The sequence below is a fragment of the Pristiophorus japonicus genome, chromosome 3 (genome assembly GCF_044704955.1).
Source record: "Pristiophorus japonicus isolate sPriJap1 chromosome 3, sPriJap1.hap1, whole genome shotgun sequence".
Lineage (NCBI taxonomy): Eukaryota > Metazoa > Chordata > Chondrichthyes > Pristiophoridae > Pristiophorus > Pristiophorus japonicus.
In genome coordinates, this window is record NC_091979.1 from 216,523,146 (window position 1) to 216,778,309 (window position 255,164).

Sequence of the window (255,164 nt, forward strand, 5' to 3'; positions counted from 1 at the left end):
TACCGGTGGGCGAACTCGACCGAGACTCGAGCGTATGGGGATAAGGTCGGTTTTATGACATCCCGGAAATTGGAACGCCTGAGACGGCAGAGTTGAAGCCGCCGGACACCCAACGGACAAAGTGAGACACGGCGAGAGTTGATAACAGACACAGTGAGTAGAGACTAAGATAAAGTAGAGTATAAGTAGGATAAAAGTGGTGTGAAAGAGAAATGAGTGTCCTCGTCACTTCAATTGTCACAAACTATCTCAGTCGCCTAACTTGAGCCAGAATTAAGAGGGCAAATGCCCGACGTGATGGCCAAGGATTAAGGTCGAAGGAAACACCGAGAGGACAAAGTGACAGCGGAACCTGTGAGTGACTGTGTGATACGCATGAGTTGACGTGAGAGTTGAGGGATAATCCCATCATGATAAATAAGTAACGGAATAGAAGTAGACCCGCGTGAAGAGACTCATTCACAGAGGAAGTGAAGGAAGGTCAGATCACATAATGACATCGGGAAAAGACCTTGAATGGAGACCGGGAGGATCTCGTAATAGGTTCTATGCAGACGACCAGAAGGGCTTAATAGACAAAATGATTAAAGACGGCTGGCATCCTTCGGCTGTCCCCAAGGAGCAAAAGAATTGGTGGGAAAAACAGAAACAGAAAAAGGCAAAGAAAGTCAGAATACTTTTAGTATATCAGTTATGTGTATTACAAAGTAAAACCGAACAATTAGTAGAAAAAACTAAGGAAACAGAAGCCGAGAATAAGAAATGGAGAGAGCGGTATGAACAAACCGGCAAGTGGGGGGGATCAAATTATGACCTCCCTCCGACTTATGTTGCCACAGTAGCGGCCTCGGCTCCTCCCTTTGATGAGGAGACAGAAATGAAAGGATCAAGTGACAAGAGAGGAGATGAGGAAAGAGCAGCCCCTGTTAGGGTGACCCTGGGCCCAGCGGGAGGAAATTCTCGATATGAATACCATGCTTTCACCCCACAGAAAAACAAATGATGAATCAGGATTTGGGGCGCTTACAACCACGGAAAAGGAATGTAGAATTTTGGCAAAAGTTGGAAGAATTATACGAAACTCACGACATGCATGAAAGAGATGTCCATCAAATAGTTCGGGCTAAGTGTCCGAAAGATCGGTGGACAGGGTTAGTAGCCCCTCACAGTGACAGCACATGGATACCCGCCATAAGCGCCACAAAGGCACAACGAGATACAGCCAGAACAGGGTTTGTTCAGGCTGTGCAGGCATTAATTGGAGCATCCATTCCAAATTGGGGATTGATAATGCAAACCCGCCAGAAAAAGGGAAAAAACGGCAATGACTACAGAGAAAGGTTATGGTTTCAGTACCAAGAATCCTCAGGACAGGCGGCCCCGACCAGAGACGACACAGTCTTCGTGAAAATGTTTAAGGATAGCCTTTCGGCCGACCATCAAAAAATCTTGAAAATGGGGGTGGTAGTCGCGGACACCTATGACCAAGCTGTCCGGTGGGCATGTCACATTAACTCTGGGGGAATATAACAAGAAGTGGCCGCGGCTAAAAGTAGTAAGAGTGCAGGCCGAGGGGAATGCTACAACTGTGGCAAGACGGATCATTTTGCCGCCGACTGTAGGGGCCCCAAGAGACCAACCGTCCGATGTGATAATTGCGGGAAAAAGAGACATGCCACTGCTAAATGTTGGGTGCCCAGATCAAAAGAGGAGAAAGGAAATAGTCAGTCAGGCCTTAAAGTAGAGGAGATGAACTAATCAAAGCACTGAAGGACTTAGGGAAGGACTGAAGGTCAGCGGCCCCCGTGGGGCAGGGAGAGGATCCGCGTATTCACATAACAGCGCTGTTAGGGGACCGGCAGTGTGATATGTTAGTGGATACCGGAGCACCGGTATCTATGACAGATATTCTCTTGCCCACAACTAAACATGTAGTCCATATAACTAGCGTGGGAGGATCTGCCACCAAAGCCCACCAGAGCGAAGTAATCCCATTGGAAATAGCTGGTATTCTGATCCCGGCACAATTTTATGTATGCCCGAATACAGAAGGGACCATATTGGGGATCGACCTCCTGGAACAGTTAGGGGCACTAATAGACCCACAGAATAAGAGAATTGTTTGGAGAAATAAGGGAGGACGCAAAATCACGATGTACGGGGAACAGACTAATTTGCACAATCACGCAAATTCACGCAAGTGTGCAACTCCTCACCCGAGATTGGGATACAGCAGGAGACTACGGACCATTATGCGAACAAATGAGGAAAGTGTGGGCTCAATCAAAACAGGATTGTGGGCTGGTAAAGACCAAGCCAGTGGTCATTCCTGGGCCCGAACACACTCCTCATAAGCAATACCCCATTAAACCTGAAGCCCGAGAGGCCATAAATCAAACAGTGCAGGACCTCTTGCGGAGCGCCGTCCTTCGGGAAGCCGAAAGCACTACGAACTCGCCAACCTGGCCCGTAAAGAAACCAGATGGGTCATACCGATTGACTATAGACTATACGGCGTTAAATAAAGTAACTCCCCGCCAGCACCCCATCATAGCAAGCCTAGCAACCATATTTAATGGACTGAAACTGGAACACAAAATATTTACAGTCTTAGATATAGCTAATGGATTTTGGTCCATACCATTAGCCCAGGAGTCCCAAGATAAATTTGCATTCACGGTAGGGGATAGGCAGTACACTTGGACGCGAGTGCCCCAGGGTTTTCACAATAGTCCGGCCATATTTCACCGAACTACGAGTCGAGCCTTGGAGACCGTAGATTTAGCCTCCTACTGAAGTACCATCCTCCAATATGTGGACAATCTGTTGATTGCCTCGGAGGACGAGAGAGGTCATATGTGGGCTCTAATAGAAATCCTGGAAGCCTTAATGGAAGCGGGATTTAAGGTAAACCCCAAGAAAGCTCAGATCGGATTAACTTGGGACACCAACTGTCTCAGGGGACAAAAACAATGCCCCACAACAGAAAGGAAGTAATCCGCATTATGCCCCGACCGAAGACTGAACAAGGTGTGCGCAAAGTATTGGGACTTTTTAACTACTGTAGAAATTTTATAGCCAAGTTCGCGTCAATTGCAGAACCAATACAGAGGCTAGTCAAAGGAGGAAAACCAGCTCCAGAAAGTGTGGAGTGGGGCCCGAGCTATATGGCCAGATAAAGGCAGCCCTAATGTCGGCGCCAGGCTTAGGACTGCCCAATATGAACGCACCGTTTCACATCCATTGTGAGAATGAGGGTGGGTTTTACGGGGCAGTAGTTGCCCAAATGCATGGGGACAGAGCCTGCCCGGTAGCTTACTATACCACCCAACAGTTGCCCGTGGCAGGAGGTCTGTCAAGATGTGTCGCAGCCTTAGACTGTGCAACCTGGGCGGTGAAAGTTAGCGAGCCAGTGGTAATGACGGGGGAAGTCATACTACACACCAAACATAGCTCGGTGGAAATGCTCAACACTGGGAAATTGTGCTCCGTGTCCAACGTACGCCGAGCCAAATGGGAGGTAGTGTTACTTCCCTTAGATGGGTCCGTAAAAATCGTACGAGACACGGGTGAAAACCCGGCAGAGGGCCTCATGAGTGCCAGGCACAGGAATGGGAGGACTCACCGAGGCACATAAGTGAGATTCCCCTTGAAAACCCCGAGCTGACCCTATACATGGATGGGTCCCGGAAATATATTTAGGGGACCCGGCATACGGGATGGGCGGTGGTAGACGAAGCTCTAAACACTGTCCGAAAGGGAAGGTTAGACGGAGGACTGTCGGCTCAAGTAGCTGAACTGCCCTGACTGAAGCCCTCCAACTAGCCGAAGGCCAGCGGGCGAATATCTATACGGACAACCGCTATGCCTTCGGGGTAGTCCATGACTACATGACTGCCTGGGCTCGGAGAGGATTCGTCACTTCGGGCGGGGAGGCTATCAAACATGAGGGCCGAATCAGACTACTATTAGACGCCGCCAGTAAACCCGCAGAGGCAGCAGTGATCAAGGTTAAGGCTCACCAGAAAGTAGTAAACAATGTCCAACGGGGAAATGAAACGGCGGACAAAGCGGCACAGGAAACAGGGATATCCTCAGAAGTTGTATGTAGTATCATTACCAGGGAAGATATAGACATTGTGAGATTACATGTCGATGTAAGTGATGAAGAAAAGAAAGATTGGGGCACAAAAGGAGGGAGCCAGGGTGATGACTTCGCACAGAGGAAAGATAGGAAGGTGATAGCCCCGGCTTGTATTAGACAAATGGAATTACACCACGGCATCAGTCATGTCGGACAGAATGTCATAATAACAAACATAACTGGGTATTGGTGGTGGCCAGGAATGGGACGGGACGTAGCTAAGTACTGTCAGCAATGTGTCACGTGTGTCCAGCACAACCCAGGAAAGGCCGGTAAGGTTAGAATGGCTCACCAACCACGACCATGGGGGCCGTGGGAATGTATACAGATAGACTTCACGGGATCTTTACCATCCTCAAGGGGCAAGAAATACTGTCGAGTAATAATAGATCAGTTTATGCGGTGGGTAGAAGCGTTCACCACGCGAAATTGCACTACAATCACGGTGGCCCGAATATTGGCAGAGGAAGTAATCCCACGTTGGGGCGTCCCTATCCAAATTGATTCCGACCAGGGGACCCATTTTACCGGAAAATAATGAAGGAGGTGTGTGCTACGTTGGATATTGGACAGAAGTTTCATATCCCCTACCACCCGCAAAGCTCTGGGATAGTAGAACGTATGAACAGGACACTTAAAACAGCCCTAACAAAGGCCATCCAAGAGACGGGACAAGCTTGGACGGATTTACTACCCACAACCTTGATGAGACAAAGGGCAATTCCTAACCGAGTGACGGGATTAACTCCATATGAGTTGATGACAGGCAGGGCGATGCACCTGCCGGAAGGAATCATAACTGAGGGACCCAACATAGGACCCCTGAGGGATCGGATTGGAAAGTATGTCTCGGAACTGAGTAAGCAACTTAAGGAATTGAGGAAGGAAGTGAGGGAACGGCAAGCAGGCAGGGACGAACAGAAGGAATTGGAGGACCAGGGAGAGGTCCCGCAGGTAGGCGTGAAGGTAATGGTAAAATGTCTGCCAGGACGAACGGGGTTTGCTCCCCGTTGGTCTGGCCCATTTGAAGTCCGAATTAGCGGAGATACGTGCGCCTGCATAGATATGGGTGGGGTTGGCTGATAGAAACATTGGTCTCAGCTCAAAGAATATAAATCCAATGACCCCAGCACCAGCGAACAAAACAAATAACCCTGCCTTCATACACATTCTAGGAAACTGAAGGTGGACGCTTCAGCAGAAAACGGCGGAAGGAATAAAGATGATCCAAGATGAATGTGTTACGCGATATTATGTGCAGTTTGCTTTTTTGTGTAATTGTAATATGTAGCCTCGGGAGGACTCAGGTCAGAGTACCCCCACAGACCAAGAGAGAGTTACATGTGAACACCTTTTTGTACATGACACACACCTATGCCAAGAAAGTCAACGTTGCCAGCTGTTGGGTCTGTGCCCATGTCCCCACACACTGGGAGGAAGGAATTCCCCTACAACCAACCCCACTTAGTGATGATGAGATGGCCAGCTGGATGTTTGGAGTTAAAACAGGATTCACAAGCGTTGGCTCTTATGCCATAGAGGCAGACGGCAGCACCATAATAAAACTTAAAAGTCATGGGTATAATCCAGAACAGTGTAGTGGGTGGACAAGGTCAACCTATTACAATTCCTATCTACCATCGTTCCTGAGAACAAGGTGTAAGAAGGGACAGGGAGGGGGGCTATGTCTCACAAGGCAGGGACGACCGGAAGATCCTATTGTGGGGTACAGTAACTGTACATATAGCCTTACCTTACCTGCCAAAGGGGGTAGGGTGACACTCCTGTCATTAAACGGAAATGGTGACTTTTTGGTCCAATGGGACCCTCCAGCGATAAATAAGTATATGCCCTACAACGGGACTCATTTTGTGTGCGGTCACAGGGCCTACCCCTGGTTGCCCCGAGAATGGACGGGTTCTTGTTATCTGGCTTATATCGTACCCTACATGTATCACCTGGGTTCTCTGAAGGACCTCCACCGGAGAGCCAGACGAGTCATCACGGAGACTGAAAGATTCTGGGCCATTGCGTTTCCCTGGTATGGAGCGGGTAAATAGGCAAGGGAATCCATTAACATCCTGGAACAGGTGGCCAACGATACAGCTGAAGCCCTAGTTAAGGTTAATGTAGAGATGGAAGCCCTCCGCACAGTAGCTCTGCAAAATCGGATGGCCCTTGACTATGTGTTGGCAGAAAAAGGGGCTGTGCTCTCATCGGGGCCGAATGTTGTACATACATCCCGGATAGCTCGGAAGAAATTACTAAACTGGCAGAGCATATCCAAGAAGAGGTTAAAAAGCTTAAGCAACCACCAGCCTCCACGTTGTGGGGCTGGTTCTCAGGGTGGTTAGGATCTATGGGAACGTCAGTAATCCAAGGCCTGGTTACCCTTGTGGGGGTGGTAATAATGCTGTATTGCCTATGCATGTTACTTAAATGTTGTATCCGCAAAGCACTGTCATCTTTACTATCGCGCATACCTGTAACCCAACCACCCTCAAACTAAGAGAACCTAGCAGTGTCTCAGAAGGTGGCGTACGTACGCCCAAAACACCTCTTTGATGAGGTTTTACGAGCAGCAGAATGAGCTGCGACAGGAGATGGGGACCTGGACCCCAGAGTAGAGACGCTGGGGATCAGGAACTGGCACATCACATCACCAATTTCTGCATAAAGACCGGATATATGTTGGCCTAGAATTATGTATATGAAAAATTTCAGCCAAATGGGGGATTGAAGGGGTTAATAGGGTTAGTGCGAAATTGCTATGCTTGAGAAAAACAAAACAATTGTGAAAAGGTCACAAGACGCTGAGCAACATGGAAACCAACTGCTAGCTAGAGGGAAGAGGTCAATCGCACACCAGATGCTGGCCGAAGATAATGAAGGGTGCCGAACAACAAACTGTAAAACTGCTGTATGGGAACTTTTGAAATGTCAGATGATCGGATCATGTGGAAGTAGTGACATGTGACCTCTGCGGTTTACGACTTTAAATATGCTGTATGTGTAACACCAAGTTGAGTTTGTGCCTGGTTGAGGAACCTACACAAAGCTCCCCTGGTACCTTGTATTAATAAACTGTATGTGTTCTCTACTCTCTAATTTTGGTCTCGGAGTAGATTTATTTCTACCTTGGGGTTTTACCCCAACAAACTACAATAAAGGAGCTAAGGTCACACTTGCTCATTACACACAGTACTCGGTCTGACCATTTATTATGAGTATAATAATTGGCGACGAGGTAACGAACCGCGAAAATGCAAAGAACAATCGGCATCCTGGAGAAGTTCTCAGAGGGGTCGATTGGGAGGCCTTCGTGGAGAGACTCGACCAATACTTTGTAGCCAACGAGCTGGAAGGGGACGAGAACGCGACCAAACGAAGGGCGATCCTCCTAACTGTCTGTGGGGCAACAACCTATGGCCTCATGAAGAATCTCCTGGCCCCGGCTAAACCAACAGAGAAATCCTACGAAGAACTGTGTACGCTGGTCCGGGAGGACCTAAATCCTAAGGAAAGCATTTTGATGGCGAGATATCGGTTCTGCACGTGTCAACGATCGGAGGGCCAGGAAGTGGCGAGCTACGTCACCAAACTAAGGCATCTTGCGGGACATTGTGAGTTTGAGGGATTCCTAGAACAAATGCTCAGAGACCTTTTTGTACTGGGCATTGGACATGAGACAATCCTTCGCAAACTGTTGACTGTAGAAACTCCGAATCTGAGTAAAATCATAACGATAGCCCAGGCATTTATGTCCACCAGCGACAAACACCAAGCAGATTTTTCAGAACAAAGAAGTTTCGGCCAGTACTGTACATAAAGTAACGTCGGTTTTGAGCAGAAATGTACAGGGCAGAAATGTACATGACGGCTGCCGTGGCCCGACCTCAACTGAGCCAGAGTCCGCCATCATCTGTTAATGTGAGGCAGTTAACACCCTGTTAGCGCTGGGGGGGGGCGGTAATCATCGGCCCCATCAATGCCGCTTTAAGCACTATGCATGCAATGGCTGCAGAACAATGGGACACCTCCAACGAATGTGCAGGCGAGCTGCAAACCCTGCAAACCACCACGTTGCAGAGGAAAATCGGTCCACAGTGGACCAGACAGAATTGGAAACTCGTACGGAGGAGGCAGATGTCCCGTTCACGATGAAATGCCCATCAATAATGTTGAAAGTTGAACTGAACAGTATTCCGGTGTCTATGGAGCTGGACACGGGGCCAAATCAGTCCAAAATGAGTAAAACAGCCTTCAACAGGCTGTGGGGGAAGAAGGCCCAAGGTCAGCCCCATTCACACGAAACTAAGGACTTATACAAAGGAACTAATCCTGGTAATTGGCAGTACTGAAGTCAAAGTCTCCTATGATGGAGCAGTACACAAACTCCCGCTGTGGATTGTGCCAGGGGATGACCCCACCTTATTTGGCAGAAGCTGGCTGAGGAAAATCCGCTGGAACTGGGACGACATCCGAGCGCTTTCGTCAGTTGACGACACCGTATGTACCCAGGTTCTAAGCAAATTCCCTTCATTACTTGAGCCAGGCATTGGAACTTTCTCAGGGGTGAAAGTGCAGATCCATTTGGTTCCCAGTACGCGACCCATCCACCACAAGGCTCGGGCGGTACCATACATGATGCGTGAAAAAGTGGAAATCGAGCTGGACAGGCTGCAACGTGAAGACATCATCGCACCGGTGGAGTTCAACGACTGGGCCAGTCCGATTATCCTGGTACTCAAGGAGGATGGTACAGTTAGAATTTGCGGTGACTATAAAGTAACGATTAACCGTTTTTCGCTGCAGGACCAGTACCTGCTACCCAAGGCAGATTACCTATTTACGACCCTGGCTGGAGGGAAGATGTTCACCAAGCTGGACCTGACCTCTGCCGACATGACGCAGGAGCTGGAGGAATCTTCGAAAGGCCTCACCTGCATCAACATGCACAAAGGTCTGTCTATTTACAACCGGTGCCCGTTCGGGATTCAGTCGGCTGCAGCGATCTTCCAGCGCAACATGGAAAGCCTGCTAAAGTCGGTTCCTTGCACAGTGGTCTTCCAGGACAACATATTGGTTACAGGTCAGGACACCATGGAGCACTTGAAGAACTTGGAGGAGGTTCTTAGTCGGTTGGATCGCGTGGGGCTCAGGTTGAAATGCACGAAGTGTGTTTTCCTGGCACAGGACGTCGAATTCTTAGGAAGGAGAATCGCAGCAGACGGCATCAGACCCACCGACGCTAAGACGGAGGCCATCAAGAATGCGCCACAACCATGGAACGTGACGGAACTGCGGTCGTTCCTGGGACTCCTGAACTACTTTGGTAATTTCCTACCTGGGTTAAGCACCCTGCTAGAACCCCTGCATGCGCTACTGCGCAAGGGAGGCGACTGGATATGGAACAATTCACAAGAGGCTGCCTTTAAGAAAGCCAGAAATTGACTGTTCTAACAAACTGCTTGTTCTGTTCAACCCATGTAAACGACTAGTGTTAGCTTGTGATAGGTCGTTATACGGGGTCGGGTGTGTGTTACAACAGGCTAATGAATCAGGAATATTGCAATCAGTTGTGTATGCATCCAGGAGTTTGTCCAAGGCCGAAAGGGCCTACAGCATGGTTGAAAAAGAGGCTCTGGCGTGCGTTTACGGGGTGAAAAAAATGCATCAGTACTTGTTTGGCCTCAAGTTCGAGCTTGAAACTGACCACAAGCCGCTCATATCGCTATTCTTGGAGAGCAAAGGGATCAATAACAATGCCTCTGCCCACATCCAAAGATGGGTGCTCACGCTGTCGGCATACAACTATGTAATTCGCCACAGACCGGGCATAGAGAACTGCACAGATGCTCTCAGTCGGCTACCATTGCCCACCACCGGGGTGGAAATGGCACAGCCAGCGGACTTGATTATGGTCATGGAGGCATTTGAGAATGAGAAATCCCCCGTTACGGCCCGCCAGATCAGGACCTGGACCAGCCAAGATCCTTTACTGACCCTGGTAAAAAAAAACTGTGTCCTCCATGGGAGCTGGTCCAGTGTCCCAGTGTAGATGCAGGAAGCGATTAAGCCATTCCACAGACGCAAAGATGAGCTGTCCCTGCAGGTGGACTGTCTCTTGTGGGGCAATCGTGTGGTCTTGCCCAAGAAAGGCAGAGACACATTTATTTGTGAACTGCACAGCACTCACCCAGGCATTGTGATGATGAAAGCCATAGCCAGATCCCATGTGTGGTGGCCTGACATCGACTCAGATTTAGATTCATGCGTGCGCCAGTGCAACATTTGCTCTCAGTTGAGCAATGCACCCAGAGAGGCACCACTAAGTTTATGGTCCTGGCCAAAAGTTTATGGTCCTGGCCATCCAAACCGTGGTTGAGGATCCATGTAGACTATGCACGGCCATTCGTAGGAAAAATGTTTTGGGTTGTCGTGGATGCTTACTCAAAGTGGATTGAATGTGCAATAATGTCTGTAAGCACGTCCACGGCCACCATTGAAAGTCTACGAGCCATGTTTGCCATGCACGGCCTGCCCGATGTCCTAGTCAGCGACAATGGGCCGTGCTTCACGAGTGCCGAATTCAAAGAGTTCATGACCCGCAACTGGATCAAACATGCCACATCTGCGGCGTTCAAGCCCGCATCCAACGGCCAGGCAGAACGGGTAGTTCAGACCATCAAGCAAAGCTTGAAGCACTTGTCAGAAGGCTCACTGCAGACCCGGTTGTCCCGAGTACTGCTCAGCTACCGCACCAGACCCCACTGACTCACAGGGATTCCCTCAGCCCAGCTGCTCATGAAAAGGGCACTTAAAACAAGACTCTCTCTGGTCCACCCTGCTCTACATGATCACGTGGAGGACAAGCGGCATCAACAGAGTGTGTACCATGACCGCGCTAACTTGTCACACGATATTGAGATCAATGATCCTGTGTTTGTGCTCAATTATGGACATGGTCTCAAATGGTTTGCTGGCACAGTCACAGCCAAAGAGGGGAGTAGTGTGTTTCAGGTCAAACTGACCAATGGACAAACGCACAGAAAACACTTGGACCAAATTAAACCGCGGTTCACCAACAGCTACGTACAACCTGAAGAGGACACCACCAACTTTGACCTTCCAAAACACACACAAGTGGCAACTGATATCACAGTTGACCACGAAAAAGAACTCATCATCCCCAGCAGCCTGGCAAGGCCGGCTGCCCAACAGCCCAATGAAGAACTGACCAACCCACCCACACCAGCATTTGTACCGAGACGATCGACAAGGGAGCGCAAAGCCCCAGATCGTCTCACCTTGTAAATAAGTGTATTGTTGACTTCATGGGGGAGTGATGTAATGTATTTAACCCCTTGTAACTTTGTAACATGCATCACACCTGTCCACCAGAGGGCCTATCTGTTGGTGTCCCAAGGGATCCCAGCATCCCTTGGGAGCACGGTATATAAGCAGGCCATCTACGAGGTACCTTCACTTTGGAACAACAATAAAGGAGCTAAGGTCACATTTGCTCATTACACACAGTACTCGGTCTGACCATTTATTCTGAGTATAACAGTTTACATGGGTCATAATGTACCAGCAGCTTGTTCGAGCAAAGCAGCTTGGTGGTTTTCTCGAAGGCTCTGTCTTGCAATGCGCCCCATACCCAGTTGTTGCCTTTTCTCAATAGCATGTGCAGTGGCTCAAGTAAGGTGCTCAATTTAGGTAGGAAGTTACCAAAGTAGTTGAGTAGACCCAGGAACGAATGCAGCTCTGTCACGTTCTGCGGCTTGGGTGCATTCTTGATGGCTTTGGGTTTCTTGTCAGTAGGTCTGATGCCATCAGTGGCGATTTTCCTCCCGAGGAATTCGATCTCCGGTGCAATGAGGACGCATTTCGGGTGTTTAAGTCTGAGTCCATCTCTGTGCAAACACAGTAGAACCTCTTCCAGGTTGTTCAGATGTTCCTTGGAGTCACGACCGGTGATAAGGATGTCATCTTGGAACACGACGGTTCTGGGAACAGACTTCAGTAGACTTTCCATATTCCTCTGGAATATTGCTGCAGCCGAGCGAATTCCAAATGGGCACCTGTGGTAAATAAACAGTCATTTGCGTGTGTTAATGCACGTAAGTCTCTTCGACGTCTCGACCAATTCCTATGTCATATAGGCTGACGTCAAGTCCAGTTTTGTGAACGAATTCCCTCCGGCTAGCGTCGCAAACAAGTCATCAGCCTTCGGTAATGGGTACTGATCTTGTTTTGAAACTCTGTTGATCGTAGCCTTGTAGTCTCCACAGATTCTGACTGTGCCATCACTTTTCAGCACAGGAACAATGGGGCTGGCCCATTCATTAAATTCGACTGGTGATATGAGCCCTTCACTCTGGAGTCTGTCTAGTTCAAGCTGGAGATGCCCCACTCTCAGACAGCCTTTGCTTAAATCAGCACTGCTGGTGCCGAAGATTTCCCCCACAATGCCAACACGGAGAAGTCGGATACATTCTCACTGGCGGACTTTGGGCAGCCACAGGTTTCGCAAACATAGCCGGATAGGCCCTGCCATGTGCCACTCTGCCGAATGCCTAATCAATCACATTTACAGAACTTGCCGAGGTTCGGTTCTTCACCGCTATTTGCTTTAGACTCCTGTCCATCGTCATACATGATTGAGCGATCTGGATGGCCCTTTTTAAATCCAACTCCTCCACTGCCAGAAGTTTGCGCAGGATCACCTTGTGGTTGATACCGATAACAAAGAAGTCCCGCAGCATGTCTGCCAACACCATCCCGAACTTGCACGGTCCCACTAGATGTCTCAGGTCGGCAACAAATTCCGCCACATTCTGGCCCTCCGATCAAACCTGTATCTTGAGATGATGATGCCATCGTCTGGCTTGAGGTGCTCTCGTACCAATATACACAACTCCTCGTACTTTTTCTCTGTTGGATCACTAGGCATGAGTAGATTCTTTATCAGACCGTAGATCTTTGAACCGCACACAGTGAGGAACACGGCCCAGCGCCGATCTGCATCGTCGACCCCCTTCATTTTGTTGGCCACGAAGTACTGGTTCAAATGGCTCACAAAGTCTGCCCAATCTTCTCCCTCCGCGAATCGCTCTAAAAATCCAATCGTGCTCATTTTGCAAACAAAGGTTCTTGCATTCTCTTCGCCAAATGTTACATATGCAATAAAGGTTCAAACTGAGTACTATTTAACTAAGCAAGGTACAAACTTGCTTCTGCTTTATTTTGGCCCAAAGTGCCTGACTCACAAAATGGCTGGCCTTTTATACCAGAGCAGCACCATGTGCGTGCCGATTAGTGGCCTCCAGCAATGACACCATCTGGTGGCTACAAACAGCATGTACATACATGACAGGGCCCTCAGCGTTCTTGCAAACTACCGCCCCCATCTCCAACCTCCCTTTCTTCTCCAAAGTCCTTGAACGTGTTGTCGCCTCCCAAATCCGTGCCCATCTTTCCTGCAACTCCATTTTTGAATCCCTCCAATCTGGTTTCCGCATTTCCACAGTACCGAAACAGTTCTCATCAAAATCACAAATGACATCCTTTGTGATTGTGACAAAGCTAAACTATCCCTCCTCATATTTCTTGACTAGTCTGCAGCCTTTGATATGGTTGATCACTCTATCCTTCTCCAACGCCTCTCCACTGTCATCCAGCTAGTTGGGACTGCACTCGCCTGGTTCCAGTTTTATCTATCGAATCGTAGCCAGAGAATCACCTGCAATAGCTTCTCTTCCCGCCCCCGCACCGTTACCTCTGGTGTCCCCCAAGGATCTATCGTTGGTCCCCTCCTATTTCTCATCTACATGTTGCCCCTTGGCGACATCATCCGAAAACACAGCATCAGTTTCCACATGTACACTGATGACATCCAGCTCTACCTCACTACCTCACTACCTCACCTCACTAGGCCCCTCCACAGTCACTAAATTGTCAGATTGCTCCTCTGATATCCAGTTCTGAATGAGCAGAAATTTTCTCCAATTGAATATTGGGAAGACTGAAGCCATTGTTTTCGGTCCCCGCCACAAGCTCCGTTCCCTAGTCACTGACTCCATGCCTCTCCCCAACTCCTGTCTGAGGCTGAACCTTGGTGTCTTATTCGACCCTGAAATTAGCTTTCGACCACATATCCGCAGCATAAGTAAGACCGCCTATTTCCACCTCTGTAACATCGCCCGTCTCCACCCTTGCCTCAGCTCATCCACTGCTGAAGCCCTCATCCATGCCTTTGTTACCTCTAGACTTGACTATTCCAATGCACTCCTGGCTGGCCTCCTACATTTTATTCTACGTAAACTAGAGGTGATCCTTATTTTCAAATCCCTCCATGTCCTCATCCCTCCCTATCTCTGAAGTCTACTCCAGCCCCACAACCCCCGAGGTGTCTGCACTCCTCTAATTTTGCCCTCTTGAGCATCCCAGATTATAATCGCTCAACCATTGGTGACTGTGCCTTCTGTTGCCTAGGCCCTAACCTCTGGAACTCTCTGTCTAAACCTTTCCGCCTCTCTACCTCTCTTTCCTCTTTCAAGATGCTCCTTAAAACCAACCTCTTGGACCAAGCATTTGGTCACATGTGCTAATTTTTACTTATGCGGCTCGGTGTCGAATTTTTGATCTCATAATATTGCGCCTTGGGACGTTTCACTACTTTAAATACAAGTTGTTGTTGTTGTTATTGTAAACTCTGGAGTTCACTCCCTAAACCTCTCTGCCTCTCTACACCTTTTTCCTCCTTTAAGATGTTCCTTAAGACCTATCTCTTTGACCAAGCTCTATCCTAATATTTCCTTATGTGGCCCGGTGTCTAATTTTGTTTGATAACGCTCCTGTGAAGCACCTTGAGACGTTTTACTAGGTTAATGGCACCATATAAATATAAGTTGTTGTTGTAGATTTTGGCCTATTTACGCAAGTTATTTCGGGCTCAGTGTTACTGTCCACTCCCATAAACAGACCTCACGTCCACTATGGAAACTATAACCTACGCATGCTTTGTTTAAGGGCTTCTTAACTTTTTACAGGAGCTCCCAAGCTGGTTCCCTGCTGCATATTGCATGGGCAGCCAATTTGTAATACATGGCTTCCCAGCATGTTATGGGTTACACAAGCAAGTTATTGCAGGGTCAGGTATTCAGTTTCATTTGTACAGACTGGACGATTGCATCCACATCACCATACAACAACAGCTGTATTGGGGATGGGGAGGGAGTGGGGGAAGGTGTGGGGGAGGCCGAATGAATCTCTCTCATGGTGTCCTCCAATTATAGTGGTGGACCAAGGTGGCAGGATCCAGGATGTGGTCCTGGATGCTCCAGGTCCATTATGGCCATGGTAGAAGTAACTGAACCCCTTGATTAAATTACAGCCTGTAACTCACTGATAATCAGTCATATTAGCACAGTGAGGCTTCACTGAAAGGAATTGATTGAAGCAAAGTATTGCTCCTATCAGTGCTGAGGGACTGCGGCTGCATGGTCCCATGGAACTGGAGCGTACTGTCTCTCAACCGGTCCTCTGCCCCACTGACAGGGTGCAGGGAGCTGGGTTATACTGGCCCAAAGCATGTGTTGGTGTAAAGCTGATTAATTTTGTATCTGACAGTCACACACAATCTAAATTTAGAGATCAATTAGTATTTGGTGAGTGAAGGGCATATTAGACTCGATAGTCAAGAGCTGCAGGTCCTGATATTAAAGTGGGGACAGCGGGGGAGGGTGACGAACCCGGGGAGGCCGAGCCCTCCTTTATGGCCAGGTCTTATTATCGGAGGAGGGGGTGATCGAGGGAGGGGGTGATCGGGGGAGGGGGGATCAAGAAGGGTTGATCGAGGGGGAGAGGGTGAATGAGGAGGGGTGATCAGGCAGGGGAGGGAGGATTGAGTAGGGGTGATCAAGAAGGGTTGATCGGAGGGGAGGGAGGATCGGAGGAGTGATGATCGGGGGGGACGGTGATCGAGGAGGGTTGATTGGGGGAGTGCCATCATTGGATGCCTTACTCAAGGTATCCCACTTGCCAGCTCTAAAGAGCAAGTTAATATGAGAACACTGCGGGATGGCTAGGGGATGAGAGGGGGTAAATGACTGCTATCATTTTAAATGACCCCCCGCCCAATTTCCGCCAGGCAGAGGTGCGGGGGGTGGGAGAGGTTAAAATCAGGGCCACAGATCCCAGACTGAAACTATAGATTATATATCACCACTTTAACAGATGCTGGATGGTCCAGGCAGACCTATAGAAAGGTAGAGCATGTGTTGGCCATGTGATACTGTAATGGTTCGAGTAAGGGAGTGTGCACAATTTACCGTATCATCAAAGACTTGGGGCCCAAAAAAGAGACAAAGAAATACGATATAAAATTATTTATCAGTCCCTGGTCAGTACCAGACCCTGCTGAGATCCAGCTGGATTGACCATGTCCAGAGTCATATGGCTTCATCCAAAGTTACATAATTTCAAGATTCAAAAAGACTTCTAAATGTTAACTAGATTTATTTATAATTCTTATCAACTCTTTAAACGTTGCGTCCAGGTACAACAGAATAAAACGGGAACACCAACATCAAAAATAAGGAAAATAAATGTTTCTTTATCTTGTAAACTCTGAATGATGTCAGATGCAGTAGTGGTCACCATGGAAACAGAGGCTTCTTGTCATTGCGGGATAGCTCACAGAGACAGTTGAGCAGGACCAGTGTGTCACGAAGGAACTTGGCAGGGACCATGTCGATGACCAGTTTGCGTAGGATGATGGGGTTGTAGGTGATGTTGGTGTAGGCGTTCGGACGCTGCTTGAGAATTCCGTAGGTGTTGACCAGGAACTCACTGAAGCCAGTGTGGATGTCAGTTTTGTAGTTGAGTTTTTCGAGTTTCGATAACAAGGCTGTGTAACACTGCGTCATTTCCCTCCATTTCTGCTTATCCACTGTCCCATCGATGGGATTAATGGAATTCTGTAAGAAACGCAGAAGACAAATGGAAATATGCAGTCGGGAGAGATGCGCAACGGGCGGCTGATTCACTATCACCCATTTTATGCTAACATACAAGGTAAAAATTACCCCCAAAGAGTCTCTACAGCATTAGAGTGCACACAGGTGGCAGGTATCCAAGACTACAGCAACAGCATGTTTCAACAATTAAAATAGGGTTCTAAAAAAATTACTCTCAATATGGAGAATGTACATTAAGTTCCCATTTAACTGAATCAAATCTAATCTTCTTTATGGGACACACCATGGAAAGGGGGAAAGGTGGAAGAAGTACCTGTTTGATTTTTGATGGGATGTTGGAGACTGTGTATCCGTACAGCCTGGTCAATCCTGGGAACACATGTGCAAGGATCCTCCGATCCAGCTGGAATGCTATCTCCCCAATCACACGACTGTTCTTCTCCAGGTTTGAGAATGAGTCCATCTCTGAAAGATTATAACTGTGGTTTAGAACTGGACTCAGTGAGGAGGATAGGAACAGACTTCAGGGGGGACATAGACAGGCTGGTGAAATGGGAAGATATGTGGCAGATGAAATTTAACACAGAGAAGAGTGAAGTGATCCATTTTGGTAGGAAGAATGAGGAGAAGCAATATAAAATAAAGAGTACAATTTTAAAGGGGGTGCAGGCACAGAGACCCGTGGGTTTATGTGCACAAGTTTTTGACAGTGGCAGAGCACGCTGAAAAGGCTGTTTAAAAAAAGCAGATGGGATCTTTGGCTTTATAGTCAGAGGAATAGAGTACAAAAGCAAGGAAATCATACTAAACCTTTATAAATCACTGGTTTTGGCCCCAGCTGGAGTACTGTACCACACTTTAGGAAGGAAGTCAAGGCCACATAGAGGGTGCAGAGATTTACTAGCATGGTACCAGGGATGTGGATCTTCAGTTACGTGGGTTGCTGGAGAAACGGGTACGATATACTCGCTACTTGTGAGGACAAGGCGAAAGACTGCAGAGAGCACAGCCACAATGCAGCCAAGACACCATGGCTCAGAAGGTTGTCCAAGGTGAGGAAGATCAGAACAGAAATGTGGTAGTGATAGGGGAGTCTATAATTAGGGGGATAGACAGTGTTCTCTGTAGCCACAAAACAAGAGTCCCGAAGGGTGTGCAAGGGACAGCTCGAGGAGACTTAAGAGGAATTTGGAAAGGGAGGGTAAAATCTAATATTTTGTGATCCATGTCAGAACGCACAACAGAGGTAGAAACAGGGAGGTGGTCCTACTGAGGGACTATCAGGAGTTAGGAGCTATATTAAAAAGTAGGACCTCAAAGGTAATAATCTCTGGATTAATGCCCGAGCCATGTGCAAATTGGCATAGAAGCAGAAAGATCAGGAGAGTTAATATGTGGCTAAAGGGCTGGTGTGGGAAAGAGGGGTTCCTTTTCATGGGACACTGGCATCAGTACTGGGACAGGAAGGAGCTGTGCCGATGGGATGGACTCCACCTGAAGCAGGATGGGGCCTGTATTCTAGCAGAAAGGGTGAATAGGGAGATGGCCAAGGCTTTAAACTAGTAAGACAAGGGGAGGGAGTGACAAGAAATGCAACAAGCCTAAATATAAGCAAAACAGGAAAGGCGAGCATAGAAAAGGGAGGACATTGATAGCCAGGGAATAAAGGGAAATAATAGAAATCTAGAACAGGAGTATAAAAAGATGGTTAAAAATAAAGTGAGAAGAAATCCTATTAAAATGAGTTAAACTGTCTGTCCAGCAGTTCACAGTGTTCGTAATAAGACAGGGTTGCTGGAGGCAATCATACGTTGTGAGGAACCATATATAGTAGGGATTACTGAGACATGGTACAGAAGAATCAATTAAACAATGCAGGGTATAACATAGAATCATAGAATGGTTGCAGCATGGTAGAAGGACATTTGTGCGGGCTCTCTGCAAGAGTGCTTCAGCTAGTCCCACTCCCCTGCCCTTTCCCCGTAGCCTTGCAATTTTTTATTTTCAGGTACTTATCCAACTCCCCTTTTGAAAGCAGTGATTGAGTCTGCCTCCACCACCATTTCAGATAGTGCAATCCAGATATTAACCACTCGCTCTGTAAAAATGTTTTTTGTTATGTCGCCTTTGGTACAGCATGTGGCAGCCATGTGGCTGCATTGGAGCAAGTTAAGTAAATCTGGCCATGATGAGGCTATATGAGGCCTTCTGGGTGGCAGTGTGCACCGCCGCTGCTGCCATCTTGGGTTCCTCCTCGTCTTCTACCTACGCCTCCTCTGAAAAGGCTGTGTGCTCTGCACCTTGCTCATCCTGCAGCACCAATCCTTGCTGCTGCGCTGTTGTGCAGGGTGCAGCAGACGATGATGATTCTGGAGACCCTGGTTGGTGCATACTGAAGGGCTCCTCCAGATCTGTCGACATCTGAAGCACATCTTCATCATGCCGATTGCTTGCTCTATGACACATCTGGTGGAGATATGACTCTCATTATAACGCTCCTGGGCCTCATTGCTTGGCATCCTCAATGGTGTCATGAGCCACGCCTTCAATGGACAGCCTTTGTCTCCAAGGAACCAGCCGGTAAGTCTATTTGGAAGTGCGAAGAGCTGAGGGAGGGTGGACTGGCACAGCATGAGAGAGTCATGACAGCTGTCAGGGAATCTGATGCACACATGGAAAATCATCTTTTTATGGTTGCAGACGAGCTGCACATTGAGGGAGTGGGAGTTCTTGCAGTTCACAAACAGTCCTGGGTGATGTGGGGGTGCCTTGATGGCCACATGTGTGCAGTCAATAACGCCCTGCACCAGTGGGAAGCCAGCTAGAGCCGCCAAGCCAAGCGCCGCTCGGTAACACTGGCCTCATCAATGGCAAAGTTTACATAATTGGCTGACTTGTGAAACGTGGCATCAGTCACCTGGGTGATGCATTTGTGGGTGGTCGACTGCGAGATCTGCTGCAGATCCCTGGAAGGAGCCTGAGGCAAAGAAGTTGAGGGCGGTGATGTCTTTGACAGTCACTGGTGAGGCGTGTCCACCAGGACCTCTGGGTAGCAGGTTTTGTTTTAGCAAACTCCAAATGACTGCGATGAACTGGTGCGATAGCTTGAGTCTCCTGAAGTATGTCACGTCCAGGAAGCTCCTCCGCTGCCTGTATAACCTGTGTTGGGGGTATCGCCTCTGACGCAGTGCACCCCTATGCTGACCGCCCGCACCCTCCCCCCCCCTCTCTTGTGGTGCATTAGGTCATTGAGAAGGCTGTTATTGTGTTTGTTGCTGCTGGTGTTGTTGGTGCTGGGGTTCATCTTTTGTTCGGAGCGAGCAAACATTGCAAGGTCTGACCAGGCGCATGGCTGGAAAAGGCGGCGACACGGAGGGAGAGCCGGAGTTCGGAGGAGCTATCTGCAGCAGTGCCAAACAGATCTGTGTGGGTAAGAGATAAAAAGTAAAGAGAATCGAAGTGTGACCTCACAGCCAAGCAGGTAAGTAATTGGCCGGTTGGTGAGTATTTCTCAATTTCTCTTTTTTTAAAACCTTGGGCATTGGTGTAAGTTAGGAGTCACAATTAAATACATGTGATATTTCTAATCTAAAAAACCTAATTAATTAAATCAGCTGATTGCTGGGTAGCTGCTGGGTGAGTTTTTGCTAAAGTTTAGAGTTTATTTCTGCTAGATAGTTCCGAGTCTAACTAGAGGGATGGCAGGGTAGCTCAGTCCCAAGGATTGCACATCCTGTGGCATGTGGGAAATCCTGGGTGCTTCGCACAGCCTGGACGTGTGCAGGAGGTGTCTCCAGTTGCACCAACTCGAGTTCCACGTTTCGGAGCTTGAGCTGGAGTTACTGCGGTGCATCAGCAAGACTGAGAGCTACATGGATAGCATGTTTCTAGAGCTTAAGAATGTGCAGGCAGAGAGAGATTGGGTTACCACTGGACGGAAGAGGAGGACTAGTGTAGGAGTCTCCTGAGTCCATCTCACTCTCTTCTGAGTACCGGTGGGGGTGATGGTGCCTCTGGGGAGTGCAGCCAAAGCCAAGTCCCCGGCACCACGGGTGGCTCAGCTGCACAGGGGGGGGGGGGGGAGGAATGGAAGAGCAATAGTGGTGGGGAGCAGACAGGTGTTTCTGCGGCCACAGATTTGATTCCAGGATGGTATGTTGCCTCCCTGTTGCCAGGGTCAAGGATGTCACCGAGCAGCTGCAGGGCATTCTGGGGGGATAGGGGGAACAGCCAGAGGTCATGGTCCATATCGGTACCAATGACATAGATAGAAAGAGGGTTGAGGTCCTGCAGGCAAAGTTTAGGGAGCTAGGAAAGAGATTAAAAAGCAGGACCTCAAAGGTAGTAATCTCCGGATTACTCCCGGTGCCAAGAGCTAGTGAGTACAGAAACAGGAGGATAGAGCAGATGAATGCTTGGCTGGAGAGATGGTGCAGGAGGGAGGGCTTTAGATTCCTGAGACATTGGAACCACTTCTGGGGGAGATGGAACCTGTACAAGCCAGATGGGTTGCACCTCAACAGAGTCAGGATGAATATCCTCACGGTGGGGGGAGGGGGGGTTGCTAATGCTGTTGGGGAGGGTTTAAACTACCTTGACAGGGGGATGGTATCCTGAGAATAGATTCAGTAGGGAGGGAAGTAAAGCTGGAATTGGAAAGCAAAAATGTAGAAAGTGAATTTGAAGGACAGAGGAAACAAAGGCTCGAAAGTAGTCAACAAGGAGGTCTGGCTGTAATAAATGTTATATATTTCAATGCAAGGAGTACAGGTATAGTGAATAAGGCAGATGAGCTGAGATCACAGGTAGACACTTGGCAATGTGATATTATAGCTATTACAGACACATGGCTAAAAGAAGGGCAGGTATGGCAGCTCAACATTCCTGTTTACAGGATTTTCAAACTGGATAAAAAGGGAGGGCAGGGGGGGGGTCACGGTATTGGTTAACGAAACTATTACAGCTGAGAGGAGGGATGATATATTAGATGGATCATCAAATGAGGCCATATGGGTCAAAAAGAAAAACAAAAAAGGGGCGATCACACTGCTGGGAGTGTACTATAGACCCCCAAACAGTGAGAGGGAGATAGAAGAGCAAATATGTTGGCAAATTTCTGAGAAGTTCAAAAACTATAGGGCAGTAATAGTAGGGGATTTCAACTATCCTAATATTAACTGGGACAAAATTAGTGTGAAGGGTATAGAGGGAGCAGAATTCCTAACATGCATTCAAGAGAACTTTTTTAGCTAGTATGTAGCAAGCCCAACACGGGAGGGGGGGGGTTCTGGATTTAGTTTTAGGGAATGAAGCTGGGCAGGTGGAAGGGGTATCAGTGGGAGAGCATTTAGGTGCTAGTGACAATAATTCAGTTCGATTTAAGGCAATTATGGAAAAGGACAAGGATAGACCAGGAATAAAAGTTCTAAATTGGGGAAAAGCCAACTTTGCTAAGCTGAGAGCTATTTTGGCCATAGAACATAAGAACATAAGAATTAGGAACAGGAGTAGGCCATCTAGCCCCTCAAGCCTGCTCCGCCATTCAACAAGATCATGGCTGATCTGGCCGTGGACTCAGCTCCACTTACCCGCCCACTCCCATAGTGGACTGGAAACAGCGACTTGAAGATAAATCAGTGTTAGAGCAGTGGGAGGCATTCAAGGAGGAGATCCGGGGGGGGGGGGGGGGGGGGGGGTTCAGGCTAAATATGTGCCCTTAAAGAAAAAGGTGGGACTAACAAATCTAGAGCCCCCTGGATGTCTAGGGACATACAGGGTAGGATAAAGAAAAACAGGGAAGCTTATGACAGATACCGAGGGCTGAATACTGCAGAATCTCTAGAGAAGTATAGAAAGTGCAGGGGTGAAATTAAAAAGGATATTAGGAAAGCAAAGAGAAAGCATGAAAAATTCTTGGCAAGTAATATCAAGGAAAACCGAAAGACGTTTTATAAATATATTAAGAGGATAACTAAAGAAACGGTAGGGCCTATTAGAGAACATAAGGGTAATCTGTGTGTGGAGGTGGAAGATGTGGGTATAGTTCTTAATGAATACTTTGCATCTGTTTTCCACAAAAGAGAGGGACGATGCAGACATTGCTAGCGGGGAGCAGGAGTCTGAAATGTTAGATGAAATAAAGATAGTGAGAGAGGAGGGATTTAACAGCTTTGAAAGTGGATAAGTCCCCAAGCCCAGATGAAATATTAAGCGAAGCAAAAGAGGAAATAGCAGAGACTTTGACCATCAATTTTCCAATCCTCTCTGGCTTCAGATGTGGTGCTCACGGATTGGAGGATTGCTAATGTGGTTCGGCAGACGACGCCTGCAACTGCGCACATACAGAGGCTGAACTCCAGGGCATAGTCGACGTATTTACTGAGACGTACGAAAGCATGGGCCTTATGCTAAACATCCGTAAAACAAAGGTCCTTCACCAGCTTGTCCTTGCCACACAGCACTGACTCCCAGTCATCAGGATCCACGGTGCGGCCCTGGACAACATGGACCATTTCCCATACCTCGGGAGCGTTATCAACAAGAGCAGACATTGATGACGAGATTCAACACCGCCTCCAGTGTGCCAGTGTAGCCTTCAGCTGCCTGAGGAAAAGAGTGTTTTTGGAGATCAGGCCCTCAAGACTGCCACCAAGCTCATGGTCTACAGGGCTGTAGTAATACCCGCCCTCCTGCATGGCTCAGAGACATGGACCATGTACAGTAGACACCTCAAGTCGTTGGAGAAATACCATCAACGATGCCTCCGCAAGATCCTACAAATCTCCTGGGAGGACAGACACACCAACATTAGCATCCTTGACCAGGCCAACATCGCCAGCATTGAGCACTGACCACACTTGATTAGCTCTGCTGTGCAGGCCACATCATTTGCATGCCAGACACGAGACATAGAAACATAGAAACATAGAAAATAGGTGCAGGAGTAAGCCATTCGTCCCTTCGCGCCTGCACCACCATTCAATAAGATCATGGCTGATCATTCACCTCAGTACCCCTTTCCTGCTTTCTCTCCATACCCCTTGATCGCTTTAGCCATAAGGGCCATATCTAATCCCTCTTGAATATATCCAATGAACTGGCATCAACAACTATCTGCGGTAGGGAACTCCACAGGTTAAAAACTCTCTGAGTGAAGAAGTTTCTCCTCATCTCAGTCCTAAATGGCTTACCCTTATCCTTAGACTATGTCCCCTGGTTCTGGACTTCCCCAGCATCGGGAACATTCTTCCTGCATCTAACTTGTCCAGTCCCGTCAGAATTTTATATGTTTCTATGAGATCCCCTCTCATCCTTCTAAACTCCAGTGAATACAGGCCCAGTCGATCCAGTCTCTCCTCATATGTACTGATGTCCGGCTAACCCGGTCTATAATTACACAGTTTCCCTCTCCCTCCTTTCTTAAAAAGTGGTGTTATATTAGCTACCCTCCAGTCCATAGGAACTGATCCAGAGTCAATAGACTGTTGGAAAATGATCACTAATGCATCCATTATTTCTAGGGCCACGTCCTTAAGTACTCTGGGATGCAGACTAGCAGACCCCGGGGATTTATCAGCCTTCAAACCCACCAATTTCTCACCTAATAAGGATTTCCTTCAGTTCCTCCTTCTCACTAGACCCTCGGTCCCCTAATATTTCCGGAAGGTTATTTGTGTCTTCCTTCGTGAAGACAGAACCAAAGTATTTGTTTAACTGGTCTGCCATTTCTTTGTTCCCCATTATAAATTCATCTGAATCTGACTGCAAGGGACCTACATTTGTCTTCACTAATCTTTTTCTCTTCACATATCTATAGAAGCTTTTGTAGTCAGTTTTTATGTTCCCAACAAGCTTCCTCTCATACTCTATTTTCCCCCTTCTAAGTAAACCCTTTGTCCGCCTCTGTTGAATTATAACATTCTCCCAGTCCTCAGATTTTCTGCTTTTTCTGGCCAATTTATATGCCTCTTCCTTGGATTTAACACTATCCTTAATTTCCCTTGTTAGCCACGGTTGAGCCACCTTCCCCCGTTTTATTTTTCCTCCAGACAGGGATGCACAATTGTTGAAGTTCATCCATGTGATCTTTAAATGTTTGCCATTGCCTATCCACCGTCAACCCTTTAAGTATCATTTGCCACTCTATTCTAGCCAATTCACGTCTCATACCATCAAAGTTACCTTTCCTTAAGTTCAGGACCCTAGTCTCTGAATTAACTGCGTCACTATCCATCTTAATAAAGAATTCTACCATATTATGGTCACTCTTCCCCAAGGGGCCTCGCACAACAAGATTACTAATTAGTCCTTTCTCATTACACATCACCCAGTCTAGGATGGCCAGTCTCTCCTCATATGTTAGTCCTGCCATCCCGGGCTGTTCAGCCACCTAAGGACTCATTTTTAGAGTGGAAGCAAGTCTTCCTCGATTCTGAGGGACTGCCTATGATGATGATGACTTTTGTTTAAGAAGGGAGAAATGGATAGACCGAATAATTACAAGCCAGTCAGCCTAACCTCAGTGGTGGGAAAATTATTGGAAAAATTACTGAAGGACAGGATAAATCTTCAGTTAGAAAGATACAGATTAATCAAGGACAGTCAGCACGGATTTGTTAAGGGAATTCATGTCTGACTAACTTGATTGAATTTTTTAAGGAGGTAACCAGGAGGGTCGATGAGGGCAGTGCATATGATGTAGTGTATATGGATTTTAGCAAAGCTTTTGATAAGGTCCCACATGGCAGACTGATCATGAAAGTAATAGCCCATGGGATCCAGGGCAAAGTGGCAAGTTGGATCCAATATTGGCTCAGAGGCAGGAAGCAAAGGGTAATGGTTAATGGGTGTTTTTGTGACTGGAAGGATGTTTCCAGTGGGGTTCTGCAGGGCTCAGTACTAGGTCCCTTGCTTTTTATGGTATACATGAATGATCTAGACTTGAATATAGGGGGTATGATTAAGAAGTTTGCAGATGATACTAAAATCGGCTGTGTGGTTGATAATGAAGAAGAAAGCTGCGGACTGCAGGAAGATATCAATCAACTGGTCAGGTGGGCAGAACAGTGGCAAGTGGAATTTAATCCAGAGAAGTGTAAGGTATTGCAATTGAGGAGGGCTAATAAAGAAAGGGAATACACATTAAATGGTAGGACACTAGAGAAACAAAGGGACCTTATAGTGCATGTCCACAGATCCCTGAAGGTCGGCAGGCCAGGTAGATAAGGTGGTTAAGAAGTCATGTGGAATACTTGTCTTTATTAGCCGAGGTATAGAATACAAGAGTGGGGGGTGGAGGGGGTTATGCTTGAACTGTATAAAACATTGGTTAGGCCACAGCTGGAGTACTGCATGCAGTTCTGGTCACCACGTTACAGGAAGAATGTGATTCAGAAATGACCTGCAAACTGCTGACACCTAAATCTATGGACAAAATGGAGTGAGCAAGAGCCTTTACATGAGGCAAGAAATGAGGTGTAATGTTGCAATATCGATGTGCTTTTTCCAGCTCTCAATGAATGGACTTGCCAATGGCCACTGAGCTTTGCCTCCCCTTCACCGGTGAGGTTCCTGAGCTGCGTGAAACCTGTGCTCCTGCAGTAAAAGTCAAAAGCTGATATTAAAAACCCTCTTAAGGGTCTCTCAACAAGCAGTTAATATCTTTAATGAGGACGCCCGCCTCTGCCAATTGGGTCCATGTCATAGAATCATAGAATCATAGTTTTATTTAAGCATGGAGGAGGCCATTCAGCCCACTGAGCCCGTGCCAGCTCTCTGCAAGAGCACTTCAGCTAGTCCCACTCCCCCGCCCTTTCCCCGTAGTCCTGCAAAATGTTTTCTTGCAGGTACTTATCCAATTCCATTTTGAAAACCACAATTGAGTCTGCCTCCACCACCCTTTCAGGCAGTGAATTCCAGATCCTAAACACTCACTACATAAAAACAATTTCCTCATGTCGCTTTGGTTCTTTTGCCAATCACCTTAAATCTGTGTCCACTGGTTCTCGCCCCTTCCACCAATGGGAACAGTTTCTCTGTATCTACTCTGTACAGATCCCTCATGATTTTGAACACTTCTAGCAAATCTCCTCTGAACCTTCGCTGCTCTAAGGAGAACAGCCCCACCTTCTCTAATCTATCCATGTAACTGAAGTCTCCCATCCCTGGAACCATTCTCGTAAATCTTTTCTACACCCTCTCAAAGACCTTCAAAACCTTCCTAAAGTGCGGTGCCCAGAATAGGACACAATACTCCAGTTGAGGCCGAACCAGTGTTCTACCACGAGAGTAGGAGAGTTGGCAGGGCTACAAGGGGCACGAGGCAGCCAGAGCAGCGGGACACCAAGCACCACGAGAGCGGACACCAAGCACCACGAGAGCCGACACCAATCACCTCGAGAGCGGACACCAATCACCACGAGAGCGGACACCAAGCATCATGAGAGCGGACACCAAGCACCACGAGAGCGGACACCAAGCACCACGAGAGCGGACACCAAGCACCACGAGAGCGGACACCAAGCACCACGAGAGCGGATACCAAGCACCACGAGAGCGGACACCAAGCACCACGAGAACGGACACCAAGCACCACGAGAGCGGACACCAAGCACCACGAGAGCGGACACCAAGCACCACGAGAGCGGACACCAAGCACCACGAGAGCGGAGCAGCCCAAACAGCATCAGCTGACCTGTGAGTATAAGAAGTAAACAGAATTGAAGTGTGATGTCACAGGAAAGCAGGTGAGTGATTAGCTGGTCAGTATTTCTCTCTTTTCTTGGGCATTGGTTTAAATTAAGAGCCGGGATTAAAAATCTAAACATTGAAAACATGAAAACTTAATTAATTAAATACATTAGAGATGGTAGGGCAGGCGGTGTGATTCTGCTGTTACATGTGGGAGCTAGTTGACCCCATTGAGGTCCACAGCGACCACATCTGCAGCAAGCGTCTGCAGCTCGAGGAACTTTGGCTCCACGCTGATGAGCTGGAGTCCGAGCTGTGGACACTGCGACACATCAGGGAGGAGGAGAGTTACCTGGACGCTGTGTTCCAGGAGGTAGTCACACCCCTTAGATTAATGAATTCAAATTTGGTCTGTGTTCAGGGACAGGAAGGTGTGACTATGAGCAAGGCAGGTAAGGGGACCAAGGATGCAGTGATGGAGGAGCCTCGGCCTTGCTCTTGTCCAACAGGTTCGAGGTTCTTGCTCCCTGTGTGGACGAGGGCAGGGACTACAGGAGGATGAGCAAACTGACCACAGCACCGTGGTACATGGGGCCATTCAAGTGGGGGTTGTAAAAAGAAATGTAGTAGTGGTAGGGGACAGTATTGTTAGGGGGATAGATACTGTTCTCTGCAGCCAAGAGAGTGAGTCCCGAAGGCTGTGTTGCCTGCCCGGTGCCAGGGTTAAGGATATCTCCTCTGGGCTGGAGAGAAATTTGGAGTGGGAGGAGGTAGATCCAGTTGTTGTGGTCCAAGTAGGTACCAACGACGTAGGCAGGACAAAGAAAGAGGTTCTGCTGAGGGAGTATGAGCAGCTAGGGGCTAAATTAAAAAGCAGAATCACAAAGGTAATAATCTCTGGATTACTACCTGAGACATGAGCAAATTTGCATAGGGTAAATAAGATCAGAGAGATGAACGTATGGCTCGAAGATTGGCGCGGGAGAAATGGGTTTCAATTCATGGGGCACTGGCACCAGTACTGGGATAGGAGGGAGCTGTTCCATTGGGACAGACTTCACTTGAACCAAGCTGGGACCAGTGTCCTGGTGAATTGAATAAATAGGGCTTTAAACTAAATAGTGAGAGGGAGGGATCTGGTGAGCAGAAATTTAAAAAGTCAAAGAGAAAGGAGAAAGCAAAAGTGCAGGATAGCGATAGGGGTAACGATAACCAGAGTGGGACAAGTAGGGACAGAGCGTATATACATAAGTCAAAATTAAAAGCTCTATATCTGAACACACGAAGCATTCATAACAAGATAGATGAGTTGATGGCACAAATAGAAATAAATGGGTATGATCTGATTGCCATTACAGAGACGTGATTGCAAGGTGACTAAGGCTGGGAACTGAATATTCAGGGGTATTTGCCATTTCGTAAGGATAGGCAGAAAGGAAAAGGAGGTGGGGTAGCTCTGTTAATATAGGATGAGATCAGTGCAGTAGTTAGAAATGATATTGGCTCAGAAGATCAAGATGTAGAATCAGTTTGGGTGGCGATAAGAAGTAATAAGGGAAATAAGTCATAGGTGGGAGTGGTATCCAGGGCCCCAAACAGTAGTCACTCTGTGGCACAGAGTATAAATCAAGAAATAATGGAGGCTTGTAAGAAAGGTACAGCAATAATCATGGGAGATTTTAATCTTCATATTGATTGGACAAATCAAATTGGCAATGGTAACCTTGAGGAAGGAACTTGGAGTGGGAGGGGAAAGATCCAGTTGGCGTGTATGCAGGATGGTTGCTTGGAACAAAATGTTGTGGAACCAACCAGAGAGCAAACTATTTTAGATCTGTTAATGTGTATCGATTAATTAATTAATGATCTTGTAGTGATGGATCCTCTTGGGAAGATTGATCATAACATGGGAGAATTTCAAATTCAGTTTGAGGGTGAGAAAGCTAGGTCTCAAACTACTGTCCTGAACTTAAATAAAGGTAACCAGAAAGGTATGAAGACAGAGTTTGTTAAAGTGGACTGGGAAAATAAATTAAAGGGTAGTACCGTAGAAACGCAGTGGCAAACATTTAAGGAGATATTTCATAACTCTCAACAAAGATTTATTCCAGTGAGAAATAAAGATGCAAGAGAAGGATGAACCATCCCTGGCTAACTAAGGAAGTAAAGGATGGCATCAAATTGAAAAAAAAGCAAACAATGTTGCGAAAAACAGTGGAAGGCCAGAGGATTGGGAACTTTTTAGATACCAGCAAAGGAGGACTAAAAAATGATAAAGACAGAGAAGATAGTATGTGAGAGTAAACTAGCAAGAAATCTAAAAACTGACAGTAAGAGCTTCTACAAGTAAATAAAAAGGAAATGAGTAGCTAAAGTAAACGTTGGTCCCTTAGAGGGTGGGACTGGAGAATTAATAATGGGGAAGAGGGAAATGGCAGAGACTTTGAACAAATATTTTGTATCGGTCTTCACAGTAGAGGACACTAAAAACATCCCAATAATTGATAATTGAGGATCTATTGCAGGGGTGGGGGGTGTGGGCGACATAAAACAATCATTATCACTTGAGATAAAGTACTAGACAAACTAATGGGACTAAAGGTGGACAAGTCCCCTGTACCTGATGACCTGCATCTTAGGGTCTTAAAAGAAGTGGCTGCAGAGATAGTGAATGCATTGGTTGTAATCTACCAAAATTCCCTGAATTCTGGAGAGGTCCCAGTGGATTGGAAATCCGCAAATGTAACACCACTATTTAAGAAAGGAGGGAGACAGAAAGCAGGAAACTCTAGACCAGTTAGCCTAACATCTGTCATTGGGAAACTGCTGGAGTCCATCATTAAGGAAGTACTAGCAGGGGGCCTGCGAGCAGCATCAGAGCAGGCCAGGGAGCGGAAGGAGCAGTGTGGCGGCCTAGCCCAGCAGTCTGCGCGGCCCCCTGCCTGCGAGCACCATCAGAGCAGGCTGGGGAGCAGAATGAGCAGCGAGGCAGCATACCACTCCAGGGAGCAGCGCGAGCTGGAGCAGGAGAGCAACGGCAGCGAAGAATGACGTCATCAAGGTCCAGGTTGGTGATTTGAGCATGGGCAGGTACTGCAGGAGTGGCGAGGTCGGGGCAAAGGAGTGATGAGAGATTGTCAAGGGACATGATCAGGGCCCAGGAGAGGCATGAGTTCGGGGCCCAGAAGAGGCGAGGGCCCAGGGGCAGCACGGGCCAGCCCACACTGCGATATGTGTGCTCACTAGGTCCGTGCAGCAGAGCTGGTTTCCAGTTGTCTTGGTTAATCCTTGCTACTGGACCAAGACCTAGCTCTGTCAAGTGTGTGTGGTGGCTGGTGTGCAATGGTCACCACACATTAAAAAAATCCAAGCACAGGCATCTTCCACCCTTCAAGATTTAGTTCGGATCTGGAATTTTAGGTCCATCACTGAAACACCTGTGAACTTTTTGACGTGGAAGCAAGTCATCCTCGATTCGAGGGATTGCCTATGACATGACTAGCAGGACATTTAGAAAATCATAATGCAGTCAAGCAGAGTCAGCAGGGTTTTACGTTTGAGAAATTTGCTGGAGTTCTTTGAGGATGTAACGAGCAGAGTGGATAAAGGAGAACCAGTTGATGTCGTATATTTGGATTTCCAGAAAGTATTTGATAAGGTGCCACACAAAAGGTCACTGCACAAGATAAGAGCTCATGGGGTTTGGGATAATATATTAGCGTGGATAGAGGATTTGCTAACTAACAGAAAACAGAGAGTCGGGATAAATGAGTCATTTTGAGGCTGGGAAACTGTTACTATTGGGGTGCCACAGGGATCAGTGCTGGGGCCTCAACAATTTACAATTTATATTAAGACTTGGATGACGGGACCGAGTGTAACATAAACAAATTTGCTGATTATACAAAGATAGGTGGGAAAGCAAGTTGTGAGCATGAGGCAAAGAACCTACAAAGGGATATAGGCAAGTTAAGTGAGTGGGCAAAAATTTGGTAGATGGACTATAATGTGGGAAAATGTGAGGCAATCCACTTGGTAGGAAAAATAAAAAAGCAAATTATTATTTAAATGGGGAGAGATTACAAAATGCTGCGGTTCAGAGTGATCTGGGGGTTCTTGTGCATTAAACGCAAAAAAGTTAGCATGCAGGTACAGCAAGTAATCACAAAGGCAAATGAAATGCTGGCCTTTATTGCAAGGGGGATGGATTATAAAAGTAGGTAAGTCCTGCTCCAACTGTACAGGGCATTGGTAAGACTGCACCTGGAGTACTGCGTACAATTTTGGTCTCCTTATTTAAAGAAGGATATACTTGCATTGGAGGCAGTTCAGAGAAGGTTCACGAAGTTGATTCTTGAGATGAAGGGGTTGTCATATGAAGAAAGGTTGAGCAGGTTGGGCCTATACTCACTGGAATTTAGAAGAATGAGAGGTGATCTTACTGAAACATATAAGATTCTGAGGAGGCTTGACAAGGTAGATGCAGAGAGAATATTTCCCCTCATGGAGGAATCGAGAACTAGGGAGCATAGTTTCTGAATAAGGGATCGCCCATTTAAAACAAAAGTGAGGAGGAATTTCTTCTCTCAGAGAGTCATGAATCTTTGGAATTCTCTACCCCAGAGAGCTGTGGAGGCTGGGTCATTGAATATATTTAAGGTGGAGATAGACAGCATTTTGAATGAAAAGACAGTCAAGGGTTATGGGGAGCAGGTGGGAAAGTGGAGCTGAGGCCAGGATCAGATCAGCCATAAGTATTGTGTTCCTAACACAGATGAGGCCACACACAGGGAGGTTAAAGTAACAGTGACCTCAGTCTTTAATAAGACACTCCAGATTGAGGAACAGGCCATAGGAGCCGGCTTATATACAGTGCTCCCAAGGGATGCTGGGATCCCTTGGGACTTCAGGGGATGATCTTCCTGGTGGCAGAACATGGGAGTGCATGCTTTACAGATACACATCACTCCCCCCGCAAAGTCAAAGTGAAAACTATTTACAAGGTGAGGCAGTCGGGAACCTTTCTTTCCCTGGTGGACCGCCTAGGTACAAATGGTGTGTTGACTGTGTCCTCGCTGGGCTGGCGTGTTGTTGGCCCTGCAGGGCTGCTAGGTGAGTCTGACCTTGCTGGGCTGTTGGGCATGATGGGTTCAATTTCCTGGTCCGGTGTGGTGTCGTTAATCCTTTGGGTGTGTGTTGTGGGCTCGAAAAAGGTGGTGTCTGCTGTGGGTTGTTCAGGGCAGTCTGTGAACCGCAGCCTCCTTTGGTCCAGGTGCTTTCTGCAAATTTGTCCATTGTCTAGTTTGACTACAAACACCTTACTCCCTTCTTTAGCTATCACCGTGCCCGCGATCCATAGTTTAGCACATACACAGGGTCATTCAGATCAATTTCCCGTGACACAGTGGCGCGACCATCGTTTACATTTTGTTGCCGCCGCCTGCTCTCTACCTGATCATGCAGGTTGGGGTGAACCAGCGAGAGTCTAGTTTTAAGTGTCCTTTTCATGAGTAGCTCAGCCGGGGGCACCCCTGTGAGTGAGTGGGGTCACGTGCGGTAGCTGAGCAGTACTTGGGACAGGCGGGTTTGGAGAGAGCCTTCTGTGACTCATTTAAAGCTTTGTTTGATGGTTTGTACTGCCTGCTCTGCCTGCCCATTGTAGGCTGGTTTAAATGGGGCCGAGGTGACATGTTTGATCCCATTAGGGGTCATGAATTCTTTAAATTCGGCACTGGTGAAACATGGCCCATTGACACTGACCAGTGTGTCAGGCAGGCCGTGGGTGGCAAACATGGCCCTCAGGCTTTCAATGATGGCGGTGGCGGTGCTTCCCGACAGTATTTCACATTCAATCCATTTTGAAAAAGCATCCACCACCACCAGGAACATTTTGCCGAGAAACGGGCCCGCATAGTCAACATGGATCGTCGACCGTGGTCTGGAGGGCCAGGACCACAAACTTAGTGGCGCCTCTCTGGGTGCATTGCTCAACTGAGCACATATGCTGCATTGCTGTACACAGGACTCTAAGTCAGAGTCGATACCGGGCCACCACATGTGGGGTCTGGCTATTGCTTTCATCATTACTATACCCGGGTGTGTGCTGTGGAGATCCGAGATGAATGTCTCCCTGCCCTTTTTTGGTAGCACTACGCAGTTACCCCACAACAGACAGTCTGCCTGAATGGACAGCTCGTCCTTTCACCGCTGGAACGGCTTGATTAGCTCTTGCGTTGCGGAGATGCTGGCCCAGCTCCCATGCAGTACACAGTTTTTTACTAGGGACAGCAGAGAATCTTGGCTGGTCCAAGTCCTAATCTGGCGGGTCGTGGCAGGTGATTTATCATTTTCAAACGCTTCCATGACTGTCAACAAGTCTGCGGGCTGCACCACAATCAACAAGTTTGCAGGCTGCGCAATTTCCACCCCCGTGGTGGGCAATGGTAGCCGACTGAGAGCATCCGCACAGTTCTCGATGCCTGGCCTGTGGCAGATGGTGTAGTTATACGCTGATAGCGCGAGTGCCCAACTTTGTATGCGGGCTGAGGCATTACTATTTATCCCCTTGTTTTCAGCGAACAGGGATGTGAGGTGCTTGTGATCGGTTTCCAGCTCAAATTTGAGGCCAAACAGGTACTGATGCATTTTCTTTACCCCGAACACACACGCTAATGCCTCTTTCTCAATCATGTTGTCGGCCCTCTCGGCCTTAGACAAGCTCCTGGAAGCATAGGCGACAAATTGCAACTTCCCCGCAACGTTAGCTTGTTGTAATACACACCCGACTCCGTACGACGATGTGTCACATGCTAGCACAAGTCTTTTACACAGGTTATACAATACAAGCAGCTTGTTGGAGCATAAAATGTTTCTGGCTTTCTCAAAAGCAATTACTTGGTTTTTTTCCACATACCCAGTTCTCACCTTTGCGCAATAACACATGTAGGGGCTCTAAAAGGGTGCTTAACCCCGGTAGGAAGTCACCAAAATAGTTGAGGAGTCCCAGGAACGACCGCAGCTTCTTTGGCCTTGGCACGTTTCTGATAGCCTCTGTCTTGGCGTCTGTGGGCCGAATGCCGTCCGCCACGATCTTTCTCACCAAAAACTCCACTTCTGTTGCCATGAAGACGCATTTCGACCTCTTCAGCCGCAGCCCTACACGATCCAGTCGCTGGAAGACCTCCTCCAGGTTTTGTAGGTGCTCGGCGGTGTCTCGACCCGTGAACAATATGTCGTCCTGAAAGACCACCTTGTGTGGTACCGACTTGAGTAGGCTCTCCATGTTTCTCTGGAAGATCACTGCAGCCGACCGAATTCCAAACGGGCATCTGTTGTAGATGAACAGTCCCTTGTGCGTGTTGATGCAGGCGAGGCCTGTCATGTATTCAACTATCATTGTAACCCATGTATAAGCTGACCTAAGTTGTACACCTTGAGAATATTGACCACAAGGGGGTGAACTTGTGGGAGGCACTCCTAACCTGGACTTTCAGGTATAAAAGGGGAAACTCCACCCACCTTCATCACTTGAGGTCTTGGTAATAAAGGTGACTGGTCACAGAGTGACCTTCTCTCAAGTATGGGCCTCGTATGCATTTATACTGTATAGTAAGGACATATCATTGGCGATGAGAAACTAGGATTTAAACCACGCGAGCATGGCCACCAGCAGCACAGCAGAAAGGTACTGTGTTGGTGATGATTGGGATGACTTTATTGAGAGACTACAGCAGAGTTTTGTCACTAAGGAATAGTTGGGATAGCATTCAGTCGACAAACACAGGGCTCATCTCCTGACGGTTTGTGGATCCAGAACATACTCCCTGATGAAGGACCTTCTAGTGCCAGAAAAGCCGGCGGACAAGATGTTCGAAGAGCTCAGTAAGTTGATCGCGGAACACCTTTAACCGGTGAGCAGCATGCACATGGCGAGACACTGGTTTTACAAGCACCAGCAGCGAGAAGGGCAAAGAGTTCCAGACTTCGTGGCAGATCTCCGGCGACTGGCGAGCCTATGTAAGTTCCCAGATGCATGTAGAGCGGAGATGCTGCGAGACTTTTTTATTGAGGGCATCGGGCACGCTGGGATTTTCAGGAAACTGATTGAGACCAAAGACTTGACCTTGGAAGCGATGGCTCTGATAGCCCAGATATTTATCTCAGGGGAGGAAGAAACCAGAATGATGTATGGCAAAAATCTTGGCTCAAATGCGGCAAACAACCAGGGAGTCAACATTGTTAACGCGGCACACAGTTCTCTCGGCAGACAAGGGCAATCGGACATGCCCCAGCATGTAGTCGAACCCAAAGGGGGAATTCAACAGAGACAATGGCTAGCTGAACGGCGATTCATGCCATCGCAATGGACAATGCGGCCAGTAATGGGGCCATCAATACCTGTTAATGGTGTGATTAAGGACAGTTACAGAGACGATCGACTGGTAATGGACCTTGTGTTTCCACCAACGGAGCCTCCACCTCATGCTGGAGGTGTGGAGGCAAATACCCAGCCAGAGCTTGCAGGTATCAGAAACTGCAATGCCAGCGATCACTTGGCGCGTATGTGCAGGAAGCCTGCAGCCAGGTTGATGTACGAGGAGGACGGGCCCGATGTAAGCCCTACGAGGCCAAATGAATACTGGGGGAAATCGCTGGAAGCTGAAGTTCAGCGAGTTCATGTGGAGCACTTATACAGTTCATATACCAGAACGCCACCGATAATAATGAAAGTGCTCCTCAATGGCATCCCAGTATTAATGGAGCTAGACACGGGGGCCAGCCAGTCCCTGATGTGTATCAAACAGTTCGAAAGGTTGTGCGTGTCCAAGGCCAGGAGGCCAAAGTTATTGCCGATTGACGCACAGCTACGGACATATACAAAGGAGATCATTCCGGTGCTAGGCAGCGCCACGATAGTCGTGACCCACAAAGATTCGGAGAACAGGTTGCCACTCTGGATTGTCCCAGGGGACGGTCCCACACTACTGGGGAGGAGTTGGCTTGCTGTCATGAACTGGAAATGGGGCGATATCAATGCAATTTCCTCTGTGGAGCGAGTATCATGCTCACAGGTCCTGGAAAAATTTGACTCATTATTTCAACCCGGCATCGGCACTTTCATGGGGACCAGGTAATGATTCACATAAACGCGGAAGCCAGGCCAGTACAGCACAAAGCCAGAGCGGTGCCGTACATGATGCGGGAAAAAATAGAATGCGAATTGGACCGCCTGCTGAGGGAAGGCATCATCTCGCCAGTCGAATTCAGTGACTGGGCGAGCCCGATTGTGCCGGTGCTCAAGGCAGATAGGTCGGTCAGGATACGTGGTGATTACAAGTAACGGGTGTTACTTCAAGACCAGTACCTGCTACCAAGAGCGGAGGACCTCTTTGCGACGCTATCCGGTGGCAACGTTTTTTCAAAATTGGACCTGACCTCAGCTTACATGACCCAGGAGCTGGCGAGTGAGTTGAAGAAGCTGACCAGCATCACGACACACAAGGGATTGTTTGAGTATAACAAATGTCCGTTCGGGATTTGTTCGGCCGCCGCGATCTTTCAGCGAAATATGGAAAGCCTCCTCAAGTCGATTCCAAGGACGGTGGTTTTTCAAGACGACATCCTCATCACGGGTCGTGATACTGAAGAACACCTCCACAACCTGGAGGAGGTGCTACGCAGACTGGACCGGGTAGGGCTGCAATTGAAAAAGGCGAAGTGCGTCTTCTTAGCTCCAGAGGTAGAATTCCTGGGGATCAGACCTACTGCGTCCAAAACAGAAGCTATCCAGAGAGCACCCAGGCCCCGTAACACGACGGAGCTGCGTTCGTTCCTGGGGCTCCTGAACTATTTTGGTAACTTTCTTCCCAAATTGAGTACACTGTTAGAGCCGCTACACGTGCTCCTACGCAAAGGTCGCGAATGGGTCTGCGGGGACAGCTAGGAAAGGGCTTTTGATAGAGCACGAAATTTGTTATGCTCCAACAATCTGTTAACGCTATATGACCCATGCAAGAAACTTGTTTTAACGTGCGATGCATCTTCCTATGGGGTCGGGTGTGTGTTGCAGCATATTAATGCCAAGGGTCAGTTACAGCCGGTAGCTTATGCTTCCAGAAGTCTGTCCCAGGGTGAATGGGGCTACGGGATGGTAGAAAAGGAAGCGCTTGCATGTGTATGTGCTGTAAAAAAAATGCACCAGTACCTGTTTGGCAGGAAATTTGAGCTGGAGATATATCACAAACCCCTAACGTCCCTTTTGGCTGACAACAAGGCCATAAATGCAAATGCATCGGCCCGCATACAGAGGTGGCCACTCACGTTAACCGCCTATGACTATACAATTCGGCACAGACCAGGCACTGAAAACTGCGCCGATGCACTCAGCAGGCTCCCACTAACCACCACCGAGGAGGCAACTGAGCATGCTGCTGAGATGGTCACGGCTGTTGAAGCTTTCGAAAGCGAAGACTCACCAGTGACAGCCCGTCAGATTAAAGTCTGGACAAATAGAGACCTGTTACTTCCTTTAGTCAAGAAATGTATCCTGAATGGGGACCTAGGGGGCATGCCCTGAAGAATTCAAACCATTTCACAGATGCAAGGATGAACTCTCGATTCAGGCCGATTGCCTACTGTGGGGAAACCGAGTAGTCATGCCCTAGATGGGCAGAGAGATGTTCATCAGAGAACTCCACAATGAGCACCCGGGCATTGTCATTATGAAGGCAATTGCCAGGTCACACGTTTGGTGGCCAGGGATAGATGCAGACCTGGAACTTTGTGTTTGCAGGTGCAATACGTGTGCCCAGCTGGGCAATGCGCCCAGAGAAGCCCCCCTTAGCCCCTGGTCCTGGCCCGCCAAGCCATGGTCACGTACCCATGTGGACTACGCAGGTCCTTTCATGGGAAAAATGTTTTTGGTTGTAGTAAATGCCTACTCCAAATGGATCGAGTGTGACATTCTCAATTCAAGCACATCCTCTGCCACGGTAGAGAGTCTATGGGCAATGTTCGCCACCCATGGTCTACCGGATGTCTTGGTCAGCGACAATGGCCCATGCTTTACAAGCATTGAATTCCAGGACTTCATGGCAGGAAATGTTATCAACCATGTCAGAACAGCACCATTCAAGCCGGCCTCAAATGGCCAGGCAGAATGAGCAGTGCAGATAATCAAACAAGGAATGCTCAGAATCCAAGGGCGTTCCCTACAAAGCCGCTTATCACACCTCCTGTTGGCCAATAGATCCCGACCACACTCGCTCACAGGGGTCCCACCCGCAGAGCTGCTAATGAAAAGGACGCTCAAAACCAGGTTATCCCTTATACACCCCACCATGAAAGAAATTGTTGAGAGCAGGCACCAGGTCGCAATGTGACTACCATGACGGGAATGCGAGGGCGCGATGTATTGATGTCAATGACCCTGTCTTTGTCCTCAACTATGCTGCAGGGCCTAAATGGCTCGCAGGCACTGTGATTGCCAAAGAGGGAAATAGGATTCTGGTGGTTAAACTTACCAATGGACAAATCTGCTGCAAACACGTGGATCAAACAAAAAGGAGGGTCAGCAACTCCATAGAAGAAGCAGAGGAAGAACACAATGTAGAGTTCACTCCACCACAGGTAACCAAACACCGGAACCAAGTGGAGGAGAGCCCAGTCACTGTGGGCAGTCCGGACAGGCCTGAGGCACCGCAAACAGCAAACACTCAGGCCAGCGGCCAACAACCGGAGTCCCAACTCAGGCGCTCTACAAGGGAGCGTAAACCACCAGAGAGACTTAACCTGCGATCCCAATAAGACTTTTGGGGGAGGTGATGTCATGTATTTAACTGTCATTGTAACCTATTTATAAACTGACCTAAGTTGTACACCATGAGAACATTGACCACTAGGTGGTGAACTTGTGGGAGACACTCCTAACCTGGGCTTTCAGGTATAAAAGGGGAAGCTCCACCCACCTTCATCACTTCAGTGCTGGCAAATAAAGGTTACTGGTCACAGAGTGACCTTCTCTCAAGTATGGGCCTCGTGTGCATTTATACTGTATAGTAAGGACATATTAGAGATGAAGTCCTATCTTCACACTGAAGGCACTATCCATTGTGTTGTGTTGCACTACCACTGTGCTAAATGTTATAGATTCAGAACAGATCTAGAAGCTCAAACTGGGCACCCATGAGGCACTGTGGGCCATCAGCAGCAGCAGAATTATATTCCACCACAATCTGCAACCTCATGGCCTAGGCATATCCATTACCATCAAGCCAGGGGATCAACCCTTGGTCAATGACGATGTTAGAAGAGCATGCCAGAAGCAGCACCAGGCATACTTAAAAATGAGGTATCAACCTGGGGAAGCTGCTAAACTGTAGAAGCAGCATGTCAGAAAATAAGAACATAAGAAATAAGAGTTGGAGTAGACCATTTTGCCCTTCAAGCCTGCTCCACCATTCAACAAGATTATCGTTGATCTTCCACCTCACCTCCACCTTCCCGCAATATCCCCATATCCCTTAATTCTCCAAAATTTATTGTCCTCTGTCTTGAATATACTCAACAACTGAGCAGCCACAGCTCCCTGGGGCAGAGAATTCCAAAGATTCACAAGCCTTTGAGTGAACACATTTTCCTCATCTCAGTCTTAAATGGCCGACCCCTTATTCTGAGACTGTGACCCCATGTTCTAGATTCCCCAGCCAGGGGAAACATTTTCTTAGCATTAACCCTGTTAAGCCCCTTAAGAATTTAATATGTTTCAATTAGATCACCTCTCATTCTTTTAAACTCTAGGGAATATAGAACTAGTCTACTCAATCTCTCTATAGACAGAGCTAAGCGATTCCACAATCAATGGATCATTTCAGAGCTCTGCAGTCCTGCCACATCCAATCGTGAATGGTGGTGGACAATTAAACAACTAACAGGAGGAATAGGCTCCATGAATATCCCCTTCCTCAATGATGGCGGAGCCCAGCACGCAAAAGACAAGGCTGAAGCGTTTACAACCATCTTCAGCCAGAAGTGCCGAGTGAATGATCCATATCGGCCTCCTCCTGAAGTCCCCACCGCCATAGAAGCCAGTCTTCAGCCAATTCGATTCACTCCACGTGAAATCAAGAAAGAACTGAGCTCAATGGATGAAGCAAGGGCTATGGGCCGTGACAACATCTCGGCTGTCATGCTGAAGACTTATGCTCCAGAAATGGCCACGCCTCTAGCCAAGCTGTCAGCTACAACACTGGCATCTATCCGACAATGTGGAAAACTGCCAGGTATGTCCTATCCACAAAAGCAGGACAAATCAAATCCGGCCAATTACCATCACATCAGTCTACTCTTAATCATCAACAAAGTGATAGAAGGTATTATCAAGCGGCACTTACTCATCAATAACCTGCACTTACTCATCAATAACCTGCTCTCACCAATGCTCAGTTTGGGTGCTGCCAGGGCCACTTGGCTCCAGACCTCATTACAGCCTTGGCCCAAACATGGGCAAAAGACCCGAATTTTAGAGGCGAGGTGAGAGTGACTGCCCTTGACATGAAGGCAGCATTTGACAGCGTGTGGCATCAAGGAGCCCTAGTAAAACTGAAGTCAATGGGAATCAGGGGGAAACTCTCCACTGGCTGGAGACATACCTAGCACAAAGTAAGATGGTTATGGTTGTTGGAGGTCAATCATCTCAGCCCCAGGACATCGCTGCAGGAGTTCCTTAGGGCAGTGTCCCAGGCCGAACCATCTTCAGCTGCTTCATCAATGATCTTCCCTATATGATAAGGTCAGAAGTGGGAATGTTCGCTGATGATTGCAGTGTTCAGTGACATTCGCAAGTCCTCAGATAATGAAGCAGTCCATGCCTTCATGCAGGAAGACCTGGACGACATTCAGGCTTGGGTTGATAAATCGCGCCACACAAGTGCCAGGGAATGACTATTGCCAGCAAACATTCAATGGCATTACTGTTATGTATGTAAACCTGTAAATACCATATCTAACCACCAGAGGGCTTATCCCCTGGAGTCCCAAGGGATCCCACAATCTCTTGGGAGCATCTGTATATAAGGAGGCCTCACAGGCTGGAGAGCCACTCTGAGATCTGTAATAAAGGACTACGGTCACAACTTACTTTGAGCTTGCAGTATCTAGTCTGACTCTTTATTCAAGACATAACAACTGGTGACGAGATACAGATGACGAACCCCACCGCAACAATGCAGGGAACCGTGGGCATCCTGGAGAAATTTTCAAGGGAGATGATTGGGAAACCTTCGTGGAAGGAGAAGCGAATGCTGCCAAACGAAGGACAATCCTCCTCATCATTTGCGGGGCACCAACGTATGATCTCATGAAAAATCTGCTCGCTCCAGCGAAACCCACAGACAAGTCGTACGATGATTTGTGCACACTGGTCCGGGAGCATATAAGCCCGAAGGAAAGCGTTCTGATGGCGAGGTATCGGTTCCACAAGTACAAGAGGTCTGAAGGCCAGGAAGTGGCGAGCTACATCACCGAGCTAAGGCGCCTTGCAGGACATTGCGAATTTGAAGGACACTTGGAGCACATGCTCAGGGACTTCTTTGAACTTGGCATTGGCCATGAAGTAATACTTAGCAAACTTTTGACCGTAGAGACCCCAACCTTGAGTAAAGCTATAACGTTAGCTCAGGCATTCATCGCCACCAGTGACAATACCAAACAAATTTCTTAGCACACTAGTGCTGCTGCAAGTACTATGAACAAAGTAACGTTGTTTTTGAATCGAAATGTACAGGGCAGGACTTACACGCCTGCAGCTGCATGTCCGCAGGTGACTCAGAGTCCACCATCAAGGGTGATGAATACAAGGCCATTAACACCTTGTTGACGCTGCGGGGGTGATCATCATTTCCATGCATGCCGCTTCAAAGGATATGTTTGCAAGGGCTATGGAACAATGGGACATATCCAACGCATGTGCAGGCGAGCTGCAAACCCTGCTAATCCTGCAAACCAACATGTTGCAGAGGAGGACAGATATACGGTGGATCACGGCGAACCAGAGCCTCAGACCAAGTTGGCAGAGGTATATGGAATGCACACATTTACCAAAAGTGTCCCCCGATAATGCTAAAGGTTGAATTACCTGGACTCCCGGTGTCCATGGAGCTGGACATGGGCGCAAGCCAGTCCATAATGAGCAAAAAGACTTTTGATAAATTCTGGTACAGCAAGGCCTCAAGGTCAGTCCTGACTCCCATTCGTATTAACTGAGAACGTACACAAAGAAACTGATTCCCGCAATCGGCAGTGCTACCGTAAAGGTCACCTACAATGGAGCAGTGCACGAGTTACCACTCCTGGTGGTACCGGGCGATGGCCCTACGCTGTTCGGCAGGAGCTGGCTGGGAAAGATACGCTGGAACTGGGACGACGTCCGAGTGTTTTCATCCGTTGACGACACCTCATGTGCCCAGGTCCTAAACAAATTCCCCTCGCTGTTCGAACCAGGCATCGGGAAGTTCCAAGGAGCAAAAGTGCAGATCCATTTGATTCCAGGGCACGACCCATCCATCACAAGGCGAGAGCAGTACCTTACATGATGAGAGAGAGTGTGGAGATCGAGCTGGACTGGCTGCAACGAGAGGGCATCATTTCGCCGAATGAAATCAATGAGTAGGCCAGTCCTCAAGGGAGACAGCACCGTCAGAATCTGTGGTGATTATAAAGTAACTATCAATCGTTTCTCACTGCAGGATCAATACCCACTACCAAAAGCAGATGACCTATTTGCAACGCTGATGTGAGAGAAAACGTTCACGAAGCTGGACTTGACCTCGGCCTACATGACGCAGGAGCTGGAGGAATCATCGAAAGGCCTCACCTGCATCAACACGCACAAAGGTCTCCTCATTTACAACAGATGCCCGTTTGGGATTCGATCGGCCGCGGCGATATTCCAGAGGAACATGGAAAGCTTGCTGAAGTTGGTCCCGTGCACAGTTGTCTTCCAGGACGACATCTTGGTTACAGGTCGGGACACCGTCGAGCACCTGCAGAACTTAGAGGAGGTTCTTAGTCGGCTTAATCGTGTGGGCTCGAAGTGCGTTTTCCTGGCGCCTGAAGTGGAGTTCCTGGGGAGAAGAATCGCGGCGGACGGCATCAGGCCCACCAATTCAAAGATGGAGGCAATCAAGAATGCACTGAGACCACAGAACGTGACGGAGCTGCGGTCGTTTCTAGAACTTCTGAACTATTTTGGTAACTTCTTACCGGGTCTGAGCACATTGTTAGAACCCCTGCACTCTTTACTCTATAAAGGAGATGAATGGGTATGGGGTAAAAGCCAAGAAAATGCCTTTGAGAAAGCAATGAAGCTGTTATGTTCAAACAAATTGCTTGTGCTGAACGATCCATGTAAGCGTTTGGTAATAGCATGTGATGCGTCATCGTACGGGGTCGAGTGTGTATTGCAACAAGCTAATGAATTTGGGAAATTGCAACCGGTTGCCTATGCATCCAGAGATCTGTCTAAGGCCGAGAGAACCTACAGTGTGATCAAAAAAGAAGTGTTAGCGTGTGTTTACAGGGTAAAGAAAATGCATCAATATCTGTTTGGACTCAAATTTGAATTGGAAACCGACCATAAGTCGCTTATATCCCTCTTTTCGGAAAGTAAGGGGATAAATATGAATGCATCGGACCACATCCAGAGATGGCCGCTCACGTTGTCCACAGACAACTATGCCATCCGCCACAGGCCAGGCACAGAAAACTGTGCCAATGCTCTCAGTAGGCTGCCATTGCCCACCACAGGGGTGGAGATGGCACAGCCCGCAGATTTAGTTATGGTAATGGAAGCATTCGAGAGTGAGCAATCACCTGTTACCGCCCGACAGATTAGAACCTGGACAAGCCAGGACCCCTTACTGTCCTTAGTAAAAATACTTTTTGCTCCACGGGAGTTGGTCTAGTGTCCCGTTAGAGATGCAGGAAGAAATAAAGCCGTACCAGCGGCGCAGATATTAAATGTCTTTACAGGCAGACTGCCTCCTGTGGGGTAATCGGGTAGTGGTGCCAAAAAAGGCAGGGACACCTTCATTAGTGATCTCCACAGCACCCATCCAGGCATCGTAATGATGATAGCGATAGCCAGATCCCACGTGTGGTGACCCGGTATCGATGCAGACTTAGAGTCCTGTGTGTATAAATGTAATACATGTTCACAGTTAAGCCATGCACCCAGGGAGGAGTCACTAAGTTTATGGCCCTAGCCCTCCAAACCGTGGTCCAGGGTCCATGTCGACTATGCAGGCCCATTCTTGGGAAAAATGTTCTTGCTGGTTGTAGATGCGTACTCCAAATGGATTGAATGTGTGATAATGTCAGCAAGCATGTTCGCTAACACCATTGAAAGCCAACGGGCCATGTTTGCCATGCGCTGCCTACCTGATGTTCTTGTAAGTGACAATGGGCCGTACTTTACCAATGCCGTGTTCAAGGAGTTCATGACCCGCAATGGGATCAAACATGTCACATCTGCCCCGTTTAAACCAGCATCCAATGGTCAGGCAGGACGATCAGTTCAAACAATCAAGTAGAGCTTGAAAACAGTAACTGAAGGCTCACTGCAGACTCGCTTATCCCGAGTCCTGCTTGGTTACCGCACAAGACCCCACTCGCTCACTGGAGTCCCTCCTGCTGAACTGCTCGTGAAAAGGGCACTTATGACAAGGCTCTCGTTAGTCCACCCTGATCTACACGAACAGGTAGAGAGCAGGCGGCTTCAACAGAATACATATCATGATCACGCAAATGTGTCACGCGAAATTGAGATAAATGATCATGTATTTGTGTTGAACTATGGACAAGGTCCCAAGTGGCTTCCTGGCACTGTTTTGGCCAAAGAGGGGAGTAGGGTGTTTGTGGTCAAACTCTCAAATGGACTTACCTGCAGGAAACACTTGACCAAACCACACTCAGATTCACGGACTATCCAGAACAAACCACAATAGACTCTACCTTTTTCGACCCTTCAACACACACACACGTGGCAACTGACCCAGCGGTTGACCATGAAGCAGAACCCATCACCTGCAACAGCCTAGCAGGACTCACCACCCCCAGCAGCCCAGCAAGGCTAGCTACGCAGCAGCCCAGCAAGGGCCCAACAAATGACTCATCAAAACCAGCATTTGCACCGAGACGATCAACCAGGGAAAGGAAGGCCCCAGATCGACTCACATTGTAAATAGTTACACTATTGACTTTGGGGGTGCGGGGGCGGGGGGGAGTGTTGTTATGTAAGTAAACCTGTAAATACCATGTCAAGCACCAGAGGGCTTATCCCCTGGAGTCCCAAGGGATCCCACAATCCCTTGTGAGCACCTGTATATAAGGAGACCTCACAGGCTGGAGAGGCACTCTGAGATCTGTAATAAAGGACTACGGTCACACCTTACTTTGAGCTTGCAGTATCTAGTCTGACTCTTTATTCAAAACATAACAATTACCATCACTGAATTCCCCACCATCAACATCTAGTGGGTAACCATTGACCAAAAACTTAACAGGACCAGCCACATAAATTCTGTGGCAGGTCAGAGGCTGTATATTCTGCGGTGAGTGTTTCACCTCCTTACTCCCTAAAGCCTTTCCATGAACTACAAGGCATAAGTCAGGAGTGTGATGGAATACTCTCCACTTGCCTGGATGAGTGCAGCTCCAACAACACTCAAGAAGCTCAACACCATCCAGGACAAGACAGCCAGCTTAATTGGCACCCCGTCCACCACCTAAAAGATTCACTCTGTCCACCAGCAGTGCACTGCAGCAAGGCTCGCCAAGGCTTCTTCGACAGCACCTCCCAAACCCGTGGCTTCTACCACCTAGAATGATAAGGGTGGCAGACACATGGGAACACCATCATCTGCAAGTTCCGCTCCAAGTTACACACCATCCTGACTTGGAAATATATCGCCATTCCTTCATAGTCACTGGGTGAAAATCCAGGAACTCCCTCCCTAACAGCACTGTGAGGGTACCTTCACAACACGGACTGCAGCGTTTCAAGGTAGCGGCTCACCACCACCTTCTCAAGGGCAATTAGGGATGAGCAATAAATGCCAGCGATTCCCATATCCCATGAATGAATAAAAAAATAAAATAAAACGCTCCAAGGCGCTTCACAGCAGCGATTATCAAACTAAATTTGACACCAAGCCACATAAGATATTAGGACAGGTGACTAAAAGCTTGATAAAAGAGATACGTTTTAAGGAGCATCTTCAAGGAGGAGAGAGAGGTAGTGAGGCAGTGAGGTTTAGGGAGGAAATTCCTGAGCTTAGGGCCTAGGCAGCTGAAGGCACGGCTTTCAATGGTGGGGTGAAAGAAATCAGGGATGTGCAAGAGGCCAGAATTAGAGGAGCAGAGAGATCTTGGAGGGTTGTAGGGCTGGAGGAGGTTACAGATATAAGGAGGGACGAGGCCATGGAAGGATTTGAAATCAAGGATGAGAATTTTAAATTGGAGCTGTTACCGGATCGGGAGCCAATGTAGGTCAACGAGCACAGAGATGATGGATGGACGAGACATACTAAGAGCGAGTTATGATAAAGATAGCAGCGTTTTGACTGAGCTTAAGTTTACGGAAGATGGAAGGCAAAAGGTAGGAGATGGGAGGCTGACCAAGAGAGTTTTGGAAAGAGTATTCTCAGTGGCAAAGCCCCTTGCCTCCATTTTAGTGTCTCTCCTCTGTGGTGTGCAGAGATCACAGACATCACGAAGAAAGCATGTTTCATCAGGGATACTGGTACTAGCACAAATCTTCATTCAATTGCATTGACATTACTCACCATTCACATAAAATACTCGCGTCTTGTTCCCTTCCTCAAGGAACAGCTTTTTAGATTCATCTGATGCGGCTGTGTCGGAAAACCAGATCTTCTTGGCTTTGGACCTGGCCTCTGAGTCGGAAAGCTGTTTGTTGACATCTTCATCTTGTGAGCTACTTGAGACATCAGGAGTATTGGTTTCAAACAGCTCAGTGGAGCGACAGTAACTGGGAACTTTTGTTGCCTGTGCAGGGATGAAGTTCACTGCGTGCGAATCATCAGACAATGAAAGGGTGAGAAGATTCTCTAGGGTTGGACTTGGCTGCCGGTTGTGATGGTCCTGCAATTCACTCGGGATGCTTTGCTCTGGTGAACTGCACAATGTGGAACCTAAACAAAATTGATAATAAATATGGTGAATTTACAAGAAAGAAAAAAATCTACTAATCTCCTGACTTACCTTGTTGGTTCTCCACATATAAATCATCATGGATTGGCCGTGCAGCTGCTGGATTATTTACCATCTGGTGCCCAAGTTGGCCTCTAGCACTGGTGATGACATTGCCATGGACATCGTAGACCTGTGATACATCCTTTTGCTGACACACCATTTAAGTCAACTCACAGGCACATCAGCAGATTACTGGAGGAACCAGCAACAGAATCCTTGCTATTCTCAACAGCAGCAATTTCAACAATCTCAAGGGATTGCAGCATGGAAGGAGCACAGGCTTCTTTCTAAACTTTTGCCATATTTCACCATTTTATTGTTAGCCTATCCACTCCCAACAAGTTATACCGGAGTTAAGAGACGGACCATGCCAAGGAAACTTCTCGTATTAAAATTAGACTTTGGGGGTTGGGGAAACCACATCAAGTAGCAGAAATTCACTCCATGCATGATATGGCTTCAATGATGTCCCACGACACAAGGCTTGGGCCCAGTAAGTTAGCACATTATCTCTTCAATAAACCAACCCTACACAAGAACATAAGAACATAAGAATTAGGAACAGGAGTAGGCTATCTAGCCCCTTGAGCCTGCTTCGCCATTCAACAAGATCATGGCTGATCTGGCCGTGGACTCAGCTCCACTTACCCGCCCGCTCCCCATAACTCTTAATTCCCTTATTGGTTAAAAATCTATCTATCTGTGATTTGAATACATTCAATGAGCTAACCTCAACTGCTTCCTTGGGCAGAGAATTCCACAGATTCACAACCCTCTGGGAGAAGAAATTCCTTCTCAACTCGGTTTTAAATTGGCTCCCCCGTATTTTGAGGCTGTGCCCCCTAGTTCTAGTCTCCACGACCAGTGGAAACAACCTCTCTGCCTCTATCTTGTCTATCCCTTTCATTATTTTAAATGTTTCTATTAGCTCACCCCTCATCCTTCTGAACTCCAATGAGTAAAGACCCAGTCTACTCAATCTATCATCATAAGGTAACCCCCTCATCTCCGGAATCAGCCTAGTGAATCGTCTCTGTATCCCCTCCAAAGCTAGTATATCCTTCCTTAAGTAAGGTGACCAAAACTGCACGCAGTACTCCAGGTGCGGCCTCACCAATACCCTATACAGTTGCAGCAGGACCTCCCTGCTTTTGTACTCCATCTCTCTCGCAATGAAGGCCAACATTCTGTTCGCCTTCCTGATTACCTGCTGCACCTGCAAACTAACTTTTTGGGATTCATGCACAAGGACCCCCAGGTCCCTCTGCACCACAGCATGTTGTAATTTCTCCCCATTCAAATAATATTCCCTTTTACTGTTTTTTTTTCCAAGGTGGATGACCTCACATTTTCCGACATTGTATTCCATCTGCCAAACCTTTGCCCATTCGCTTAACCTATCTAAATCTCTTTGCAGCCTCTCTGTGTCCTCTACATAACCCGCTTTCCCATTAATCTTTGTGTCATCTGCAAATTTTGTTACACTACACTCTGTCCCCTCTTCCAGGTCATCTATGTATATTGTAAACAGTTGTGGTCCCAATCCCTGTGGCACACCACTAACCACCGATTTCCAACCCGAAAAGGACCCATTTATCCCAACTCTCTGCTTTCTGTTAGCCAGCCAATTCTCTATCCATGCTAATACATTTCCTCTGACTCCGCGTACTTTATCTTCTGCAGTAACTTTTTGTGTGGCACCTTATCGAATGCCTTTTGGAAATCCAAATACACCACATCCATCGGTACACCTCTATCCACCATGCTTGTTATATCCTCAAAGAATTCCAGTAAATTAGTTAAACATGATTTCCCCTTCATGAATCCATGTTGCGTCTGCTTGATTGCACTATTCCTATCTAGATGTCCCTAACCAAGGTTCTTCACAGGCTGGACATAAGCAGGTGGCCACGTGCTGGGGACACTGTGAATAATCAAGGGACTTGCCCAATAAATGGGATGTTTTGGTCCATTTCCAATGAGTCTCCCACCTCCTCTCCCATCCTCCAACCACCATCAACATCACCACAACATACAACCAATGAGACTCTCGCTGTCATCTACAGATAACATTAGAAAGAACTTTACTGTGTAGATAAATCATACTTTATCTGACCAAGCAAAATAGCAAGATTTATTCTGCATTTAACCTTGCTTTGGCACTATGTTGGTCTAAATTCTGCATCTATGTTGTGTTATGCATGACCTGAGAATGATTGAGGGGTGTGAGCAGAGTGAGCTATGCCCTGCAGCTGACCTGTGCTACACCTGGTCTGTATAGAGTGAGCTACCCTTCACCTAACGTGTGTTACACCTGGTCTGTACAGAGTGAGCTATGCCCTTCACTTAAAGTGTGTTACACCTGATCTGAGCAGAGTAAGCCATACCCTTCACTTAAAGTGTGTCACACCTGGTCTGTACAGAGTGAGCTATACCCTTCACCTAACGTGTGTTACACCTGATCTGAGCAGAGTAAGCCATACCCTTCACTTAAAGTGTGTTACATCTGGTCTGTACAGAGTGAGCTACACCCTTCACCTAACGTGTGTTACACATGATCTGAGCAGAGTAAGCTATACCCTTCACCTAACGTGTGTTACACATGATCTGAGCAGAGTAAGCTATACCCTTCACTTAAAGTGTGTCACACCTGGTCTGTACAGAGTGAGCTATGCCCTGCAGCTGACCTGTGCTACACCTGGTCTGTACAGAGTGAGCTATACCCTTCACCTAACGTGTGTTACACATGATCTGAGCAGAGTAAGCTATACCCTTCACCTAACGTGTGTTACACATGATCTGAGCAGAGTAAGCTATACCCTTCACCTAACCTGTGTTACACCTGGTCTGTACAGAGTGAACTATACCCTTCACCTAACGTGTGTTACACATGATCTGAGCAGAGTAAGCTATACCCTTCACTTAAAGTGTGTCACATCTGGTCTGTACATAGTGAGTTATGCCCTGCAGCTGACCTGTGCTACACCTGGTCTGTACAGAGTGAGCTATACCCTTCACCTAACGTGTGTTACACATGATCTGAGCAGAGTAAGCTATACCCTTCACCTAACGTGTGTTACACATGATCTGAGCAGAGTAAGCTATACCCTTCACCTAACGTGTGTTACACATGATCTGAGCAGAGTAAGCTATACCCTTCACCTAACGTGTGTTACACATGATCTGAGCAGAGTAAGCTATACCCTTCACCTAACGTGTGTTACACCTGGTCTGTACAGAGTGAGCTATACCCTTCACCTAACGTGTGTCACACCTGGTCTGTACAGAGTGAGCTATGCCCTGCAGCTGACCTGTGTGACATCTGGTCTGTACAGAGTGAGCTATACCCTTCACAAAGTGTGTTACACCTGGTCTGTACAGAGTGAGCTATGCGCTGCAGCTGACCTGTGCGACATCTGGTCTGTACAGAGTGAGCTATGCCCTTCACTTAAAGTGTGCTGTGCCTGATTTAGGAAAACTTAATGTTGACAGGGGGGGTGAGGGGGGTGAAAATTTTCCATTTTCCAGCATTAACGTACCTCATTTATGACAAGCACAAAACACATCCACTGCAAATAAGCAAACTCCCAAATGCGGACTGATACGAAGTGACCAAAACCGTAGCTATATGAGATTTTATTGACCATTTAATATTCATAGAATCATAGAATTGTACAGTACAGGAGGCCATTTAGTGTTTGTGCTATCTCTTTGAAAGAGTTCTCTAATTAGTCCCACTCCCCTTTCCCTACAGCATTGCAAATTTTCCTCTTCAAGTATTTAACCAATTCCATTTTCTCCTTATTAACTCTATCAGAACCCTTCATGATTCTGAACACCTGTATTAAATATCCACTTTGTTGTGTCCTTACACACTACTATAAATTCACACGAGGCACATTCTGCAGACAAAGTCACTCTGTGACCTGACTTTTATTCGCAGGCCCAAGAAGTGATGAAGGTGGATGGAGCTTCCCCTTTTATACCTAAAGACCAGGCTAGGAGTGTCTCCCACAAGTTCACCCACTGTGGTCAAGATGTGCATTTCTTAGGTGTATAAAGTATGCAGTGTTGTTACATGAAGGTTACAATTACATGAAGGTTACATACATGACATCACCTCCACCCCCCCCCCCCCCTACGTCTTGTGGGGTCAAAGATTAAGTCTTTCGGGCGGTCGACGCTCTCTTGTGGAGCGCCGCAGTTGGGGCTCTGATTGTTGAGCCTTGGCATGCGTCTTTGTCCTTTGTGGTGATTCCGGCTCTTCCGGGCTGGCCGCAGGGACTGTGCATGCTGCTGAAAGTTCTTGTTGCTCATTCACTGGCGGTGGTGTGAATACCATCTCATGATCTTCCTCAGGTTCCTCAGTGTCCATGCTGAACCTTTTTTTTACTTGGTCCAGATGCTTGCGGCATATCTGTCCATTGTTAAGTCTGACCACTATGACCCTATTCCCCTCTTTACCAATTACACTACCCTCAAGCGACTTGGGCCCCAAACCGTGATTAAGAACAAATACAGGGTCATCGATTTCTATACATCGCCCCTTTGAGTTACGGTCATGGCACTCATTTTGGGACTGGCGCTTGCCCTCACCAATGTCTGACAGGACTGGATGAATGAGGGACAGCTGAGTTTTTAGTGTACGTTTCATGAGTAGTTCCGCTGGCGGGACTCCTGTGAGCGAATGCAGTCGGGATCTGTAGGCCAGCAGGAGGGGCGATAGGCTGAATTGAAGGGAGGGTCCTTGAATCCGGAGCATGCCTTGTTTTATGATTTAGACCGCACGTTCCGCCTGGCCATTTGAGGCCGGCTTGAACGGTGCTGCCCTGACATGTTTGATGCCATTATCCGACATGAACTCCCGGAATTCATAGCTAGTGAAACACGGGCTGTGTCGCTAACAAGGATGTCCGGCAAGCCATGGGCTGCAAAGACCGCACGCAGACTCTCCACTGTGGTGGATGTCGTGCATGAATTCAATATGATACACTCGATCCATTTTGAGTACGCATCAACAACAATGAGGAATATTTTTCCCATGAACGGGCCCGCGTAGTCGACGTGAATACGTGACCATGGCTTGGTGGGCCAGGGCCACGGGCTGAGTGGGGCATCCCTGGGGGCATTGCCCAGCTGGGCACACGTCGTGCACCTGCGAACACAGTGTTCCAGGTCTGAGTCAATTCCCGGCCACCATACATGTGACTGGGCAATGGCCTTCATTAGCACGATGCCTGGGTGCTCGCTGTGAAGTTCCCTGATGAATGCTTCCCTTCCCTTCTGGGGCATGACTACCCGGCTGCCCCATAGTAGGCAGTCAGCTTGGATGGGGAGTTCATCCATCCGTCTGTGAAACGGTCTGACCTCCTCAGGGCATGCTCCGTGTGCGGGTGCCCAATCTCCAGTCAGGACACATTTCTTAATCAAGGATAGGAGGGGATCTCTCTTGGTCCAGATTTTGATCTGGCGGGCTGTGATGGGGGAACCTGCGCTGTCAAAAGCATCGACAGCCATGACCATCTCAGCGCTTTGCTCCGCTGCCCCTCAGTAGTGGCCAGTGGAAGTCTGCTGAGCGCGTCAGCGCAATTGTCGGTGCCTGGCCGGTGCCGTATGGTGTAGTCATACGCAGCCAGCGTGAGAGCCCATCGCTGTATGCGAGCTGACGCATTGGCATTGACAGCTTTGCTGTCAGACAACAGGGATGTTAACGGCTTGTGGTCCGTTTCTAACTCGAACCTTCTGCCAAAAAGGTACTGGTGCATCTTTTTCACCCCGTAGACACATGCGAGTGCTTCCTTTTCAACCATCCCATACCCCCTTTCTGCTTGGGAGAGCGACCTGGAGGCATAAGCCACAGGTTGGAGTTGGCCCTCATCATTACTCTGCTGCAACATGCACCCAACCCCATAGGATGATGCATCACATGTCAAAACCAATTTCTTACAGGGGTTGTACAGGGTCAACAGCTTATTAGAACAAAGTAGGTTCCGCGCCCGATTGAAAGCCCGTTCCTGACAGTCCCTCCAAAACCAATCGCAACCTTTATGCAGGAGCACGTGTAGCGGCTCCAACAATGTGCTTAAGTTTGGCAGAAAGTTCCCGAAATAGTTCAAGAGTCCCAGAAATGAACACAACTCCAATGTGTTGCCGGGCCTGGGTGCACGATGAATCGCCTCTGTTTTGGATTCGGTAGGCCGGATCCTTCTGCGGCAACCCTCCTGCCCAAAAACTCGACCTCTGGGGCCAAAAACACACACTTGGACTTCTTTAGTCACAGGCCTACCCGGTCCAGTCGGCGTAACACCTCCTCCAGGTTGTGGAGGTGTTCCTCGGTGTCTCAACCCGTGATAAGGATGTCGTCCTGAAATACGATTGTTCCAGGGATGGATTTGAGCAGGCTTTCCATGTTCCTTTGAAAGATAGCAGCTGCTGAACGAATGCCAAACAGACACCTGTTGTAGACAAACAGCCCCTTGTGCGTGGTGATGGTGGTCAGTAGCTTGGATTCATCGGCCAGTTCCTGGGTCATGTAGGCTGAAGTGAGGTCCAACTTGGTGAACAGCTTGCCGCCTGCCAGCGTGGCAAAAAGGTCCTCCGCTCTCGGAAGCGGGTATTGGTCTTGTAGTGACACTCAGTTGATAGTGGCCTTGTAGTCGCCACAGATCCTGACCGAGCCATCCGTTTTTAGGACAGGGACGATGGAGCTTGCCCAGTCGCTGAATTCAACGGGCGAAATTATACCCTCTCTTAGCAACCTGTCCAACTCATTCTCAATATTCTCCCGCATCACATACGGCACAGCTCTGGCTTTATGGTGCACTGGTCTGGCGTCCGGGATGATGCGTATCACAACTTTGGTGCCTTTGAAAGTCCCGACACCAGGTTGAAATAGTGACTCAAATTTCTGTAGGACCTGTGAGCATGAACTTTGCTCCACAGATGAAATGGTGTGCACATCCCCCCATTCCCAGTTCATCTCGGCTAGCCAGCTCCTCCCCAAAAGTGTGGGACCATTTCTCAGGACAATCTAGAGTGGCAGCTGGTTCTCTGATCCATTATGTGTGACCACCAACATTGCACTGCCTATGATCTCTTTGGTGTACGTCCGTAATTGCGTGTCAATGCGTTCTAGTTTGGGTCTGCTAGCTCTGAGTCGCCATAGTTTCTCGAATTGTTGGACACTCATAAGTGACTGGCTGGCCCCTGTGTCCAGCTCCATGCGTACCGGGGGGGATACCGTTTAATAGGACTTTCATCATCATAGGTGGCGTTTTTGTATATGAGCTGTGGATGTTTGCCACCTGAACCTGCTGAACTTCAGCGTCCATTGCTGTGTCCCAAGCATCACCCTGCCTTGCAGACCCCTTTTGTGGTTCATCTGCCTCATAAATTAGCCTTGCTGCGGGCTTCCTGCACATTCTGGCCAAATGTCCACTTAAGTTACAATTTCTACAGATGAATTGTTGGAACCTGCAGATTTTTGCAGCATGTCTGCCCCCGCACCTCCAGCATGAGCTGAGATTGTTGTGAACAAAAGGGCTGTTACCAGGCATTCCTCTCTGATTGTCTCTTTGATTACTCTTGAGCACGCTGTTAGTGGGTGTCAATGGCCCCATCCCGGGACGTATTGTCTCTTGTGATGGTGTAAATGTCCATTCAACCTGCCATTGTCTCTGTTGATGACCCACCCTAGAGTCTGTTGCTGCCTGGGTGGTGTCGAATTGCCCTTGCCTGCCTGCGGTGTTCTGAGTCGCGTTTACAATGTTAACTCCCTGCTCCATCGTCACATTGGGAGCAGAGTTGCGCGCCTATATTATCCTGGTTTCCTCCTCCCCCGCCATGAAGGTCTGAGCCATCAATGCCGCTGCTTCCAAGGTCAAGTCCTTTGTCTCAATTAGCTTTCTGAAAATTCCGGCATGCCAAATGCCCTCAATGAAGAAAACCCGTAACATCTCCCCCCTGCAGGCATCTGTGAACTTACAGAGGCTGGCCAAGAGCCGAAGGTCCGCAACGAAGTCCAGTATGCTCTGTCCTTCCCGACGTCGGTGTGTATAGAATCGGTGTCGGGCCATGTGTATACTGCTCGCTGGTTTGAGGTGCTCACCGATCAGTTTGCTGAGCTCCTCGAAGGTTTTGTCCGCCGGCTTCTCGGGTGCGAGGTCTTTGATCAGCGCGTACGTCTTAGGTCCACAGCTGGTCAGTAGATGCACCCTTCGCTTGTCAGCCGCTGCCTCTCCCAGCCAGTCCTTCGTGACAAAGCTCTGCTGGAGCCTCTCAACGAAATCGTCTCAGTCCTCACCAACACAGTACCGTTCCTCTGTGCTACCGGTGGCCATTCTCGTGAGTCGTTGATTCCCGTTTCCCGTTGCCGTCCTTACACACTACTATAAATTCACACGAGGCACATTCTGCAGACAAAGTCACTCTGTGACCTGACCTTTATTCACAGGACCAAGAAGTGATGAAGGTGGGTGGAGCTTCCCCTTTTATACCTGAAAGACCAGGCTAGGCGTGTCTCCCACAAGTTTACCCCCAGTGGTCAAGGTGTGCATTTCTTTGGTGTATATAGGTGTATGCAGTGTTGTTACATGAAGGTTAGTTACATGAAGGTTACATACATGATACCCTTAACCTTTTCTGCTCTAAGAAGAAAAATCCCAGTTTCTCCAGTCTCTGCACATAACTGAAGTCCCTCATCCCTGGTACCATTCTCGTAAATCTCCTCTGCACCCTCTCCAAGGCCTTCACATCCTTCCTAAAGTATGGTGCCCAGAATTGGACACAATACTCCAGCTGGGGCCTAACCTATGATTTATAACAGTTCAGCATAAAGTCCTTGTTTTTGTATTCTATGCCTCTACTTAGAAAGCCAAAGATCCCTTGGGCCATTTTAACATCCTTCTCAATTAGTCTAAAAGATTTATGTTAAATTTGTACCATTGAGTTGATATTGCCTCTCCTGATTCTTCCTACCAAAATGAATCACTCCACACTTCTCTGCATTAACTTTCATTTGCCATGTGTCCACCCATTTTACCAATATGTCTATGTCCTCCTGAAGTCTGTTACTATCCTCCTCACTGTTTACTGCATTTCTGAGTTTCATGTCATCTGCAAACTTTGAAATTATGCCCTCTATACCCAAGTCCAGGTCATTAATATATATCAAAAAGAGCAGTGGTCCCAATACCGATCCCTAGGGGACACCACTATATACTTCCCTTCAGTCTGAAAAACAACCATTCATCACTAATCAGATTTAAGGCACTTGTTGTTTCTTCCTCCACCCAAAGTGATTCTACATTTTTTTTCTGAGCTAAGATTATTTCTCTTTTCTGACTTTATCCCATTCTTTATTCTCAGGACTTCCCACCCCGCCCTCTTTTTCCATTCTGCCTATCTTAAGTATCCTGGAATATTTAGTTCCCAACCTTGGTCACTTTGCAACCATGTCTCCGTAATGGCTAATAGATCAAACCCATTTATTTCTATCTGCACTATTAATTTAGCTTGTCGTGAATGCTTCTCGCATTCAGATATAGTGTCTTTAGCTTGGACTTTTTTCTATTTTTTCCCTGATGTCACCTTAGTCACTGATGCCCTATTACCTTTGTTACTCTCTCTGTCCCTTCCTGACCCACTCTGCTTATTTTTACCCAAAACTCTGCTCTGCTCTGGAGCTTTGACATTTCTCTTGCTGCTTTTAAATTTATTCTTTTCTGAATCCTCCATCCCCCACCCCTTTATTAGTTTAAAGCTCTGTCTACTGCCCTAGTTATTCGATTCGCCAGGTCACTGGTTCTAGCCCTGTTCAAGTGGAGCCTGCCCCAACAGAACAGCTCCCTCTTTCCCCAGTACTGGTGCCAGTGCCCCATGAAGCAAACCCCCTGCCTCCAACACCACTCTTTGAGCTACGCATTTAACTTTCTAATCTGCTTATCCCTATAACAATTTGCACATGGCTCAGGTAACAATCCAGAGATTATTACCTTTGAGGTTCTGTGCTTTAATTTCAACCCTAGCTCCTCAAACTCCCTCAGCAGAACCTCATTCCTGATTCTATCTATGTCATTGGTTTCAACCTGGACCACGACAGCTGGATCCTCCCTTCCCGCTCCAAGTTCGTCTCCAGCTGCGAGGAAATCTCTTTAACCCTGGCACTGGGCAGGCAACACCTTCGGAACTCCCAGTTGTGGCTGCAGAGAACAGTGTCTATCCCTCTGACGACTGCATTCCCTTTCATTCCCCCCTCTTGAATGGATTTCTGCACCATGGTGCTATGGTCAGCCTGCTCATCCACTGAATGTGCGCAGATGCAAGCGTCGTCCGCGTATTGTAGTTCGATGACAGAGGATGGGGCGGCCTTGGATCTAGCCTAGAGGCGATGAAGGTTGAACAGGTTCCCACTGGCTCTATAGTTTAGTTTGATAAAGTGCAACATCCCCACTGACACCTGTGAATCCCTGGCCAAAGACCGCCCTAAGAGCATCTGGGAGGGCGCTGAGCACCTCGAGTCTCGTCGCCGAGAGCATGCAGAAAACAAGCACAGGCAGCGGAAGGAGCATGCGGCAAACCAAACTCCCCACCCACCCTTTCCTTCAACGACTGTCTGTCTGACCTGTAACAGAGATTGTAATTCCCGTATTGGACTGTACAGTCACCCAAGAACTCACTTTTAGAGAGGAAGCAAGTCTTCTTCGATTTTGAGCGACTGCTCATCCACCCTGCAGACTTTGCCCTTATCCACAGTGGCAGCAAGATTGGATAAGGGAAAAGGCTGAGGCTCCTCCAAGACAGCACTTGAGGTCCTCTTATCTGCCTGAGTTGCAGTCACACACTCCTATCCCTGACCACTAACCAGACCTAACATAAGGGGCGGGACTGCCTCCTGCTGTCCAGGTAACACTGCCACTCCCTGATGCCCCACAATGTCTGCGCCTCGGACTCCAGCTCAACAACTCTGAAGTTCCTCGAGATGCAGAGACTTAATGCAGAAGTGGTTGTCCGGGATTGTAGTTGCAGTTCCGGCACACCAGCTGCACTGCCATCCCTATCCACCTTGTTTATTTATTTAATTAAGTAAAGTTTATATATTTAATTAACTTAGCTTATAGTTTAGCTTTTATCTAATTACTGGATCTCGTTTATTATAGATAAATTAAATTAAACATTTACCTGTAACAAGAACCACTACAAGTATTGGAGACAAAAAGCAGCACCTTCTTCCGTCTCTACTGCGAACTCCCACTCTCCCCAAATACCCAACTTTTACTCTCTGTTTAGGTGCACTCCATTTAAGATACCTCTGTGCACTTTGAATCTCCTCTTTGAAGGCCTCCCATTGCTCATTTAATGTTTTACCTGCCAACCTTCGATATTGAGGAATCCCCTCAACATTCCTCATAGTGATAATCTCAACCAGTCACAAAGCAGATAAAAACAATGCTGGTATGGGAAACATTTTTTTATTGTTCCTGTTTGAACTTAAATCATATCCTGCTGACAGCATGTAGTATTATTAGTTAAATGGCAGTCTCAATTTCTAATTACACTATCTGCTTATTATAGACACTCTAGCTATGAATCTATTCCACATAATCTCAAGGCTTGTTTCAGGCTTGCTAATTTTATATTAACGACCTCCAATTAGCTCTTAAACTTAAACTAAATAACCCCTGCATCTGCATTATTCATTCCTCTCAGTATTTTAAAATCCTCATTCTCTCAACATCTTTAACCGATCAGTAGTTCTGTTCTGCACGTCTCGGCCAGAATTTTCACATTGCCAAGTGTGCAGATTTGGGGGCAGGTCTGCAGTAAAAATCCCAGAAATTGCGAGCATGTCGGGAACCCGACATCATCCTGCAGCTCGCACATTTTTACATTTTACAACATTAAAGGCGCTATATAAATAAAAGTTATTATTATTATTTAACTCGGGCAGCTTTGAAGGCGTGCCATGAGGAGGAAGTGCAGGAGTAGTGCAGGAGTCCATGGAATGCATCTCACTCTCCAACCAATAATACTGGTGAGGGTGATGGTTCCTCTGGGGAGTACAGCCAGAGCCAAGACCATGGCACCAGGGTGGCTCAGCTGTACAAGAGGGGGAGGAGGTGATTAGGGGAGCAGACAGGCGTTTCTGTGGCCACAAATGTGATTTCAGGATGGTATGTTGTCTCCCTGGTGCCAGGGTCAAGGATGTCACTGAGCGGCTGCAGAACATTTTGAGCGGGGTGGGAGGGTGAACAGCCAGAGGTCATGGTACGTATAGATAGAAAGAGGGATGAGGTCCTACAGGCAGGTTTTAGAGATCCAGGAAAAAAATTAAAAAGCAGGACCTCAAAGGTAGTAATCTCCAGATGACTTTCGGTGCCTCAAGCTAGTGAGTATAGAAATAAGAGGATCGAGCAGATGAACGAATGGCTAGAGAGATGGTGTAGGAGGAAGGGTTTTAGAATCCTGAGGCATTGGGGCCAATTCTAGGGAAGGTGGATCCATACAGGCTAGATGAGCTGCACCTCAACAAAGCCAGGACCAATATCCTCACAGGGATGTTTGCTGGTGCTGTTGGGGAGGATTTAAACCAATTTGGCAGAGGGATGGGCACCAGGATGTAGCATTAAAAAGGAGAAACAAAGTGCTCAAACGTTTGGGAAAGACAGATAGCACTAGAGTATGAAATAGTACAGTATTTGATGGGGTCAGGCTAACAGAATATAAGATCTAAAATAGATTTACAGTGCATGTGTGTAAATGCACAAAGTGTGGTAAATAAGGTTGGTGAGCTGCAGGCGTAAATAGCCACATGGGGATATGATGTTGTGGTGATAACGGAGTCCTGGCTCAAAAAAGGGCAGGATTGGGTTCTAAATATTCCTGGATATAAGGTGTTCAGGAAAGATAGGGAAGGAAAGATAGGAGGTGGTGTGGCAGTATTGATTAAGGGGAATATTACAGTGCTGGAGAGAGAGGATGCCCTGGAAGGTCAAGAACAGAATCTATATGGCTAGAGTTAAGAAACAATAGACATGCCATTATACTACCGGGTGTATTCTATAAGCCACCAACTAGTGGGAAGGATATAGAAGTGCAAATTTGCAGGGAAATTATAGAGATGCAAGAACTATAGAGTAGTGATAATGGAGGACTTCAACTATCCTAATATAGACTGGGATAGTAAATAGTGTAAATGGCAGAAAGGGTGAAAAATTTCTGAAGTGTGTTCAGGCGAACTTTTTTGATCAGTACATTTCTGGCCCAACAAGGAAGGAGGCAATGCTAGATCTGGTTCTGGGGAATGAGGTGTGTCAAGTGGAGCAAGTGTCAGTAGGAGAACATTTAGGGAATAGTGATCACAGTATCATAAGGTTTAGATTAGCTATGGAAAATCACAGGGAGCAATCTAGAGCAAAAATACCTAATTGGAGGAAAACCAGTTTCAGTGGGTTGAGAATGGATCTGGCCTGGGTACATTGGAATCAAAGATCGGAAGACAAAACTGAAATCGAATAATGGGCTGCCTTTAAAGAGGAGATGGTTTGGGTACAGTCGTGGTCCATTCCCACGAGGGGGAAAGGTGGGGCATCCAAAGCCAGAGCTCCCTGATGACGAAAGAGATAGAGAGTAAGATGAAGCAGACAAAGGGCATATATGACAGACCTCAGGTTGAGTATACAAGGCTTCATTTAGAAAGTTCAGAGGGGAAGTGAAAAATAAATTAAGACGGGCAGCTAACATAAAAGGGAATTCAAAAGTCGCCTAAAGAAAGTCTTGCATTTATATAGAGCCTTTCGCAACCATCAGATGATCATAGCGCTTTACAGCTAATGAAGTACCTTTTCAAGTGTAGTCACTGTTGTAATGCAGGAAATTCGGAAGCCAATTTTGCACACATCAAGCTCCCACAAACAGCAATGTGATAATGACCAGATAATCTGCTTTAGTGATATTGGTTGAGGGTTAAATATTCACCGGATACCGGGAATAACTCTGACTGCTCTTCTTCGAAATAGTGCCATGGCATCTTTAATATCCACCTAAAGGGCAGACGGGGCCCCGGTTTAACATCTCACCCGAAAGACGGCACCTCTGACAGTGTAGCACTCCCTCGGTACTGTACATATTGTGTCACCCTAGATTTTTGTGCTCAAGTCCCTGGAGTAGAACTTGAACTCACAACCTTCTGACTTAGAGTGCTAGCAACTGAGCCACAACTGACATTTCTATAGTCATATAAATAGTAAATGGTAGACAGAGGAGGGGTGGAGCTGATTAAGGATCAAAAAGGAGAACTACGCATGGAGGTACAGAGCATGGCTGAGGTAATAAATGAGTACTCTGCATCTGTCGTTACCAAGGAAGAAGATGCTCCAAAGTCATAGTGAAAGAGGAGGCAGTGGAGATACTGGATGAGCTAAAAATTGATAAACAGGAGTTATTAGAAAGGCTGGCTGTACTTAAAGTAGATAAGTTACCAGGACCAGGTGGGATGCATCCTAGGAAGTTAAAGTAGAAATTGCGACGGTACTGGCCATAATCTTCCAATCCTCCTGAGATAGGGGGCGGTGCCAGAGGACTCGAGAACTGCAAATGTTACACCCTTGTTCAAAAACAGGGTGCAAGGATAAACAGGCCAGTCAGTTTATGCTCTGTAGTGGGGAAACTTTTAGAAACAATAATCAGGGACAAAATTAATAGTCACTTGGACAGGTGTGGATTAATTAAGGAAAGCCAACACAGATTTGTTAAAGGCAAGTCGTGATTAAAAAAAACTTGATTGAGTTTTTTGATGAGGTAACAGAGAGGGTTGATGTGGTTGTTGTGATGCACATGGACTTCCAAAAGACATTTGATAAAGTGTCACATGATAGTCTTGCCAGCAAAGTTGAAGCCCATGGATTAAAAGGGACAGTGACAACATCGATACAAAATTCACTAAGTGACAGGAAACAGAGAGTAGTGGTGAATGCTTGTTTTTCAGACTGGAGGAAGGTACACAGTGGTGTTCCCCAGGGGTCGGTACTAGGAACACTGCTTTTCTTGATACAGATTAATGACTTGGTCTTCGGTGTGCAGGGCACAATTTCAAAATTTGCAGATGACACTTATGTATGTAATAACTTGATAGACTGAATACTGTAAACTAACACAGGTACAAACCTGGCTCTGCTTTATTAGGGCCCAAAGTTATTACAGTACATGATGGCTTGTCTTTTATACCTAGACCGCACACACGTGCGTACAGCCCAATGACCTCCGACAGTGGCGTCACCTGGTGGCTAGTAACTCCAAGCATACATACATGACAATATCCCCCTTTAAGATATTAGTAACAGTCTTTTTACAAATTGAGACAGTCTGGGGCTTTCCGCTCTCGAGTTGGTCGTCTCAGTTCCAGCCTTGGGCGAGCTTTCTGAGTCTGTTATGACTGGGGGCTGGGTAGCCGATCTGATGGGAGTGGCAATGATCATGCCAGGGATTGAAAGTCCAGATTCATTGATGACAGCGGAGTCCTCTGATGACTGGGGGTAGGTTGGTTGGTCATTGATTGTGTCTTCCTCACACTGTTCCGGTTCATCCGTGTGCCGCAGCTTTATCTGATCAACATGTTTCCTGCATGTCTGCCCATTCTTGAGCTTGACAATAAATACTCTGTTACCCTCCTTGGCCATAACAATACCGGCGATCTACTTGGGACCTTGACCATAATTTAGTACATACACAGGATCGTTAACAGAAATGTTGCGTGACACAACAGCGCAGTCATGATACCACTGCTGACTTTGACGTCTGTATTCAACATGATTGTTCAAGTCAGGGTGGACAAGAGAGAGCTTGGTCCTTGGTCTTGAGACCTCTCTTTGTCAATAGTTCAATTGGGAGGACCCTGGTAAGTGTGTGGGGTCTTGTTCTGTAACTAAGCAATATGCATGACAAGCGAGTGTGTAGTGAACCTTGAGTTACACGTTTCATACTCTGCTTGATGGTTTGGACAGCACGCTCTGCTTGACCATTAGATGCGGGTTTGAATGGTGCTGACCTCACATGTTTGATACCATTGAGTTTCATGAAGTCTTGAAACTCCAGACTAGTGAAGCAAGGTCCGTTGTCACTTACAACGATGTCGGGCAGACCATGAGTGGCAAACATGACACGAAGGCTCTCAATGGTAGCTGGATGTACTGGATGACATGATTATACACTCTATCCACTTGGAATATGCATCCACCACAACTAAAAACATCTTTCCAAGGAAGGGACCTGCAAAGTCGATGTGGATCCTGGACCATGGTTTAGATGGCCACAACCAAAGACTCAGTGACGATTCCGCTGGTACTTTACTAAGCTGCATGCAAGTGTTGCACTGATGCACACATGATTCCTGATCAGAGTTAATTCCAGGCCACCATACATGAGACCTGGCAATGGCTTTCATCATGACAATACCTGGATGAGTGCTTATGTAGATCATGTACAAATTTTTCTCTGCCTTTTTTAGGCATAACAACACAATTACCCCAAAGTAAACAATCTGACTGAATGGATAGTTCTTCTTTGCGACGGTTGTAAGGTTTGGTCTCATCACCCATTTGCTTGGGTATGGTAGACCAATCACCACTAAGGAACAACATTTCACAACCAATAATATCGGGTCCTGGCTGGTGCAGGTCTTAACTTGTTGAGCCGTGACAGGGGTTCCTTCACTTTCAAAAGCATCCATAACTAACAGTAGGTCTGCAGGTTGTGGCGTCTCCACCTTCAGTGTGGGCAATGGCAGACGGCTCAGTGCATCGGCACAATTCTCGGTGCCAGGTCTATGGTGAATGACATAATCATAGGTAGATAATGTCAGCGCCCACCTCTGGATGCGGGATGATGCATTGGTATTGATACCTTTGTTTTCTGAAAACAATGAAATGAGTGGCTTGTGATCTGTTTCCAGTTGAAACTGAAGACCAAACAGGTACTGATACATCTTTTGAACCCCATATACACAGACTAATGCTTATTTTTCTACCATGCTGTAGGCTCTTTCTGCCTTTGACAAACTTTTAGAAGCATAAGCAACAGGTTGTCGTTTATCCAACTCATTAGCTTGTTGGAGCACGCAACCAACTCCATATGATGAAGCATCACAGGCCAATACTAAACACTTACACGGATCATAATATACCAGCAGCTTGTTCGAGCAAAGCGGATTAGTAGCTTTCTCAAAAGCTCGATCTTGAGATGCACCCTAAACCCAGTTGTTGCCTTTTCTTAGCAGCATGTGCAGTGGCTCGAATGAAGTGCTCAATCTAGGTAGGAAATTACCGAAGTAGTTGAGTAGACCAAGGAACGAACGCAGCTCCGTCACATTCTGAGGCTTGGGTGCATTTTTGATGGCCTTGGTTTTCGAGTCCATAGGCTTGATGCCAACAGCAGCAATTTTCCTCCCCAGGAATTCGACTTCTGGAGCCATGAAGACACACTTCAAACGTTTCAGTCTGAGTCCTACTTTGTCCAGACGATGTAGAACCTCTTCCAGGTTGTTCAGATGTTCAGCAGTGTCATGACTTGTGACCAGGATGTCATCTTGGAACACGACGGTTCTGGGGACGGACTTCAGTAGACTCTCCATGTTCCTCTGAAATATGGCTGCAACCGAGCGAATTCAAAAAGGACACCTGTTGTAGATGAACAGTCCTTTATGAGTGTTGATGCACGTAAGTTTCTTCGACGTCTCGACCAGCTCCTTTGTCATGTAGGCTGACATCAGATCCAGTTTAGTGAACAACTTTCCCCTGGCTAGCGTTGCAAACAGGTCATCAGCCTTCGGTAACGGGTATTGATCCTGTTTCGAAACTCGATTGATCATAACCTTATAGTCTCCACAAATCCTGATAGTGCCATCACAGGAACAATGGGGCTGGCCCATTCGTTAAATTCGACCGATGATATGACCCCTTCATGCTGGAGTCTGTCCAGTTCGATTTCGACCTTCTCCCTTATCATATACAGAACTGCCCAAGCTTTATGATGGATGGGTCTTGCATCTGAGTCTTGGCTCCCATGAAATTGCTGATGCCTGGTTCAAACAGCGAGGGGAACTTGCTCAGCACTTGAGCACATGGAGTATCATCCTCCGACGACAATGCTTTGATATTGTTCCAATTCCATTTGATTTTTTTCTAGCTAATTCCTGCCAAACAGCGTTGGACCATTGCCTGGAACAATCCATAATGGTAAATCATGAACCTCACCATCATACAACACCTTGACTACTGCACTGCCAATCAACATTATGAGTTCTTTAGTGTACATACGCAACTTGGCATTGACTGGACTCAGCTTAGGCCTCACAGCCTTAGTATCCCACAGCTTGTCGAATGTCCTCTGGCTCATTATTGATTGACTTGCACCCTTGTCCAATTCCATCGGTACCAGCACACCATTAAGTTTCACATTAATCATTATCGGTTGACTCTTTCTTAGGAATGAATACAGTCCATACACTTCCGCCTCTGGTATCTTGGATTGCATATCTGAATTCATGCTATACTGGTCATCATCCTCCACATGGTGAGTTGCAGCACGCTTGCTCAGTTGCGGACACATGCGCTGGAGATGCCCCAGGCTTGAACAGCCTTTACAAATATACTGTTTAAACCAACACTGATGAGGCCGATGATTGCCCCCACAATGTCAAATCGGTGAAATCGGATTCATTCCCGTTGGCGGACTTTAGGCAATCACAGGTTTTGCATACGCAGTCAAGTAGGCCCCGCCATATGCAGCTCTGCCAAATGACGATACAATTTTGTTTACAGTACTTGCTGAGTTTCGATTTTGCGATGATATCTGCTTTAAGTTTTTGTCCATCGTCATGCATGCCTGGGCAATCGTAATGGCCTTGCTCAAATCCAGCATCTCCACTGCCAGTAGCTTACCCAGGATCATCTCATGGTTGATGCCGATTACAAAGCAGTCCCGCAGCATATCTCCCATTGCGTTTTCGAACTTACATGGTCCAGCTAGACGTCTTAGGTCGGCAACGAATTCCGACACATCCTGGCCCTCAGAACGAACGTGCTTGTAGAATTGATATCATGAGATGATGATGCCTTCTTCTGGTTTGAGATGGTCACGTTAAGAGCACACAATTCCTCATAGTCCTTGTCCGTTGGACTTGCAAACAAGAGAAGATTCTTTATGAGTCCATAGATTTTTGGAGCGCAAACCGTGAGGAAGACCGCCCTGCGCCTAACTACGTCAGTGGGTTCCACCATTTTGTTGGCCACGAAGTACTGGTCCAGGCGAGCTACAAAATCTGCCCAGTCCTCTCCCTCCATGAATCTCTCCAGAATTCCAATTGTGCTCATTTTTTGCATGGGAAGGTTCTTAAGTTACCTCGTAGCCAAATGTTCTATATGTAATAACTCGATAGACTGAATACTGTAACCTAACAAAGGTACAAACCTGGCTCTGTTTTATTAGGGCCCAAAGTGATGACATTACATGATGGCTTACCTTTTATACCTGGGCCGCACACACGTGCGTACAGCCCAATGACCTCCAACAGTGGTGCCACCTGGTGGCTAGTAACCCCTAGCATACATACATGACAGACACAAAACTTGGAAGTATAGGAGGAGAGTGACAGACTTCAAGAGGATATGGACAGGCTGGTGGAATGGGCGGATGAAATTTAACGCAGAAATGTGTGAAGTGATACAGTTTGATAGGAAGAATGAAAAGAGGCAATATAATCTAAAGAGTACAATTCTAAAGGGATGTATGAACAGAGAGACCTGGGGGTATATGTACACAAATCATTGAAGGTGGCAGGGCAGGATGAGAAAGCGGTTAAAAAAGCTTATGAAATCCTGGGCTTCATAAATAGAGGATTAGAGTACAAAAGCAAGGAAGTTATGTTGAACCTGTATAAAACACTGGTTCGGCCTCAACTGGAGTATTGTGTCCTATTCTGGGCACCACACTTTAGGAAGGATTTGTAGACCTTAAAGAGGGTGCAGAAAAGATTTACGAGAATGGTTCCAGTGATGAGGGACTTCAGTTACATGGATAGACTAGAGAAGCTGGGGTTGTTCTCCTTAGAGCAGCGAAGGTTCAGAGGAGATTCGTTCAAAATCATGAGGGATCTGTACAGAGTAGATACAGAGAAACTGTTCCCATTGGTGGAAGGGGCGAGAACCAGTGGACACAGATTTAAGGTGATAGGCAAAAGAACCAAAGCGACATGAGGAAATTGTTTTTATGTAGTGAGTGTTTAGGATCTGGAATTCACTGCCTGAAAGGGTGGTGGAGGCAGACTCAATTGTGGTTTTCAAAATGGAATTGGATAAATACCTGCAAGAAAACATTTTGCAGGACTACGGGGAAAGGGCGGGGGAGTGGGACTAGCTGAAGTGCTCTTGCAGAGAGCTGGCACGGGCTCAGTGGGCTGAATGGCCTCCTCCATGCTGTAACCAAACTATGATTCTATGATTCTATGACATGGACCCGATTGGCAGAGGCGGGCGTCCTCATTAAAGATATTAACTGCTTGTTGAGAGACCCTTAAGAGGGTTTTTAATATCAGCTTTTGACTTTTACTGCAGGAGCACAGGTTTCACGCAGCTCGGGAACCTCACCGGTGAAGGGGAGGCAAAGCTCAGTGGCCATTGGCAAGTCCATTCATTGAGAGCTGGAAAAAGCACATCGATATTGCAACATTACACCTCATTTCTTGCCTCATGTAAAGGCTCTTGCTCACTCCATTTTGTCCATAGATTTAGGTGTCAGCAGTTTGCAGGTCATTTCTGAATCCTCAGAAGCCACTCTCACCACATTGCTACTCACTTTCACAACATTGAGAGATTGGCCCTCTGATCTCCATTTAACCTGCCATCTATTAGATCAGCATGGGTGTCACTTATCCTGTCTCACCTTGGTCCTCAGATTCAGATCAAGATGAGCCCCAGCACTAACAACACCAGCAGCAACAGCAGCAGCCTTCTCAACAACATAATACTCCACAAGAGAGGGGGCGGCAGGGGGTGGGGGAGTTCAGCATAGGGGTGCACCGCGCCAGAGGCGATACCCCCAACACAGGTTATACAGGCAGCGGAGGAGCTTCCTGGACGTGACATACTTCAGGAGACTCAAGCTATCGCACCAGTTCATCGCAGTCATTTGGAGCTTGCTAAAACAAAACCTGCTGCCCAGAGGTCCTGGTGGACACGCCTCACCAGTGACTGTCAAAGACATCACCGCCCTCAACTTCTTCGCCTCAGGCTCCTTCCAGGGATCTGCAGCAGATCCCACAGTCGACCACCCACAAATGCATCACCCAGGTGACTGATGCCACGTTTCACAAGTCAGCCAATTATGTAAACTTTGCCATTGATGAGGCCAGTGTTACCGAGCGGCGCTTGGCTTGGCGTCTCTAGCTGGCTTTCCACTGGTGCAGGGCGTTATTGGCTGCACACATGTGGCCATCAAGGCACCCCCACATCACCCAGGACTGTTTGTGAACTGCAAGAACTCCCACTCCCTCAATGTGCAGCTCGTCTGCAACCATAAAAAGATGATTTTCCATGTGTGCATCAGATTCCCTGACAGCTGTCATGACTCTCTCATGCTGTGCCAGTCCACCCTCCCTCAGCTCTTCGCACTTCCAAATAGACTTACCGGCTGGTTCCTTAGAGACAAAGGCTGTCCATTGAAGGCGTGGCTCATGACACCATTGAGGATGCCAAGCAATGAGGCCCAGGAGCGTTATAATGAGAGTCATATCTCCACCAGATGTGTCATAGAGCAAGCAATCGGCATGATGAAGATGTGCTTCAGATGTCGACAGATCTGGAGGAGCCCTTCAGTATGCACCAACCAGGGTCTCCAGAATCATCATCGTCTGCTGCGCCCTGCACAACAGCGCAGCAGCAAGGATTGGTGCTGCAGGAGGAGCAAGGTGCAGAGCACACAGCCTTTTCAGAGGAGGCGCCGGTAGAAGACGAGGAAGAACCCAAGATGGCAGCAGCGGCAGTGCACACTGCCACCCAGACGGCCCCGGATGGCCACATCACTGCCAGATTTACTTAACCTGCTCCAATGCAGCCACATGGCTGCCACATGCTGTACTAAGGTCCCCAGCAACACCATAATGCATCCCTACAATGACCAAGCCATTCCTGTCACCCAACCCCCCATTGCTCGAGGTAAAGTAATATCTCACCATTCACTCCAAGTGACAACGTTACTTCCAAGGTAGCAGGCAAAAATGGACAAGTGGTGCAAAGAAATAAATTGATTTGCACCATCAAAAGAACTGAAACTTAACATTAACATATTTACATACATCCATGTGCATACACGTGTACATTTACTTTTGTGTCTTTTTTCCTTTCTGATTGCTTCTATGAGGTGCAATCCTGTGGCTTCAGCAGAGGTAGAGGCAGACTGCTCACTTCCCTGCTGCGTATGCTTAGACACTCGTGGCAGACGTCCTATGGCTTTTGTCCCCACCAAAGTCTGTTCCTCCTTCAACTGTGCAGGGACAGACTCGGCCATCAGGATCCGAGGAAGCATCTGGATTTCTGACTGAGGGGGAGGCAACGGCCGAAGAAATGGGAGTGCTTTGAGTAGAGCACTTCCATGCCCCCTCTCACCATAATTTGTCGCTTCACTGCTAGCAAGGAGCTGGAGAGCACCCTGCTGCACAGCTGTGGGGTGATGAATACCCAGTCTACGTTTTTATCCCTCCGAGAGATGAGGTCTATGAGCGCCTGCCATCTGTTGTTCACAGCAAGCATGTGCTCATGTGACTGGTGCATTTGCTGCTCCATGGAACAGTACATCGTCGCCATCACCTGAAACACGGTAGTGTTCATGTTGGAGATGGACTCCTCCATTCGCTGCACACATCGTGATTGCCAAAGATGCCAGAGCTTCATGCAATTGTTGCTGCCCCTCCAAGATCACCCTCTTTCTCAATGGCCCCCGAGGCTCAGCATCTGCATGCAGCTCAGGAGAGCTTGGAGCGTCCTGCGCCCTCTGGTGAGGAATCTCCACTGTTGTCCCTGTCAACGCCATCTGCTCTTGCTCACAGGTGACAACACTACTCTATCTCGCACAGGACCCACCGAGGTGTGTGTATCAGCCCTGGTGCTGGGTGCGCTTTGGGCTGCTGACACTGCACCCACAGAGGCTGGAGGTTCCTCTGGGGAGTTATCTTCCTCCATCTTCCTCCTCCAGCTGGACAGTGTGGGCGGGAGGGGGGGGGGGCGCAGTGGAAGTACTTGATGGACCTGTGGAAGAATAAAGAGATGAATTAGAAGTGTTATAATAAGAATGGGTAACGTTGCCATTATGCACATGATGGCATTTCACTGGCTGCTGACATCAGTTACCGTGAGTGACTGTAGTATGCCATGTGGCTGTATGAGATGTAATTCTGTCACCAGGTTGCTGAGGTCTCCCCCTCTCTCCGTCTCCCACCGTCAGCAACTCTGCAACTCGCGATATCTCCAGAGCCCCCTCCACCTCTCTGGGGTGAAGACTGGAGGGCCACCTCTGGTTTTCTGCCTCTCCCGTGTGTTCTGGGCTCTTGAGTTGCACCTCATTACCCCATTAGCCCTGAATTCAAATTGTTTGGATGTTTGCAGTGGCCAACACTGACACTCCTTTGCCTATAGTAACAGGAGTAGGCCATTCAGCACTTCGAGCCTGTTCCACTATTCTCTCCTCATAATTTTGCCCTTTAAGCCCTGGTTTCATTCTGGTGAAACTACGCTCCAGGGCCAATATATCCTTCCTGAGGTGCAATGCCCAGAACTGAATGTAGTGCTCCAGATAGGGTCTGACCAACTGCAGCATAACTTCCACCCCTTTGTATTCCAGCCCCGTTGAGATAAAGAACAACATTCCATTAGCTTTTTGGATTACATTTTGCACCTATGCACTAGCTTTTAATGATTTGTATACAGGGATACCTAAATCTCTTTGCTCCTCCGCATTTCCTAGTTTCTCACCATAAAATATTCCAATTTTTTTTTCTTGGATCCAAAATGGGTGAACTCTCACTTCCCCACATCGAGCTCCATCTGCCACAGTTTTCCCCACTCACATTGTCTCTGTATGTCTCTTTGTAACTTATTGTGCCTCATAATTTAGTGTCATTTGCAAATTTGGACATACACCTCTCTGTTCCTTCATCCAAGTTATTAATACATGTGGGGAAAAGCTGAGGCTCCCGTACAGATCTATGGGGGACACCACTTGTCACACATGCATCAAATACAAGGTTCATTTTTCGGTATAAATGACCGATGCAGTTATCTAGTCAATGTGAAGCCGTTTCCAATGAGGCTAAACAAGTAGAAATGCATCTGAAGAGCTCCTGATTAACAAGTTATTCTATTTTCCTTAACAAAGCACCTGTGCAAAGACATTTAGAGTATTTAGTGCTGATCAAGAAAGCGTACCTTTAGAAGAAAATCAATCCATTGGATAAGGATCAAGAAGACCAACATTTCAGTGTCTATAGTGTCCAAATTTGCAACCGACACCAAATGATGAACATCAATGCGCACAAGTTGAAAAGAATCGAGAGGCTCGTTCAGTGGATGGAGATGTGGCAGATGCAATTTAATTCTGGGAACTGTAAGGTTATGAGATTTGGCAGAGGGAGGTTGATGTGCGATAAATGGGGAGTATGACCAAAGCTGGACTGGAAGGGAAGGGCCCAGGACCCCCTGTGCTGGGAGTGGTAGAGTCTGTGACCGCCTGTGCTGGAGGTGGGAGGGTCCGGGACTCCCTGTGCTGGGGTTGGGAGGGTCCAGGACCCCCTGTGCTGGGGGTAGGAGGGTCCGGGACCCCCTGTGCTGGGGTGGGAGGGTCCGGGACCCCCTGTGCTGGGGAGGGAGGGTCCAGAACCCCGTGCTGGGGGTAGGAGGGTCCAGGACCCTTGTGCTGTAGGTGGGAGGGTCCGGGACCCCCTGTGCTGGGGGTGGGAGGATCCGGGACCCCCTGTGCTGTAGGTGGGAGGGTCTGGGACCCCCTGTGCTGGGGGTGGGAGAGTCTTGGACCCCCTGTGCTGTAGGTGGTCGGGTCCAGGACCCACTGTGCTGTAGGTGGGAGGGTCTGGGACCCCCTGTGCTGGGGATGAGAGGGTCTTGGACCCCCTGTGCTGTAGGTGGGAGGGTCCGGGACCCCCCCGTGCTGGGGGTGGGAGGGTACGGAACCCTGTGCTGGGGGTGGGAGGGTTCGGGACCCCCTGTGCTGGGGGTGGGAGGGTTCGGGACCCCCTGTGCTGGGGGTGGGAGGGTTCGGAACCCCCTGTGCTGGGGGTGGGAGGGTTCGGGACCCCCTGTGCTGGGGGTGGGAGGGTCTGTGTTCGCCTGTGCTGGGGGTGGTGAGGGACCTGGACACCCTCTGTGGGGAGTAGGAGAGGGTGAGGGCTGGGACCCCCTTGTACAGAGGGTGAGGGCAGACACCCCTTGTGATTAGGGGGCCGAGAGGGTAACAGGACACACTATACAGCTTTCCACAGTCCATCCACTTGAAATGTTGTAAAAATGAAAGTGAGGCGCTGGCACTGTTTATATTCTTCTTTACAAAGAGGCAGGAGTTTCCGTTCTGCATGCTAATTGCTCATTATCACCATACCGTAATCCTCAAATCAATTCCACCATTTAACCCAGTATTCATTTAAGCATAAGGGATCATATTTACAAATTAATGATAACATAAATCAGGAAATGCAGGAGGAATTTTTTTTACTAAAAGTGGTAAGTATACAGAACAAGTGGTGCAACACAAAACCTTAATAGATTGAAGAAGGAATTAGACAGGTTCTGGTCAACAAATGGGATTCAGAAAACAATTTTAGTTTGCAAACAAGAGTAAAAAAAAGGCTTGCAGTATGGACAGATTTTACAGGAGACATGTTTCTGATGAAGGGTCATTGACCTGAAACTTTAACTCTGTTTCTCTCTCACAGATGCTGCCTGACCCACTGAGTATTTCCAGCATTTTCTGTTTTTGTTACAGGTAAGGTTTTGTGGGAGGATTATATATGTGGGTGTGCACTGCTCCATTAAATAGTGGACAAAGTAATATTATATGAGCATGTCAAGTGTTTGCATCGTTACACTGGCAACAGAAATGTCTAGGCATAGATCTGTTGTGTAGTTGGACAGAGAATGAATTTTAATGCTGATGAATGCTAGTCGTTACATTTTGGAGAAATTAAAGAGCGATAGATGCACCACATAAATATACAATGAATTATATACCTTTGCATGAAAGTCGACTCATCACTTTCAATGTTGAGATAAGAGAGAGAAGCAATTATGAAAAGAAATAGAATGCTGGAATATATCACCAAACCAAAGAAGCTTAAGTCCACACAAATTATGCTGAAGCTTTACAATGCATTATCAGACCACATGGAGTACTGTGTTCAGTTTTGGTTGTCACACTTTAAAGTGGACTACATTGGTGCAAAGGTGAGCAATGAGAATGATTCCAAATGAAAAGGAATGAACTGTAAAATTGGATTATAGACTGGCCATATCTCGGAGGGAAAAATCACTGTCGGATCATGTTTTAAAAACAAATATACATTTTTGCGTTTTTTTTAAACTGTGGAGAGAGAAACAGAGTTAAAGTTTCAGGTCAATGACCTTTCATTAGAAACATGTCTCCTGTAACATCTGTCCATACTGCAAGCCTTTTTTTACTCTTGTTTTCAAACTAAAATTGTTTTCTGAATCCCATTTATTGACCAGAACCTGTCTAATTCCTTCTTCAATCTATCAGTCACCTGGGCTTTGATGGACCAAATTACCTTTCCTTGTCCTTGACTTTTTCTTTTTGCTCTGGATTATATAGCTTGAAGTTATGAAGAGACTCACAGTGTTGGATGTTTTGGATGACACCAGTGGTATGAGCTGCTTGGATGTTTCTTCGCTCGCTCACCTGCTGCCATCACACTACAGCAGATAGTGTCGGCTGGCCCATTAGGGACCTGGTGTTGGTATGGCGGGGAGAGAGCAGAGGCGCTGGCACTGTTTATATTCTTCTTTATAAACCCAGACAAATATACATTCCCAGCACGGTCTATCAGTCACTGGCTGCGTATACCAGGGAATTGCAGTCTTGCTGCAGACAAATTTCCGCAATTCCTTGATATGCTTGACGAGCGGATGATGTGCCCCATCACCATTAAATTGCATTCATAAAATAGGCCCTATAATGTTTAAAATTGGGTGCTGGAGTAGCACTTAGACATGCCATGAGGAGAAACTAATGCAAGCCCTCCTGAAGACACCATCCGCATATCCAGTAATTGGCTGAATGATACTCACCAAAGGTCTCAGGTTTGATCCTTATTCAGTGATCTCAATGGGGGTAGTACTGGGGCACTGCAAGTGGCCACACCGCCCTTGGGTTAGGGAGAGTACAATCCCACACTGAAAAGTCTTCAACACTATCCAGCATTCATCGATGGAAGTGCACACGTGTAGACATCTAGTGAAGGAAGGATCAGGCTTAACTGAGTCCTGATGAATGAATAGCCTGTTAAGGCCATATATGATAATGGTATTTGTGCATGGTACTGGTGGGTGACTGGTGTCGTGGAAATGTATCCCAGCCAGTGTAAGATAGTGTATGATACAATAGGAAAAATAGCTGAACAGTGCAGAAGTCAGTATTAATAGCTTTGTCTTATGAGAATGTATTGTGTGTGTGTGATAGAGGCTAATGCATGGCTTAGCTCTTTAGGATTCCACAGGGGAATGTTGAGTAAGCAGGAGGAATCTGGTTAGTGCAATTTAAGAAGCATCAAAGAGTTTGTATAAGAATTATAACTAGTTTGCAGTCAACATGTCTATGTTTCAGCTCTTATCATTGTGTTGAGGTGTTATTTATAACAAGAAAAATTGTCTCATCTTCTATTGACAAGAAATAAACAAAACGTCTATTTCAGTGAGAATGGAGTGTATGTGATGCGACATTGCCATCTACTGATGCAGTAGCATCTGATGCAAAATCACATTACAATCTCAGAATTGATCAGTTCAAAGCAAGTCATCTGACATTATCCATCTTGGCATATAATAAAGTTCACTTTCAGTAACTCTGATATTCTGTGCTGAGAACTCGTCATAATTGGTTAGAGTTTGCTTACCCAATAGATATACTACTAGTAAGTATATAGACGTAATGCTTGCTTGTAATTTGTCAATAATAACATCAACAAGTTGATTTATCTCTGGAGTCTGAACCTCTATAAATTGGATTAATCTACAGTGCTTAGTCGAAGGACAGGAAAGTGAATTTACAGGAAAAAATTGGCAAACAAAAAATAAATAATTTTAATAAAACTTTTGCTATGAAGGTCCTACTATTAAAAATAAGATGCTTCATTTTAGATGTGTCAGTCATCCATGGGATGAATGTAACTCAGATCTGAGACTCGCACCCTCCTATTTTCTGATAACGCTCCTGTGAAGCGCCTTGGGATGTTTTACTATGTTAAAGACAAGTTGTTGTTGCTATTACAGGCCCGCGAAGAGGACAAATGATTGAATTACCTCGCGTTGTTGCAGCTGTGGTGGAGTGACTAAAATTTGGGAAAGAGTTTGTCTTCTGTCCAAGCAGTGGTGCACAGTTGGAGGAGAGCAAGTTACGCAGCTCCTCATTTTCTTTAAGGAGGGTAATCTGCCGCTTTAAAGCTTTGTTTTCTGCAGTCAGCTTCAAATTATCTCGGCGAATCTTTTCAGCATCATCGCACATGGTAACAATCCGAAATATAATGCAAAAGCGAGCACCTCACAAGCCAGGCATGAGGCTGGCATTCACTGCAGAATAGCTCGGTCTGTGGGGCCCGGAGCAGCCGCATTGTGACATCAGAGCATTGGAACATGTCATAAAGAGGGGACTATGACCCACAAGACAACCAGTCTGTAACTGAACACAGTACACGCCTCAATCATGAATTAACAGGGCTTGGCAACAAGGCTATTCATGTACAGCAGACACCTCAAGTCGCTAGAGAGATACCACCAACGACGTCTCCGAAAGATCCTACAAATCCCCTGGGAGGACAGACGCTCCAACATCAGCGTCCTCGGCCAGGCCAACATCCCCAGCACTGACCACACTTGATCAGCTCCGGCTGGGCAGGTCACATTGTTTGCAAGCCTGACACAAGACTCCCAAAGCAAGCGCTCTACTTGGAACTCCTACACAGCAAACGAGCCAAAGGTGGGCAGAGGAAACGTTACAAGGACACCTTCAAAGCCTTCCTGATGAAGTGCAATATCCTCACTGACACCTGGGAGACCCTGGCCAAAGACCACTCTAAGTGGAGGAAGTGCATCCGGGAGGTCGCTGAGCACCTCAAGTCTCATCGGCGAAAGCATACAGAAATCAAGCGCAGGCAGCGGAAAGAGCGTGCGGCAAACCAGTCCCACCCACCCCGTCCCTCAACGACTATCTGTCCCACCTGTGAGATTCTGTGGTTCTCGTAGTAGATGTTCAGCCACCTAAGAACTCATTTTAAGAGTGGAAGCAAGTCTTCCTCGATTCCGAGGGACTGCCTATGATGATGATGATTCATAGTCAAAGCAGACTTTGCAAAGACATTTCAGTAAGAATGCAAGGTATGTGGATAGCATCCCTGCTTTGTGAACTAATACCAGCTCTGTCATTATAAAGCTATTATTAGATCTCCTCAGGCTGTGATATCATCCTTTGTGATGTATTTCAGTGCAATCTTTTTGTTCTTCTCCATTCAGCAGATCACTGGCTGTCTTTCTTGTTTTGACTACACATTTTAGCCCACAAATTGTAGCGATGAGTAACATCTCTAATATTCCAGCAATGAAATACTTATGTTATGAGCAGTTTTATTACTGTAATATTAACTTTAAACTATTAAAAATAAACATCTGTGACATTAGCATAGAAATGTTTGTATGACATTCCTTTGGTCTAATTTAGCAGAGGTGCTTACTGTTATGTATGCAACCCTATGTAACCAGCATTCTCCTGCCACCAGAGGGCGTATCTGTTGGAGTCCCAAGGGATCCCAGCATCACTTGGGAGCACTGTATATAAGCAGTCTTCCATGCTGTACCAGCACTCTGGAGTTAGAATAAAGAGATTAAGGTCACACTTACTCACGTCTACAGTACTCAGTCACATTGCTTTATTTAAGACATAACAACTGGCGACTAGATAATGAACCATGCAGAGAAAGCAGAGAACTGTTGGTATCCTGGAGAAATTCTCAGAGGGAAAGATTGGGAGGTCTTCGTGAAGTGACTCGACCAATACTTAATGGCCAATGTGCTAGAAGGGAGTGTGAATGCTGCCAAATGAAGGGCGATCCTCCTCACCATCTGTGGGGCAACAACCTATGGCCTCATGAAGAATCTTCTTGCTCCGGTGAAACCAACAACCAAATCGTATGTAGAACTGTGTATGGTGGACCGGGAGCACCTAAATCCGAAGGAGAGCATTCTGATGGCAAGATATCGATTTTACACATGTCAACGGTCTGAAGGCAAGCTATGGCGCTGAACTAAGGCGCCTTGCAGGACATTGCGAATTCGATGGATTCCTGGAGCAAATGCGAAGAGATTTTTTTTGTGCTTGGCATTGGCCATGAGGTTATCCTTCGCAAACTATTGACTGTTGAAACACCGAACCTGAGCAAAACCATAATGATATGTCCACCAGCGATAACACCAAACAAATTTAGCAGCATAAAGTAACGTCGTTTTCAGGCAGGAATGCATATGGCAGAACGTACAATCCTGCAGCTGCATGACCTCAGATGACTCAGAGTCCGCCATCAAGCGTTAATGCGAGGCAATTGACACCTTGTTGGTGCTGCGGAGGTGATCATCGAGTCCATCAATGCCGCTTCAAATACTATGTATGCAAAGGCTGTGGAACAATGGGACACCTCCAGCGAATGTGCAGATGAGCTGCAAACCCTGCAAACCACCACGTTGCAGATGAAGACCGATCCATGATGGATCAAACTGAACTAGAGACTCAAACCGAGGAGGCACAAGTGTACGGGGTACACACCTTCACCACGCAATGTCCGCCGATCATGTTAAAAGTTGAACTGAACAGAATTCAGGTATCCATGGAATTGGACACGGGTGTGAGTCAGTCCATCATGAGCAAAAAGGCCTTCGACAGGCTGTGGAGCAACAAGGTGCACAGGCCCAAGCTGAGCCCTATTCATACCGGTCATGTATTTCACCATCTTGCAATGACAATAGTTATGTAACTGTAACTCATGCACACTGTACCTGTACCCTTGAAATGCACACCCTGACCACAGGGGGTGAGCTTGTGGGAGACACTCCTCACCTGGGTTTCCAGGTATAAAAGGGGAGGTCCCACCCAGGGTCAGCACTCCTTGGTCCTGGGAATAAAGTGAAGGTCACAGAGTGACTGTGTCTGATATATACATGCCTCGTGTGAGTTTATAACAAGGTGCAGAGACACAACATCTGGAGATGAGAAACAAGAATCACCGAATCATGAGGATGGCCACCGGTGGCACAGAGGAACGCTACTGTGTGGGTGAGGACTGGGACAACTTTGTGGAAAGACTCCAGCAGAGCTTTGTCACAAAGGACTGGCTGGAAGAGACAGCGGCTGACAAGCGGAGAGCGCATCTACTGACCAGCTATGGTCCACAGACGTATGCGCTGATGAAAGACCTGCTCGCACCCCAAAAGCCAGCGGACAAGTCCTTCGAAGAGCTCAGCCAGCTGATCAGTGAGCATCTCAAGCCGGCAAGTAGCTTACACATGGCCCGGCACCGGTTCTACTCTCACCGGCGTCGGGAGGGTCAAAACGTCTCGGACTTCGTGGCGGAACTGCGGCGTTTGGCCAGTCTCTGTAAGTTCTCCAATGCCTGCAGGGGGGAGATGTTAAGGGACTTTTTCATCGAGGGCATTAATCATGCCGGCATTTTCAGTAAGCTCATAAAGACCAAAGACCTGACTTTAGAAGGGGCGGCGTTGATAGCTCAGACCTTTATGGCAGGGGAAGAGGAGACCAAGCTAATTTACGCACGCAGCCCTGGTTTTAACATTGCGATGAACCAGGGAGTTAATGTTGTAAAAGTGATACAGAACCCTGCAGGCAGGCAAGGGCAATTCGACACCGCCCAGGCAGGCAGGCAAGGGCAATTCGACACAGTCCAGGCAGCAACAAGCTCCAGGGTGGGCCCGCAACAGGGACAATGGAAAGGGGATCGACAATTCATGCCATCACGAGGAACAATGCATCCCGTGATGGGACCATTAACACCCTCCATCAGAGTGCTTAGAAACAGCCAAACGGGTCATCAGAGAGGAATGCCTGGGAATAGTCCTTTTGTTAACAGCAATCTCAGCTCATGCTGGAGGTGTGGGGGTAGACACACTGCCAAAAGCTGCAGGTTCCAGCTTTATACCTGTAGGATTTGTAATGTCAGTGGACACTTGGCCAGGATGTGCAAAAAGGCAGTAGCGAGGCTAGTCTGCGATTCAGAGGAACCAGACGAGGGGTCTGTAATGCAGGATGAGACCTGGGGGACAACCATGGATACTGAAGTTCAGAGAGTTCATGTGGCTAACGTCCACAGCCCATACACTAAAACGCCACCCATGATGATGAAAGTCTTACTGAATGGCATCCTGGTGCTGGATACGGGAGCTAGCCAGTCACTCATGAGCACCCAACAATTTAAGAGACTATGGCCACACAGAGCTAGCAGGCCCAAACTGGAACGCATTGAGACGCAGCTACGTATGTACACCAAAGAGATCCCTGGGCAGTGCAAACTTGGTGGTAACACATAATGGATTACAGAACCGGCTGCCACTCTGGATTGTTCCGGGAAATGGTCCCGCGCTTTTGGGGAGGAGTTGGCTAGCTGAGATGAATTGGAAATGGGGGGATGTGCACGCCATTTCATCCGTGGAGCGAAGTTCATGCTCGCAGGTATTGCAAAAATTCGAGTCACTCTTTCAACCCGGTGTCAGAATGTTCAAGGGCACCAAAGTAATGATATGCATCACTCCGGACGCCAGACCAGTGCACCACAAAGCCAGAGCAATGCCGTACGTGATGCGTGAGAAAATTGAAAGTGAACTAATCAGACTGCTCAGAGAGGGCATAATTTCGGCCATTGAATTCAGTGACTGGGCAAGTCCCATCGCTCCCGTCCTCAAAGCAGATGACTCGGTCAGGATTTGTGGCAACTACAAAGCCACCATCAACCGAGTGTCGCTGCAAGACCAATACCAGCTTCCGAGAGCGGAGGACCTCTTTGCCACGCTGGCAGATGGAAAGCTGTTCACGAAGCTGGACCTCACTTCGGCCTACATGGCTCAGGAACTGGCTGAAGATTCCAAGCTTCTGACCACCATCACGACGCACAAAGGATTATTTGTCTACAACAGGTGCATTCGTTCGGCAGCGGCTATCTTTCAGCGAAACATGGAAAGCTTGCTCAAGTCCATCCCTGGAACGGTCGTATTTCAAGACGACATCCTTATAACGGGTCGAGACACCGAGGAACACCTCCGCAACCTGGAGGAGGTGTTACGCCGATTGGATCGGGTAGGCTTGCAGCTGAATAAGGCCAAGTGTGTGCTTTTGGCCCCAGAGGTCGAGTTCCTGGGCAGGAGGGTTGCCGCAGATGGGATCCGGTCCACTGAATCAAAAACTGAGGCAATTCGCCGGGCGCCCAGGCCCGACAACACGTCGGAGTTGCGATCATTCCTGGGACTTTTGAACTATTTTGGGAACTTTCTGCTGAACTTAAGCACATTATTGGAGCCATTACACATGCTCCTCCGTAAATTGTGAATGGTTTTGGGGGGATTGTCAAGAACGGGCTTTCAATAAGGCGAGGAACCTGCTGTGTTCCAAAAAACTGTTGACTTTGTATGACCCCTGTAAAAAATTGGTTTTAACATGCGATGCGTCATCCTACGGGGTTGGGTGTGTATTGCAGCAAGGCAACGATGACGGCCGACTCCAACCGGTGGCTTACGCCTCCAGGTCGCTCTCCCAGGCAGAGCGTGGATACTGCATGGTCGAGAAGGAGGCACTCGCGTGTGTGTACGGTATGAAAAAGATGCACCAGTACCTTTTTGGCAGACAGTTCGAGCTACAAGTTAACAGACCACAAACCGTTAACATCCCTGTTGTCCGACAGCAAGGCTGTCAACGCTAATGCGTCAGCTCGCATACAGCGATGGGCCCTCACGCTGGCTGTGTATGACTACACCATACGGCACCAGCCAGGCACCGAAAATTGCGCTGACGCACTCAGCAGGCTCCCACTGGCCACCACCGAGGGGGCGTCAGAGCAGAGCGCCGAGATGGTCATGGCCGTTGAGGCTTTTGACACTGCGGGCTCCCCCATCACAGCCCGACAGATCAAACTCTGGAGCAACAGGGACCCCCTCCTATCCATGATAACGAAATGTGTCCTGACTGGGAATTGGGCGCCCGCACACAGGGCGTGCCCCGAGGAAGTCAGGCCATTTCAGAGACGGATGGATGAACTCTCCATCCAAGCCGACTGCCTGTTATGGGGCAGCCGGGTAGTCATGCCCCAGAACAGAAGGGAAGCGTTCATCAGGGAACTCCACAGCGAGCACCCTGGCATCGTGTTAATGAAGGCCATTGCCCGGTCACATGTATGGTGGCCGGGGATTGACTCAGACCTTGAACACTGGGTTCGCAGGTGCACGACGTGTGCCCAGCTGGGCAATGCCCCCAGGGAGGCCCCACTCAGCCCGTGGCCCTGGCCTACCAGGCCATGGTCACGTAGTCACGTAGACTATGCGGGCCCGTTCATGGGGAAAATGTTCCTGATCGTTGTCGATGCATACTTGAAGTGGATCAAGTGCATCATATTGAACTCGTGCACGACATCCATCACAATGGCAAGTCTGCGTACGGTTTTTGCGACCCACGGCTTGCCGGACATCCTGGTCAGCGACAATGGCCCGTGTTTTACCAGCCATGAATTCCAGGAGTTTATGTCGGGCAATGGGATCAAGCATGTCCGGACAGCACCGTTCAAGCCGGCTTCCAATGGCCAGGCGGAACGGGCGGTCCAAGTCATAAAGCAGGGCATGTTACGCATCCAAGGACCCTCCCTTCAGTACCGCCTATCGCGCCTCCTGCTGGCCTACAGGTCCCAGCCGCACTCGCTCATGGGAGTCCCGCCAGCGGAACTCCTCATGAAACGCACGCTCAAGACGCGGCTGTCCCTCATTCACCCAGCCCTGGCAGACATTGTTGAGGGCAAGCGCCAGTCCCAAACTGAGCTCCATGATCGAAACTCAAGGGGGAGGTGTACAGAAATAGATGACCCGGTATTTGTTCTTAACCATGCTTTGGGACCCAAATGGCTTGAGGGCACCGTAATTGGCAAAGAAGGAAACAGGGTCATGGTGGTCAGGCTAAACAATGGGCAGATATGCCGCAAACACTTGGACCAAGTAAAGACAGGTTCAGCATAGACACGGAGGAACCGGAAGAAGAGCATGATGTGATAGCACCCACACCACTGCCAGTGTATGAGCAACAAAGACAGCCCTCAGCATGCACAGTCCCTGCGGCCAGCCCGGACAGGCCGGAATCACCTCAAGTGACAGAGACGCGTGCTGAGGCTCAGCCACCAGAGCCACAACCGCAGCGCTCCACGAGAGAGCGTCGACCACCCGATAGACTTAACCTCTGAAACTAAAAGACTCAAGGGGGGAGGTGATGTCATGTATTTCACCATCTTGCAATGACAATAGTTATGTAACTGTAACTCATGCATACCGTACCTGTACCCTTGAAATGCACACCCTGACCACAGGGGGTGAGCTTGCGGGAGACACTCCTCACCTGAGTTTCCAGGTATAAAAGAGGAGGTCCCACCCAGGGTCAGTACTCCTTGGTCCTGGGAATAAAGTGAAGGTCACAGAGTGACCGTGTCTGATATATACATGTCTCGTGTGAGTTTGTAACAAGGTGCAGAGACACTACAATACCAAGCTGAGAACTTACACTAAAGAGCTGATCCCTATAATTGGCAGCACAGCAGTAAAAGTCTCCTATGATGGAGCAGTGCACAAACTACCACTATGGATTGTACCAGGAGATGGCCCCACACTGTTCGGCAGAAGCTGGCTGGGAAAAATCCGCTGGAACTGCGACAACATCCAAGCGCTTTCGTCTGTCAACGATGCCTCATGTGCCCAGGTTCTGAGCAAGTTTCCATCGTTGTTTGAACCAGGCATCGGAAGTTTCTCGGGGGCGAAGGTGCAGATCCATTTGATTTCCGGTAAACGACCCATCCACCACAAGGCACGGGCGGTGCCATATATGATGCAAGAGAAAGTGGCGATCGAGCTGGACAGGCTGCAACGAGAGGGCATCATCGCACCGGTGGAGTTCAACGAGTGGACCAGTCCGATTGTTCCGGTTCTCAAGGGCGATGGCACGGTCAGAATTTGTGGGGACTATAAAGTAACGATTAACTGTTTTTCGCTGCAGGACCAGTACCCGCTACCCAAGGCAGATGACCTACTTGCGATGCTGGCAGGAGGAAAGACGTTCACCAAGTTGGACCTGACCTCGGCCTACATGATGCAGGAGCTGGCGGAATCTTCGAAAGGCCTCATCTGCATCAACACGCACAAAGGTTTGTTCATCTATAATAGATGGCCGTTTGGGATTCGATCGGCCACGGCTATTTTTCAAAGGAACATGGAGAGTTTGCTAAAGTCATTCTGTGCACCGTGGTTTTCCAGGATGACATATTGATCACAGGTCGGAACACCATCGAACACGTGAAGAACTTGGAAGAGGTTCTAAGTCAGCTAGATTGCATGAGACTCAGTTGAAACGCTCGAAGTGTGTTTTCCTGGTACCAGAGGTCGAGTTCTTAGGGAGAAGAATCACGGCAGACGGCATCAGACCCACCGACGCCAAGATGGAGGCCATCAAGAACGTGCCGAGACCACAGAACATGACGGAGCTGCGGTTGTTCATGGGACTCCTCAATTATTTTGGTAATTTCCTACCTTGCTAGAACCTCTACACGTGTTGCTATGCAGGGGAGATGACTGGGTATGGGGGAAATCACAAGAAACTGCTTTTGAGAAAAACAGAAATCTGTTATGTTCCAACAAATTGCTTGTCCTGTATGATCCTTGTAAACGTCTAGTGCTGGCTTGCGATGCATCTTCGTACGGGGTCGGGTGTGTGTTACAACAAACTAACGAATCGGGAACATTGCAACCGTCGCTTATACGTCCAGGAGCTTGTCCAAGGCCGAAAGGGCCTACTGCATGATTGAAAATGAAGCTCTGGCATGCATTTACGTGGTAAAAGAAATGTATCAGTATCTATTTGGGCTTAAGTTCGAGTTAGAAACTGACCATAAGCCGCTCATATCGCTATTCTCAGAGAGCAACGGTATCAATACCAATGCCTCTGCTCGCATCCAAAGATGGGCACTCACGCTGTCTGCATATAACTATGTAATTCGCCACAGGCCAGGCACAGAGAACTGCGCTGATGCTCTCAGTCGGCTACCATTGCCCATCACCGGGGTGGAAATGGCACAGCCTGCAGACTTGCTTTTGGTGATGGATGTATTTGAAAACAAAAAGTCACCCATTACGGCCTGCCAGATCAGGACCTGGACCAGCCAGGATCCTTTACTGCCCTTGTAAAAAATCTGTCCTCCATAGGAGCTGTTCCAGCGTCCCAGCAGAGATACATGAAGAGATCAAGCCATTCCAGTGGCGAAAAGATGAAATGTCCATACAGGCGGATTGTCTTTTGTGGGGCAATCGCGTGGTTTTGCCTAAGGAAGGCAGGGAAATGTTCATACGCGACTACACAGCACCCACCCAGGCATAGTAATGATGAAAGCTATAGCCAGATCCCATGTGTGGTGGCCCAGCATCGACTCAGATTTGGAGTCTTGTGTGCGCCAATGCAACACTTGCTCTCAACTGAGCAATGCACCCAGGGAGGCACCGCTAAGTTTGTGGTCATGGCCCTCCAAACCGTGGTCTAGGATCCACGTTGACTTCGCTGGCCCGTTTCTAGGCAAAATGTTCTTGGTTGTTGTGGATGCTTATTCAAAATGGATTGAGTGTGTAATAATGTCAGTAAGCACGTCCACTGCCACCATCGAATACCTATGAGCCATGTTTGCCACGCACGGCCTGCCTGATGTCCTTGTCAGCGACAATGGGCCGTGCTTCACCAGCGCTGAATTCAAGGAATTCATAACCCGCAATGGGATCAAGCACGTCACACCTGCCCCGTTCAAGCCCGCATCCAATGGCCAGGCAGAATGGGCAGTCCAAACCATCAAGCAAAGCTTGAAACACAGACCCGCCTGTCCCGCGTCCTGCTCAGTTATTGCACAGGCCCCACTCGCTCACCGGGGTTCCCCCAGCCAAGCTGCTCATGAAAAGGGCGTTCAAAACAAAGCTTTCTCTAGTCCATCCTGATCTCCATGATCATGTCGAGGGCAGGCGGTATCAACAAAGCATATACCATGATCGCGCAAATTTGTCACTCAATATTGAATTTAATGACCCTGTATCTGTACTCAACTATGGACATGGTCCCAGATGGCTTGCTGGCACTGTCATAGCCAAAGAAGGGAGTAGGGTGTTTCAAGTTAAACTCGCAAATGGACTAACTTGCAGAAAGCATTTGGACTAAACCAAACTGCAATTCACAGACAGCCACGAGCAACCTGAAGAGGACACCATCAACTTTGACCCTCCGACACACACACAAGTGGCAACCGACATCACGGTTCACCACGAAGCTGAACTCATCATCCCCAGCAGCCCAGCAAGGCCGGCTGCACAGCAACCCAGTGAAGAACCAACCAACTCACCTGCCACTGCATTTGTACCGAGACGATCGTCTCAACTTGTAAATAAGTGTACTACTGACTGGGAGGGAGTGATGTTATGTATGCAACCCTAGGTAACCAGCATTCTACCGCCACCAGAGGGCGTATCTGTTGGAGTCCCAAGGGATCCCAGCATCCCTTGTGAGCACTATATATAAGCAGGTCTCCCATGCTGTACCAGCACTCTGGAGTTAGAATAAAGAGACTAAGGTCACACTTACTCACGTCTACAGTACTCAGTCACATTGCTTTATTTAAAACATAACACTTTCCGCTTTTATTCCAAACCTTTCTAAAGACTAAGGGCAAGGGACTGCTCGGTCACATTTTGTGGCAACATCAGAATGTTTCACAAGGTGAGCAAAAGCATTTCTCTCTGGATTTACAGTTTTAGAAAGTGTTTTTAATTCAAGCCTTTGCATAAATCTGTATAGTTGACAGTGAATTATCATCATCATAGGCAGTCCCTCGAAATCGAGGAAGACTTGCTTCCACTTCAAAAGTGAGTTCTCAGGTGACTGAACAGTTCAATTCGGGAATTACAGTATCTTTGTCGCAGGTGGGACAGACAGTCGTTGGAGGAAAGGGTGGGTGGGGAGTCTGGTTTGCCGCACGCTCCTTCCACTGCCTGCGCTTGATTTCGGCATGCTCTCAGTGACGAGACTCGAGGTGCTCAGCGCCCTCTCCAGTGATTTGAGGTGTCTACTGTATATGGTCCATGTCTCTGAGCCATACAGGACGGCGGGTATCACTACAGCCCGGTAGACCATAATTTGGTGCCAAATTTGAGGGCCTGATCTTCGAACACTCTCTTCCTCAGGTGGCCGAAGGCTGCGCTGGTGCACTGGAGGCGGTGTTGAACCCAGTCGTTGATGTCTGCCCTTGCTGATAGTAGGTTTCCAAAGCATAGGAAGTGGTCCACGTTGTCCAGGGCCACGCCGTGGATCTTGATGACTGGGAGGCTGTGCTGTGTGGTGGGGTCAGGTTGGTGGAGGACCTTTGTCTTACGGATGTTTAGTGTAAGGCCCATGCTTTCATACGCCTCGGTAAAGATGTTGACGATGACTTGGAGTTCAGCCTCTGAATGTGCGCAGACGCAAGTGGCGTCCGCGTACTGTAGTTCGACGACAGAAGATGGGACGGTCTTGGATCTGGCCTGGAGGTGACGAAGGTTGAACAGGTTCCCAGTGATTCTGCAGTTTAGTTCCACTCCAGCGGGGAGCTTGTTGAACATGAGGTGGAGCATTGCAGCGAGGAAGATCGAGAAGAGGGTTGGCGCGATGACCCCAGTTCGTACGTTGATTGGGTCTGTGGTGGATCTATTGGTCAGGATCACGGCATGCATGCAATCATGGAGCAGGCGGAGGATGGCGACAAACTTTTGGGGCAGCTGAAACGGAGGACGCTCCATAGTCCCTCGCGGTTAACAGTGTCAAAGGCCTTTGTAAGGTCAAAGAAGGCCATGTTCAAGGGTTGGTGCTGTTCCCCGCATTTCTCTTGCAGTTGTTGCACCGTAAAGATCATGTCCGTCGTGCCCTGTGGTGGACGGAATCCGCAATGTGACTCCGGGAGGAACTCCTCAGCCACAGGGAGAAGACGGTTGAGGAGAGTTCTAGCAATGACTTTCCCAGTGGCTGACAACAGGGAAATTCCTCTGTAGTTGCCGCAGTTGGACTTGTCCCCTTTTTTAAGATGGTCACGATTACTGCATCTCTGAGATTTCCCAGTATGCTCTTCTCCTTCCAGATGATTCGTGCCAATAGTGCCTTTCCGCTCTACCTTACTGCCTCAGCGAGGATTCCATCCGCTCCCGATGCCTTGTTGTTCTTGAGCTGATGGATGGCCTTTTCCATTTCGTGCAGGGCTGGAGTTTTGCGAGATGGTGGTGGGTAGCATGCTGCGGGATGGAATCGAGGACACTTGTGTCAAAGGCAGAGTCTCGATTAAGGAGATCTTCGAAGTGCTCCTTCCAGCGGGTCCTGACTGTCTTGGTGTCCTTGATGAGTGTTTCCCCGTTCTTGGCCAGGAATGGGGTGGGGCCTTGGGTGCTTGGGCTGTAGGTGGCCTTGACTGCGATGAAAAAGTCTCGCACATCATGGCTGTCGGCCAACTGCTGTATCTCTTGTGCTTTCTCCACCCACCATCTGTTCTTTAGGTCGTGGGTTTTTTGTTGGACCTAGGCGTTAAGCCGCCTGTAAAGCTGCCTTGCTGCTGCCGAGTTGGGTTGCTGTTTTAGGCTCAGAAATGCCCTGCGCTTGCGATTTATTAGCTCTTGGATCTCCTGGTCATCAAACCAGTCCTGGTGTTTCCTGGTTGAGTGACTGAGCGTCTCTTCGCAGACGTTGGTTGTGGTGGCCTGGAGGACAGACCAAGTGCTGTGGGCACTCTGCGTTTTGGGGTCATCAAGGGTCGCCAGGTTAGTAGAGAGGCACTGGCTGTATAGGGCTCTCTTAGCTGGGTCTTTAATATAATAATAAGGCTGGGGTTCAAGATCATAACACAAAAACATAAGAAATAGGAGCAGGAGTAGGCCATTTGGCACCTCGAACCTGCTCCACCAATCAATAAGATCATGGTTGATCTGATCTTGGCCTCAACTCCACTTCACTGCCCTCTCCCCATAACCCTTGACTCCTTTGTCCTTCAAAATTTGTCCATCTCCACCTTAAATATATACAATGACCCAGCCTCCACAGCTCTCTGTGGTAGAGAATTTCAAAGATTCATGACCCTCAAAGAAATTCCTCCTCATTTCCTTTTTAAATAGGCGACCCCTTATTCTGAAACTATGCCCCCTAGTTCTAGATTCCCCCACGAGGGGAAACATCCTCTCTGCATCTACCTTGTCAAGCCTCCTCAGAATCTTATACGTATCAATAAGATCATCTCTCATTCTTCTAAACTACAATGAATATAGGCCCAACCTGCTCAACCTTTCTTCATAAGACAACCCTTTCATCTCAGGAATAAACCTCGTGAACCTTCTCTGAACTGCCTCCATTGCAAGTACATCACTCCTTAAATAAGGAGAACAAAACTGTACGCAGTACTCCAGGTGTGGTCTCACCAACACCCTGTACAGTCGTAGCAGGACTTCCCTACTTTTATACTCCATCCCCCTTGCAATAAAGGCCAACATTGCATTTACCTTCCTAATTAATTGCTGTACCTGCATGGCAATTTTTTTGTATTTTATGTACAAAGTCCCGCAAATTCCTCTGTACCTTAATATTTTGTGATCTCTCTCCATTTTAATAATAATTTGTTTTTTTATTTTTCCTACCAAAGTGGATTTTCCCACATTTTACTCCATCTGCCAAATTTTTGCCCAGTAACTTAACGTATCTGTATCCTTTTGCAGATTCTTTGTGTCCTCCACACAATTTGCTTTCCCACCTATCTTTGTATGATCAGCAAATTTAGCTACATTACACTCGGTCCCTTCATCCAAGTCATTAATATAGATTGTAAATAGTTGAGGCCCCAGCACTTATCCTTGTGGCACCCCACTAGTTAGTTTGCCAACCTGAAAATGACCCATTTATCCTGACTCTTTGTTTTCTGTTAGTTAGCCAATCCTCTATCCGTGCTAATATATTACCCCCCAACCCCTTGAACTCTTATCTTGATGTTGTTCCAATCGCATCTGATATTTTTCAAGCCAGTTCCTGCCGAACAGCTTTGGGCCATTGCCTGGGACAATCCATAGTGGTAACTCGTGAACCACACCGTCATACGACACTTTAAGTTTGGCACTGCCAATCATCATTATGAGTTCTTTGGTGTACGTGCATAACTTGGCATTGACTGGACTCAGCCTGGGCCTCACAGCCTTAGTATCCCACAGCTTGTCGAATACCCTCTGGCTCATTATCGATTGACTCGCCCCTGTGTCCAGTTCCATCGATACCGGCACCACATTAAATTTCACATTGATCATTATCGGTTTACTCTTAGTTAGGAACGAGTACAGTCCATACACTTCCTCCTCTGGTATCTCGGATTGAGTATCCGAATCCATGCTAGTCTGATCATCATCCTCCATGTGGTGTGTCACAGCACGATTGCTCATCTGCGGATCTGGAGATGCCCCACTCTCAGACAGCCTTTGCAACTATATTGCTTAAATCAGCACTGCTGGTGCCGGTGATTTCCCCCACAACGCCAACATGGAGAAATCGGATGCATTCCCGCTGACGGACTTTGGGCAGCCCCAGGTTTCGCGTATGCCGTCGGTTAGGCCCTGCCATGTGCTGCTCTGCCGAACGCCGAATCAATCATATTTACAGTACTTGCCGAGTTTCAATTTTTCACTGACATCTGCTTTAGATGTCTATCCGTCGTCATGCATGACTGAGCGATCGTGATGGCCCTGTTCAAGTCCAACGTCTCCACCGCCAGTAGTTTATGCAGGATCACTTCGTGGTTGATGCCGATTACAAAGAAGACCCGCAGCATGTCTGCCAACACAGCCCCGAACTTACATAGTCCCGCTAGACGTCTCAGGTCGGTAACGAATTCCGCCGCAGTCTGGCCCTCTGAGCGAACGTGCGTATAAAATCCGTATCTCGAGATGATGATGCCTTCGTCTGGCTTAAGGTGATCCTGTACCAGTGTACACAATTCTTCATACGTATTCTCTGTTGGACTCACAGGCAGGAGTAGATTCTTTATCAGACCATAAATTTTTGGACCGCAAACCGTGAGGAACACTGCCCGGCGCCGATCTGCGTCGCTGACCTCCCCAAGTTTGTTGGCCACGAAGAACTGGTTCAAATGGCTCACAAAGTCTGCCCAATCTTCTCCTTCCACAAATTGCTCCAACAATCCAATTGTGCTCAGTTTGCATGCAAAGGTTCTTGTCGCCTTGTCGCCAAATGTTGTGTATGCAATAACTGTTAGACTGAGTACTGTTTAACTTCAAGAGGTATGATCTTGGCTCTGCTTTATTAAGGCCCAAAGTGACTAATATATAAAATGCCTGGCCTTTTATACTTGGGCTGCACACCCATGCGTGCAGTCCAATGGCCTCCAACAGTGACGCCATCTAGTGGCTAGTGATCCCAAAACTACATACATGACACTGTCTCCCTCCTTTCTTAAATAGGGGCGTTACATTTACGGTTTTCCAATCCACTGGGACCTCTCCAGAATCCAGGGAATTTTGGTAGATTACAACCAATGCATCCATTATCTCTGCAGCTACTTCTTTTAAGATCCTAGGATGAAGGCTATCAGGTCTCCATGCTTGGCTCACAAAGATGGCCGTCTGCAATGTGACTGTGGTATCTGCAGATAGTCGCTTATGAAGAAGGCCCTCATGGCCGATTTCGATGACAAAGATATCCCGCAGCGCTTCAATGAGGTGGTCGCCGAAATCACATGGTGCCGCCAGCCTCGTGAGGTCTGCAGCATATTTCCAAATCTCCAGGCCTTTGGGCCATATAAAACCGGTCCTTGGCTGTGAGGATGCTCTCTTTGGGCTTGAGTTGTTCTTGGATCAGCATTACAAGTTTCTCTTACGTCTTGGTCATTGTCTTCGCTGGTGCCAGCAAGTCCCTGATGAGGCAATAGATGGTGGGCCCACAACTGGTTAGCAGGATAGCTCTGCGCTTATCAGCCAGTGTGGCCAGATTGTCGCCTGCCAGGTCATTTGCTGCGAAGAAATGGTTGAGCCTCTCTACAAAGGCTTCCCAATCATTACCATTGGTGAACTGCTGCAACATACCAAAGTTAGCCATTTTCGCGTGAAGGTCCTAATCTCGTCGCCAATTGTAATGTCTTCAGATGCTCTAATAATGACTCCACAAGACAATGTGTTGTGCTTGAACTGAAGTGACCTTAGTCCATTTAATGTAACTCCAGAGTGCGGATCACACATGGTGTCCTGCCTTTTATACTAGGCCTGGCACACCTGTACAGGTAACCTACAAGTCTCAAAATGCAGTGCCCTCAGGTGTCACACCTTGTAATAGTATAAGCAGTAAACATGTAGGATACATGACAGCCACAATGTTGAAATGAAAGCCAGTACAAAAGAAACATTCCAAATATAATTTATAAATGATTAATTCCAAAACTACAATACAAAGTCAACTAATCACCCTTGTGCATTTCCTTAGCGTCTGTCTTTTGTGTGCCTTTGCGTATTGCAGTGCTCCCCCAGTGGCTGCAGCATGGCTGGTGGAAGGCTGCTTACTTTCTGTGGGGGCACCGCAGATGGCCTTGCAGGATGACCTCGAGGAGCTCTGGGTCTTGTGTCATTGCTGTAAACTGCACCATCTCTGCATGGGTGGCTGCAGTCTGGGATGGCTGGCAGACAGGCAACAGCAAGGGCACTGGTAAGTGGCATTGGGAGAAATACGTCATGCTCTCATCCTGAGAGAGGAAAGCAGGTTTGAGCTTCACGTAGTCACTGCCATTCCCTTTGGGTGGCACCTCAGCATTCCTAGCCATCTGTTGGAGGACTGCTGAACACCCTGCTAGCCCCTTTCTGCACTCGAAAATGATAACTAGAGTGTGACAAGAAGGGACAGAGCGTATAAACATGAGTACATCAGAAAGTGAGGTCAGAGTAGGGATAAATGGTAAAAAGACAAAATTAAAAGCGCTTTATCTGAATGCACGCAGCATTCATAACAAGATAGATGAGTTGACGGCACAAATAGAAGTAAATGGGTATGATCTGATAGCCATTTCAGAGACGTGTTTGCAAGGTGACCAAGGCTGGGAACTGAATATTGAGGATATTTACCATTTCGGAAGGATAGGCAGAAAGGCAAGAAGATGGGGAAGCTCTGTTAATAAAGGGTGAGATCAGTGCAGGAGAGAGAAATGATATTGGCTTAGAAAATCAAGATTTTGGGTGGAGACAGGGATGAATTAAGGGGGGGGGGTAGATGGGGCAGTTGCCCGGGGCCCAAGCAGGGTCAGGGAGGGTCAGGGTAAGTGTTATATATGTAACCCTGAAAATACCTTGTTTAACCACCAGAGGGCTCATCCCCTGGAGTCCCAAGGGATCCCACAATCCCTTGGGAGCACCTGTACATAAGGAGGCCTCACAGGCTGGAGAGGCACTCTGGAGACCTGCAATAAAGGACCAAGGTCACACGTTACTTTGAGCTCACAGTATCTGGTCAGATTCTTTATGCAAGATATAACAGTAAGGGTAACCAGTATTGACATAAGTGACGTAGCAAGAACGGAGCAGAGCCACGAGGGCTCAGGCGCATGTTATTCTCGAGTTGATATAAACAGACACTAGATGACCTTTTTCTAGAGATCCATTCTACACACAAATCGGGGTGAAAAAAGGAAAGAGCACCAGCTACATGAGGAGAAAAAGAGACGAGAAGTAGCTAAACTGCTTAAACTAGATAATTTTTTCCAACTAAAAACTCAAGATTATGAAGATGAAGGCCGAGATGATGCTGTGCAGTCAACTTCAACAACGGAACCACTCGTGGCCCCGGACCCGGAGTTGGCCGAGTTGGAGCTCCAAATCCAAAAAGCTGAAGATAAAAACCAACAGGTGCATACCGAGCTGAAACAGGCGCAACTTACAAGTGACAAAGGGCTGTGGGGAGACAATATCTCAGAAGACATGCAAAGACATTGGATTGCAAAAGGTAGTGAGGACTGCCGAAACTGTGATAAAGGCTTTCAAAACTCCGGCGTGATTCATGTCAAGGATGTCGCCGATACTGCTCAAAGTCCTTCTTCACACGTGTGCACCCGCTGACAGGGGACTGTGTGGAGCGAATGTGGCTCTGTCATTCACCTTCAAACGGTAGAGTATACTGCTTTGCTTGCAAGCACAAAGCACGAACAAATAGCCACTTTACTCATGGGTTTACTGACTGGGAGCATGGAGATGAGAGGATTTCATCTCACGAAAACAGCCACCAGCATGGAGAAGCCATGGTAGTAATGTGCACTAGACAAGCAGGCACTAGTTGTGTGGATGGTCATATTGTCGTCCAGTTTGAAAATGAATGGCAGTACTGGCGCAAGGTGCTAGAACGGGCTGTCTGTGTGATAGCATTTCTCTGTGAACGAGGTCTTTCATTGCGAGGCAGAGACTAAATCGTTGGGTTACCAAGTAATGGTAATTATCTGGGTGTGTTGGAGTTCTCGCAAACTACGATGCATTTCTTGCTGAACACATCAAGCGGTTCGCCAGCAAAGGCAAGGGGCATACTTCATACTTGTCTTCCACCACTTGTGAAGAACTGATTAGTCTGATGGGTGGCAAAGTACTTTATACGATTATCCAGGAATTGAAATCAGCAAAGTTCTATTTAATATCTGTTGATTCAATGCCAGATGTCACACAATCAGATCAGCTGACATTTGTCGTGCACTTTGTTCTACTGACTGGTCCTGAGGAAATGTTCCTAAAGTTCTTGCCGATAATCAGTCATACTGGACAAGAAATAGTAGAAATAATACTGGCCTTTCTGGACGAGAATGAGGTCGACATGCAAAATTGTCATGGACAATCTTATGATAATGCTTCAAATATGAGTGGGAAATGCATTGGTGTCCAAACTTTCATCAGAGAGCAATGCTCATAAGTGACATTGATCCCATGAGCAGCGCACTCACTCAACTTTGTGGGGAAAAACAGTGCCGAATGCAGCCCAGTGATGGTCAGATTTTTTGACATTATACAAATGTACACCTTTCTCTCTGCATCGATGGATCGCTGACGACTGTTTTATGAAAAACTAATCTGTCATCAAACAGCTTTCTGCTACTCGATGGTCAGCAAGGTATGAAGCAGTGTCAGCCCTGCTCAAAAGTTACACTCCCGTATACGAAGTGTTGGAATCCCTGGCAACTGACGTGGGACAGAAAGTTGAATGCCGAAATGAAGCTCAGTTGATCCTTGACAAACTGGGCGAACTGGATTCGGTTATTCTCATTGTTATTTAGAACATAGTCATGAAGCACTTTCACCTGAGCAACCTCTCGCTTCAAGAGACTGGCTTGAATCCGAATGTCATGGTGTCCTTACTTGAGTCCCTCGTCGATTTTGTCAAGACCCAGTGGACAGAGTTTGAGGACCTGTGGCCACAAAAAGTACAAATCAGCACAGTGATGTGTCTAGGTACACAACTGCTGCTATGACGATGGAGATGCTGAAAACACTGTGCTGTCACCCAAGGAGAAATTCAAAACTGGTCTGGTGTTCCTTTTCATCATTGATCAACTCATCAGTACCTTGAAACATACAAGGATTCCTGTCCAAGCTAGCCGCTCTCTGGATTCATGACATCATGCAAGCCACAGCAAATCTTGCCCGCTCATATCCCAAAGATCTGGAACCTTTGATTGAAAGTGAATTCATCCAGTTTTGTAGCTTGGTGACATCTTCAACAGAGCTTCCAACCTCAATTTGTGTCAAACAAACTAAGTCAGCAAAGCGGAGAATGTACCAATTCTTCCAATACACACACCCTCACCGAAATGTTTTCTAACATTGAAATAGCTCTTCGGATATATGTGTCGATGATGGTATCAAATTGCAGTGGTGAGCGGTTCTTCTTGAATCTAAAACGCATCAAGGATGAGATCAGGAACTGAATGGGACAAGATTGACTTAATAGTCTTTCAATCATGAGCATCGAGACCAAAGTACTGAGAAGACTTAACTTCTCGAAAATCATTAACGAGTTTAGCCAACAAAAATCTAGGAAAAGACCAATGTAATGTTATACTTGTAGTTGCCTGTGGAGAAAATGGAATGCAAATGACAAATGATGGTCTTCCAAAAAAATTGCACTGTCTTGTTCTAAATTGTTGGCATTGTCAATGTAGTTTCAAAATGTAAGGATTTTAAAAAATTAAAGCGTTGTTGTTTACTATTTATATAGGATTTCATCAAGGTATCGGTTTGATTCTTTGGAAACATCATAAAATATTAAATGAGTGTTATCATAGTATCAATGAGAACATAACCTGAAATATAGACCTGATCTTGACCTGATGCATACTCAGTATAGTGCCGTGACTTAAGTTACTAATGTAATTTACTGGCAGGGTCCAATGCACCCTTAATCCATCCCTGGATGGAGATAAGACATAATAAAGAAACAAGTCACTGATGGGAGGAGTCTACAGGCCCCCCTAACATTAGCTACACTATAGGACAGAGTAGAAATCAAGAAAAAATAGAGGCTTGTAAGCAAGGTAGGGCAATAATCATGGGCGATTTTAATCTTCATATTGATTGACAAATCAAATTGGCAAAGGTAGCCTTGAGGAAGAGTTCAGAGAGTGTATTCAGGATGGTTTCTTAAAACAATATGTATTGGAACCAACCAGGGAGCAGACTATTTTAGATCTGGTAATGTGTAATGAGACAGGATTAATCAATGATCTCATAGTAAAGGATCCTCTTGGGAAGAGTGATCATACCATGGTAGAATTTCAAAATCAGTGTGAGAGCGAGACAGTTAGGTCTCAAATTAGTGTCCTGAACTTAAACAAAGGCAATTACAAAGGTATGAAGGTAGAGTTGGCTAAAGTAGACTAGGAAAATAGATTAAAGGGTAACTCTCAGCAAAGGTACATTCCAGTGAGAAAGAAAGATTCTAAGAGAAAGATGAACAATCCGTGGCTAACTCAGGAAGTAAAGGATGGTATCAAATTTAAAACAAAGACATACAATGTTGCAAAGATTAGTGGAAGACCAGAGGATTGGGATTTTTTTTAGAAACCAGCAAAGTACGAATAAAAAAATAATAAAGAGAGAGATGGATTGAGAGAGTAAAACAGACAGTAAGAGCTTCTACAGATATATAAAAAGGAAGGGAGAAGCTAAGGTAACCGTTGGTCCCTTAGAGGCTGAGACTGGGGAATTAATAATGGGAACCAGGGAAAAGGCAGAAACTTAGAACAAATAGTTTGTATCGGTCTTCACGGTAGAAGACACTAAAAGCATCCTAATAATAGATAATCAAGGGGCTATTGGGGGGGGGGGGGGGCTTAAAACAATCACTATCACTAGAGAAAAAGTACTAGGCAAACTAATGGGACTAAAGGTGAACAAGTCCCCGAGACCTGATGGTGTGCATCCTAGGGTCTTAAAAGAAGTGGCTTCAGAGATAGTGGATGCATTGGTTGTAATCTACCAAAATTCTCTGGATTCTGGAGAGGTCCCAGCAGATTGGGAAAACTGCAAATGTAACACCGCTATTTAAGAAAGGAGGGAGACCAAAAGCAGGAAACTAAAGACCAGTTAGTTTAACATCTATCATTGGGAAAATGCTGGAGTCCATTATTAAGGAAGTAGTAGCAGGGCATTTAGAAATCATAATATAGACAAGCAGAGTCATCATGGTTTTATGAAAAGGAAATCATGCTTGACAAATTTGCTGGAGTTCTTTGAGGATGTAATGAGCAGGGTGGTTAAAAGGGAACCAGTAGATGTCGTGTATTTGGATTTCCAGAAGGCATTCGATAAGGTGCCACATAAAAGAGCTCACGGGGTTGGGGTAATATATTAGCATGGATAGAGGATTGGCTAACTAACAGAAAAAAAGAGACGGAATAAATAGGTCATTTTCAGGTTGGAAAACAGTAACTAGTGGGGTGCCACAGGGATCAGTGCTGGGGCCTCAACTATTTACAATCTATATTAATGACTTGTATGAAGGGACAGAGTGTCATGTAGCCAAATTTGCTGATGATACAAAGATAGATGAGAAAGCAAGTTGTGATGAGGTCGCAAAGAATCTGCAAAGGGATATAGATAGGCTAAGTGAGTGGGCAGAAATTTGGCAGATGGCGTATAATGTGGAAAAATGTGAGGTTATCCACTTTGGTAAGAAAAATAACAAAGAAACTTATTATTTAAATGGGGAAAGATTACAAAATGATGTGGTATAGAGGGATCTGGGGGTCCTTGTGCATGAAATACAAAAAGTTAGCATGCAGGTACAGCAAGTAATTAGGAAGGCAAATGGAATGTTGGCCTTTATTGCAATGAGGATGGGGTATAAAAGTAGGGAAGTCCTGCTACAACTGTATAGGGTGTTGGTGAGACCACATCTGGAGTATTGCATACAGTTGGTCTCCTTATTTAAGGAGGGATATACTTGCATTGGATGTAGTTCAGAGAAGGTTCAGAGGTTGATTCGTGAGATGAAGGGATTATCTTATGAAGAAAGGTTGAGCCTATACTCATTGGAGATTAGAAGAATGAGAGGTGATCTTATTGAAACGTGTAAGATTCTGAGGGGGCTTGACAGGGTAGGTGCAGAGAGGATGTTTCCCCTCGTGGGGTAATCTAGATCTGGGGGCATAGCTTCAGAATAAGGGGTCGCTCATTTAAAACGGAGATAAGGAGGAATTTCTTCAAATCTTTGGAATTCTCTACCCCAGAGAGCTGTGGAGGCTTGGTCTTTGAATATATTTAAGGTGAAGATAGACAGATTTTTCAACAATAAGGGAGTCGAGGATTATGGGGAGTGGGCAGGGAAGTGGAGTTGAGGCCAAGATCAGATCAGCCAATTATCTTATTGAATGGCGGAGCAGGCTCGAGGTGCCAAATGGCCTACTCCAGCTCTTATTTCTTCGATGGCAGCACACTGAGCCTGCATGATATTAGTCTGAGCAATGCTTTCAGTCTCACTGATTGCCACGGCCTCAGTGATGGCTCCTCCAATTATATCCAGAACCTTCTCCTCCTGCTGGGTCAGGTTCTGTAGCCTTGCTTGCCTGTTAGCTTCTGCTTGCGCAGTTATGAGCCACCTTGTTCTGCAAGAGAAAGGCATGTGTGTCAGTGTGTGTAATGTATTTTGGTGATGTGCCTGTCATAGTTGAATAACTGGCATTGTGGGCAAGGTGTAGGCATAAGGCTTGCAGCAGTGGTAAGTGTGTGAGGGTGAGGTTAAGCTATGATTGTGAAGTATGATTCATGATTGATAGAGATTGGTGATAGGTGAGTGAGGGGTGTGTGTATTGAGCAGTGTGTGAGGCTTGTGGAGCAGTTGGTGGAATATGGCATTTGAAGATGTGGTCACTGAGCTTGACCACTCGTGTGAGATCATTAAACTTCTTCTGGTACAGAATCTCTGTCCTGGGCAAAAGACTAATGGCACGAACCACTTCAGCAATCTGCACCGAATGCCTTTGCTCACTCTGTCTGGAAAACCTCCTGTGGGTACAACACCCGTCTCCTCCTATTAACCCTCTGCACTAAGGCCTCCAGTGCTACATCTGACAACCGAGGTCCCCTTTGTCTGCCCTATTGAGGGATTGGTAACTTCCCTTTTCCTTAGCTCCACTCAGAATGAGTTGCGTCTTTCACAAAGCACCTCCCATTTAAGAAGTGCAGACAGAATTTCACTCAACCTTTAAATACAGATCAGACTCCCCACAATATTGGGTCCCCTGCTGAGTGCTGAGCCAACTAGCAGCATGTCCAGTGTTGGGCTCAGTGCTTCAATCCTGTTAATTAGCAGACAATGAGGAAAACTGCCTAAGTTTGTCCGGTTCACAAAAAAACAGGACAAATCTAATTACTGCCCCATCAGTCTACTCTCAATCAGCAAAGTGATGGAGATCAAACGGAACTTATTCACCAACAACCTGCTCACCGATACCACACAGCTCCAGACCTCATTACAGCCTTGGTCCAAACATGGACAAAAGAGTTGAATTCCCGGAGGTGAGGCGAGTATGACTGCCCTTATTCAAGGCAGCATTTGATTGATTATGGCATCAAGGAGCCCTAGTCAAACTGAAGTCAATGGGAATCAGGGGGAAAACTCTCCACTGGCTGGAATCATACCTAACACAAAGGAAGATGGTTGTGGTTGTTGGAGGTCAATCATCACAGCCCCACCAACACTCAAGAAGCTTGACACCATCCAGGACAAAGCAGCCGGCTTGAATGGCGCCCTATCCACCACCTTAAACATTCACTCCCTCCACCACCAGCGTACCGTGGCTGCAGTATGTACCATCAGAAGATGCACTGCAGCAACTCACCAAGGCTTCTTCGGCAACACCTCCCAAACCCATGACCTCTGCCACCTGGAAGGACAAGGGCAGCAGGCGCATGGGAACACCATCCTGACTTGGAAGTATATCACTGTTCCTTCATCCTCGCTGGATCAAAATCCTGGAACTCCCTCCCTAACAGCACTGTGGGAGCACCTTCACCACACGGACTGCAGCTGTTCAAGGCGGCGGCTTACCAGCACCTTCTCAAGGACAATTAGGGATGGGCAATAAATGCTGGCCTTGCCAGTGATGTTTACAGCCCATCAACGAATTTAAAAAAATTAATTCTGCATGCTGCCTGCATTATTTTCAACATGCGCGGGCAGATCGCACATCGTGATCCCTACGCCAGTTTTCGTGCCTTTTTGAATTTAGCCCCCTAGGTCTTTGCAAGATAAGCCGTATACAGACCTTTAAACAAAGTCGAAAACTAGGAATCTATGAGACATCGGTTTAAAACTTTTTAATCACATTACACAACCAACTATATACAGTGTCTATGAAATTACTGTGAGATCATAGTGAGCGAGAAATTACTGGTACAGACAGATCATACAGTGAGCATGAAATTACTGGTACAGACAGATCATATAGTGACCATGAAATTACTGGTACAGACAGATCATACAGTGAGCGTGAAATTACTGGTACAGACAGATCATAGTGAGCATGAAATTACTGGTAGACAGATCATACAGTGAACGTGAAATTACTGGTAGACAGATCATACAGTGAGCGTGAAATTACTGGTACAGACAATCATAGTGAGCATGAAATTACTGGTAGACAGATCATACAGTGAACGTGAAATTACTGGTACAGACAGATCATAGTGAACATGAAATTACTGGTAGACAGATCATACAGTGAGCGTGAAATTACTGGTACAGACAGATCATAGTGAGCATGAAATTACTGGTAGACAGATCATACAGTGAGCGTGAAATTACTGGTAGACACAATCATAGTGAGCATGAAATTACTGGTAGACAGATCATACAGTGAACGTGAAATTACTGGTAGACAGATCATACAGTGAACGTGAAATTACTGGTACAGACAGATCATAGTGAGCATGAAATTACTGGTAGACAGATCATACAGTGAACGTGAAATTACTGGTAGACAGATCATACAGTGAACGTGAAATTACTGGTACGGACAGATCATACAGTGAACGTGAAATTACTGGTAGACAGATCATAGTGAGCATGAAATTACTGGTAGACAGATCATACAGTGAGCGTGAAATTACTGGTACAGACAGATCATGCAGTGACCATGAAATTACCGGTACAGGCAGATCATGCAGTGACCATGAAATTACTGGTACAGGCAGATCATGCAGTGACCATGAAATTACTGGTACAGACAGATCATACAGTGAACGTGAAATTACTGGCACAGATGGATCAAACAGTGACCATGATATTTTTGGGGAATGGCGTTACCTTTCCACTGGCTGGATCCAGAAAGGAGATACATGGGCAGTCAGACAGCCAGTTAGAAGCTGGGTTTATCGAGTGTAAACTCACTCTTCTCTAGCTGGATCAGAAGATTGACCAGGATAAGTTAAGGGAACCTAACTGCTAGGGACAGTACGGTGTATTTTATTATTATTGTTCTTGAGGTGAGGTGAATCAAAGTGAGATTTGATTACTTATTCTGTAAATTTGCTTGCTATCTGTAAACTAACAACTTAATGATTCAGATCTGGTCACATGAAAGATACAACATGCAGTTAAAATCACAAGGTAGTCCGAGTGTTACACCCTGGATCATTCCATCATTTAGTTACATTCTTTAATCAACGTGTCTGCCTCTAGCCAGATGCCCAAATTATGGCAACATGCAAAGGTCATCGCCACCCTGAAACCAGGGACATCAGCCGATGATATAAAAGCTTGATGACGTGCAACTGAGCACCATGTGAATCTTCAACAGGAGTGCTGAAATCAACAGAGATAGTCTAGGGGCGATATTGGGTGCCTTTGTGCCTCCCGTAATGGCTTTGCGACCGGGCGCGGTGATGACATCGACTCCCGCCATATTCAGCGGGAGTTTTGCGGCGGCGCTACGGCATTGCGCCCCGATTTCCTTTGCCCAGAGATCGTGACATCATCAGCGTGCGAATTGCCCTGGACCGAAAATTCCCTTCCGTTCCCTGCAGCATCGTTGGGTGAAAACACCGACAGCTGCAAGAGGCGTGCATCGGGCAGCCAACTGCTTTGCAGGCGATGCTTAAAAGCCAGGCGACTGAGCGAAGTAAAAAAAAAAAAGTGCCTTTTTTCTTCCAGCTTTTATCGCAGGTTCCTGCCCACAATCGACCAGCCCGGCCCTCTGCTGGAGTGCTGGGCTGATCACATGGGATCGTGGCTTCCGTCGTGGTCCAAGCCAGTTGTTTTTATTTTGCAGAGCCTACAGCAATGGCCCTGACCTTTAAGGGAGAGATGGAGCCTTTGCTGCTGATTGCACTGTAAGAAGGAAATGGAGTGCTTGATTTAGTGCTCCACTTCCTTCTTGGAGCACAAATGGCAAATCTTTTTTAAAGTTTTCAAACTTTTAAAAAGATAGCACCCTAAATGGGGCAATAGTGAATTTCTCCTCCTCTGTCTGCCTGTCCTCGTACACATTTTGCCATATCAGAAGCAGCAATAGTCAGAGAATACAACCAGGTCCGAGCAAACTCAGATCTGCCAATTAATGAAGGTCTTCAGAAGCTCCTAAGATGCCGCCTCAAGTCTAGAAACTCCTTCTAGTTAGTAGTTGAAACTCTCAAAACCCAAGAGAAACCTAAGGCAGACCTGAAACTTCTAAATAAAAAATAAGCAGAGAGAAACCCATTGGGTTCGTTTTTCTCATTACCTTATTCAGAACCAGATTCAAATCCCAAGAAGGGATCACCTTGGGAACAAAGGGATCATCCTTCCTCATCGGGTGATTTTTTTTTGCCCCTTCTTCCTGCTTCGCCCACTAGAGATGGACGACAGGCAGAAATACTAGTTACATAATGCTCAATTTTCCCCAATTATCTGCGCCGTTTTTTTTGAGTAAATTAAAATGTCCAAGTTTCTCCAAAGTTTTTGCGCTAGTGTAATTCATTTAGATAGGATTTTCTTAGGCTACGATTTTTTTTTAAATCTCATTGGGGGCTTAACCTGCCACCCGCGCCAATTCTGGCCATTTAAGCAAGTTTGGCCAGCTCCGATTTACTCCAATTTTTCTTAGAACGGCATATGTGGAAAAACCTTCTCGGCCATTAACAAAATCGGCACAGGCTCCACGGCCAGGACAGCAGCAGCAGAGGACAGAGTGGGGAAGAGGAGAGGAGAGGGGGGAGGCCTTTCGGCCAGGGCTAGCAGTGGCACCCAGCACGGGGAGGGGGGTGGAGGGGATAGACTTTTGGCATAAACTAAATTTCATGCTGCTAAGCTGCTGCAACGTGCAAGTAGCTGAGAGTTGGCCAGAATGTGTTGTATGTTTCACTTTCCAGCCTCAGCCTGCAGTGTGTCCCTCGTGACCCTGGCAACCCAATCTTTTTGGCACAGATCTTAGGCTCCACCCCCAAAGCTAAAGGATAGGCTACGCAGCGCCAAAGTCAACAATTCAAATGGAAAATTGGATGATTTTTTTTGGCATAGTTGGGCCCCAAAAAAACGGGCGTAACTCTTCAAATAAGCCAAAAAATGACATTGGGGAAAATTGAGCCAATAGACTTTCACGAGCTTGGAATGAGTTTCATCTGGCAGTATTTACAGCTAAGAAAGAACCACTGTCACTTTACAGCAATGTGTTCAAATAATGGACATGCCACCTGTTGACAAAATACCCAAGGTTAGCACTGTAAACTTTAAGTGGAGGCTTTCCTAAAGGCCAGCAGTATCATCACTACTACTCACTGAACCTCTAGCTACTCTAAACCAACCGATACACAGGAGATTTCCATGAAATAGAAACGCTGGGAGCTTCTGGGATTACATCTGAATATGCATTTGGGTCAAGCGGTCTTTTCTGTATTGGATTATAATGGGATTAGCAGCATTTAGTGTTAGGGGTTCGGAGAACCTAGTCTTCCTCTGTTACAAATAACTATTAACTCCTCTAACTTGTGAATCAAGGATACACAGAGGCAAGATGCACAGGAAATATGTCTGCCAAGTGATGAATATGAAGTGGTGCTTGCACCAAGCTGTCCCTGAATCAGGGTGAAATAAATCGTGAACCTTCTGGAGGCCAGATTCACTTCCAGTGATTGGATCAATCATGTTGTTTCACAGGTTCTAAATGTAGTAAGTTGCATATTGACAGAAGCAATAAAGAAAGGTGTATCCATCATCAATGAGGATATTTTTTCATGTTGCTAATTATACAGGGAGAGCGGCAAACTCGATGCCTTTTGATGACATTTGTTGCGTTAATCAATTTGGTGCCAAAGGGGCGAACACCATTGACAGATCTTTGCACTGCCATACGTTTGATGGGGAATATTCCAAAAAGCCTGTGAAATGGTGTGGAAAATCATCAAATAATACTGCCAAACATCACTTCTCTCCACAACCCTCCAGTTAATGGAGAGGGTTTCCTAGGCCTGTTTGAGGCTTTTGTGGCAAAGTACCAAGCCGGTTTCAGACCAGGACGAAGTTTCTGATCCACTGATCCCCACCTGCAAACTCATCCTCATAGGCAGTCTCTCGGAATCGAGGAAGACTTGCCACTCGCTGGGAAAGTGGGACAGGGATGTCGTGAGGTTGGAATAAAAACCCTCTTTAGCCTCATTCGTTGCATCAAGTGTTGGGGCGTACGCACTGATGACTGTGGCGCACTGGTTCTGGGATAGGGTAAGACGAAGAGTCATGAGGCTCTGCGGGGATCGTTAACCCCGCAGGGGGAGTCTTTGAGGCAGTCGACCAATTCATTTTTGACGGCAAAGCCAATTCCATAAGCTGGCCTTCCCCTGCCCACCGAGTCTCGCTCAGGGCGGTGAGGTCAATGTCAAAACATCTAAGTTCCCAGGCAACTATGGTGGTGCGGCGTTTCGGCCTGTTGCTGTTGGAATTGTTCACGAGGGTCCTGATGTTCCAGGTCCCGAACTTCATATTAGCGAAGAGGAAGATGCCTGTGCGTGAGTTCTTTTAACGTGGGGTGGCCACTGCATACCGGCTACCACACGGGCTTAGCTGAGCAAGGTCTTGGTCCAGTGGCAAGGGGGTCCAAGGCGACTGAAGACCAGGCACTGCTGTATAAGTCTAATTGCCTACGGCGAGATGTTGGCCGCAGGCTCGGCGCCGAGTAGCGTCATTGATGGTAGATGGCCTGAGGCTTGGTTGGGGGGCAGGCATTGGGAAGGTCAGCTGTCCACTGGGGTTTCGAGGGATGTTTTGGGAAGTTTCTTCCAAGGTTAAATAAAGTTCGATGCCGCCTTGGAGTCCCTTCGGTCGGTTCAGCACCGGCCCCGGAGTCCCTTCAGCCGGTTCAGCGCCCGTCTCGGAGTCCTTTCAGCCGGTTCGATGCCGCCTTGGAGTCCCTTCAGCTGGTTCAGCATCGGCCCCGGAGTCCCTTCAGCCGGTTCGATGCCGGCCCTGCAGTCCCTTCAGCCGGTTCAGCACCGGCCCTGCAGTCCCTTCAGCCGGTTCAGCACCGGCCCTGCAGTCCCTTCAGCCGGTTCAGCACCGGCCCCGGAGTCCCTTTAGCCGGTTCGATGCTGGCCCCGGAGTCCCTTCAGCCAGTTCAATGCCGGCCCTGCAGCCGGTTCAGCACCGGCCCCGGAGTCCCTTCAGCCGGTTCAGCACCGGCCCTGCAGTCCCTTCAGCCGGTTCAGCACCGGCCCTGCAGTCCCTTCAGCCGGTTCAGCACCGGCCCCGGAGTCCCTTCAGCCGGTTCGATGCCGGCCCCGGAGTCCCTTCAGCCGGTTCAGCACCGACCCTGCAGTCCCTTCAGCCGGTTCAGCACCGGCCCTGCAGTCCCTTCAGCCGGTTCGATGCTGGCCCCGGAGTCCCTTCAGCCGGTTCGATGCTGACCCCGGAGTCCCTTCGGGGCCGACCCTTCTGGGGCCCACCGGAGCCCGCCGACTCTTCCGAGGCCCGCCGATCACAAGGAAGATGCTGGGGAGGAATACTCCGACAATATTGTGAAACACTCTGTCCTGGGCCAGTGCAAACTGCACAAATGTATCAGCAAAGGCAGGATTGAGCTCGGATGTGATTCTTCCATTTCCCCGCACCGTGTCAAAACATTTACACGTGCATCACAAGATCATTTCATTGTACAACATTTTGGGACATGAAGAGAAACTCTCAGTCCACTGGCCAGCTCTTTAACACTGCTTCACAACTCTTCAGTCTGGCCTGTGGCTGCCTATTGCAGCCAGTTAAACGTTTACAAATGTTGAGTTCTTGACCTGCTTGTTTAGTTCATTGTTTCAGCTTAAGGAGCATCTTCCCACAAGAGAGAGTGGAGCAGAAACGCAAACTAGAAAAAGAGAGGTGGTAGCTGTGTCTGCATGTGGAGGTGCAGCTTAGTGTGTGTGAAAGTGCCTCTTAAATGAGCAAAAAAACCTCTGAGTTAAATGCCTCAAACTAAGTATATCTGGACGATTCCGGTTTGAAGTGCCAGTGCACTGACCTGCACCCATCTGTTGCTTAGTCTCACATTAACCCTTAGGCACTTCAGTAAATTGTTAAGACATCAAACATTAATTGCTTATTGCAATACATCACTGTTCTTGTGCTGCTGTTTGGCCCTGCTTCAACTAAGCACAGGCTCTCTTGGCTTCTCCAATCAAGGTTTCTTTTAAAAGAAAGAGTCAACTACAATGCCTTAAGTTCCATTTGAGGAGCTCAGAAGTTGGAGAAGTAAATTCTAAGGCAGACAGCAAAGTACAATGCTGTATCCACATGTGGACACACACAGCTTACTTAGATCCCGTTTCCAGTTATATTCTTGCAAATTCATGATTAAGTATAAATTTCTCATAAAACAGCACATTCCAAACCATATCCTTATTGTCCTCTTGCATAGGGAGCCTTCTCTTCTCCTCCAGAACTGTGATTTCCCCCCATGACAAATGGGCAATGAGAATATTAGCAAGTAGGGCTTGAGCATATTAAACAGACTGAAGATGAGTCAAAGGATACATAGTGTTATGTAGGTATCAACTGAACTTTTTCACTCAAAAGGACAATGGAGTTACCACAGACAATATAAATCAGCACAATAGAAAGCTGCGTGCATTTGTGGAGAGAAAAGGGGATGGATATGGTGGAAAGACAGATAGAATTGATCTCTCAGAAAGGGATAGGCTTCTTGGGCTCAATGGCCTTTACTTGTTCCTAAAAATGGTTACATTCTTACACAACTGAATTTGTCACATTGGCATAGACTGATCTATCACCCAATTAGGGAACATGTACACACCTGACCATTTCTCACATTATTAAAAGTTAACTTGACGGTTCTACTACTTTGCTGTATTCTACCAGCAAGGGTGGGTTATCTGAATACATTTATCAGCTCTTGTATTCTCAGAGTTTGAGCTTGCTAGTCTGTGCACTGCTAGGATAAAGGCGCGTGAATCGCCCCAGAGTCCATATGGGGAAGATGTTTCTGTAGGAAGTATAGCTGATCGCGCAAGTTTTATTGAATACACCAGCAATGTTCTCCTGTGGGAAAATGAGAAAAACAAAAACAGGAGTCAAAATGATAAGCCCCCAGGTCAGAAAAAAAGCTTTTAAAATACAAGAATATTGTAAATAATCCTCCAGATAGCAGTGATAAAGTAGCAGAATACATAAATGCAGAGATGAGAGAAGTTGGTTGCAAAAGCAGAGTAGTTATAATGGAAGACTTTAATTTTCACATAGACTGGGAGATGCAGAACAGCTCAAGTCCCAAAGACACCTCGAGTGTTTGAGAGTTTTCTGAAACAATATATTCTTGAACCATCAAGAGAACTGGCCCTCTTAGATTTAATGATGAGCAATGAGCCTGAATTAGTCAATAATCTAATGGTGACCATAATATGATAAAATTCGATATTTGGTTTGAGAGGGAGAAGAGTAACCAACCAAGGTTTTAAATTTAGGCGAGGCTGACTTGAGGGATGAGGCAGAAACTGACCACATTAAACTGGGCTGAACTGTTAACGGATAAAACTATGGATGAAGGGATCAAGGCTAAAGAGATGTTTCTATGTACATATCCCTAAAGGGCTCGAGCTCCAAGTGTGTAATTGAACAACCTTGATCAATAAGATAAGTGAGAGATAGTATCAAACTAAAAGCTTATTCGAAGACAAGGAACAGTAGAGACCCAAGGGATTGGGAGAGATATAAAGAACAGCAAAGGGATACAAAGAAAGTGGTTAGAGCTGCAAAAAGAGAATACGAGAAAAAGCTTGTGAGGGGCATCAAGGACAGTACTAAAGATTTTTACAAGTATATTAAGAGAAAGACAGTGGTTAATAGTAATGTGTGGCCCTTAAAGGCAGACGCAGGTGATATTGTAATTGGATATGAGGAAATGATAGACTTACTAAATATTTACTTTGTATTGGTCTTCACAGTAGAGGATGAAGATGAAGTACCAGAGATACCAGGAAAAGTAAAAATAAATCAAGGGGAGAAACAAACTAGATTCAATACATGTAAATCTCCAGGACCTGATGGTTTCCACCCCAGGGTATTAATAGGAGATGGTGAGGAAACTGTAGATGCTCTAGTCATGATCTTCCAAAACTCTCAATTCAGGAATTGTTCCCTTGGATTGGAAAATTTCCAAAGTCACTCCACTATTTTTGGGCCCAAATTTCCCCAACCCCTTTTTTCGGCGCACTCTCCCGAGATGAGTCAACTTTGTGCGCTGGAAACAGCACCGAAAAACGTACTCACGATTCTGGCCGCTGTCTGTCTCCCAGGTCCTGGCACGGCACTCCTCGTGCGGTGGGGGGGCGGAGCTACAGCCCTGCACCGAAAACAGTGCCAGCAGCTGCGCGCATGTGCAGAACAGCAGTCGCGCATGTGCAGTAGCTCTTTCCCATGATTGTGATGATGCCTGCAGAATGCGTTCCTCCCCTATCCCAAGCCGAATGGCCTGGTGCACAGGCCGGCCGCTGAGGGCTGCAAGAAACAGATTGGTGCGACTGAGTTTTGATCGGGGTGAGAGAGAGGGGAAGAGGTTGGTCATCTTTGGCTGCAGTCTAGTGGTTTAGACCGAGGATAGCTTGCCATGTAGCGATGTCGCTTGCCATGCTGGGCTGGCTTTGCGTTCATTTGGTTGAGTGGTTGTCTGCCAAAGAGTCTCTGCAGTGCCGTGTGTTGCGCTGGACCTCGATGTCCTTCCACACGTGGCCCGCTTGGCTCTAGCACACTTGCCTACCGCTGAGCGTGCGCCCACATCAGTCCCCGTACATCTCGCCGCCGTTGCTGCTGCCTGCTTTTATCCTCCGACACTCCACGCTGTCCAGCCACTGCTTCTGGCCTTTCTAGCCCTCTCTCGCTCCAATGTCGCCTGTTCCTCTGGCGCTCTCTCTCTCTCTCTGAATCGGGACTCCAGAACGGTGAGCGCCGAGCCCAGGCTCCAGCGCACTCGTGCACCCATCCCCCCCCCCCCGCCCCGCATGTACTATCCCACCCAGGTTGGTCTTGAGGACAGCGGTGTGCGTGTTGTTGTGCTGGAGATACTGGCCGGCGCTGACAAAATACCTTTATGCCTACGACCCCAGGGCTGAACTCGGGCATGTCGGCCGATCTCCGAACTCACTTTGGGGCTAAATGGAGTCGTCTGCGGCCCCTCACGGGAGAGAGCCAAAGCCCCATGCCTCTGCCAGGTTTCAGGCTAACGTTTTTAAAGCCCGACCAAAAACCCAAAAAATGGGAAAAAAGGGAAAAAATTCCCGCCCAAAAAGGGTTGAAAGTCGATGGGGCAGCAGCCGCGTTCTCCCTCCCCGATCCCAGGCCAAAAGGACTCCCACATGGCCAGCCACTGCTGAGTTTAGTTGAAGGTAGGATTTACTTCAGTTCTTTATTTGTTAATTTAATTATTTACTTCAGTTCTTTATTTTTTATTGAATACTTATTACTTTTCGTGCTTTGTTTGGTGCTTTAAATGTAATTACTTGCGATTCCTTAACCTGTTTCTTGCAGCCCTCAGCGGCTGGCCTGTGCACCAGGCCATATGTTGAGTGGCAACATATGCTGGCCTAAGTTAGTTTGGAGCAACTATTTGCTGGTAAAGCACCTAAAACAGGCGTAAGCTGTTGGGAACACCCGCTTTTGGGGGAAAAAAACTGAACTAAAAAAAAAAAACGTAACTAATTCACTTACACTGGCACAAATTAAATGGCCAGAATTGCAACTAAAAACATACTCCAGAAAAATCAAGTTGCTCCAAAAAAAAACGGAGCAACTCCTGGGGAAATTTTGGCCTTAAGAAGGGTAAGAGATAAACTAGGAAATTATAGACCTACTAGTCTAACATCAGTTGTAGGGAAGTTACAAGAATCTATGATTAGGGACAGTGTGACTGAGTACTTGGACAAACATGACTTAACCAGAGAGAGCCAGCATGGATTTGCAATGGGTAAGTCATGTCTAACGAACCTAACTGAATTGTTTTTGAGGAGGTATCTAACGGGGTCGATGAGGGAATGTCTATGGATGTTATTTATATAGACTTCCAGAAGGCATGCGACATGGTTAGTCACAAGAGACTTGACAAAAATGAGCACACATGGATTGGAAGCAACTTATTGACATAGATAGGGAATTGACTAGAAGGAAGGAGACAGAGATTAGGGGTAATGGTTATGTACTCCAGCTGGCATGATGTGATGAGTGGCGTACCCCTGGGATCTGTACTGAGTCTGCAGCTTTTCACTATATTTATAAATGATTTGGATGAAAGAATAGAGAGCCGTGTATCTTAAGTTTGCCGATGAAACTAAGTTAGGTGGTACAGTAAATACTGTAGATGGGAGCTGAAAGTTACAAAGGGACATTGATAGATTAAGTGAGTGAGCAAGACTGTGGCAGATGGAGTTCAACGTGAGAAGTGTGGGGTCATCCACTTTGGATCTAAGAAAGAAAGATCAGAGTATTTTCTAAATAGCAAGAAGATGGGAACTGTGGAGGGAGAGAGAGAGTTAGGGGTCCAAGTACAGAAATCACTAAAAAGCTACGGACAGGGACAAAAAGTAATTTAAAACGCTAATGGAATGTTAGTCTCTATCTGAAAGGGGCTGGAATACAAAGGTGTGGAAGTTATGTTATAGTTGTACAGAGCTCTTCTGGTGCACTGCATTCAGTTCTGGGACCACACCTCAGGAAGGATATATTGGCCCTGGAGGGATTGCAGCGCTGATACACCAGAATTATACTAGGGCTAAAAAGATTAAATTATGAGGACTGGTTGCATAGACTAGGCTTATATTCCTTTGAATCTAGAAGATTAAGTGGTGATCTAATTGAAACGTTTAAGACGATTAAAGGAGTTGATAGGGTGGATCGAAAGAAACTATTTCCTCGAGTGGGAGAGTGCAGAACAAGGGGGCATAATCTTAAAATTAGAGCCAGGAAGTTCAGAGGTGATGTCAGGCAGTACCTTTTCACACAAAGAATAGTGGAACTCTCACCCCAAAAAGCTGTTGAGGCTGGGGATCAATTGAAAACTTCAAAACTGAGATTGTTAGATTTTTGTTAGGAAAAGATACATACCAAGGGTTTGTGGAACCAAGGTGAAAAGATGGAGTGAAGTTACAGATCATCCATGATCTAATTAAATGGCTTAAAAGACTCGAGGGGCTGAATTGCCTACTCCTGTTCCTAATAGAAACTGCAAATTTATTATAACATTTACTAAATATTCACATTGGTAGCTGTGAACAATGGCTTGCTTATGACTAGTGACCATTGCTGACTTTAAGACAACCATGATTTGGAAGCTGCCAAGTCCTGCTTTACTACAATGCTAATATTTCCCCTCAGGGAAATATTGAAATACCTAGCGGCAACCTATGATGTATCACGATTGCATTAGGAAACTTTGGTCCCTCCAGAGCTGGCCATATCCAGCCTGAAAGTCCCAGTCATTTTGGCCCACAAAGCCTAGGCAACGCAGGGCTATTTCCACTTTTATTTCTCACTCGCTGGTTTGTTCTATTTGAATTTAGTAAGCCTGGGAGTGTGGAAAGAGCTGCTCTAAATGCTGTGGTTTAGTGGATAAATATTGTATCAGAACAGATATATAAGCAGCTTGATGTATGCAGAGATTAATGGGAGCCAGGATTTCATCATTAGATGCTGCCGACAAGGCTCTATGGCATTCATTTAAGCAGATCACAAAGAATAGCTTCAACACTCGTGCTCAACAAGTATAAAATAATACAAGAGCTTCAGAAAATAAGAAAGCACAGAACAAGACAGGCCATCAAGCTTTTGTCTGTTATTTTTTTTAATGTTTAAATAAAAATATAATTAATGCACAGGGTTAAATGACGTACAGTGGAGATGAACTGAATGGCATGTAAAATATTAAGAAACCCTGCCATTTGAAATAAGTCACTCACCTGAGGCCAATCCCCATTTGGCAGCTGCTTATCTATCAGGAGCTTAATCCCTCGCTCTATTGCCCGTGTGCCAGGGTACCTGCATAGAATTGCAGAGAAAGAGAAGAGAGGGAAAATAAGGAGAGTAAAACAAAGTAAAAATGCAGTTCTCACTCAGCTGAGCCAGAAAGATGCAGCATGCACACAATGGGAGGCTAGACTAGAGTAAGCCTTACTCCTCAGAGTCAACTCTTGCTCCTCAGAATTTTGGCAATGTACTGTGGGCGTCACCATATCAATGCATGTGCTATATAGTAGTACTTGGTGCACTGACTAATTATAATCAATTATTGAAGCCATAGAGTATCATGAGGCAAATAACAAATATAACAATTTGATTATATATTAAGATACTGTTTTTTAAAATGTGCAGGTCAGCTGAAGTTGGAAATAATGCATTGAAATTTGGCTTCAAGTAATGATAAAACAGCTTATATCTAGACTAAAGGCTGTTGCACAAAGATCATATAGCCCCATTGCTCAGCATCCCTGCCATCCAGCTAACGTTTTAAAAACTGTCATTACAAAACATCAATACATAGTGTGTGCTCAACCAAGGTCAAAATGATCAAGACATATGACTGAATCTGTCCTAAATGTGTCTTATTTCAAGTGGTAATTTCTGACAGATCAAAATTAATGATTGTTCCATAGTTCAAATTAGTTCATTTCCATGATGAATGGGATATTGTTAAGGACGTTTGGCATTGTGATAAAAGGAAGGATATTTTTAAATAAATGTAACAATGACTCCTGTCTCACCTGGCCGCCATTAATCCTAACACTGCCCAACATGTATTGTGAACCTGGGACTTTGCACTCTGTATATATTTCCTTTGCTCGCATGATTCAAAATCTTCACCCCAGCCTCCATCTTCCATCTGCTTGGATAGCAGGAACTCACAGGCTCGGGTCACCGCTCTGCATGCAGCACTGAGAAACAAAACTCAAACTTACAAATGGTATTCAAAGCTGGAATGGGGATCACACAGGATAGGATTTCTGACAATATAAATGAATATTAAACTCCCAGACATCATATAAACACAATACTGTGCTTGGTCAATAAAGCTATTCTTCCTCTTCCGCTTCCTCCTCTGCTGGATGCTTGGTGGCAAGGGTTGTGTCCTCATGAGGTGGTGGTTGTGGAACATGCAGCAAACCACGATGAATCTTGATACATACTCTGGCAAGTACTGCAGGGCTCCTCCAGAGTGGCCCAGGCAGTGGAAGCCCTGTTTAAGGACACCAATGGTCTGCTCTATCGGATTCCAGTGTGGCAGCATGGCTTTTGTTGTAAATAAGCCGGCTGTGTGTGCGTGCATTTCGCAGCGGGGTCATGAGCCAGGTGGTCAGCAGATAGCCCTCGTCACCCAGTAGCCACCCTCTGGTTTGTCATGGTGGTTCAAATGCTGATGGTACAGCAGACTGCCACAAAATGAAGGCATCATTGCTGCTGCCAGGATACCGACTATTGATTTACATGATGCACTGAGTATTATTGCACACCAGCTGGACATTGAGGGAATTGAATCCCTTCTGGTTGCTGTACATCACCGAATTGAGATGCGGCGCCTGCAAAGTGACATGTGTGCAGTCAATGGCACCACAGGGAAGCCTACTATCTTGGCAATGCCGTGAGCTCGCACTGCCTGCTTCTCTCTGGCAAGAAAGAGTGAAATGTATTCAGCTCTCTTTGCATACAGAGCCTCACTTACCTCCTTTATACAGGAGTGGATGACAAATTGGGAGATGTTACAGATCATGTCTACTCCAGCCTGGAAGGAGCCCGACGCAAAGAAGTTCAAGGCCACAGTCACCTTTAAGGCCACTAGCAATGCCGTCCTTGCCCTGGGCTGAGGCTGCATGCCTGCCTGCAGCAGGTGGCAGATTTCAATAGGCACTTCATTAGTTGTGGTTGAGGTAGGAGAATTACTCCCTGAAGACCCTGAAGAGTACTCTGTCCTATATCTATTCTTTTGGGTGCCAATGAACAACGGACTCCCACAGGGTTCTGTCCTGGCACCCATTTTATTCAACGTTTACACCAGTGGCCTGCCCGAAACAGAGTCCCGCAAGTTTGTATATGCTGCTGAAATTGCCTTGACCACGCAAAACATGAATCTGTCTATCACCGAGGAGACCCTGACCAGGGATTTAGAGAGGATGGAAGCCTACTTCTGCCGATGGCTACTTCTGCCAAAACTGCAAAAGACCGTCGCCTTGACATTCCACCTCAACACCCATCAAGTAAACCAAGCTTTGAGGTAAACCATGCTAAAAAAAACCCTCCTATTTAGGAGTCACGCTTGATCGCACCCGGTCATAAAGAAAGACTTGGATTTATATAGCGCCTTTCACCCCCACCGCACATCTCAAAGCGCTTAACGTCCAATGAAGTACTTTTGGAGTGTAATCACTGCATAATATGGGAAACATATCGACAACATCTCCAGATCCTTGGGAAGAAACTAAAGAGTAGGGTCAACTTGATCCAGAAACTCGTCGGATGCACTTGGGGAGCAGACGCTCCTAACCCTCCGTATGGCAGCACTCGCCCTGGTGTACTCTACAATGGAGTACTGCTCTCCAGCATGGCCAAGTCTGCATGTCAAATCCGTTGATGTCCAGCTGAATTCTACTATGAGAATTATCACCGGCATGCTTTTATCGACACCAACACCTTGGCTCCCCGTGCTTGCAAGCATCGCACCATCACACCTACGCTGTGAATATGCAATCTCCAGAGAACAGAACCGCTACACCAGCAAAGACATGCAGATCCAGGCCGACTTGAACAACCTACCACCAACATGTCTCAAATCTACAAAGCCCTTCAGTGATCTCTGCTCAGCCTTGATGACCGATGGCGAAATGCTTGGAAGAACTGTGACATACGGAAATAAATTCCTTATAGAGGACCCCACAGTACAACCTGAAGGATCAAAGTTTCCTCGCAAACAGTGGACAACCATCAACTGCCTCAGAACTGGTCATGGTAGATGCTGCCACCTTCCCCATAGATGGAAGATTAAAGCATTCCCATCATGCGACTGTGGAGCTCCTAAGCAGACCCTGTAGTGCATCATTGAGCACTGCCCTCACAGGAAATTCGCATGCGGCCTACAAGATATCCACGCTGTTACACTGGAAGCTCTGGCCTGGCTGACTTAAGTATTGACATTTGATTTGTTTTGCTACTACCATACTAAATAAGATGACGACAACCCTGGGTGGATGGCCTCGTGCTGAGAGCCCTTCTCCCTCCTCCTGCTACTGCCTCTTCAGCAGCTTGCATGCAGCTCTGTGTCACCGCTGCTCGGTTTCCCCGTCACGCTGCTGGCAAAGGGGGATACAAACTCATCATCATCATAGGCAGTCCCTCGGAATCGAGGAGGACTTGCTTCCACTTTAAAAGTGAGTTCTCAGGTGACAGGAATCCAATGCGGGGCCTACAGTCTGTGTTACAGGTGGGGCAGAGAGTGGTTGAAGGAAAGGGTGGGTGGGGAGCCTGGATTGACGCACGCTCCTTCCGCTGTCTGCGCTTGGTTTCTGCTGGTTCTCGGCGATGGGACTCCAGGTGCTCAGCGCCCTCCCGGATGCTCTTCCTCCATTTTGGGCAGTTGTGGGCCAGGGATTCCTAGATGTTGGTGGGGATGTTGCACTTTATCAAGGAGGCTTTGAGGGTGTCCTTGAAGCGTTTCCTCTGCCCACCTGGGGCTCACTTGCCGTGTAAGAGTTCAGAGTGGAGTGCTTGCTTAGGAAGTCTCGTGTCAGGCATGCGGACGACGTGGCCCGCCCAACGGAGCTGATCAAGCGTAGTCAATACTTCATTGCTGGGGATATTGGCCTGAGCGAGAACACGGACGTTGGTGCATCTATCCTGCCAATTGGATTTGCAGGATCTTGCGGAGGCAGCGCTGGTGGTACTTCTCCAGTGTTGTGAGGTTTCTGTTGTATGTAGTCCACGTCACTAAGCCATATAGGAGGGCGGGCATTACTACTGCCCTGTAGACCATAAGCTTGGTGCTAGATTTGAGGGTCCTGGTCTTCAAATACTCTCTTCCTCAGACGACCGAAGGCTGCGCTGGCACACTGAAGGCGGTGTTGGGCCTCGTCGTCAATGTCTGCTCCTGCTGACAGTAGGCTCCCGAGGTATGGAAAATGGTCCAGCTTGTCCAAGGCCTCGTCATGGATTTTGATAATCAGGAGGGCAGTGCTGTGTGGTGGGGTCAGATTTGTAGAGGATCTTTGTCTTATGGATGTTTAGTGTAAGGCCCATACTCTCGTACGCCTCAATGAAGGTGTTGGCGATGGCTTGGAGTTCAGCCTCCGAGTTTGCGCAGATGCAAGCATTGTCTGCGTAATGTAGTTCAATGACAGGATGGGACAACCTTGGATCTGGCCTGGAGGCGGAGGAGGTTGAACAGATTCCCATTTGTTCTATAATTTAGCGCCACTCCAGCAGGGAGCTTGTTAAGAGTGAGATGAAGCATTGCAGCAAGGAAGATGGAAAAGAGCGTTGGTGCGATGACGCAGCCTTGCTTGACCCCGGTCCGGACGTGGATTGGTTCAGTGGTGGATCCACTGGTCAGGATAACGGCTTGCATGTCATCATTGAGCAGACAGAGGATGGAGACAAACTTTTGAGGGCAGCTGAAACGGAGGAGGACACTCCATAATCCCTCACAGCTGACACTGTCAAAGGTATTTGTGAGGTCAAAGGCGGCCATGTACAAGGGTTGGTGCTATTCCCTGCATTTCCCTTGTAGTTGTCGCGCGGTGAAAATCATGTCCATTGTATCCCGTAGTGGATGGAATCCGCATTGTGACTCTGGGAAGAGCTCTTCAGCCACAGGGAGAAGACGATTGAGGAGGATTCTTGCGATGACATTCCCTGCGGCCGACAACAGGGAGATTCCTCTGTAGTTACCGCAGTTAGACTTGTCCCCTTTTTTGAAGATGGTCACGATTACGGCATCCCCGAGATCTCCTGGCATGCACTCCTTCTTCCAGATAAGAGAAACGAGGTCATGTATTCATGCCAATAGTGCTTCTCCACCATGCTTTAGTGCTTCAGCGGGAATTCCATCTGCTCCTGTTGCCTTGTTATTCTTCAGCTGATGGATGGCCTCTTCTACCTCGTGCCGGGCTGGGGCTGTGCCGAGATGATGGCGAGCAGCATGCTGCGGGATGGAGTCGAGGATACGCGCGTCGAAGAGAGAGTCTCGGTTAAGGAAATGCTCCTTCCAATGAGCACCAGCTGCCTCTCTGTCCTTGATGAGTACCTCTCGTTCTTGGCCAGCAGTGGGGTAGGGCCTTAGATGCTTGGGCCGAATGTGATCTTGACTGCGCTGAAGAATCCACGCACGTTGTGGTTGTTGGTTAAATGGGAAAAACCGTGCATGCACAGTATTTTGAATGGGCCGTGTGCACCTAAAAAAAAGAGAATATTGGTGATGACCCTTTAAATAGCGCTGGTGGGGGGGTCCTTACTGCTGTTGAACCAATATTCAGCTATGCGAGGTTCGGAGAGTGTGTTAGCTCAAGCATTGAGGCTGTAAAAGGCGGAGCTGGCGTCAAATCAGCGTTATATGCTGATGACATCACGACCTGCGAACTCTGCATACTTCCGATGCGAGCTCCTGGCGTCAACGCTAATACCATCACCAAAATGGTGTGCCAAACAAAGGGCACCACGCAACCCTTTAGGTCAGTGAAATATGTACATTTGGTGAAAAAAAATTCAAAATCTGACAAAGACGAGTACTTTTTGCTAGATTTGAAGAAAAAGTAGTTTTCCACGAATAAAAAACGATGAGATTGTGCTGGTACTTAGGCCTGTAAACAATCTATGGTGGTGCCCCAAAAGGCACCAAGAATTTATTATGTATGTCCCAGTGTATTCTCTCCAGTCAAGAACAGATCTGTTCTTGTAATACATCATCATCATAGGCAGTCTCTCAAATTGAGGATGACTTGCTTCCACGTCAAAAAGTTCACAGGTGTTTCAATGAAGGACCTAAAATTCCAGGTCCCGAACTACATCTTGAAGGGTGGAAGATGCTTGTGCGTGGATTTTTTTTAATGTGTGGTGACCGCTGCACACCAGCCACATCATGGGCTTGATAGAGCTAGGTCTTGGTCCAGTAGCAAGGATTAATCAAGATGACTGGAGATCAGCTCTGCTGCACGGACCGAGTGCGCATACATATCGCAGTGTGGGCTGGCCCATGCTGCCCCAGGGCCCTCGCCTCTTCTGGACCCCAAACTCATGCCTCTCCTGGGCTCCGATCGCGTCCCTCTACAATCTCTCACCGCTCCTTCGCCCCGACCTCGTAATACATACATAAAGTGTAACTCAATCTCGTTGTATTGCAGATCATGTGTCACACATTCAACGTTCCTGCAGGATTTATCATTTGGAGACTATAGTTTATATGCATTTTTAAAAAGGAGCAAGGAGAAAGTACAGCCTTCATCCTTGTTGCTAATGATTCTCTATGAATACCAACTATATATTAAGCTGCAGAGAATTTTCTACATAGGAACTTCGAAATTACACGCGCTCACCCTTTCTGATACGTGTGCCCCATGCAGGCAAAAGCCTCCAGGCCAAACCAGGTTCCATATGTGAAACACACACCCCAACACCTGTGGGGAAAAAAAGGTAGAAATTATATTTATACAGCAGCTTCAATGAGCTCAGGACATCCCAAAGCACTTTAAAGCTAATGAAGTGCTTTTTGAAGTGTAGTCACTGCTGTAATGTAGGAAACGCGGCTATCAATTTGCACACAGCAAGCTCCCACAAACAGCAAAGTGATAATGACCAAATAATCTGTTTTTGTTATGTTGGTTGTGGAATAAATATTGATCAGGATACCGGGAACAACCCCCCTGCTCTTCTTCGAAAATAATGCCACGAGATCTTTTACATCCACCTGAGAGAGCAGATGGGGCCTCGGTTTAACTTCCCATCCGAAAGACGGCACCTCAAACAGTGTAGCACTGGAGTGTCAGCCTAGATTTATGTGGTCAAGTCCCTGTAGTGCGATTTGAATCCTCAAGTTTCTTGACTCAGAGGCGACAGTGCTATCCACTGAACCACAGCTGACACTATAACAAAAGCAAACATTTAGGTAAATTTGTATCAAGCCTTGGTTAGATCACACTTGGAGTACTGTCTACAGTTCTGGTCGCCATATTATAAAAAGGATTTCGAGGCACTGACGAGACTGGAAAAAAAGATTTACCAGAATGATACCAGAACTGCGAGGTTATACTTATCAGGAAAGGTTGAACAGGCTGGATCTCTTTTCTCTTGAGAAGAGAAGGCTGAGGGCTGACCCAATAGAGGTTTTTAAAATTATGAAAGGTTTTGATAGAGTACACACAGAGTGTCCCTCTGTCACAGAGGAAGAGCAAAACTAGAGGCCATCAATACAAGATAGTCATCAAGAAATCAAATAGGAAATTCAGAAGAAACTTCTTCACCCAGAGAGTGGTGAGAATGTGGAACTCGCTACCACAGGGAGTAGTTGAGGAGAATAGTATAGATGCAGTTAATGGGAAGCTAGATAAGCATATGAGGGAGAAGGGAATAGAGGCTTATGCTGATAGATTTAGATGAGGAAGGATGGGAGGAGACTCGAGTGGGGCATAAACGCTGACATTTACTGGTTGGGCCGAATAGCCGGTTTCTGTGCCGTATATTCAATGTAAAAGGATTATGCATTGGTAATAAAAGCAGACTGACTGAGCTTTTTATCAGGGAGCCACCCTCAAACCTGACCAAGCAGCAATCACCATTGGTCACAACACAGCGAAAATAAAAGTGCATAGAATTGAAGGTAACATGTTGCTTGTGTTGGAGATAGAACAGAGGATAATAATAAACTGAACATTCTCTGGTGCTCCCCCAGGGGATTTTTACTGGGGCCTCAACGTTTCATATATAGCAGGGTAGATAAGGGGGAGCCAGTGGATGTAGTGTATTTGTATTTTCAAAAAGCATTCTATAAGGTGTCACACAAGAGGTTATTACATCAAATTAGGGCTCATGGAATTAGGGGTAATACATTAGCATTGATTCAGGATTGTTTAACAGACAGAAAGCAGAGAGTAGGAATAAATGGGTCATTTTTGGGTTGGCAGGCTGTAACTAGTGGGTTACCGCAAGGAGCAGTGCTTGGGCCTCAGCTATTTACAATCTATATCAATGATTTGAATGTTGGGACCGAGTGAAATGTATCCAAGTTTGCTGACGATACAAAGCTAGGTGGGAAAGCAAGCTGTGAGGAGGAGACAGAGGCTGCAAAGGGATATAGACAGGTTAAGTGAGTGGGCAAGAACATGGCAGATGGGATAAAATGGAGAAATGTGAAGTTATCCACTTTGTTAGGAAAAACAACATTTAAAAAAAAAAAGAGATGAGAGACTAGGAAATGTTGGTATTCAGAGGGACCTGGGTGTCCTTGTACACGAAACACAAAGTTGATATGCAGGTACAGCAAACAATTAGGAAAATAAAATTGTATGTTAGCCTTTATTGCAAAAGGATTGGAGTACAAGAGTAAAGAAGTCTTATTGGAATTACATAGGGCTTGGTGAGACCACACCTGGAGTACAGTGTACAGTTTTGGTACAGGAAGGATAGACTTGCCTTGGAAGGAGTGCAACAAAACTTCTCTAGACTGGTTCTTGGGACAAGGGGATTGCCCTATGAGGAAAGATTGAGTATACTAGGCTAGTCTAGAATGAGGGTTTACAGTCTCAGATAAGGGGTCGGCCATTTAGGACTGAGATGAGGAGATATTTTTTCACTCAAAGGGTTGTGAATCTTTGTAATTCTCTACCCCAGAGGGCTGTGGATTCTCAGTCATTGAGTTTATTCAAGACAGAGATGGATAGATTTTTGAATACTAAGGGAATCAAGGGATATGGGGATCGGGCGGGAAGGTGGAGTCGATTTGGAAGATCAGCCATGATCTTATTAAATGGCAGAGCAGGCTCAAAGGGTCGAATGGCCTACTCCTGCTACTTCTTATGTTCTTGAATATATTAATGACTTGTATGAAGGAAATGAGGGGAGTATTTCCAAGTTTGCAGATGGCACTAAATTAGGAGGCACAGCAAGTTGTCGCGATGCTGGCAGGAAGTTAGAAAGAGACATAGGGGCCAAGTTTCCACCGACTCTTAGAACGGTGCTCCGTGAGGTCCGTCGACTTTCTGGAACAAAATCGTACCTAACCCTTACCGTGGCATTCTCCACGCTCATCAGGTCTTCTTCGGACTTGGTGGAGAGCAGCAGAACCAGCAGGGGGGGGGGGGGCGAAGCCAGGTCCCGGTGCTGAAAACAGTGCACATGCACGCTAGAGTGCGCGCGCATGTGCAGTAGCACCTCTCCCCCAGATTCTGTATGCGTGTGCTGCAGGCTGTGTGGGAGGGGCCCGAAGCACACCGCCCCTCGCCCTGGCTGAATGGGCTCCCCGCTGCGACCTGCAAGGGAACTTGGCCCCCCCGTGTTGTGTTTATTACCGTTTTCAATTAATCTAGTGCGATAAGTCATCAAACAGGAAAGATGGGTAAAAACTTGGTTATTCTTGCAATTCATGTCTCAGTAGTGTTGGGGAAAATAACCCTTTCAATAAGGAAGTGATGGCTAGCATATATCTTTCTGATTTTCTCCTCTTGCTACTCTTCTGAAAGCAGTGAATTATAATGGATACTGTTCCACAGTGCCAGGCACCTTCTACTAACTTCCACAAAGGACAAGACATAAGTAGGATGAGAGCTGGGCAGGCTCGTCTGTTTAAAGTTGCCCCCCACTCCTCTCCCAACCCCCTCTTCCTCCTCTTCTCTTCTCCTCTTCTCCCCCCCCCCCCCACCCCCTCCTCATCGGTGGCCTGTTTCCTTCCCTTCACATAAAGGTAGGAACTTCTATTTTTTTTATTTGTTATTGATTGCTTATTACTTTGGTCTTGGTGCTTTAGGTGCAGGGTTCATTCTATTTTTTTTTATTTGTTAATTAATTGCTTATTACTTTTTGTGCTTTGTAAGTCTTGGTGCTTTAAATGTACTGCTTTGTTTAGTGCTTAGTGCTTTAAATGTACTTATGCTTCTTTAATGTTGTTGTGAAGGTGTTTAGTGCTTTGGAAAATCCTCCAACTTCCCTTCGCGCGCCCCCCCCCCCCCCCCCCCCCATCCATCTCTGGCTACCTGCGCTCATTTCTTAAGTCTTCGCAAGGTTTTTCTGAGCGTACAAAAGTGGACAAATATGCTGGCCTAAGTTAGTTTGGAGTAACTTTTCACTGTCTAAACTTGCTTAAATGGCCAAAACAGGCGTAAGTGGCTGGTAACGCCCCCTTTTGAAAAAGAAAACTGAACTAAAAAGAAACTGAACCAACTCACTGAAACTGGAGCAAACTAAATGTGGAGAATTGCGATTTTTAAAATACTCCAATAAAAACTAGTTGCTCCAAAAAAAATAGGAGCAACTCCAGTGGAAACTTGACCCCATAGAGACTAAGTAAGTGGGTAAAACTGTGGCTGATAAAATTCAATGTTGGGAAGTGTGACATCATCCACTTTAGATCCAGGAAAAACAAATAAGAATATTTTCTATGGGTGAGAGACGAGGAGCTGTGGGGGAAACAAAGGTTTTGGGTGTCTATGTATACAAATTACTAAAGGCTAGTGCACAGGTTATCAAAAAATCTTAATGGAATGTTGGCCTTTATTTCAAGGGGGTGGTTTACAAAGGGGAGGAAGTGATGTTGCAGTTGTACTTGACTTTGGTCAGACCTCATCTGGAGTACTGCATTCAGTTTTGGGCTGTGCACCTCAGCAAAGTTATACTGATCTCGAAAGGGCTACAGCACAGATTTACCAGAATTATACTGGGACTTAAAGGATTAAACTGAGAAACGGTAAAATAAACTTGGTTTGTATCCCCTTCAGTTTAGAATGTTGAGCGGTGGTCTAATCAAGGTGTTTAAAATGTTAAAAAGATTTGATAGGGTAGATATAGAGAAACAGCAGAGCACATCAGGAGGACGGAGCATTTAAACACAGTGCGGAAACACAGGGGCATCGGTAGTGCATCGAAGCACATTGGGAGAGAGGAGCATTTAAACACAGCGCAGGAACATAGAAATAGGAGCAGTAGGAGGCCATTTGGCCATCCGAGCCTGCTCTGCCATTCAATAAGATCATGGCCGATCTGATCTTGGACTCAACTCCACTTCCTTGCTCGCTCCCCATAACCCTCGACTCCCTTATCGCTCAAAAATCTGTCTATCTCCACCTTAAAGTTCTTCAAGAATGTAACGAGTAGGGTGGATAAGGGGGAACCAGTGGATGTGATGTATTTGGATTTCCAGTAGGCATTTGATAAGGTGCTACATAAAAGGTTACTGCACAAGATAAAAGTTCACGGGGTTGGGGGTAACATATTAGCATGGATTGAGGATTGGCTAACCAACATAAAACAGAGAGTCGGGATAAACGGGTCATTTTCCGGTTGGTAAACAATAACTAGTGGGGTGCCGCAGGGATTGGTGCTAGGGCCGCAACTATTTACAATCTATATTAATGACTTGGATGAAGGGACCGAGTGTAATGTAACCAAGTTTGCTGATGACACAAAGATGAGTGGGAAAGCAAATTGTGAGGAGGACACAAAAAATCTTCAAAGGGATATAGACAGACCAAGTGAGTGGGCAAAAATTTGACAGATGAAGTATAATGTAGGAAAATGTGAGGTTATCCACTTTGGCAGAAACAATAGAAAAGCAGATTATAATTTAAATGGAGAAAAATTGCAAAGCGCTTCAGTACAGAGAGACCTGTATGAAACACAAAAAGTTAGTATGCAGATACAACAACTAATCAGGAAGGCAAATGGAATCTTGGTCTTTATTGTAAGGGGAAGAGAGTATAAAAGCAGTTAAGTCCTGCTACAACTGTACAGGGTTTTGGTGAGGCCACACTTGGAGTACTGCATATAGTTTTGGTCTCTGCATTTAAGAAAAGATATACTTGCATTGGAGGCTGTTCAGAGAAGGTTCCGGAGATGAGGTGGCTGACTTATGAAGATAGGTTGAGTAGATTGGGCCTATACTCATTGGAGTTCAGAAGAATGAGAGGTGATCTTATCGAAACATAAAAGATAATGAGAGGGCTGGACAAGATAGATGCAGAGAGTATATTTCCATTCATGGGAAAAACTAAAACTACGGGGCATAGTCTCAGAATAAGGGGCTGCCCATTTAAAACTAAATGAAGGAATTTCTTCTCTCAGAGGGTTGCAAATCTGTGGAATTCACTGCCCCAGAGAGCTGTGGAGGCTGGGTGTTTGAATATATTTAAGGCAGAGATAGAAAGATTTTTGAGCGATAAGGGAATAAAGGGTTAAGGGGAGCGGGCAGGGAAGTGGAACTGAGTCCATGATCAGATCAGCCATGATCCTATTAAATGGTGGAGCAGGCTCGAGGGGTCAAATGGCCTACTCCTGCTCCTTTTTCTTGTGCTCTTGTGTTAAATATGTTCAATGACGCAGCCCCCACAGCCCTCTGAGGTAGAGAGCCAACGATTCACATCCTCAGAGAAGAAATTCCTCCTCATTTCCGTTTTAAATGGGCAACCTCTTATTCTGAAACTATGCCCCCTAGTTCTAGATTCCCCCCATGAGGGGTAACATTCTTTCTGCATCTACCGTGTCCAGCCCCCTCAGAATCTTATACGTCTCAATAAGATCACCTCTCATTCTTCGAAACTCCAGTGAACACAGGCCCAACCTTTCTTCATAAGACAACCCCTTCATCTCCAGAATCAACCTTGTGAAGCTTCTCTGAACTGCCTCCAATGCAAGTATATCCCTCCTTAAATAAGGAGACCAAAACTGCACACAGTACTCCAGGTGTGGTCTCACCAATGCCGTGTACAATTGTAGTAGGACTTCCCTACTTTTTTACTCCATCCCTCTTGGAATAAAGACCAACATTCCATTTGCCTTCCTAAGAACATAATAGGAGCAGGAGTAGGCCATTTGGCCCCTCGAGCCTGCTCCGACAGTCAATATCATGGCTGATCTGATCCTGGCCTCAACTCCATTTCCCTGCCCGCTCCCCATAACCCTCGACTCCCTTATCATTAAAAAAATCTGTCTATCTCCACCTTAAATATATTCAAAGACCCAGCCTCCACAGCTCTTTGGGGTAGAGAATTCCAAAGATTCACGACCCTCAGAAGAAATTACTATTCATTTCTTTTTTAAATGGGCGGCCTCTTATTCTGAAACTATGCTCCCTAATTCTAGATTCTCCCATGAGGGGAAACATCCTCTCTGCATCTACCCTGTCAAGCCCCATCAGAATCTTATGTTTCAATAACATCACCTTTCTTCATAAGACAACCCCTTCATCTCAGGAATCAACCTCTTGAACCTTCTCTGAACTGCCTCCAATGCAAGTATAACCCTCCTTAAATAAGGAGACCAAAATTGTATGCAGTATTCCAGGTGTGGTCTCACCAATACCCTGTACAGTTGTAGCAGGACTTTTACTTTTATACTCCACTCCCTTGCAATAAAGGCCAACAATCCATTTGCTTTCCTGATTACATGCTAACTTTTTGCGTTTCATGTACAAGAATCCATAGATCTCTCTATACTACAACATTTTGTAATCTCTCCCCATTTAAATAATAATTTGCTTTTTTATTTTTCCTACCAAAGTGAACAACCTCACATTTTCGCAGATTATACTCCATATGCCATTTGCAGATTTTTTGCAATCTCCTCGCAACTTACTTTCCCACCTATCTTTATATCATCAGTAAATTTGGTTACATTACACTCAGTCCCTTCATCCAAATCATGAATATAGATTGTAAATAGTTGAAGCCCTAGCACTGATCCCTGTGGCACCCCACTAGTTACAGTTTGCCAACCTGAAAATGACCCATTTATCCCGACTCTCTGATTTCTGTTAGTTAGCCAATCCCCATGAGCTCTTATCTTGTGCAGTAACCTTTTATGTGTCACCTTATCGAATGGCTTCTGGAAATCCAAATAGATGACATCTATTGGTTCCCCTTCATCCACCCTGCTCGTTACATCCTCAAAGAACTCCAGCAAATTTGTCAAACATGATTTCCCTTTCATAAAACCATGCTGACTCTGTTTGACTGTATTATGATTTTCTAAATGTCCTGCTACTGCTTCCTTAATAATGGACTCCAGCATTTTCCCAATGATAGATGTTAGACTAACTGGTCTATATTTCCCTGCTTTCTGTCTCCCTCCTTTCTTAAATAGGGGCATTACATTTACAGTTTTCCAGTCCGCTGGGACCTCTCCAGAATGCAGGGAATTTTGGTAGATTACAACCAATGCATCCACTATCTCTGCAGTTACTTCTTTTAAGACTCTTGGATGCAGGCCATCAGGTCCAGGGGACTTGTCCACCTTTAGTCCCATTATTTTGCCTAGTACTTTTTCCTCTGGTGATAGTGATATGTTTTAAATTTCCCCCTCCCAATAGCCCCTTGATTATCAATTATTGGGATGCTTTTAATGTCTTCTACCGTGAAGACAGATACTAAATATTTGTTCAAAATTCTGCCATTTCCCCATTTCCCATTATTAATTCCCCAGTCTCATCCTCCAAGGGACCGTTTATTTTAGGTATTCTATTTTTATATACCTATAGAAGCTCTTGCTGTCTGTTTTTATATTTCTTGCGAGTTTACTCTCAAACTATCTTCTCTCTATTTTTTTATTCATCGTCCTTTGTTGGTTTCTAAATATTTCCCAATCCTCTGGCCTTCCATTATTCTTCGCAACATTGTATGCCTTTGTTTTCAATTTGATACCATCCTTTACTTGCTTAGTTAGCCACAATGGTTCATCCTTCTCGTAGAGTCTTTCTTTCTCACTGGAATATATTTTTGCCGAGTTATAGAAATATAGAAAATAGGTGCAGGAGTAGGCCATTCGGCCCTTCGAGCCTGCACCACCATTCAATAAGATCATGGCTGATCATTCCCTCAGTACCCATTTCCTACTTTCTCTCCATGGCCCTTGATCCCCTTAGCCGTAAGAACATAATAAGAACATAAGAATTAGGAACAGGAGTAGGCCATCCAACCCCTCGAGCCTGCTCCGCCATTCAACAAGATCATGGCTGATCTGGCCGTGGACTCAGCTCCACTTACCCGCCCGCTCCCCATAACCCTTAATTCCTTTATTGGTTAAAAATCTATCTATCTGTGATTTGAATACATTCAATGAGCTAGCCTCAACTGCTTCCTTGGGCAGAGAATTCCACAGATTCACAACCCTCTGGGAGAAGAAATTACCTCTCAACTTGGTTTGAAATTGGCTCCCCCGTATTTTGAGGCTGTGTCCCCTAGTTCTAATCTCCATAACCAGTGGAAACAACCTCTCTGCCTCTATCTTGTCTATCCCTTTCATTATTTTAAATGTTTCTATAAGATCACCCCTCATCCTTCTGAACTCCAACGAATAAAGACCCAGTCTACTCAATCTATCATCATAAGGTAACCCCCTCATCTCCGGAATCAGCCTAGTGAATCGTCTCTGTACCCCCTCCAAAGCTAATATATCCTTCCTTAAGTAAGGTGACCAAAACTGCACGCAGTATTCCAGGTGCGGCCTCACCAATACCCTGTACAGTTGCAGCAGGACCTCCCTGCTTTTGTATTCCATCCCTCTCGCAATTAAGGCCAACATTCCATTCGCCTTCCTGATTACCTGCTGCACCTGCAAACTAACTTTTTGGGATTCCTGCACAAGGACCCCCAGGTCCCTCTGCACCGCAGCATGTTGTAATTTCTCCCCATTCAAACAATATTCCCTTTTAATGTCCCCCCCCCCCCCCCGCCAAGGTTGATGACCTCACATTTTCCGACATTGTATTCCATCTGCCAAACCTTAGCCCATTCGCTTAATCTATCTAAATCTCTTTGCAGACTCTCTGTGCCCTCTACACAACCTGCTTTCCCATTAATCTTTGTGTCATCTGCAAATTTTGTTACACTACACTCTGTCCCCTCTTCCAGGTCATCTATGTATATTGTAAACAGTTGTGGTCCCAGCACCGATCCCTGTGGCTCACCACTGACCACTGATTTCCAACCTGAAAAGGACCCATTTATCCCGACTCTCTGCTTTCTGTTAGCCAACTAATTCTCTATCCATGCTAATACATTTCCTCTGACTCTGCGTACCTTTATCTTCTGCAGTAACCTTTTGTGTGGCACCTTATCGAATGCCTTTTGAAAATCTAAATGCACCACATCCATCGGTACACCTCTATCCACCATGGTCGTTATATCCTCAAAGAATTCCAGTAAATTAGTTACACATGATTTCCCCTTCATGAATCCATGATGCGTCTGCTTGATTGCACTATTCCTATCTAGATGTTCTGCTATTTCTTCCTTAATGATAGCTTCAAGCATTTTCCCCACTACAGATGTTAAACTAACCGGCCTATAGTTACCTGCCTTTTGTCTGCTCCCTTTTTTAAATAGAGGCGTTACATTAGCTGCTTTCCAATCCGATGGTACCTCCCCAGAGTCCAGAAAATTTTGGTAGATTATAACGAATGCAGCTGCTATAACTTCCGCCATCTCTTTTAATACTCTGGGATGCATTTCATCAGGACCAGGGGACTTGTCTACCTTGAGTCCCATTTGCCTGTCCAGCACTACCCCCCTAGTGATAGTGATTGTCTCAGGTCCTCCCTTCCCACATTCCCGTGACCAGCAATTTTTGGCATGGTTTTTGTGTCTTCCACTGTGAAGACCGAAGCAAAATAATTGTTTAAGGTCTCAGCCATTTCCACATTTCCCATTATTAAATCCCTCTTTTCATCTTCTAAGGGACCAACATTTACTTTAGTCACTCTTTTCCGTTTTATATATCGGTAAAAGCTTTTACTATCTGTTTTTGTTTTGCGCAAGTTTACTTTCGTAATCTATCTTTCCTTTCTTCGTCATTCTTTGCTGTCATTTAAAATTTTCCCAATCTTCTAGTTTCCCACTAACCTTGTCCACCTTATACGCATTGGTTTTTAATTTGATACTCTCCTTTATTTCCTTGGTTATCCACGGCTGGTTATCCCTTCTCTTACCGCCCTTCTTTTTCACTGGAATATATTTTTGTTGAGCACTATGAAAGAGCTCCTTAAAAGTTCTCCACTGTTCCTCAATTGTGCCACCGTTGAGTCTGTGTTCCCAGTCTACTTTAGCCAACTCTGCCCTCATCCCACTGTAGTCTCCTTTGTTTAAGCATAGTACGCTCGTTTGAGACACTAATTCCTCACCCTCAATCTGTATTACAAATTCAACCATACTGTGATCACTCATTCCGAGAGGATCTTTTACGAGATCGTTTATTATTCCTGTCTCATTATACAGGACCAGATCTAAGATAGCTTGCTCCCTTGTAGGTTCTGTAACATACTGTTCTAAGATACAATCCCGTATGCATTCTATGAATTCCTCCTCAAGGCTACCCCATGCGATTTGATTTGACCAATCGATATGTAGGTTAAAATCCCCCATGAATATCTCCTCAAATGTTTGCCACTGCTCATCTACCGTCTTACCCTTTAGTCTATTTTCCCGGTCCACTTTAGCCAACTCTGCCTTCATACCTTTGTAATTGCTTTTATTTAAGTTCAGGACACTAGTTGGAGAGCTCACCCTCAAAATGAATTTGAAATTCTACTATGATCACCCTTCCCAAGAGGATCCTTTACTAAGAGATCATTAATTTATCCAGTCCAATTACACATTAACAGATCTAAAATAGTCTGTTCCTTGGTTGGTTCTACAACATATTGTTCTAAGAAACCATCCCGAATAAACTCTATGAACTCTTCCTCAAGGCTGCCTTTGCCAATTTGATTTGTCCAATCAATATGAAGATTAAAATCACCCATGATTATTGCCATACCTTTCTTACAAGCCTCCATTATTTCTTGATTTGTACGCTGTCCTACAGTGTAGCTACTGTTACAGGGTCTATCGACTACTCCCACCAGTGACTTCTTTCCCTTATTATTTTTTGTCTCCACCCAGCAGTAGATGCAGTGCAGCAGAATACATCATGAGAGCGGATACAAAAACAACAACAAAAAACAGTGACATCACAGAAACATAGAAACATAGAAAATAGGTGCAGGAGTGGGCCATTCGGCCCTTCAAGCCTGCATCACCGTTCAATAAGATCATGGCTGATCATTCCCTCAGTACCCCTTTCCTGCTTTCCCTCCATACCCCTTGATCCCCTTAGCCGTAAGGGCCATATCTAACTCCCTCTTGAATATATTCAATGAACTGGCATCAACAACTCTCTGCGGCAGGGAATTCCACAGGTTAACAACTCTCTGAGTAAAGAAGTTTCTCCTAATCTCGGTCTTAAATGGTTTACTGCTTATCCTAAGACTGTGTCCCCTGGTTCTGGACTTCCCCAACATCGGGAACATTCTACCCGCATCTAACCTGTCCAGTCCCGTCAGAATCTTACATGTTTCTATGAGATCCCCTCTCATCCTTCTAAACTCCAATGTATAAAGGCCTAGTCGATCCAGTCTCTCCTCATATGTCAGTCCTGCCACCCCGGGAATCAGTCTGGTGAACCTTCGCTGCACTCCCTCAATAGCAAGAACATCCTTCCTCAGATTAGGAGACCAAAACTGAACACAATATTCCAGGTGAGGCCTCACCAAGGCCCTGTACAAATGCAGTAAGACCTCCCTGCTCCTACACTCAAATCCCCTAGCTATGTAGGCCAACATACCATTTGCCGCCTTCACCGCCCGCTATATCTGCATGCCAAATTTCAATGAATGAACCATGACACCCAGGTCTCGTTGCATCTTCCCTTTTCCTAATCTGCCACCATTCAGATAATATTCTGTCTTCGCGTTTTTACCCCCAAAGTGGATAACCTCACATTTATCCACATTATACTGCATCTGCCATGCATTTGCCCACTCACCTAACCTGTCCAAGTCACCCTGCAGACTCCTAGTGTTCCCCTCACAGCTCACACCGCCACCCAGCTTAGTATCATCTGCAAACTTGGAGATATTACACTCAATTCCTTCATCCAAATCATTGATGTATATTGTAAAGAGCTGCGGTCCTAGCACTGAGCCCTGCGGCACTCCACTAGTTACTGCCAGCCATTCTGAAAATAACCCGTTTATCCAGACTCTCTGCTTCCTGTCTGCCAACCAGTTCTCTATCCACGTCAGTATATTACCCCAATACCATGTGCTTTGATTTTGCACACCAATCTCTTGTGTGGAACCTTGTCAAAAGCCTTTTGAAAGTCCAAATACACCACATCCACTGGGTCTCTCTTGTCCATTCTACTAGTTACATCCTCAAAAAATTCCAGAAGATTTGTCAAGCATGATTTCCCTTTGATAAATCCATGCTGACTTGGACCGATCCTGTCACTGCTTTCCAAATGCGCTGCTATTTCATCCTTAATAATTGATTCCAACATTTTCCCCACTACTGATGTCAGGCTAACCGGTCTATAATCACCCGCTTTCTCCCTCCTTTTTTAAAAAGTGGTGTTACATTAGCTACCCTCCAGGACAGAGCTGTCCTCCTCTGTTGAATTCTAAATTTCTCCCAGTCCTCAGGTTTGTTGCTTTTTCTGGCCAATTTATATGCCTCTTCCTTGGCTTTAAAACACTATCCTTAATTTCCCTTGTTAGCCACGGTTGAGCCACCTTCCCAGTTTTATTTTTACTCTAGACAGGGATGTACAATTGCTGAAGTTCATCCATATGATCTTTAAATGTTTGCCATTGCCTATCCACTGTCAATCCTTTAGGTATCATTTGCCAGTCTATTCTAGCCAATTCACGCCTCAAACCATAGAAGTTACCTTTCCTTAAGTTCAGGACACTATTTTCTGAATTAACTGTGTCACTCTCCATCTTAATAAAGAATTCTACCATGTTATGCTCACTCTACCCCAAGGGGCCTCGCACAACAAGATTGCTAATTAATCCTTTCTCATTACACATCATCCAGTCTAGGATGGCCAGCTCCCTAGTTGGTTCCTCGACACATTGGTCTAGAAAACCATCCCTAATACACTCCAGGAAATCCTCCTCCACCGCATTACTACCAGTTTGGTTAGCCCAATCACTATGTAGATTAAAGTCGCCCATGATAACTGCTGTACCTTTATTGCATGCATCCCTAATTTCTTGTTTGATGCTGTCCCCAACAGGACAGTAGGTAGGTGATTGGTTGGTGAGTAGTAAAGTTTTTTTCCCCTCTAAGCTAAGACAGTAGTTTAAACTATAACCTACTTTATTAAATTAAAAACCAAACTAGACAAACTAATTAATATAACTATAAATAATCGTTGAATAAAGACTTTGATTAATTAATAAATAAAACAATGTTATACTAAGATATGGCAGAGCAGGTTGTGTGTCTAGACTGCAGTATGTGGGAGTTTGTGGACAGCGAGACCGTCCCGAGCAAAAATGTCTGCAGGAGATGTCTCCATCTCGAGTCTCTCTGGCTCAGAGCCTTTGAGCTGGAGTGTGAGTTGGAGACACTTGACACATAAGGGCGGGGGCGGAATTTCTGGACAGTTTTATCCAGAATACAGTCATACCCCAGAGGAAAGCACAGGTTCATGAAAGGGAAGGTGTGAGACTGTTAGGAAGCTGGGTAGCAGCGTAAGATAGAACTTAGCTGCATAATGTTTTAAAATGTGTAATAATGCTTTGTTAACTATTATATGATAAAAATAACTGCAACATGTGTAAGCTTAACTAACCATGAAACAAGGCCGAGAAGCAAAGCATGATGGTAAATTAAGCCGATATTATGTTAACTGCAAATGTACTAAAGTAGTTTGGAATGCTCGTCATGTTAGAATCCAGGATGTAGTCAAGGATAGAGCGTTAATTAGCTACGAAATGAGATTAAAAGTCTGCAACATATAACATTTTCTTATCGCTAAAGTTGTAAGACCAAGCTAGGTAATGATCTATGTGTAGTTGTTTGTGTCGAAGTTCCCAGAGAAGGATAGCTCATTTAGCAAAAAGCAGGAACAGGGAGGATAGCAAGATACGGTAGACTGGGCTATTGAAGGTCAAAGGATGTTTGAATTAATAACTAGAGTATTGTAATGTGATGGGGCCCAGACAGCTGCAAGCTGCCACGAGCACTTGAAAGGGAAAAAAGGTATAAGAAGCAGCTATTGAACCCTGAAGGCAGCGTGAACACAGAGGAAGACTGGTAGAGAATTACAGTCAACTGAACACAGCAAGAGACCGCGTTCGCAGTCACTCAGAGGGCTTCCGCTGAGGATTTAAGGAACAGACAATCGCCTTGTTAACTATTATTTCTTTGTACTGGAAGTAATCCACTTAATAAAATTTGTTGCTTACAAACAATATACCTGTACCCAGTGTTGTTTGCTTTGGTCACAGAAAAGTCTCTTAAGTCAGATCTTACAGCAGGGAATTAGGAGAGGTTGAGAAACAGGTCCCGCAGTTACTGGTCCTGTCCATCAGGTACGATGCACTCGCTACCTGTAAGGCCAAGGAGGAGGATTGCAGGGAGGACAGCCACAATGCAGACCATGGCACTGTGGCTCAGTCCAATGTGGTAGTAATAGAGGAGTCTATAACTAGAGGGATAGATAGCGCCCTCTGCAGCCAAGAACGAGAATCCCGAAGGGTGCGTTGCCTACCGAGTGCCAGAATAAGAGATTTTTCACGGCAGCTGGAGAGGAACTTGGAAAGGGAGGAGGTAAATCCAATTGTCATGGTCCATGTAGGAACAAATGACATAGGTAGGAACAGGGAGGTGGTCTCCCGTCTCCCCAGTATCCTCCCTCACCTCCGACAATAAATGTGAGGAGCTCATGGACGTCTTTATCTTTAAGATTGAAACCATCCGTTTGGCTGCCTCTGCCTCTTCCCTTCCTTCCTCTAGCCCACCAGGTCAAACTTCCTCTCAGGATTTCCCCCGGCCCTAGCCCTAGCCCTGACTTCACACCTTTCTACAGCTTCTCTCCGATCTCCCCTCATGACCTTTCCGAGCTCATCCGGTCCATGCAACCCACATCCTACTCCCCTGACCCTATTCCTACCAAACTGCTGACCACCCAACTTCCTTTTCTGGCTCCCATGTTAGCTGACATTGTTAACGGTTCTCTCTCCTCAGGTACTGTCCCCCTCTCCCTCAAATCTGCCGTCATCACCCCTCCTCAAAAAACTAATCCTCGACCACCTGCATCCTTTCAAACTACCGTCCTATCTCCAACCTCCCTTTCCCCTCCCAAGTCCTTGAACGTTTTGTTGCCTCCTAAATATGTGCCTATCTTTCCTGCAATTCCATAGTTGAATCCCTCCAATCCGGTTTCCGTGCCTGCTACAGTACTGAAATGGCTCTCAAAGTCACAAATAACATCCTTTATGACTGTGACAAAGGCAAACTATCCCTCCTTGTCCTTTTTGACTTGTCTGCAGCCTTTGATATAGTTGACCACTTCAACGCCTCTCCACCATCGTCCAGCTAAGTGGGACTGCACTCGCCTGGTTCCATTCTTACCTATCTAATTGTAGGCAGAGAATCACCTGCGATGGCTTCTCTTCCCACCCTCGCATCCTTACCTCTGGTATCCCCCAAGGATCTGTCCTTGGTCCCCTCCTAGTTCTCATCTACAGGTTGCCCCTTGACGACAACATCCGAAAACAGTGCAGTTTCCACATGTACACTGATGACACCCAGCTCCACCTCAATATCAGTTCCCTCAACCCCTCCACGGTCTCAAAATTGTCAGACTGCTTGTCCGACATTCAGTTCTGGATGAGCAGAAATTTTCTCCAGTTGAATATTGGAAAGCCCGAAACCATTATTTTCGGTTCCCGAGTCACAGACTCCATCCCTTTCCCCAACTTTTGTCTGAGGCTGAACCAGACTCTTCGCAACTTTGGAGTCACGTTTGACCCTGAAATGAGCTTTCGACCACATATCCGCAGCATAACTAAGACCGCCTATTTCCACCTCCGTAACATTGCCCATCTTCGCCCTTGCTTCAGCTTATCCGCTGCTGAAACCCTTATCCATACCTTTGTTACTTCTAGACTTGACTATTCCAACGCATTCCTGGCTAGCTTCCTACATTCTACCCTACATAAACTAGAGGTGACCCAAAACTCGGCTGCCCCTGTCCTAACTCGCACCAAGTCCCACTCACCCATCACCCTTATGCTCGCTGACCTACATTGGCTTCCGGTTAAGCAGCGCCTCAATTTCAAAATTCTCTATTTTCGAATGCCTCCATGGCCTCACCCCTCCCTATCTCTGTAATCTCCTCTAGTCGCCCCCCAGGACCTTGAGGGTAATAATCTCTGGATTATTGCCTGAGCCACGTGCAAATTGGCATAGAAGCAGACAGAACAGGAGAATTAACACATGGCTAAAGAGCTGGTGTAGGAAAGAGGGGTTCCTTTTTATGAGACACTAGCTCTAGTTACGGGACCGGGAGGAATTGTACCGATGGGACGGGCTCTATCTGAACCGGGATGGGACCCGTGTCCGAGCGGAAAGAGTAAATAGGAAGGTGGCAAAGGCTTTAAACTAGTAAGATGAGGGGAGGGATCGACAAGAAATGTAACCAGTCTAAATATAAACAAAACAGGAAAAGAGAGCACAGGAAAGAATAAAGTAAGAGAGAACATTGGTGGCAAGGGAATAAATAGAGTTATAGAATAGGAGTATAAAAGGTGGTTAAACATAAAGTGAGAGGAAATCCGATTAAAAATTAGTTAAACAGTCTATATAGCAATGTACACAGTGTCCATAATAAACCAGAGGAGTTGGGGGTAATCATGTGTTACGAGGAATCAGATATTGTAGGGATTACTGAAACATGGCTACAGAAAAATCAGGACTGGGAATTAAACTGATGCATTTAAGGGGAGGCTAGACAAGCATATGAGGGTCGAGTGGAGCACAAATGCTGGCATGAACTGGTTGAGCTGAATGGCCTGTTTCTGTGCCGTATATCCTATGTATGTATGTAAACATTGCAGAGTATAACACATTTAGAAAATATAGAGTGGGTAACAGGGGAGGTGGAGTAACTGTACTTATTAGGGAAAACGTAATGCTGGTAGAAAAAAAGTGACTCAGCTATCAGGCAAGTCAAAAATAGAAACAATATGAATGGAGATAAAAGATAATAAAGGATCAATCACACTAATAGGCGTAATCTACAGACCATTCAATAGAGAAAGGGAGGTGGAGGAAGAAATATACAGACAAATTAGGGAAATGAGTAAAAAAACAGAGAATAATAACCATGGGGGATTTCAACAACCCCGATAGTAATTGGACGGAAGAGATAGGTAAAGGGGATAAGGGTTTTTACAATGTGTACAGGACTCCTTTCTAACCCAATATGTAAAAAGGCCAACAAGGGAGGATTCTTTATTGGATCTAGTAATGGGGAATGAACCAGGGCAGATAAGAGAAGTAAAAGTAGGGGGAACATCTAGGCAACCATAATATAATACGCTTCACAATAATTGAGAAGGACATAAGTATGATGAAAACCAGGCTAATAGATTGGAGAAAAACTGATTTTAAGGGGTTGAGAATAGAATGTGGGGAAAATAAAATGGGCAACAATATTTGCAAAAAACGATGTAGAACAGCAATGGGAAACATTTAAAACTGTGCTCAGAGTGCAGGAACAATAAATTCCGCTAAAAGGAAAGAACTATCCCCATTACTAGATCCAATAGCGAATCCTCCCTTGTTGGCCTTTTTACATACTGGGTTAGAAAGGAGTCCTGAACACACAGGAGAGAAGTAAAAAAAAAACTATTAGGAAGGCAAGGAGGAACTGAGAGATTAAATTACCAAGGAACATAAAACAAAATAGTAAAATATTTTACAGGCACATCAATAAAAAAAGAAAGGTTGGGATGGGAATTAGGGGATAGACAGGATAATACCACAGGTAACGATTAAATAATTATTTTGCTTCAGTATTTAGCAGGGAGATAGAACAGGTAGACATGACATTGGATGATGAGATTAGTAATGAGATAAGTACATTTAAAATTAAAAAGGAGATATATTAAATAAAGTAATCAAACTCAGGAAAAAACCCTGGTCCGGATCGATTACATTCACTCATTTTTAAAGAATCTATGGGAGGTAGCAGAGGCATTACTTCACATATTTAATAATTCATTAGAAAAAGATGTAGCGCCAGAGGACTGGCAGATAGCTAATGTTATACCTATAATTTAAGATGGGGGATAGAACATGTCCAGGGAATTATAGACCAGTCAGCTTAACATCGGTGGTCGGAAAAATATTGGAATCCCTACTAAAGGAGAAAATAGAAGAACATCCAGAAACCAAAAATATAATGATCAATAGTCAGCATGGATTTCAAAAAGGAAAATCTTGCTTGACTAACCTAATTGAATTTTTTGAAGAGGTAACAGAGAGAGTAGACAACGGTAATGCAGTAGATATAATTTATCTAGATTTTCAAAAGGCCTTCAAATAAGGTACCCCATAATAGACTGATGAACAAGGTCAGAGAATTCGGAGTCTAGGGACAAATAGCAGAATGGATAGCTAGCTGGCTTCAAGACATAAAGCAGAGAAGTAGGGGTAAAAGATAGCTATTCACAGTGGCAGAAGGTGGGTAGTGGTGTTCTACAAGTATCAGCGCTGGGACCACTTCACAATTTATATTAACGATTTAGACTTTGGAATCAAAAACACAATTTCTAAATTTGCAGATGACACCAAATTGAGGGGTGGGGGTGGGGGGGGGGGGATAGTCAGTACTGAGGACTGTAACAAATTACAGGAGGACATTAATAAACTTGCAGAATGTGCATATAATTGGCAAATGAAGTTCAACACAAATAAATGTGAGTCATTTTGGTAGGAAGAATAGGGAGGTCACTTATTACTTGGAGGGTGAGAGTCTGGGTGGGCTGGAGGAACAAAGGGATCTCAGTACAAATACACACATCACTAAAGTAGCGACACAAGTTAGCAAGGCCATAAAAAAGCAAACCAAGCACTCGGGCTTTTTTTTAAAAAGAGGTATAGAATTGAAAAGTAGGGAAGTTATTGAACCTTGGTTAGACCACACTTAACACTGTGCAGTTCCTGTCGCCAAATTATAAAAAGGATATAGAGGCACTGGAGAGGTGCAGAGAAGATTTACAGGGATGATACCAGAAATGCGAGGGTATACATATCAAGAAAGGATGAACAGGCTGGGTCTTTTTCCTCTTGAAAAGAGGCTGAGGGGTGATCCAATAGAGGTCTTTAAAATGATGAAAGGTTTTGATAGAGTGGATAGAGAGAGAATATTTCCACTTGTGGGGAAGAGAATAACTAAAGGCCAGCAATATAAGACAGTAACCAAGAAATCCAATAGGGAATTCAGAAGAAACTTTTTAACCCAAAGAGTGGTGAGAATGTGGAACTCACTACCACAGGGAGTGGTTGAAGCGAATAGTATAGATGCATTTAAGGGGAGGCTAGACAAGCATATGCTGGAGAAGTGAATAGAGGGTTATGCTGGCAGAGTTAGATGAGGAAAGATAGGAAGCTCGAGTGCAGCATAAATGCCGGCATGGATTGGTTGGGCCGAATGGCCTGTTTCTCTGTCGTATATCCTATGTAAACTATTTCCTCTGGCAGGGGAATCCAGATCAAGGGGGCATAATCTTAAAATTAGAACTGGGCCAGTCAGGAGTGAAATCAGGAAGCACTTTTTCACACAAAGGGTAGTTAAAATCTGGAACTCCCTCCCCCAAAAGGCTGTGGGTGCTGGATCAATTGAAATTTTCAAGAGCGAGATCAATAGATTTTTGTTTGGTAAGGGTATCGGGGATATGGAGCAAAAGCGGGTAAATGTAGTCGAGATAGGAGCAGGAGTAGGCCATACGGCTCCTCGAGCCTGCTCCACCATTTAATACCACCGTGGCTGATCCGATCATGGACTCAGCTCCACTTCCCTGCCCGCTCCCCATATTCCCTTATCGGTTAAGAAACTGTCTATCTCTGTCTTAAATATATTCAATGATCCAGCTTCCACAGCTCTCCCAGGTAGAGAATTCCACAGATTTACAACCCTCGGAGAAAAAATTCCTCCTCAACTCAGTTTTAAATGGGCAGCCCCTTATTCTAAAATTATGCCCCCTAGTTCTAGTCTCCCTTGATTTTAATTGCTCCATCATTGGTGCCTTCGGCTGCCTAGGCCCTGGGCTCTAGTTCCCTGCCTGGGTCTCTCCGCCTCTCTACCTCTCTCCTCCTTTGGGAGGCTCATTAAAACATACCTCTTCTGCCCTAGTATCTTCTTGTGTGGCTCGGTGTCAAATTTTATTTTATACCGCTCCTGTGATGCACCTTGGGACATTTAACTACGTTAAAGGCGCCATATAAATACAAGTTGTTGTTGTTGTGTCCTGTGCCACTGATGCAGCTTGTACAGGTAATGGACCTGTGAAGACAACTAAAACACTGGGGAGATCTTTCCACATTAATCCTCAGATTCGGGCAGCCTCCGGCTACAGAGATGCTGATAAAGAATCAGAAGGAAGATCTAATGGCAGGGGCTGGCTTGTCAATCATGTTAATTGGCAGTAACATTCTACACATGGCATCACCGGGAGATGGTGACTCGGACACAAGTGACACCCAGTTAGCTTTTGAGAAACATTTTTTTTGATAATTGAGCCGGTAATACCATTTCCTCTCCAAGTGACAACTACATTACATCAACGTGTTGCCTATCCATTGTGCCTAACCAACTGATGGGCATCTGATGGGGCACGATTTGCAAACAAAAAAGAAAACAAAAGCCACTTTGCTGTTAAACACCGACAGTTTATGTATTCTTTTCTTCATTCTTTGGATATGGGCACCGTATTTAATGGCTTGTATTTAATGCCATCCCCTAGTTGCCCTGACTGAATGGCATGCTAGGTCACTTCTGAGGGTTGTGGAGGCCAAGTCACTGAACATATTTAAGAGGGAGATATAGCTAGATTTCAAGACGAAAACGACATCAAGGGGTGTGGGGAAAACGCGGGAATATGGTGTTGAGATAGAGGATCAGCCATGATCATATTGAATGGCGGTGCAGACCCGAAGGGCCGAATGGCCTACTACTGCTCCTATTTTCTATGTTTCTATGTTTCTATCAGTGGAAACATCCTCTCTGCATCCACCTTGTCAAGCCCCCTCATAATCTTATACGTTTCAATAAGATCACCTCTCAGTCTTCTGAATTCCAATGAGTAGAGACCCAACCTACTCAACCTTTCCTCATAAGTCAACCCACTCATCTCCGGAATCAACCTAGTGAACCTTTTCTGACTGCCTCCAAAGCAAGTATATCCTTTCTTAAATATGGAAACCAAAACTGTATGCAGTATTCCAGGTGTGGCCTCACCAATACCTTGTATAACTGTAGCAAGACTTCCCTTTTATACTGCATCCCCTTTGCAATAAAGGCCAAGATTCCATTGGCCTTCCTGATCAGTTACTGTACCTGCATATTAACCTTTTGTGCTTCATGCACCAGGACCCGCTGTATTGCAGCACTTTGCAATTTTTCTCCATTTAAATATTAACTTGCTCTTTGATTTTTTTCTGCCAAAGTACATAACCTCACACTTTCCAACATTATACTCCATCTGCCAAATTTTTGCTCACTCATTTAGCCTGTCTATGTCCTTTTGCAGGTTTTTCATGTCCTCCTCACACATTGCTTTTTCTCCCATCTTTATATCGTCTGCAAACTTGGCTACGTTACACTCGGTCCCTTCATCCAAGTTGTTAATATAGATTGCAAATAGTTGGGGTCCCAGCACTGATCCCTGTGGCACCCTACTAGTTACTGATTGCCAACCCGAGAATGAACTATTTATCCCAACTCTCTGTTTTCTGTTAGCCAATCCTTTATCCATGCTAATATATTACTCCCAACCCCGTGAACTTTTATCTTGTACAGTAACCTTTTATGTGGCACCTTGTCAAATGCCTTCTGGAAGACCAAATAAACCACATCCACTGGTTCCCCTTTATCTACCCTGTTCGTTACATCCTCAAAGAATTCCAGAAAATTTGTCAAACATGACTTCCCTTTCATAAATCCATGCTGACTCTGCCTGACTGAATTATGCTTTTCCAAATAGCCTGCTACTGCTTCTTTAATAATGGACTTAAACATTTTCCCAACCACAGATGTTAGGCTAACTGGTCTATAGTTTCCTGCTTTTTGTCTGCCTCCTTTTTTAAATAGGGGTGTACATTTGCAGTTTTCCAATCTGCTGGGACCTCCCCAGAATCCAGAGAATTTTGGTAAATTACAACCAATTCATCCACTATCCCTGCCACTACTTCTCTTAAGACCCTAGGATGCAAGCCATCAGGTCCAGGGGATTTATCCGCCTTTAATCCCATTATCTTACTGAGTACCACCTCCTTAGTGATTGTGATTGTGTTAAGTTCCTCTCTCCCCCCCCCCCCCCCCCCCCATAGCCCCTTGACTATCCACTGCTGGGATATTTTTAGTGTCCTCTACCGTAAAGATTGATCTAAAATATTTGTTCAGAGTTTCTGCCATCTCCATGTTCCCCATCACTAATTCCTTGGTCTCGTCCTCTAAGGGACTAACATTTACTTTAGCCACTCTTTTCCTTTTTATATACCTGTCGAAATTCTTGTTGTCTGTTTTTATATTTCATGCTAGTTTACTTTCATAGTCTATCTTCCCTTTCTTAATCATTTTTTTAGTCATTCTTTGCTGGCTTTTAAAAGCATCCCAATCGTCTGTCCTCCCACTAGTTTTGGCTACTTTGTATGCGCTTTTTAAAAAAATTGGATACCATCCTTTATTTCCTGAGTTAGCCACGGATGGCTATCTTTTCTTTTATATTCTTTCCTCGTCACTGGAATATATTTTTCTTGAGAGTTATGAAATATCTCCTTCAATGTACCCCACTGTTCATCAGCCGTCCTACACTTTAATCTATTTTCCCAGTCCACTATAGCCAACTCTGCCCTCATATCAGGATCTGATTGAATAGTCAAACAGCTACGAGGGACTGAATGGCCTCCCTGTTCATAAGTCACTGTGGTTGATTTTGCTCATCATTAATTCCTCCAAGTCAGGTTTTTGCACCGAATGAAACCTTTAACTGATTTTGCTGTTTTACTTGTGAAAATAGAGTGGCATCCTCTACTAAAACTGGTTTTGTAACCACGTCACAAAGGTGGTGGGAGGAGAAATCTTAATACAAGGAATGTGGCTTCATTGGATTGCCAACTTCATGCCGTTTATGTCAAAGTTTGCTCAATATTTGCAACACACACAATCCACTTACCCTTCCCATGATCCGTTTGGGTTCTGTATCCTCCGGCAGTACTCAAGACCCTTTTCCAATGTATCTCTGAGGACAAGATTAATCTGTTAGAGAATTGAGGACACTTTCATTTACAGCTATTTAGAAATTCTTAACAGTTTTTATCAATAGTAATAACCGAAATTGGGCTGATCCAATGATTTGTAGCGTCTAATATCTTCCCTTCTTTTTAGGCAGTCCCTCGGAGTCGACGATGACTTGCGTCCACACTGAGTTCTCAGCTGACTGATGAGCCCAATGCAGGACCTACAGACTGTCACAGGTGGGGCAGACCATGGTTGAAGGGATGGTTGGGTGGGGAGCTTGGGTTGTCTTGCGCTCCTTCCACTTGCTCCTGTTGGAGACTCGAGGTGTTCGGAGCTTTCCCGGATGCTTCTCCTCCACTGAGCGGTCTTGAGCCAGGGATTCCCAGGTGTCAGTGGGGATGTTGCACTTTTTCAAGGAGGTTTTGAGGGTGTCCTTGAAGCGTTTCCTCTGCCCACCTGGGACTCAATTCCCATCTCGGAGCTTTGATAGAGCGCTTGTTTTGGGTATCTTGTATCGGGCATGCGGATGTTGTGGCCCATTCATCGGAGCTGATCGAGCGTGGTCAGTGCTTCGAAGCTGGGGATGTTGGCCTGAGCGAGGACACCGACATTGTGCATCTATCCTGCCAATGGATTTGCAGGATCTTCCGGAGGCAGCATTGGTGGTACTTCTCCAGTGCTTTGAGGTGCATGCTGTACATAGTCCATGTCTCTGAAGCATTTAGGAGGTCCTGGTCTTCAAACACTCTCTTCCTCAGGCTGCACTGGCACACTGACGGCAATGTTGGGTTTAGTCATCAACGTCTGCCCTTGTTGACAGTAGGCTCCAGAGTTATGGAAAATGGTCCACGCTGTCCAAGACCTCGTCATGGATCTTGATAATCGGGGAGCAGTACTGTGTGGCGGGGGCAGGTTGGTAGAGGACCTTTGTCTTAAGGATGTTTAGTGTAATGCACATATTTTCGTACACTTCACGATGGCTTGGAGTTCGACCTCAGAGTGTGCACAAATGCAAGCATCGTCTGCATACTGTAATTCAATGACAGAGGTTGGGACGACCTTGGATCTGGACTGGAGGCGACAGAGGTTGAACAATTTCCAGTTTGTTCTGTCAATTAGCTCCACTCCAGCAGGGAGCTTATGGAGGGTGAGATGGAGCATTGCAGCAAAGAAAATCGAGAAGAGCGTTGGTGCGATGACACAGCCTTGCTTGACCCCAGTCCGCACATGTATTGGGTCTATGGTGGATCCGTTGGTCAGGATCACGACTTGCATGCCATCGTGAAGCAGGCGGAGAACAGTAACAAACTTTTGAGGGCAGCCGAATTTGAGGAGGACAGTCCATAATCCCTCACGGTTGAGTGTTGAAGGCCTTTATGAGGTCAAAGGCGGCCATGTAGCGAGGTTGGTGCTGCTCCCTGTATTTAGAAACGTAGAATATAGGTGCAGGAGTAGGCCATTCGGCCCTTCGAGCCTGCACCACCATTTAATGGCTGATCCTTCACCTCAGTACCATTTTCCTGCTTTCTCACCATACCCCTTGACCCCTTTAGCCCTAAGGGCTATATCTAACTCCCTCTTGAATATATCCAATGAACTGGCATCAACAACGCTCTGTGGTAGGAAATTCCACAGGTTAACAACTCTGAGTGAAGAAGTTTCTCCTTATTTCAGTCCTAAATGGCTTATCCCTTATCCTTAAGACTGTGTCCCCTGGTTCTGGACTTCCCCAACATCAGAAACATTCTTTCTGCATCGAACCTGTCCAGTCCGGTCAGAATTTTATATGTTTCTATGAGATCCCCTCTCATCCTTCTAAACTCCAGTGAATAAAGGCCCAGTCGATCCAGTCTCTCCTCATATGTTAGCCATCCCGGGAATCAGTCTGGTGTACTTTCGCTTCACTCCCTCAATAGCAAGAACGTCCTTCCTCAGATTAGGAGACCAAAACTGAACACAATATTCCAGGTGAGACCTCACCAAGGCCCTGTACAACTGCAGTAATATTTTCCTGCTCCTAGACTCAAATCCACTAGCTATGAAGGCCAACATACCATTTGCCTTCTTCACCACCTGCTGTACCTGCATGCCAACTTTCAATGACTGATGTACCATGACACCCAGGTCTCGCTGCACCTCCCCTTTTCCTAATCTGCCGCCATTCAGATAATATTCTGCCTTCGTGCTTTTGTCCCCAAAATGGATAACACATTTATCCACATTATACTGCATCTGCTATGCATTGGCCCACTCACCTAACCTGTCCAAGTCACCCTGCAGCCTCTTAGCGTCCTCCTCACAGCTCTCTCTGCCACCCAGTTTACTGTCATCTGCAAACTTGGAGATATTACACAATCAATTCCTTCATCTAAATCATTGATGTATATTGTAAAGAGCTGTGGTCCCAGCACTGAGCCCTGCGGCACTCCACTAGTCACTGCCTGCCATTCTGAAAAGGACCTGTTTATCCCGACTCTCTGCTTCCTGTTTGCCAACCAGATCTCTATCCACGTCAATACATTATCCCCAATACCATGTGCTTTAATTTTGTACACCAATCTCTTGTGTGGGACCTTGTCAAATGCCTTTTGAAAGTCCAAACACACCACATCCACTGGTTCTCCCTTGTCCATTCTACTAGTTACATCCTCAAAAAATTCCAGAAGTTTTGTCAAGCATGATTTCCCTTTCATAAATCCATGCTGACTTGGACCGATCCTGTCACTGCTTTCCAAATGCGCTGCTCTTTCATCTTTAATAATTGATTCCAACATTTTTCCCACTACGGATGTCAGGCTAACTGGTCTATAACTTCCTGTTTTCCCTCTCCCTCCTTTTTTAAAAAGTGGTGTTACATTAGTTACCCTCCAGTCGATAGGAACTGATCCCGAGTCGATAGACTGTTGGAAAATGATCACCAATGCATCCACTATTTCTAGGGCCACTTCCTTAAGTACTCTGGGATGCAGACTATCATGCCCCGGAGATTTATTGGCCTTCAATCCCATCAATTTCCCGCCTAATAAGGATATCCTTCAGTTTCTCCTTCTCACTAGACCCTCGGTCCACTAGTACTACCAGAAGGCTATTTGTGTCTTCCTTCGTGAAGATAGAACCAAAGTATTTGTTCAACTGGTCTGCCATTTCTTTGTTCCCCATTATAAATTCACCTGAATTTGACTGCAAGGGACCTCCGTTTATCTTCGCTAATCTTTTTCTCTTCACATATCTATAGAAGCTTTTGCAGTCAGTTTTTATGTTCCCAGCAAGCTTCCTCTCATACTCTTTCCCCCCCCTCCTAATTAAACCCTTTGTTCTCCTCTGCTGAATTCTAAATTTTTTCCAATCCTCAGGTTTGCTGCTTTTTCTGGCCAATTTATATGCCTCTTCCTTGGATTTACCACTATCCTTAATTTCCCTTTAATTTCTCTTGAATTTGACACGCAGTAAAGGTCATGTCCATTGTGCCCCTTAGTGGGCGGAATCCGCATTGCGACTCTGGGAGGAGCTCCTCAGCCACAGGGAGAAAACGACTGAGGAGGATTCTTGCGATGACTTTCCCTGTGGCAGACAGCAGGGAAACTCCTTTAACTACTTCAATCGGACTGGTCACCTTTCTTGAAGATGGTCATGATTACAGCATCTGAGATCCCCCGACATGCTCTCCTCCTTCCAAATAAGAGAAATTAGTTCATGGACTTGCGCTAAAGTGCTTCTCTGCCTTGCTTTAGTGCTTCGGTGGGGATTCCATCTGCTCCCGAGGGCTTGTTGCTCTTCAGTTGTCGGATGGCCTTTTCAACCTCATGTTGGGCTGGGCTTATGCCGAGGTGGTGGTGGGTAGCATGCTGTGGGATGGAGTTGAGGATACTCACGTCGGAGAGAGAGTCTCGGTTAAGAAGATCTTCAAAGTGCTCCTTCCAGCAGGCACTGACTGCCTCTCTGTTCTTGATGAGTGTCTCGCCATTCTTGGTCCTCAGACCTTGGGTGCTTGGGCCGTAGGTGGATGTATAACGGGGAAGTCATGTTTGACAAATTTGCTGGAGTTCTTTGAGGATGTAACGAACAGGGTGGATAAAGGGGTGTGGTGTATTTGGACTTCCAGAAGGCATTTGACAAGGCATTTGACAAGGTGCCACATAAAAGGTTACTGCACAAGATAAAAGTTCACGAGCATGGTGCTAACTAACAGAAAACAAAGAGTCGGGATAAATGGGTCATTCTCTGGTTGGCAACCAGTAAGTAGTGGGGTGCCGCAGGGATCAGTGCTGGGACCCCAACTATTTACAATCTGTATTAACGACTTGGAAGAAGGGACTGAGTGTAATGTAGCCAAGTTTGCTGGCGATACAAAGATGGGATGAAAAGCAATGTGTGAGGAGGACACAAAAAAATCTGCAAAAGGACAGACAGGCTAAGTGAGTGGGCAAAAATTTGGCAGGTGGAGTATAATGTTGGAAAGTGTGAGGTCATGCACTTAGTCAGAAATAATTCAAAGAGCAATTTATTATTTAAATGGAGAAAGATTGCAAAGTGCCGCAGTACAGCGGGACCTGGGGGTACTTGTGCATGTAACATAAAAAGATAGTATGCAGGTACAGCAAGTGATCAGGAAGGCCAATGGTATCTTGGCCTTTATTGCAAAGGAGATGGAGTATAAAAGCAGGGAAGTCTTGCTACAGCTGTACAAGGTATTGGTGAAGGCCACACCTGGAATACTGCGTGCAGTTTTGGTTTCCATATTTTCGAAAGGATACACTTGCTTTGGAGGCAGTTCAAAGAAGGTTCATTAGGTTGCTTCCGGGGATGAGGGGGCTGACTTATGAGGAAAGGTTGAGTAGGTTGGGCCTCTACTCATTGGCGTTCAGAAGAATGAGAGGTGATTTTATCGAAACGTATAAGATTATGAGGGGGCTTGACAAGGTGGATGCAGAGAGGATGGGGGAGACTAGAACTAGGGGGCATGATCTTAGAATAAGGGGCCGCCCATTTAAAACAGAGATGCGGAGGAATTTCTTCTCAGAGGTTTGTAAATCTGTGGAATTTGCTGCCTCAGAGAGCTGTGGGAGCTGGGACATTGAATAAATTTAAAGACAGAAAGAGACAGTTTCTTGAGCAATAAGGGGATAAGGGGTTATGGGGAGCGGGCGGGGAAGTGAAGCTGAGTCCATGATCAGATCAGCCATGATCTTATAAGAACATAAGAATTAAAACAGGAGTAGGCCATCTAGCCCCTCGAGCCTGCTCCGCCATTCAACAAGATCATGGCTGATCTGGCCGTGGACTCAGCTCCACTTACCCGCCCGCTCCCCATAACCCTTAATTCCCTTATTGGTTAAAAATCTAATACATTCAATGAGCTAGCCTCAACTGCTTCCTTGGGCAGAGAATTCCACAGATTCACAACCCTCTGGGAAAAGAAATAACTTCTCAACTCGGTTTTAAATTGGCTCCCCCGTATTTTGAGGCTGTGCCCCCTAGTTCTAGTCTCCCCGACCAGTGGAAACAACCTCTCTGCCTCGATCTTGTCTATCCCTTTCATTATTTTAAATGTTTCTATAAGATCACCCCTCATCCTTCTGAACTCCAAGGAGTAAAGACCAGTCTACTCAATCTATCACCATAAGGTAACCCCCTCATCTCCAGAATCAGCCGAGTGAATCGTCTCTGTACCACCTCCAAAGCTAGTAAATCCTTCCTTAAGTAACGTGACCAAAACTGCATGCAGTACTCCAGGTGCGGCCTCACCAATACCCTGTACAGTTGCAGCAGGACCTCTCTGCTTTTTGTACTCCATCCCTCTCGCAATGAAGGCCAACATTCCATTCGCCTTCCTGATTATCTGCTGCACCTGCAAACTAACTTTTTTTTGGGATTCATGCACAAGGACCCCCAGGTCCCTCTGCACCGCAGCATGTTGTAATTTCTCCCCATTCAAATAATATTCCCTTTTACTGTTTTTTTTCCCCCAAAGTGGATAACCTCACATTTTCCGACATTGTATTCCATCTGCCAAACCTTAGCCCATTCGCTTAACCTATCTAAATCTCTTTGCAGCCGCTCCGTGTCCTCTCCACAACTCGCTTTCCCACTAATCTTTGTGTCATCTGCAAATTTTGTTACACTACACTCTGTCCCCTCTTCCAGGTCATCTATGTATATTGTAAACAGTTGTGGTCCCAGCACCGATCCCTGTGGCACACCACTAACCACTGATTTCCAACCCGAAAAGGACCCATTTATCCCGACTCTCTGCTTTCTGTTAGCCAACCAATTCTCTATCCATGCTAATACATTTCTTCTGACTCCGCGTACCTTTATCTTCTGCAGTAACCTTTTGTGTGGCACCTTATCGAATGCCTTTTGGAAATCTAAATGCACCACATCCATCGGTACACCTCTATGCTCGTTATATCCTCAAAGAATTCCAGTAAATTAGTTAAACATGATTTCCCCTTCATGAATCCATGCTGCGTCTGCTTGATTGCACTATTCCTATCTAGATGTCCCGCTATTTCTTCCTTAGTGATAGCTTCAAGCATTTTCCCCACTACAGATGTTAAATTAAATGGCGGAGCAGGCTCGAAGGGCTGTCTGGCCTACTCCTGTTCCTATTTCTTATGTTCTCATTGACTGCGCTAAAGAAGCCACGCACGGCTAGTTGCTGGATCTCCTGCGCTTTTTCCAACCACCATTTGTTCTTGCCCATGCAGTGAAGCTTGGTCTCCAATCGTCTTGGACCCGCTTGCCATTGGACCAAGACCTAGCTCTGTCAAGCCCGCGTCGTAGCTGGTGTGCAACGGTCACCCCACGTTAAAAGAACTCACGCACAGGCATCTTTCACCCTTAAAAATGAAGTTCAGACCTGGAACATCAGGGCCCTCATGGACAACCCCAATAGCAACAGACCGGAATGCCATACTGCTATCATTGCTCAGGAACGCAGACGATTTGACATAGATATCTCCGCCCGAAGTGAGACTCGGTGGGCAGGAGAAGGCCAGCTCAAGGAACAAGGCGTCTAATCTACTCACCGGATATCTTTCGCTCTGTGATGTGGAAATTTCTCTTGGAAATATTTCAGTGCCTGCATTACTGCAGATGTGCACTCAATGTATGTGTAGTCAATCATTATATCCCCTGCAGAGTAGCAAAGAAAGACATTTAACAATGGAGGCAGTTTGCTGCTGCTCAGCACATTCAGGCAACAATATTCACTTGATTGTTAAGGGGGAACCTTAATGTAGAGATAAAATATAAAAATGGTATTAGATATGATAAACCCAGATGATTACTTCAAATTAAACCAAGAAAGTGGGACTAGTAAATATTACTGGAAATTAGTTAAAAGTAAATTTCAAACTGTCATCAGGAAGAACTCCTACTCAAAAGGAGCAATGAATATTTGGGAACAAATGCCAACAAAAATAACGAGCTTATTCAAAATACAACTGGACACCATAATGAGAGAGTTAACATACCGTCAGCTTTGATCAGCTACATGGGAAAAAATGTTCCAGTCCTACTCGGGTTCCTCTCCTCACCTCTTTTTCCAGTACATTGATGACTGTTGGTGCCACTTTCTACTCTCGCCCCAAACTGAAACATTTCATCAACTTTGCTTCAAATTTCCATCCCTCCATCACCTTCGCATGGTCTATCTCCAACTCTTTGCTTCCCTTTCCTTCAACTTCTCTGTCTCCATTTCTGGGAATAGGCTATCGACAAACATCCACTAAGCGCCCACTGCCTCTCTCAGCTCCCTTGATTACACTTCCTCCCACCCCGCTTCCTGCAAGGACTCTATTCCATTCTCCCAGTTTCTCCTTCTCCGTCACACTTGTTCTGACATTGACACCTTCCAGAACCATGTCCCACCTATTTCCCCCACAAGCCTCCATAATTCAACAGATCATCGCCGCCGTATCCGCCACCTCCAGCTTGATCCCACCACCAAACACACCTTCCCCTTCCCCTCTCAACATTCTGAGAGGACCATTCCCTCCATGACACCCTGGTCCACTTCTCAATCACCCCCCCCGCCCTTTCCATGCAAGCTCGGGAGATGCAACACCTGCCCTTTCACCTCCCTTCCTACATCCAGGGCCCCAAACACTACTTCCAGCTGAAACAGCAATTTACTTCTACTTCTTTCAATTTAGTATACTGTATTTGTTGCTCACGATGTGGTCCCCTCTACCCTTGGGGAGACAAAACACAGATTGGGTGATCACTTTGTTGAACACCTCTGTTCAGTCTGCAAGCGTGGCCCTGAGCTTCTGGTTGCCTGTCTCTAATTCTCTGCCCCACTCCACTCTGACCTCTGCCTCTTGCACTGTTCCAACGAAGGCGCAAGTAGCAACTCATCTTTCGATCAGGCACTTTACAGCCGTCCGGAATCAACATTGAGTTCAACAATTTCAGATCATAACCACTGCTCCCAATTTTCCAGACAGCAGCTGTTGGTAATGATTTTGCTGTTGTCATTTATACCTCCTGTCCTTGGCCCATTACCACCCCCTTTTGTCATTTAATCACTCGGACTTTTCACCCCATCACAGACTTTCTCATTTGTTCTTTCCTCCCTTCCGCTGCCTCTGTACTTGCTTAAAACCTGCTACATCTCTAACCTTTGCCAGTTCTGACCAAAGGTCATCGACTTGAAAGGTTAACTGTTTCTCTCTCACAGCCTGACCTGCTGAGTATTTCCAGCATTTTCTGTTTATGTTATTAAATCCTTACTTTGTATTGGTCTGCACGAGAGGATAAAGTACCAAAGATACAAAGAAAAGTTAAAATAAATCCAGGTGCAGAACTTACTAGATTTAATACAAGTTTAAGAAAAAAGGTAAATAAGAAAATAATGAGACCAAAGATCGTCAAATCTCCAGCACCCGATGGTTTCCACCCAGGGTATTAAATTGCAGGTGCTTTAGTCACGATCTTCCAAAACTCTCTCTATTCAGGAATTGTCAATGCCACTCCATTATTTAAGAAGGGTGAAAAAGAGAAACCAGGATATTATAAGTCTATTATTCCAACGTCAGCTGTGGAGCAGTTACTAGAATCCATCTTTAGGGATAGAGTTCTGAGCACTGGGACAAATGTAAATTGATGAGAAAGCCTCAGCTTTATAGAATTCAGGTGAAAGAAGAGCCGAACATCTAAATTTGCTGGCTATATTAAGTATGGTGGCACAGTAAATAATCTAGATGGGAGCGGAAAGTTGCAAAGGGACAATGAAAGATTAAGTGACTGGGAAAAACTGTGGCAGATGGAATTCATTGCAGGAAAATGAGGTCATCCACTTTGGACATAAAGATAGATCAGAGTATTTTCTAAATGGTGAGAAATTCAGAACTGTGAAGCAGAGAGATTGAGGGGCCCATGCACAGAAAAATTAAAAAATAGTGGTCAGGTACAAAAATGATTTAAAGCTGAATGGGGTGTTAGCCTTCATCTCAAGTGGACTGGAATACAAAGCTGTGGGAGTTGTGCTACAGCTGTTCAGAGCCTTGGTCAGACCCCATCTGGAGCACTGCATTCAGTTCTGGGACCACACCTAAGGGAGGATATATTGGCCCTCGAGGGGATGCAGTGCAGATTCACCAGAATTATACCAGGCTAAATGGGTTAAATTATGAGGACTGGTTGCATAGACTAGGCTGCTAATCACTTGAATATAGAAGATTAAGACGATTAAAGGGTATGATAGGGTAAATCACTATCTGATTTGTCACACTTTTTATCCGACATCCACTCCTGAATGAGCAGACGTTTCCTCCCTAGCCACCGACTCCATCCCTCTCCGATGTCACTGTCTGAGGCTGAAACACTGTTTCGCAAGCTTAACGTCCTATTTTATCCTGATGTGTGCTTCCAAACACATATCCTTTCCATCACAAAGACCGCCTACTTCCACCTCCATAACATCACCCATCTCTGTACCTGCCTCAGTTCATTTGCTGCTGAAACCCTCATCCATGTCTATGTTACCTCTAGACATGACTATTCTAACGCTCTCCTGGATGGCTTCCCATCTTCATAAACTTGAACTCATCCAAAATTCTGCTGCCTGTATCCTAACTCGCACCAAGTCCCGTTCACCCATCACCCCTGTGCTCGCTGACCAACATTGGTTCCCGGTCCGGCAACACCTCGATTTTCAAATCCCTTCATAGCATCATCACTCCTTATATCTATAATCTCCTCCAGCCTCACAAGCGACCCCTCCCCCCCACCCCCACCGACCATGAGATAGCTGCGCTGCTCCAATGCTGGCCTCTTGAGAATCTTTGATTTTAATCATTCCACCATTGCCGCCCATGCCTTCAGAAGAGGGGTAGAGTGTTTCAAAGATTCACAATCCTCAGTGAAGAAATTTCACCTTATCTCAGTCCTCAATGACCGACCCCTTATTCTGAGACTGTGACCCCTGGTTCTAGAGTCCCCACCCAGCGGAAACATTTTCCCTGCATCTACCCTGTCAAGCCCTTAAGAATGTTGTATGTTTCAATGAGATCACCTCTCACCTCTTGGAAATGCAAGTTGTGAGGGGGATGCAAAGAGGCTACAAGGGGATACAGATGGACACGTTTATTTGCTTCAGAAAAATGCTCTGATTGGGTCCCCTTAATCACATGACCTGATTGCTGATCAGTCCCCTTGGAGGATAAAACACACCCAGCAGTTTCTCTGGACTGTGTAATTAGAACTGCCCTGCCAACATAATCAGTGACTACAAAGTGTAACTCGAGCCATTCGGACTGCCGACTCTAGACAGATGAGAGCTCACTCTACCAGGTTAAGACCTCGCCCCACCCCCTCCCAAGTTCCTGCCCCATCCCAACCCAAGTTTCTGACCTTACCCACCTTCCACCTCCGCTGCGCCATAGATGCGGCATTGTACGTGGGTCACGGATTGTTAACAGGTTTAATAGGTATGAAGTGAATAGTGACATCCGGATTTCATCCACTCCAATTATGTCACTTGTCACACACACCGAGCGGTCCGAGAATTCGGGTATGGGTGTAAATGGGGTGGAGTTGGAAGAACGTGATACGTTTTCCGAGTTCGCTCTCTCTCGCGCCCCTGTCCCCAGTCTCTCTCTCTCACTTTCACCCCCCAGTCTCTCTCTCTCTCTCTCTCTCTCTGTCTGTGCACCCTCCCCCAGTCTCTCTCACTCTCACCCCCCCAGACACTCTCTCTCACTCTCCCCCAGTCTCTCTATCACTACACCGTTCCAGTCTCTCTCTCTCTCTCTCCCTCTCCCCCTCCAGTCTCCCTCCGCCCCACCAGTCTCTCTCCCTTCACCCAGTTTCACACTCTCCCCTCCCCCCCCCCAGTCTCTCTCTCTACCCCTTGCCTCTCTTATCCCCCCCCCCACCCCAGTGTATCATTCCACCTCCCCAGTCTCTCTCTCTCTCTACAACCCCCCACCCCCAGCCCCTCTCTCTCCGCAACACTCCGCCTCTCTCTCCGTACGCCCCCCCCGTCTGTCTCTCTCCTATATCAGTCCGGCCATCCCGGGAATCAGTCTGGTGAACCTTCGCTGCACTCCCTCAATAGCAAGAACGTCCTTCCTCAGATTAGGAGACTAAAAGTGAACACAATATTCCAAGTGAGGCCTTACCAAGGCCCTGTACAACTGCAGTAAGACCTCTCTGCTCTTATACTCAAATCCCCTAGCTACGAAGGCCAACATACCATTTGCCTTCTTCACCGCCTGCTGTACCTGCATGCCCACTTTCAATGACTGATGAACCATGACACCCAGATCTCGTTGCACCTCCCCCTTTCCTAATCTGCCGCCATTCAGATAATATTCTGCCTTTATGTTTTTGCCACCAAAATGGATAATCTCACATTTATCCACATTCTACTGCATCTGCCATGCATTGGCCCACTCACCTGACCTGTCTAAGTCACTCTGCAACCTCTTAGCGTCCACCTCACAGCTCACACCGCCACCCAGCTTAGTGTCATCTGCAAACTTGGAGATATTACACTCAATTCCTTCATCTAAATCATTAATGTATATTGTAAAGAGCTGGGGTCCCAGCACTGAGCCCTGCGGCACTCCACTAGTCACTGCCTGCCATTCTGAAAAGGATCCGTTTATCCCGACTCTCTGCTTCCTGTCTGCCAACCAGTTCTCTATCCGCGTCAGTACATTACCTCCAATGCCATGTGCTTTAATTTTGCACACCAATCTCTTGTGTGGGACCTTGTCAAAATCCTTTTGAAAGTCCAAATACACCACATCCACTGGTTCTCCCTTGTCCACTCTACTAGTTACATCCTCAAAAAATTCCAGAAGATTTGTCAAGCATGATTTCCCTTTCATAAATCCATGCTGACTTGGACCAATCCTATCACTGCTCTCCAAATGCGCTGCTATTTCATCATTAATGACTGATTCCAACATTTTCCCCACCACCGATGTCAGGCTAACCGGTCTATAATTACCCGTTTTCTCTCTCCCTCCTTTTTTAAAAAGTGGTGTTACATTAGCTACCCTCCAGTCCATAGGAACTGATCCAGAGTCGATAAGACTGTTGGAAAATGATCTATTAGAACTATTTCTGTGGCCACTTCCTTAAGTACATTGGGATGCAGACTATCAGGCCCTGAGGATTTATCGGCCTTCAATCCCATCAATTTCCCTGACACAATTTCCCGCCCAATAAGGATATCCTTCAGTTCCTCCTTCTCACTAGACCCTCAGTCCCCTAGTATTTCTGGAAGGTTATTTGTGTCTTCCTTCGTGAAAACAGAACCAAAGTATTTGTTTAACTGGCCCGCCATTTCTTTGTTCACCATTATAAATTTACCTGAAACGGACTGCAAGGGACCTACGTTTGTTTTCACTAATCTTTTTCTCTTCACATGTCAATTGAAGCTTTTGCAGTCAGTATTTATGTTCCCAGCAAGCTTCCTCTCATACTCTATTTTCCCCCTCCTAATTAAACCCTTTGTCCTCCTCTGCTGTATTACAAAAATCTCCCAGTCCTCAGGTTTGCTGCTTTTTCTGACCAATTTATATGCCTCTTCCTTGGATTTAACACTATCCTTAATTTCCCTTGTTAGCCACGGTTGAGCCACCTTCCCAGTTTTATTTTTACTCCAGACAGGGATGTACAATTGTTGAAGTTCATCCATATGATCTTTAAATGTTTGCCATTGCCTATCCACCGTCAACCCTTTAAGTATCACTCGCCAGTCTATTCTAGCCAATTCACGTCTCATACCATCGAAGTTACCTTTCCCCAAGTTCAGGACCCTAGTCTCGGAATTAACTGTGTCATTCTCCACCTTAATAAAGAATTCTACCATATTATGGTCACTCTTCCCCAAGGGGCCTCGCACAACAAGATTATTAATTAGTCCTTTCTCATTACGCATCACCCAGTCTGGGATGGCCAGCCCTCGAGTTGGTTCCTCGACATATTGGTCTAGAAAACCATCCCTAATACACTCCAGGAAATCCTCCTCCACCGCATTGCTACCAGTTTGGTTAGCCCAGTCAGTATGTAGATTAAAGTCGCTCATGATAACTGCTGTACCTTTATTGCACGCATCCCTAATCTCGCTCTCTCTCTCTCTCTCTCTCTCTCCCACCCCCGTCTCTCTCTCATTCCCGTCTCTCCCGCCCAGTCTCTCTCTCTTTCTCTCTCTCTCTCCCCACTCCCCAGTCCCTCTCCCCCTCTCTCCTCCCCCCTCATTCTCCTCCTCCCCCCCCTCCAATCTCTCCCTCTCTATCTCCGCCCCTCCCTCCCTCTCTTTCTCCCCCCCCCCCCACTCTCTCCCTCTCTTTGCCCCCCACCCCCCCCATTTCTGTCTGTCTCTCTGATTTTTTTTTTAATGTTCTTGTAGATAATCACAGCAATATTTTAGGCAAAAGTCTAAATCAGCAAAGCAACGTGGTCGGCACGGCATGCGTGGCACGCAGAGGGATGGAGTCCAGGGCACACGTGCAGAAGGACACACAAAAAACTGTTGCAAATAATCACTCCGGATATAGACAGGCCATGTGAATGGGCAAGAACATGCAAATGGAATATAATGTGGAGAAATGTGAAATTATCCACTTTGGTAGGAAAAATAGAAAAGTAGAGTATTTTTTAAATGGTGAGAAATTGGGAAATGTTGGTGTTCAGAGGGACCTGGGTGTCCTTGTACATAAATCACAAAGTTAACACGCAGGTACAGTAAGCAATTAAGAAAGCAGATTGTATGTTGGCCTTTATTACAAGAGTATGAGAGTATAAGATTAAAGACGTCTTACATAGAAAATAGGTGGAGTAGGCCATTCGGCCCTTCAATAAGATCATGGCTGATCATTCACCTCAGTACCCCTTTCCTGCTTTCTCTCCATACCCCTTTGATACCTTTAGCTGTAAGGGCCCTATGTGACTCCCTCTTGAATATATCTAACAAACTGGCATCAACAACTCTCTGTGGTAGAGAATTCCACAGGTTAACAACTCTGAGTGAAGAAGTTTCTCCTCATCTCAGTGCTAAATGGCTTACCCCTTATCCTTAGACTGTGACCCCTGGTTCTGGACTTCCCCAACATCCGGAACATTCTTCCTGCATCTAACCTGTCCTGTCCTGTCAGAATTTTATATGTTTCTATAAAATCCCCTCCCATCCTTCTAAACTCCAGTGAATACAGGCCCAGTCGATCCTCATATGTCAGTCCTGCCATCCCGGGAATCATTCTGGTGAACCTTCGCTGCACTCCCTCAGTAGCAAGCATGTCTTTCCTCAGATTAGGAGACCAAAACTGAACACAATATTCCAGGTAAGGCCTCACCAAGGCCCTGTACAACTGCAGTAAGACCTCCCTGCTCCTATACTCAAATCCCCTAGCTATGAAGGCAATTATATCAGGCCCTGGTGAGATCGCATCTGGAATAGTGTGTACAGTTTTGGTCTCCTTACCCAAGGAAGGATATACTTGCCATAGAGGGAGTACAACGAAGGTTCACCAGACTGATTCCTGGGATAGGGGATTGTCCTATGAGGAAAGATTGAGTAGACTAGGCCTATATTCTCTACAGATTAGAAGAATGACAGATGATCTCATTGAAACATACAAAATTCTTACAGGGCTTGACAGGGTAGATGCAGGGAGCATGTTTCCCCTGGCTGGGGAGTCTAGAACCAGGGGTCACAATCTCAGAATAAGGGGTCAGCCATTTAGGATTGGGTTGAGGAGAAATTTCTTCACTCAGAGGGTGGTGAATCTCTGAAATTCTCTCCCCCAGAGGACTGTGAAGGCTCAATCATTGAGTATATTCAAGACAGAGATCAATAGATTTTGATATTAAGGGAATCAAGGATATGGGGACAATGCAGGCAAGTGGAGTTGAGGTCGAAGATCAACCATGAATCTCATTGAATGGAGCTACAGGCTCAAGGGCCAAATGGTCTACTGCTGTTCCTATTTCTTATGTTACCTGGGCCCAAAGTTATAAAATTCCTTCCCTACACCTCTCTTCTTCTTTAAGACGCTCCTTAAAACCTACCTCTCCTGTCCTAATATGTCATGTTGTATGGTGTCAAATTTTGTTTGATAACGTTCCTATAAAGCACATTGGGATGTTTTACTAGGTTAGAGGCGCTATATAAATGCAAGTTGTTGTTGGAGAGAAACTATTTCTTCTGGTGGGTGTGTCCAGAACAGGGGGGCATAACGCTGAAATGAGAGCTGGACTGTTCAGGGGTGATGTGAGAAAACGCTTTTTCACGCAAAGGGCAGTGGAAATCTGTCTCCCAAAAAGATGTTGAGGATGGTGGGCTCAATTAAAAATTTCAAAACTGTGATTGATAGTTTCGTTAGGTAAAAGTATTAAGGGATATTGAACCAAGGCATTAAAAAACTGACAGAGCCATACAAGGTATTGGAGCAGGTGACCAAACGTTCGGTCAAAGAGGTAGGTTTTAACGAGCGTCTTAAAGGAGGACTTAGTGATCAGTACTGACGCTTAGTGTGTGGAGAATTGGCCTTGCTTGAGAATGAGGAAAGTTTGCGTGGATAAAAACAAACTCTTTAAACAAGGGAATAAACTTACCAAAAACCTCGGATGGGTTCAGAAGCTCCAGCAGTCGTCCTCCACGCTTTGTCTCGTATGTAGCAAATCCACCATCAGGGTTTCTCATACTGAGCAGCTGCAATGGGCAGAGAGGGATCAGGTTACAGCACTAGCAATCCAGAGGCTTGAACCAATCATCCACAGCGCCTCATGGATGCCCAGTTTTGAACTAACGAGAGTTCAAATCCCATCACGGCAGCTGTGGAATTTAAATTCAGTTAATTAAATAAAATCTGGAATAAAATGCTAGTATCAGGAATGGTGACCATGAAACTACCGGGTTGTTGTTAAAAACCCATCTGGTTCACTAATGTCATTCAGGGAAGGAATCTGCTGTCCTTACCTGATCTGGCCTGTGACTCCAGACCCACAGCAATGTGATTGACTCTTAACTGCCCTCTGAATTGGCCTAGCAAGCCACTCAGTTGTAACAAGCCGCTACAAAAAAACAATAATAAAAAAAACTGGACGGACGGACCACCCGGCATTGACCTCGGCACCAGCTACGAACACGACAACGGCACATCCGCCCAGTCGGCCATGCAAATTCTTCTTCAACATCTGGGAACTTGTGCCAAAATTGAAAGAGCAGTCCCACAGACTAGTCAAGCAACAGCCTGGCATAGTCATACCAGCAGAATCATACCTTTCAGCCAAAGTCCCAAACTCCTCCATCACCATTCCTGGGTATGTCCTGTCCCACCGGCAGGACAGACCCACCGGTTGTGGGGGCACAGTGGTATACAGTTGGGAGCAGATGGCCCTGGGAGTCCTCAACATTGACTCCGGACCCCATGAAATCTCATGGCTTCAGGTGAAGCACGGGCAAGGAACCCTCCTGGTGATTACCACTTACTGTACTCCCTCAGCTGATGAATCAGTACATCTTGAACATCATTTTTGAGAAGCATTGAAAGTAGCAAGGGCACAGAATGTACTGTGGGTGGGGGACTTCAATGTCCATCGCCAAGAATGTCTTGGTAGCACCACTATTGACCGAGCTGGCCGAGTCCTGAAGGACACAGCTGCCAGGCTGGTCCTGCTGCAGGTGGCAAGAGAACCAACACGAGGGAAAAAACCTACTTGATCTCATCCTCACTAATCTACCTGTCGCAGATGCACCTGTCCATGAAGGCATTGGTAGCAGTGACCACCACATACTCATTGTGGAGACGAAGTCCCATCTTCACACTGAGGACACCCTCCATCATGTTGTGTGCACTACCACCGTGCTAAATGGGATAAATATAGAACAGGTCTAGCAGCTCAAAACTGGGCATCCATAAGGCGCTGTGGACCATCAGCAGCAGAATTGTGTATTCCACCACAAAATGTAACCTCATGGTCGGGCATATCCCTCAGTCTACCATTAGCATTATTGTGTTCCTAACACAGATGAGGCTGCACACAGGGAGGTTAAAGTAACAGTGACCTCAGTCTTTAATAAGACACTCCAGAGTGAGGAACAGGCCTTAGAGGCCAGCTTATATACAGTGCTCCCAAGGGATGCTGGGATCCCTTGGGACTTCAGGGGATGTGCTCCCTGGTGGCAGAACATGGGAGTGCATGCTTTACAGATACACATCATCACTACCTCCCCCAAAGTCAAAGTGAAAACTATTTACAAGGTGAGGTGGTCGGGAGCCTTTCTTTCCCTGGTGGACCACCTCGGTACAAATGTCTGTTCTGGTGTGTTGGCTGTGCCCTCGCAGGGTTGGTGTGTTGTTGGCCCTGCAGGGCTGCTAGGTGAGCCTGGCCTTGCTGGGCTGTTGGGTGTGATGGGTTCGATTTCATGGTCCGGCGTGGTGTCGTTGATCCTTTGGGTGTGTGTTGTGGGCTCGAAAAAGATGGTGTCTGCTGTGGGTTGTTCAGGGCAGTCTGTGAACCGCAGCCTCGTTTGGTCCAGGTGCTTTCTGCAAATTTGTCCATTGTCGAGTTTGACTACAAACATCCTATTCCCTTCTTTAGTTATCACCGTGCCCGAGATCCACTTGGGACTATGTCCATAGTTTAGCACATACACAGGGTCATTCAGATCAATTTCCTGTGACACAGTGGCACGACCATCATTTACATTTTGTTGCTGCCGCCTGCTCTCTACCTGATCATGCAGGTTGGGGTGAACCAGCAAGTCTGGTTTTAAGTGTCCTTTTTATGAGTAGCTCAGCCGGGGGCACCCCTGTGAGCGACTGGGGTCTCGTGTGGTAGCTGAGCAGTACTCGGGACAGGAGGGTTTCGAGTGAACCTTGTGTGACTCGTTTAAGGCTCTGTTGATTGTTTGTACTGCCCGCTCTGCCTGCCCATTGGAGGCTGGTTTAAACGGGGCTGAGGTGACATGTTTGATCCCATTGCGGGTCATGAATTCTTTAAATTCAGCACTGGTGAAACATGGCCTGTTGTCACTGACAAGTATGTCAGGCAGGCCGTGGGTGGCAAACATGGCCCTTAAGCTTTCAATGGTGGCGGTGGCGGTGCTTCCCGACATTATTTCACATTCAATGCATTTTGAAAAAGCATCCACCACCACCAGGAACATTTTACCGAGAACCGGGCCTGCATAGTCGACATGGATCCTCGACCATGGTCTGGAGGGCCAGAACCACAAACTTAATGGTGCCTCTCTGGGCGTGTTGCTCAACTGAGCACATACGCTACATTGCCGTACACAGGACTCTAAGTCAGAGTCGATACCAGGCTACCATACGTGGGATCTGGCTATCGCTTTCATCATTAGTATACCCGGGTGTGTGCTATGGAGATCCGAGATGAACGTCTCCCTGCCCTTTTTGGGTAGCACCACACGGTTACCCCACAACAGACAGTCTGCCTGAATGGACAGCTCGTCCTTTCGCCGCTGGGATGGCTTGATTAGCTCTTGCATTTCAACGGGGATGCTGGCCCAGCTCCCATGCAGTACACAGTTTTTTTACTAGGGACAGCAGAAGATCTTGGTTGGTCCAAGTCCTAATTTGGCGGGCCGTGACAGGTGATTTATCATTTTCAAACACTTCCATGACCATCAACAAGTCTGCGGGCTGCGCCACCATCAACAAGTTTGCAGGCTGCGCCATTTCCACCCTCGTGATGAGCAATGGCAGCCGACTGAGAGCATCCGCACGGTTCTCGGTGCCTGGCCTGTGGCGGATGGTATAGTTTATATGCTGATAGCGCGAGTGCCCACCTTTGTATGCGGGCTGAGGCACGAGTATTTATCCCCTTGTTTTCAGCAAACAGGGATGTGAGGGGCTTGTGATCGGTTTCCAGCTCAAATTTGAGGCCAAACAGGTACTGATGCATTTTCTTTACCACAAACACACACGCTAATACCTCTTTCTCAATCATGCTGTAGGCCCTCTCGGCCTTAGATAAGCTCCTGGAAGCATGGGCGACAGGTTGCAACTTCCCCGCAACATTAGCTTATTGTAATACACACCCGACTCTGTACGACGACACATCACATGCTAGCACAAGTCTTTTACATGGGTTATACAATACAAGCAACTTATTGGAGCATAAAATGTTTCTGGCTTTCTCAAAAGCAATTACTTGGTTTTTTTCCCCATACCCAGTTCTCACCTTTGCGCAATAACACATGTAGGGGCTCTAAAAGGGTGCTTAACCCCGGTAGGAAGTTACCAAAATAGTCGAGTCCCAGGAACGACCGCAGCTCCGTGACGTTCTGCGGCCTGGGTGCGTTTCTGATAGCCTCTGTCTTGGCGTCTGTGGGCCGAGTGCCGTCCGCCACGATCTTTCTCCCCAAAAACTCCACTTCTATTGCCATGAAGATGCATTTTGACCTCTTCAGCTGCAGTCCTACGCGATCCAGTCACTGGAGGACCTCCTCCAGGTTTTGTAGGTGCTCGGCGGTGTACTGACCCGTGACCAATATGTCGTCCTGAAAGACCACCGTGTGTGGTACCGACTTGAGTAGGCTCTCCATGTTTCTCTGGAAGATCTCTGCAGCCGACCGAATTCCAAAAGGGCATCTGTTGTAGATAACAGTCCCTTGTGCGTGTTGATGCAGGTGAGGCCCTTCGAAGATTCCCCCAGCTCCTGCGTCATGTAGGCCGAAATCAGGTCGAGCTTGGTGAACGTCTTGCCTCCTGCCAGTGTCGCAAATAGGTCGTCTGCTTTAGGTAGCGGGTATTGGTCCTGTAGCGAGAAACAATTAATAGTTACTTTATAATCGCCGTAAATCCTGACCATGCCATCACTTTTGAATACTGGAATAATCGGGCTGGCCCACTCGCTGAATTCCACTGGGGAGATGATGCTCTCGCGTTGCAGCCTTTCCAGCTCGATTTCCACTCTCTCCCCCATCATGTGAGGTACCGCTCGCGCCTTGTGGAGAATGGGTCATGCCTCTGGGACCAAGTGGATCCGCACCTTCGCCCCGGAAAAGTTTCCAATGCCTGGCTCAAAAAGGGAAGGAAATCTGTTAAGAACCTGGGTACATGAGGCCTCATCGACATGTGATAGCGCTCGGATGTCATCCCTGTTCCAGTGGATTTTGCCCAGCCAGCTCCTTCGAAGCAGTGTGGGGCCATTGCCCGGGACAATCCAGAGTGGCAGTTCGTGCACCGTGCCCTCGTAGGTGACCTTGACCATGGCGCTGCCCAGGACACTCTTTGGTGTACGTTCTCAGTTTCGTGTGGATGGGGCTCAGGGCTGGTCTGAATACCTTGTTGCATCACAGTCTCTCAAACATCTTTTCACTCATGATGGAATGGCTAGCGCCAGTGTCCAGTTCCATGGCTACGGGTAAGCCATTCAATTTTACGTTTAGCATTATAGGTGGACATTTCGTCGAAAATGTGTGCACTCCGTGTACTTCAGCATCTGCCTTCTCTCTCTGAGGCTCGAAATTGCTTTGATCCACCATGGACCGATCTTCCTCTGCCATGTGGTGGTTAGCAGGTTTTGCAGAGCTTGCAACTCGTTGGAGGTGCCCCATTGTTCCACAGCGCTTGCAAACATACCCTTTGAAGCGGCATGAATAGGCTGAATGGAAGCCTCCACAATGCCAACAAGGTGTGAATTGCTTTGCATTCATCCTTTGTTGGGGACTCAGTCATCTGGGTCACCTGAGGCCTGCTGGCAGTTGCAGACTCGTGGGTTCTGCTCTGTACATTTCTACTCGCAAACACAGTTCCAGTTAATTTATGAACATTGCTAGCACTTATGTGCCGAGAGATTTGTTTGGTGTTATCACTGGTAGACATAAACGCCTATGCTATCGCAATGGCCTTACTGAGGGTTGGTGTCTCTGCAGTCAAACGTTTTTGTAGGATGGTCTCGTGGCCAATGCCCAGTACAAAAAAGTTTCTGAGCATTTGCTCCAGGTAGCCATCAAACTCACATTGTCCTGCAAGTCGCCTTGGCTCAGCGACATAGCTTGCCACTTCCTGACCTTCAGATCGCTGGCACGTGTAGAACCGATACCTCGCCATCAGCACGCCCTCCCTCGGGTTAAGATGCTCCCGAACCAGTGTACGCAGCTCCTCATACGACTTATCTGTGGGTTTCACCGGAGCCAGAAGATTCTTCATGAGGCTGTAGGTCGGTGCCCTGCAGACCGTGAGGAGGACCGCTCTCCTTTTTGCAGCACTTCCTTCTCCGTCCAGCTCGTTGGCTACAAAGTACTGGTCTAGCCGTTCGACATAGGCTTCCCAGTCCTCACCCTCCGAGAACTTCTCCAGGATGCCCACAGTTTGCTGCATCTTTGCGTTGGATTCGTATTCTCGTCGCCAGTTATTGCGTTCCTAACACAGATGAGACTGCACACAGGGAGGTTAAAGTAACAGTGACCTCAGTCTTTAATAAGACACTCCAGAGTGCGGAACAGGGCTTTGGGGCCGGCTTATACACAGTGCTCCCAAGGGATGCTGGGATCCCTTGGGACTTCAGGGGATGCACTGGAGAGTGCATGCTTTACAGATACACAACCACCATCAAGCCAGGGGACCAACCCTGGTCCAATGAGTATGGAAGCGCATGCCAGGAGCAGCACCAGGCGTACCTAAAAATGAGGTGCCAACCTGGGAAAGCTACAACACAGGACGACGTGTGTGCTAAAAAGCGGAAGCAGCATGCCATAAACAGGGCTAAGTGATCCCTCAATCAATGGATCAGATCAAAGATCTGCAGTCCTGCACGGAGGTAGACCATTAAACAACTAACGGGAGGAAGAGGCTCCCTGATTATCCTCATCCTCAATGATGGCGGAGCCCAGCACGCGAGTGCAAAAGACAAGGTTGAAGCGTTTACAACCATCTTCAGCCAGAAGTGCCGAGTGGATGATCCATGTCGGCCTCCTCCCGAGGTCCCCACCGTTACAGAAGCCAGTCTTCAGCCAATTCGACTCACTCCACGTGATATCAAGAAATGGCTGACTGCACTGGATACAGAGAGGCAATGGGCCCCGACAGCTTCCCGGCTGTTGTGTTGAAAACTTGTGCTCCAGAACAAGCTGTGCTTCTAGCCAAGCTGCTCTACAGCTACAAACACTGGCATCTATCTCAAAATGTGGAAAACTGCCCAGGTATGTCCTGTCCACAAAAATCAGGACAAATCCAATCTGGTCTAATACCGCTCCATCAGTCTACTCTCAAGTGAAGGAAGGCGCCCTCGACAGTGCTATCAAGCAGCACTTGCTCACCAATAACCTTCTCACCAGTTTGGGTTCCATCAGAAACACTCGGCTCCAGACGTCATTACAGCCTTGGTCCAAACATGGACAAAAGAGCTTAATCCCAGAGGCGAGGCAAGAGTGACTGCCCTTGACTTCAAGGTAGCATTTGACAGAGAGTGGCATCAAGGAACCCCAATAAAACTGAAGTCAATGGGAATTGGCGAAAACTCTCCACTGCCTGAAATCATACCTAGCACAAAGGAAGATAATTTTAGTGGCTGGAGGTCAATCATTACAGCCCAAGACATCACTGCAGGAGTTCTTCATGGCAGTGTCCAAGGCCCAACCATCTTCAGCTGCTTCATCAATGTCCTTCCCTCTATCATAATGTCAGTAGTGGGGATGTTCGGTGATGACTGCACAGTGTTCAGTGTCATTCGCAACTCCTCAGATAACAAAGCAGGCCATGCCTGCATGCAGCAAGACCTGGATGACATTCAAGCTTGGGCTGATAAGTGGCAAGTAACGTTCATGCCACAATGACTGTGCCAACAAGCGAGAGTCTAACCACCGCACCTTGGCAGTCAATGGTATTACCACCATCAACACCCTGGGGGTCACCGCTGACCAGAACTTTAACTGGACCAGCCAGATAAATACTGTGGCAACAAGAGCGGGTCAGTATTCTGCAGCGAGTGTCTCACCTCCTGACTCCCCAAAGTCTTTCCATCATCTACAAGGCACAAATCAGGTATGTGATGGAATACTCTCCACTTGTCTGGATGAGTACATCTCCAACAACACTCAAGAAGCTCAACACCATCCAGGATAAAGCAGCCCACTACAATCATTCATTCACTCCCTCCATTACCAATGGAACGTGGCTGCAGTATGTACCATTTACAAGACGCACTGCAGCATCTTGCCAAGCCTTCTTCGGCAGCTCTCGCTAACCACCGATCTTTGCCACTTAGAAGTATAAGGGCAGTAGGCGTATGGGAACACCACCACCTCCAAGTTTCCCTCCAAATCACACACCATCCTGACTTGGAATTTTATCAGCGTTCCTACATTGTCACTGGATCAAAATCCTGGAAAGCCCTCCCTAACAGCACCGTGGGAGTACCTTCACCACATGGACTGCAGCGGTTCAAGGCGATGGCTCACCACCACCACCTTCTCGAGGGCAATTAGGGATGGGCAATAAATGCTGGCCTTGCCAGCGATGCCCACATCCCAGGAACTAATTTTTTTAAAGTGAGGTGCAGTTTGTCCTCCAATTTCCGTGGAATTAAACTAACCTAAAAATATATATCTGCCTTTTTGGATGTTAAGAGGGAATAAAAAAATCAAACTAAGAATGCTGCAAAATAAGCCCCGTTAAACTCATTAACAATGACAAGCCACACATCTTGTTTAGTTCTTGGGACGTGGACAATGCTGAATTTATTATCTGCCTTAGTTGCCCTGAGGTGATGGCGATGGGTCTCCTTGAACTGCTGCTGTCCTTTTACAACGGTGCTTCCAATATGGTTGCAATATCTTTTTTACAACAAAATGAACAATTGAGAGGGCATTAAGGAGCCAAAATTCCCCATTGTCCTGGTTGGGGTGTGGTAACCTCTCCGGGGCCAGATATTCTGCCCCAGGCTCAGCAGTCCCACGCCGGAACAAAATTTGGGTTACCGCCCCTCACAGGAAGTGGATCGCAATGTCGCACGCTCCACCTCCGTTTGGGGTGGGATTGGGGGCACTACCCAGACGCATCACGGAGTGCTACGCGGTCCGCTGATGTGTTTCAATGCTTGTCCTCTTCCGTTAAAGGCGAAAGACACTGTGAGCTCTGCAGGTCCTTTGATGGCCTCCACTGGGCGACCAGAGCAATGGGGTGGTGTGGCCATAGCCCTGCACCGAAACGGAATGCCGGGCTCCATGATCGCAGTCTGGACCCTGCGACAATGCTGGGCAGTGGTCCGCACGATAACGGGAAAAAAATGGCGGCGCACAGTCCTCCCTTTTAATTTTCGCCACGTGATGGGTGTCAGTGAGGACCAGTCACTACACTGCGGGTGTGTCAGTGAGGACCAGTCACTACACTGCGGGTGTGTCAGTGAGGACCAGTCACTACACTGCGGGTGTGTCAGTGAGGACCAGTCACTACACTGCGGGTGTGTCAGTGAGGACCAGTCACTACACCGCGGGTGTGTCAGTGAGGACAAGTCACTTCACTGCGGGTGTGTCAGTGAGGACAAGTCACTACACTGCGGGTGTGTCAATGAGGACCAGTCACTACACCGCAGGTGTGAGAGTGAGGACCGGTCACTACACTGCGGGTGTGAGAGTGAGGACCAGTCACTACACTGCGGACCAGTCACTACACTGCGGGTGTGTCAATGAGGACCAGTCACTACACTGCGGGTGTGTCAATGAGGACCAGTCACTACACTGCAGGTGTGTCAATGAGGACCAGTCACTACACTGCGGGTGTGTCAGTGAGGACCAGTCACTACACGGCGGGTGTGTCAGTGAGGACCAGTCACTACACTGCAGGTGTGTCAATGAGGACCAGTCACTACACTGCGGGTGTGTCAATGAGGACCAGTCACTACACTGCGGGTGTGTCAATGAGGACCAGTCACTACACTGCGGGTGAGAGAGTGAGGACCAGTCACTACATGGCGGGTGAGAGAGTGAGGACCACAGCCACTACATGGCTCTGTGCATTGCACCCACAAGCTCTAAGCTTACTGTTCATCGTTATTCTGGCAATGCTTCTACCTTCAGTTCAGTAATGGTCCCGGGTATTTGGGTCCCTAATGGCTCGAGGGCTGACAATCCCGCTCAGCAATTCAAGCCCCCCCATTCACTAGTTACTCCCATTGCTCCATGTGTAATTTGCCTACTTTGTTCAGTGTATAATCTCCTCACCCACTTATGCTTGTTGGGGGAAGAGGGACGATGGAAGTGTGTGTGTAATTCCATCATTCATTGTGTGTTGTGCCTTTTCCACTTAGCATCCGCTGCTTACCACATTGACAGCATCAAACAGTCGCTCCTCAGAGATGTGATCTGTTATGAAGGGACACTTCTCCTGCAGCAGTATTGCAGACTTCAAGCCTTCTGCTGTACAATCTGCTACAATCCAGCCACAGTCACGGGTACTAAATGAGAAACCCCCCTGCAACACACACAGAATCACAGAATGGTTACAGCTCAAAGGAGATCATTCGGTCCGTGCTGGCTCTCTGCAAGAACACAGCACCAGAAAAGTTACAATGAGCATATTTACTCTGTTGGATGGGGGGACGAAAGCGATCTGATGGCTGAACTACTGCAGCAAAAGTCATTGGGTGTGATCATAGGATCATCACATCCTACCAAATCAGAGAACAAAGCCTTTATTCCTACTCTCTGTCTCCTACCTCCCAACCAATTACCAACCCACATCAGAAGGTTATCTCCAATTCTGTTTGCTCTGAATTTTGTTAATAATCTCATGAAATGCCTTCTGGAAGTCTATATAGGCAACATCCACAGACACTCCATTATCCACATTAGTGATCTTGAATTAGATTAGTCAGGCCCTTCACAAATCCGTGCAGACTCTCCTTGATCAGCTGACACTCTGTCCCTAACGGTAGGTCCCAATAACTTCCTCACAATTACTAACTAAAATTAGTTACATAAATTAAACATTTATTCATTCACATTACTGCTTTAATTCTGGGATGTCCATACAGCCAGCCAGCAGGCTATAAATGGCCCAGAACTAAAACCAAAGCAAAATACTGCAGATGCTGGACATCTGAAATAAAAACAGGAAATGCTGGAAATCCTCAGCAGGTCAGGCAGCATATCTGTGGAGAGAGAAAGAGAGTTAACATTTCAGGTCGATCACCCTTCGTTAGAACTGGAAACAGTTAGAGATGTAACAGATTTTTAAGCAAGTGTAGGGGCAGGGAAAGGGAGGAAAGAACAAAAGGGAACGTCTGTGATAGGGTGGAAGGCAGAAGTGATTAAATGACAAAAGGTATGATAGTACAAAGCAAAAGGAGATGGTAATGGGACAAGTAAAGAAACAAAAGATGAGTCTAGAAGAGGTGTAAACGGGAATAGCAGAATCAACAGCTGCCAGGTGAAAAAATATGGGCAGTGGTTACGGTCTGAAATTGTTGAACTCTATGTTGAGTCCAGAAGGCTGTAAAGTGCCCAACTGAAAGATGAGGTGCTGTTCCTCGAGCTTAGGTTGAGCTTCATTTAAACAGTGCAAGAGGCTGAGGATGGAGAGATCAGAGTGGGACTGGAGTGGAGAATTAAAGTGACAGGCGACCGGAAGCTCGGGGTCACACTTACGGACTGAACGGAGGTTTTCCGCAAAGCAGTCACCCAATCGTAGTTTGGTCTCCCCAATATAGATGCGATCGCATAGAGCAGCAAATACAGTATACTAAATTGCAAGTCGTACAAGTAAATCGCTGTTTCACCTGGAAGGAGTGTTTGGGCCCTGGACAGTGGCCAGGGTAAAAGGGCAGGTATTGCATCTCCTGTGCTTGCACGGGAAGGGTGTCATGGAGGGAGCACTACCTTCGGAACGCTGAGAGGGGAGGGGAGGGGAAGATGTGATTGGCGGTGGGATCACCCTGCAGATGGCGGAAATGGCGGAGGATGATTCGCTGAATGTGGAGGCTGATGGGGTGAATGGTGAGGACAAGGAGAACCCTACCGTGGTTCTGGGAGGGAGGGGAAGGAGTGAGAGCAAAAGTGTGTTAAATGGAACAAATACGATCCAGGGCCATGTCAAACACAGTAGAGGGGAATCCTCGGTTGAGGAAAACGACATTTCGGAAGCACAAGTATCGAAGATGGCATCATCAGAGCAGATGCGATGGAGATGAAGAAAATAGGAGAATGGAATGGAGTCCTTACAGTAACTGTGGGAGTCAGTGGGCTTATACTGGATGTTTGTCGACAGCCTATCCCCAGAAATGGAGACAGAGAAGTCGACAAAGGGAAGGGAAGAGTCAGAGATGGACAATGTGAAGGTAAGGGAAGGGTGGAAATTGGAAGCAAAGTGAATGAAATTTTCTAGTTCAGGGTCCGAGCAGTAAACGAACCAGAAAAAGAGGTGAGGGAGGGGACCAAAGTATCATAGAAATTTACAGCACGGAAGGAGGCCATTTCGGCCCATCGTGTCCACGCCGGCCGACCAAGAGCTATCCAGCTTAATCCCACTTTCCAGCTCGTGGTCCGTAGCCCTGTAAGTTGCGGCACTTCAAGTGCACATCCAAGTATTTTTTTTAAATGTGAAGAGGGTTTCTGCCTCTACCACCCTTTCAGGCAGTGAGTTCCAGACCCCCACCACCCTCTGGGTGAAGAAATTTCCCTTCATATCTCCTTTAAACCTCCCCCAATTACTTTCAATCTATGCCCTCTGGTTGTTGTCCCCTCTGCCAAGGGAAACAGGTCCTTCCTATCTACTCTATCCAGGACCCTCATAATTTTATACACCTCAATCAGGTCTCCCCTCAGCCTCTTTTGTTCCAAAGAAAACAGACCCAGCATCTCCAATCTTTCCTCAGAGTCAAAATCCTCCAGTCCAGGCAACATTCTTTTAAATCTCCTCTGTACCCTTTCCAGTGCAATCACATCTTTCCTGCAATCAGACCAGAACTGCACGCAGTACTCCAGCTGCGGCCTAGCCAGTGTTTTATACAGTTCAAGCATAACCCTCCTGTTCTTATAATCCATGTCTCAACGAATAAAGACAAGTATTCCATATGCCTTCTTAACCACCTTATCTACCTGGCTTGCTACCTTCAGGGATCTGTGAACCTGCACTCCAAGGTCCCTTTGTTCCTCTACACGTTTCAGTATCGCACCATTTAATGTGTATGTCCTTGCCTTGTTAGACCTCCCCAAATATATTACTTCACACTTTTCCAGGTTGAATTCCATTTGCCACTGTTCTGCTCACCTGACCAGTTTATTGATATCTTCCTGCAGTCCGCAGTTTTCTTCTTCATTATCAACCACACAGCCTATTTTAGTGTCATCTGCAAACTTCTTAATCATACCCCCAACATTCAAGTGCAGGTCATTGATATATACCTTAAAAAGCAAGGGACCCCAACACTGAGCCTTGCGGAATCCCGCTGGATACAGCCTTCCAGTCACAAAAACACCCATCAACCATTACCCTTTGCTTCCTGCCTCTGAGCAGGACTGGACCAAAGAATGTTCCACATATCCCACGAAAAGGCAGGCATAGCTAGGACCCATGCGGGTTCCCAGAGCAACACCTTTAATTTGGAGGAAATGAGTGGAGTCAAAAGAAGTTGTTCAATGCGAGAACAAGTTCAGCCAGGTGGAGGAGGCTGGTGGTGGATGGGAGCTGGTTGGACCTCTGCTCAAGGCACAAGCAGACGGCCTCAGGCCGTCCTGGTGGAGGATGGAGATGTAGAGGGATTAGATATCCATTGGGAAAAGAGCCAGGAAACTGGAAACTGTTGAAGTGATGTAGGTGGGAAGAGACTGGACAAGGGGAGAAAAAAAAGTCGAGAGAGGAAGAAATCTGTGGGGCTGAAACGATGTGTCTACCAGGGCCATCTTGTTTGTAGATTTTGAAAAAGCGGGCTGTGCATGGTTGGGAAACTATGTGGTTGGCAGCCATGGAGGGAAGATCTCCAGAGGAGTGACAGTCTTGCAAATGATAGCTTGGGGTCATGGTTTCAGGGGGAGATAGGAGGAGGCTTCAGAGAGTTGGTGTTCAGCCTCCGCATGGTAGAGGTCGGTTCACCAAACAACAGCGCCATTCTTGTCAGCAGGTTTAATGACAATGTTGGGTTGGATCTGAGAGGACGGAGTGCTGCAAGTTCAGAAAGAGGTCTGTTGGAGTGACTGAGGGGAGCAGAGAAATTGAGACGGCCGATGTCACGCTGGCAGTCCGCAATGAAAAGATCTAGAGAGGGTAAAAGGCCAGAGGGTGGGGTCCAGGTAGAGCGAGAATTCTGAAAACAGGAGAAAGGATCAGCTGTGCAGGGGGGACGGTGGGGATAGGGAAGACTCCTGACAAAAGAAGTGGGCATGGAGACGAAAGCGAGGGAAAAGAGCACTCCAAACTGTTTCCTCATGATGCACCTGCATCATTGCTGTGACAGCCTAGTATGTTCCACTGTCTTTTCAGCCATGGATTCATTTATGGGAACATGGCAGTGCCAACACTCTACCTGTGCTCAGACTTGAATAGTACTTCAGTCCTCCAACTCCATTTCTCTGCTCTCCCACTCTCAACCTCACCTCTATGTAACAAGGCTAAGGCAGTTTCCCACCCCACCATTACTGCAGATACAATAGCTCATTTTCACAAGACCTCGGCGGCTCCAGGTAATGATCAGCAACATGGCCATCTGCAAGTACTTCACCTATTTCACCCCTGCCCACTTCAAGCCCTTCTACTCTCTCCTTCTGCCCCCGAAAAAATTACCACCCAATTTCTTTATCAGTGCTTGCTCAACTCCCTCGCCTCTAATCCACCATTCACACCAACAGGGGTGTCTTTGTCATTCTCTACGATGACTGCCTTGCATCCATCTTCAATGTCCTTGCCTTCATTAGACCATGTAGTCTCTCCACCCCCATCACCACCTTGGTACAACAGCCATTTTGTTGTTCTTAAGCATTCAGGTTGGATGAGTCCCATGTGCTGTTTGGCTGGCCTGCCTGTCCCTACCAGATATGTCCTGACAATAGCATGCAATACTCTTCTCTCTGCATAAAAATCCTGAGTATTTCAGGGTCATCCTGGAATTCAATAATGATCCCAAAGTCCTTAACGTGACCATTAGCAAACATCTCCAACCTCCCTTCCTTGCATCCCCATATCTGATTCCAGATGGAGGAAGCTCATGTTTTGATCATTGAGACCTTGTTCACCAGCTATGTCTCAATTGTATCTTCTCAACTCCCTCAATTTTTGTAACCCCCCTCTACAATCCTTTGCATTCTGCAACTTCTTCCCCATTTCCTCCATGAAACTCAGTACCTTCGCTCTTGAACCCTATCCAACTCAGCTCCTCACCATTCAACTCCCTCTTTTCAACTCCACACTCATTGACACAAGAACATAAGAAACAGGAGCAGGAGTAGGCCATTCGGCCCCTCGAGCCTGCATCACCATTCAATAAGATCACGGCTGATCATTCACCTCAGTACCCCTTTCCTGCTTTCTCTCCATACCCCATGATCCCTTTAGCCATAAGGGCCATATCTAACTTCCTCTTGAATATATCCCTACATCCTTTCATATCCAAATATCCATAAATCTCTGTCTTGAATATACTCAATGACCCAGCCTCCACAGCCCTCTGGGGTAGAGAATTCCAAAGATTCACCACCCTCTGAGTGAAGAAATGTCGTCTTATCTCAGTCCTAAATGGCTGAACCCTTATTCTGTGATCCCTGGTTCTAGACTCCCCAGCCAGGGGAAACATCCTCCCTGCGTCTACCCTGTCAAGCCCTGAAAGAATTTTGTATGTTTCAATGAGATCACCTCTCATTCTTCTAAACTGAGAATGTAGGCCTAGTCTACTCAATCTCTCCTCATAGGACTGTTGTAGGCATTTGGCTCCTGCTGAATATATCAAAACACTAGGCATTAGGCACCTGCTGAATATATCAAAACACTAGGCATTAGGCACCTGCTGAATATATCAAAACACTAGGCATTAGGCACCTGCTGAATATATCTAAACTCATATAAGTTTAAAGTGGCCACATATAAAATGGCTGCCCAAGCATGATGGGTACTCAGTTAGTCAAGTAATGAACTGGGGCTAACCGAGCAATGACCCTGTGAGGCCCACTACCAGGAATGCCTTAGCTCACTCACTTCAGACAAGATAACTATAAACGAACCATTATAGTACCTAATGTGGAATGTCCTTTGACTAAGGACTTCACACAGCAGAGCCCGAGGAACAGAGATAAGGGGGAAGACCCACCTCACATAACGAGGTCATTAATCAGCCCGAGCTGACAAAAAACGAACATACAGCCCCTGAGATATCAGGAGAATTCTATTGGGTTAAAGAAACCTATATGTAATCTATAAACGTTATGATTGGATTGTGTCCAGCCGAAGTGGGCTGAGTAACTGTAAAGAACTATTGTAAAACATATAAATATCGACGAGTTTCTTTGTTCGTCGGAGAGAAGTGCCTGGATCCAGTCCTGAGGCTTCCTCCCCGCTAGAGAAAATAAAGGCCGCATTGGCGTTGGAACCGACTCTGAGTGTTGAGTGATTCTTCCGAGAAAACATTCACGCTAACAGGACAATCCCCCCCATCCCAGAAATCAGTCTGATGAACCTTCGTTGCACTCCCTCTATGGCAAGTATATCCTTCCTTAGGTAAGGAGACCAAAACTGTACATAATACTCCAGGTGTGGTCTCACCAGGGCCCGATATACTTGCAGTAAGACATCTATATTCTTGTACTCAAATCCTCTTGTAACAAAGGCCATTTCATCTCTTAATTGCTTGTTGTACCTGCATGTCAACTTTCAATGATTCGTGTACAAGGAAACATAGGTCCCTCTGAACACCAACATTTACCAATCTCTCACCATTTAAAAAATACTCTGCTTTTCTATTTTCCTACCAAAGTGGATAACTTCACATTTCTCCACATTATATTCCATTTGCCATGTTCTTGCCCACTCAGATAGCTTGTCTATATCCCCTTGAAGCCTCTTTGCATCCTCCTCACAACTTATATTCTCACCTAGCTTTGTATCATCAGCAAACTTGGATATATTACATTTGGTCCCCTCATCCAAATCATTGATATAGATTGTGAATAGCTGAGGCCCAAGCACTGATGCTTGCGATACCCGACTAGTTACTGCCTGTCAACCTGAAAATGACCTGTTTATTCCTACTCTCTGTTTTCCGTCCATTAACCAATCCTCAATCCATGCTAGTATATTACCCCCATGAGCCCTAATTTTGTTTCATAACCTCTTGTGTGGCACCTTATCGAATGCCTTCTGAAAATCCAAATACCCCACATCCACTGGTTTCCCCCTTATCTATTCTACTAGTTACAACCTCAAATAACTCCATCAGATTTGTCAAACATGATTTCCCTTTCATAAATCCGTGTAGACTCTGCCCAATCCTATTGTTATTTTCTAAGTGCCCCATTATCATATCCTTAATAATAGATTCTAGCATTTTCCTGACTACTGATATCAGGCTGACTGGTCTAAAAGTTCCTCATTTTCTTTCTTCCTTCCTTTCTTAAATAGTGGTCTTACATTTGCTATCTTCCAATCCATGGGAACCGTTCCAAAATTCCATAGATTTTAGAAGATGACAACCAATGCATCCACTATCTCCCTCTTTCAAAACCCTAGGATGTAGGCCATCAGGTCCAAGGGATTTATCGGCTTTCAGTCCCATTAATTTCTCCAGTACTATTTTTTACCCTAATACTAATTTCTTTCAGTTATTAATTCTCGCTAGACCTTTGGTTCACCACTATTTCCAGGAGATTTTTTTGCATCTTCTTCTGTGAAGACAGACACAGTATTTTTTTTTTTAATTTCTTTATTCTCCATTATAATTTCTCCTGTCTCAGCCTGTAAGGGACCCACATTTACTTTCGCTAATCTTTTCATCTTTACATACCTATAGAGCTTTTATAGTCTGTTTTTATGTCTCTCACTAGTTTACTCTCATTCTATTTTCCCTTTATCAATTTCTTGTCCTCCTTTGCTAAATTCTAAAATTCTCCCAATCCTCAGGCTTAATGCTCTTTTTGGAAACATTATAAGCCTCTTCCTTTGATCTAATACTATCTTTAACTTCTCTGGTTAGCCATGGTTGGACCAGTTTTCCTGTGGGTTTTTGTGCCTTAAAGGAATGTAAATTTGTTGTAAATTATGTATTAATTCTTTAAATGCTAGCCATTGCTTTTCTACTAACGTACCTTTTTAATGTGATATCCCAATCTACCTTAGCCAACTTTCCCCTCATACATACGTAATTTGCTTTGTTTAGATTTAAAACCCTGGTTTCGGATTGAACTAAATCACTTTCAAATTTAATATAAAATTCCATCGTATTATGGTCACTCTTCCCCCAGGCCTCCTTTATTACAAGGCTATTAATTAACCCTTTCTCATTGCACAATACTAGATCTAAAATAGCCGATTCCCTAGTTGATTCCTCAACATACAGATCTAGAAAACTATCTTGTATACATTCCGTGAACTCGTCCTCCACACTATTACTGCAAATTTGGTTTGCCCTGTCTATATGTAGATTGAAGTCCCCCATGATTACTGTATTACCCTTGTAATATGTGCCTCTAATTTCCTGATTAATACTCTGCCCTACATTACAACTACTGTTTCGGGGCCCATAAACAACTCCCACCAATGTTTTCTGCCCCTTGCTGTTTCTTAGCTCCAAACAAACTGATTCTACTTTTTGATTTTCCGAGCCAAGATCCTTTCTCTCTACTAACTTTATCCCATCCTTTATTATGAGGACGACCCCTCCTCCTTTTCCATTTTGCCCATCTCTTCTAAAAGTTAAGTATCCTTGAATATTTAGTCCCCAACCTTGGTAACTTTGCAACCACGTCTCTGCAATGGCTATTCATTTCTATCTGCCTTATTAATTCCTCCAATTTGTTGTGAATGCTTCGCGCATTCAGATATAGTGCTTTTAGCTTTGACTATTTTCTATTTTTTCCCTGAAGTCACCTTAGTCACTGATGCCCTATTACCTTTGTTACTCTCTCTGTCTCTTCCTGACCCACTCTGCTTATTTTTACCCAAAACTCTGCTCTGCTCTGGAGCCTTGACATTTGTCTTGCTGCGTTTAAATTTACTCTTTCCTGAATCCTCCAACCCCCACCCCTTCATTAGTTTAAAGCTCTGTCTACTGCCCTAGTTATTCGATTCGCCAGGACACTGGTTCCAGCCCAGTTTAAGTAGAGCCTGTCCCAAAGGAACAGCTTCCTCTTTCCCCAGTACTGGTGCCAGTGCTCCACAAAGCAAACCGCCTTGGGCCTCCCACACCACTCTTTAAGCCACACATATAAGCGTCTAATCTGCTTATTCCTATGCCAATTGGCACGTGGCTCAGGTAACAATCCAGAGATTGTTCCCTTTGAGGTTCTGCTTTTTAATTTGGAACCCAACTCCTCAAACTCTCAGCAGATCTCATTCCTAGTTCTACCTATGTCATTGGTTTCTATATGGACCACGACAACTGGATTCTCCCCTTCCCACTCCAAGTCCTTCTCCAGCCACGAGATGTCGTCTTTAACCCTGGCACCAGACAGGCAACTTAACCATCGGAACTCCCGGTCGCAGTTGCAGAGAACAGTATCTACCCCTCGGACTATACTGTCCCCTACCACAACTACATTCCCTTTCACTTCTCCCCACTTGAATGGCCTCCTGCACCATGGTCAGCCTGCTCATCCATCCTGCAGGCTTTCCCTTCATCCACACAGGCAGCAAAAACCTCATACCTGTTGAATAAGGGCAAATGCCGAGGCTCCTCCAGCACTGCACCTGGGGTCCTTTTACCGGTCTGATTTTACACGGCGAACTTCTCCTTTGCTTCATGTATTGATCCCACCCTTTTAAAATAATCATCCCCCTTCCTTAAAGGCCCACCAGCTAACTTCATACCCTATCTCCAATCTGTCGGTTTCATCAAAAATCCTTGAATGCAGCATTGCCACCTAACTACATGCTCAAGTCTCCATCACTCCGTTTGAGCTCCCCTCAATCTGGTTTCTAGCCAGTAATGAGGCACCCTGGACAAAGTCACCAATGACATATTTGCAGGCCCTTCTGTCCTCCTTCATCCCTCAGCTCTATTTGACAGAGTGGAATGCTCCATTCACCTCCATGGTCAATCTCCACAATTCTTTTTCATGGTTTTACTCCAACCTGTGCCAATGCAGTCACTGCATCTTTTCAAAATGTTTCTATTCCCATCCCGACAGTCATCTCTAATGTACCCCAAGGCACTATCAGTGTCTTTATGGTGGAGGAGGTCACCCTCTATTAACATTTACCCGCTTACCCCTCAGCATCAATCACCCCAAGCCAAGCAATGACCATCTCCAACAAGAGAACGTATAATCACCTCCCCTTGACATTTAATGGTATCGTCGAAACCCCCACCATCAACATCCTGGGGGTCATCATTGATAAGAAACTTAACTGGACCAACCACAAATACTATGGCTACAAGAGCAGGTCAGAGACTGGGTATTCTGTGGCAAGTGACTTACCTCCTGACTCCCCAAAGCCTTTCCACTATCCACAGAACACAAGTCATGAGTGTGATGGAATACTCTCCACTTGCCTGGATGAGTGCAACTCCAATAACGCTCGACAACATCCAGGTCATCCACTGAATTGACACCCAATCCACCACCTTAAACATCTACTCTCTCCACCACCGGCGTACCAATGCATTGTAGCAACTCGCCAAGACTTCTTCGACAGCACCTCTCAAATCCCTGACCTCTATCACGTCGAAGGACAAAGGCAGCAAGTGCATGGGAACACCACCAGCTCCAAGTCACACACCATCCTGGCTTGGAAATATATCATCCTTCCTTCATTGTTGCTGGGTCAAAATCCTGGAACTCCCTTCCTAACAGCACTGTGGGAGTACCTTCACCACACCGACTGCGGCGGTTCAAGGCGGCAGCTCACTATCACCTTCTCGAGGGCAATTCGGGATGGACAATAATTGCTGACCTTACCAGCGACATCCACATCTCATGAATGAATAAGCATCTCCACCACCATCATTGACTCCAGAGCTGTTATTATGCACTTGCCTGTCTGGTATCAAGTCCTGGATGAGTTGTAATTTCCTATAGCTCAAAGTCAGCAAAACAGAAGACATTTTTAGGGCTTTTGCCAGCAGCTTTGGTGCCGACTCCAATTTCCCTGGCTGCTCGCTCTCGACGAGCCTTCCAAAACTCTCCTGGAAACGCATACCTTTGGCCTGTGCCGCCTCCCCCCTCCCCCCAATCCTTACTGTGTGCTCAATCTTTCCCTCTCCCCCTATTAAAGCACTCAGACAATTTTTTTTACACGAGGTGTGTCATAGATATATAAACTGCTGTTCATTGACAGTGCTCTGACGTCTAAGGAGAGAGACCACACACTGTTTAGAAATGAATGCAAAGCAAAATCATCAACCACGCTGATTTCAATGTAACTGCAAGTCAAACTTCAAATCGCAAGGCATTTTGGGTTAAAAGAACATGGCAGGGAAAGTTTGAGTTCATGAATCAGGATACGGAGATAAATCACCTTATTCATCTGGCGGTAATACTTGTCATAATCTGGAGGATTGTCTTGGACCTGAAAAAAAGACAACGGTAGATTTAAGGCAAGGCGTCTTCTTTATGTTTATCCACCTCTCACCCAAGACTTGTTTCTATGCCTTTCCCTCCCAGTTCCTTTAAGGAGAAACTCAATGGTGTGCAGGGTTAGTCAAAAGCTCACATTTCACTGGTTCACAGTGCCTATAGCTGGGCACCAACACCATGACACCCCCAGAACTTAATATAAAGGACGCAACTGCTACCAGTGAAGTTGAAGTAGTTGTACTTGCGCAGTGTGTGTTTTTTTGGTTATTCGCTAACTGAAACAAAAATGTTGTCGCCATTACTAAGAAAACACTTCAAGAGAAAGTAGGGAAGGGGCTGGTGAAAAGAGGTCGCTACCGTTGAACAGAGCCTTGTCAGGAAAGAAAATCTGTGCCAGTAAAACACAGTAAACACTGCGCACTGTACAGATAAATCTCCACAAACCTTCTCCCCTTCCCCCACCCCACCGCAAAAATATCATACATTAATACTTAAACCAGCCCGTGCTATTATACATTATTAAACCATCCCATAGCTCCATAGATTTAGGCATGCGCTATGACTATATTATTATACAATCATATTTACACCACCACAGATTTATGTGCAGAACGCTTCTGTGCAGCTTCCAGTCATTGGTAGCAGTCACTCCGTAATATAAATCAAGGGGTCATTATAGACTCTCTGACCCAGTGCTTCATAATACAACAGGTATTCTCTCCAAAATGCACCAGAGACTGCAAGTGGTGGCAATCAATGACCACTCTCTGACCATGTCCGTTAGAATCAGCTTCAAACTAAACACTTGCAGCCGAGACATTTTAAGGAGCGCAAGAATAGAAAACTTGAAGTTAGACCTGCCACTCATACCTTTTTTTTAATAAAAGTTCATGCCCAGAACAGGAGAGTCAAACATCCTGCCTACGATACACATTCATCTGGCCCGCAGTGTTCTGAAGGTGGTCCTATGTCTTGAAATGGGATATGAATCTCCCGGAAACTGCTTCTAACAGCCCGGAAAATCTGCCTTTTAAACTTCACGCCGCAAATCCCTCTCCCAGTGACATCATCCTCCCCTCCACCTATCGGCACACACATGGAGACGGGACATTAAAATCAGCACTCTGGGGAGGTCAGGTGGGTGGAAATTGAGCACCTGAGACAATGTGGGGGCAGGGTTGGGTGACTGGGACAGAAGTGGGGTCAGGAAACTGGGGACTGGTGGTCAAAAGAATTGGGGCTTGAGGGGGAAGAGGGGAATGGGGTGGGCGTGTAGCCCAACATTTCCTGCAAAGTCAGCAGCAGCAATAGCAACGTGCTGAGTGGGAGCAGTGCCGAGAGTGGAGCAGCCAGTAAAGGGGTGAATAAAACATGGGGACCTTACTGTGGTTAAATAGTGAAAAATTATCTTCACTGATGGGCGAATGGGAAGAGGATGGAGACTGAAGATTCTCAGGGAACATCACAAGCTCCAATACGTGGAGGAGCTGCAGGAGGGCAGAGTACAGTCAGCATTGGCCCAAAGTAGTGCTGTGAAGCTGGAGCACTCCTGCTACTTCACACTCCACAGAAGGGGAAGTAAACAAAACTTTCCCAACAATTTCTTCAGCTGCCTCCAGTTCCTTGAAGGACCAGTCTCGAGTTGGAAACACTAGGCTGAGCTTGCACGGTGCATGCTCCACCTAGTTTTTTAATGCATTATGTCAAAGGGACAGGATACTTTGAATATTTAAACTGGTGCAACACTGATTTCAGGCAGCTGCCATGGGCGACTAAAAAAAAGTGAGGACCAATATGGCGACGGCCACCCTGCCAGCGCAGAATTTCACACTCAGAAATTGGTACACATGGTGTCCGTTTTACAGCCAAATAACGGACAAAACACACACCAATTCCACCCCATTGTGTACGAATAGGTTTTGCTGAATATGGCCCACTCCAAGTGCCAGAATGTCCATGTAACTTGAGTATGACACCCATGCCCTCGAGGTATGTAATAAGAAAAATCACAAGGACAACTAGCTGACTTTCAAAATGATCAGCTGGTGTGAGTGGTAGCACACTCTCCTCCAGGTCAGGTTCAATCTTCACTCTAGGACTTGGGAAAATAATCAACATTGACACTCCAATGTAGTACAGTATTAAAGTCGTTATTTTGGATGAGATGTGATATGTCCTTACTATACAGTATAAATGCACACGAGGCCCATACTTGAGAGAAGGTCACTCTGTGACCAGTTACCTTTATTACAAAGACCTCAAGTGCTGAAGATGGGTGGAGCTTCCCCTTTTATACCTGAAAGTCCAGGTTAGGAGTGTCTCCCACAAGTTCACCCCCTTGTGGTCAATGTTCTCAAGGTGTACAACTTAGGTCAGCTTATACATGGGTTACAATGATAGTTGAATACATGACAAGATGTTAAACCGACAGCCGCTCTGCCTGTTCAGGTAGATGTTAAAGATCCCACGGCACTATTCAAAGAGTTCGCCCGATGTTGTAGTCAACTTTTATTCATCCTCAAAAATACATTAGCTGGTCACATCGCTGTCTGTGGGATCCTGCTGGGTGTCAATTGGCTGTCATGTCTGCCTACATAACACTGACTACACTTTAAAATTACGTCCACAAATCAGTTATTTTTTTCGACATCCTGATGAAGTAAAAGATATTATAGTAATGAAAGTTTCTGGAAGTGGCATTTCACTGCAGAAGTCTGCAGCTTTTGATACTCCTCAAGGTCTACTATGGTCCAGGTCAGTTTCCATACTGTTTAGTCCAAGATAAACACCAGTTTTTGTAAGCTTTGTGTGCCCCCTTCAAGCTTATTACAAATCCCAGATAAAAGCTCTGCGAAAATCAACAGTCTTCCTGGAATGTGTGGAGCTGTCTGCTCCAATTATAGGACCATTTGAAAAATGCTCACCTGTCTCTTTATATTGATTTAGGTTTTGTCCAAGAGTTTGCTTCTCGTTCTACACTTGGAACTTCCCAAATATGCTGCAGTGCATCAGAGTCTCACTGTGCTGCACACTGAATGTTGGATTTGAATATATAAAAATGTTTTTTAAAAAAGCATCAGTCATAATATCAAGCCTGAAGGACACAGAGAAACCAGATTTCTGCATACAGTCAGAACGTGGCAATGTTTATTTTGTACTCAATATCTGACATTACCTGTGTGATTCGGAGGTACTCATGGGCATGTTTGAGGCAGGCGGTGAATTCTGGGATTTCCTGAGCTCCTGCCTGCATCAAGAGAAAATATCAGAAGTTATCAGATCACTTAGAGAATAAAAAACATGCGCACACCTGGGCCTAGAGACAATATTATCTTTCACCTCTGGGGAAACCAATACGAATGCAGCACAGACAAAAGGAGTAGATTCCTCACTATTTTTCCTCTTAGAATGGCTGCAATGTTGGAATTAATGGAAGGGTACTGTTGGTTTCTTGGTTTAATATTTATCCTCAAACAACATAACAATAACAGATTATCTGGGCATTATCACATTGCTGTTTGTGGGAGCTTGTTGTGCACAAAACTGGCTGCCAGGTTTCTCACATTACAACAGTGACTACACTCCAAAAGTACTTAATTGGCTGTAAAGCACTTTGAGACGTCCGGAGGTCGTGAAAGGCGCTATATAAATGCAAGTCTTTCTTTCTCGGTCATGGCATATGCTGATCCCATCTGATAGATTAGGAATGGAACCAGTACCTGTGATTATAACCATCCATTATTTCATGCAAGCTTTGATTTTCTTTTTGTTCCAGGATTTTGACCTAACGATGATGAAGGAACGGTGATATATTTCCAAGTCAGGATGGAGTGTAACTTTGAGGGGAATTTGCAGGGGATGGTGTTCCCATGCGCCTGCTGCCCTTGTCACTCTAGATGGTAGAGGTCGCAGGCTTGGAGGTGCAGCCTAAGAAGCTGTGGTGGTGATCTGATCTTGATCTGCTGCAGTCCGTGTGAAGGTAATCCTTCTTGTGCATCTTGTAGATGGTACACACTGCAACCACGGTGTGCCGGTGGTGGAGGGAGTTAACGTTAAAGGTGGTGGATGGGGTGCCAAACAAGCGGGCTACTTTGTCCTGGATGGTCTTGAGCTTCTTGAGTGTTGTTGGAGCTGCACTCATTCAGGCAAGCGGAGAGAACATAAGACATAGGAGCAGAAGTAGGCCATTTAGCCCCTCAAGCCTGCTCCGCCATTTAATAAGATCATGGTTCATCTGATCATGGACTCAGCTCCACTTCCCTGCCCGCTCCTCATAACCCTTTATTCCCCTATCGCTCAAAAATCTGTCCATCTCCACCTTAAATATATTCAATGACCCAGCCTCCACAGTTCTCTGGGGCAGAGAATTCCACAGATTTACAACCCCCAGAAGAAATTCCTCCTCATTTCAGTTTTAAATGGGCAGCCCCTTATTTTAAGACTATGTCCCCTAGTTTTAGCTTCCCCTATGAGTGGAAATATCCTCTCTGCATCCACTTTGTCGAGCCCCCTCATTTTCTTGTATGTTTCAATAAGATCACCTCTCATTCTTCTGAACTCCAATATTTATATGCCCAATCTATTCAATCTATCTTCATAAGTCAACCCTCTCATCTCCAGAACTAACCTAGTGAACCTTCTCTGAACAGCCTCCAAGGCAAGTATATCCTTCCTTAAATACGGAGACCAAAACTGTACACAGTACTCTAGGTGTGGCCTCACCAATACCCTGAACAGTTGTAGCAGGACTTCTCGGTTTTAATACTCCATCCCCCTTGCAAAAAAGGCCAACATTCTATTTGACTTCCTGATTACTTGCTGTACCTGTATACTAACTTTTTGTGTTCATGCACAAGGACTCCCAGGTCCCTCTGTACTGCAGCACTTTGCAATTTTTCTCCATTTAAATTATAATTTGCTTTTCTATTATTTCCTGACAGAGTGGATTACCTCACATATTCCCACATTATATTCCATCTGCCAAACTTTTCCCACTCACTTAGCCTGTATATCCCTTTTCAGATTTCTTGTGTCCTCCTCACAATTTGCTCTCCCACCCATCTTTGTATCAGCAGCAAACTTGGCTACATTACACTCAGTCCCTTCATCCAAGTCATTAATATAGATTGTAAATAGTTGAGGCCCCAGCACCGATCCCTGTGGCACCCCACTAGTTATTGTTTCCCACCGGAAAATGACTCATTTATCCCGACTCTCTGTTTTCTGTTAGTTAGCCAATCCTCTATCCATGCTAATATATTACCCCCAACCCCGTGAACTTTTATCTTGTGCAGTAACCTTTTATGTGGCACCTTATCGAATGCCTTCTGGAAATCCAAATACACCACATCCACTGGTTCCCCCTTATCCACCCTGTTCGTTACATCCTCAAAGAACTCCAGCAAATTTGTCAAACATGATTTCCCTTTCATAAAACCATGCTGACTCTGCTTGATTGAATCATGCTTTTCCAAATGTCCTGCTATTGCTTCCTTAATAATGGACTGCAGCATTTCCCCAATGACAGATGTTAGGCTAACTGGTCTATAGTTTCCTGCTTTCTGTCTACCTCCTTTTTTTAAATAGGGGTGTTACATTTGCGGTTTTCCAATCCGCTGAGAGGAGTCCATCACACTCCTGACTTGAGCCTTGTAGATGGTGGAAAGACTTTGGGGGAGTCAGAAGGAGAGACCCTCATCGCAGAATACCCAGCCTCTCACCACAGTATGTGTGTGGCTGGTCCAATTATGTTTCCTAACGGGAGGAAGAGGCTCCATGAATATTCCATCCTCAATAATGGCGGAGCCAAGCACGCAAGTGCAAAAGACAAGAGTGAAGCGTTTGCAACCATCTTCGGTTAGAAGTGCCGAGTGGATGATCCATATCAGCCTATTCCTGTAGTCCTACCATCACAGAAGCCAGTCTTCAGCCAATTCAATTCACTCCACGTGATATCAAGAAACGGCTGAGCGCACTGGATACAGCAAAGCCTATGGGCCCCGACAACATCATGGCTATCGTGCTGAAGACTTGTGCACTAGAACTAGCCATGCCTCTAGCTAAGCTGTTCCAGCGCAGCTACAACACTGGCATCTTCCCAACAATGTGGAAAATTGCCCAGGTATGTCCTGTCCACAAAAAGCAGGACAAATCAAATCTGGCCAATTACCACCCCATCAGTCTACTCTCAATCATCAGCAAAGTGATGGAAGGTATTATCGACAGTGCTATTAAGCGGCACTTACTCAGCAATGCTCAGTTTGGGTTTCGCCAGGACCACTCGGCTCCAGACCTCATTACAGCCTCGGTCCAAACATGGACAACAGAGCTGAATTCCAGAGGCGAGGTGAGAGTGACTGCCCTCGACATCAAGGAGCCCTAGTAAAATTGAAGTCAGTGAGAATGAGGGGGAAAACAGTCCACTTGCTACAGTCACACCTAGCAGGTCTTTAATAATAGATTCTAGTATTTTCACAGACATCAGTAGTAGAGAAAATGCTAGAATCTATTAGGGACGTGTTAACAGGGCACTTAGAAAATAATAATAAGATTGAGCAGAGCCAACACTGATTTATGAAAGGGAAATCATGTTTGACAAATCTGCTAGAGTTTTTGAGATTGTAACTTGCAGAATAGATAAGGGAGTGGATGTGGCGTATTTGGATTTTCAGAAGGCATTCAATAAGGTGCCACACAAAAGGCTATGAAACAAAATTAGGGCTCATGGGATTGGGGGTAATATACCAGCGTGGATTGGTTAACGGACAGAAAACAGAGTGTAGAAATAAACTGGTCATTTTCAGGTAGGCAGGCAGTAACTAGTGGGGTATCGCAAGGATCAGTGCTTGGGCCTCAGCTATTCACAATCTATATATCAATGATTTGGCTGAGGGCACCAAATGTAATATATCCACGTTTGCTGATGATACAAAGCTAGGTTGGAATGTAAGTTGTGAGGAGGATGTAAAAGAGGTTTCAAGGGGATAGAGACAGGCTACATGAGTGGGCAAGAACATAGCAAATGGTATATAATGTGGAAATTTGGGAAGTTATCCACTTTGGTAGGAAAAATAGAAAAGCAGTGTATTTTTTTTTTAATATGGTGAGATATTGGGAAATGTTGGTGTTCAGAGGGACCTGGGTGTCCTTGTGCACGAATCACTGAAAGTTAACACGCAGGTACAGCAAGCAATTAAGAAAGCAAATGGTATGTTGGCCTTTATTACAAGAGGATTTGAGTACAAGAGTAAAGACGGCTTACTGCAATTATATAGGGCCCTGGTGAGACCGCACCTGGAGTATTGTGTACAGTTGTCTCCTTACCCAAGGATGGATATACTTGCCATAGAGGGAGTGCAACGAAGGCTTACCAGACTGATTCCTGTGATGGCAGGGGCGGGGTTGGGAATTGTTCTGTGAGGAGAGATTAAGTGACTAGGCCTATATTTGCTAGAGTTTAGGTGCAACGTACAAAATGATTACAGGGCTCGACAGGGTAGAGGCAGGGAGGATGTTTCCCCTGGTTGGGGAGTCTTGAACCAGGGATCATAGTCTCAGAATCAGCCATTTAGGACTGAAATGAAGAGAAATATCTTACTTTACTTGAGAGAGCTGTGGAAGCTCAGTCATTGAGTATATTCAAGATAGAGATTGATAGATTTTTGGATATTAAGAGAATCAAGGGATGTGGGACAGTGAAGGTAAATGGAGTTGTGGTAGAAGATCAGCCATGATCTCATTGAATGGCGGAGCAGGGTTGAGGGGCCAAATGGCCTTCTCCTGCTCCTATTTCTTATGTTCAAAGGAAGATAGTTGTGGCTGTTGGAGGTCAATCATCTCAGCCCCAGAACATCACTGGAGGAGTTCCTCAGGGCAATATTCTAGACCATCTTCAGCTGCTTCCTCCATCAGATGATCAGAAGTGGGGATGTTCGCTGATGATTGCACAGTGTTGAGTTCCATTCTCATCTCCTCAGATAATGAAGCAGTCCATGCCCACATGCAGCAAGAACTGGACAATATTCAGGGTTGACGGATAAGTGGCAAGTAACATTCGCACCACACAAGTACCAGGCAATAACTATCTCCAACAAGCGAGAGTTAAATCACCGCCCCTTGACATTAAATGGCATTACCATTGCCGAATCTCCCACCATCAACATTCTGGGGGAGTCACCATAGGGTCTTAGGAATTCCACACCTTCAGCAGGTAAGGGGTCAAGCAGACACTATATGGGTATCCTAAACATTCCAGCCAAGATCAGGATTCACCACAGGGAATTGTGTGCATCCTTCAGCATTGTGCGCAGTATGTCTGATTTCCTGATCTCAGCTCACTTCCTTTCTCAATTTGGGGGGGGGGGGGGGGGGGGGGAAAGTTAAAAATATTAAAATGTCAAGGCTCAAGGACTGCACTCATACTTATAAAGGATCTCCAGAGTTGGAGGAATCCATTCAATCTGATAATCATTCTGCGAGATAGCAATATTCTCTAACCAGTCAGTAGAACCACAGACTAAAGTACCTAAAACACTACATACCCATCCAACTCCAGTTACATCACCACAGAAAAAGTGCAACAACTTGTATTTATATAGCACCTTTAACATAGTGAAACATCCTAAGGCGCTTCACAGGAGTATTAGGAGATAAAACAGTTTGACACCAAGCCACACAAGTAGAAATTAGTGCAGGTGACCAAAAGCTTGTTCAGAGGTATGTTTTAAGGAGCGTCTTGAAGGAAGAACGAGAGGTAGAGAGGTGGAGAGGTTTAGGTAGGGAGTTCCAGGGCTTGGGGCCCAGGCAACAGAAGGCACTGCCACCAATGATTGAGCGATTATAATCAGGGATGCTCAAGAGGGCAGAATTAGCAACAGCACAGGGGCTGATTATTGGTCACCACTGTCGCGATGTGATGGAGATACAATGTTACATCATAAACGAGCCTACTGTGTGCTTTTACTTTTCAGTCTGATCTCTAAATCAATTGCATACAGAATAGTTTCAGGCAGGACTTTCTACACAAATCTATTAGTTAATGAATCACATGGTTTAAGTTCAGAGCTATATAAAGCAGGAAGCTTCCATGTTTGATCCTGGGTTTATGTTGAGTTGCCTGATCTCAGCTAGGTTATTACTGGAAACACTACAAGGTTTCAGTGTCTCTAGGTGACAGAGTTGGGGAGGAGAGAGCAATTGAAATTACAGCTCAAATAAGTCCAATAATTAGTCATTCTCATCATCATCATAGGCAGTCCCTTGAAATGAGGATTCTATCAGATAACTGGATCAATCAAAAGCCAACCTCTGTAAAGAGCACATTTTATGCTCAACAAACTGTTCAGCTTTGGGTTACTATTTTCATTATGAGAGAAATTCTATTTGTTCAACCAGTCAGGTTGCTCACCTCAAGGTAGGCTTGGATGGCAAAAGCTGTATCCCACAGCTGGGAACCGTTGGTACCCTGGGACAGAGATAGAGATATTTCAGTACATTTCTGTGAATACCCAATGCTCATTGCACTGACTGTACTACAGTGTAGATGTTGCAGTCTATTAATCTAATCTCATTACAAATAGCTTCTCTGGCAGCTCCAATCAATATCTAATTTGCCAGTAGCTGCCAGAGTCAAGGTCATTCAAATTTCTTACTGCTTCTCAGCTCTTACTGCAGTGAAAATCAAAAATACAATTCCTGCCAATTCTTTCTATGGCATGCTCAACGACCAAAAACAACTCAGATTTAGAAAGAGGCCCCTACATGACAGGGAGGCTGGCAAGGGAAGCATGAGAAGTCAATCCTCGAGGTACTCTTACTTATATTCAAAAGCAATATACTGCAGATGCTGGAATCTGAAATAAAAACAGATAGTGCTGGAAATATTCAGCAGGTCAGGCAGCATCTGAGGAGAGAGAAACAGAGTTAACGTTTCAGGTCCATGACCCTTCGTCAGAACTGGATATTCATCTTGCTTAGTAACCAACCAGTGCTCACCGGCCCCAGTGGCGTTTCTGCTTCACTGCTATACAAGTTCTTTGCCAGCAGGTGCTCTCAGCCATCCCCGACTCCACAACACCTAATGATCAAAGAGTGTGAAGCATAATCTGTGACTTGTGCTGGCTCCACAAAAAGTCATAACAATTAAGGAATGCTAGGTAAGTACAAAGTGCTCTGACAAGAAATAAAACAGTTGAGAAATATTTTACAGTAATTAAATGGCGAGAAGATACACTTTAGTAGGAAGAATGAAGAGAATCAATACATGCTAAACGGTACAGCTTTAAAGGGGGTGCAAGAACAGAGAGACCTGGGGGTGCTTGTGCACAAAGTGACAGGACAGGTTAACAAAGCAGTTAATGAAGCATATGGGATCTTGGGCTTTATAAATCGAGGCATAAGTGTACAAAAGCCAAGAAGTTACGCTAAACCTATATAAAACACTAGTTTGGCCCCAGCTGGAGTATTGTGTCCAATTCTGGGCACCACACTTTAGGAAGAACGTGAAGGCGTTGGAGAGGGTACAGAAGAGATTTACTACAGTGGTTCCAGTGATGAGGGATTAGTTACATGGATAGACTGGAGAAGCTGGGATTGTTCTCCTTAGAGCAGAGAAGACTAAGGAGATCTGGTAGAGATGCTTAAAATCATGAAGGATTTAGACAGAGTAAATAAAGAGACGCGGTTTCTAATGGATGAAGGGTCGATAATCAGAGGGCACAGCCTTTAGGGTGATTGGCAAAAGAACCAGAGATGACATGAGAAAAAAGCTTTTTTTACACAATGAGTGGTTAGGATTTGGAATGCTCTGCCTGACAGGGTGGTGGATACAGATTCAATAGTAGCCTTCAGAAGGGAATTGGATAAATACTTGGAGAATAAATTGCACGGGTATTGGGAAAGAGCAGGGAGTAGGACTAACTGGATTGCCCTTCGAAAGGCTGGTGCAGACTCGATGGGATGATCGGCCTCCTTCTGTGCTGTATTATTCTACGGGCCAGAATTTGGTGAACTTACCGCTGGTACCTCCGTGCTTTTTTGGGCGCTCTCCCCTCCGAGCGAGTTTGGTGAGGCCCCCCCGCCGGCGGGGAGAGAAGACCGCTGGGGAGCGTCCGCTGGCATGCAACGCCCACTCCCTCCCCAGATTGGTCCGGGCGCTCCTCCGCTCCAGCAGCAGAAGAGACGCCGTGTGGAGGCAGGTCTTACCTGAACAGTAAGTATGAAGACCTGCAAGAAAAGGTTAGTGAACTGGTTTTCTTCATTTCTTTTGGAGCGATTTTGGTGGATAGGGTCCTCTGAAGGATTTGTAATATTTTTTTTTCCATTTGTTGAACATTTTTTTCCCATTCCTGCCTCCCTGGGTCACACTGCTGAGGATTGCATTTGCCACCCAGAATCTGACCGACTGCCCGCTGCCACCCAGAATCGGCGTGTCATGCCCATTTTTACCGCCAGGGTTTTTCCCCCCCATTTTTCGATCAAACTTCCGCCCAAAATACCGTCAGGATCTTAGCGGTCCTTTCGACAGTTCATGGGCGGAACTTGGCTTTGACCAAAATTGGGCCCCAAGTGCAAACATGGCCTACACCACTGGAATTTAGTGTTCCTGTAAGTGACTAATTCCATACAAAGAATCCAAAAACCATTCACGTATCTAAAGAAAAGTGCATGGTGATACATCAAAAAGAACATTTACTGCAAAGAGGAAAGTAGCATTACTGGTTTAATTTGTAGAAAGTCATACATTGCAGAAAAACAACCAGAGAGCTGCAGCTCTCCGAAAACCTGCCAAATCCATTAATGAGATCCCCTACCAGTGTTCTTTACATTAACTCAAAAATGAATTTAAAAAGGAAATACTTCACCTGCATCTTCAGTCCGTCAAGGCCAAGCCTGTGAATTGAATTAAAAGATTATGAGGAGGTTGTTTGGAGGCAGTGCAACAGTGTTCAGTGAGGTGCTGCAGTAATCAGCAATGTCTGTACTGTGCACCAAGCTCACTTCATGGCATAATGTGCACACATTACTGATGTTACAATGGCAATTTGTAATCAGTCAGATGAACTAACTATGTTGCTTCTGTCAAATTCCTATTCTTCCCCTCGTCAGAGCTTCACACCAAACCTCAACACAAACCCTTCTTCAGCAGATAGCTGTGGTGAGTTTGGTGTGAAGGTTGGCAGGGGATGAAGCTGCAGATGTCAATATAATCAGTGACAGCCCTGACAAGTTGGAATGGTTGCAGGACATTCCATACCTCCCTCCCACATCCATCTGGCATTACAAATGTTTGAATTTAAAAAAAATTGCTCTCAGGATGTGGGCGGTGTTGACAAGGCCTCATTTTATTGCCTGTCGCTAGTTGCCGAGAAGGTACTGGTGAGGCCTTTCCCTTGAACCGCCTGCAGTCCTTGTGGCAATAGTGTTTCCACAATCGTGTTTGATTTTCTGGTTCCAACAGTTCTAGTAAAGCGCCAATCTACCATGTGGCCATTTGTGCCGTGTTGGTTCCTGAGCACCTCAAAGTGAGCAACACAGTTGTTACGGTATCAGTGTACTGCCATGTATGGTGTTACTGTACTGCCATGCTCTAACTAGCTGCATCAGGTACTGTTATAATGAAAAGCATTACTACAGCAGTACTGCTACATTCTGATACTCAGCTTTGACACACGCACAGCAGGAAGCATTTTTGTTTTCCTATATCTATTCTCATCCTCAGCTCCGTCTCACTTTATAAAGTGAGCAAGAAACTAAACAATCATATAAATATGCCAAAATAACACCGGATCGTTTTTAGGGGTATAAATCTTGGGGAAGGGACTGAAATGAACCTAATTTCTTAACTAAGAAAAGGTGTCATACCCAAGGTGTGGCAAAGGCCTTTACAAACATTGGACTTTCAAGGTGAGAGCCGTCCATGATGAGCGTCAGAGATGCCTGCAAATTCTTCTAACATCTCTCTTACCTCGTCTGATGATCTTCAATCGATGTCCTCCACATCAAAACCCTTAATGATTTTAAATGTACTAGCCAGGAGTAACAGTATTACAGAGCAAGAAAATAGAGGAGACATTGACAAAACATAAAAGCTCAGATCGACTAGAGTATAAGTAAATAAGCAACAGAAGCAATGGTGCAGGTATAGAATGGTTATGACCCATCCCCATTCCCAAACCAAGCTCAGCTGGTCTTTACTATCTCATCCCAAAGCAATCCAGACAGATAACTTACCAGAGATAGTCTGGGATACGAGAAACATGTTCCTGGAAAGCAGGGGACTCGTGACCCTCCACATGCCAGCGAACTAACATGTTGATCGTTTTGGAAATCTAGAAAACAAATAGAATCATAGATAATAGTGAAGGAAGGAGTCCCCAATTGAGCTCCATCCAAATATGGTCACATGACCCTGTTCACACTGACAGCATCATATGATCACGTTGGCCTCCTATACATCAACAGCACGGTACACTCACAGTAGACAATCTCATTGTAACTTCTGAGAAGAGCTTTGTTTTCATACCATGTACACAGTGTGTAACACAGAACACCCATCAGTATAAAGTGAGGATACAATATTGTACCATCAACACTGGTAAGCTGTAATAAGTAATGTTTCCAACATTACAACAGTGACTACACTCCAAAAGTACTTCATTGGCTGCAAAGAGCTTTAAGTCGTCTGGTGGACGTGATAGGCGCTATATAAATACAAATCTTTATTTTATCAAATCTCCCCATAGCCTTCTTTGCTCTAAGGAGAACAAGCCCAGTGTCTCCACTTAACTGAAGTCTTTCATCCCTCGTACCATTCCAGTAAATCTCCCTTGCACCCTCTATGAGACCTTGACATACTTCCTGAAGTGCAGTGCCCAGAATTGGACACAATACTCCAGTTGAGCCCAATCAGTGTTTGCCATAACTAAAAGTTTAGCATAACTTTCTTGCTTTTATATTCTGTGCCTCTATTTATAAAGCCCAGGTTCCATATGCTTTTTAACAGCCTTCTCAACTTGTTCTGCCACCTTAAAGACTTGTGTACACACACACCCAGGTCTCACTTCCTGCACCCGCTTTAAAATTGCAACATTTTGTTTATATTGCCTCTCCTCATTCTTCCTACTCAAATGCATCATGTCACACTTCCCTGTGTTAAAGTTTATCTGCCATATTCACCAGTCTGTTTATGTCCCGCTGAAGTCTGTTACTATCCTACTAACTGTTTACTGTGTAATTTTGTCCAAAGTCAAAAAAGTCCTTGTACATTCGAACTTTTTACTTCAATTTACCTGCACTTTCAGCATTCTGCCACAACCAGTATAATGGCTTATCTCTCATTCCATTCATTTTTGTCTCCTCTACAACAGTACTTGCTTAACATAGATAATAAACATTGCAAAAATAAACATTCAACATACATGGAGACTGCCTTCATATTTATCCAAAGTAAACAGAGAGTTAGAAGAGATCAATCTTGAACAAATGTACAGTCTCTATGAAAACAAATGGCACCAGTACTACACCACCATCAAATCATTGGAGATAAACACGTACCGGCCCAATACTAATGCACTTTGTGAATCTGTCATCAGCCATGATGTGATCGTAGAGTTCTGCGACTGCCCGCTTCCTTAGACTGGTGCTGTGGTGATCCTCGTACACATTCAGCAAAGCTGCAACAGCCCAAATTTAGCAACTCATCAGCTCAGGTGTAACACAATAAAAGGCAGTGGTACAGCAGAACATTACATTTACATCTGGGTGTCAATCAAAATGCTGTGGGACCTTCACTGAGAAGCAGAGTATTTTACACCGGGGCAAGGGAAAGTGAAAGGACCTGGCAATGCTTTCCCATTAGATTGGACTTTCAAAAGGCTTTTGATAAGGTCCCACACAAGAGATTGGTGTGCAAAATCAAAGCACATGGTATTGGGGGTAGTGTGCTGACGTGGATAGAGAACTGGTTGGCAGACAGGAAGCAAGGAGTGGGAATAAACGGGTCCTTTTCAGAATGGCAGGCAGTGACTGGTGGAGTGCCCCAGGGCTCAGTGCTGGGACCCCAGCACTTTACAATATACATTAATGATTTAGATGAAAGAATTGAGTGTAATATCTCCAAGTTCGCAGATGACACTAAACTGGATGGCAGAGTGAGCTGAGAGGAGGATGCTAAGAGGCTGCAGGGTGACTTGGACAGGTTAGGTGAGTGGGAAAATGCATGCCGGATGCAGTATAATGTGGATAAATGTGAGGTTATCCACTTTGGGGGCAAAAACACGAAGGCAGAATGTTATCTGAATGGCAGCAGATTAGGAAAAGGGGAGGTGCAACAAGACCTGGGTGTCATGGTTCATCAGTCATTGAAAGTTGGCATGCAGGTACAGCAGGCGGTGAAGAAGGCAAATGGTATGTTGGCCTTCATAGCTAGGGGATTTGAGTATAGGAGCAGGGAGGTCTTACTGCAGTTGTACAGGGCCTTGGTGGTGAGGCCACACCTGGAATATTGTGTTCAGTTTTGGTCTCCTAATCTGAGGAAGGACGTTCTTACTATTGAGGGAGTGCAGCGAAGCTTCACCAGACTGATTCCCGGGATGGCGAGACTGACATATGAGGAGAGACTGGGCCTTTAGAAGGATGAGAGGGGATCTCATAGAAACATATAAGATTCTGACGGGACTGGACAGGTTAGATGCGGGAAGAATGTTCCCGATGATGGGGAAGTCCAGAGCCAGGGGACACAGTCTTAGGATAAGGGGTAGGCCATTTAGGACTGAGATGAGGAGAAACTTCTTCACTCAGAGAGTTGTTAACCTGTGGAATTCCCTACCGCAGAGAGTTGTTGCTGCCAGTTCATTGGCTATATTCAAAAGGGAGTTAGATATGGCCCTCACGGCTAAAGGAATCAAGGGGTATGGAGAGAAAGCAGGAAAGGGGTACTGAGGGAATGATCAGCCATGATCTTATTGAATGGTGGTGCAGGCTCGAAGGGCTGAATGGCCTACTCCTGCATCTATTTTCTATGCTTCTATGTTTCTAGATCTTAAAGCAGGCCCAAGCCTCCTCCCAATTGGCTGTATATTTGGTCCCATTCACCTTTCTTGTTGCAGTGAGATTTCAGTTCCCAGGCCTCAATCCCATATCCAGGCTCCTACTCCAACCTGAACCCAACAGAAATCACTGCTTGGCTAGCGTGAGAGTGAACATCGGGGTGGCGGGAGGTCACTGCCAGGGACCCATGGTAACAATTCCAGGCAGTCTGGTAAGTGGCAAGTAATTAATCATCATCATCATCATCATAGGCAGTCCCATGGGATCGAGGAAGACTTATTTCCACTCTTGAAGTGAGTTCTTTGGTGGCTGAACTTGATTTCTGCATGCTCTCGGCGTTGAGACTCGAGGTGCTCAGCTCCCTCTCGGATGCACTTCCTCCACTTAGGATGGCCTTGGGCCAGCGACTCCCAGATGTCAGTGGGGATGTCTGGCATGCGGACAATGTGGCCTGCCCGGCGGAGCTGATCCACTGTGGTCAGTGCTTCAATGCAGTGCTTTTACCCGTGATGGCGGTGGCCCAACAACTGGGCATCTTTAATCCAGCGACATCGCGTTGCAAGGGACGAGGAAACCAGTAAAACAAAACACGGCACGGGGGGCCGGCAAGGATCGGGGGGCCCGGTGGGTAGCGAGGACTTGGTGGGGGGGAAACTGGCAGGCGGCGAGGACTGAGGGCGGAAGAGAGAACTGGCGGGTGGTGAGGACCGGGGGAGTGGAGGGGACCATTGGGCGGCGAGGACTTCGGGGAGGGGGGGGGGGCGGGGGGGAGAAAGAGAGGAGAGACAGAACTGGCAGGTGGCGAGGACCCGGGGGGGAGGGGGGGGAAAGAGACTGGTGGGCTGCAAGAACTGGTGGTGGGGGAACACTAGGGGGGGGGGGAACCGTCGAGCAGCAAGGACCGGGGGGCAGGGGGGGTGTGACTGGTGGGCAGCGAGGACCAGGGGCGAACCGGTGGGCAGCGAGGATCAGAGGACTGGCGGGCGGCAAGGTCCTTGCTGGTTGTATCAGCTGAAGAAAGCAGCATGTCAAGAAGCCAGAAATGCTGATTGAAAATAGTTTGAATAGCTTAGCATTGATTGATAAATACAATGAATAACTCAGCCATACAACTGGAAGGTTCGAGGCAGACTAAGGCATCTGCTTCAAATGTCCGCCCTCCATAGAATCACAGAAATTTACAGCACAGGAGGCCATTTCGGCCCATTGTGTCCGCGCCCGCCGACATAGAGCTATCCAGCCTAATCCCACTTGCCAGCTCTTGGTCCGTAGCCTTGTAGGTTACAGTACTTCAAGTGCACATCCAAGTTCTTTTTAAAATACCTTTACATGATCCATCTCTGAATCTTCCCTTCTTGGGCTTCTATATCTCCATCTTTAGAGGTAGATTGTCCAACACCTCTTCTACCAAGCATTTTGCAGCCCTCTGGCCATAATACTGACTTTAACACAATCAGATCTCAACCAAAGTTTCGATCTTCTCTCTGGCAGTCGGTGCCGGTAACATGGGAATGGTGTGCTGGTGCTTCTGGGGTTGGAAGCTGGAGCATGGGGCGTCAGAACACTATTGGTGGGTGGTTTGCATCCTTGGTGTCGACCTACTTCATTCTTCCACCAGACTCCCTGGCCACTGGAGTCGACTCTGCCTTGCCTGTTTTTCTTACCCCCTTTTCTATCTATCCCTCTTTTGCTATTCACACACACTGTCTCGTATATGTCTTTTATTTTTCTTATTGTTCCTTTATATCTCTTGCTAATACCATTCTGCTATTGAATCATCTCCTGTTCTCCACCCATGCACTGCACTGGTCATTCTATTTCTTTTCCTATGGGGTTTATTTTTCCCTTCCCTCTTTCCCATGTTCTGTTCTTTTAAAATGCTGTTCATCTATAATATCTTCCAGGCCTAAAGCAAGGCTGCAAGACCTAAACCATAACAGACTGGTTCCCCTCCCCTCCCACAGATTTGAGGGGTCTAGACAGAGTAGATAGAAAGAAACTGTTCCCAATGGCAGAAGGGTCGAGAACCAAAGGACACAAATTTAAGGTGATTGGCAGAAGAACCAAAGGCGACATGAGAAAAAACTTTTTTACACAGCGAGTGGTTAGGATCTGGAAAGCACTGGTTGAAAGGTTGGTGGAGGCAGATTCAATTATGGCTTTCAAAAGGAAATTGGAAAGTACGTGAAGGAAAATAAATTACAGGGCTAAGGGGAAAGGGTGGGGGCTGTAAGGACTGGAAGCATCGAACCCCCAAGGATTTATTGGACATTGTATTTAATATTTTTCTCACCACAGAACGAAAGCTGGAAGCTGTTTGTGGGAGGGGCCCATGTTGGACTTAGAATGATGGGCAGGGAGTCTGGAATGACAATGGCCAACATAAGGCAGGAGGTGGGCTAATGGAGTCCATTGTTAGGCAAGGTGACCTCGTCAATCAGTGACTACCTGGATGAGTTACCAGAACAATGGAGAGCCATTAAGCCCAGACTGCTGGAAGCGAAAACCCATCACTGGACTCAAACACAGGAAGCCTCAAAAACAAGGAACTTTATTGGGTAAAAGCAGAAGACACACCCATAGGAAGCCTTGAAACAAACTTTATTCAGCCTGAAAAGGCAAATGAACTTGGGATATAAAAGCATGCCATGTGGACACAGCTCTCTCTCTTGCCTCGCTGCTTCGCCCCCCTACAAGAATCCAACCCTCCGCATTGTGACAGAGAGAAGAAACCAGAAGAGACACCTTTTCATCGGAAGAAGCAGCGAGTAAGTCAGTGAAATCGGTGAACGTTTCTGCACACACATCTTTTATGATCACAGCCACGGTGTGAGGGGGTGTCGTGCATTCTCCCAACCAAATTCTTAGGGGTTTACAGGGGAGGTGTTTTATACGTGGGTACTTTGCGTTAGGGGCCTGTGTATTGTACTGCATTTGTTTGCTTTACACACCAGGGTGTTTGTGGTTTACTGGGTGCAGGTGTGTGTTTAACTTTAATAAAGCATTGCCGGTTGAGACCGAAGTATTTGTCCGTGACTCATTCATCTGTTCAGTACAGTAATCACTCCCAGGTCTAGAACTAGTGTAAAGTGGTGGTGTCTCGAAAACAGCCAAGGGAAACCACTTACAGGGAAGTGGGATGAGCTGAAGTGCTCGTGCAGCGAGGTGGTAGGGCTCGATGGGCCAAATGACCTCGTTCAGTGCTGTAACTTGATTCTATGCTGCCTGAGCTACTGACCATTTGTAGCTTTTTCTGTATTAAGTTTTCAACACGAGGTGTATTGGCTGATTTCAGGCAGGGTGATAGGTGTGTTACAACTGGTCTCAGCATCCCAGGGAAAAACAGCCATGGTTGAGTGCTCCATGCTGCTAAAGTGTACATATGGACATTGTGTGAGGGTAGCATTGGACACAACTGTAGTTTCCAACACAATCAAACAGCTCACAGACAAGCAAATAGGCACAGAGGAACATTAGGAATAGATGGAGGCCATTCAGCCCCTTGAGCCTGCTCCTCCATTTAATTAGATTATGGCAGATCTGCACCTCAACTCCATTTCATAGAATCATAGAAATTTACAGCACGGAAAGAGGCCATTTCATCTCATCGTGTCCCCGCCGACTGTCCAACATAACCCCACTGTCCAGCTCTTGGTCTGTAGCCCTGTAGGTTACCCCACTTTGGCCCCAAGTTTCCACATGATTTGCTCCTGATTTTTAGGAGCAACTGGTGGAGAACGGAGTATCTTAGAAATCGCAATTCTCCACATTTAAGTTTTCTGCAGTTCTAGTCAGGTAGAACAGTTTCACTTTTGAACAGAATTTTTTCTTCAAAAGGGGGCGTGTCCGGCCACTGACACCTGATTTGAAAGTTTCCACAGTGAAAACGTACTCCAAACTAACTTAGAATAGAGCAAGTGAAGATTTTTGTAGGCTTGAAAAAACCTTGTCTACACATTAAAAAATCAGACGCAGGTTACAAATTAGGCGTCGGGAACGAGGGGGGGGGGGGGGGGGGGAGGGGGGAGGGAAATCATTAAATTCTACAATAAATCCTTAGTTATACTTATACAAATATTATACAAATAAATCCAACCTGAATAAAAATTTATAAGCAAAGAAAAGATTAAATAAACCATGTTCCTACCTGTGTGAAAGTTCTTCAGGCAGGCCTTTCAGGCAGCGGTTTGCTATCGGGCCCAACCGACGGCGGGGGGGGGGGGGGGGGGGGGGAGAGGCAGGGAGAAGGCTGCAGGAAGCCTCATTACTTGAGGCAGCCGTTCCCGACGGCAGCGGGGGGGAGGCAGGGAGAAGGCGGCAGGAAGCCTCAGTACTTGAGGCAGCCGCTTGCCGTCGGGCCCGACGGACGGCAGGGGGAGAAAGCTGCAAGAAGCCTCAGTGCTGATCGTGGAAGAGCAATGTGGTTTTATTAAAAAATGTTAAAAATTAAACAGCTACAAAGAATTTGAATAGTCTCAAACAAGTGCATGTGTCCCGTTTATCACAGTCTATCTTTAATTACAGAATGCACTCCCTCACCCTCACACACAGAAATATCAAGAAAATTAAAATACAAGCCTTTGCAAGGGTTCAATAAACAAATTTTCACTTTTTCTGCAGCACTTTTTAAAATGGCCAATGTTTACTTCAGACTGCGCATGCGCGAACGCTCCAACGCGCACGCGCAGGGTAGCCGGCACGAAAAATACTCATTTAAATTGTACCCGCCCCCTCCTACTTACAAAATCGGCGCGAGTGGTAGGCTCCGCCCCCTGTGCGCCGCGCCAAGCAGACATCGAACTGCAAAGCGCTCGAGAATAGCGCGTTTTTTTTCAGGCACCGTTTTCGGCGTGAAAAACGGGCGCCCAGCTCGGAGGGGCACCTGTTTTGCCGCGTGTAGAAACTTGGGGCCTTTAAGTGCACATCCAAGTATTTTTTTTAAATGTGGTGAGGCTTTCTGCCTCTATCACCCTTTCAGGCAGTGAGTTCCAGACCCCCACCACCCTCTGGGTGAAGAAATTTCACCTCATATCTCCTTTAACCCTCTCCCCAATTACTTTAAAACTATGCCCCCTGGTTGTTGACCCCTCTGCCAAGGGAAACAGGTCCTTCCTATCCACTCTATCCAGGCCCCTTATAATTTTATACACCTCAATCAGGTCTCCCCTCAGCCTCCTCTGCTCCAAAGAAATCAGACCCAGCATCTCCAATCTTTCCTCAGAGCCAAAATTCTCCAGTCTTGTAAATCTCCTTTGCACCCTTTCCAGTGCAATCACATCTTTCCTGTAATGTGACCAGAACGGCACGCAGTACTCCAGCTGCAGCCTAACCAGTGTCTTATACAGTTCAAGCATAACCTCCCTGCTCTTGTATTCCATGCCTCAACTAATAAAGGCAAGTATTTCATATGCCTTATTAACCACCGTATCTCCCTGGCCTGCTACCTTCTGGGATCTGTGGACCTGCACTCTAAGGTCCTTTTGTTCCTCTACACTTTTCAGTGTCCTACCATTTAAAGTGTATTCCCTTGCCTGGTTAGCCCTCCCCTAATGCATTACCTCACACTTCTCCAGATGGAATTCCATTTGCCACTGTTCTGCCCAACTGACCAGTTGATTGATATCTTCCTGCAGTCTACAGCTTTCTTCTTCATTATCAACTACACAGCCGATTTTAGTATCATCTGCAAACTTCTTAATCATACCCCCAACATTCAAGTCCAAGTCATTGATAAATACCACAAAAAGCAAGGGACCCAACACTGAGCCCTGCGGAACCCCACTGGAAACAGCCTTCCAGTCACAAAAACACCCGTCACCATTTCCCTTTGCTTCCTGCCTCAGCTAATTTTGGATCCAACTTTCCACTTTGCCCTGGATCCCATGGGCTTTTACTTTCGTAACCAGTCTGCCATGTGGGACTTTATCCCACAATTAGCAGCCTTTGATCCATATCTCTTGATAACCTAACAAAAATCTACCACTCTCAATCTTGAAAGCTCCAACTGTCCCAGCATTCACAGCTTTTTTGGGGAGAGTTCCAGATTTCCACTACCCATTGACCTGACATCATCCCTGAATGCCTAGCTCGAATTTTAAGATTATGTCCCCTTGTTCTAGACTCTTCCACCAGAGGAAATAGCTTCTCTCCATCTTTTTGTTTATTCATTCTGGGATGTGGGCATCACTGGAAAGGCAACATTTATTGCCCATCCCTAATTGCCCTCAAGAAGGTGGTGGTGAGCCGCCTTCTTGAACCGCTGCAGTCCATGTGGTGAAGGCATTCTCACAGTGCTGTTAGGGAGGGAGTTCCAAGATTTAGACCCAGCAACGATGAAGGAATGGTGTGTAATTTGGAGGGGAACTTGCAGGTGATGGTACTCCCATGCGCCTGCTGCCCTTGTCTTTCTCGGTGGTAGCGGTCGCAGGTTTGGGAGGTGCTGGCAAACAACCACAAACATCTTCCTTTGTGACTCAGCCACTAGAGAATATTCCCCGATTCCCATTGACTTCAATTTTACTAGGGTTCCTTGATGCCACATTCGGTCAAATGCTGCCTTGATGTCAAGGGCAGTGACTCTCACCTCACTCTGGAATTCAGCTTTTATCCATGTTTGGACCAAGGCTGTAATGAGGTCAGGAGCTGAGTGGTCCTGGCAGAACCCAAACTGAGCATCAGTGAGCAGGTTATTGGTGAATAAGTGCCACTTGATAGCACTGTCGACGGCATCTTCCATCACTTTGCTGATGATTGAGAGTAGACTGATGGGGTGGTAACTGGCCCAATTAGATTTGTAATTTTTCTGACCAGGACATACCTGGGCAGTTTTCCACATTGTTGGTTAGATGCCCGTGTTGTAGTTGTACTGGAACAGCTTGGCTAGAGGTGCGGCTAGTTCTGGAGCACAAGTCGTCAGCACAGCAGCCGGGATGTTGTCAGGGCCCATAGCCTTTGCTTTATCCAGTGCACTCAGCTGCTTCTTGATATCATGTGGACTGAATCGAATTGGCTGAAGACTAGTTATGTGATGGTGCAGACCTCAGGGGGAAGCCGATGGGGATCACTGACTCAGCACTTCTGGCTGAAGATGGTTGCAAATGGTTCAGTCTTGTCTTTTGCACTTGCATGTTGGGTTCCGCCATCATTGAGAATGAGGATATTAATGGAGCTTCCTCCTCCTGTTAGTTGTTTAATTGTCCACCACCATTTACAGCTGGATGTGGCAAGACTGCAGAGCTTTGATCTGATCCGTTAATTGTGGGATCACTTAGTTCGGTTTATAGTATGCTGCTTCCGCTGTTTAGCATGCATGCAAGTCCTGTATTGCAGCTTCCCTAGGTTGGTTCCTCATTTTTAGGTACGTCTGGTGCTGCTCCTGGCACACTCTTCTGCACTCCTCATTGCACCAGGGTTGGTCCCCTGGCTTGATAGTAATGGTGGATATATATATGCAGGGCCATAAGGTTACAGATTGTGGTGGAATACAATTCTTCTGCTGCTGATGTCCCATAGCGCCTCATGGATGCCCAGTTTTCAGCTGCTAGATCTGTTTTGAATCTATCCCATTTAGCACGGTGGTAGTGCCACACAGCACGATGGAAGGTGTCTTCAGTGTGAAGTCAGGATTTCGTCTCCACAATGGTGTGCGGTGATCACAGTTAACAATGCTGTCATGGACAGATGCATCTGCGACAGGTCGATTAGTGAGGACAAGTTCAAGTAGGTTTTTCATCTCGTGTTGGTTCTCTCACCACCTGCTACAGGCCCAGTCTGGCAGTTAAGTCCTTCAGGATTTGGCCAGCTCAGTCAGTAGTGGTGCTACCGAGACACTCTTGGTGATGGACACTGAAGTCCCCCACCCAGAGTACATTCTTGCTACCCTCAGGGCTTCTTGAAAGTGGTGTTCAATATGGAGGAGCACTCATTCATCAACTGAGGGAGGGCGGTAGGTGCTAATCAGCAGGAGGTTTCCTTGCCCATGCCTGACCTGAAGCATGAAACTTCATGGGGTCTGGATTCAATGTTGCGGACTCCCAGGACCACTCCCTCCCGACTGTATACCACTATGCCGCCACCTCGGGTGGGTCTGTCCTGCCGGTGAGACAGGACATACACAGGGATGATGATGGACTTGTCTGGGACATTGGCTGAAAGGTATGATTCTGTGAGTATGACTATGTTAGAATGTTGCTTGACTAGTCTGTGGGGCAGCACTCCCAATTTCAGCACAAGTTATCACATGTTAGTGAAGAGGACTTTGCAAAGTCAACTGGACTGGGTGTGGCGTTGTCGTGTTCGAAGCCGGTGACGAGGTCGATGGTCCATCTGGTTTTATTCTATTATTGTTTCTTGTAGCAGTTTATTACAACTGAATGGCTTGCTATTGCTGTGGGTCTGGAGTCACATATAGCCCAGACTAGGTAAAGACGGCAGATTTTCTTCCCTAAAGGACATTAGTGAACCAGATGGAGTTTTTCAATCTGGTAGTTTCATGGTCACCATTACTGACGCTAGCTTTTTATTCCAGATTCATGTAATTAACAGAATTTAAATTCCATAGCGGCAGTGGTGGGATTTGAACTCACATCTCCAGATTAATCCAGGACTCTAGTCCTGTAACCTAACCATTATGCTACCGTTCCCTATCAAATCATTTAATCATCTTAAACACCTCAATTAGATCATCCCTTATACATCAAGGGAATACAAACCTAGTATATGCAACCTGTCGTCATAATTTAACCCTTTTAGCCCCGGTATCATTTTGGTAAAACTGCGTTGCACCCCTTCCAGGGCTAATTTTTCCTTCTTGAGGTTTGGTGCCCAGACCGGAACACAGTACTCCTAATGGGGTCTCATCAGAGCTTTATATAACTAACATAACTTCCACCCATTTGTATTCCTGCCCTCTTGAGATAAAGGTCAACATTCCATCAACCAGTTAGATAAAAACTCTAGCTATGTGGATTGCTCAGTGGTTTAGTTGGAGTCTCTTCAATCATAATAATGTCTGATCAAGAATAGCCACTTGGAACCTCACCTAACCTTGAATCAACAGCATCAGAAGTGGAGAGAAAGATTAGAAGGGAATTTATTTTTAGTAATGAAATAAATGGAACCAACATAGTGATGTCTTCTAAAAACATGGCAAAACACAAATAAATTGCATTCTGCAATAATGAAGGGATCTTCCATACCATATGCAACAGTGAGGAGCCTGCTGTGTGGTGTGTACAGGTCACAAACTGCCACATTGTTTCGCTGGGCTGGCCAGTCAATGGTACTGTAATCCTCAACATAGAGCTCCTGCAGAAAAAACAAAGTTAGAATTCCTATGTGGTTAGACGTCTTTGGCAGGAACAATGCAAACTCTACTGATGAATGAGAAGTGGCAATGTAACAGTTCTATACACAAAGTACAACCATGCCACTCACTGCTAAAAACACTAAAAGAAACCTTAACCAGCAGGGCTTCCTCTTTAATGGGGCATACCTTCACCTACAGCAGGTTAAGCTCCAAATTCAGATACTTCTGTCCCAATTCCTGCCACACCGTCACCAGGTTTCAACAGGTTGCAGATAAATCAGATACTTGCACTACAACTGAAGCATCACTGCACTAACAATAAGTTGTAGTATAAATCAGAGATGAGGCCCAACCAAATTATGGCAAAAGACTCTTCCTCCAAGGAATCACCCTCTGTCACTCTGGAATCAGGATGGGCTCCGACCAAAGTTCCCTTTAATTTTTTGGGTGCGCGGCTCCTTTAAGGGCAGTACAGCCCATTCAAAATAGCGCGCATGCACGATGTTCCTATTTGAAAGCTGGTGAGCCGGCATGCGCGGGAGCTGCAGAGTGCTGCGCGGGAGCTGCAGAGTGCTGCGCGACCGCACAATTTAAAGGGAACGTTGGCTCCGACTGCAGGGACTTGTTGGAGAACAACAGGAAATAAAGATAACCAATTGCAGTGTGTTTTACCAGGGCTGTACCAACCAAAAGCCAGGTGTCTGACACACAAGGAAATCCACTGTGAAATCCACACAAGCAGATCTTCTGTTTGCCCGATATGAAGTGTACCCTATTCAGTCAGCTTGGCCTCTACTGGAACCTGGAGTAGACCTGCCACTCAAGGCTAGCATTTTCCCCCATTCAATGCCATATATTCCTGCAACCTAAAGCCCTAATGTGTTTAATGCCTCTGGCTGGATGAGCAGCAGGAAGTTTACCAGCACCATGATCGGTTAAGCTGCATGGTTGTAGCTAGGTAAGCACCAGCAGTACCATTGCACATGCTTGGCAGGTTCCCAACCACAGCTCTGCTAACCTACAGCTAGGGGGAGAAATTAGCCTGGTTTGCACCTCCGTTAGCACCTCTAGGGGGCGGTAATGGAGTGCTAAGGGGTTACCAACCAGGCGCGGCAAATTCATCAATGTCCGCGAGCTTTCCTGACTGTTTTACACTAGTGCTAATACTTACTGCCTCGCTCTGTAGCGCTCCCATAGATCGTGACATCATCCAGTGCACAGCAACCCGGATGCAATATTTGCTCCTGCACCCTGCAGCAGCGCCGGGCGTCAGCAACGGCAGCTGCAGAAGGCACCGTCACCTCGGCTGGCTGCTTGGGGAGCGCTATTCAAAGGCTATGGTGGTCAGGTAGGCCAAAATTTATTAATCTCCATAGTCTGGTGTCTTTTGTTTTTTTTTGGTCCTGCGATTCATCAGCCCTGCTTGGGGTGGTTAGGCAGGCAGCGCAGATCCCGTGGCCCCACAGAGATAGGATGTATATTGAATGAAACTAACATTGGTCCTTCCCTTTAAGCGAGGGAAGGAGCCGGTAAAACTGGCAGTGCTGCACGGAATATTGTGCAGTGCTCTGCCGCTACTGTCCCGCTCACCGCTCACTCCCCTTAGGGAAGTGACAGCGCTTGATTTAGCGCTCCACTGCCCTCTTGGAACACTAAAGCAGAAGATCCCGTCAGCTGCAAATTTTTTTCGCCTGGTAATACTTTGCCGCTCCCGCAAAAGTTACCGCACCAAATGGGGCACTACGCAATTTCTAGCCCCTCTGGGTTTAAATGTGGTCTGGTACCCATACAGAGTGCCCTCCATAATGGGCAAACAGAAATCCTACAGGGAGTGTTGACTTCCCAGTACTTAGAACTGGAAACTCAAATATTGTGATGGCTTACCATGTCTAATAGGTGTAACAGTGAATTTCAATATGCTCACTGAAGAGCTTTTGACTTGTGCAATATGCATCATTCAATCCAGACGTCATTACAGCCTTGGTCCAAACAGGGACAAAGAGCTGAATTCTTTAGGTGAGAAGAGTGACTGCCCTTGACATCAAGGCAGTATTTGACAGAGTGTGACGTCAAGGAGCGCAAGTAAAACTGAAGTCAATGGGAATCAGAGGGCAAACTCTCCAGTGGCTGGAGACATACCTAGCACAAAAGAAGATGGTTGTGGTTTTTGGAGGCCAATCATCTCAGCCCCAGGACATCGTTGCAAGAGTTACTCAGGGCCGTGCCCTCGGCCCAACCATCTTCAGCTGCTTCATCATAAGGTCAGAAGTAGTGATGTTTGCTGATGATTGCAGAGTGTTCAGTTCCTTTCACAATTCCTCAGAAAATGAAGCAGTCCATACCCACATGCAGCAAGGCCTGGATGACATTCAGGCTTGAGCTGATAAGTGGCAAGTAACATTTGGGCCACACAAGTTCCAGGCAATGACTATAAGAACATAAGAAATAGCAGGAGTAGGAGTAGGCCATTTTGCCCCTCATGGCTGATCTGATCTTGGCCTCAACTCCGCTCCCCATAACCCTCGAATCCCTAATCGTTCAAAAATCTGTCTATCTCCACTATAAATATATTCAATGACCCAGCCTCCAGAGTTCTCTAACATGAGAGAGTCTAACCATCACTCCTTGACATTCAACAGGATTACCATTGCCGAAACACCTACTATCAACATCCTGGGGGTCACCATTGACCAGAAACTTAACTGGACCAGCCACATAAATACTGTGTCTGCAAGAGCAGGTCAGAGGCTGGGTATTCTGCGGCGAGTGTCTCACGAAACAATGGGATAGTACTACTCCAATTTGATACTCGGAAGTCCTGCAAGTCCAGCGACTTACTCCCATGCATTGTAAAAGCCTTGCCAGACCCATCCATGTTCAAAGTTTGAAGCTGGGATAGAGAACAAGATGAAGAATAAAACTCTCCAGTGTGAAAAATATAAACTCAGCCCAAAACATCAGAGATTGTTAGTATCTAATTCCTACCTGGCGTAGGCTGAGGATAAGGTCATCTTCCTCTGCTGTGAGCCGCATGGCATAGCAGTAACTCATGGGGAGGTAGACCTGCCGACAGTGACACCACAAGGTGGAGGGGTGAGCTGGCACCCATCGAGGGAAGAGCCTAACACAAAAATAAAACAGGCAGGCTCAACAACAAGTGAAGCATTGTAAACCTGCATGAAAAACCAACATTTATTTTCTGCCCCTTTATTTGATATTTCAGCACCACATATCACTCCCCAGCTAAGACAGCAGGGCAAGGGATAGGTATATTTATTGTTTGCTGCAAGGCAGTTGTCCAGGACATACTTACCCACTGATTGTTCCCTCATTGCACCCCAAGGAAGTGTCCACTCTCTGCTCTAAACCTTTCACGACAGACATCCAAGATCGGAAACTTATCATAAGGCCATGCCACCACATTTTCGTTTGGAAACTATGCCAGGCATTTTGGCTTAAACCGAAATCTCAAAAATAGCCAATATTAATCCTTTGAATTCTTAAATGTTGCCATTACATTTCCCTTTTATTGCTCATCCAGTTATGATAATGCCCACCATTTCTTCTATCTGTACAGCATATACACAAATCAATCTGGAACCATCCCATGTTCTCCATTGCTGGTTTACAGTTCCATATGCACCAGGCGACCTCTGGGGTCTTGCCAACATACCCATTTTTTGTGTGTGAAGCTGGCAGAGGGGCATAGGCAGGCTATTCAACTGTGGAGCTCTTCACAGCGGACCTTGATCCTGTCCTCACCGGGTGTCCATGCATGCTCATCTTTCAACAACACTCAACAAATCCGGATTAGGAGGGGGATGCGGGCTGTGTTCTGACCTTTCCTAGTTCAGGGATACTGCGTCCACTTGAATCACCCCAACTGCTGCTTGGCTGAGACCAGCTAACTCAGCACAGACCGGAAAGCCAAACTTGGAACCTTTTGGTCTCCGTGGCAAAGCTCATTTGTAGCTAGATTTGCCTACAGGGTCATGGAAGAATTTGAAGTGGAAAGAACTCAAGTTAGTCAAACACTATTTTCCATTAACAAATCAGTGCAGGCTGCCATTTATTAACCCATATAGTGCTTTTAAATGTACAATGCATAACCCAAGGTGCTTCAAAAATACACAATGATAAAACATACACCAAGCCAAGAAAGAGACTTGGCCAAAGACTTAAAGCTCAGGGTCAAACAGAATGACAAGACTGTGAATGATCTGGTTCGGTCTAAGGGTGCGGCAAGAGAGGAGGATGGTATCAAAGGCAAGGGAGTGATGGTGGTGGGACTGAAGAGTTCAGCTGGATTGAGTTGTGGCTCAACTAAGACATTATGTCAGACCAACAATCTGAAAGCACAAAGACTGCTGAATGATCAAAAGAAGTGGTGAAGATGTAGAGTTGGATATCATCACTGTGCACGTGAAAGCTGACCAGATATTTGCAGAGGAGTAACATGTACAGATGATGTCCGAATCAGTTATAAAAATGGAAAATAAAAAGGTGCCACCATAAATCCCTGGGGCACACCACTACTTGTATCCTGCCAATTCAAAATAATATCCACATACACCCATTCTGCTTTCTATCTCCTACCCATACAACTACACTCCCTTTAATACCACATCTATTCATTTTTGTAATGATTCTCTTGTCTTGCAAGTCAAACATCTTCTGAAAATCCACTGCATTCACTTTATTTATACCAATTCCTTAAAAATGAAAATGGTCAAACACAACCTGCCTTTCACTATCCCACCTTGATTAGATCAGCCTATCCAAGTGTCCATTATTTCATCCCATCTCATGGAGTCTGGAAGTTTACTCAGAAACAAGGCAAGACTGACTGGCTGATAATTTCATGGCTTATCCTTTTCTTGGAGCAATGCAACATTTGTTAACCCTCCCTCTTCCAGCACAATTCCAGTTTCCAAAGATTTCTGGAAAACTAAGGCTATTATCTCCAGAACTACTCAGTATTCGTAGAATCATAGAATGGTTACAGCACAGGAGGTCATTTGGCCCATCGAGCCCATGCCAGCTCTCTGCTGGTCCCAATCACCCGCCCTTTCCCCCGAGCTCTGCAACTTTTTTTCTTTCAGGTACTTATCCAATTCCCTTTTGAAAGCCACAACTGAATCTGCCTCCACCACCCTTTCAGACAGTTAATTCCAGATCATAACCACTCGCTTTGTAAAAAAGTATTCCCCGTGCTGTCTTTGGACCTTCTGCCAATCACCTTAAATTTGTGTCTGCTGGTTCTCGACCCTTCCGCCAATGGGAATAATTTCTCTCTGTCTAGATCTCTCATGATTCTGAACACCTCTTAATTCTGCTCTCAATCTTCTCTGCTCTAAGGAGAACCCCCCCCAGTTTCTCTAGTCTATCCAGGTAACTGAAGTCCCTCACCCCTGGAATCATTCTTGTAAATCTTTTCTGCACCCTCTCTAAAGCATTTTCATCCTTCTCTAAAGTGTGGTGCCCAGAACTGGACACAATACTCCAATTGTGGCCGAACCAGTGTTTTATAAAGGTGCATCATAACTTCCTTGCTTTTGTACTCTATGCCTCTATTTCTGAAGTCCAGGAACCCATATGCTTTTTTAACCACTTTCTCAACCTGTCCTGCCACCTTCAACAATTTGTGCACATATACCCCCTACGTCTCTCTATTCATGCACCACCTTTAGAATTGTACCTTTCAGTTTATATTGCCTCTCCTCCTGCTTCCTACCAAAATGCATCACTTCGTACTTTTCTGCGTTAAAACTTCATCTCTCACGTGTCCACCCATTCCACCAGCCTGTCTATGTCCTCTGGAAGTCTATCACTATCCTCCTCACTGTTCACTATATTTTCAAGTTTTATGTCATCTGCTACTTTTGAAATAGTGTCCTGCACACCTAAATCCTAGTCATTAATATACATCAAGAAAAGCAATGGTCCTAGTACCAATCCCCGAGGAACACCACTGTGTAGTGCAGGAATGTGGAGTCGAGGGGATAGTGCAGGAAAGTGGAGATGACGTAGACGATTAGCCATGACCTTATTGAATGGCGGAGCAGGCTTGAGGGGCCGAATGGCCCACTCCTGCTCATTTCTTATGTTCTTACACCTACAATCATTTACCAGTATTCACCATTTCCTGTCACTTAGCCAATTTTGTATTCATGCTGCCCCTGTCCCTTTTATTCCATGGGCTTCAACTTTGCTGGCAAGCCTAATATGCGGCACTTTATCAAATGCCTTTTAGAAGTCCATGTACACCACGTCAACCACAAGCCCTCATCAACCCTCTCTGTTACATCAAATAATTAAATCAAGTTGGTTAAACACGTTTTGCCTTTAACAAATCTGTGCTGGCTTTCCTTAATTAATCCACACATGTCCAAGTAACTTATTGGAAGATTATGGCCAGTACTTTCGCAATTTTCATCTTTACTTCCCTCAGCACCCTAGGATGCATCGCATCTGGCTCTTATCTACTTTAAGTACAGTCAGCCATTCTAGTGCCTCCTCTATCAATTTTTATCCCATCCAATATCTCAACTCCTTCCTCTTTCACTATGACGCTGGCAGCATCGTCTTCCTTGGTAGTAAAGACAGATACAAAGTACTCATTTAGTACCTCAGCCTTGCCATCTGCCTCCATGCGTAGGTCTCCATTTTGCTATCTAATTGGCTCCACCCCTCCTCTTACTACCACCCATTATTAATATGTCTATAGAAGATTTGGAATTTATTTTTATGCTAGCTGCCAGTCTATTTTCATACTCACACTTGGCCCCTCTTATTTACTTTTTCACTTGCCCTCTGAACTTTCTATATTCAGCCTTGTTCTCACTTGTATTCTCCATCTGTCATCTATCATATGCCCCTTTTTTCTGCTTTATCTTAGTCTATTCTCTTTCGTCATCCAGGGAGCTCTGACTTTTGTTGCCCTATCTTTCCCCATCATGGGAATGTACCTCGACTGTACCTGAACCATCTCCTTTTTAAAGGCAGCCCATTGTTTGATTACAGTTTTGTCTGCCAATCTTTGATTCCAATTTACTAGGGCCAGGACCGTTCTCAACCCACAGACTGGCCCTCCTCCAGTTAAGTAGTTTGATTCTAGTTTTCTTTGTCCTTTTCCATAGCTAACCTAAACCTTATGATACTATGATCACTGTTCCCCAAATGTTCCCCTACTGAAACTTGATCCACCTGACCCGCCTCAATCCCTTGAGCCAGATCCAGGGATGCCTCTTTGCTCGTTGGGCTGAAAACCTACTCATCAAGAAAGTTCTCCTGAACACATTTCAGAAATTCTTCCCCCTCGCTGCCCTTTACACGATTATCCCAATCTATGTTGGGATAATTAAAGTCCCTCATTACCACTCGAAAGTTTTTGCACCTCTAATTTCCCTGTAAATTTGCTCCTCTGTATCCTTCCCATCAATAGGTGGCCTATAGAATACACCTAGTAATGGAATGGCACCTCTATTGTTTCTTAACTCTAACCAAATAAATTCTATCCTTGACCCCTCCAAGATAACCTCTCTCTCTCCAGCACTGTAATATTCTCCTGAATCAATACTGCCACCTCACCTCCTTTCTTTCCATCCCCAATTTTCCTGAACATCCTGTAGCCAGGATTATTTAGTACCCAATCCTGCCCTTTTTTGAGCCAGGTCTCCATTATCGCCACAACATCATATTCCCATGTGGCTATCTGGCCTGTAGCTCACCAACCTTATTTACTATGCTTTGTGCATTTACATACATGCAGTGGAAACCTATCTTAGACCTTCTTGTATTTTCCATTAGTCTGACCCCACATATCTTACTCTAGTGCTATCTATATCTCCCACTCTTTTGTGCACCATGTTTCTCCTTTCTAATGCTACATCCTGGTGCCCATTCTTCTGCCAAATTAGTTTAAACCCTCAACAGCACTAGCAACCACCACCGTCCCCTCCAGCTAGGATATTGGTCCCAGCTTTGTTGAGCTGCAACTCGCCCGGCCTGTACAGGTCACATCTCCCCTAGAACCGTTCCCAATGTTGCAAGAATCTAAAGCCCTCCCTTCTGCACCATTTCTCCAGCCACGCATACATCGGCTCTGTCCTCCTATTTCTATACGCATTCACGTGCGGCACCGGGAGTAATTCAGAGATTGCTACCTTTGAGGTTCTGCTTTTTAATCTTTTTCCTAGCACCCTAAAATCTGCCTTCAGGACCCCATCCCTCTTTCTACCTAAGTCATTGCTACCGATATGGACCACAACCGCTGACCGTTCACCCTCCCCCTTCAGTGTATTCTGCAGTCGCTCAGTGACATCCTTGATCCTGGCATGAGGGAGGCAACATACCATCCTGGAATCACGTCAGCGGCCACAGAAACACCAGTCTGTTCCCCTAACTACTGAATCCCCTATCACTACTGCTTTCCCGATCTCTTCACCCCCGCCACCTCGCCCCGTACAGCTGAGCCACCCGTTGTGTCGTGGACATGACTCTGGCTGCACTCCCTAGAGGAACCATCGCCCTCACCAGTAAATACGGGTTGGAGTGAGATGCACTCAGGGGAATCCTGCACTACCTGCCTGGTCTTACTTTTCTTTCTGGCGGTCACCCACTCAATAACAACTTGTATTTATTTAGCGCCTTTAACGTAGTAAAACATCCCAAGGCACTTCACAAGAGTGGTAAGACAAAAAATGCAACACCGAGCCACATAAGGAGAAATTAGGGCAGGTGACCAAAAGCTTGGTCAAAGAGGTAGGTTTTAAGGAGCAGCTTAAAGGAGGAACAAGAGGTAGAGAGCTGGAGAAGTTTAGGCAGGGAGTTCCACAGCTTGGGGCCGAGGCAACAGAAAGCACAGGTACCAATAGTTGAGTGATTATAATCAGGGATGCTCAAGAGGGCAGAATTGGAGAAGTGCAGATATCGAGGATTGTGGGGCTGGAGGAGATTACAGAGATAGAGAGGGGCGAGGCCATGGAGGGATTTGAAAACAAGGATGAGAATTTTGAAATCGAGGCGTTGCTTAACCAGGAGCCAATGTAGGTCAGCGAGCATAGGGGTGATGGGTGAATGGGATTTGGTGCAAATTAGGACACGGGCAGCCGAGCTTTGGATGACCTCAATGTGGGATTCCAGCCAGGGCTGCGTTGGAATAGTCAAGTCTAGGGGTAACAAAGGCATGGATGAAGGTTTCAGCAGCGGATGAGCTGAAACAAGGGCAGAGACACAAGAACATAGGAAATAGGAGGAGTAGGCCATTCGGCCCCTCAAGCCTGCTCTGCCATTCAATGAGATCATGGGAGCCAGAAAAGGAAGTTGGCAAATATGAGCTTATTCACTTTGGACCTAAAAAGGATAGAACAGAGTACTTTCTAAATGGTGAAAAGCTGGAAACAGTGGAGGTCCAAAGAGACTTGGGGTCCATGTACATAGATCATTAAAATATCATGGACAGGTACAGAAAATATTTAAAAAGGCTAATGGAATGCTGGCCTTTGTAGCTAGAGGATTAGAGTACAAAGGGGCAGAAGTTATGCTGCATCTGTACAAAATCCTGGTTAGACCACACCTGAAGTACTGTGAGCAGTTCTGGGTACCACAACTTAGGAAGGATATATTGGCCTTGGAGGGAGTGCAGCGTAGGTTTACCAGAATGATATATGGACTCCAGGGGTTAAATTACAAGATTACACAAGCTAGGGTTGTATTCCCTGGAATTTAGAAGGGCAAGGGGTGATTTGATCAAAGTTTTCAAGATATTAAGGGGAACTGATAGAGAAAAACTACTTCTGCTGGTTGGGGGGGTCTAGTACTCGGGGCCATAGTCTAAAATTCAGAGCCAAATCTTTCAGGAGTGAAGTTAGGAAACACTTCTAACACACAAAGGGGGTTGAAGTTTGGAACTCTCTTCCACAAATGGTAATTGATGCTAGATCAATTATTAAATTAAAATCTGAGATTGATAGATTTTTGTTAAACAAAGGTATTAAGGGTTTTGGGGCAAAGGCGGGTATATGGAGTTGGGTTATTACAACTTTGTTATGACTGCATAACACCTGGCCCAGAACTGGCCCCATAATCTTGAAACAGTCAATAGCTTTGTTACAGGACTTACCACATCTCAGGAAACAAGGTATTCATCCCTTCCCAGCTGTAGATATTAAGAATGGCCAACCAGAATTTGCCCCAGGATGGGATTCCAACTGCACCACCTGAAACCAGAAGCAAGATGATTATGGTATGTGTTAAACATCTGTGTTTATGATTAGCATGTCCTCAATACCTGATTATATATTTTTTTAAATATCATCCTCAAAACAACAATAGCTACCAAATGTCCAAATGTATTGAAAGCAAATATTGTAAAATCTCAGATACCAAAACTGAGAGACTAAAGGATGTCTAACTCTGAAATGGTACAACTCTGGTGTTAGTTTATATAATACTGGAAAATAATAAAAAAATTTAAAATTTGAGGCCTTCTCTCAGCCACAGAGACAAAGAAGGTTCGGAGTTCACTCTCGACTGAAGCAGCAGTAGGGGCACTCGAACGGCCCACAATCACTTGGATTCAGTTTCCTAATTCCAACTGTTATTCAGTAGGAAGTGTTTGGATGCTGGATGAGAATAGAATCATGTTCTTCAACTGGATAGCCTGCAGATACTAGTGTTAAAGTTCACGGGAATAATGGTCACCTAGACAAGGCTCTGCCATCAATAATGGGTTGAAGAGGGAGCACAGAAGGCCATACTCAGAGGACCAAAGCCTGTTTGTGGACCTAAAGCAGGAGGAGTTTACAGATGTGGCTGCGGCGAAGCTGTGGCGGGATCTGAAAACGGGGATGGCAATTTAAAATTCCGTGTTGGGGACAGGGACCCAGTAATGGGATTGTTTGGCAAGGGACATTTAGTGCAGGATAACATGTGCATGGCTAAGATTTGGACAGGTTACAGTTTATGGAGGAAGGGGTCCAATAAGGAGCAAGTGGTGGAGAAATAGAATCAAGAGGGGATGAAAGCTGAAGAAGGGTTTCAGCCGCAACAGGAGCAAACTTGCGAGAGGCAGTTGAAGATGTAGGGGAGAAAGTAAATGGATTAGGTGCTGGATGGGATGTGGAGTTTGAAATTCAGTTCTGGATCAAACAGGACAGAGGTTTCACAGAAAACAATTCAGCTTGAGAATGTAGCTAGAGAGAGGGATTGGTAAAAGAACTGTGGAGGCTGAGAATAATTGCTTTGCTCTTTCTGATGTTCAGCTGAAGGAAATTTTGACTCACCCATGACTTAATGTCAGACAGGCAGTCTAAGCTGGTTAAGTGATTGAGGGAAGTGGTGGAAAGGTAAACCTAGCTGTAATCAGCATAAACATGTAGGCCAGCCCTGTGCTTTAGATGACGTTATTGAGGAACAGCATGTAGATGAGCAAGAGGAAGAGGCTCAAGATAATCCATGGGGAACATCAGAGGTACCTGCGCAGGGGCAGGAAGATATGTGTTAGCTGCATTGGAACAGATATGAATAAACAGAACCATGGAAGACAAAGGAGTGGCAATGGAGGAGGATGGCATAGTTGATTGTATAAAATGCCACAGAAAGTTTGAAGAGAGAATAAGTAAAATAAAACAGCAAAATTTTAATCAGAGAATGTAACTTGAATTTTTTTAAACCAGGCCAGAAGAGGAGACAGACAACATTTAAACAGGGGATTTTGCGAGGTGAGCACAGAGCTGGGAGGCAACACATATTTAAGGACTGCAAGGTAAGGGAGATACAAGATGGGGCAGGGGTTGGAGAGGACAGACAGGCCATTGCTGGGGCAGTTGTTCAACCGTTCCCAAAGGGGCACGCATGGTATGTGAGCAAAATGAGGTATTAATATGCTTGAGGTATGCTTGCAAAGTAATCGAGGAGCCAGGAGTGGGGTGGGGGAGGACCCTGGGAGCAGAAGGTGGGTCCCATGGAAAAGATGAGCTTGGAAGGAGACGTGGAGAACATGGGAGGGAAACTGCAGAGTTAACCAGTGCCAAAGAACAGATAAAAGCAGGAGAACTGGCTGCACAGTGAGAGGAGATAAATCAGAGTCCGAGCAAAAACTGAATGTGGAAATCCAAGATAGAAATTGAAACTTGACGTCACTGCGGACGGATTGGTGGGTAACGGGCAAGTGTTAGTTTGTTGGGTTTTTTTTAAAATTAGATTGCTCATTTTTCACAGTTGTAATCCACTTGATGGTAGTTTCCATTCTGTTTCAGATTGACAGATATAAATTGCAGTGTCTTTAGTTGAGGTTTTACTGTTTTAGTATCTCAATCAGTGCTCAGGTTTTAGAATTTTATAGGTCAGTGTTTTAGCGTCAATGTTTTTAGATTTTGAGAGTTGAGTGTTAAGTGTTTTAGTGATCAGGGCCTCAGTGATTGACTACCATGGCAGGCCAGCTATGACCCATTGCAAGCGCATCCTGTTCTGTGTGGGAACTCCAGGACACTTCATGCGTTCTGGATAATGTGTGCAGGAAGTGCTTCCAGTTGGTCGAGCTTTGAATACCGGGGAGGGCGACTACTCCTTGGAGGAATGCAGCATGGGAGATTTGACTGCACACAGGGGGGAATGAGATTAGAAATGCAGTAGTCGTAGGAGATTCGATAGTTGGGGGGCAATAGACAAGCATGTCCGCAACCGCAATCACAATTCCTGAATAGTATGTTGCCTCCCTGGCGCCAGGGTAAAGAATATCACTGAGCGGCTGCAGGATATGGTCATAGAAATTTATAGCACGGAAGGAGGCCACTTCGGCCCATCGTGTCCACGCCGGCCGACCAAGAGCTATCCAGTCTAATCTCACTTTCCAGCTCTTGGTCCGTAGCCCTGCAGGTTAAGGCATTTCTAAGTGCACATCCAAGTATTTTTTTTTAAATGTGCTGAGGTTTTCTGCCTCTACCACCCTCAGGCAGTGCGTTCCAGACCCCCACAACCGTCTGGGTGAAGAAAATTCTTTAAACCTCCCCCAATTACTTTAAATCTAGGATGCGTTTATTTGTACTAACTGAATGGCAGCCATTTCAGATTGGCTCTCCATTATCACATGAACCATTGCTGATTTACCCTCCCAGGGTACCAGCCACAACCTGAAGTTTATCTGGAATGTGTAACTGGAACCGCCCAGCCCGAGTTCTGACCGACTTTCTCATTTGTAATTCGATCCATTTTGACTTCAGAATCCAGAGGATAGATCTCCTCAAAGACCACCAAGTAGCAACCGAAATCCCTTACACCAGCGCAAGTGCTGCCTCCGCCACCTGAAGACTTTTACCCAAACACATGTGCTGCCTCCCACCGCCAAAGTCCCTTACCCTCCCCCTCCCCGCCATTGATGGGGCACTCTGTGCAGATTGTCAATAGGTTTATTGGAACTGAAGTGAATAGTGATAGTGTCGTGACTACTGGATTTCATCCACTCCAATGATGTCCCTTGGAACACACGCACCAGGGGGTTGGAAGAACGTGCTAAGTCTCCCTTCCCCCCCTCTCGCCTCTGATCCCCCCACCTATGTCTCTCTCTTTACCCCCTTTCTCTTTTCCCGACCCGCCACAAGGCTCTATCTCCACCCCCCCCCCCCCCCCCCCCGAGGCTCTCTCTCTCTCTCCTTCCCGACACCCCCCCCCCCCCCCCCCGAGGCTCTCTCTCTCTCTCTCTCTCTCTCCCCTTCCCTCCGTCCCTACACCCCCCCCCACCCCCGAGGCTCTCTCTCTCTCTCTCTCTCTCTCCCCTTCCCTCCGTCCCTACGCCCCCCCGAGGCTCTCTCTCACTTCTCTCTCTTCCCCCGCCCCCCCACCCACCCACCCACCCAGGCTCTCTTCTCCTTCTCTTCTCCTTCTCTTCTCCCTCCTCCCCTCCCTCTCCTCCTCCCCTCCTCCTCCTCCCCCTCTCTTTCCCCCCCTTCCCCTTCCCCCCCCCCCCTCCCTAATATTGGAACCAATGACATAGATGGTGGAGAATGTGTTGAGGTCCTTCAGGCAGAGTTTCAGGAGCTAGAAAAATTTTTTTAGAAAGGGAACCTCAAAAGGTAGTAATGTCAGGATTACTCCCAGTGTCACGTGCTAGTGAGCATAGAAACAGGATGATAGTACAGGTGAATGCGTGGCTAGAGATGAGGAGTCGGGGGGAGGGTGGTAGATTTTTGGGGCATTGGGGCCGGTTCTGGGGAGAGGGGCACCTGTACCAGATGGATGGGTTGCACCTGAACAAAGCCGAGACTAATGTTCTTGCTGAGAGGTACTGTTGGGGAGGTTTCCAGAGGGGAACCAGAAAATAGCAAAGAGGAGCAGAAATTAGATCAGAGGACAAAGAGATATAAACAGTAGTAACATTAGAAATATCCCAAAAATTGCAAGGACCAGATTGAGCAAAATAGCAAAGATGACAAAGGAGTATTGAATTGTATGTACAACAATGTCCATAGTGTAACTAATAAGGTTGGTGAGGTGCAGGTACAAATTGTCACATGGGAGGATTATGACATGTTTGCATTAACAGAGACATGGCTCAAAAAGGCCAGGAATGGGTTCTTAACATTCCTGGTTACCAAGTAACCAAGAAAGAGAAGGAAAAAGAGGAGATGGTGTCACTATTGATTAAGGATAATGGGCTAGAAATTGAAATGGCTCTCTGCCCGAATTCGACGGTATTTGCCGTTTTGGGTGATAACCGGGTCGGCGAGAAATTGCCCAGCTGAGTTACGCCAGCAGTTTCGAGGTACCGCTGGGAAACGGACCCACCGGCAAGCACCATCCTTAGATCGCCGTGGCATGATATTTGGCTCAGCAGTGACCCGTAGGTAAGTATAAAACAAACGCCCATGAGAATCAGCAGAGCTGGCCGGTAAGTGAGTAGCTCTGCAAGAAAAAGGTTAGTAATTGGTTTTTTACTCATTTTTAAATTCTGTTGTGATGATTTAAGTTAAAAGGGCCCTGAGAATATTTAACTTATGTTCTGCTTTTTGAAAAATTATTTTTTAGTGTTTTTCTCCTCCTCGGCCCAACCCAACTTTTGGTGAATTTTTAAATTATCAACCATTTTCTTTAAGAACCTCCCAATCGACCCTAAATTCCACTTTTTCGCAGAGAATCGAGGTGCAATGCCCATTTTTTTCGCTGGGCGGATTTTTTTCTATTTTTTGTGGAAGTTTCACCGGTGATAATCTTCAGAATCTTAGCGGTCAGTCTTTTGGGCAGCAATCGGGTCGTTAGGAAATTCTAGCCCCATGTTACAGTTCCTAAACAGGAAGGATTAACTAGATGGTTCAAGGACTGAATTGTTTGGCTCAAGTTGAGGAACAGAGGGGGAGCTGTTACAATGTTGGAAGTTTTTTTTTAAATAGAGCTTCAAACAGTGAAAAGAAAATGGATGAGCAGATGTGTCAACAAATTTCAAAGGCATGTGACAAAAATAGAATAGTAATATTAGGAGACTTTAATGACCCTAATATAGACTGGGAAAAACAGTGCTAAGGGTCAGGAAGGGGAAGAATTTCTGATATGTGCACAGGATAACTTTCTCGATCAATATATGTCTCCAATTCAACAAGGAAGGAAGCAGTATTGGATCTGATTCTGGGAAATAAAGTAGGGCAAGTGAAGTGTTTAGCAGTCGGAGATCATCAAGCTAACACTGACCACAACATAATTCGGTTTAAAGTATTTAAAAGGGAATTGAAAAAGTTAATACAGAAGGCAAAGAGAGGTTATGAGAAAAGGTTAGCAAGCAACATTAAATTGAACCCTAAAACATCTCAAACAAAGTGTAAGCAGTTTGCAATGGAAAAGTTGGGCCTATTAAGGGCCCAAAGGGAAATCACCTTGTAGAGGCAGAGGACATGACAAAAGTGTGAAATGAGTACTTTGTATCTGTCTTCACAAAGGAAGCAGATGATGTGAAGGTTACACTAAAAGACAAGAGGAAAATTATGGACAGGATAGTAATAGATGGAGAAGACATACTAAAAAACTTAACATTACTGAAAGTTGGTGAGTCACCTGGTCCAAATGGAGTGTATTCCAGGTTGTTGAAAGAAGGAAATATAGAAACAGCAGAGGCATTGGTCACAATCTTTCAATCCTCAATGGATACAGGAGTAGTGCCAGAGGACTGGAGGGTTGCTAATGTTATACCACTATTCATGAAAGGGGAGAGGGATAAACCAGGAAACTACAGGCCAGTCAGCCTAACATCAGTGGTGGGGAAATTATTGGAAACCATTATCAGAGACAAAGGCATGGGTTAAGCAAGGAGGGCCAGCATGGATTTGGTAAAGGTAAATCGTGTCGACTAACTTGATTGAATTATTTGATGAGATAACAGAGAAGGTTGATTAAGGTAATGCAGTAGATGTATATATGGGCATTTGGAAAGCATTCGACAAAGTGCCACACAGGAGGCTTTTTAAGAAGATGGAAGCCCATGGAATTAAGGGGAAAGTTGTGGTATGGATACAAAATTGGTTCAGTAACAGGATGCAAAGGGTAGTGGTGGATGGATGCTTTTCAGCCTGGGAGGCGCTTTGAGTGGTGGTCCCCAAGGATCAGTTTTGGGTCCATTACTCTTTTCAATATTTATAAACGATCTAGACTCGGGTGTAGGGAGCAGCATTATACAGTTTGCAGATGATATGAAATTGGCAAAGTAGTAGATCGTGATGAGGATAGTTATAGGCTTCAGGGTGACAGACAGGATGGTGAAATGAACAGAAACATGGCAGTAGGAGTTCAATGCGGAGAAGTGTGAAGTGATACACTAATATGACAGGCACGATTTTGAAAAGTGTAGATGAGTATAGAGACCTCGGTGTCCATATACACAAATCCTGAAAGGGGGCAGGGCAAGTTGATAGTGGTTAAAAAAGCATATGGGTTACTTGAGTTTATAAATAGAGGAATAGATTATAATAGAGAGATCATGCTAGATCTTTATAAATCACTGGTTAGGCCTCAGCTGGAGTATTGTGGACAATTCTGGGCACCATAATTCAGGAAAGATGTAAAGGCCTTAGAAAGGGTACAGAGGAGGTTGGCCAGAATGTTACAGGGATGAGGGAATTCAGTTTGAGGAGAGGTTGGAAAAGTTAGGACTGTTTTCCTTAGAACAGAGAAGGTTAAGAGGTGACCTAATAGAGGTTTACACGATGTTTTTGATAGGGAAAAAATATTCCATTTGGTCAGTGCATCATCAACTAAATCATAGATTCAAATCACTGGAAAAAGATTGAGGGAAGATGAGAAATGTTTTCACTGAGCTTGCGGCAGGAACTATAATGGAGGAACGGCAGGAGTGGGCGATGGTGAGTGACTTAGGTGTGACATGAATGTGGAAAGCAGAGGCAAGGGACTAGTTGAGCAGGTGAATAGAGCTCGAGGATAGAGAGTTGGGATCTTGAATGTGAAGTTCTGAGGATGTTGGGACAGAGTTTTCCATGGGTAGAGGATGAGTTGGAGTAGGCAGGGAAATGTAGGAGGTAAGGGAGACAGGGAAGTGTTCAAAGATCAGTGATCGAGGCCTCAAAAGGTGGAGAGGCTGTAAGGTTGAGGAGGAGTTTAGGTGAAGAGCAAGACTGTGGATTCAGAGAAGTCAAAGGAGAGAGAAACTAGAGGAGTTTAGGTACACGTTGAAATCACCAAGGATGAAAGAAAGACTTGCATCTTTATAGCGCCTTTCACAAACACCGGACGTCCCAATGAAGTACTTTGGAGTGTAGTCACTGTTGTAATGTGGGAAACGCAACAGCCAATTTGCACACAAGCAAGCTCCCACAAACAGCAATGTGAAAATGACCAGATAATGTGTTTTTTTTAAGTTATGTTGATTGAGGGATAAATATTAAACCAAGATACCAGGGATAACTCCCCTGCTCTTCTTTGAAATAGTGCCATGGGATCTTTTAGATCAGATGAAAGAGCAGATGGGGCCTCAGTTTTAACATCTCATCCAAAGGACGGCACCTCCGACAGTATTTTTTGTGTGCTCAGGTTGAACTTGAACCACAATCTTCTGACTCAGAGGCGAGGGTGCTACCCACTGAACCACAGCTAACTCACTGAGGAGTCATCATTCATTGTATTCCAACGGAGAAGATTGCACTGAGGAAGTCACAGTGGGGATTGGAATGGTGTTAAACAACAGGGATTTGCACGAGAGATAGGACGGCAAGGTGCCAGAGAGTCGGGGAAAGGACAAGATGGGACTGAGTCATAACACCCAACCAACTGCTTCAGTGGTTTGGGAAAGGTGTGCGATGGAACGTGCAGCTACACAGGGAGGATAATCGTAAAATTGGATTTCTGTCAGGGCCAGGATGTCAACAGATTCATCCAGGGTTAGACTGTGGATCGTGATCGCGAGGGAGAAAACAAACTGGGGAGCCACATGAAGCAGGGAAGTGGTTGATAATCCTCCAACAAGACAAAGGAGGAAGTAGTGGAAGAGATAAGAGAACGGGGAGAAGGTTCGAGAAATTGACCCCCAAGTAGTGAGCTGGGTGGGATGATTGTTGGGAACAGAGCACAAGATAGTTGTATTTGTTGGCCTGAGAGCCAACATCACACACGGTGATGGGTGGGTAATATCAGAGGGAGGTTATGGGTGTGTTTAAGAGGGATTCAAGCCTGGATTAGGAGAATCAGAATGGTTGCAGCACAGAAAGCGGCCATTCAGACCGTGCCAGCTCTCTGTGAGAGCACTTCAGCAAGTCTCAGTCCCCCGCCCTATTCCTGTAGCCCTGCAAATGTTTTCCTTCAGGTACTTATCGAATTCCCTTTTGAAAGTCACAATTGAATCTGCCTCCACCACCCTTTCAGGCAGTGCGTTCCAGATCCTAATCACTCGCTGTGTAAAAAAGTTTTTCCTCATGTCACCTTTGGTTCTTTTGCCAATCATCTTAAATCTGTGAACTCTGGTTCTTGATCCTTTTGCCAATGGGAAAGTTTCTCTCTATCTACTCTGTCTGGACCCCTCATGATTTTGAGCACCTCTATCAAATCTCCTCTCAATCCCAACTTCTCATCTATCCATGTAACTGAAGTCCCTCATCCTGGAATCATTCTCATAAATCTTTTCAGCACCATCTTTAAGGCTTTCACATCCTTCCTAAAGTGTGGTGCCCAGAATTGGACACAATACTCCAATTGAGGCTAAACCAGTGTTTTATACAGATTCATCATTACTTCCTTGCTTTTGTACTCTATGCCTCTATTTATAAAGCCCAGGTTCCCGTGTGCTTTTTTAACCGTTTTCTCAACCTGCCCTGCCACCTTCAACGATTTGTGCACATATGCCCCCAGATCTCTGTTCATGCACCCACTTTAGAATTTACCCTTTAGCTTATACCAAAATGTATAACTTCACACTTTTCTGCATTAAATTTCATCTGCCACGTGTCCGCCCATTCCACCAGCCTGTCTGTGTCCTCTTGAAGTCGATCATTATCCTACTCACTGTTCACTATACTTCCAAGTTTTGTGTCATTTGCAAATTTTGAAATTGTGCCCTGTACACCCAAGTCTAAGTCATTAAGATAGGCTGGGAGTAGTGTTGAATGGGGAGAGGGATTGAGAGGACATGGCGATGGAGAAGCAGAAGGTGGAATAGGGCATGGCTACAGGGGATTAGGAGTAGGAAGAGAAAACAGTAGAGCCAGAAAGTGACCAAAGAGGGAGGCCACAGATCCAGAGTGACAACATCCAATATGCAAGTGAATGGTCACAGAAGGAGACCTTAGATTATATGAACCAGTGGCAGAAAGCAAGGAAAATTCTTAGCATCGGTGCTTGATAAGAGAAGGTAACATCCTGTTAGTGAAGAGTCCTGGCTTGTCTTCAGGGCAAAAATACAGTTCAAAAGCCAGCTAACATCCAGCTCGGACCAGTGAGATGTGGTCTAGCCCAGGGGCCAGTGGAGAAGAGTTAGGTCCAGGAGACGGTGGTAAAGCAGATTTAAACAGTGGTCTGAAAAGCACAAAATGGTGTCTGCCAACGGAAGTGTCTGTAGAGTAATAAAAGCAAAATACAGCAGATATTGTAAATCTGAAATAGAAACTAAAAATGCTGGAAAACACTCAGCAGATCAGGCAGCATCTGTCTGTACTGTAATTGCTTTGTATCAGGCAAAACTGGGACTCCTTAAAAAGGGACTGCGATTTCTGGCAGCGGGAAGAATTACTGACATGTTATCCGGTAATGCTAATGCCATCAAGAAAGTCTTGCATTTACATAGTGCCTTTCAGGACATCTTAAAACACTTCACAGTTAGAGTTACTTTTTTTGTCGTGACTGCCATGTAAGCAAACATAGTAGCCAATTTTTACACAGCAAAGTCCCACAAACAGCAGTCGAATCGCTGCATATAGTGAAGCCACTATTCCTGGCCAGAAGAAGATGAATGGTAATTCCCCAGTCAATCACGCCTGGAGACTGCTGAAGAGACTGGGATTGATATTACACAGATAATTTGTACGCAACGATCCTCCATTCATTGTATTTTGCTGGAGAAAACATTGTAAGAACTTCGGTCGTGAGTTCTGTTTGCTGTAGTACACAGACGCTTTGAGCATTGCTTAAATAGACTCTGCTGAATAGAGACTTTGTTGCTGTAAAATAGACTGTTTGCTAGGAGCCCTGCCCCAAGTCATTGGCTGATACAGCGGTGTCAATATAACATGGATTGCCAACCCGAAAAATGTCTTTATTCTTGACTCCTGTTGATAAAGGCCTGGCAGTGTGAGTGAAGGCAGCCCAGTGATGGATTCCAAACAATGCACTTACCATGGGATCATCTTCATGATGGTGAATGTATATACTGAGAGTCTATACTCGTGTTATTTTGATTGATTGCAGCATGGCTTTTGAAGGAACTATTGTTAATATCTACTTAATGAAGACAAATCCTTGGCACTATTGTTGCACATATTCCATTCACATACACCTTTACCTAATGGATCTGCCTTGAGATTACACTCTGTTTACCAAGGAACAAGAAAAGGCTAGACTTTACTTTTACCTGGAGAAAACCTGAAACATGAAAAAAAGGCAAACAGATTTTAGGACTGCAAAATTCCGGAGCATCCCGTTTGGGGGCAGTAACTCCCGTGACCTAAATTGGGGTCACCGCCCTGAAGAGTAAGTGGGGTGCAATGTTGGGTGCTCCACTTCCAGTCAGTAGGCTCAGGGGTGCTACATGTGTGCAAAGCGGAGCGGCCTCTCTGTGTAGCGCTGATGCATCCCATGGGCCCACCCTTTTAACAGAAGGGGAGGGATGCTGCGAGCTCTGCATGGTTCTTGAATAGCCTCCACTAGGCCACCGGGGATGCAGGATGCCATGGCCACAGCCCGGTACCGAAACAGAGTGACAGGCTGCACTATCGTGGTACGGATCCCGCAAAATCGGCAGAGAAAGGCCTGATCGGTAAATCGACAAAAAAACAAAATGGCAGGGCGCACCTCCCCTTTATTTCGCCCCGCAAGCGAAGTGCGGCTCGGTTCGCGACCCACAAGGCTGGCACTGACATTGCCCGCGGTAGCCTCACCGGGCGCTGCCCAATTGCGGGGCAAAAAGGGGTCGTCATGCTCAGTGATGACGTCATCGCTGGGGCGCTACTGATTACATACCTCCGCTTCTTTCTCTCTTCCCCCCCCCGGTAAAAACACTTTCGTTAGCATCCCCCGGAGGCCCTAATGGGTGGAGCAAAACAGGTCAATTTCGGCCCCATGATCTTTTACAGTGATTATACTGTACTGCATCTGCCTTAATTCTTCTTACAGAATCATAGAATGATACAGCACAGAAGGATTCAGCCCATCGTGTCAGTACTTTGAAAGAATTATCCAATTACTCCCATTCCCCAGCCCTTTCCCCATAGCCCTGCAAATGTTTCCCTTTCAAGTATTTATCCAATGCCCTTCTGAACATTACTATTGAATCCACTTCCACCACCCTTTCAGCCAGTGCTTTCCAGATCATAGCAACTCATTGCGGAAAAGATTTTCCCCTCATTTCACCTCAATAAATGAAGTGAAAATAAATTCAATCAGTAGGTTTAGCCTAGTCAGATCCCGAATATGATGCTTTCCACTTTTCAGATCGACAGGAGACATAATAGGGAATTCCAGTGTGCAATGTTACTGCTACATGAAGTAACTGATACCCTTGTGCTATGCCATCTAAGATGGAATGTAGCCAATCATCAAGATGCAGCCTGCTCCCGGGTAGCCTGGCACAAATGCGTATACAGAAACTGTGGCTGAATCCCAATCGTCTGCTGTAACTTCACCCTTTCTCTGGGATTTCCGAGAATCTTCCGCTGAAGTGACAGCAGATGATCGAGAGACCTGCTGCTGAAATTCAACCCCAGCACTGCAACGATGTACACTGAACCAATCTAACTTATAGATCATCACTCTCGGCAGAAGCCTTCCCTTTATTTCCCACGGCAGAGCTTCCACATCCTAATCACCTGCCATCTTTTGTATCCTCTTGGTATTATGTTCTTGTTGCATCATGAGTTCACAGCTTCTCTCTCGCTTTTGAAAATAGGCTTTACTATGGATTGTCCTGCTTCAAACTGCTTTCAAGCTCTAGAAAATCAAAGGAAGTTCAGGTTGACACTGTTTTTCTGCTTCTCCCTCCCGCTATGCCAGCCCTCTTTGCATTGCGGTTTCTCTCGTGTCGTACTATTTTACCCATTTTATTATTTCAAACGAGTCAGGGAGGGCTCTTCCTGAATGGTCTAAGGGTTTTTACTGAGTGTTACAGATCAGTGTTGCTTGATGATTGCAATCAGTTTACCCAGGCAGCTATAAACCCTCAGAAAAAGATAAAGTTCTTTGCACATTGCTTTTAGTTATTTTGGACTCAGTCCTGACCTTTATCATGGAGGTTATTTCTCGCTCGCACCAGGTCTGGGTCATCTGGCCCGACACCGAGGATTCGTAGGGCTGTGTAATTCAGCGCTGTTCCGAAAACTGTCGACTTGTCCTCCACATGCCTAGGGTTCAAATCAAAAATCATGGGCCATATTTGGCATTAGGATACAGGAAAGTGCACAGTAAGCCATAAGAAGCAAGGAGTACATTTACCAGTAGCTTCAGAACACTAGGGGCTGGTCTTGGCAATGGTGAAACCACAACAGATGCATGGCCTGTTACCTTGCATCTCACTGAAGAAACTGGCACTCTGTATGGAAAGCAGAGTGAATATATGGCTGGGAATCTTAAGATCTCAAAATGTAAAATAAATGCTGATTTGTTAAGGGTCTTAGAATGTAGTTTTATTATACGGTGTTGAAAGGTTGAGCCTCAAAGAATGAATGGAATTTACCACCAATTTACCACAATGAATTGACCCCCCCCCTCGCCACTTTAAGAATAACCCCAGTCTTTGTACAGCAGCAAGATTTCTGTCTACACCAACAAGTAACCGTAGCTGGAAATTACATTTTGGAATGTATTTTCCCCATTTTTAATATTTAAGTTCTCCGGATGTGGGCAATGTTGGCAAGGTAACCCCACTTTTTAAGAAAGGAGGGAGAGAGAAAACAGGGAATTATAGACCGGTCAGCCTGACATCGATAGTGGGTAAAATGATGGAATCAATTATTAAGGATGTCATAGCAGCGCATTTGGAAAGAGGTGACATGATAGGTCCAAGTCAGCATGGATTTATGAAGGGGAAATCATGCTTGACAAATCTTCTGGAATTTTTTGAGGGTGTTTCCAGTAGAGTGGACAAGGTGTATTTGGACTTTCAAAAGGCTTTTGACAAGGTCCCACACAAGAGATTAATGTGCAAAGTTAAAGCACATGGGATTGGGGGTAGTGTGCTGACGTGGATTGAGAACTGGTTGGCAGACAGGAAGCAAAGAGGAGGAGTAAATGGGTACTTTTCAGAATGGCAGGCAGTAACTAGTGGGGTACCGCAAGGTTCTGTGCTGGGGGCCCCAGCTGTTTACATTGTACATTAATGATTTAGACGAGGGGATTAAATGTAGTATCTCCAAATTTGCGGATGACACTAAGTTGGGTGGCAGTGTGAGCTGCGAGGAGGATGCTTTGAGGCTGCAGAGTGACTTGGATAGGTTAGGTGAGGCAAATGCATGGCAGATGAATGAGAGCTTATCCACTTTGGTGGTAAAAACAAAGAGACAGACTATTATCTGAATGGTGACAGATTAGGAAAAAGGGGAGGTGCAACGAGACCTGGGTGTCATGGTACATCAGTCATTGAAGGTTGGCATGCAGGTACAGCAGGCAGTTAAGAAAGCAAATGGCATGTTGGCCTTCATAGCGAGGGAATTTGAGTACAGGGGCAGGGAGGTGTTACTACAGTTGTACAGGGCCTTGGTGAGGCCTCACCTGGAGTATTGTGTACAGTTTTGGTCTCCTAACTTGAGGAAGGACATTCTTGCTATTGAGGGAGTGCAGCGAAGGTTCACCAGACTGATTCCCAGGATGGTGGTATTGACATATCAAAAAAGACTGGATCAACTGGGCTTGTATTCACTGGAGTTCAGAAGAATGAGAGGGGATCTCATAGAAATGTTTAAAATTCCGACGGGTTTAGACAGGTTAGATGCAGGAAGAATGTTCCCAATGTTGGGGAAGTCCAGAACCAGGGGTCACAGTCTAAGGATAAGGGGTAAGCCATTTCGGACCGAGATGAGGAGAAACTTCTTCATCCAGAGAGTGGTGAACCTGTGGAATTCTCTACCACAGAAAGTTGTTGAGGCCAATTCACTAAATATATTCAAAAAGGAGTTAGATGTCGTCCTTACTACTAGGGGGATCAAGGGGTATGGCGAGAAAGCAGGAATGGGGTACTGAAGTTGCATGTTCAGCCATGAACTCATTGAATGTTGGTGCAGGCTCAAAGGGCCGAATGGCCTACTCCTGCACCTATTTTCTATGTTTCTATGTTACATTGACTGCCCATCCGAAGCAGCCCTGACAATCATTATAGGCAGTCCCTCGAAATCGGAATTACAGTCTCTGTCACAGGTGGTTCAGTCAATCGTTGAAGGAAAGGGTGGGTGGGAAGTCTGGTTTGCCGCAAGCTCCTTCTGCTGCCTGCGCTTGATTTCTGCATGCTCTCAGCAACAAGACTCGAGGTGCTCAGTGCCCTCCCGGATGCTCTTCCTCCACTTAGGGCGGTCTTGGGCCAGGGATTCCCAGGTGCCGATGGGGATGTTGCACTTTATCAATGAGGCTTTGAGGGTGTCCTTGAAATGTTTCCTCTGCCCACCTGTGGCTCGCTTGCCGTGTAGGAGTTCAGAGTAGAGTGCTTGCTTTGAGAGTCTTGTGTCGGGCATGTGGACAATGTGGCCCACCCAATGGAACTGGTCGAGTGTGGGCAGTGCTTCGATGCTGGGGATGTTGGCCTGATCGAAAACACGGATGTTGGTGTGTCTATCCTCCCAGGGGATTTGCAGGATCTTACGGAGACATCGTTGGTGGCATTTCTCCAGCGATTTGAGATGTCTACTGTATATGGTCCATGTCTCTGAGCCATACAGGAGGGTGGGTATCACTACAGCCCTGTAGACCATAAGCTTGGTGGCAGATTTGAGGGCCTGATCTCCCAACACTGTTTTCCTCAGGCGACCGAAGGCTGCGCTGATGCACTGGAGGCAGTGTTGGACCTCGTCGTCGATGTCTGCCTTTGCTGATAGTAGGCTCCAGGGGTATGGAAAGTGGTCCACGTTGTCAAGGGCCGCGCCGTGGATTTTGATGACCGGGGGCAGTGCTGTGTGGCGGGGTCAGGTTGGTGGAGGACCTTTGTCTTACGGATGTTTAGTGTAAGGCCCATACTTTTGTGCGCCTCGGTGAAGATGCTGACAATGGCTTGGAGTTCAGCCTCAATGTGTGCAGGCGCAAATGTCGTCCACGTACTGTAGTTCAACGACAGAGGATGGGACGGTCTTGGATGTGGCCTTGAGTGACGAAGGTTGAACAGGTTCCCATTGGTTCTATAGTTTAGTTCTACTGCAGTGGGGAGCTTGTTGAGTGCGAGATGGAGCATTGCAGCGAGGAAGATCAAGAAGAGGGTTGGCGCGATGATGCAGCCCTGCTTGACCCCGGTCCGGATGTGGATTGGGTCTGTGGTGGATCCATGGGTCAGAATCACGGTCTGCATGTTGTTGTGGAGCAGCCCTTGTGGCTGAGGAGTTCCCGGAGTCATAGTGCAGATTCCGTCCACTACGGGGTACAACGGATATGATCTTCACCGTGCGACAACTGCAAGGGAGGTGCAATGTACAGCACCAACCCTTGTACATGGCCTTCTTTAACCTCACGAAGGCCTTTGACACTTAACCGCGAGGGACTATGGACCATCCTCCTCAGTTTCGGCTGCCCCAAAACTTTTGTTGCCATCCTCCACCCAACAATCAAGTTGCTTGTTAGGCAAGTTATGAGGACATTAAAGGTCAGTGACTGGAATTATGTGTAGACCACACCAAGTGGGGTGGCTGGTTCCCTTTCCTGAATTGCATTCGTGAACTATGAGTTTTTTTTAAATTACAACTCCAGCAGCTTTTAAGCTCATTTTTATTCTCATGCTAGCTCCGAAATAACCAGATTTGTTCAATTTAATTTTACAATTTGCCTTGATGGGATTTCAACTCTCAATCTGGAGTTAGACAGTGTACCAGTAACATGACATCTATTCCACACCAAGCATTCTCTCCATCTGAGTTTCCATTTGCGAATGGCATTATAGAGATAGCAGAAATATAACATCAGATCAGGACTGTCCTCCCCTCTTTGTGGGGAGAGCTGTGGTGGAAAAGGAGTGCTGTTAATAATTGGGTTTTGTAATGGCACAAAACCCTATTCTTCACATCAACATGACACATCACAGCTTGGTACTTCCATTCTAGAGTGTCAATTGTGGGCAGCTCCCTGTTGGAAATATTGATTTCAAGCCAGATTCATGTTGTCCATTATTTAATGTTTGGAGATTACAGGAATTCAAGTCATCTGTGAACCTTAGTAGCTGTTAGTAAATGAGCCCTTCACCTCTTTTCCCTAGGTTAGACTGGAATGGAATCCAAAGTGACAAAGAAAAAGGGCGTAAAATTAAGATCAGCTGACATATAAACTCAATCTCGCTATTCAGTGCTATATTTTGTTACAGATTTATTGGTACTTACAAACCCCAGCCTCCATCCGGAAGTTGTACTGAACGCAGATATCGGACCATTTCCTTCTTCTGAGCATCTGAGAGTGGTATCTTTGCTACATGACATGTAATCAGGAGCCCTAAAATATATTGGTTAAAGAAAAAGCTCAGTTATTAAAATTATTTTTTTGTTTTGAAATTAGTGTCCATTATTATATTTAACTGTCTCTCTCCCAAAATTGAATGCGTCCTTCTGGTGTTAACATGGGCTGCTCCACAGCCATTTGAAACTCCTCACATACCAATCTCAGTAGTGCCATCAGAAAAGGTGCAAGGCATTTCCCCGAGAGAAGGGACATAAGCCTCAAGAAAGTAGCTACATGTTACTCTTGCTTCTTTCCCCTTCCGTTTCCTGATGAGATATGGTGTGTGATGCAGGAAGACTCAAAGAAAAAAAAAGTAGAAATAAAGGCATGAAGCCCAAGTCTTAACACCAACACTAAACATCACACCTCGATATTTCCATCCTCATCTGTTGTGGGCCTCTCTTCATTGGGAATATTGGCTTCAAGGCAGATTTGTTCTGCAAATGTCTTTCCCTAGGCAAGACAGAATGAGATACCCAGGTTGCCAGATAGGAAGTGTACGAAAGGTCCATTTCCATAATATTCCCGACTCACCTGGTAGAAGGAAGAGCGGTCCTCCATAGTCTCCAGCCCAATGTCCATCCTCGGCCTGTAGTAGTGCATAAAACTTCATTCCCTGCAGAACTGCCTCTTGTGCTGTACCAGCACTCAGTAAATTCTTAGAAAATTTACTCTGAAACATCAAGACATGATACACATGTATTTCAGCATTGTTCCACATCAGACATTGTATTCTCTTAAACTCAGTATCGAATCATTGGCAACTTAAATATGCAATTTTGATTGATAACTGTGACTGGAAGGCTATATCCAGTGGGGTTCTGCAAGGCTCAGTGCCGAGTCCCTTGCTTTTTGTGGTATATATCAATGACCTGCAGTTGAATGTTGGGGGTATGATTATTAAGTTTGCAGATGACACTAAATTCAAATTGAAAACAAAGGCATACAATGTGGCCAAGACTAGTGGCAGGACAGAAGATTGGGAAATTTTTAAAAGCCAGCAAAGAACAACTACAAATATGATTAAGAGGGAAAATAGATTATGAAAGTAAACTAGCACGAAATATAAAAACAGATAGTAAGAGTTTCTACAGGTACATAAAAAGGAAAAGAGTGGCTAAAGTAAATGTTGGTCCCCTAGAGACTGGGGAATTAATAATGGAGAACTGGGAAATGGCAGAGAGATTGAACAATTATTTTGAATCGGTCTTCATGGTAGAAGACACTAAAAACATCCTAATAGTGGATAATCAAAGGGCTAAAGGGAGGGAGGAACTTAATATAATCACTATCACTAATGAAGTAGTACTAAGTAAAATAATGGGACTAAAGGCGGACAAGTCCCCTGGACCTGATGGCTTATATCCTAGGGTCTTAATAGAAGTGGCTACAGACTTAGTGGATACATTGGTTGTAATCTACCAAAATTCCTTCAATTCTGGGGCGGTCCCAACGGATTAGAAAACCACAGATGTAATGCCCCTATTTAAAAAAGGAGGCAGACAAAAAGCAGGAAACTATAGATCAGTTAGCCTAACATCTGTCGTTGGGAAAATGCTGGAGTCCATTATTAGCGGGACATTTGGAAAAGCATGATTCAATCAAGCAGAGTCAACATGGTTTTATGAAAGGGAAATCATGTTTGACAAACTTGCTGGAGTTCTTTGAGGATGTAACGAGCAGGATGGATAAGGGGGAACCAGTGGATGTGGTATATTTGGATTTCCAGAAGGCATTCGATAAGATGCCACATAAAAGATTACTGCATAAGATCTCACGGGATTGTGGGTAGTATATTAACATGGATAAAGGATTGGCTAACTAACAGAAAACAGAGAGTTGGGATAAATCGGTCATTTTCAGGTTGGTAAACTGTAACTAGCGGGGTGCCACAGGGATCAGTGCTGAGGCCTCAGCTATTTACAATCCATATTAATGGCTGAAGGGACCGAGTGTAATGCAGCCAAATTTGCTGATGATACAAAGATAGGTGGGAAAGCAGGCTGTGAGGAGGACACAACAAATCTGCAAAGAGATAGACAGGCTAAGTGAATGGGCAAAAATTTGGCAGATGGAGTATAATGTGGGAAAATGTGGGTTTATCCCCTTTGATAGGAAAAATAAAAAAAGCAAATTATTTAAATGAGAAGAGATTACAAAATGCTGAGGTACAGAGGGATCCGGGGGTCCTTGTACATGAAACACAAAAAGTTAGCATGCAGGTACAGCAAGTAATTAGGAAAGCAAATGGAATAAGAACATAAGAACAAAAGAAATAGGAACAGGAGTAGGCCATACTGCCCCTCGAGCCTGCTCCGCCATTCAATAAGATCATGGCTGATCCGATCATGGACTCAAGTCCACTTCCCTGCCCGCTCTCCATAACCCCTTATTCCCTTATCGTTTAAGAGACTATCTATTTCTGTCTTAAATTTATTCAACATCCCAGGTTCCACAGCTCTCTGAGACAGCGAATTCCACAGATTCACAACCCTCAGAAGAAATTTCTCATTTCAGTTTTAAATGGGCGGCCCCTTATTCTAAGATTATGCTCTCTAGTTCTAGTCTCCCCGATCAGTGGAAACATTCTTCATCCACCTTGTCAAGCCCCCTCATAATCTTAGACATTTTGATAAAGATCACACCTCATTCTTCTGAATTCCAATGAGTAGAGGCCCAACCTACTCAACCTTTCCTCATAAGTCAACCCCCTCATTTCCAGAATCAATCTAGTGAACTTTCTCTGAACTGCCTCCAAAGTATATCCTTTCTTAAATATGGAAACCAAAACTGCATGCAGTATTCCAGGTGTAGCCTCACCGATATCCTGTACAACTGTAGCAAGACTTCCCTGCTTTTATACTCCAGCTCCTTTGCAATAAAGGCCAAGATTCCATTGGCCTTCCTGATCACTTGCTGTACCCGCATACTAACCTTTTGCGTTTCATGCACAAGTATGCCCAGGTCGCGCTGTACCTCAGCATTTTGTAATCTCTTCCCAGGGTAGATGCAGAGAGGATGTTTCCCCTCGTGGAGGAATCTAGAACTAGGGGACATGAAAATGAGGAGGAATTTCTTCTCTCAGAGGGATTGTGAATCTTTGGAATTCTCTACCCCAGAGAGCAGTGGAGGCTGGGTCAATGAATATATTTAAGGTGGAGATAAGACAGATTTTTGATTGATAAGCAAGTCAAGGGTTATGGGGAGCGGGCAGGAAAGTGGAGTTAAGGCCAAGATCAGATCAGCCATGATCTTATTGAATGGCGGAGCAGACTCGAGGGGCAATAAAACCTACTCCTGCTCCTATTTCTTATGTAATTATGGACCAAATAGGAGATCTTGTGGAGCCAGAGTGCATGGCTGAGGCACTAAATGAGTCCTTTGTATTGTCTTCACTAAAGAGGGTGCTGCCAATGCAACAGTACCGAGATTGGATAGGATAAAAATGGATAAAGTGGAGGTACTCAAAAGGTTGGCAGTGCTCAAAGTAGAAAAGTCATCCAGTCTGGATGGGATGCATCCTAGGTTACTGAGGGAAGTAAGGGTGGAAATCTTCCAATCCACCTTGGATATGGGGGTGGCAGCGTGAGCCGCCAGCACGCACGTCCGCACGAGCCCCAGGCCTGCGAGCACCATCAGAGCAGGCCGGGGAGCGGAAGGAGCAGCGTGGCGGCCTAGCCCAGCAGTCTGCGCAACCCCCGGCCTGCGAGCACCACCGGAGCAGGCTGGGGAGCGGAAGGAGCAGCGAGGCAGCATACCACTCCAGGGAGCAGCACGTGCTGGAGCACGAGAGCAACGGCAGTGAGAGCGTGGGCAGGTACTGCAGGTGCGGCGAGGTCGGGGCGAAGGAGCGGCGAGAGATTGTCGAGGGACGTGATCGGGGCCCAGGAGAGTCGTGAGTTCGGGGCCCAGAAGAGGCGAGGGCCCAGGGGCAGCACGGGCCAGCCCACACTGCGATATGTATGCACACTACGTCTGTGCAGCAGAGCCGGTCTCCAGTCATCTTGGTTAATCCTTGCTACTGGACCAAGACCTAGCTCTGTCAAGCCCGTATGGTGGCTGGTGTGCAACGGTCACCACACGTTAAAAAAAATTCAAGCATAGGCATCTTCCACCCTTCAAGATTTAGTTCGGGATCTGGAATTTTAGGTCCTTCATTGAAACACCTGTGAACTTCTTGAGTGGAAGCAAGTCATCCTAGATTTGAGGGACTGCCTATGATGGTGCCAGAAGACTGGCAGATTGCTAATGATAAACGCCTATTTAAAAAAGAGCAGATTATAAACCCGACAACTACAGGCCAGTCAGCCTAACATCGGTGGTGGGAACCTTTCAGAGACAATATTAATGGGCATTTGGAGAAGTATGGGTGAATAAATGAAAAGCAGCATGGATTCAATAAAGGCAAATCGTGTTTGACTAACTGGATTGAGTTCTTTGATGAAGTAATGGAGAGGGTTGATGAGGGTAGTGTGGTTGATCTTGTGTATATCTTGTGATGTTCACAAGGCTTTTGATAAAGTACCACATAATAGACTTGTAAACAAAATTAAACCCCATGGGATGACAGGGATAGTGGCAGCACAAATATTAAATTGGCTAACAGAAAGCAGACAGTAGTGGTCAACAGTTGCTTTCAGACTGGATGAAATATACAGTGGTAGACCCTAGAGATTGGTGTTAGGATCACTGCTCTTTTTGATATATATTAATGACCTGGACTTGGGTATAGAGGGCATAATTTCAAAGTTTGCAAATGATATGAAACTTGGAAATGCAGTAAACAACGAGGAGGATAGTAACAGATTTCAGGAAGACAGACTGGTAAAATGGGCAGACACATGGCAGATGAAATTTAACGTAGAGACGTGTGAAGTGATACATCTTGGTAGGAATAATGAACTAAATGGTACAATTTTAAAGGGGGTGTATGTGGACCCAGGAAGGTGGCAGGACTAGTTGAGAAGACTTTTAAAAAAGCATATGGGGTCTTTGGCTTAATAAATAGAGTAATAGAGTACAAAAGCAAGGAAGCTATGTTAAACCTTTAGAAAACACTTGTTAGGCCCAAGCTGGAGGACTGTGTTCAATTCTGGCCACATTTTAGGAAGGATGTTAAGGCCTTGGAGAGGGTGCAGAAGAGCTTCACTCGGAAGTTGCCAGAGATGAAGAACTTCAGTTATGTGGATAGACTGGAGAAAATGGGATTGTTCTCCTTAGAGCAGAGAAGGTTAATTGGAGATTTGATTGAAGTTTTCAAAATCATGAATGGTTTTGATAAGAATAAATAAGGAGAAACTATTTCCAGTGCCAGAAGGGTCAGTAACCAGAGGACACAGATTTTAGGTAATTGCCAAAAGAACCAGAGGCAACATGAGGAAACATATCATATATATATATATTTTTTTTTTTTTAAAACACAGCAAGTTGTTGTGATCTGGCATGCACTGCCTGAAAGGGTGGTGAAAGTAGATTTAATAATAACATTCAAAGGGGAATTGGATAAATACTTGAAGGGTATAAATTTGTAGGGCTATGAGGAAAGAGAGTGGAATTAATTGGATAGCTTTTTCCAAAGTACTGGCACAGGCATGATAGCCAAATGGCCTCCTTCTGTACTGTAAGATTCTGTGATTCTATGAAAAAAGAGTCAATAATGAGATTTTTTTAAATGTGAATCCAGACATTGCTCCTTCAGTACCTTATATGTAAATAAAATTGTGGATTGTATGAAATGATGGCTGTATATATTTCTTTGAAGAGATCAATATGGAAATTCTTAATACTATAGGCACGTACAGTGTTGAGTCCCAATGAATGCAGCTCCAGCATTGTTTGTGGCCTGCCTTCTGCTTCTCTGTAGTCGATGCAACTCCACGTCTGTCTGCCCTCAACATTAGAAAGCCTCCAGCGGGTCAGGTCTGTAGCTGGCTCAGTTTTGTATGGACCACCTCTTCTGCGCAAACACCTGTGAACAGGAGAAAAGCACATCACAGGAAGCTGACCCAGCCCCAGCATTCATCCTGCCACAGTTAAAAATCACTGACTGAAACCTGCATTCTTAATTGATTTTCTCTGATTCTCACGCCTACTGCACACAGCTTCAGCCTGGAAACAAACTCATATCCACATTTGAAATGTTATTATATATTCATACACAAAGCTTTCTATGTAGGCGCGGGGGAGGAGCCGCGGCAGGGTACCGGTGACCCGGCGGCAGCGGCTTCGTCAAACCGCCGGATAGTGGCAGCCGAGCCGAGCCGAGCCGAGCCCTGCCATACCGTCCCGTCCCCCGGAGCCAGCATCTCCCATTTGCCTGTATTCAGCCCCGGGCTCACCCTGTCAGCGGCGCCGCCATCTCCCCGCTCGCTCTGCCGGTGGTGGTCGGTGCGGCTGCGCGAGGCTTCAGCTGAGCATGAACCGAGGCGGGGGGACCAATCAGATCGCACAACCATTGTGCGCTCACCTCCCAGCCGCCAATCACTGGAGAGAGAGGCTGACAATCGACCAATCAAAAGAGGCGGTGGGTGGGGGTATCTGTCCGGTGGACAGCCAATCAGCAATTTGTTGTTGGGCTAACAGGACCCAATCAAAAGCTGGTATTTTGGACAGACAGGTTGCTGATCAATCAGCTGTGGGTGTGCGGCGGGAGGGCGGGGCTGGGCAGAGCTGCGGGTTATGAATGGCGGGCGCGCAGACTCCTGGCAGTGCGCGATGGCGAAGATCCTGTACCAAGATGCAGAGCGCCTGTGGCAGGGCTCTATATAAACTGAGGACCGTTGGTGGCAACAGGACCATTTCAGATGCTGCGTGGCCGATGTAGCCGGCAACTTGGCAGTCATGGTCGCGAGAAGCAGATTGTCTGTGTTTTAACAACACTGTGGTGAATAATAAAAACACAAAATGCTGGAAATCGCGGCGGGGCAGGCAGCAGCTGTGGAGAAGCAGAGTTCACCGTTTCAGGTCGATGGCCCTTCGGCAGAACTGGCGAAGGTTCAAAATGAACGGATTGTTGAGGAGCAGTGAAAGGGGGAAGGGAGGAAAAATCAAAGGGAAGGTCTGTGACAGGGTGCAAGACAGGAGAGATTAGAGAGACAGAGGGGATGATGGGCTGACTTGAGATGGTAATGGCAGAAGTAAGAAAGAGATTAGTTTAGATAAGGTGTGAATGGTCGAATAATTGCCAGCTGCCATGGGAAACGAGAGAGAATATTTTTCTAAAACATAAGATGGGTGGGAGAGAGGTTTTTTTTTTAAAAAAAAGGAAATAGAGCAATTACTGTGGTAAATAATGTTGGTGAGCTGCAGGCATCACCTGGGACTATGACATGGTGGCAATATTGGAGACCTGGCTCAAAGAAGTGGAGGAACGGGCACTCAGTATTACTTGCTTCAATATACTAAGGAAAGATAGAGGGTGGGGGCATTTATGAAACATACTGTTACAGTGGTGGTTGGGGTGGATATACTCGAGGGTTTAAAAACATAAGAAATAGGAGCAGGAGTAGGCCATTTGGCCCCTTGAGTCTGCTCTGCCATTTAATATGATCATGGTTGATCTGATGACAAAGACATAATCTATTTGATTAGAATTAAGGAACAATACTGCTGGCCAGCAAATAGTGGAAAGAAGATAGAGGAGCAAATGTGCAGGCACACCTCACAAAAGAAAGACCTAAAGAGCCTTTGGAGTGATTTTAACCTCCATATTGATTGGACAAATCAAATTGGTCAGGGTAGCCTTGAAGAGTGCATAAGGGACAGGTTCTTTGAGCAGTATGTACCGGAACCAACCAGGGAGCAAGCTATCTTGGATCTGGTCCTGTGGAATGAGACAGGATTAATAAACAATCTCCTTGTAAAGGATCCCCTTGGAATGAGTGGTTGAATTTCAAATTCAGGTGGAGGGTGAGAAAGTTGGATCTCTAACCAGTGTACTAAGCTTAAATAAAGGAGACTATGAAGGTATGAGGGCAGAGTTGGCTAAAGTGGACTGGGAAAATAGATTAAAGTGTAGGATGGTTGATGAACAGTGGTGTACATTTAAGGAGATAGTCCACAACTCAAGAAAACTATATTCCAGTGAAGAGGAAAGGGTGTGAAAGAAAAGATAGCCATCCGTGGCTAACTAAATAAATAAAGTGACGGTATCCAATTAAAAACAAAGGCATACAAAGTGGCCAAAACTAGTGGGAGGACAAAAGATTGGGAAGCTTTTAAAAACCAGCAAAGAATGACCAAAAAATATGATTAAGAAAGGGAAGATAGACTATGAAAGTAAACTAGCATGAAATATAAAAATAGATAGCAAGAGTTTCTACAAGTATATAAAAAGGAAAAGAGTGGCTAAAGTAAATGTTGGTCCCTTCGACGACGAGACCGAGGAATTAGTGATGGGGAACATAGAGATGGCAGAAAGGATATTAACAACTTGGAAGAAGGGACTGAGTGTAACGTAGCCAAGTTTGCTGACAATACAAAGATGGGAGGAAAAGCAATGTGTGAGGACACAAAAAATCTGCAAAAGGACATAAACAGGCTAAGTGAGTGGGCAAACATTTGGCAGATGGAGTATAATGTTAGAAAAAGTGTGAGGTTATGCACTCTTGCAGAAAAAAAAATCGAAGAGCAAGTTATTATTTAAATGGCGCAAAATTGCAAGGTGCTGCAGTACAGCGGGACCTGGGGGTACTTGTGCATGAAACACAAAAGGTTAGTATGCAGGTATAGAAAGTGATCAGGAAGGTCAATGGAATCTTGGCCTCTATTGCAAAGGGATGGAGTATAAAAGCAGGGAAGACTTGCTACAGTTAACTGCGTACAATTTTGGTTTCCATATTTACGAAAGGATATACTTGCTTTGGAGGCAGTTCACAGAAGGTTCTCTAGGTTGATTCCGGAGATGAGGGGGTTGACTTATGAGGAAAGGTCGAGTAGGTTGGGCCTCTACTCATTGGAATTCAGAAGAATGAGAAGTGATCTTATTGAAACGTATAAGATTATGAGGGGGCTTGACAAGGTGGATGCAGAGAGGATGTTTCCACTGATAGGGGAGACTAGAACTAGAGGGCATAATCTTAGAATAAGGGGCTGTCCATTTAAAACTGAGATGAGGAGAAATTTCTTTTCTCAGATGGTTGTAAATCTGTGGAATTCGCTGCCTCAGAGAGCTGTGGAAGCTGGGTCATTGAATAAATTTAAGACCGAGATAGACAGTTTCTTAACCGATAAGGGATTAAGGAGTTATGGGGAGCGGGCAGGTAAGTGGACCCGAGTCCATGATCAGATCTGCCATGATCGTATTAAATGGCTGAGCAGGTCGTGTGGCCGACTCCTGCTCCTATTTCTTATGTTCTTACGGTGAAGGGAAGAAGTGTTTGCGCACGCCAGCTGTCTGTCCAATTCGGACCGGTACCTGTTGCTTGTCACGATCATATGTCTACTATGTCTGTCCTGATTGTGTGTGTATTTGAATTACTGCTCTTTAATAAAATGACCCATGACTCCTAAGACCCTTTTGGGTAATGTGTGTGTGACCTGTGATCCAAATCTTACACTGGAGAATGAAGTAGGGCAAGTGGAGCATGTTTTAAAGGGAGAGCATTTGGGGAATAGTGATCACAATATCAGGAGGTTTATAGTAGTTATGGAAAATGACAAGGAAAAATCAAATGGGAAAATACTCAACTGGCGGAGGGATAATTACAATGAGTTGAAGGGGATCTGGCCCAGGTAGATTGGAATCAAAGACTGGCAGGTAAAACAGTAAATGAGCAATGGAAGGTCTTTGATGAGGAGATAGTTTGATTATAAAGATAAAAAGAAACAGAAAAGCAAAGCTTATGATAAATATTGGGTTTCTAATTCAATAGAGAACCAAGCTGAATACAGAAAGTACAGAGGAAAACTGAAAAAAGATGAGGGACAAAGAGTGTAAGAAAATAGATTAGTGGCTAACATAAAGGGGAACCCAAAAGTATTTTTTAGAAACCGATAGTCAAAGAAAGGGTGGGTCCAATTAGGGACCAAAAAAAGAGATCTTGGGAGGCGGAGGGCATAGCTGAGGTACTAAAAGAGTACTTTGCATTCGTCTTTACTAAAGAAGAGGATGGTGCCAATGTCACAATAAAGGTGGAGGGAGTAGAGAGATTGGATAGGATAGTACTCAAAGGGTTGGCAGTGCTCAAAGTAGAAAGTCACCTGGTCTGGATGGGATGCACACTAGGTTGCTGAGGTAAGCAAGCGTGGAAATTGCAGAGGCTCTGGCCAAAATCATCCAATCCTCCTTAGATATGGTAGTAGTGCCAGAGTACTTAAGTGTTTCAAATGGTAAACTCCTGTTCAAAAAAGGGGAGGGGATAAACCCAGCAACTACAGGCCAGTCAGCATAACGTCGGTGGTGGGGAAACGTTTAGAGACATTAATCTGGGACAAAATTAATTTGCATTTGAAAAAATATTGATTAATAAATGAAGCCAACACGGATTTGTTAAAGGCAAATCATGTTTGACTAACTTGATTGAGTTCTTTGATGAAGTAACGGAGAGGGTTGATGAGGGTAGTGCAGCTGATGTTGTGTATACTGACTTTCAAAAGCATTTGAAAGAGGACCACAAAATACTCATTAGCAAAATTAAAGCCCATGGAATTAAATGGCTATGTGGATATGAAAATAACTATTGACAGAAAGCAGAGAGTAGTGATGAACGGATGTTTTTCAGACCGGAGGGAAATGTGCAGTGGTGTCCCCAGGGGTCTGTATTAGGATCACTGCTCTCTGAGATATATTAGTGACCTGGACTTGGGTATTTAGGGCATAATTTTAAAGTTTGCAGATGAGACAAAACTCAGAAATATAGTGAGAAGGATAGTAACATACCTCAGGAGGACATAGACACTGATGAAAGAGGCAGACGAAATTTAATGCACAGAAGTGATGCATTTTGGAAGGATGAAGAGAGGCAATATAAACTGAACGGTATAATCTTAAAGGGGGGGGGGGCGGGAGGGGAAGAGGAGGGCAGGAAGAGAGACCAGGAGGTTGTATGTACACAAATCTTTGAACGTGGCAGGACAAGTTGAGAAATCTGTTAAAGCATACAGGATCCCCAGCTTTACAAACAGACACAGAGTACAAAAGCAAGGAAGTTATGCTAAATCTTTATATATCATAGCTATTACAGAGACATGGCTAAAAGAGAGGTAGGTATGGCAGCTCAACATTCCTGGTTACAGGATTTTCAGATGGGATAGAGAGGGGGTAAAAAGCATGGGAGCGGGGGGGGGGGGGACGCGTTGCGGTATTGATTAAAGAAACTATTACAGCTGTGAGGAGGGATGATATGTTAGAGGGATCATCAAACAAGGCCATATGGGTCGAACTGAGAAACAAAAAAGGAGTGATCACACTACTGGGAGTGTACTATAGACCCCCAAACAGTGAGAGGGAGAGACACGAGTAAATATGTTGGCAAATTTTTGAGAAGTGCAAAAACTATAGGGCAGTAATAGTAGGAGATTTCAACTGTCCTAATATTAACTGGGACAAAATTAGTGTGAAGAGTATAGAGGGTACGGAATTCCTAAAATGCATTTAAGAGAACGTTTTTAGCCGGTATGTAGCAAGCCCAACATGGGAGGGGTTGGTTCTGGATTTAGTTTTAAGGAATGAGGAAGGTCGAAGGGGTATCAGTGGGAGAGCATTTAGGTGCTCATGACCATAATTCAGTTAGATTTAAGGTAGCTATGGAAAAGGACAAGGATAGAACAGGAATAAAAGTTCTAAATTGGGGAAAAGCCAACTTTGCTAAGCTGAGAGGTGATTTAGCCATAGTGGACTGGAACAGCTACTTGAAGATGAATCAGTGTCAGAGCAGTGGGAGGCATTCAAGGAGATCAGGAGGGTTCAGGCCAAATATGTGCCCTTAAAAAAAAAGGGTGGGACGAACAAATCTAGAGCCCCCTGGATGTCTAGGGACATACAGGGTAGGATAAAGAAAAAAAGGGAAGCTTATGACAGATACCGAGGGCTAAGTACTACAGAATCTCTAGAGGAGTATAGAAAGTTCAGGGGTGAAATTAAAAAGGATATTAGGAAAGCAAAGAGAGCATGAAAAATTCTTGGCAAGTAAAATCCAAAGATGTTTTATAAATCCATTAAGAATAATTAAAGAAAGGGTAGGACCTATTAGAGACCATGAAGGTAACCTGTGTGTGGAGGTGGAAAATGTGGATATGGTTCTTAATGATTACTTTGCGTCTGTTTTCACAAAAGAAGAGCAGCGCAGACAATGCTATCGAGGAGGAGTGTGAAATATTAGATGAAATAAACACAAGTGAGAGAGGAGGTATTAAAGGGTTGGCAGCTTTGAAAGTGGATAAGTCCCCAGGCCTGGATGAAATGTATCCCAGGCTGTTAAGCGAAGCAAAAGAAGAAATAGCAGAGCCTTTGACCATAATTTTCTAATCCTCTCTGGCTACAGGTGTGGTGTCAAAGGACTGGAGGACTGCTAATGTGGTACCTTTGTTTAAGAAGGGAGAAAGGGATAGACCGAGTAATTACAGGCTGTCAGCCTAATCTAGTGGTGGGAAAATTATTGGAAAAAATCCTGAATGACAAAATAAATCATCATTTAGAAAGACACAGATTAATCAAGGACAGTCAGCACGGATTTGTTAAGGGAATGTCGTGTCTGACTAACTTGATTGAGTTTTTTGAGGAGGTAACCAGGAGGGTTGATAACCAGTAGTGCATATGAAGTAGTGTATATGGATTTTAACAAAGCTTTTGATAAAGTTCCACATGGCAGACTGGTCACGAGAGTAAAAACCCATGGGATTCAGGGCAAAGTGGCAAGTTGGATCCAAAATTGGCTCAGAGGCAGGAAGCAAAGGGTAATGGTTGATGGGTGTTTTTGTGACTGGAAGGATGTTTCCAGTGGAGTTCCTCAGGGCTCAGTATCTGGTCCCTTGCTTTTTGTGGTATATATCAATGATTAAGACTTGAATGTAGGAGGTGTGATTAAGAAGTTTGCAGATGATACTAAAATTGGCTGTGTGGTTGATAATGAAGAAGAAAGCTGCCGACTGCAGGAAAATATCAATCAACTAGTCAAGTGGGCAGAACAGTGGCAAATGGAATTAAATCTGGAGAGTGTGAGGCAATACTTTTGGGGAGGGCTAACAAGGCAAGGGAATACACATTAAATGATAAGACACTGCTAAGTGTAGAGGAACAAAGGGATCTGAAAGCTTTGTGTCTTAATGCAAGGAGTATCCATAATAAGGTGGATGAATTAACTGTGCAAATAGATGTTAACAAATATGATGTGATTGGGATTACGGAGACGTGGCTCCAGGATGATCAGGGCTGGGAACTCAACATCCAGGGGTATTCAACATTCAGGAAGGATAGAATAAAAGGAAAAGGAGGTGGGGTAGCATTGCTGGTTAAAGAGGAGATTAATGCAATAGTTAGAATGGACATTAGCTTGGATGATGTGGAATCTATATGGGTAGAGTTGCAGAACACAAAAGGGCAAAAAACGTTAGTGGGAGTTGTGTACAGACCTCCAAATAGTAGTAGTGATGTTGGGGAGGGCATCAAACAGGAAATTAAGGGTGCATGCAATAAGGGTGCAGCAGTTATAATGGGTGACTTTAATATGCACATAGATTGGGCTAACCAAACTGGAAACAATACGGTGGAGGAGGATTTCCTGGAGTGCATAAGGGATGGTTTTCTAGACCAATATGTTGAGGAACCAACCAGGGGGGAGGCCATCTTAGACTGGGTGTTGTGTAATGAGAGGATTAATTAGCAATCCCGTTGTGCGAGGCCCCTTGGGGAAGAGTGACTATAATATGGTGGAATTCTGCATTAGGATGGAGAATGAAACAGTTAGTTCAGAGACCATGGTCCAGAACTTAAAGAAGGGTAACTTTGAAGGTATGAGGCGTGAGTTGGCTAGGATTGATTGGCGAATGATACTGAAGGGGTTGACTGTGGATGGGCAATGGCAGACAATTAGAGACCGTATGGATGAACTACAACAATTGTACATTCCTGTCTGTCGTAAAAATAAAAAAGGGAAGGTGGCTCAACCGTGGCTATCAAGGGAAATCAGGGATAGTATTAAAGCCAAGGAAGTGGCATACAAATTGGCCAGAAATAGCAGTGAACACGGAGACTGGGAGAAATTTAGAACTCAGCAGAGGAGGACAAAGGGTTTGATTAGGGCAGAGAAAATGGATTACGAGAAGAAGCTTGCAGGGAACATTAAGACGGATTGCAAAAGTTTCTATAGATATGTAAAGAGAAAAAGGTTAGTAAAGACAAACGTAGGTCCCCTGCAGTCAGAATCAGGGGAAGTGATAACGGGGAACAAAGAAATGGCAGACCAATTGAACAAGTACTTTGGTTCGGTATTCACTAAGGAGGACACTAACAACCTTCCCGATATAAGAGGGCCTAGTAAGGAGGAGGAACTGAGGGAAATCCTTATTAGTCGGGAAATTGTGTTGGGAAAATTGATGGGATTGAAGGCCGATAAATCCCCAGGGCCTGATGGACTGCATCCCAGAGTACTTAAGGAGGTGGCCTTGGAAATAGCGGATGCATTGACAGTCATTTTCCAACATTCCATTGACTCTGGATCAGTTCCTATCGAGTGGAGGGTAGCCAATGTAACCCCACTTTTTAAAAAAGGAGGGAGAGAGAAAACAGGGAATTATAGACCTGTCAGCCTGACATCGGTAATGGGTAAGATGATGAAATCAATTATTAAGGATGTCATAGCAGCGCATTTGGAAAGAGGTGACATGATAGGTCCAAGTCAGCATGGATTTGTGAAAGGGAAATCATGCTTGACAAATCTTCTAGAATTTTTTGAGGATGTTTCCAGTAGAGTGGACAAGGGAGAACCAGTTGATGTGGTATATTTGGATTTGGACTTTCAGAAGGCTTTCGACAAGGTCCCACACAGGAGATTAATGTGCAAAGTTAAAGCACATGGGATTGGGGATAGTGTGCTGACATGGATTGAGAACTGGTTGTCAGACAGGAAGCAAAGAGTAGGAGTAAATGGGTACTTTTCAGAATGGCAGGCGGCGACTAGTGGGGTACCGCAAGGTTCTGTGCTGGGGCCCCAGCTGTTTACACTGTACATTAATGATTTAGATGAGGGGATTAAATGTAGTATCTCCAAATTTGCGGATGACACTAAGTTAGGTGCAGTGTGAGCTGTGAGGAGGATGCTATGAGGCTGCAGAGCGACTTGGATAGGTTAGGTGAGTGGGCAAATGCATGGCAGATGAAGTATAATGTGGATAAATGTGAGGTTATCCACTTTGGTGGTAAAAACAGAGAGACAGACTATTATCTGAATGGTGACAGATTAGGAAAAGGAGAGGTGCAACGAGACCTGGGTGTCATTGAAGGTTGGCATGCAAGTACAGCAGGCGGTTAAGAAAGCAAATGGCATGTTGGCCTTCATAGCAAGGGGATTTGAGTACAGGGGCAGGGAGGTGTTGCTACAGTTGTACAGGGCATTGGTGAGGCCACACCTGGAGTATTGTGTAGAGTTTTGGTCTCCTAACCTGAGGAAGGACATTCTTGCTATTGAGGAAGTGCAGCGAAGGTTCACCAGACTGATTCCCGGGATGGCGGGACTGACCTATCAAGAAAGACTGGATCAACTGGGCTTGTATTCACTGGAGTTCAGAAGAATGAGAGGGGACCTCATAGAAACGTTTAAAATTCTGATGGGTTTAGACAGGTTAGATGCAGGAAGAATGTTCCCAATGTTGGGGAAGTCCAGAACCAGGGGTCACAGTCTAAGGATAAGAGGTAAGCCATTTAAGACCGAGATGAGGAGGAACTTCTTCACCCAGAGAGTGGTGAACCTGTGGAATTCTCTACCACAGAAAGTTGTTGAGGCCAATTCACTAAATATTATTCAAAAATGAGTTAGATGTAGTCCTTACTACTAAGGGGATCAAGGGGTATGGTGAGAAAGCAGGAATGGGGTACTGAAGTTGCATGTTCAGCCATGAACTCATTGAATGGCGGTGCAGGCTAGAAGGGCCGAATGGCCTACTCCTGCACCTATTTTCTATGTTTCTATGTTGGAGTGCATGTCCACAGATCCCTGAAGCTAGTAGGCCAGGAAGATAAGGTGTTTAAGAAGGCATACGGAATACTTGCCTTTATTAGACGAGGCATAGAATACAAGAGCAGGGGGAGAGGGGGTTATGCTTGAACTGTATAAAACTTTGATTAGGCTACAGCTGGAGTACTGCGTGCAGTTCTGGTCACTGCATTACAGGAAGGACATGATTGCACTGGAGAGGGTACAGAGATTTCCAAGGATGTTGCCGGGAGTGGATAATCTTAGCTATGAGGACAGATTGGATAGGCTGGGTTTGTTTTCCTTGGAACAGAGGAGGCTGAGGGGAGACCTCATTGAGGTGTATAAAATTATGAGGGGCTTAGATATAGAATAGAAAGTGCCTATTTCCCTTAGCAGAGGGGTCAACAACCAAAGGGCATACATTTAAAGTAATTGGTAGAAGGTTTAGATGGGAATTGGGGGGAAATTTCTTCACGTAGAGGGTTGTGGGGGTCTGGAACTCACTGCATGAAAGGGTGGTAGAGGCAGAAACGCTCACCACATTTTAAAAGTACTTGGATGTGCACTTGGAGTGCTGTAATCTGCAGGGTTATGGACCTAGAGCTGGAAAGTGGGATTAGACTGGATCATGATAGGCAGTCCCTCGGAATCGAGGAAGACTTGCTTCCACTCCTAAAGTGAGTTCTTTGGTGGCGGAACAGTCCAACACAAGAGCCACAGACCCAGTCACAGGTGGGACAGATATTCGTCGGGGGAAGGGGTGGGTGGGACTGATTTACCACACGCTCCTTCCGCTGCCTGCACCTGATCTCTTCACGCTCCCAGGGTTGAGATTCGAAGAGCTCAACGTCCTCCCAGATGCACTTTTTCCACCTAGCGCGGTCTTTGGCCAGGGTCTCCCAGGCTTCAGTGGTGATGTCGCACTTCACCAGGGAGGCTTTGAGGGTGTCCTTGTAACGTTTCCACTGCCCACCTTTAGCTCGTTTGCCATGAAGGAGCTCCGCATCGAGCAGTTGCTTAGGGAGTCTCATGTCTGGCATGCGAACTAAGTGGAGGACCTTCGTCTCATGGATGTTAAGCATAAATACGGTGAATACATCGACTATATCCTGGAGTTCAGCCTCAGAACGTGCGCAGACGCAGGCGTCGTCCACGTACTGTTGGCTGGCACGGACACGATGGGCCAAATGGCCTCTTTCCTTGCTGTAAACTTCTATGATCACTGGTTCGGCCTCAGCTGGAGTAATGTGTCCAATTCTGGGCACCACACTTTCGGAAGGATGTCAAGGTCTTGGAGAGGGTGCACAGGAGATTTACTAGAATGGTACCAGGGATGAGGGGCTTCAATTAAGTGGAGTGAGGAGTGAAACTGGAGTTATTTTCCTGAGAGCAGAGAAGTCTAAGGGAGTAAATAAGGAGAAACTCTTTCCACTGGCAAAATGGTCAGTTACCAGAGGACACAGATTTAAGGTGATTGGCAAAAAAATCAGGTGACATGAGGAAACTTTTTTTTTTTTACACACAGCAAGTTGTGATAGAAACATAGAAAATAGGTGGAGTAGGCCATTCGGCCCTTCTAGCCTGCACTGCCATTTAATGAGTTCATGGCTGAACATGCAACTTCAGTACCCCATTCCTGCTTTCTCGCCATACCCCTTGATCCCCCGAGTAGTAAGGACTTCATCCAACTCCTTTTTGAATATATTTAGTGAATTGGCCTCAACAACTTTCTGTGGTAGAGAATTCCACAGGTTCACCACTCTCTGGGTGAAGAAGTTTCTCCTCATCTCGGTCCTAAATGGCTTACCCCTTATCCTTAGACTGTGACCCCTGGTTCTGGACTTCCCCAACATTGGGAACATCTGGTATGCACTGCCTGAAAGGGTGGTCAAAGCTGATTCAATAGTTACATTCAAGAGAATTGGATAAATACTTGAAGGGTATAAATTTACAGGGCTAAGGAGAAAGAACAGCGTACTCTGATTAATTGGAGCGCTCTCAAAGAGTCGGCACAGGCATGACGGGCTGAATGGCCTCCTTCTTTGTTGTAAGATTTTGTGAACTTATCTCTTGCTCTATTTAGCCTATGCACACAAACATTAGTACTATTTCAGTTCAAGTGAGGCTCTCACTTCAGAACAGCCTTTCCTTGTTCCAGAACGAATTCTAAATCCCAAGAATGTGAACCCTTTCCTTCTGCACCAGCCTTGCAGTCACTTGAACTTCCTAACATTCCTCTCCTTACCCTGATCAGTGTGTGGCATGGGTAGCCATCTGAAGACTACTATCTTAGAGGTCTTGTTTTTCAATCTCACTCCTTAAATATCCTTTGCAAGACCTCAATAATACTTTCAATGTTACTGGTTCCAACCTGATCAGCCATCATCTTATTTAATGGCAGAGCAGGCTCGAGGGACCATATGGCCTATTTCTTATGTAACCTGATTTTGTTGCTTTCCTTTCATTCCCAGTATTTCAAAATGTCCTTCATCCAAGAACCAGTGAGGCAACATACCATTTGAGACTCTTGGTTATGACTGTAAAAAAAATGTCTATTCCTTTGATTAAGAAATTTCCTACTGCTGTCACTTCTCTTTCTGTGGCCAATCTGACTCTTCACTCCCCCCAATTCCCTCCATTCCGGTGTTTCTCAACACCACCTATATCCGAATGTTACTGCTGACTCAGTTATCCAACACTATGGGGTGGAAATTCGGTCTGCTGCCACCTCTGTTCGCGCCCTGGAGGGGCGGTAATGGTGATGGAAATCATTTCCGGGCAGGTAGCCAGCTTCCAGCGCCCCCCCTGGAAATCGGTGCTGATTTTGCAGGGGAGTGGAGCAATACTGCCCGGGAGAGGTCAGCCAGTGTGCAATGAGCCCCTGGTTTTGACAGTTTTGAAATTTGTTTTCTGGGGGACCCGTAGCGCCTAATCACTTGCCCTGGTGGGACCGCCTGGGAAAGTGAGCGGTCCGAGCTGTACCGGTGGCAGTGAGGGAAAGAACGTCTACCTGAGGTAAGTGTGATTGTTTTTTATTTTTACGATTTATGTTTGTGGCGTCAGTAAGGTATTGGGAATGTTTTTGGTGTTTTTTCCCGAATGTGTTTTCCCCAGGGAAGCCTCTCTTAGGGCGCTCCGAGGCGGGCTCTTTAGCTCGGGATTTTCAGTTGCTCAGCCGGCCGAGCGCCCAGAACACCTCCCTTAGTGCCCCGCTCCACACTCGGGGCTCAGCTGATGAGTTTTGTGGCTGCAGGCGCAAACCATTTCCCCGCGCAAAATTTACCGCCCCGCTGCCATTAGTGCCTCAAAATGGGCAGTACAAATCCACCCTATGTATCTATTGGATAGTCCCCGAGGGCTATCCCTATTATCTGTGACTCCTAACTCCTACTGTTGCCCCTGTGGATGGTTACCTACCTTTCTGTTTCTCCACTATTCCTGTGTTCTGGACAGTATGGTACAGAAATCCCCTCACCTTCTGATGCCAGGTGTGGGTAACACAGATGCTCTGCTGTAGATTTAATTGTCTGACAATGCAAGTGTGTTGCTCCAGGATGGTCTACATATCACAGTCCACACACATCACAAGTGTTCTCTGAACTGCATACCTCTGTAGCCAATGGACTAACTTAAAAATGTGGATAGTGAGAATTTTGCAAGAATCAACACGAACGTACTCTGTTTTACTGTTGTTGCGTACACTCTTATGCTTCATAAAAGTATTATAGTACAAAATTCTCTTTCAGTCCTGGCATTATAACTTCACATCAAGGGTCTCTTCAGTGCCGATTCCGAATTGAGCAAAACTTCCTCCCTTAAGTCTCACACCTTTGACTGCATCAAAAATAAAAAGCAGTTCGCTTTTTAAAAAATTAGTGGGTAGGAGAAAACAATCCAGTAATGGATTGCTCAGGGCTTTGCAGAGGAAAATAAATGGCTCACTTGGATGTATTCATCTTCCACCCTTGTGAAAATCTTAAATTCAATCAACTCAACTGACAAATTTGTATCAAGACAAATCTTTCAACGGGAATTAAGTGACAGCTAGGACCAGGAAGCAAATTTCCATTTTTTAAACTCTGGATCATACAGTTTCAGATGGAGGCCTTGACCCATCATGCTTGAGTTGGTGCTAGCTCCTCAACTGAACTATTTACTCTAATCCCAGTTCTGCCCTATATTCTTTTTGCAAAACCAGTTCTAAAATATAATCTGCCAGATTATATTTAAACTTATTCAACAGGTTTAAACAGGGAAAAAGTATTCCCGCTGGCGAATGGGCCAATAACTAGAGGTCATAGATTCAAAGCCATTAGCAAAAGATCTAGAGGGGAGAGAAGAATATTTTCATTAAATTGTCGGGATCTGGAATGCTGGTGGGAGCTGATTCCATAAATAATTTTAAAAGGGAGTTAGACAGGTACTTCAGGAAGAGGAAATTACAGGGTTACGGACAAAAAGTGGGGATGTGGGACTAAGCACAACTGCTCTTTCAAAGAGCCAACACAGGCACGATGGCCGAATGGTCTCTTTCTGTGCTGTAATTTTATATGATTTTAACTGGTTTTCTCCAAGTTCAAGCATCTTAGCCTCTCAAAAGAGGATGATAACTGGCCGAAGTACATTGAATCACGCCTTGGGTTTGAATTAACTTTAGGGGCGTAGACAAGAGGGAACCTAATTCAAATCTTTATAATTAAGGGCATCGACAAAATTCAAGTGGTAGCTAGTTTGAAGTGATGGTGCCGAGTAGAACAAGGGGACACTCATTTAAAGTGAGGAAACAAGGTGTGCAGTTTTATTTTCATCAGGATGACTAATTTGTGAAGTTAACATTCTGACGTGGTAGTGAGGACTAACTCCCAGCAGTCATTGTAATCATCAGAAGCGTGTTGTAAAATTATGAAATTACAGCGGAAGGAAGGCAAGAATCCAGGTAATAACCAATGGGTTTGGGCCTGATCACCGGAGAGGTCAGAGAGCAATTTTTGACACAAGTTTCTAAAATTGTGGGGTGTTT

At 46.1% G+C, this 255,164-nt stretch overlaps 2 protein-coding genes across 2 annotated transcripts; both read right to left on the reverse strand.

Annotated features, from left to right (window-relative positions):
• Window positions 1-16,709: 16,709 nt before the first annotated feature.
• Window positions 16,710-110,806, reverse strand: LOC139260105 (speriolin-like protein). The gene is made up of 4 exons (XM_070876276.1): window positions 110,770-110,806; window positions 47,661-48,029; window positions 17,444-17,595; window positions 16,710-17,130 (listed from the first exon to the last, which is right to left on the reverse strand). Exons 3-4 carry the CDS (start codon window positions 17,591-17,593, stop codon window positions 16,807-16,809), a joined length of 474 nt encoding a protein of 157 aa, XP_070732377.1. The 5' UTR covers window positions 17,594-17,595; window positions 47,661-48,029; window positions 110,770-110,806; the 3' UTR covers window positions 16,710-16,806.
• Window positions 101,526-240,395, reverse strand: lss (lanosterol synthase (2,3-oxidosqualene-lanosterol cyclase)). The gene is made up of 22 exons (XM_070876275.1): window positions 240,353-240,395; window positions 239,814-239,982; window positions 234,549-234,687; window positions 233,900-234,008; window positions 229,617-229,738; window positions 216,826-216,922; window positions 209,688-209,823; window positions 206,593-206,701; window positions 195,902-196,020; window positions 194,579-194,676; window positions 193,210-193,237; window positions 190,755-190,811; window positions 184,524-184,595; window positions 181,290-181,340; window positions 169,959-170,108; window positions 160,279-160,375; window positions 151,233-151,338; window positions 144,137-144,202; window positions 120,243-120,323; window positions 114,432-114,602; window positions 113,631-113,709; window positions 101,526-108,729 (listed from the first exon to the last, which is right to left on the reverse strand). The coding sequence occupies exons 1-22, from the start codon at window positions 240,370-240,372 to the stop codon at window positions 108,592-108,594; spliced, it is 2,214 nt and encodes a 737-aa protein (XP_070732376.1). The 5' UTR covers window positions 240,373-240,395; the 3' UTR covers window positions 101,526-108,591.
• Window positions 240,396-255,164: the final 14,769 nt, after the last annotated feature.

Coding starts and splice junctions, on each gene's coding strand:
- lss (XM_070876275.1), bottom strand. CDS start 240,372: ATGGCGGCGCCGCTGACAGG. Junction 209,824..216,825: donor ACCTTGTTTCCTGAGATGTG/GTAAGTCCTGTA, acceptor TTTTTGTGTTAG/GCTCTTCCCTCGATGGGTGC. Junction 120,324..144,136: donor CCAAACGGATCATGGGAAGG/GTAAGTGGATTG, acceptor TTTTCCCCACAG/GTGTTGGGGTGTGTGTTTCA.
- LOC139260105 (XM_070876276.1), bottom strand. CDS start 17,593: ATGGACTCATTCTCAAACCTGGAGAAGAACAGTCGTGTGATTGGGGAG. Junction 17,131..17,443: donor TCCCATCAAAAATCAAACAG/GTACTTCTTCCA, acceptor CGTTTCTTACAG/AATTCCATTAATCCCATCGA.